Here is a 288,358-nt window from a genome sequence, read left to right as displayed (position 1 = left end):
GAGTTACAAACATGTCAAAGATCATAGTGATAAAAGAAAGAATACACATAAGAATAATATCATTGCAACATAAACATATCGATGTATCAAAATACCTCTACATTAATGAAATCAAATCTGAACGTTGTGTCAGAAATATGTTAACTACTTTACAGAAACGCAGTAGAATATTGGTGGTATCGAGAGGCGAAGTTGAGGTGCCTTAATGGTTACTCTAGTACCATTACAAGTTGTTTCAGCGATAACCGTCATCCCTGGTTCGGATTGCCGCCTACAAGGCAGCACGATGGACGGTTTATGACGTGGAATGTATTATCGACATGTGGCAAGTTCCTTCGGCCGTTATTGCCAGTGATGCCGCAGCTTCTTCATTGTAGCAGTTCTCCGTTTGGCCTCATAACGCCTTCCTACCTCAGAAAAATCTGGGGAGTTACCAAGAATCGAATGCGGGTCCTTCCATATCGAAGGTAGCGACCATTCGGCTAAGGAGGCATTCGATGCAGGTTTTGTTTTTAATCGAAGTAATTCCATCGATTCATGGTAATTGCTGTTGATAACAGTAACCGCCGTTTTAGTCTTCGTCCTCAGTCCTGCATTCAGTATTGCTCGGTTCTGTCTCGGATTTGCTTTTCCGGCTGTGTTTGTTCCACGTTAACAGTTATACACAGCAGATTTACTGATGATGGCCGATATGCACCTCTTAAGGTCCTCAGCTGTCGCGCCATTCCACTCCCACTCTGTGACGCACCCGTTATCCGTACAACAGCAGGTGTCAGCACGAAACCCTGAACGTGTAAGTTACAGTCTTCTGACAAAAGCGCCACTCGGTTTCGTTGTGGTCTCAGCATGCATGGGACGACATGCTAGGTCTGTCTAAAAAGTATACGACCTTTGATTTTTCCCGCGCAAAACAGAGACGATAGTGCGGCGCCACTGTACACAGTAAAGGAAGAGACCTTTATGCGCATGCGTGAATTTTGTCCCCGCCTTCCAGCGCGTCAGTCGCTGCCTGTCGGTCGCTGAGTGAGGTGCTACACGACGTGTTCGTCGGATTACCTATTCTCTCAAGATGACTGAACGTGTTGAGCAAAGATAGTTCATCAAATTTTGTGAAAAGCTTGGTGATTCTCAAATCAGAACAATTCGTAAGATACAGCAGGTGTTTGGAGAAGATGCGATGGGTGTAACACGAATTAAGGAGTGGTTCAACCGATTCAAAAAATCCCGCACATCAGCGGAGAGAGACCAGCGTTCTGGCAGGTCCCAAACCGCTCAGAGTGCAGCTGTTGTTAAGTGGATGCAAAATTTGGTGATGGCAGATAGTCGTTTGGCCATGCGGGAGATCACACAAGAGGTTGGAGTCAGTAAACATTCTGCACATGAAATTTTGCGTGATGATTTGAACACGCACCGAGTGGCTGTGAAATTCCTGCCCAAGTTGTTGTCGCCGGAACAAAAAGACCTCCGTTTTGAGGTTGCACAGGATCTTCTGGACACCACCAACATGGATCCTGGGATTCAGAACACCGCGATAACTGTATTTGAGTCATGGGTATACAGCTACGACCCAGAAACAAAACGACAGTCGTCGCAATGGAAGTATCCCAAGTCTCTGAGGCTGAAGAAAGTGCACCAGGTGCGAAGCAAAAGCAAGGTGATGCCGATAGTCTCCTTTGATGTCCGTGGAATTGTGCATCACAAATATGCACCAGAAGGACAAACAGTGACAAAGGAGTACTATCAAGATGTTCTCCAGCGACTCCATGACACAGTTCAGTGCAAAGACCAGACATATGGACAGCGGAAAACTGGCAACTGCATCACGACAACGCCTCCACACATTCATCCCACTTGATCCAAAATTTCTTGGCGAAACGTGGAATTACAACCATTCGCCAACCTCCTACTTTCCAGGCATGGCTTCTTGCGACTTCTGGTTGTTTCTAAAATTGAAGCCGCCACTGAAAGGATCCTGTTTTGAGAGTAGAGAAGAGATAATGCAGAACACGACACAGAGCTGAACACCATTCTAAAAGAAGACTTCCAGAGGTGTTTTCGGCAGTGGAAGGATTGGTGGACAAAGCGTGTACAAGCGCAAGGGGCCTACTTTGAAAGGGATTAGGATCCCAACCTCGTCAGGTATTCGAAATATTTTTTCTGCCAAAGGTCGGATACTTTTTAGGCAGGCCTCGTATGTAACTTATTTTCTGAAGTACCTACATTCACTCTAGGACATCCATTCAAATTCAGCTCCCTGTTCACGTCCACACCACACAGTCACTACAACATCCAGAGCAGTTTACTTGCTGTGGCCCCGCATCTGTGACTGATCGCACTGAAATGTGAAACGGCAGTTGAGTTCTCTGTGATGTCGCCTTGTGTTCTGTTTGGCAGGGCGAGCAGCTACAGTCGGGCGTGGAAGCACGACATGGAGCCGCCGAGTGCATCGAGGCAGACGGGCAGCAACTGTCTGCCATGATGCGTTACTTTCGCCGCCTCATCCCGACGCAGCAGCATAGCACCTAGGCCTCCTCCAGTGGACCATCTTCTCACGTTCAGAGTGTAGTGTATTAACATTTTGAATAAATTAAACATTTATCGCTATATGGAGCTCTGTAATTAATTAACCATTTGCACCTCATCCGTAGCTGAGAGTAGGGATGCACATTGCTGTAGTGCGCCACTAGCCTGCTTTCAGAGAGGCAAGGACGCAGTAAGAAGAGAGTGACCTGTTACCCAAATCCTAGCGGCAAACATCAGTTGTCGAACAGCAAAAAGGAATGAAGAACGTTGGAGACGCCATATTGGGTTTCGTTGTTTTTTGTATTATCACTTGCATGTTGTGTGAAGGTAGGCCGTTTCAAGACAACAATGAGTTGAAGATTTATCACAAAAACGATGCTCTTGGTATGATTTCTTGTAACTCAATGTCAATTAATCCACATCAGCAGTAAAAGCTATTAGTAGATCAAAAAAATGTTCAAATGTGTGTGAAATCTTATGGGACTTAGCTGCTAAGGTAATCAGTCCCTAAGCTTACACACTACTTAACGTAAATTACCCTAAGGACAAACACACACCATGCCCGAGGGAGGACTTGAATCTCCTCCGGGACCAAGTACACAGTATTAGTAGAGCATAAGATGAACTATACAGTTGCTGACAATTGAATTAACAGATTCTGGGGCTTTCTTATTATTAAAATAGTAGCATATTCTGCAATATCCGATGTTATTTACATATGTGGTCTCTCTCAGAAGCGAATTTGTTCGATTTTGTGGTTCGAGTCTGATTAAAAAACGAAAAATTAAATTACTGATGCGAGTGACACAAGCAGCAACGACTTTTGCATTCTTGCTTGTCAGAGACACTCACCTGTTTGCTCAGAATATGTCGCGATTTCCGAGTGTATTTAGAGAGGAACTTCAGGGTACAGCTTACATTGCTGTGAAACGACCTGCAATTATGTTTACATTCTTTCTTGTCACAAATATTTGTCTCCCAATATTTTGGGATTTCTGAGGAAGTGGTTAAGCAGGAACGCTCGTGTGATGTATTGAAGCAACTACAGTACTTCAGGAGGAGGTCGAACAGATACTACAACACACATAGAAATTATTAGTAATATTTTAAAACTTCAGCATGGTAATTACTTAACTTTGGTAACTGTTAGTGTCTTCACAGATGACATGAATTTGATACTGTTGCTTACACTTACAACATTTAACACTTCATCATTGCGGAATGATTGTTTCACATCAGATAACAATGATCTATTACTTCCTATAAAGTTCGGTTTACGGTTCCATTTGCACGCAACTGGATCTGCGCTAAGACGATACTTTCTTCGTAAACTGCAGCCAGGCGACTAGCTCGAGTTTCGGTGTTCTCGTAAAGATAATTCATTTTAGATTATAGTAACATTTAATTTACTACTGATTACATGGTAAATAGGTGTTAGTGTGCTTTTTTAAGCGTACCATTAAAGGTTTCATTTTTCTTTACGTAATATAGCAGAGAACGCGAAAAGATCGTACAGTCGGGTTACAGTCGTATTTTCTGTTTACGTTTTGCCGCAGCAAATCTATAGAATTTCTTTTAATTGTTCTTTGCTCTCTCCAGCAATTTAACTGTGGCGTACCTCTTCATTATTTAACTCACATTTCCGGAAAGTAACGTAATGTTTAAGTTGTTTCAGAAACTTTGCACTGCTGTTTTTGTTTACATACAGCTGCGTATAGGCCAAATTTGTGGAAGCATATTTTCGTGTTTATCTGTAATTTGACTGACTTATTCGTAATAAACTATTACGTTTATCATGAGCGAAAAGTGCTTGACTTCCCTTAGAATTGTTATGTCGGGGCTTTGGTGTGATGGGTGCTGTAGTTTTTTCCATGTGGGTTACTGTAGTGGCGTGGGAATAGGGGAAGTAAATGAGACTCATCAGTAGTTTTGTAGGATATGTAGTAGAGATGGGAAGATACTAGAACAGGAGGGGAAAATTTCTGCTCTTCAGGCTGAGATAGACAAGGCCAGAGGAGATCATGACAGGTTAATGAGGGAGAAGGGTAAAGAGAGGTCGGAAGTGGCAACAGGAGGAACAGGCCTAGAACTTTGTCTGACAGCTTCGTGGTGAATTTGGAAAATAGATTTGACCTGTTGCTTCAGTTAGAAGCTGGCGAGCCTCAAGTAGTTGCAGGTGTAGGCACAGAAAACTTTCAGCAGCAAATTGAAAAGTAAGAATGTAGGGAAATCGGTAAAGAGAAAGAAAGAAAGTGTTGTTGTTAGGCCGTTCCCTTGGAAGAGGTGTTGGCCAACTTTTGCAGGATGAACTAGGATCAGAATACCAGGTCACCAATGTTTTTCAACCTAGTGCTGGTCTGGAGCAGGTGACAGAGGATTTAGGATCACTTTGCAAAGATTTCACGAAGGAAGACACTGTGGTTATAGTGGGCGGGCCAGGTAATAGTACTGACAGACATCCTGGGTACAGTATAGAGTGCGAGCTGTCAAAGATTGCATCAACATCAAAGCATACTAGTGTTTAGTTTGTATCTGTTCTTAGGTGCCATGACTGACCTCATTTGAACTCTTCTGTCAGGAGAGTTAATTTGGAGTTGGAACGGCTGCTTATGTCGGGTGCAGGGTCACACATGGGAGTGGTTCCTGTTGATTCTCTCAATAGGTGGGATTATACTAGGCATGTCATTCATCTCAACAGGAAAGGGAAGGGTAAACTGGCTGGGAAAATAGCAGGAAAGTTGAGGTACAGTCATGGGTGATAAAATACCAGTGGTTACAGAGTTCAGAAAAGACCCTTTTTAGGGTAGGGAGGACAGAAAGAAACCAAGTTTTAAGAGAGGATAGGATTGAGACAAACCTTCAGTCTGAGAAAGAAATCAAAAAATATAATTCTAGCTTATTACATAAGCGTAAACAGCTGTTGGTAAAGAATTTTCAACAATCAGCAGAAATTTCAGCTCTACCCAATTTTAACTCAGTCAATGTGAAATGTCAGCTATAATTACTGCATCAAAATATTCGATGACTGAGAAATAAAACTAATGAATTAATTACTTGCATGGATGAATTAGAGTCCTCAAACCCAGCTGACATAATCGATATTTGGCGCCATGATTCAGTCGCGTGCTCGATATATATCGTTCGCAGATTATGCTGGAAATTACTTAACATTGGTACAGTGAATAGAAAGGAAAAACTAGAGTGGTATGCCGATAGAAGACGTATCGATGATACAGAATATGTGCGAAGCTGGAAAAGAGGTAGAACTTGGGAAGATTGGCTGTAGGAATAGTTTTGGACATGCAGGCATGCCCACGGACAGTAGATACCTGTACAGTTGAAGTAGGCAGCCAAGGCAGCAGCAAAACAACTGTTGCAATTACATATCCAAATACTAATCGACAAAAAATTACTATAGCAAAATATTGCTATGCTGGAAAGACTGACAACTACTTTTTAATGAAAATTCGTGATCTTCACCCAAGGTAAAATTATGCAATCCTTTGACTAAAGAATTAATAAGTCACAAACAGTCAGCCAGACCGTATAGAGGTTTTTAGTAACAATATGTAGAAATAAGGCCCATTTCTAGGTACAGAAATTGGCAGACTTGTACGTCAGGGAAAAACTACAGGTTGTGAAGAAAAGAGATTTCATACAAACACTTGAACAGACCATACTCTAACACTATTCAAATGTATAGGATCCATTTCTGATCGAACTAACAGGAGATACTAAATCTATACAAAGAATGGCAGTGTGAATGTTCACAGACTTGGTTGACTGGCCAGAGATGGTAACATAGGTGCTGAAATACCTTCACAGGCAGAGACTCAATGAAAGGCACCGTACAACCTGCAAGAAATTGCTTATACAACTTCTGTAACCGTCAGTCAGAAATTATGAATAATTTTCAGTTTCCCATGTATCGAAAACATAAGAATGTGAACGCCTAAGAAAGGTCTTTCAGCTTCAGTGTCCAGTGCGGAGAAATTCCTGACCAGAGCTCCAGGTTGTGAATGGTAGACAACACACCAAATGAGCTAAGTGACAGGAACCGAGTGATACGAGGGCGGTTTGAATCGGAGTAGAAAAAAAGTATTTACTACGAGGACGGTTCAGAAAGTAACCTCCGATTGGTCACAGTGCGGGTTGTGGGGGGAGTAGCGACGCCATCTGTGCGTTCACGCACTCAACAGGTCAGTCGGCATCAAGCCGTGGTCGAGTGAACGTCGTACCTGCGCTAGTTTAGTTTTTGTGGCAGTTTGAAATGTGTGCTGCAATAGAAAACCCCGCCAAATGTGAAGTGCGTGCTGTCATAAGGTTTTTTACAGCCAAAGGACATTCTGCAGCAGCTATTCATCGTGAGCTTTCTGCTGTGTACGGACCAAGCGTTATGAGTGAAGGAGTTGTCCGTGAATGGGTACGTTTATTTAAAAGTGGACGAGAAAACGTTCATGATGAAGAGAGGAGTGGTAGACCATCATTGGTGACTGACGAACTCGTTCAGACAGTTGATGCAAAAGTTCGTGAAAATCGACGTTTCTCAATGTCGGAGTTGTCTACTGGTTTTCCACAGATTTCTAAGACTCTCTTGTACGAGATAGTGACAGCAAGATCGGGTTACCGTAAGTTCTGTGCACGATGGGTGCCCAAAATTCTTACCGACCACCACAAAACTCAAAGAATGGCCTCTGCATTAGACTTTCTGTCACGTTATGAGGACGAAGGAGAACCATTGTTAAACAGAATCGTGACCGGTGACGAAACCTGGATTAAGTACGTAAACCCTGAGACAAAGGAACAATCAAAGATGTGGGCACATTCAAATTCGCCTACCAAACCAAGAAAAGCCTCGCAAGATTTTTCTGCCAGAAAACTGATGGCAACGGTGTTTTGGGATGCCAAAGGAGTGTTGTTGGTTGAATTCATGGAATGTGGTATGGCCATTAATCAAGACGTGTACTGTGAAACAATAAAAAAGTTACGACGGGCTATACAGAACAAACGCCGTGGTATGCTGACTTCCGGTATCGTTTTTTTGCACGATAACGCCCGTCCTCACTCTGCTCGCAGAACAACGGCCCTTCTTGAGTCCTTCAAGTGGGACGTTATCAACCATCCACCTTACAGCCCAGACCTGGCGCCAAGTGATTATCACCTCTTCATGCATTTGAAGAAATGGCTCGGGTCACAGCGGTTTGATGACGACGAAGAGCTCAAAGATGCGGTCGTAGGCTGGCTCCAGGCACAAGCGGGTGATTTTTATGCAGAAGGAATTTCAAAGCTTGTGAAGAGATACGATACGTGCCTCAATCGCTATGGAGACTATGTAGAAAAATAGTGCAAAGATGTAGTTGTAAGATGTATATATTACAATATTTTTATTTAACTTGGTGTATTTTTTTAAATCAACTGGAGGTTACTTTCTGAATGGCCCTCGTATAACTGAAACTTTTTTACTTTTCAATGTAGTGTCCTTGTAGATTAATGCACATTGTCCAGCTGTGTCCCAGTGCCTTGATCCCATCTCGAAAATGAGTTTCCTCCAGGGCTGCAAAATACACTAATGCTCATAAATTAAGGATAATGCTGATACACGGTGAAACAACGCTCTGGTGGGCGGTTTGCGGGTTTAAATCACCTCGGGGTATGACCATGCGGTGCATTTGACCTGCGGTCGTCGCACGGTGGCGCTGCCAGCAGTCCACATACGCAGAGGTGTGTTGGTGCATGTCAGTGTACGGTGCAGCAAGTAAGTGTGCAGGCATTTACAGACGTGATAATGGTGACTGTGTGTTGAAAATGGCTCAAAGAACACATATTGATGACGTTATGAGGGGTAGAATACTAGGACGACTGGAGGCTGGTCAAACACAGCAGGTCGTAGCACAGGCCTTCCGTGTGCCACAAAGTGTGATCTCACGATGATGGCAACGATTCCAGCAGACAGGAAACGTGTCCAGGCGCTACAGTACCGAACGTCCACTGTGTACAATGCCACAAGAAGCCTGATATCTCACCACCAGTGCCCGCAGACGGCCACGGAGAACTGCAGGTAGCCTTGCTTGAGACCTTACCGCAGTCACTGGAACAGTTGTCTCCAGACACACAGTCTACAGACGACTGAACAGACATGGTTTATTCGCCTGGAGACGTGCAACGTGCATTCCACTTACCCCTGATCACAGGAGAGCCCGTAAAGCCTGGTGTCAAAAACACAGTACATGGTCGTTGGAACAGTGGTCCCACATTATGTTCATGGACAAGGCCAGGTATAGTCTGAACAGTGATTCTCGCCAGGTTTTCATCTGGCGTGAACCAGGAACCAGATACCAATGCTTTAATGTCCTCGAAGGGGTCCTGTATGGAGGTCATGGTTTGATGGTGTGGGGTGGGATTATGATTGGTGCACGTACACCCCTGCATGTCTTTGACAGAGGAACTGTAACAGGTCAAGTGCATCGGGACGTCATTTTGCACCAGTATCTGCCTTTTCAGGGGTGCAGTGGCTCCCACCTTACTCCTGATGGATGATAACGCACGGCCCCACCGAGCTGCCATCGTGGGGGAGTACTTTGAAACAGAAGATATCAGGCGAATGGAGTGGCCTGCCTGTCCTCCAGACCTAAACACCAACGAGCACGTCTGGGGTGCTCTCAGTTGACACATCGCTGCACGTCTCCATACTCCTACGACACTTCAGGAGCTCCGACAGACACTGGTGCAAGAATGGGAGGCTATACCCCAGCAGCTGCTCGACCACCTGATCCAGAGTATGCCAACCCGTTGGGCGGTCTGTGTACGTGTGCAAGGTGATCATACCCCATATTGATGTCGGAGTACATGCGCAGGAAACAGTGGCGTTTTGTAGCACATGTATTTCAGGACGGTTTTCTCAATTTATCACCAATATCGTGGACTTACAGATATTGAGAGGTGGCATGATCCCCCTCTCATATTTCTATCTTACGATTTTCCTCTCTAATTGCATGCAGTCAAAAGTCGCTATTCCTTCACACGCGGACTTCCCACGCAGCGTCTCTCGTCACCCGGGTGGTCCGGTGACAGGCGGGAACTGTTGATCTGGAAAGGGTTAAGCCGACGGGTGTGAGGAAATCGAGTGAAAGCTTTGCAGACGCCGACATTGTCAAAAGACACGCCCAGAGGGGTCTGAAGTAACAGCTGGGCTAGAGGTTCCGTTACTTCGCAGAATCTTAGCGAAAACACTTTCTGGCGGGCTACCAGCGAGGCGTGGGAATGACTTGTGTACCCAGGCAGTTGTGGCGGGAAAATTTCCGCGCTTTCTGCAAAATAGTAACTGTGATTGGCTTGCTCAGGGCATAGCTCCGTGACGTAGCAAAATCAGCGCAGAAATTGGCGCCAAGAATCTCCATTGGTGGAATGGTAGTGCTCCGGCAATGGAGTGGAATTTTCCGCCGGTTTTCGAGTTGCTGATTGGAACGTTTAACCACGACCACTGTCGTGGAGGCGGGAATGTTGTGTGTTCGGCCTGTACGGGTGCTCTAGGTAGTCGGCTCTCCCCTTTCGGTCGAGCACGTCGAAGCAACCAGCCATCGCCTCCGGTACGCCAGATCGTGTTCTGGCAGTTAAGAAGACAGTTTGGTAATGTATGTCCGCAGCACCGGCAGATAGGGATTTTCCTAGGTGATAATCAGAGCTCAGCAGAGCGCGCCTGTTCGTCTTTTTTAACTTTGTTCTGTCTTGAGTAGCAGCAATTAATGTTGGGTTAGCTGTGTGTCTCTCTTAAGATTTGAGTGGCAAGGAATTGGCTCCACATACCACTTCGTCATAAACCTCACAATCTAGTTTCGGGACAACTTCACCTTCACAGCGTTTGTTTGAGTATCCAATTTGAGCCAATTTGATGTATTATAAATGTTTAATGTGTTTTTGTTTATTATTTTGTGTTTAGTCTTAATAAATCATATTGTTATTTTGGACAGAACTTTCATTCTGTGAATCGGTAGAGCAACCCATCATTTCTCACTACGTTAATGAAACCTTCCTTTATTTAACTTATTTATCAAATTAAATTATTGCAGGTGCCAAACTCTTTTCTACTCTACTTGCAGGGTTGATTACAGTCAGTTCGCGTATATTTTTTAATCCTTGTGCAACAGCAAAAGTCGGAGTTAGAATAGGGGGGGGGGGGGCTTAGAGCATCATTTACATACGTAGATTCTAGAATTTAGTGTTAAATACACTGCTAGCCCCGGCACCTTGCATAAAATGGCGACCCTTAGCCTTGGATCTTTCCTGTGAATCGCTGATAAGCAAGTATTATTAGTAGTAGGGACACTCAGAATTTTTTTTGCTTAATTTTTTTTATTGGTTAATACCCAAGTTTTTTTCTGATAGTTCCGCGTTTAGTTTTTAAAAGCGGCGCATGATTACAGTCTTTGTTTTCAGTGTATATATTCTTTTGTTCATTGTTTTTGTGTTCCTTTGATGGTGTGTCCGTATCACATCCCACTTTGTCGGGTTTGTGTTCGGTTACTGTACCACAACAAGTCGTGCATATAATTACAGCGTTGGAGAGGCGTTGTTGAAATTTTATGTCTATGTGTAAGAAATATATGGAGTAGGTTAATTTTATTGTGCATTGTAGATAAATTTGTTTTTCATGAATGATAACGAGAAGTAAGGCACGACTATTATCGAGCGAAGCTAAAACAAAAGAGGATAGCATAATGGATAAGGGGCAGTTTACTGACGGGAATAGGTTCAGAGATGAGATGGGCACATTTTAAGCAGGACAGGGCGACAGGGTCATTGACGAGGAAGGTGATTTGGACGCGATCTTAGAGCAACGTCGCGGCCGTGATTATGATAGTGAGCTAGAGGTTGAAACAGGGACAGGCACACAGGTCGAGACGGTAGCAGAAGTTTATAATCAAACGAACGAGAGCAGACAGGGGCTAGCTCGGCCACGTCAGAGCTCTAGCGCCCAGGTGTCCAGAGTTACATCTCCCACGTTTGAAGAGGATCAAAAAGATGGCGTAAACCCAACACTGAGCTTCCTACGATCAATGAAAGAAGAAGCTGACGAACAGCGTAAGAGGGAGAAGGAAGAAGAGGAGAAACAACGTAAGAAGGAGATGGAAGAAGATGAGAAACAACGTAAGAAGGAGAAGGAAGAAGCTGACGAACAGCGTAAGAAGGACACTGAGGCAATAATTTCGCATATAGGGGAAATTCGTGGGGAATTACTACCAACAAAGAAAGAACGTGGAGAAGCAAAACAAATGTCAATGGTAGCACAAAAAGTAGCAGGCCTAGCCAAAACGGCAGCAACAGGGGCAATGAAAATCGCAAAAGTAACTTCTCAACTTGCAGGTCGCTTGCGACGTGCGACACAAGCCCACTCAAAATCCCTAGCGTTCTTAAAAACCCAAGGTAATATTGCGGTTACGAACATCACGAAACGAATGAAAGAAGTAGAGAGTCGGATAGCAAAACTAGAGCGAAACGGGCACATGAGCACTGCGCGTTCGGATACCAATGATGGAGTACACAGAATTGTGTCTCCGAGGAAAAGCCCGCCGTGCTCTAGCCCAGTGACAGAGTGCAGAACTAACAAGGCACACGCAGAAACACCTAGTAATAGCTCCAATAATTGTAGCCCACTTAGGAGAGTGAATTCGAAGTGCCACTTCCACCGTGATACAGATGTAGCACATCACAGTTATCAGCAAGATAGATCAGGACACTCAGCAGACGTGCAAGTATCGGAAACGAGTGACAGCACCAGTGTGAGGATCGGACAGGAGTTTGATCACAATCACTTCCTGTCGATACTAAAATTCCAAAAGTTCAGAGATAATGGAGGGTCGATGCATCCCAAGAGCTGGGTGATGCAGTTTACAAATACATTACCGTCATCATGGCCAACCCTGGCAAAATTAGAATTCATGTGTGGACACATCGAAGGCCAAGCCGCGGAAAAGATGCGGGGTGTGGCAGCGACGTGTCAGACTTATCAGGAATTTGTTGATGCGTTCCTGGGGATCTACTGGTCAAAGGAAACGCAAGACAGGATTAAAGAGGAAATAATATTTTGTCCCGAACTGGAAGTGTCCGGGCAAAGGAGCACAACCAAATTTTTTGATGATTTACTCAAGAAGAATCAATTTTTAGATAGTCCATATAGCAAGGGAGAAATCATCAAATTTTGTTTTTCCAAATTGCCTGTTAGGTATCAACAGACACTTGTCGGCAAGTGTGGATCTGACATAGAAGCATTCAAGAGTCTATTGCGCGAACTCGGAGTAGTCTTCGATAAACAAGACGCAAAGGACAGGAAGAAGGCGCAAAATAACGAATACCACGGGCCAGCAAGGGCAGACGACAACAGGTCGCATAATCGCGTTCGTCAGTTAGGAAACCAGGGTTACGGAAATCAAGGTTACGCTATTCAAGGTTATGGAAACCAGAGACACGGAAACCAGAACGTCAGGGAACAGGGTCATGCTAGACAAGGAATCTGGGAGAGGAGGAATAACGAACGGCAAAGCGACCGTAATTGGAGAGAGCGAAACCAAGGACAACACGAGAACCAGGGGATTGAAATTAGACCTGCAAATCCTAATGCACGTCAGAGGAGGGGGAGTCTGACAAGGGATCGGCGCTAGTCCATAGCACTCCACCACATCTCTCACACAAAGAAGTTCGTGGAATAATAGTAGTTTAAGTGGTGTACATAGTAGAATAGGCAAATATATGAACCTTTCTTCGGGGAACAATAATCGTTGCATTAATAGATTAAGACTGTTAAAGTATTAACACGCTGCGTTTTCTCGCATAAGAATTTACTGCTGTTAACTTTTTTTTGTCTATGTTCGGGATCTCCTCTGTCGTTGCGATAAGAGGCACTACCTTTCCATGAGCAATGTTTTTGTCCTTTCCTATCTGGTGTCCATGTTAAGGGATAAAGATGAGTGACGAGATGTCGCACAAACGGGCGCATACAAGAACGTGCTCTTAGAAGCGTTCTGAGAAGTCGTGATACGCTCCATAGCGGCCACAACCAGTTCGTGAGACGTTCATACCGATGCTTGCAGGCACGCGTCAGTGCACTGCAAGATTGTGGTATATTGCGTGATTTCGAGGATGAATATGGGCAGTATAGTTTTTGCAGTGATGCGCCAGCATCGTTGTCTTGCAAGTCGGGGTGAACCTATAAGCGTTTGACTCCAATGGTGCCCTAGCCGATAGAAATGCGGGCATAAACCCTACCATGCCAATGTGCTGGTTGGGGATTTAGCGTGCTGCTCGTGACTGTCACAGATGAATAACCAAGGAATTATACTTGGAGATTCGTGACATACTCTGTAGCTGGCGTGTGTTGGGCGACTGAATCCGCAACAGGAACCAGTCCTGGCTTGGTCATATTACATTGCCTCTGGAAAGGTGTGCTTTGATCGCAAAATGGTTCAAATGGCTCTGAGCACTATGGGACTTAACATCTATGGTCATCAGTCCCCTAGAACTTAGAACTACTTAAACCTAACTAACCTAAGGACAGCACACAACACCCAGCCATCACGAGGCAGAGAAAATCCCTGACCCCGCCGGGAATCGAACCCGGGAACCCGGGCGTGGGAAGCGAGAACGCTACCGCACGATCATGAGATGCGGGCTTTTGATCGCAAAAACCGCATCACATAGAGAAGGAAGTTGCAACTATAAATTTATTGTCGTGTATAGCCATGGCTAACCTAGTCTCTGGAGTTTCAGTGAGGCGTAATGGAAACTCGGTCATGTCGTACGGCGCGCACATCACTGTCGTCAATAGCGGCGAGCAGCGAGACATCTCAACGTAACAGGAATTATGTAAGAGTATTGTATAAGGTAAACAAACAAAAAACAAAAAAACAAAAAAAAAGGTACGATATACCAGGATAAGTTAAACTGTAGGATTTAACAATAACTAGATTAATATTGTGGGGGTTTTCTACACAAGTGTTTGGCGCGCGCCTGTTGGGATGTTATTTTTCAGGTCATCAAATCACAGACCCAAGATGGAGGGACGACCGGCGAGCGAACGTAGAATAGTTGCTTGTTCTTTATAAGCTCAGTAAAACTTCGACCTGCATAATAACATAATTTATTCAAAAGACATAGAATGTAGATCGTTGGCAAATGGTAGTTAATTCTTGAGTATGTCTACTGTCGATCTATATAATTAATAGTAATATTAGTGCGGGCCCGCACATTTAGCTGTTCATCCAGTGTAGCGTCACACACCATGTACAATAGTGAGACCGGTCTCTACACAAATATCGAGATAAATTATTTCCATGTCTAAATTTGATACACCAAATTTTTGTTAAAATGATAGCCGTAGATTAATAACTATAAAAGTAAAATAAGAGTGTCTGGAATGACAGACCATCAATGTGTCATTATGTAAATTTATTATTACATAGAAGGTCATGGGAAAAAGTTAGGCATAAGATTTTTGTCAGAACTGTGCAGATGACGGGTATCGTGGCAATGCAGAGGCCAGCCAGCGCAAAAACAAGAGGTCTTCGGCTACCTGCAAGAAGGCGAGCGTCCGGTCCTGCAAGCTGACAGTCACCGGGCCGTATACCTGTGAGATTAGGCGGGATCCTCGCCGGGCCACAAGCGAAAGGGAAGCTGACCGTTGACACTGACACGCGACCCACACACGACAGCCTGCTAGCTCTCCGGACGCGGCAGCCGTTTGGAGGGATTCCCTGTGGCAGACCACGTTGTCGTGAGTACACGAAGAAGATCACATATCGTGTCAGAACCTGCGCCTCATGTGCCTCAGGACAGAATGGGACGCTATATACTCACCTGTTTGGGTTTTTACAACTCACTAGCATTGGCCGATCTGCATACACAAAGCAGCATCGTGCCACACGAACAAATGAATGGTCTCATTTCTAACTTCTCCTCTCTATTAGAGAGCAGTTGTAGCAATCGTCGCTCCTAGTTCGATCCTGTATGGATGACCTCACACACTTGTGGAGTCATCCCTCGTCGGACTGCAATATTGGGAAACGTAAAGTTCTGTCCAGCGAGAGAAGAGACCTAGACTAGTGATGTGTCCCAACAAGTAGACATCAGAGACAATTAGTCGACATGAGGAGAGCCTATCACTGTGTCTTCCTACCGTACTGCCGTGATCATATGCGTGGGTCTTGGTGCAATCTCAACAGAGTACTGCAGATGCTCCAGCACACCCTATTGCCGTTGCAACAACGTAGCAACAACACCCGACGTTTAGCCCTATGTGATGTCAGTACTGTGGAATTTGTGAAGTGCTTCGAATATTTCTAACAATGTGATTTAGTGCCTCATTCTCAGCACAGTCGTGAACTTTGTGCAATGTGCACGCACAACTTGATGCCCCATGAACCTTGTTTTTTTTTCATAAATTTCTTTCTCTAGTGTTGTTTTTGTACTGTATGTTATACCTTGTAGGTGTTTGTGTTTTACACTGTAATTCTTATTACAAATTACTGTATTGTTCTCCACACCATGTTTCTTTTGTTTTTTGTATTTATTGTTGTGTGTATGCAAACAGTGTGCCTGAAGTCCCCATAAACTGAAGCAGATACCACCACTGTCATTGTGAATGGACCATCAGTTCAGGGAACATTTTGTAAAGGTTATTCTTGCTGCAGGGAGACAGAATGAATCGGAGGTTGTAATTAGATTCTGAAAGCTCACAAAGGGATTGTTAACTTAAATAGTATCATGTGTGAGTGAGTTCAGGTTAGTTTAATGATTAAAATTGTTGTAACATCTTGGGCATTTAATAAATAATCCTCCCTCTATGAGCTGCATTTTTCAGTTGCAGTGATTTTCTTTATAGAGTGCGGCATGTGCAGCCAGTTTGCGAGATTGTTCTTGGGCGATTGACTCACTACCTTGCTCCTAAATGAGCCAACTGCTCACCAATTACAATCTAAAATGGCGTAGGGGCTATGAGGGGTGGCATGAGCCCCCTCTCATATTTCTATCTTACGATTTTCCTCTCTAATTGCATGCAGTCAAAAGTCGCTATTCCTTCACACGCGGACTTCCCACGCAGCGTCTCTCGTCACCCGGGTGGTCCGGTGACAGGCGGGAACTGTTGATCTGGAAAGGGTTAAGCCGACGGGTGTGAGGAAATCGAGTGAAAGCTTTGCAGACGCCGACATTGTCAAAAGACATGCCCGGAGGGGTCTGAAGTAACAGTTGGGCTAGAGGTTCCGTTACTTCGCAGAATCTTAGCGAAAACACTTTCTGGCGGGCTACCAGCGAGGCGTGGGAATGACTTGTGTACCCAGGCAGTTGTGGCGGGAAAATTTCCGCGCTTTCTGCAAAATAGTAACTGTGATTGGCTTGCTCAGGGCATAGCTCCGTGACGTAGCAAAATCAGCGCAGAAATTGGCGCCAAGAATCTCCATTGGTGGAATGGTAGTGCTCCGGCAATGGAGTGGAATTTTCCGCCGGTTTTCGAGTTGCTGATTGGAACGTTTAACCACGACCACTGTCGTGGAGGCGGGAATGTTGTGTGTTCGGCCTGTACGGGTGCTCTAGGTAGTCGGCTCTCCCCTTTCGGTCGAGCACGTCGAAGCAACCAGCCATCGCCTCCGGTACGCCAGATCGTGTTCTGGCAGTTAAGAAGACAGTTTGGTAATGTATGTCCGCAGCACCGGCAGATAGGGATTTTCCTAGGTGATAATCAGAGCTCAGCAGAGCGCGCCTGTTCGTCTTTTTTAACTTTGTTCTGTCTTGAGTAGCAGCAATTAATGTTGGGTTAGCTGTGTGTCTCTCTTAAGATTTGAGTGGCAAGGAATTGGCTCCACATACCACTTCGTCATAAACCTCACAATCTAGTTTCGGGACAACTTCACCTTCACAGCGTTTGTTTGAGTATCCAATTTGAGCCAATTTGATGTATTATAAATGTTTAATGTGTTTTTGTTTATTATTTTGTGTTTAGTCTTAATAAATCATATTGTTATTTTGGACAGAACTTTCATTCTGTGAATCGGTAGAGCAACCCATCATTTCTCACTACGTTAATGAAACCTTCCTTTATTTAACTTATTTATCAAATTAAATTATTGCAGGTGCCAAACTCTTTTCTACTCCACTTGCAGGGTTGATTACAGTCAGTTCGCGTATATTTTTTAATCCTTGTGCAACAGCAAAAGTCGGAGTTAGAATAGGGGGGGCTTAGAGCATCATTTACATATGTAGATTCTAGAATTTAGTGTTAAATACACTGCTAGCCCCGGCACCTCGCAATCTGTGTCATGTGTGTTCCCTATGTGCCTATCATATTAGCACCAGTTTTGTGTAATGTCACGTTGTGTGGCACCACATTCTGCAATTATCCTTAATTTATGAGCATGAGTGTAGTTGTGAACTCCGACTATCAATTCTTCGTTTGAAGTGAATCTTCGTCCACCAAGTCCGCCCCTGTCAGCAGAGTGGTCAGCGCGGCAGAATGCCACGCCAAGGGGCCATGGTTCAATTTTCGGGCTGGGGCAGGAGATTTTCTCCACTCAGGGACTGGGTGTTGTGTTCTCCTCATCATCATTTCCTCCCGATCTCCGATGCGCAAGTCGCCCAATGTGGCTTCGAATGCAATAAGTAATTGCCCTCGGCAGCCGAGCTTCCCCGAATGGGGGACTCCCGGCCCACAATGCCGTAAGCTCGTTTCCATTTCTTGGTCCACCAAGAATAATTTTCAGTTTTGGGAACAGATGGAAGTCTGACGGAGCCATATGAGGTGAATAAGACGGGTGTAGCACTAATTCATACCTTAGTTCGTGTAATTTTGCAATGGCGACGGCACATGTGTGCGGGCGTCCATTGTCTTGATCGAAGACGACTTTTCGCATATCTTTTGTTGCAATTTGTCCAGGAGGTTGGCATAGTATTCTCCAGTAGCTGTTTGCCCAGTGTAGAGATAATCAACAAACAGAATCCCCTTTGCATCCCAGAACACTGATGCCATGACCTTTGGCAAAGAATTGTCTTTGCTTTCTTTGGTGGCAGAGAATCAGCATGCTTCCACTGCTTTGACTGTTGTTTTGTCTCTTGCGTGTAGTAGTGCACCAAAGTTTCACCTATGGTCACAAACCGGCGCAAAAAATCTTGTTCGTTCCTCCTTAAACGGGCCAAACGTTGTTCCAATTTGTCCATTCTCATGCGTTTTTGATCCAGCGTCAAGAGTCGCGGCACCCATCTTGTAGATATATTTTTTCATTTCTAATTCTTCAGTTAAAATGTGATATACCCTCTCGGATGACATCTGGCAAGCGAGAGCAATTTCACACATTTTCAATCGGCGATCCTCCATGACCATTTTGTGCACTTTTGCAATGATTTCTGGAGTTGTGGCACATCTTGGCAGATCATCATCTAAGCTCTCCCGACCAAATTTAAATTCAGTTGTCCACTTGGCAACTGTTGAATATGAAGGAACAGAGTCCCCCAGTGTATTCTGAAAATCAGCGTGAATGTCCTTTGCTTTCATACCTTTTGTGGTGTCACCGCCAGACACCACACTTGCTAGGTGGTAGCCTTTAAATCGGCCGCGGTCCGTTACTATACGTCGGACCCGCATGTCAAAAATGGTTCAAATGGCTCTAAGCACTATGGGACTCAACTGCTGAGGTCATTAGTCCCCTAGAACTTAGAACTAGTTAAACCTAACTAACCTAAGGACATCACAAACATCCATGCCCGAGGCAGGATTCGAACCTGCGACCGTAGCGGTCTTGCGGTTCCAGACTGCAGCGCCTTTAACCGCACGGCCACTTCGGCCGGCACCCGCATGTCGCCACCATCAGTGATTGCAGACCGAACGCCGCCACACGGCAGGTCTAGTCTAGAGACTCCCTAGCACTCGCCCCATTTGTACAGCCGACTTTGCTAGCGATGGTTCACTGTCTACATACGCCCTCATTTGCAGAGACGACAGTTCAGCATAGCCTTCAGCTACGTCATTTGCTACGACCTAGCAAGGCGCCATATTCCTTTTACTATAAGTACTATCTTCCAAAATGTATTCTGAACAGATAATATTGTCAATCATGTACCGTCAAGAGCGACGTTCATCATTAATGGATTAAAGGTAAGTATCAAATTAATTACGTCCGCTTTCTGAATTCTCATTCCTTGTCATGTTCCAGACCTCACGTCAGTATAGTTCTTCCCTCCTTACGCCAGCCTGCGTGAGCTAAAACGCGTGCATTTCGGCCTCCACTCGTAACACAGTGTTGGCTCTTCTGCTAACACAAAACCTTTCTTTACGAAGTACTTAACCACTGCTCAAATCTCGATTTTTTCCATCTTCGCAAATCATTACGTGCGAACAACAACAGAATCACGTCTCCGCCTCTGTACCTTCCAAGAGCACTCGTTTACAGGCAACAGCAAAATACTAAAAGCTTGTTCTCAACAGATAAGTAAGATTCTCACCCACCTGTGTAATAGCTCTCTGGAACAGGGCATTTTCCCTGATAGACTGAAATATGCTATTGTTATACCTTTGCATAAAAAGGGGGATAGATCTGATGTCAACAATTACCGTCCAATCTCCCTTCTAACAACTTTATCCAAAATTTTTGAGAAAGTAATGTATTCAAGAGTAGCTTCACATATCTGTAAAAATGAAGTACTACCAAAATGTCAGTTTGGTTTCCAGAAAGGTTTTTCAACAGAAAATGCCATATATGCTTTCACCAGTCAAATTTTGAATGATCTGAATAACCGAACACCACCCATTGGGATTTTTTGTGATCTCTCAAAGGCTTTTGATTGTGTAAATCATGAAATTCTGCTAGACAAGCTCAAGTATTGTGGCATGAGTGGGACAGTGCACAAATGGTTTAATTCGTACCTAACTGGAAGAGTGCAGAAAGTTGAAATAAGTAGTTCTTGTAACATGCAAAGATCAGCACATTCCTCAAACTGGGGAACTATCAAGAATGGGGTTCCACAAGGGTCAGTCTTGGGTCCTTTGTTGTTCTTATTATATATTAATGACTTGCCATTCTACATTCATGAAGAGGCAAAGTTAGTTCTCTTTGCTGATGATACAAGTATAGTAATCACACCTGAGAAACAAGAATTAACTGATGAAATTGTCAATACTGTCTTTCAGAAAATTACTAAGTGGTTCCTTGTAAACGGACTCTCACTGAATTTTGATAAGACACAGTACATACAGTTCCGTACAGGGAATGGTATGACGCCATTAATAAATATAGACCTTAATCAGAAGCATATAGCTAAGGTAGAATATTCCAAATTTTTAGGTGTGTCCATTGATGAGAGATTAAATTGGAAGAAACACATTGATGATCTGCTGAAACGTTTGAGTTCAGCTACTTATGCAATAAGGGTCATTGCAAATTTTGGTGATAAACATCTTAGTAAATTAGCTTACTACGCCTATTTTCACTCATTGCTTTCATATGGCATCATATTTTGGGGTAATTCATCACTGAGGAATAAAGTATTTATTGCACAAAAGCGTGTAATCAGAATAATAGCTGGAGTCCACCCAAGATCATCCTGCAGACATTTATTTAAGGATCTAGGGATATTCACAGTCGCTTCTCAGTATATATACTCTCTTACGAAATTTGTTATTAACAACCAAACCCAATTCAAAAGTAATAGCAGTGTGTATAACTACAATACTAGGAGAAAGGATGATCTTCACTATTCAAGATTAAATCTAACTTTGGCACAGAAAGGGGTGAATTATACTGGCACTAAAGTCTTTGGTCACTTACCAAATAGTATAAAAAGTCTGACAGATAACCAACAAGTATTTAAGAAGAAATTAAAAGAATTTCTGAATGACAACTCCTTCTACTCCATAGATTAATTTTTAGATATAAATTAGAAAAAAAAATATTTAAAAAATAAAAAAATAAAAATAAAAAATAAAGAAAAACAAAAAACACAAAAAATAAAGTTGTTATATTAGCTTAAGTATGTTGTTAAATTAACCTAATTATGTCATGTATTAGAAAATTCGACTCGTTCCACATCATTACGAAATATCGTATTCATGATCCATGGAACTAGTATTAATCTAATCTAATCTAATCTAATCTGAATATCACATGGCGCAGTGGTTAAACACTGGACTCGCCTTCGGGAGGACGACGGTTCAATCCCGCGTCCGGCCGTCCTGATTTAGGTTTTCCGTGATTTCCCTAAATCGCTCCAGGCAAATGCCGGGATGGTTCCTTTCAAAGGGCACGGCCGACTTCCTTCCCCGTCCTTCCCTAATCGGATGAGACCGATGACCTCGCTGTCTGGTCTCCTTCCCGAAAACAAACCAACCAATATCACATGAACAACTCGTTGCGCTAGCGCTGACCTCTCGTGGTGATTCCGTGAACTTTTCAAACCACGGTGACCGTCGTATGTTGAGATAAGCATCGTCTCTACAAGTGAAGCTAGAATACGCTCATGCTCTTGTGTTTAATGCTGCCCACCTCATAGAAATGAAAGAAGCACTGGTTGATATGTAGCTTAAAATGGAGAAAGAAACTGACACACTACTGTACTGAAGATTCTCGGTTCTTCCAAACACCTTTTGCTGTTATGTAACGTGCTGCAGCAAATGAGTACAGAACGGTCCCCGATACGAATCTCCCAGAGAGCATTGCTCCAGTTTTCCTTTCAACTATCAACAGGGAAAGAGAAAATACGTTGATTGGTAATTTTTGTGTGAGAACACTCCAAATATATGAGAAAATAAAGTGTCTCAAATTGATAACAGAAAACAAATGCTAACTCGAATAGAGGTGTACTAGCAGCCACATGCCACCCAAAACTGAACATATGCTACACAAAAACTACTTTGTCCCACATTCTTACCTTTCACAGCTGGATGACTCCATAAGATAAGTTGCGTATTTGTAAGTTAGTAGGCGGAGTGCTTTGGTTGGACAAGAAGCATTACGCTAGAGTAATAGTAGAAATCGACTGCCCTGAGAAACTTCGATTTTTCCATGTTGTTCTGTGCTGTTTTAATAATAATATTAACACTTTAATGCTTACTATTATTTGCGGCTACGCCAGCAAGATGTAACATGATAAATTAGCAGGAAAGACGGCACTTTGATAAAAAAAAAGTGCTGCTTCCTCAGATTATCTAATACTTAACCGCGTTTCGAGTTTCTTCAGGCTGTAAATGCATGTGTACATTCAGAGTCTTTTTGTACTTGAGCAATGTTCTACGATCGGTCGAACAAGTGTTATATAAGGAATCTCTCGCATGTACATAGCTTTTTCTCAGCCTTCTAACACTGAGCTGAAGTCTGCCACCTGCTTTAACAACGATAAAGCCTGATCATTCCATTTCGTATCCTCAAAAATTATCACGCCTTCGTATTTTCGTGTGTTGACTGGTTCGAGTTGTGACTTAGTAATATTCTATTCGTAGGATACTACATTTTATCAGCTGCAGAATTTTATTTTTCTCATCATTTAAAGCAAGCATCGTACCTTTGTACCAGTTTGAAATCTTGTCAAGATATAACTGTGTCTCTGTGAAGCCTGTTTCACACAATACTTTAAAGTACGAGGGTCGTTCAACAAGTAATACCACACATCTTTTTCTCAGAATATATTTATTGTTAAGAGTCCGAATTTGATGACAATATACATCAACACGTCTTGTCCATGTCCTATTTTTCTATGTAGTCCCCATCTCGTTCTATGGCAGTACACCAACGTTATGGAAGAGCATGCATTCCCTGCTGGTAAAAGCTCTTGTCCTGTAGGCGTATCCATGTTTTCACTAAATAATTGACACTCTCGTCATCTTCAAAGCGTGTTCCCCGTAAAGAATCTTTAAGCGGCCCAAAGAGATGGAAGTCCGAGGGTGCCAGGTCTGGACTGTAGGGTGGATGAGGCAATGATATCCAGCCCAGTTTGGCGATGTGTTCCCGGGTTGTCAGACCTGTGTGTGGGCGTGAATTGTCGCGTTGCAGCAAGATTTCTGCTGGATTCTTGTACGATCGAACATGTCGCAAACGGTTCTTGAGTTTATTTAGAGTTTTCACGTATGCCGCTGAATTGATGGTTGACCCTCTTGGTATTACATCCACGAGAATGACGCCATCACAATCCCAGAAGACTGTCACCATGACTTTTCCGGCAGAGGCAGTTGTCTTGAATTTCTTCTTTTGTGGTGAATGAGGATGATGCCACTCCAAGGGCTGGTTTTTTGTTTCCGGCGCAAAGTGAAGCACCCAGAATTTGGTCCCCTGTAACGATCCGTGACAGAAAGGCCTCTCCGTCGGTGTGGAAACGCTGCAACCATTCAGATGAAATGGTCTTTCTTTGAGTCATGTGGTCCGCTGTGAGCATTCGTGGAACCCATCGCGAGCACCTCTTTGAATATCCGAGAGTCTCGATCATTGCAGACGCACTTCCAATGCTGACCGACAACTGTAGAGCCAGTTGTCGAGCTGTAGTGCACCAGTCTGCACGAATAATGGCATCAGCACGGTCATCATGTCTGGAGCAGTGGCTGAGACAGGACGTCCCTAGAGGGGCTGATCATGGAGCTCTGTTTCTGCATTTCCTGAGGCTGTAACTTTCTTTACCCATCACCCAACTGTACTCCTATCAATTGCAGCATCGCCATACACTGCACACAAACGTTTACGGATGTTCAACACGGTTTCTTTTTCGGCACACAAGAATTCAATAACAGCACGCTGCTTGTAATGCAAGCCGTATGTAGACGTCATTTGGACGCTGTACTACGGCTCTGCCATCTGCCAGAACGGTTCGAAACTTCACCGGAGCACAGAACAAACATCAATTGTGAAGCACCAACAACGACATTTGTCTATGTTATGTCCGCCCCCGGTAGCTGAGTGGCGGATTAGAAAGCATGCCGGCACGGTAGCTCGGCGTGTTCGGTCACAGAGTTACATGCCCTCTGTAATAAAAAAAAACTGAGTTAATCGATCATCAACGAACTTAAACGGATGTCTTATGACGTCCGCCCCGAGCAGACTCAATGAACGAAAGCGAACAAAATGAGATTAAAAAAAAAAATGTGGTCAGCGCGACAGAATCTTAATCCTAAGGGACGGGTTCGATTCCCGACTGGGTCGGAGATTTTCTCCGATCAGGGACTGGGTGTTGTGTTGTCCTCATCATAATTTTATCCCCATCGACGCGCAAGTCACCGAAGAGGCGTCAAATCGAAAGACTTGCACCCGACGAACGGTTTACCCGCCGGGAGGCCCTAGTCACACGACATTTTTTTGTCTACGTTATTAATGTAACATTTAAAAAAAACAATGTGGGGTATTACTTATTGAACGACCCTTGTAATTTAATGTGGAACATTACTTATTGAACGACCCTCGCACTTTGTTGCAGATAAGTGCACCATCTGTAAAAAGTCTGACTTATCGCCACTGTCAACGGATCGAAGTGGGATACTGCAAGCTAGACATATGTTTCCCAAATACACTTGCTCATTAATATGTTACGACTAGAATAAAAATAAAAAATACATATGTAAGGGTATTTGTCAACTCGGCTTTGTTGGAGCATCCTGTACAAAAATATATTGATGCGCTGAAATATGTCGACCTCTACCACGCAGCTATCATGCTGTGGAAGACCAACTTCGGGAAAGACTAATTTAAAACTTTTTGCTGTATCTTCTTATACAGGACCCAGATTGTTGTAACATCAACTTGTAGTACTTGTTAAATGGGCAGTGTGTCATAATGGTGAACTATGGATTAGAAAGCAAAGAGCAGCCAGCTTTCCATTTGCTACAGTAATTTATAAGTGTTTGGCGGTGCAGACGGAGAATGCCGGCCCTATCGCTCCAGCAGCCTGGTCATGAGGTGCAAGAGATCCTCGATGCTGCGCAGTAGCTGTTCTTCATCATCGTTGCCGGTGGAGCCACGGCTGCTTCTGCTGCCCTTGCCTGCTGACGTTTTGGCCTGCAACACACAGCTGATCTCAGGTTTGAACTTCGCGTGAAATGACGGGAACTTGATTTTGTTTTCCAACAGAAGTAATTTCTTATCCATCCTTGCAGCGAATAGAATCCTATGTACCAAACAATATGCGTCACAACTAGGGAAGACCGAGAGGGGGAATAGTGGGAGGAGGTGGGAGAGAAACAGAAGAAATACACTAATGGCCATTAAAATTGCTACACCACGAAGATGACGTGCCACAGTCGCGAAATTTAACCGATAGGAAGAAGATGCTGTGATATGCAAATGATTAGCTTTTCAGAGCATTCACACAAGGTTGGCGCCGGTGGCGACACCTACAACGTGCTGACCTGAGGAAAGTTTCCAACCGATTTCTCATACACAAACAGCAGTTGACCGGCGATGCCTGGTTAAACGTTGTTGTGATGCTTCGTGTAAGGAGGAGAAATGCGTACCATCTCGTTTCCGACTTTGATTAAGGTCGGACTGTAGCCTATCGCGATTGCGGTTTATCGTATCGCGACACTGCTGCTCGCGTTGGTCGAGATCCAATGACTGTTAGCAGAATATGGAATCGGTGGGTTCAGGAGGGTAAAACGGAACGCCGTGCGGGATCCCAAAGGCTTCGTATCACTAGCAATCGAGATGACAAGCATCTTATCCGCATGGCTCTAACGGATCGTGCAGCCACGTCTCGATACCTGAGTCGACAGATGGGGACGTTTGCAAGACAACAACCATCTGCACGAACAGTTCGACGACGTTTGCAGCAGCATGGACTATCAGCTGCGGTTACCCTTGACACTGCATCACAGACAGGAGCGCCTGCGATGGTGTACTCAATGACGAACCTGGGTGCACGAATGGCAAAACGTCATTTTTTCGGATGAATCCAGGTACTGTTTACAGCATCATGATGGTCGCATCTGTGTTTGGCTACATCGCGGTGAACGCACATTGGAAGCGTGTATTCGTTATCGCCATACTGGCGTATCACCCGGCGTGATGGTATGGGATGCCATTGGTTACAAGTTTCGGTCACCTCTTGTTCGCATTGACGGCACTTTGAACAGTGAAAGTTACATTTCAGATGTGTTACGACCCGTGGTGCTACCCTTCTATCGATCCCTGCGAAACCCTACATTTCAGCAGGATAACGCGCGACCGCTTGTTGCAGGTCCTGTACGGGCCTTTCTAGACACAGAAAATGTTCGACTGCTTCCCTGGCTAGCACATTCTCCACATCTCTCACCAACTGAAAACGTCTGGTCAATGGTGGCCGAGCAGACTGGCTCGTCACAATACGCCAGTCACTACTCTTGATGAACTGTGGTATCGTATTGAATCTGCACGGGCAGCTGTACCTGTACACGCCATCCAAGCTCTGACTCAATGCCCAGGCGTATCAAGGCCGTTATTACGGCCAGAGGTGGTTCTTCTGGGTACTGATTTCTCAGGATCTATGCACCCAAATTGCGTGAAATTGTAATCACATGTCAGTTCTAGTATAATGTATTTGTCCAATGAATACCGGTTTATCACCTGCATTTCTTCTTGGTGTAGCAATTTTAACGGCCAGTAGTGTATGAAATTTTCATTAGCGTATCTCAATGTTAAGTGTATATTTACATCAACGTAACTTACAGATAACTGTTCTATATACATTGATATTAGTAAGAAATGCAAGGAACATCAGCGACGTTATTATTATTATTATTTTGAGCTTTTCCTCATTATAGAGGCTTATCTCCAACATAATAATTTAGTCGGAAATTACTATACAAAGAATAAACGTCCCTAAACCATATTTTCAAAATATTCCTCCAGGTGTTTCGATCTTGTGTGTCCTCTTCTTCTGCGCCCATTCTCCTCATTGTGTGCTGTACATTTTGGAGCCAGGTGGTCATAGGTCGTCCTCTTCTTCTTCTTCTCCCCTCTGGTTTCCACTCCAGTATCAATTTTGGTATTCTGGCTTCCTCTATTCGTCGTACATGCCCGTACCACTGTAATTTCTTCCTATCCATTACGTCATATATCCTTTCTTTTATTTCCATTCTCCTTATTATTTCGGTGTTCCTTATCTTCTCTTTCCTGGAGATTCTTGCCGATCTCCAGAAGTCCATCTCTAGAGCTTGTAATTTTTTTAATGTGCTTCAGGTTAATTGTACAGGTCTCCGTTCCACACAGAAATACACTCTCTAATATAGATTTGTATATTAATTTTTTAGTTCTGCTCATTACATTCCTGCTCCATAAGACTGAGTTAAGCATCCCAATGACCTTCCGTCCGCTACTTAATCTTTTATTGACTACTGAATGATTTTCCCTCGATTTCTAAAATGGAATCCAAATCACAGAAAAGTGTTTATCTTTTTGATTTTCTTTCCTTCAATGTATAGCTCATCTGAATCATTAGTCAAGTATTCTGTTTTTTGGTAATTGATCTTCAAACCCCGAGTTTTTTATGCTACTGCTAGTTGATTGCACATATAGTTAGCATCCTCCCCATCTTGTGCTACGACTACTTGATCATCAGCAAACAATAAATGATGTAGGTAAACTCCATCTCTTATTCCTAATCCCATACTATTACATTTACGAGACCATGTTTTAAGGCTAATATCTATATAGGTTTTAAATAATGATGGTGACATGGGACAGCCCTGTAAAAGGTCTCTGCTTGTTCTAAATTTCTGTGAAAATTTATTACCCACTTTCACTTCTACATTTACATCTACATCTACGTGATTACTCTGCTATTCACAATAAACTGCTTGGCAGGGAGTTCAGTGAGCCACCTTCAACCTGTCTCTCTACCGTTCCACTCTCAAACGGCACGCGGGAAAAACGAGCACTTAAATTTTTCAGTTTGAGCCCTGAATTCCCGTATTTTATCGTGATGATCATTTCTCCCTATGTAGGTGGGTGCCAGCAGAATGTTTTCGCAATCGGAGGAGAAAACTGGTTATTGAAATTTCATGAGTAGATCCCGTCGCAACGAAAAACGCCTTTGTTTTAATGTTTGCCACTCCAATTCACGTATCATGTCTGTTACACTATCTCCCCTATTTCGCGATAATACAAAACGAGCTGCCCTTCTTTGTACTTTTTCGATATCATCCGTCAGTCCCACACCGTACAGCAATACTCCAGAATAAGGCTGACAAGCGTGGTGTAAGCAGTCTCATTAGTTGACCTGTTGCACCTTCTAAGTGTTCTACCAATGAATCGCAGCCTTTGGTTTGCTCTACTCACAATATTATCTATGTGATCGTTCCAATTTAGGTTATTTGTAATTGTAACCGCTAAGTATTTAGCTGAATTTACAGCCTTCAGATTTGTGTGACTTATCGCGTAATCGAAATTTAGCTGATTTCTTTTAGTACCCATGTGAATAACTTCACACTTTTCTTTGTTCAGGGTCAATTGCCACTTTTCGCACCACACAGATATCTTATCTAAATCATTTTGCAAGTCGTTTTGATCATCTGATGACTTTACAAGGCGGTAAATGACAGACACTTGGCAATTGTTATCTTTATACATATGTTGTATTATTGTAATCAAGGAAGGGTTTATGTTTACCTTATGTAGTGCTCTCCAAAGTAATTTTCTTGGAACAGTATCATACGCTTTTTCTAGATCTATGAAAATTAATCGTATACTTTTTGATTTTTCCGTGTGTTTCTCCAAGTTTGTTTTTAATTACTTTCGCAGACATCAGCGACGTGCCTGATCAAAACAACCAAGCAAATCAGCTGTCGCTAAGCACTGCCTCAAGTATCCGAGAGGCGTTCAATAAGTAATGCAGCACATTTTTTTCTCGGCCAGTTTGGGTTTAAAAAATCTGGAATTTGTTGTGGGACATCATGAAATATTCCCTCTTCAATCCCATAGTTTCACGAAGTTTCGATAAGTGACAGCACTACACGTAGCCTTCAAAATGGCGTCTGTAACAGAGGTGCGTTCCAAGCAGATAGCTCATATTGACTTTCTTTTGGCGGAAAACCAGAGCATCGCAGATGTTCATCGACGCTTCCAGAATGTCTGTGGAGACCTATCAGCGAACAAAAGCACGGCGAGTCTTTGGCCGAGGCGCCTGTCATCATCGCAACAAGGTCGCGCAAACCTCTCCGATCCCCCGCGTGCCGGCCGACCACACACAGCTGTGGCGCTTACAGTCTTGGACTTCAGCGTGCTCGTCGCCACAGAAATGCAAAAGAACTTCGTTTCCATGACAAAGCAAGGCTTCACGCAAGTCTGCGCACCTCACAATACCTCATTGAGCTGTTCACCCTCATCGACACTATAGCACAGATCTCGCACCTTTCGACTTCCATCCAATGAAGGACTCACTCGACGGGAAGCAGTAGGTGTATGATGGGATGCTACTGATACAGCAAGACGTCGACCAGCAGAGTGGTACCATGCGGGTATACAGGGTGAAAAGCATTTAAACCGACAAACTCTGGGCGGTTGTAGGGAGAATCAAAACAAATATTTTTCCCTAATGTCATTTTTTCCTATGAGCAGTATTTAAACCGGTAGAGGAAGATTTCTCTGGCGACAAATTAATTAAACCAACAATAACTTTTCCATTTTTTATGACCAAGAGACAACACATTAACACAATCCAATTTCAATTACAGTAGATTTTCAAAAATGCCTCCATTGACGCGTAAACAAAGGTTACACCGTCGGACCATGTTCTGTCTGACAAGGACAAAAACCCCAGGAGTATCCTGAATTGTTCCTGCTGCTGCTACTATCCGGGCAACCAGGTCCTCTTCTGATACAACAGGAGTTGCGTAAACAAGGTTTCTGGGGATCGAACAGACCATGGTACAGGACCACCTCCGCCAATCCACGTTTCTGGGAACCATCAGTCCAGGAATCGATGCACACGAAGACTGAAATTTGCCGGCGCCCCGTCATGTCGAAACCACATGCGTTGTCTTGTAGGGAGCGGGACGTCTTCCAGCAATTGTGGCAATGCTCTGGCGAGAAAATTGTAATAGTGCCCGTCATTTAATGGCCTAGGTAGCAGATACGCCCAATTAAACAGTCCCCAACAACACCGACCCACACATTAACGCAGAACCGCACTTGATGAGCGCTGGTAACTGTGGCATGTGGTTATCCACACTCCAAACATGCGAATTGTGCATGTTGAAGACTCCATCACGCCCGAAGTTGCTTCATCGGTAAACAACACAGAAGGATGGAAATGTAGGATGTATTTCACACTGTTCCAGGTACCAATGCGAAAACTGTGCTCTGGGTGGATAATCAACTGGTTCCAGGTTGTGGTCACGCTGTAAGTGAAAAGGACGTAATTGCTTTCAAATGACTGTTCTTACATTCGTCTGATTCGTCCCCATGTTACGTGCAATTGCACGAGTGCTGATTGAAGGATCCCGCTCCACATGCTGCAAGACAGCTCCTAAAATTGCAGCGTTCTTACCGTGCGACTACGTCCCTGTCCAGATAATCTGCTAAATGACCCGGTCTCACGCAGACGTTGGTATGAAGCGGGATACGGCGATTAGGATATTGTTGTTGATAAACCCGCTGTGCAGCTCGTCCGTTGTGGTGCGCTACGTAGTACACCCCAGGTGTATCGCTCCATTAGTAAACAGAGACAATGCACTACTACACTGGTGGACAGCAGTTGCCTACAACTGAAGAGCTTAATATGCCCTCTAACAACTGAAGATCGTAATACGGCCTCTAACAACTGAAGAGCGTAATACGGCCTCCACCGGTTTAAATAATCTCATAAGAAAAAATGACATTAGGGAAAAATATTTCTTTTGATGTCCCCTACAACCTCCCAGCATTTGTCGGTTTAAATACTTTTCACCCTGTATAGGCTCCCCCAGTAAAGTGGGGAAAGCCGTCGCACTGAACGGAGATTATGTTGAAAAATATGACTTTGTACCCCGAAGAGTGCGAAATAATAAGGATATTGGAATCCTGCATAAAATTTATTTCATTGCTTATTGAACGCCCCTCGTAATAATGCCGTGGAATACGATGAGAGCTGTACCGTAGTGCAATCGCCAAGATTCAGGGATAGCACAGTTAAGGAATCTATCAAAATAAAGGTATCAGAAAATCTACACTACTGGCCATTTAAATTCCTACACCAAGTAGAAATGCAGATGATAAACAGGTATTCATTGGACAAATATATTATACTAGAACTGACATGTGATTACATTTTCACGCAATTTGGGTGCATAGATCCTCTGAAATCAGTACCCAGAACAACCACCTCTGGCCGTAATAGCGGCCTTCATACGCCTGGGCATTGAGTCAAACAGAGCTTGGATGGCGTGTACAGGTACAGCTGCCCATGCAGCTTCAACACGATACCACAGTTCATCAAGAGTAGTGACTGGCGTATTGTGACGAGCCAGTTGCTCGGCCACCATTGACCAGACGTTTTCAATTGGTGAGAGATCTGGAGACGTGCTGGCCATGGCAGCAGTCAAACATTTTCTGTGTCCCATCACGCCGGGTGATACTCCAGTATGGCGGTGACGAATACACGCTTCCAATGTGCGTTCACCGCGATGTCGCCAAACACGGATGCGACCATCATGACGCAGTAACCAGAACCTGGATTCATCCAAAAAAATGACATTTTGCCATTCGTGCACCCAGGTTCGTCGTTGACTACACCATCGCAGGCGTTCCTGTCTGTGATGGGGCGTCAAGGGTAACCGCAGCCATGGTCTCCGAGCTGATAGTCCATGCTGCTGCAAACGTCGTCGAACTGTTCGTGGAGATGGCTGTTGTCTTGCAAACGTCCCCATCTGTTGACTCAGGGACCGAGACCTGGTTGCACGATCCGTTACACCCATGCGGATAAGATGCCTGTTATCTCGAGTCCTAGTGATACGATGTCGTTGGGATCCAGCACTGCGTTCAGTATTACCCTCCTGAACCCACCGATTCCATATTCTGCCAACAGTCATTGGATCTCGACCAACGCGAGCAGCAATGTCGCGATACGATAAACCGCAATTGCGATAGGCTACAATCCGATCTTTATCAAAGTCGGAAACGTGATGGTACGCATTTCTCCTCCTTACACGAGGCGTCACAACAACGTTTCACCAGGCCGTTGCCGGTCAACTGCTGTTTGTGTATGAGAAATCGGTTGGAAACTTTCCTCATGTCAGCACGTTGTAGGTGTCGCCACCGGCGCCAACCTTGTGTGAATGCTCTGAAAAGCTAATCATTTGCATATCACAGCATCTTCTTCCTGTCGGTTAAAATTCGCGTCTGTAGCACGTCATTTTCGTGGTGTAGCAATTTTAATGGCCAGTAGTGTAATAAACATGGGCCGCCGTTGCGATTTAAATAAAGCTTGCTGTCCTGTACTCAATTTAATACATTTAATACATACGGATTTGGCAAGCAACGTGCACGGTTCACAATATGCACAGTTAACTCTCGCCACTCAACTAGAAGTTTCCATCAGTACCACCAGCACCATACGGCAGACTTTTATCCTAGTTCGCGCGCCATAAATCATGCTAGATGATAGCACACTCTTCAGATATGCTAATTCACTCACTATTTACTGTAGTAAAATTAGTTCGGTTGGCAGTATATGTTAAAGTTGTACAGACAGTAAATGTATTTTGCTGGTTCCTGAATGAGTTATAGTATATTAAGTTATGAATTTTATCATACAGTAATCCATTGGAGGCGCTGAGAATCTTAAGGGCCAATGGCACATCACGGTCAATTGTGAGACAGTAGGATTTATTCATGCTTCTGAAATCTGTTGATCTTATGGTGAGTCAGGTCAATCTGTGCTGAGGTCCACGTTGCCTATATGAAAATTCACGATAAGCTGTATCACTGGTTTCTCTGATATACACTTAAATGTGGGATGGACGGCTGTGAGCTTTAGGCCCTTATGGATCTCAGCGCCTTATTTTGTATTCTAGTCAAGTGATCATCTTGGTAGACATTACCACTTCAGATTAATTATTTCCACAAATGGCACTTTCTGTCTGAAGTTGGTTGTTTACTGTGCGGGAATCGGTTTACGTGAGCAGTGTAAACATGAACTATGTTGAATCTAGGGCCCGCCCGGTTGTCCGTGCGGTCTAACGCACGGCTTTCCGGGTGGCAAGGAGCGCCTGGTCCCCGGCACGAATCCGCACGGCGGATTTGTGTCGAGGTCCGGTGAACCGGCCAGTCTGTGGATGGATTTTAGGCGGTTTTCCATCTGCCTCGGCGAATGCGGGCTGGTTCCCCTTATTCCGCCTCTACACCGTTGGGTGGCTTGCGGAGTATAAATGTAGATGTAGATGTACACTATGTCGGCGATTGCTCCGCAAACAAGTTCTCCACCTACGCGCACACCTCCATTACTCAACCACGCAAATATAGGGGTTACACTCGTCTGGCGTGAGACGTTCCCTGGGGGGTCCACGGGGGGCCGAACCGCACAATAACCCTGGGTTCGGTGTGGGGGCGGCGGAGGGGTGCAGTGGACTGCAGTAGTCGTCGTGGGGTTGTGGACCACTGCGGCTGCGGCGGGGTTAAAATACAATACAATGTTGAATCTATTTTGTATGCTAACATAAAAGAAACGCTGTGAGAAAGTGACGTGGGTAGCTCAGTCGCTAAAGCACTTACCTGCGTAGGGCAAAGGTCCCGAGTTCGAGTCTCGTTCTGGTACAGTCCCGAGTTCGAGTCTCGGTCTGGCACACAGCTTTATCCTACCAGAAGTTTCCTATTAGCGCATACTCCGCTGCACACTGAAAATCTCATTTAGGGAACAGAAAAGTAAATTACCAGGAAAAGTTCGCCACAAAGAACCTAAGGCCTCCGAGAACAGAACCAAAGATTGATAGACTGGCGAAATTAAATAAGCGTGACTACAAGCGAACATTTAACAAGGAAGTTTACAGTGAGAACAAGTTGTTGCCTTGGGTTAAGCGTAAGAATATGTGATTTTCAGCCCACAAGTAAATTCGTGAACTAAGACATCAGTTAGAGATCTTGTACATTTGTCCGAAAAAATGGAAAAGCACGAAAACTCCCGCTTACACAAAAATGAGAAATGGAGTGTTGTGAAAGCTTACACATTATTTCGTTACTGCCCTAAACTGTATTTAATCACAAAACAACGAAATTCCACAAAAACAATTCCTTCGTTTGTCAGATAAATTATGCATATTATTATTATTATTATTGTTGTTGTTGTTGTTGTTACACTACTGGCCATTAAAACTGCTACACCAAGAAGAAATGCAGCTGATTAAGCGGTATTCATTGAACAAATATATTATACTAGAACTGATATGTGATTAGATTTTCACGCAATTTGGGTGCATAGATCCTGAGAAACCAGTACCCATAACAACCACCTCCGGCCGTAATAACGGCCTTGATACGCCTGGGCATTGAGTCAAACAGAGCTTGGACGGCGTGTACAGGTTGGTTTAAAAGGGGGGAAAGGGACCAGACTGCTTAGTCATCGGTCGCTCTGTGACTTGGGCACATTTGTTGTTGTTGTGGTCTTCAGTCCTGAGACTGGTTTGATGCAGCTCTCTATGCTACTCTATCCTGTGCAAGCTGCTTCATCTCCCAGTACGTACTGCAGCCTACATCCTTCTGAATCTGTTTAGTGTATTCATCTCTAGGTCTCCCTCTACTATTTTTACCCTCCACGCTGCCCTCCAATACTAAACTTGTGATCCTTTGACGCTTCAGAACATGTCCTACCAATCGATGCCTTCTTCTAGTCAGGTTGTGCCACAAACTCCTATTCTCCCCAATTCTATTCAATTCCTCCTCATTACTTATGTGATCTACCCATCTAATCTTCAGCATTCTTCTGTAGCACCACATTTCAACAAGCTTCTATTCTCTTCTTGTCCAAACTATTTATCGTCCACGTTTCACTTCCATACATGGCTACACTCCATACAAATACTTTCAGAAACGACTTCCTGACACTTAAATCTATACTCGATGTTAACAAATTTCTCTTCTTCAGAAACGCTTTCCTTGCCATTGCCAGTCTACATTTGATATCCTCTCTACTTCGACCATCCACAGTTATTTTGCTCCCCAAATAGCAAAACTCCTTTACTACTTTAAGTGTCTCATTTCCTAATCTAATTCCCTCAGCATCACCCGAGTTAACTCGACTACATTCCATTATCCTCGTTTTGTTTTTGTTGATGTTCATTTGATATCCTCCTTTCAAGACACTGTCCATTCCGTTCAACTGTTCTTCCAAGTTTTTTTTTTTTTTTTTTTTTTGCTGTCTCTGACAGAATTACAATGTCATCGGCGAAACTTAAAGTTTTTATTTCTTCTCCATGGATTTCAATACCTACTCCGAATTTTTCTTTTAATCATATCGGGGAGGGGTTACACCCCTGTCTCACTCCCTTCCCAACCACTGCTTCCCTTTCATGTCCCTCGACTCTTATAACTGCCATCTGGTTTCTGTACAAATTGTAAATAGCCTTTCGCTCCCTGTATTTTACCCCTGCCACCTTCAGAATTTGAAGAGAGTATTCCAGTCAAAAGCTTTCCCTAAGCCTACAAATGCTAGAAACGTAGGTTTGCCTTTTCTTAATCTAGCTTCTAAGATAAACCGTAGGGTCAGTATTGCCTCACGTGTTCCAACATTTCTACGGAATCCAAGATGATCTTCCCTGAGGTAAGCTTCAACCAGTTTTTCCATTCGTCTGTTAAGAATTCGCATTAGTATTTTGCAACCGTGATTTATTAAACTGATAGTTCGGTAATTTTCACATCTGTCAACACCCGCTTTCTTTGGAATTATTATATTCTTCTTGAAGTCTGAGGGTATTTCGCCTGTCTCATACATTTTGCTCACCAGCTGGTAGAGATTTGTCAGGACTGGCTCTCCCAAGGCTGTCAGTCGTTCTAATGGAATGTTGTCTACTCCCAGGGCCTTGTTTCGACAGTATACGACGTAAAACGTCAAGTACTTACGGATGCACAGTGGAGCCAACATAGGCAGAGAAAAAACGCTGCCAGCCACAACAGGGCCGCGGACCTGGGTACCATGGCACGAACCTGAGGACAGAAAAGATGGAACATCCGATGTGTGTCAACATCAAATTGCAATCTTACCTAAAATTTCTTTTGAATTCTCACAGTTCTGCATAAGCTTCTTTCTATTAGCATGAGGCAAGATACACACCATTATGACACCCGAAACAAGAGCAACATATAAATTCCAGTCTATCGACAAGATAGTTTCCAATGGTTGCTCTAAAAGTGTTCGACACACTGCCTCGAGAAGTGTAATGTCTGCCGCCAGGATAGTTCAGCAGGAATACTGCGCAGGACTTGTAACAGCCCCATCACACTCTGTTAGAGAAATTTAAATAGCAACTCAAATGACTGGATAAAATAATATTGATTTCATCGGCTTGATATATTCTTGTTGTAAGTAATCATCCTTACCTGCTATACGAAGAAAATTGTTGTAAATTACTTCTACACGTCATATGGTAAAGAATGTAATTTTGGCACAGTGTCCAGTCATGACTGGTAAATGGTGTAGATCTAGTAATAAATTCCATGTTAGTGAGGACCATTCTGATAGAGAAAATCTTCCGTCTATCGACAGCATAAGTAGAGGATCACGGTGGGTTCTAGGCAGAAAATCACTGACATCAGGATCAGCATTCCTGTAACTGATAACATCAGCATCAGGTTTCTCAGAATCGTTGACGCCAGCATCTGGCACTTGTATAAGTACATGATGAAAGGCCCCCACGGTGCCGTAAAATTAAGATTTATAAAAAAACAAAAATTGAAACACCGAGTAACCACAGGGTTGGCAAAGACGTTAATTTTGAATGGCGGTAAGGCGTAGACAAACGAAAACATTTTCTCATTCAATTTGTTGTACCGTTTTTTCGTTTCAGACAGGCTCTTACAGACTTTCTCGTACGTAGAAGGACGCTGAGGATGTGCGATTTTAGGGATGAAGTATTGTGATCTCGATGTATTATATGTGTGAGTGAATTATATGTTAGAAACCCGTATCAAGCATTTTATTTATTGAACTGAAGAGGATTTTTGTGGTCACGACAAGCGCCGGTGTCTCTTGAGTACTCCGCCGCCTGCAACTTCAACTAGGTCAGCGAAGTCCGATCACCAAGAAAAATAAGATAAGCTCAAACATTTTAACAACGCAACCATAATCATATTCATTTTTAAAAAATACTTTGGAAATGTCATTATTTCCAGAATTTACTCCCCTCTCTCTCTTACCCTCCCTCCTGCGGGCCAATGATATTACGCGTTTTTGCGTATAAGATGATGGGTCCCAGGCCACCAATGGTGTGCAGGCTTGCGCCCCACACATCAGGCAATTGTAATATTTATAGCTCGATTCCATGCTCACAGTAATTTACAGTCTCTATGTAAGGAGGGGCGGTGGCAAGAAGGAGGCTAGGGAGGCTATAGCTCCCTCCCCCTCCCCCCAAATAGAGTATCATATTACACTGGATAAAATAGCTTCAGAAATCAGCACATACATTACTTCAACAAATACAATAATTTTTTTATAATTATGTAGCAATATAGGTTGCAATGTATTTCTAACAAATTTTAACAAAAGAATAAGAGCGGCAAATAGCTTACTATCTGAACCAATAAATATTATTTAACTTAAAATGGCCGTCTTGTTATTTATTAATATACACTGGATGTATGTAAATGTATCAGTGCCACTTACAATAATCAAGAAAGCTAAATATGCCGGGTATGCCAACCAAGACTTAAATTGCAAACCCCCAGACAAAAATTTCGAAATCACCTGACATCTGGGTCAAATCGTATCATTTTCCCGTGCACACACATTCTGTAGACAATGTATGAATGCAGAGTCTCGCGGCGATAACATTGAATAAAATGTTCTCGGGTTTCCGACCGCGTCAATTGTTTAAAACTACACGAGCTTTCGGCCAAGCACTCCTTGGCCATTGTCAAGTGATATGACTGCCAGTGGGCTGTTGGTGCGCCCTACGCAAGCTGCCGGCTGTGACGTCACTGGTGCCCGTGACATTGCCATATATGGGCATGTTTTGAGTTGGCGTTCGATGTGCCCTCTTCAACTGCGCGATCGCTGGATCCCACGCAGCGCTGAGCTGCAAGCCACCGTCTCTGTTCAGGGTGTTTGTGGTAATTTTTATTTCAATAGCTTCCTTTATTAAACTGTCCCAGAAGCCAATAGTGCGAGCCACGACACAGGTACCGCCAAATTTTATGTGGTGACCGTTTTCTAACGCAGATGTTTGTCCAATGTACTTCTGGCCACACTCACAAGGTATTTCGTAGACTCCAGATGTTCTGAGACCTACTGCGTCTTTACCTGGTTTCAGTAGAAGATTGATTTGACCTTGTGTCTTCAGGCCTCCAACAAAAATCCGTCAATTACTGAGACCAGTTAAAGACGCAGTAGGTCTCGGAACACCTGGAGTCTACGAAATACCTTGTGAGTGTGGCCAGAAGTACATCGGACAAACAGTGCGCACTGTGGAACAACACAGGAAAGAACATGAGAGGTATTATCGCCTACGCTACCCAGAGAAATCTGCGTTAGCTGAGCATGCGTTAGAAAACGGTCACCACATAAAATTTGACGACACCTCTGTCGTGGCTCGCACTAACGGTTTCTGGGACAGTTTAATAAAGGAAGCTATTGAAATAAAAGATACCGCAAACACCCTGAATAGAGACGGTGGCTTGCAGCTCAGCGCTGTGTAGGATCCAGCGATCACACGGTTGAAGAGGGCACATCGAACGCCGACTCAAAACATGCCCATATATGGCAATGCCACGGGCACCAGTGACGTCACAGCCGGCAGCTTGCATAGGGCGCACCAACAGCCCACTGGCAGTCACGCCACTTTACAATGGCCAAGGAGTGCTTGGCCGAAAGCCAGTGTAGTTTTAAGCAATTAACGCGGTTGGAAACCAGAGAACATTTTATTCATTCTGTAGACACGTTTTTACCCTGAACTCCAAGACAGTTACCAAAAACTACTTTAGGCAACACCAAATTTTACCTGTTTGTCGGTGGAGGACCAGAACTTTCCTTTTGTTAAGCGATACTCCATTCCCCCAACCGCCCCCCCCCCCTCCAATTGACCGACTTGTAGAACCGCCCCTGTATGTAAGGAGGCACCGTCAGCGGCAGCAGCAGTGCCGTCCGGAGCTCGTGGTCGTGCGGCAGCGTTCTCGCTTCCCACGCCCGGGTTCCCGGGCATTTACACGGCCCAAGCGACTGGCGACTCTCTGGATCCTCGCCATGACGGCACAAGCCATCGTAGCGCGGAGGCAGACCGACCAGCTGGCCTTCCTGATGGACCTCTGGGAGGAGAACAAGACAGCCCAGCAGCACAAGCGATACCACGAGAACTTGAAAAACTTCCTGCAGATTCCACTGAAGACAGCAATCGCCAGAGTCCTTCCCAGCCTGTGACCCTCAGCACCGCCACCAGCCACCCCACCACACTCACCACAAGAATAACGTGTGCAGTGATAGTGAACAAGTGCAACACAAAAGATAAAGTGCTCTCTCTTCTCGCATCAAATAGTGAAGTATGGTAGTATAAAGTGTTTCTTCTTAGTGAAATCAGTGACACAAAGTGCTCCTTAGTGGAAAGTGCCAACTACTCATTATTATTATTAGATATTTTTGATTTCCTTTACTTTGTGCCTATAAAATTCTATTGATTACTCATACTATACGTTCTGCTTCTCTTATGCAATATGACAAAATTTTCTCTCCTCTTCAATTTAGGTATATTCTGTAGTATATGTAAAAAAAAAAAGTTTCTTCCACTTCTGCTCCATCTATCATGGAGACGTTTCCTTCATACTGTCCCACTTAACAGTGTAACTAGAGGAAGAGATCAAACCAGAATACACAATGTGCCTGTGGCATCACAAGCGCATCACATACAGAAACATAAACTCAAAATCAATGCATCGATGCCAAATATAAACTGTTATGCCTTTCCTGCAATGTCTACCCCCCTCAAAAAAAAGACGACAAATGGCCATGTAAAAGGGTTTAAGGAACAAACAATAAGAGAGAAACGAAAAAGGAAAATATAAAAACGAAAACATATAAAATGACAGTAATATTAACCATCACTAGGAATATAATAGATTAATAGAATAAAATGTTTTTTTAATGTATCGTTGTTAATATATTTAAATAAATATATATGGTTACAAAAAAAAAGGTTCGATTCCCGGCGGGGTCAGGGATTTTCTCTGCCTCGTGATGACTGGGAGTTGTGTGATGTCCTTAGGTTAGTTAGGTTTTTAAAGTAGTTCTAAGTTCTAGGGGACTGATGACCATAGATGTTAAGTCCCATAATGCTCAGAGCCATTTGAACCATTTTGAGCAGTAGTGCCGAACCAGACAGATGAAGTCTAACCGTAAATATTTGACAGTTCTCTTTTTGTTTTAACAATATGCCCGCCAATTAGTGTGCATGCATCAGAGTACTCCAATGTGTCAGCTAACGTTATACTGCTTCCATGCAGGTTAATTTTACAAATGCACTGATCTATTGTGATATATTAATAACATTTATATAGGGTGTTTCAGCACATCTTCAATAAAATTTCTGGAGAGACACAGTATACCTAGATAATGGAAAATCCCATGGCAATGTATAGTCTGAAATGCTTACCTGACACAGTAATGGTGACACAAAACCCAAGAAAGTGAGGACACAAACAGGTAAGAAAACATGTTTATTATGCTTAATACAGCAGATACCAAGAAATAAGAACAAAAACAGACGACAATCCTCATCAAAGAAGGTGTTCGAAATTATGACACTGGACCCTGATGCAGGCATCACATCTCTAGCACGTAGAAGTCCATGCACCAGAGATGTGAAGTCTGCATCGCAATAGTGCCAAGTAGTAATGGACGGGTTCAAAAAACTGCTTGTACTGGACTTGCTTTTGTGTTAGCTGAAGAGCCAACACCGTGTTACGAGTGGAGGCCGAAATGCACGCGTTTTAGCTCACGCAGGCTGGCGTGAGGAGGGAAGAACTATACTGACGTGAGGTCTGGAACATGACAAGGAATGAGAATTCAGAAAGCGGACGTAATTAGTTTGATACTTTAATCCATTAATGATGAACGTCGCTCTTGACGGTACATATTATCCGTTCAGAATACATTCTTGAAGCCATTATAGTAACTGAAGATGGCGCCTGCTAGGTCGTAGCAAATGACGTAGCTGAAGGCTATGCTAAACTGTCGTCTCTGCAAATGAGAGCGTATGTAGACAGTGAACCATCGCTAGCAAAGTTGGCTGCACAACTGGGGCGAGTGCTAGGGAGTCTCTCTAGACTAGATCTGCCGTGTGGCGGCGTTCGGTCTGCAATCACTGATAGTGGCGACACGCGGGTCCGACGTATACTAACGGACCGCGGCCGATATAAAGGCTACCACCTAGCAAGTGTGGTGTCTGGCGGTGACACCACACTTTCAATCTCTTGTTTTCATAGCTGCTTCCAGTGGACGACCAACCTAAACATCAGATGCCAAATAACTTAAATCAAACTTTAACTGACAGCATTGGCATGCAAAAAACCTATACAAAAGATGAAGGTACCATAGAAGACAGCGAAAAGAATGGACGTATTTGCATGCCGAGAAGAAAGCGAGGTTAATACTATGAGTGTTGGAACCCAACATAAACAGGTGTGAAAATATCGACGACCGAAAGATCTAAAACCCCGAACCGGGCAGAACAGTTGTTAAGCCTGACCGTCCAGTGGGACCTTACTTGTCCAAGGCGTTTGTCTGCCTAATTGGCAGATCGCTTAAACTCCACAACTAAAGCCGAGAAACATCCAACACATTGCCAGCGGCCAGGCAAGTGAACTGCTTGAATAACATTAGAACAACGAGCCGTACTTTCTAGAAAATGCATACCTCATTAGACAAAGAATTCTGCAAAATCGAAGCGAGTACTACGTGAGTCCTATGTCAAACAAATGAAGCAGACTAGATGAATTTCACCACCTGCATGAAGAACTGAGGCAGGTCGTGTTGATCAAGCAAGTATTTCAGTATGTTTCTGCAACCATTCAGCACGTTATTACGAAATGGTACGATTTCAAAGAAACGATTGCACCAGAGGAGTGTCTACCTTTAACTCTCCGTTAGCCTAAGCTATACACATGGTTAACTGTAGTTATAAAATGAACAGTCTATAGATTTCTAGCTATCACGTTCGGTCATATAAAAAAGAGAGCGACTGTGTTGTTTTTCCTCGTTTTAGCCTTACTCAGAAAATTGAAAAAGTTGCGTTGGGTGTTCGACACAGCCACGCTAATCAAGAAACTAACACTACTTTACCCTCTCTTGGTCGATGAAAGCTATACTCGATGTCTTATCTGGTAGGTCCTTCACAACATCAAACTTCGGACTAACGAGGACTACATCCAAAAAGTGTGTGGCGCGACAACAGGGGCGCCCATACCTGCGGATAAGGGGGCCGCTACCCCGCCCCCCCTAGCTCTCTGGGTAAGGAAAAAATATAGGCTAGTGTAGTCGGGTGCGTTTCTTCCAAGAAAATGATTTTAAAGCATTAGGTAGGTTTTTAACAGGGTTGGAACTGGAACTTTATTGTGGCTATTTACATGTCGCCTTTCGTCTTTCAAAATATTAAAAATACTTTATACACACCCAGTTTACCCCTCTCTCTCTCCCTCCCCCCTCACCGCCCCCCCCCCCCCTCCTCGCGCAAACTCATATTGTATGGGCGCTCTTGCTCGGCAAGTTGTCGAACACGAGCAGTAAACAAAAATAACTGTAAAGAAATATTGAGGCTGAAAAACGTTACAATGTCGACGTAATAGTCAAATTATATGTTACGTTTCACTAGCCAGCTAACACAATCGACACAACTGACGTTGAGAATTACGGTGTCAATGCTGCGTATTTCCAATGGAGAAAAATTTACGACGTTCTTTTACACAAATGATATACAGGCACGTAACTAAAAATTATGAGTTGCATACAGATTACTACTTACGTAGCGTGGATGCGCGTAGTACGATGTTCCAAATTTCACGTTAGTACAGTTACCAGAAATCTTTTTGACAAACCTGAGCTTGCACTTTGCGTCATTTTCTTGTACTTGTTTTTCGTGAAATTTTGTCATGTATACAATAATTCTGATCACAAAATACCGCGCCTTTTTTTCTAACCTACGATTAGTGTCCCCCACACCTACGTCGTCAGTAACCTTCGACCACAATTCTCTTTGCACGTCGTGATGGTCACACCTCCTGTCTTGCATATCACACAGTGCCCTTTGTGGTTCTCAAGGCAGATAAGCTTCGCAACTTCTGTCTGCGGTAATTAAATATGAAATGTAATATGGCAAAAACAGCAATAAGTCCTCACTTGGCTTGACTATTTCCGACCAATGCTATTCCATTGCCGTTCACATTTAAGTCGGTTGTGTTGGTCGATAGCAGTAGACGCTTATCAATGCCTTTACCTGACTTGGGATTATACGGCAGTTTATTCTGTTTATTTATAAATAAAAAAAGATAGTGAATCGTGATTATGATGGGGATCTACATCTCCAATTATCTCGCGCACAATTTTCTTTCCTTCCTTCAAAAATGACGAATACACAAAGGCGCGTGTTTCGTCTCTCGATGGGACTCATTCGAAACGGTTGTTGTAGAAGTATAAAAAAATATTTAGTTATACCAACTATAAAAATTGCATAAGCATAACGTATTACCGAGCACCAGTTGCCCTATCGATCTGTCTATCTATGCAACTGAAAATGGCAGCACACACGGAAAACAATATGAACAATTGCTCCGACGGTGCGCTTGGTATGTGACAGATTACCAGTTAATTTGCAATTCATTTAGACCATTAAAACATTTGCTTACTGACCGATTTCACTCAATTCTATAGGATTGTTTTACAGCTGTTGTCATGAAAACTACTTCTCTACTACAGCCTTAGGATCTGTGTGTGTACTTACTTCAATGCTGTAGGCTTGACAGTTCTCGTTGGACTAAAGTTCTCTACATCACACAACACTGCACCCGTCACACTGCATTGCTCTCCAAAAAAACTCCCTTATGAGAAATTTACTTAGTGTGACATGAACGACAACCTAAAATCTCTGACATCTGATTGTAGGTAATCTATGGGATCACTAGTGATTGTTAGGCGACACTCGTTTCACAAGGCTTCCCGCAAACGTGACGTCATTTTGACGTCACCCGCACTCTAAACAGCGACCCAACATTCGGGTCAATTCTAGTGTCCGATTCCACTCGTCGGCTTTGAGCAATGACGTCAGAGACGCTACATAAAGGCAATCTTTGAAAGCAAGTTTTCATATTCTTAAACAAACAAATGTAGTATACGATAAAATTACAAACACAGTTAACATGATTAATTACTTGGTCAATAATTATACCAACAAGAATTAAAGGTAACATAAAGAAATAAGAACGGGAAGGATACAAGTCTGAAATAAATTATTATCGTAATTTATGCGATGCGAGTAAGAAAAGCACAGAGAACCTTTAAATCCAGTACAGTAGACATTAGCGAATGGTGAAGTCATATTACGAATCAGCGTTAACTTTTAATACCAATTGTTAAATCTAACGGGGTGAGTACAAAAGTAACAAAAATTGACAAAAAGTAGGGTCTAACAAATATTGGAATCGGTAACTGGAACTGAACTATATAAGTTAATTCTAGTTACCGAATCCAACCATTCCGCAGTTCGTTATTTGGCTCGTTCTGACAAGTGTGTGCCATAAAATATTACGAGAATCGTACATATGATATTACTATATTGATTACTATGAAAAAGAGAAAAATTTGAAAGCTGTACCTACAACTTTTATTAGTTTTTGTAGTAGTTCTGAGATCAACAAAAAAATGTAGAAATCCTACAAAAACATAGTACACAGATCTACTGCAAAAATGTCCAAAATTATGAACCATCCAAAAGTTGGAATAGCTAACTGGAATTGACCTCCTGTGTAGGTCAATTCTAGTTACCGGTACCAGCTGTTCGATGCTTCATTAATTAGATCGTTTTTTCAGCAGGCGTATGCACTAAAATGTAGACTATATGATTTCTGCATTTATAATTGCTCTCTGAACTACTGCAAAATAGTTACTTATATTGGAATCGGTAATTAGAATTGACTTGTATAGAAGGATCTTTCCGTTGGTGTGGAGGCTTGCATGCCTCAGCGATACAGAGTCATACCGTAGGTGCAGCCACAATGGAGGTGTATCTGTTGAGAGGCCAACCAAACGTGTGGCTCCTGAAGAGGGGCAGGGGCAACAGTATGGATGATTGACTGATCTGGTCTTGTAACATCAACCAAAACAGCCTTGCTCTGCTGGTACTGCAAACGGCTGAGAGCAAGGAAACTACAGTCATAATTTTTCCCAAGGACATGCAGTTTTACTGATGATGGCGTCCCCTTGGGCAAAATATTCTGGAGGTAAAATAGTACCCCATTTGGATCTCCGGGTGGGAACTACTCAGGAGGAAGTTGTCATGCAGAAACAAAACTGGTGTTCTACAGATCAGAGTGTGGAATGTCAGATTCCTTAATTGTGCAAGTAGAAAATTTAAAAAGGGAAATGTATAGCTTAAAGTTAGATATAGTGGGAATTAGTGAAGTTCTATGGCAGGAGGAACACGTCTTCTGGTCAGATGCATACAGGACTATAAATACAAAATCAAATACGGGTAATGCAGGAGTAAGCTTAGTACGTAATGAATAAAAAATAGGAATACAGATAAGCTATTATGAACAGCATAGTGAGCACATTATTATAACGAAGATAGACACGAAGCCCACGCCTACCACAGTAATACAAGTTTATATGCCAACTAGCTTCACAGACTATGGAGAGATTGAAAAAATGAATGATGCAATAAAGCATATTATTCAGATATTTAAAGGAGAAGAAAATGTAATAGTCATGGAGGACTGTAATTCGATAGTAGGAAAAGGAAGAGGAGGAAAAGTAGTATGTGAATATGGCTGTAAGAAATGAAAGAGGAAGTTGCCTGATAGAATTTTGCACAGACCACAACTTAATCATAGCTAACATTTGGTTTAAGAATCATGAAAGAAGGCTGTATACATGGAAGAGGCCTGGAGGCACTGGACGGTTTCATATAGGTTATATAATGCTAAGACAGAGATTTAGCAACCTGGTTTTAAATTGTAAGACATTTCCAGGGGCAGATGTGGACTCTGACCACAATTTTTTTGTTATGAACTCTAGAGTAAAACTGAAGAAACTGTGAAAAGGTAGCAATTTAAGGAGATGGTACCTGGATAAACTGACTAAATCAGAGGTTGTACAGAGTTTCAGGGACAGCTTAAGGGAACAATTGACAAGAATAGGGGAAAGAGATACAGTACAAGAAGGATGCATAGCTTTGAGAGATGAAATAGTGAAGGCAGCAGAGGATCAAGTACGTAAAAGACCAAGGGCTAGTAGAAATCCATGGGTAACAGAAGAGATATTGAATTTAACTGATGAAAGGAGAAAATATAAAAATGCAGTAAATGAATCAGGCAAAAAGGGATACAAACATCTCAAAACTGACATCGACAGGAAGTGCAAAATGGCTAAGCAGGGATGGCTAGAGGACAAATGTAAGTATGTAGAAGCATGTATCACTAGGGGTAAGATAGATACTTTCTACAGGAAAATTAAAGAGACCTTTGGAGAAAAGATAACCACCAGTATGAATATCAGGAGCTCAGATGGAAAACCAGTCTTAAACAAAGAAGGGAAAGCAGAAAGATGGAATGGGTATATAGAGGTTCTATACAAGAGTGATGTACTTCAGGGTAATATTATGGCATGTAGATGAAGATGAAATGGGATATATGATACTGCGTGAATAATTTGACAGAGCACTGAAAGACCTAAGTTAAAACAGTGCCCTGGGATTAGGCAACATTCCATTACAACTACTTGCAGCCTTGGGAGAGCCAGTCATGACAAAATTCCTCCATCTGGTAAGCAAGATGTATGAGACAGGCAAAATACCCTCAGACTTCAAGAACAATATAATAATTCTAATCCCAAAGAAAGCAGGTGCTCACAGCTATGAAAATTACCGAACTATCAGTTTAATAAATCATGGTTGCAAAATGCTAACACAAATTCTTTACTGACGAATGGAAAAACTGGTAGAAGCTGACCCTGGGAAAGATCAGTTTGGATTCTGTAGAAATGTTGGAACATATGAGCCAATACTGACCCTATGACTTATCTTAGAAGATAGGTTAAGGAAAGTCAAACCTATGTTTTTAGCATTTGTTGACTTAGAGAAAGCTTTTGACAATGTTCTGAAGGAGGCAGGGGTAAAATATAGGGAGCAAAAGGCTATTTACGATTTGTACAGAAACAAGATGGCACTTATATGAGCCCAGGGTCTCGGAAACAGTGGTAGAGAAGGCAGTGCGACGGCGTTTTAGCCTGTCTCAGATGTTATTCCATCTGTATATTGCGCAAGCAGTAAAGCAAACAAGAGAAACATTTCCAGTAGGGATTAAAATCCATGGAGAAGAAATAAAAAAAAAATTGAGGTTTCCGATGACATTTTAATTCTGTCAGAGACAACAAAGGACCTAGAAGAGCAGCTGAATGGAATGGACAGTGTGTTGAAAGGAGGATATAATATGAACATCAACAAAAGCAAAATCAGGTGCTGCTGAGGGAATTAGATTAGGAATAGAGACACTTAAAGTAGTAAATGAGTTTTGCTATTTGAGAAGCAAAATAACTGATGGCTGTCGAAGTAGTGAGGATATAAAAAGTAGACTGAAGAAGAGAAATTTGTTAACATCAAGTATAGATTTAAGTGTCAGAAAGGCGTTTCTGAAAGTATTTGTATGGAGTGTAGCCATGTATGGAAGTGAAACGTGTACGATAAATAGTTTAGACAAGAAGAGAATAGAAGCTTTCGAAATGTGGTGCTACAAAAGAATGCTGAAGATCAGATGGGTAGATCACATAACTAATGAGGAGGTATTGAGTAGAATTGGGGAGAAGAGGAGTTTGTGGCACAACTTGACAAGAAGAAGGGATCGGTTGGTAGGACACATTCTGAGGTATCAAGAGATCACCAATTTGCTATTGGAGGGAAGCGTGGAAGGTAAAAATCTTAGAGGGAGACCAAAAGCTGAGTACACTAAGCAGATTCAGAAGGATATAGGTTGCAATAGTTATTCGGAGGTGAGGAGGCTTGCACAGGATAGAGTACCACTGAGAGTTGTATCAAAGCAGTCTCTGGACTGAAGACCACAACAACAACTTTACTATACTTTGCCATTTGATCTTCAGCATTCTTCCACAGCACCAGATTTCAAAAGCTTCTATTGTCCTCTTGTCTGAAATGCTTTCCATACAATGCTACACTCCAAATACTTTCAGAAAACTTTTCTTAATATTTAAGTTGATATTAAATGTTAAGAAATTCTCCTTTTTCAGAAATTCTTTCCTTCCCACCACCAGACTGCATTTTATGTCCTCTCTACTTCAGCTGCAGTCAGTTATCTTGCTGCCAAAGTAGGAAAACTCATATATTACTTGTAGTATCTTATCTGCTAATTCCCTTAACAACATCTGATGTAATTTGAATACATTCCATTAACATTGTTATACTCCTGTTAATTTTCATCTTATAATCTCTTTCCAAGACACTATCCATTTCATGCAACTGCTGTTCCAAGTTCTTTGCTGTCGCTGACAGAATCACAATGTTGTCAGCAAACTGCAAAATTTTTATCTCTTTTTCCTGAACTTTAATCCCCTTTCAAAATTCCACGTTCATTTACTTCACAAATTCATCAATGTACAAATAGAACATTTGGAACCTACATCAACATACACTCCTGGAAATGGAAAAAAGAACACATTGACACCGGTGTTCAGACCCACCATACTTGCTCCGGACACTGCGAGAGGGCTGTACAAGCAATGATCACACGCACGGCACAGCGGACACACCAGGAACCGCGGTGTTGGCCGTCGAATGGCGCTAGCTGCCCAGCATTTGTGCACCGCCGCCGTCAGTGTCAGCGAGTTTGCCGTGGCATACGGAGCTCCATCGCAGTCTTTAACACTGGTAGCATGCCGCGACAGCGTGGACGTGAACCGTATGTGCAGTTGACGGACTTTGAGCGAGGGCGTATAGTGGGCATGCGGGACGCCAGGTGGACGTACCGCCGAATTGCTCAACACGTGGGGCATGAGGTCTCCACAGTACATCGATGTTGTCGCCAGTGGTCGGCAGAAGGTGCACGTCCCCGTCGACCTGGGACCGGACCGCAGCGACGCACGGATGCACGCCAAGATCGTAGGATCCTACGCAGTGCCGTAGGGGACCGCACCGCCACTTCCCAGCAAATTAGGGACACTGTTGCTCCTGGGGTATCGGCGAGGACCATTCGCAACCGTCTCCATGAAGCTGGGCTACGGTCCCGCACACCGTTAGGCCGTCTTCCGCTCACGCCCCAACATCGTGCAGCCCGCCTCCAGTGGTGTCGCGACAGGCGTGAATGGAGGGACGAATGGAGACGTGTCGTCTTCAGCGATGAGAGTCGCTTCTGCCTTGGTGCCAATGATGGTCGTATGCGTGTTTGGCGCCGTGCAGGTGAGCGCCACAATCAGGACTGCATACGACCGAGGCACACAGGGCCAACACCCGGCATCATGGTGTGGGGAGCGATCTCCTACACTGGCCGTACACCACTGGTGATCGTCGAGGGGACACTGAATAGTGCACGGTACATCCAAACCGTCATCGAACCCATCGTTCTACCATTCCTAGAGCGGCAAGGGAACTTGCTGTTCCAACAGGACAATGCACGTCCGCATGTATCCCGTGCCACCCAACGTGCTCTAGAAGGTGTAAGTCAACTACCCTGGCCAGCAAGATCTCCGGATCTGTCCCCCATTGAGCATGTTTGGGACTGGATGAAGCGTCGTCTCACGCGGTCTGCACGTCCAGCACGAACGCTGGTCCAACTGAGGTGCCAGGTGGAAATGCCATTGCAAGCCATTCCACAGGACTACATCCAGCATCTTTATGATCGTCTCCATGGGAGAATAGCAGCCTGCATTGCTGCGAAAGGTGGATATACACTGTACTAGTGCCGACATTGTGCATGCTCTGTTGCCTGTGTCTATGTGCCTGTGGTTCTGTCAGTGTGATCATGTGATGTATCTGACCCCAGGAATGTGTCAATAAAGTTTCCCCTTCCTGGGACAATGAATTCACGGTGTTCTTATTTCAATTTCCAGGAGTGTAAATAGACTGTAAGCCACCATACAGTGCATGGCAGAGTGTACCCTATGCTATACCATTACTGATTATTTCCTTTCCTATACCACTCACAAATTGAGTGAGTAGGAAATGACTGTCTATATGCCTCCAAATGAGCTCTAATTTCTCATACGCAAAATGTATTTTGGTGGCATCAGAATCATTCTGCAGTCAGCTTCAAATTCTCTCAAATTTTTTTCAATAGTATTCCTTGAAAAGAACATCGCCTTCTATCGTCATTCCCATATGAATTCCCAAAGCATCTCTGTAATACTTGCTTTTTGTTCGAATCTGCTGGTAACAAATCTAGCAGTCTGCTTCTGAATTTCTATGATCTCTTACTTTAATCTAACCTCATGCAGATGCCAAACATTAAATCAGTACTCAAGATGGGTTGCTCTAGTGTCCTATAAGCGGTCTCCTTTACAGATGAACCACACTTCTGTAAAATTCTCCCAATAATACAGAGTTGACCATTTGCCTTCCCTACAACAATCCTTACATGCTGGTTCCATTTCACATCACTTTGCAATTTCATGAGTAGATATTTAATCTACATGACTTCATCAAGCAGCTACTACTGATATGGTACAACTGTACCTCATTCCCTACTCACCTATGGCTTCCCTTCCATGTCATTTCATTCTTACAATTGCAGTCTGGTCTCTATACAAATTGTAGATAATTTTTCACTTACTGTATTTCATCCCTGATATCTTCAAAATTTGAAGGATTATAGTCCAGTCAACATTGTCAAAAGCTCTTTCTGAATTTACAAATGCTATAAACATAGGTTTGCCTTTCCTCAACCGGTCTTTCAGGTTAAGTCATAGGGTCTGTGTTGTGACTTGGCAAGACAGCCAAGCCACTATGAGATAGCCGAAAGGCACGCGTTTAAGCTCACGCAGGCTGGCGTGAGGTCTGGAACAGTTAAAGGAGTTGAGTCTAGTAAAAAAAGTACGTAGCTTCTGGAATACTTAACTTTAATCCATAATTGGTAAACATCAGTCTGACGGTACATGCATCATAAGATAAATAGCAAATGATAATGGCGCCTTGCTAGGTCGTAGCAAATGATGTAGCTGAAGGCTATGCTAACTATCGTCTCGGCAAATGAGAGCGTAATTTGTCAGTGAACCATCGCTAGCAAAGTCGGCTGTACAACTGGGCGAGTGCTAGGACATCTCTCTTGACCTGCCGTGTGGTGGCGCTCGGTCTGCAATCACTGATAGTGGCGACACACGGGTCCGATGTATACTACCGGACCGCGGCCGATTTAAAGGCTACCACCTCGCAAGTGTGGTGTCTGGCGGTGACACCACAGTCTGTATTACCTTCAAGTTCCAACTCTTCCCTGAAATCAGCTTCTACCAGTTTTTCATTTTACTGTAAATACCTGAGTTATGCCAATATTCCACAACAACGATTTATTGTTCAAACCTGTCAGTGCCTGCCTTCTTTGGTGATGGAACTGTTACCCTGATTTATGCCCTGAAGTCTGGGGTTTCTTGCAAATCACGTGGAACAATTTTGTTATGGCTGGCTCTCCCAAAAATCTCAGTTATTCTGAGGGAATGTCATCTATATCAGCAGCCTTGTTTCTTCTTGGGTCTTTCAGTGCTCTGTCAGTCTTATCACAGTACCATATCTTCCATCTCATCTTCACCTACTTTCTTTTCTTTTTCTATTGCATTATCCTCAAATTTGTTTCACTTATATAGAACCTCTATATACTCCTTCCATCTTTCAGCTTTTCCTTCTTTGCTTAGTACTGGTTTCCCATCTGAGCCCTTAGTATACAGGCAGCTGCTTCTATTTTCTCCAAAAGTTTCTTTAATTTTCCTGCAGGTAACATCTGTTTTTCTTTCTAATTACTCATACTTCTGCAGCCTTGCATTTCTTGTCCTGCCATTCCCATTTAACCATTTTACACTTTCTGTCAATCTCATTTTTTAGACCTCTGTACTCCTTTTCACCTAATTAATTTGCTGCATTTTTTATTTTGTCCTTTTGTCAGTCAAAGTCATTCTCTTCTGTATTACCCAAGAATTTCTACTAGGTCTTGTCTTTCTGCCCATTTGATCATCTGCTGCCTTCAGTATTTTCATCTCTCAAAGCTATCCGTTCATCACCAGTTGTATTTCTTTCCCCTGTTTAAGTCCAACATTGCCTAAAACTCCCTCTGGAACTCTCAACAACCTCTGGTTCTTTCTATTTCTCCAGGTCCTGTGGTCTTAACTTCCTATTTTTTTCACATTCTTCAGTTTTAATCTGCAGTTCATAATCAAACCTTTATTAAATTAGACTCTGTACAAAATTCTACCAGATGCGTCCTCTTTCATTGCTACTTCCCAGGCTGTATTTTCTTGTTATTTTTCCTTCCATCCTCTTCCCACTATCGAATTCCAGTAACCAATCACAATTAAATGCTTATCTCCTTTAACTGTTTGAATAATTCCTTTTATCTCACCATATATTTGTTCAATCTCTTCATCATATGTGGAGCTAGTTAGCATAGAAACTTGTACTAAAGTGTTGGGTGCTGGCTTTGGGTCTATCTTGGCTACAATAATGCATTCACTATGTTATTCATAACAGCTTACCTGCATTTCTGTTTTCTTACTTACTATTAGGACTACTCTTGCATTACCTGTATTTGATGACCTTACAATGAACTGACTTGAAGTCATGTTCATCCTGCCACCACACTTCACTAATTCTTACTATAACTTTAACCTAGGCATCTCCTTTTTTTAATTCTATAATCTACCTACCCGATTACGGGATCTAAAATTGCAGGCTCCAATCCAAAGAATACAATTTATCTTTTTCCTGATGACAGCATCCTCCTGAGTAGTTACCTTGCAGAGATACAAATGAAGGACTGTTTCATATCCATATTATTTTAACCAAAAGGACACCACCATCACTAAGTCACACAGTAGAGTACCATTCACATACAACAAAAAAAGGTTGTAGTTTCATCTGTTTTCAACTGTTCTCAATACCAGCATAGGAAAGCCATGTTGGCTAACATTAAGGCCTGATCAGACAGACATCCAGACTGTGGTACCTTCAACTACTGAAAAGTCTGTTGCCCCTCTTCAGGAACCACAAGATACCCTGGTCTCTCCACCAATAGTTCTCCATTGTGATTGCAGCTAAGATATGGTTATCTGTGTTGTTGAAGCATGCAAGCCACACCAGCACAGCAAGGTCCATGGTTTGTGGGGAGACATGTGGGCATAGAGATCTTAACATGCTTCTGGTGTTGTTAGTCATACTTGATCCCAAGATGAACCAGGATTATTCTCTACACTCATTACATAAAAAGAAATAAAAACAATGGTCAACACACAACACAAAGCAAAGTGGAGAACATGAAGCATTTGGTAACAGGTACTGTGCAGCTGCTTGCTGAGGTTGACAGTGTCGTAAATGAGGTAGCTCAGGCCTGACCTCTACTGATATTGCAACCATAGTTCAAAACACACACCCCCTCCCTCCACCTAAAACTGCCACTTTAAAATGTCCATGTAGTACTTTCCCCTTTGAACAACAGTGCATATTGTCAGTGTTTATCCTAATTTTCCGCCAGTTTTTTATTCAACAAACAGCATAATCTTGACAAAACAAAAATTCTCTACTCAAAAGTTCAGCGCAACTTAAGTGAATTAGTAAACTGCATTCCAGAAAGTCATTTTTTTTGTTTTAATTACTGGAATTCTTAAAGGGAACTTTTCATTCTTTCAGAGTGATAGATTCAGAATTAAAAAAAAATAATTAGCAAGCTTAGATTAAAATTACTCATCTGCTGTTGCTACTGTGGTCTTCAGTCTGAAAACAGGTTTCATGTAGCTCTCCATGTTACTCTATCTTGTACAAAACTCTTCATTTCTTTACAACTACTGCAACTTACATGCATCTGAACCTGCTTATTGTTCTTGTCTCTTGATCTCTCTCTACAAATTTTACCCCCATACTTCTCCCCAATACTAAATTGACAATTCCTTGATGTCTCAGCAACTCACGTTCATTTGAACCTGCTTATTGTTCCTGTCTCTTGGTCTCCCTCCACAACTTTTACTCCCCACCCACACCCACACACACACTTCTCCCCAATACCAAATTGACAATTCCTCAATGTCTCATATTTTGTCCTACCATCTGACCCCTATTTGTAGTTAAGTTATGCCACATATTCCTTTCCTCCCAAATGCTACTCAGTACCTTCTCATTAGTTATGCAATCTGACCAGCTAAACTTCATCATCATTCTGCAGCACCACATTCCTAGAGCTTCTATTCTATTCTTGATATAACTGCTTATTGTCCACATTTCACTTCTGTACAAGGCTACAAACCAGACCGTTGCCTTCAAAAACACTTTCTAACAATTACATTTATATTTCATGTTAACAAATTTCTCTTCTTCAGAAACACTTTTCTTGCAATTGAGTCTTCATTTTATATCCACTCTACTCCAGCCATCATCAGTTAATTTCCTGCTCAAATAACGAAACTCATCTACTACTTTAAGTGTCTTATTTCCTAATCTAATTCCCTCAGCATCACCTGCTTTACCTTGAGTACATTCCATTATTGCAGTGTTCCTCTTTTTAACATGCATCTTGTATTCTCCTTTCAAGACACTATCCATTCTGTTCAACTGCACTTCCAAATCCTTTGTTGCCTTTGGCAGAATTACAATATCACTGACAAACCTCAAAGTTTTTATTTCCTCTCCCTGAATTTCAGTTCCTTCTCCAAAGTTTTCTTTGGTTTCCCTTACTGTTCGCTCAATGTACAGACTGAATAACTGCAGGGATTAGCTACAATCCTGTCTCACTCACTGCTTCCCTTTCATGCCATATTTGACTCATAACTGCTGTCTTGTCCCTATACAAATTGTATAGAAGCTTCCACTCCCTGTATTTTAGCCCTGCTACAGTCAGAGTTTCAAATAGTATATCCATGCCAAAATTGTCAATACCTTTCTCTAAGTCAACAAAAGCCGTAAATGTAGATTTGCCTTTCTTTAAACTTTTCTTCTAACATAACTCATAGGCAGCTATTGCCTCGCATGTTCCAACATATCTCCGGAACACAAATTGATCTTCCCCTCGTGTCATTATTTTGCAACCATGACTTATCAAACTGATAGTTTGTTAATATTCACACCTGTCAGCATGTGCTTTCTTTGGAACTGGAATTGTTACATTCTTCTTTAAGTCTGGTGGTGTTTCCCCTGTGTCACATATCTTGCACCCAAGAATATCAGCAGTTCTGCAGGGATGTTGTCTACTCTTGGGACCTTGTTTTGGCTTAGGTTTTTCAGTGATCTGTCAGATTCTTCTTTCAGTGTCATACCTCCCATCTAATCATCATCTACTTCCTCTTCTCTTTCTATAGTATTGCATTCAAGTTCATCTCCTTTGTATAGCCCCTCTATATTTTCCTTCCACCTTTCAACTTTCCTTCTTTGCTGATTACTGGTTTACCATTTGAGCTCTTGATATTCCTACAGCTGATTTTCTTTCTCCAAAGGGCTCTAATTTTTTTTCTTGGTGGTATCTATTTCTCCCGTAATTATACATGCTTCTAAATATTCCTGCTTAGCCATGTCAATTTCATTTTTTTGACATTTGATTTCCCTTTTGCCTGCTTCATGTGCTGCATTTTTATATTTTCTCTTTTCATAAATTAAATTTCACTGCCTCTGTATCTGAGTGGTTAGCAGCACTGCCTTTGGTGTAGAAGTAACCAATTTCAACCAAGTGCCTATGCACACCTACCATCCACCCAACAGATCCACCAGATCGGTCCTGGACCAAGTGGGAGCCAGCCTGTTGCCCGTCACGCAGAAACCTGGTCAAGCTGGCAGCTGCCAGATCAGATATGCCACTAGAGATCATGGTGTACACAGACTAGTTTATTGTACATAGAGATGTAACTGAAAGTAGTGCATTGAGTATTCTGCCACAGGCGGCCCATTTAAGGCTGTGCACAGATGACAGGAGTCTTCACTGAGCACGCCACTGAGCCAGGGAAAAAGAGCAAAAGCTCTTTCACAATCAGGTGTGTACTACAGTGCATGCAGGAAGGTCCATGAGAGTCCACCACCAGCTACAGCATCGAGTTATCCTCCCGGGGAACTGAAAAGCTCTGGACCATTACATGTCAACATGAGTTGGATTTTTAATTAATACTGTTTGTTAACTTTGGCCACACTGAATTTTAAATTCTCTCACCCATTGTGATCCTTGGCCATCAGTAGTTATTGTTTAACTTCAGAAACAGTAATTGACTTACCTTTCATTATCCAGGATTATTCTGATGGCTCTCAGGCTAATTTCAGTTGGTTTAAGTATTTTTCAGTACTGGCTTTATGCCAGAACTAATTAGTTGATGCAATAACTATTGTTATTATTAGAATTGGTCTTCTGCCAAATGTTATTTCATTGTCTGGACATTTAGCCAGATGTTATTTGAAGGGCTTATTTCAATAGTGGTACAAGTCCACTTTTGTTCATTCTGAGATACAGAGTCCTAAAGTTAAATGAGCGCTGAAAAATCTGCAGTTGAGATACCAGAAATATTCAAACATATGGCTTCTTGCTAGAGATGAACCATTCTTTCTATTTGTTTGGACCATTAATGTCAGAAGCATTATAGACAGAAAAGTGGAGGTAATGGACTTGTACCACTATTGAAATAAGCCCTTCATTTGTTCTTGTCATAATTATCCCTTCAGCCCAATTACTGATTCATAATTAGGCCTTCAGCCTGCAGATCACCACCACTGGACCTAATGAGGAGCTGCTTGAATAAAGAAACAGTGGAATCGTCAGGATTCATCTACAGGCAATAATAGCTGGAGGGATTGGTGACATGCTGCCCATAGATCAGTCCTCATACTGCCTTGTAGGCAGCAGTCAGCCAGACTGAAAAGGCCTAATGCCTAACCCACAAATGGTGTTTACATTTGTCAATTAAATTATCTCCTGTGATATCCAAAGATTTCTACCTTGCTTTGTCTTTTTACCTTCTTTTATCTTTGCTGCCCACACTATTTCATCTCTCAGAGCTACCCATTCATCTTCTACTGTGTTTCTTTCCCATGTTTCAGTCATTCATTGCCTGACACTCCCTTTGAAACTCTCAACAATCTCTAGTTCTTTCAACTTATTCTGGTCTCCTCTCCTGAATTTCCTGTCTTTTCACAAATTCTTCAGATTTAATCTACACTTCATAACCAATAAATTATGGTTCTTGTACCAAGTGTTGCGTACAACTATGTTAACTTCTGAGCAAAATTGTACCATATGCCTTCATCTTCCATTCCTTTCCTCCAGAACATATTCGCCTACTATTTCTCCTTCTCCTCCTACTACCAAATTCTAGTTGCCTATCATAATTAAATTTCCCTCTCACTTAACTATCTGACGAATTAGTTAATACCAACAGAAGCATGGTACTAGTCACAACACAGCCCTGTTGTGTATGCTTTTGTTGGTAATGGGGCGAGTTAGCTGTTGTTTATAGCTAGCTAGAAATTATTCTGACTGCTGTCAAGTGATTAAATGCTGCTGTGAATGGGCAAGCTACCAATAGATATATAATGGAGATACTGTAAGTACCTCACGTACTGTCCTGTCCCATGTATATAGTCTCCTCCCCTAGAAATGCAGGATGTATCACCAGTCATAAATGAAACTATTTGTTGCTGTAATGTTATATTGTTGCTCAATTACTTTGATATTGTTAATCTGAATGTGTACACATAAGTGTTAATTCTGATGTATGTAATATGTTAATATGTTTTTATTTCTTCTAGTGTCCCATGTTGTTACAATGAGTTATGTCACGAATTAACCATATTGTGTGATGCTGTATTGTTAACAATGTAAAAATACTGACTCATTCCATATCCTTGCAACTCCATTGCTATCAGGATCAATGGAACTCACAATAAAATAAAATAAAACAGGGATTCTGCACAGAGGAGACAGTGACCAGGGTGAACTTAGAGTTCACTATCCTCTGGCTAATGAGTTTGAGGTGCTTGCTTCCAATGAAACTGAAATGGACACAGTGCAACACACTTCAACTGTTAGGAAGATTGTATGACCTGGGGGTGGGGGGGGATCGGCAGGAGGGGGGGCGATTGTTATCTGTCAACCGTTCAAACATATGGAGAACAATGGTACCACTTAGGGAAATGTCAGTGAGGCATAAAAAGGATCGCCCTAGTGACCTCAGCTTGTATGCCTGCAGGACTCATTTAATTAACATGCTGAAGGCGCTGGTCCAGTAGCCATGGTGGAGGGAACATAATGCGACTAACTGCAGAATGCGATGCACATTGGAACGAAAAATTATTCTTAGATCATTCCAGCAACTGATAGAAAGGGTTGAGAAGAATAGCTTTGCTCACAGGATTGCAATAAACCTCACAATTTGCAGTATTTCCACCTGTTCTGGGATGTGTGAAAAGTTCGAACCAAAGACTTTAAGAATTGTGTCAATTTAGGCTGCAAGTTCTTTGAACTTTTCTATGGGGTTGAGAAGTGTAGAAAGTCTCTGAATGGGTCAGAGCTACACTACACATCAGATAGCTGTCTATGTGTGGGGTGCATAATTTTTTTTTTTTTTTTTTTTTTTTTTTGATGCCTCTAAATCCAGTCCAGATAAAGGTAGCTTTAGGAGATCTTTGAAGTATTTGTGTAAAGTGTAAGTAAATGTCTCTTACTTACAGATGAACTATTACAATCCTAGTGATTAACTGCTGAGCATTCATAACAATTTTTTAAGATTTAAATATTTCTAATATGCAGTGCAGCTCATTTAACACTAAGTACAGAAAGCTGGCAAAAACAGAAGACTGCAAGCATTGAGATTTTAGGGTTAAATCTTAAGTGTAATCAAAAGGGTAAGTTAATGGCAAATGAAGCTGGTGCATTCATTACTGTAGAGAAGAAACTCAAATTCACTGAGATATAAATTGAAGCTGCATATGAGACTGGGCAAGACTCATCATCAAGGGTTGGGATAAACTCATAACTGGCTCCTCCACCAGCCAGACTCATTTCCAAGTGTAACCCAAAACTTTTGAGAAAATCTCAGATCCTTAGTACGCAGGTTTCCTAGTCATACTGTCATCACTGAAGTATATTTTAATAATCCAACAATCTATTGTGGCGCTAGCACTGTTGTAAGTGGCGGACATAACAAGATATTCTGCGAATCAGTACTAAATGTTTTCTGGAAGACTACTTAGAACAGATATTTTGGAAGCTTACTTATATCACAGTTACATTAAATCTAATGGCAACAAATAGACCAGACCTCACTGAGGATGTTCACGTTGAAACTGGTACTGATGACCAACCAGCAGCTGTAGAAACAATGATTACTGAAGTACAAAGGGTAACTACAATGACTAGAAATATTTACATGTTCTGTCAACAGATAAAGTTGCACGGAAGAGCTTGAAATATTTTGCTCTGAGCAGTAACATGTAGAGGAACAGCGGCTCAAGTTTAGAAGCTGACCAACCACTTGTTAGTTATGTAACTTACCTAGTAGAACAGTTCATGATGGGAGGGATCCTCCAAACTTTTAAAGATATAGTGACTATTGTGGATAATTTTAAAACACAGCATTTGTCTATAGATAAAGAAATTATAAAATGTGTTTGGCTGTCAGAAAGAGGAACAAATGGAGCCTTTAACAACTATCATAGCTAAATCTTATCAAAAGACCTTTTTTAAACATTCTGATTGTTTTAAAAGCTACCAGTGGTACCAAATTTAGTCTCCAGGCGCTAGTGGATTGTGCAGAAACTGATATGAGTATAGAAAAGTAAAAGTATAAATACCAAACTCAATATCCCTTTACAAAGGAGAATCCACATGTCCTGCCCCAGTTTAAATCTCATTCTACTACACAGATTAGTAATAAGGATATTAGAATCAGAAGTGTTGACAAATGGCTGAAATTGCTAAAACTGAACAAAGCTCCAGGATCTGATGGAATACCTAACAGATTCAATGCAGAATTTGAGGCTAATACAACCCCTCCTCAAGCCATAATATATGGTAGATTTCTAGAACAAAAAACTGTGCCAGTAGTTGGAAGAAATCAAAGGTTACAACTGGGCAGTAACAGAAATGACCCAAAACACTATTGTTCAATAAGAATATCTTTGACATTCATCTATTGAAGAATCGTATAATATATTCTGAGCCCAAATGTAATGAGGTATCTCAGACAGAATGACCTCCTCCATGCCAGCAAAAGCCTAGGTCATACAAAACGCAGCTTGTGGTTTTCTCACACTACATGCCAAAAACCACGGATGAGGGCAGTTAGATAGATTTCTTGACTTTTGAAAATAATTTGACTCAGTACTACACCAACGCTTATTGAAGAAGGTGCAAGAATATGGGGGAGTGTGAAATGAAAATTGTAACTGAACTGAGAGTTTTTTGGTATGGGGAACATAGCTTGTTACCTTGGGTGAAAAGTAATTGATAGACATAGAAGTAAATACAGGCATGCACAAGGAAAGTGCTCCTTGTTTTGCATTAATGACCTGGCAGACAATATTAGTAGTAACAAAGACTTTTTGCAAATCTATAATGAAGCATCATCTTAAAACAGCTGCAGTCAAACCTTGATAAGATTTCAAAGTTGTGCAAAGAACAGCAAATTGCTTTAAATGTTCGGAAATGTAAAACTGTGTACATCACAGATTCAACAAACATAGTACCTTATAACAGTATCAACAAAGTACAATTGGAATCAGCCAGCTCATTAAAACCCAGTGAACAAATTTGTGATAATATGAGATAGGATGACCACATAGGCTCAATCATAAGTAAAACAGGTAGCAGACTTCTGTGCAGTGGCAGGATACTGAGAAAATGCTGCTAGTCTATACAGGGACTGCTTGCAAAACACTTGAGATCCATCCTAGATAATTACTACATTTCTCAAGTTTGTGGGACTTATACCAAATATAACCAAAAGGGAATGTTGAATAAATACTTAGACTGGCAACCCCGATGGTCACAGGTTTGTTACATATATGGGACAGCAACACTGGTGTGCTGAAAAACTTGCAGCCACTTGAAGACAGAGCACAAGTATCCCATGAAAAACTACTTATAAAGTTTCAAGATCAGTATTAAATGAGAAATATAAGTATATATACAACAATCCACTATGTATCAATCCCATAGAGATCGCAGTGCCAAGATTAGATTACAGTGCACACAAAAGTAATGAAACAATCATTCTTTTCCAGCTTCACACAGGAATGGAATGCAAAGAAGCCCTAATATGTGGTACAGTGGGAAGTACTGTGTGCTGTATACTTCACAGTAGATTACAGAGATTAGGTACTGCTATATCTGTGGATAGCCAGATATGGGTGCACATACTGGAGGTCTGGGAGGAACAGAGAAACAGAGGAAGTTGCCAGATGGGAGAGGTGCCTGCTGAAGAGTATCCCAAACGGAAGGTAGGTGAGCAAAATGTGACAGGCAGATTGCAGGCAAGACAACAGACAAAGACAAGAACAAACAACCTACACAACAGGAAGGCTCTACACAAAGCCTTTGCCACAATGGCAACAACATGGCCAAGAGCAGCAGAGAGACAAATCCAAGACATGACCAATAAAAGTATCCTGGTGACAAGTAAGGTAGTTATCAAGCAGTGATAGTACAGCAAAGATAGATCTAACAATATGAAGCATGAGCACTGAGCTAACCTCCTGTGTGCTGGGCAGTCACCTATATACTACCACATGGAACACTATTGGCCACCGTACTCACGTGATGGGACAGTGGCACTCCAATCGTGCAAGCAGAGTGCTGTGTGGCCATGGTGCCCCCTAATGGTCATCTAAGTCCATCTCCTCTGGTGGGCATTCAACCATTATGATATCCAATATCAGAGATATTGATGTAGATAAGTGAGGCAAAGGGGTTCGTTCACAATGGGAAATAAATAAGGAGCCAGTTCCACTTGTGGCAGTTGCTTAATGTAAAATGTGAAAAACACCTAGTTGCAACTGGGTAATTGGAACCATTTTCAGTTTCTTTCCTGGTAAAGCGTCCCCAGTGCTATATTACGAAAAGACTTAAAAACAGTATTTATAAAGAAGAGACATTTAAAAATTGAATAATATATTTTTATCATGTAGCCGTAAAACAATAATTTCTCTGTCTAAGTTTCGAAGAAATACAACAAAGTGATCTAAAGAGACGACAAGATACGCTCTTTTGTTAATCTTTTAGTCGTCTTCACTTCTTCTCTTGTCTTGATTGCGTGTAGGCGGACATCTTGCGAGTGCTGGCAAATGTAAGCATATTTGTATGAGTTAAACAGATAATATATTTATTCAATCTTATTGTGCACTTTTAATTTGTAAGAGGTGATCCCGATTTCATGTCCGCCTTCCTTGAATTAACCTGCATTCAAATAATTTACAGTTCAACAATCGCAGCAGCCGATGCAGCCAACGACGCCATTACGTGGCGATATTAACTTATGAAAAATTAGCGGTTGCGAAATACTCGCCCGCTATTAACATAATATTAATTTTTCTCCACAGCCGTACGAAGTGCAGAAATACGTAGCTTTAAGATTCTAATTTTCAGTACCATAGCCGACAGCCAGAGCCAGGACTCCGAATACATGGCAATGGTTAACGGAGGTAAGAAAAAATACTCTCGCGCGTGTGTGGGCCGCAGTTGTAATTAACAACTAAAGATCTTTTGCTTTAAAGTGAGCTGACTAGCCGAGGAAATTAATATGAAAAGTTTATTACATTGTTCAGCTTATATACTCATGTTTTAAGATTCAGCGAGTCTAACATTCATTAACGTAACAAATAATTTGAGATTAATATTGTTAAAAAGGAGAACTTCAGGAAAGCATTTAATCGTAAATCAGAATTAAATGAAATATCATTTTTACTAAGGCCCACCACGTAAGTCGGCAACAATCAAAAAATAATAATAACAATAATAAAATATTAAATTCCGACGGTCGCGAGATTGGCGCCGCAACTTTGGGGCCCGATCAAAGAAAATTCTACATTTATTAATATAATACTTACTATTGTAATGAATGTAATTATGTATGTGTCTAATTGTTGTAAAATATTAATGCCTATATGAATTCTTTTACATGTACAACAACAAAACCACACCCTGAGGAGATCTGGCGAAGAAAAAGTGTAGAAAAGAAAAAGCATTTCCATAAACAGAAATAACCAATGTAAGGCCTATTGTGCAAGCATCCTGTGTAGCTCGGTGCGGAATATCGAACCCATGTGCACATGAGATACCTTCGGTGTTTTGTGTATTTATATGTTTATTTTTGGAGGGGATAATTATTCGTGTGTGTATCAGTGTTAAAGATTTGTCAGTGGCTTAAAGTGAATTTATTATGGGTAAGATAGGACAAGCTAAAGCATCCGTACCAAAGGAACAAAATTTTGTTAATATGGAAAGTGAGGGTCATTTGCAATACGCAAACGAATCCCAAGCCACCGCCTCGGATAACATAATTTCCGGAGCGGGGGGCGAGGATCTGTGGACGGTGAATGACGCTCCACAGCAGAATGGAAATAGAGTGACAACTCCACTGCCTGGGCAGGGGGGCCAATCGAGTGCTAGATTAAGCGGGGCGCCAGTATGCTCACCGATTGCAGACCCATTTGCAGAATTTCTGCGTAGGCTCGAAGAAAGAGATAGGGAAAGAGACTAAAAACTGGCTCAGATGCTCTATGAGCAAGAGCAACAAAGAGAACAGAAAGAAAGGGAAAAAGAAAGATGTCAGAACAGAGGAAAAAACAAAGAGACGAATAACTGGCTCAGATGGTACATGAGCAGGAGAAAAAATTAACGCAAATGCTACATGACCAAGGGAAAGAATTTACGCAAAAGCTCAGTGAGCAAGAGCAGCGCAGTGAAGCGAAACTAGACCGTATACAAAGCGAACTTGCCGAGATGCGGGACGCGCGCAAAGAAATACCCGATCTTGTGCAAAGCTTAGCCGGTGAAATGCAAAAATTACAGATATCGCAGGCTAGGCCTGAAGAAAATGTCCAGTCTTTAACCAACCGCGTGGATAATGTGGAGATAGATGCACGGAAAAGTATTGACGCATATTTGGAAGTGCAAGCTCAAAAAGTAGAAAAAGAATTAAATGAATGGCTAGAAGTAAAGGATCGCAAGATATCTGAAAAGATTGAAAGCGACGTAAAAACAGCTGTAGAACAAGCGACTGCGGCCGCGAGTGTAAATATTGACGCTAGCGCTGCCGCACTACGTGCCGAATTAACACAGATCAAATCCCGTGTGACAGCGGAGTTGCCAAATTGGCAACAGGAGGTCGCGCGGAGACTGTCTGTGTTGGAAAGCAATGTAAACAGTGGCGGACAGATAATGAATCCGACTCCGCGTACTGATTACTATAATAACGCTGACGGTATGGAGGGTGCGAGTGCGCAACCGCAACCTAATGTGAATTATGAGCACAAACAACTATACTAGAACAGTCAACAGAGTACAAAATTTTAGTTATGAAAGACCCTACTTGTCGAAAAAAGTTCCTGCAGGCGTGCAAGCAACTGCCTAGTTTACAGGACGAAGATCCTGCCTTGGGAGAACTCAAACAAGAACTCCTAGCTTCGGGTGGAAATCAGATAGGTAGCCATTATTCTGTGCAAAATAGGGTATTATACAGGGTGATTCAAAAAGAATACCACAACTTTAAAAATGTGTATTTAATGAAAAAACATAATATAACCTTCTGTTATACATCATTACAAAGAGTATTTAAAAAGGTTTTTTTTCACTCAAAAACAAGTTCAGAGATGTTCAATATGGCCCCCTCCAGACACACGAGCAATATCAACCCGATACTCCAACTCGTTCCACACTCTCTGTAGCATATCAGGCATAACAGTTTGGATAGCTGCTGTTATTTCTCGTTTCAAATCATCAATGGTGGCTGGGAGAGGTGGCCGAAACACCATATCCTTAACATACCCCCATAAGAAAAAATCGCAGGGGGTAAGGAGGCCAGTGATGAAGTGCTCTGTCACGGGCTGCCTGGCAGCCGATCCATCGCCTCGGGTAGTTGACGTTCAGGTTTCATAACTAACCTTTTTCGTAGGACTCTCCATACAGTTGATTGTGGAATTTGCAGCTCTCTGCTAGCTCTGCGAGTCGATTTTCCTGGGCTGCGAACAAATGCTTGCTGGATGCGTGCTACATTTTCATCACTCGTTCTCGGCCGTCCAGAACTTTTCCCTTTGCACAAACACCCATTCTCTGTAAACTGTTTATACCAACGTTTAATACACCACCTATCAGGAGGTTTAACACCATACTTCGTTCGAAATGCACGCTGAACAACTGTCGTCGATTCACTTCTGCCGTACTCAATAACACAAAAAGCTTTCTGTTGAGCAGTCGCCATCTTAGCATCAACTGACGCTGACGCCTAGTCAACAGCGCCTCAAGCGAACAAATGTACAACTAAATGAAACTTTATAGCTCCCTTAATTCGCCGACAGATAGTGCTTAGCTCTGCCTTTTGTCGTTGCAGAGTTTTAAATTCCTAAAGTTGTGGTATTCTTTTTGAATCACCCTGTATTACCGGAAGGATGTTAACAAGGACTTCTGGTGTATCTGTGTACCGGCAGTATGTATCAGTGATTTAATCTGGCACGTGCACCTTTCGTAGCGACACGTGGGCATTGAAAAATGTAGGGCACTTCTCGCAAGACAATGTCATTTTAAGAATATGAAAAGAATAATTCAGAATGTTGTATGGACATGTGTAGTTTGTCAAAGGACGAAACCTACAAATCTGCCCACTGTAAGTGAATTGCACCCTGTTGTTCCTAACAAACCATTACGACTAGTCTGTTGACATTCTAGGGCCACTACCCACTGGCAGAGGTGGTGTGAAATATGTAATTGCTGTATATGATGCCTTTTCCAAATTTGTAAAATTGTATCCTGTAAAAGCTTCAACGGCCACACCCCTCATTCAGAAATTACGAACAGATTATTTTGTTAATGTTGGCAAACCACAGATCATATTATCCGATAATGCCACCTATTTCACTGGTCTCAAATGGAAAACGTTTCTACAAGAGCAAGGTATTAAACACATTTTTGTAGCTCGATTTCACCCGGAGAGCAGTCTTGTAGAGCGTACCTTTAAAGAGTTGAACAGGTTCATGAGAACTTACATTCCGAATCACCACACCAAGTGGGCAGAATACGTTTCGACGTTTGAGGAACTCCACAATAGATTGCCGCATTCAGCCACCGGTTTTACTCCACTAGAAGTCGTGTTTGGAAAGAATGAAACCGACAGCTGGCTGTCACCATTACCAACTGTACCACGACAAGTTGTACCTCATGAACAAATTATAGCTGAGACTTTAAATAACTTAACAAGGTGCGCGGAGCGCCGAAAGAAGAAGCATGACAAGAAAATAAAGAAGGTAACAGTGTATCAACCAGGTGACTTGGTGCTAATAAGGACTCACCCCAAGTCATCTCTGTTAGGGAAAAAGAATAAGAAATGGCAACCGGTGTATGCCGGGCCCTACAAAATCATAGACATACCACATGGATGTAGCTATTTGTTGGGTGACGTAGAATCGGAAGACATTAAAGGACTCTATCCATACAAAGACTTAAAGAAGTTCGCTCAGTAGAGCAACGTTTACATTTGTGTGTAGTAGGTTAAGTTTAGAGTGTATTTTTTTCTGTGTGTAAATGTTCAGATTTTAGTGTAGCATTTAAAGACAATGAGGCGCACAAGATTAGTGTGATTCAATTTTGTAGATGTTAAGGAATAACAGTATTTTTAAGCAATTGCATTTTGAAAGAAAAAAAATGAATGTAGGTTTAAGAATATTTTACAAATTTCATTTTTTAAAAAATGCTTTAAAATATTTTTAAAAAAATTTCAACAGCATGTAATGATGAAGGAATTTTTCATTAGTGTGTCATGAATATTTTTGAACTGTAGTAGTAATGAAACTTATGAAATTCAATATTATAGTGTATATGTTGTTCCATGTATTTATGTCTATACCGATCTTGAAATATGTTCAATCATAATTTACTAAACAACATGAGTGCAGGGTGTACATCACCCAAGGTACTTCATGTGTTGTGGACAAGGTACAAAGCAAATCAGTAAACACGACTACTGCTAAGCACTGTTAAAATATAATGCCATCTGCTAAGGCAGAGATTTGCACGAATTTATCGTGTAAACAAAAGTCACAAATCTAACTTTAATCTAGGAACTTGCACGCTAGGCCTAGATTATAAAATGTGTACAATAATGCGAGAGGCAAAGTTTTGTAAAGTCGAGCCTGGCTCTGGAGGGCAAGTATGCAATGAGTGGGCAGACATGACATGGGGACTTACCAGATGAGACAGAAATACAATTGTATAGTCAAAAAAATCTGAAGGCAAGTACGACTTTAAGTGGAAAATGAAAAGAGATAATTAGTGCGAGAGACTGGTAAAATCCAGCACGAGCCAAAATCCAGTTCAGACTGAATGAAATACATTAGTGTTTGTGAACTAATCGAAACAGTTACTTTAAACAGTGTGAAAAACTGTGAAGGTGAAACAGTGATACGGACAGTGAAGTGCTAGTATTGAACGTCCAACAGCGGTAAGGACGACAAACGCCAATATTACGCACGAAAAACTATGAATTTGCTTATAAATGTGAACTGTTAACGTGAAGTGAACCCACAGTGAATATTTTTGGGACAGACTGTAATTTCATTGAGTACAATAATGCGAGATTTGAATGCGATGCGTGGACTGTTGCAAAACAGCGACGCACAAACGGCGAATGTTTGTGCTAAGTTCTTACTGGGACACTCACCAGTGCCTGCGAGTGCGGCGAAAACGTAAATAATTTTATCAAGACAAAAACTGACGTGTAATGGAAACAGTGGCGCATCAAAACTTCATTCACGGGAGAAGATCCATGTCATGTATTCTGCAGGACAGTGCTGGCTTGGCACTCGGAAACTGTCGAAAACTTAACAACAACTGCAGCACTAATAAATGCTTCTTTCCCACAAGCGTAACCATCTGCAGCGGGAAACAAATATTACGTTGGTTGTGTGTATGTTTCATGTACTACGTCGGAGATGCGTAGCAGAGCTGACTCCTGCCAACAAGCGCGGGGGACGAATATCATCGCACTCCGCCACGCCCGGCCGAGACAGAAACGCATCGCCAACCGTGCAGCCTATCAGCTGATTCTGATGTTCCGCGACGGCGAGAGACACGCTGGCGTCGAGCGGTCGTTGACCTCTCCGCAGCCGCCGCGAACGCCGAGCACCGAACACACCAACCGACGCCGTCGCGAGCTAAACGTCGCGGCGTAGATCATCAACGACACCGCAATCAATTGTTATAATAACCTCATTTCTTTGCATAGTGCAACAAAAAAATATTTGTAATGTATGCACATCCTGTACTCCAATGACATCCCAGAAACAATTAAGTGAAAGTGACCAAAGCAGTTAAGTCTGTCGCTCCGCCGACGTTTTCCCCAGGGTTTCCCTACGGCCGCGCCAAATGGGGAGCGAACAGTTGACACCCCTGGGACTTCAAATATTCCGGACTAACTCGTGATTGTATACCTTTGAACACTGCAAAAGTTGCAACCCTAAGAAGAAGCAGCCAAAATGAAACTAATTGTATTCTATGTCCTTTTGTACATAACTGTATACGTAACCAATTGTATATTATATTGTTATGTAGATAACTTCATCCGTATTACACTTTGTGTACAACACACCTCAGTAATTACAACGGTTTAAACATACGATGTGACATATGTAGACTGTGAAAGAAAAATCTGCGTGTGGACACTGTGGACATGAACGACGGAGTATTTATGTCAAAAAATACTAACATTTTTCATGACATAAACATTTCGGGGGGCAATATAGCGTCCCCAGTGCTATATTACGAAAAGACTTAAAAAACAGTATTTATAAAGAAGAGACATTTAAAAATTGAATAATATATTTTTATCATGTAGCCGTAAAACAATAATTTCTCTGTCTAAGTTTCGAATGCAAAGAAATACAACAAAGTGATCTAAAGAGACGACTAGATACGCTCTTTTGTTAATTTTTTAGTCGTCTTCACTTCTTCTCTTGTCTTGATTGCGTGTAGGCGGACATCTTGCGAGTGCTGGCAAATGTAAGCATATTTGTATGAGTTAAACAGATAATATATTCATTCAATCTTATTGTGCACTTTTAATTTGTAAGAGGTGATCCCGATTTCATGTCCGCCTTCCTTGAATTAACCTGCATTCAAGTAATTTACAGTTCAACAATCGCAGCGGCCGATGCAGCCAACGACGCCATTACGTGGCAATATTAACTTATGAAAAATTAGCGGTTGCGAAATAGTCGCCCACTACTAAATAACATAGTATTAATTTTTCTCCACAGCCGCACGAAGTGCAGAAATACGTAGCTTTAAGGTTCTAATTTTCAGTACCATAGCCGACAGCCAGAGCCAGGACTCCGACTACGTGGCAATGGTTAACGGAGGTAAGAAAAAATAATCTCGCGCGTGTGTGGGCCGTAGTTGTAATTAACAACTAAAGATCTTTTGCTTTAAAGTGAGCTGACTAGCTGAGGAAATTAATATGAAAAGTTTATTACATTGTTCAGCTTATATACTCATGTTTTAAGATTCAGCGAGTCTAACATTCATTAAGGTAACAAATAATTTGAGATTAATATTGTTAAAAAGGAGAACTTCAGGAAAGCATTTAATCGTAAATCAAAATTAAATGAAATATCATTTTTATTAAAGCCCACCACGTAAGTCGGCAACAATCAAAAAATAATAACAATAATAATATATTAAATTACGACGGCCGACGGACGCGAGACTGGTCAGTTAAAATTTGTGTGTGTGTAAACATCTTTTTTCACCCTTTGAACACACAACACTTTCAAACCTGAATGGCAGTTCACTTCATTAACTTGTTCACTGGAAATGGTAGCTCTTCCCTCTGTTTCTGAAATCGAATGATGTTACATAGTGGTTAGCAAACTGGACTCACATTTGGGGGGGGGGGCATCAGTTTAAATACCTGTCTGGCCATTTTCCCTAAACTGAAGGCAAATGATGGGTCATTTCCTTCAACGTCAATTTTCTTCACCAATTTGAACTTTGTTACATCTCTTATGATCTCATAATCTATGAGATATTAAGCCCTAATCCTGCTTCTAATTCTAAAAATTACAGCATTTAACAATCTGCTGTAATTTTTCTGCTCTAAATGATGTTTGTGGTGTTTAATCTCCAAGGGCTGTCTATGCATGATGCAATAGAGAAGCAACTATGCCACCATCTATTTTCCCTCAGAATCGTCAGACAACATTCACTATTATTGTAGAAAACCTACTACACTGCCACTACATTGTTTATTTGCACAAAGGTGGTCACCAATTTTGTATTTCACAGGACATTTATAAAATTGTGTCACACTCAAAATAGGGTCAGTTGAATCTAATGCGTTTGTACCAATGTTTCATCCACTGATGGGAACATATTTTAAAGTTTTCTGAAGCATTGTTGAATACTGTCTCTAACAATTTTTTTTCCACTTCTTCTGTGTCATGAAAAGTCTTGTTTTGTGTCTCTTTTCATTCTACAAAACAGGAGAAACCAAAGGCAGGAGTGGGAAGGGGGGTTATCCACTCAGCAAGGTGGATATGAAACTGTTGTAATTTTTACATATTGGTCTATTTTAAGGAATTTCAGGTTATGTCTTCATGCATATAAATTAACGCAATTTATGTTTTATTATATGCAATGTGCCTCAGTTTATTGAAGCATCATCAGTGACAGCTTGTGCTGATGTTAAACAACATGTGCCGTTGCTTATATGCTAGAGAAGCTGTTCCTCTGTCTACAAAATTGTAAACACTTGGCAACTCAGCACATTCACTTTTTCCATATTATTATTATTATTATTAATTATGTATATTGCTTATTTAGCTGCAGAAAGACATAGCATAAAAATCATAAGTATAACACTATAATTTTGATTTTGCTTGGAAATGTAATCTCAGCCTTATGTGACTAAAATTATTGTCATGGTGGTAGAGACAAACATATGGGCATCTCAATGCAGGGAGTTTCCTTTTTTGTGCTGTGATTCACACAATAGTGTTAGCAGTGGAAGGTTAAAATGTTGGTTAACTGTGGTACCTGATAGAACAAAATCGTGATAGCCGATCCCCTTTGTGCCAAAGAATTTCACATTGCTTGTCACCTATTTCAGTTTCCTGCTGAAATAAATTGACTGAAATGGAGTAAAACAAGTTGAAATCTGTGAAGACCCACTGGCATGAACTGATACCAGTGATTAGTAAAAAATGTCGTGACATGCTGAACTTTGAATGTATTTAATATGCTGTGACAGCTGAAGCTCTGATGACTCAAACCTGCTCAGTACCTCAACTTTTACTCATTCCATTGCTTTTAATGCACATTTTGTGATTTCTGATTCCGCACAAGTATTCTCCCACTTTAACAATTATTTTTCTGTTGTTGGAGTTTAAGGTGCTCGATATTTTGTTCTCCAATGCCCAACAGTGATTCTATTGTCTCTTCAACATTGTCAGAGGTTTCTTGGGAGAGCCTCAATGTGTCACTGCATTCATACCACCTACAACTGATGCAGTGGAATAGTAACTCAAAACATTGAAACACCACTCCCAGGCTGACTAAACTATAGCAACATCCACATTTAACATACATTTCATTAATTTTCTTATGTTTAAATTTCAGTTCTTCTGTGATGCCCAGAAAAATCAATACTATGCAGACTAATACCCTGGTAACCTAACTGTAAAGCGCAAATTACTTTTATCAAACAAATGGATCACAAATATGTAGGTCTTAGCAAATGATAAGAGCAATATAAACATACAATTTATGATATTTTTGGCTGTAGAGTGTCTGCATTGTAATAAAAGTCATTACTTAATTACACAATTATTTCCATATGTTCTCACAATCATTAAATATTTTTCCACACAGATGTTTCACTTAATTGCAAGCATGAGAGAACAAGCTGTTATCATTCTGAAAATGAAGAGGTTGGAATATCTCGAAGGTCTAATAAAATCCATATGGTTGTGAAATATCAATAATGCAATGCCCGATGATATAAAAAGTTGGTTTATTGATCAGTTTGTGCTTCTTGAAAATATTCTCATTTCACAAAATAGTGCCAGAGATCATTATATGCATTATGTAAAAATCTTGTACTAAAAGTTATGGCTAACATATAATTCAAAACTGCTCATAAAAAATCATGGCATGAGATATCCGAACAATGTAAATACAGTGTGCATATATCACCAATTGAAAGACCACTAAATTAAGTATTTTCGCCATTTTGCTTTATACATTTGTATAACACATTGAGTGCTTTGTGTACAATGTCCATCAGTGCATATAATTCACAAATTTTCACGTCTTTCATTTCTCGCTCTCTTTGGTCTCCAAAAGGACATCACCATTAATGTCTTGTTTATCATCAGTTACCCTAGGGGAGAAGAAGAATAAAAAGATGTATCCATAAATTCATTCACATAAAAAAAGAAAGTGAAGAAAACAGTAAAACAAATAAAAAGGTAACACAGCTACAAGAAATGTACCAGTATTCAGTGAAACTGTTAAATCCCTGCTGAAGATGTAACAAATGATGGAATGGCTGACATGCAAAGTAATGAAAGGAAGAAGTTGTATTTAGTTAACTATAACAATTTTTTACGAAATATTACAGCCTCACATAGGTTTTTTTTTTTTTAATTCAACTATTCTTCGCATTTCACTCATATAAGTGCCTCTCTCTGTAATACTGATGCATTACTACATTCTTGTTACTAATTATTTAAGCTAAGGCAAAGAGTTTCTTGTACTAAAAGTACAAATGTCTGCTTGTGTCTGTGTATGTGCGGATGGATATGTGTGTGTGTGTGCGAGTGTATACCTGTCCTTTTTTCCCCCTAAGGTAAGTCTTTCCGCTCCCGGGATTGGAATGACTCCTTACCCTCTCCCTTAAAAACCACATCCTTTTGTCTTTCCCTCTCCTTCCCTCTTTCCTGATGAGGCAACAGTTTGTTGCGAAAGCTTCAATTTCGTGTGTATGTTTGTGTGTCTATCGACCTGCCAGCACTTTCGTTCGGTAAGTCACATCATCTGTGTTTTTAGATATACTTTTCCCACGTGGAATGTTTCCCTCTATTATAATTATTTAAGCTGGTTTACAAAATGATGAAAGTGTACTTTTACTAGCTGATACAGACCACAGTAGTGTTTCAAAATGCAGAACTATATATGAGTAAATTTATAATGTTTTTTGACCACCTGCAATAAATGACTTATTGACAGAAGTATTTTATAGATTAACACAAATATTGCTTATAACCACTTAATTCTTCATTACAATTTTTGAAATGTACCAGTATTTTAAAAATTTGTTATTTATAGCTGTATAATCTTTTATGTAAAAAGGAACTCTGTCACTGTTCTCATATTACTAATGGAGATTCCTGTTTGATAGTTAAAAACCTATCTGTGAAAGCTACAACATGGACTAATTCAGAATACATAGAATATGGTAAAAAGTACAAAACATATCAATTTCATGAACACAACAAATGGAAAGCAGTCAAATGAGGAAAAAGGTAATGAATAATTACCGTAAACTAATTTTTATGAATGCAATAAATGATTATCACAAAAATGATCTTTGCAAAATAACAAAATATCACTTCTCAAATATAACATAGACCTAAAATAAGAATTTATGCATCAAAAACCATTTAAATGACTGTTAAAAGTTTCTTCCAGAAAACCAAACACAATATTAGCCTCCAAAACATTTTAAGAAATCATGTTTCAGGCACATAAAGCTCATGGTGAAGCATCGAAAGCCTTCTAAATAAGTGTAATTTGATGCAACATGACAGTATAAATGATGGCAAATTAAAGTAATGAAAAATCTCAAGTCTCGCATTTTCTCCTTTGCCACAAAAAAAGGAAGAAACACGGCAGAAAATCTAAAAGCTTTACTTTTATTGTTGTTTATGATGTTTTAGTCAGCCACATTACCATGTTATTCTATGTGGAAGTATCTGAAACTAAAATTATGTCCAGCACATGGGGGAGAGCAGGAAATATTTGCATTGACAATATAATTCTAGAAAAAGTCAATGAGTGTACCTATCTTTACTAGCTCATAAGTATTAAGCGTAATGTAAGACATGAAATTTTATGTCATATCAAACAAGGATGGCAAGTTTTTTGGGAACATTCAATGGCCTTCAGATCAAAGAAGTAAATAAATGTAGATAACAGTTTATATGTGTTGAACTAGAGCTCTGAGACTTAGACAATAAATGAATTCACAAAGACCTCTCAATGGTTGAAAAACAAGGCTTTAAAAAAAATGGGCACGTGACATATGACCTGTTACTGACAAGGGAATGGTCAGATTCATCATGTACAAATCTGCTCTGACTTTTTTGTAACTCAGAGTTAACCTCAGTTAAAATCCACGAATTACAGCTGTCAACATGAACTGTAAATTACTTAAAAAATATAATGAAATGTGAATTTTATAGCTTAGCACTTGCAATTAAGAGAATGACAAACCTGCATGTCATTATCTGTTATTATGGAGAGCATTGTGTGCATGGGTGGGGGAGTGCAGCCATCTGGTTACCACAGCAGCATTACTGACAAGGAATACAGACAGCTTCAAGATTTTGTTAAATAGAAAAAAAAATGGCATTTCTTTCGATTTCTGATAAGTGTTTGGAAACACACATTTTTATATTAGTTCAATGAAGACATCAAAAGAAAACATACAAAAAGGTTATGTGATATCAAAATGGTTCTTGAACTCTTAGAAGAACATCTGAATATATACAAAGTAGGCCAAGATTACACTGGCTGGGAAGAACTGTTGAAAGTGTACCTCAGCATGTGGTTTGTAGAGTGCCTCAATTTACGACAGAAATGGTTACAGGAGTAACATTCAGGCAAAATAAAAGGACTGTAATATGTAAAGAAATTCACAAATTTTGCACATCAATCACTTATAGGTGCATTAAAATTGGATCAATTGTTCTTACTTTCCAAAATTTTCTCCTTCTGCTATAGTGTCTGGTAATTTCTGATTCATTGTTTCTGGAAGTAAAAGTGCAGTAACTCCTGCTGCCAAAGATAGAGCACCAAATATCAGCAAAGGTAGTGGCTGCCAGTATTCAGCCTGAAAAAAAGTGGAATTTATCATGTGTATTTTTGTACAGTACAAAATCAAACAATGGGAAACCTGGAATGGAATAACAATATTATGAAAAATACAGATTGCTACTTGCCACATAGAGGAAGCACTGAATGGTAGACAGGCACAGTGAAAAAAAAAAAAGAAAAACAGCAAGATATTATTAGCTATTGGATGAAGTCCTTTATTACAAACGGACAAAACAAAACACACACACAAACACACACACACACAGTCACTATCATCTCCAGGCACTAAGGCCCAATGGCAACTGCATCCAAGGTGAGCAGTGACCTTTGCTGGTGTTGGCACTAGAGATACACAGGAGGCCTGGGGTGGGGAGGATGTGAGATAGCAGGGTAGGGGTAGAAGAATCCTAGTGCTGCCCGTGTGAGCATGCAAGCATGTGGTGAGGACAAAACAGCAGGTTGCTAGATGCAGCATTGGGAGGCTGTGCTGGTAGTATGGGGGCAAAAGGAAGAAGAGATAAATAAAGAATGGAAAATACACTCCTGGAAATGGAAAAAAGAACACATTGACACCGGTGTGTCAGACCCACCATACTTGCTCCGGACACTGCGAGAGAGCTGTACAAGCAATGATCACACGCACGACACAGCGGACACACCAGGAACCGCGGTGTTGGCCGTCGAATGGCGCTAGCTGCGCAGCATTTGTGCACCGCCGCCGTCAGTGTCAGCCAGTTTGCCGTGGCATACGGAGCTCCATCGCAGTCTTTAACACTGGTAGCATGCCGCGACAGCGTGGACGTGAACCGTATGTGCAGTTGACGGACTTTGAGCGAGGGCGTATAGTGGGCATGCGGGAGGCCGGGTGGACGTACCGCCGAATTGCTCAACACGTGGGGCGTGAGGTCTCCACAGTACATCGATGTTGTCGCCAGTGGTCGGCGGAAGGGCACGTGCCCGTCGACCTGGGACCGGACCGCAGCGACGCACGGATGCACGCCAAGATCGTAGGATCCTACGCAGTGCCGTAGGGGACCGCACCGCCACTTCCCAGCAAATTAGGGACACTGTTGCTCCTGGGGTATCGGCGAGGACCATTCGCAACCGTCTCCATGAAGCTGGGCACACCGTTAGGCCGTCTTCCGCTCACGCCCCAACATCATGCAGCCCGCCTCCAGTGGTGTCGCGACAGGCGTGAATGGAGGGACGAATGGAGACGTGTCGTCTTCAGCGATGAGAGTCGCTTCTGCCTTGGTGCCAATGATGGTCGTATGCGTGTTTGGCGCCGTGCAGGTGAGCGCCACAATCAGGACTGCATACGACCGAGGCACACAGGGCCAACACCCGGCATCATGGTGTGGGGAGCGATCTCCTACACTGGCCGTACACCACTGGTGATCGTCAAGGGGACACTGAATAGTGCACGGTACATCCAAACCGTCATCGAACCCATCGTTCTACCATTCCTAGACCGGCAAGGGAACTTGCTGTTCCAACAGGACAATGCACATCCGCATGTATCCCGTGCCACCCAACGTGCTCTAGAAGGTGTAAGTCAACTACCCTGGCCAGCAAGATCTCCGGATCTGTCCCCCATTGAGCATGTTTGGGACTGGATGAAGCGTCGTCTCACGCGGTCTGCACGTCCAGCACGAACGCTGGTCCAACTGAGGCGCCAGGTGGAAATGGCATGGCAAGCCGTTCCACAGGACTACATCCAGCATCTCTACGATCGTCTCCATGGGAGAATAGCAGCCTGCATTGCTGCGAAAGGTGGATATACACTGTACTAGTGCCGACATTGTGCATGCTCTGTTGCCTGTGTCTATGTGCCTGTGGTTCTGTCAGTGTGATCATGTGATGTATCTGACCCCAGGAATGTGTCAATAAAGTTTCCCCTTCCTGGGACAATGAATTCACGGTGTTCTTATTTCAATTTCCAGGAGTGTAATTATGTAGGTGCACTGCCAGGATGAAAGGCATGCGTGTAGGGATGTAGGGAAGACGTTAGGTAGGTGGAGCACAGGGACTAGCAATGGTCAAAGTCAAGGGCTTACAGGAATGAAACATATGTTGCAGAGAGAGTTACCATCTGTGTAGTTCAAAAGAACTAGTGTTGATTGGTAGAATCCACATGGTACATGCTGTGAAACAGTTGTTAAAGTCAAGCATATTGAGTTGGGTGGCATGTTAAGCAACTGAGTGTTCCAGCTATCTCTTGACCACAGTCCGGCAGTGGCCACTGATATGGATACACAGGTCATGACAACTTAGAACGAGGCACAGTGGTTGCAGCTTGGTTGGTAGCTTGCTTGGCTTCTTTCACAGGTGGCTCTGCCTCTGATGACGTAGGGGATGGCTGTGACAGGATTGGCACCAGTTATAGTGGAACAATATATATGACAGGATTTGCATCTAGGTCTGTCACAGGGATATGAGCCATGGAGCAAAGGGTTGAGTGGAATAGGGATGGACAAGGATATTGTGTAGGTTGGGTAGGCAGCGGAATACCACTGCAGGAGGGGTGGTTAGGATAGAGGAGAGGATATTTCTTATTTCAGAGCATGACAAGAGATAGCTGAAAACCCCAGCAGAGAACATCTGAACAATATGTTGGGAATGGCAAGTGACCAGGAAGACAAGTCATGACAGACCTTTTTCTGGACATGGTAGGGGGGTTAACTTCAGTCTGTGAAGGCCTCAGTGAGACCCTTGGCATCATTGGAGAGTGACTGCTCATCACTAGATACAATGAGCAAGGGTGGCTACGCTGTTTGGAAGAGCATTTTTGGTGTGAAATAAATGGGAGCTGTCGAAAAGGAGGTTCTGTTGATGGTTTGCAGCTTTCATGGGGATGGAGATACTGGTGTAGCCATCCTTGAGATTGTGGTCAACATCAAGGAAGTTGGGTTAAGAAGGGCCAGCTGAAGCAGCTACAACTAGATGACTACTCTGCAATTCACATTGAAGTGCTTGGCATTGAGTTCATAAAATGACTTTGTCACAACTACTCTACTGTTCCTCTCAAACAGCACATAGGAAAAGCTAACACTTAAATCTCCCATGCAAGTTCTGGTTTCTCTTACTTTATTATGATGATCATTTCTCCATATGTAGGTGGGTATCAACAGAATATTTTCACATTCAGAGGAAAAAGTTGATGATTGAAATTTTGTGGAAAAATCTCATTGCAATGAAAAAACACCTTTGTTATAATGATTGCCAACCAAGTGTAGTATATCTGTGATGCTCTCTCCCCTATTTCATTATAGTACCAAATGAGTTTCCTTTCTTTGAACTCTTTTGATGTCCTGTGTTAATCCTGTCTGATAAGAATCCTATACTACATAGCAATACTCCAGCAGAGGAAAGACAAGCGTATTGTAGACAGTCTCATTAATGAACTAGTTGTATCTTGTTAGTGTTCCACCAATAAAACACTGTCTTTGGTTCAACTTCCCCACAACATTATCGACATGATCATTCCCATTTAAGTTGTTGATTATTCTAATCCCTACATATTTAGTTAAATGGACAGTAAATGGGGGAGTAGATGTTGAGGTTCTGGCAGAATGTGGAAAGCACATCCTCACTCTCTGTCCATATCATGAAGATGTCTTCAGTGAATTTGAACCAGATGAGGAGTTTGGATTCTGGGTGATTAGGAAGGATTCCTCTAGATGGTACATGAATAGACTGATACAGAATGGTGAGATGAGAGTGCTGACAGCTAATAGGTAATATTACGACAGCTAATAATATCTAGCATATTTTTTCATTGTGCCTCTATTTTCTATTTTCACAGCAAAAATTAGTACAAAAACATAGCAAGAAGAGTTCTTTTTTTGCTACTTAATATCAGTTTCACCTTTGCTAAGCTCTGCATGTCTAAAAACATAATTTTTACCATGGCATAAATTCCTTGTCAATCAGAAAGTTTGCACCATACATGGCGAAATACATCTTAATACTTCAAGAAGAAGGCAAGAGCATTTCACCTACAATAAGATGCAGAGAAAGAAAAAGAACATCTGTTAAAATTAGTCTTTGTGTTGATGACTGCTTTACTTTTTATTAATGGAGTGTGGATACATTTTCTTAGTGACTTGAATATTTTTCTAGTATAGTACTGATGAATATCTTATACAATGTGAAAATAACAAAACTTTTCTCTGGTGCTAACTCTTCATGTTTAGCAGGAGCAAGAATTTCTTGTGAAGTTAAGTACGTAAGTTCTCAGTGTATTCCACACTCTGGGAGGATTTACTTGGATGGTAACATAAACAAATAGATTTTATTAAAATCTTATATCCATATAAATGGTTTAACACTTTTGGTGTAGCATCCTGCACAGTGTCTTCTTGGACAAACAAACAAATAAACAGCTGTACTGTGAGTCCGACAAAGTAAATGAAAAGGTTGCATTTCTCTGAAACATAAAGCAATTGCGTGATTCTATACAGGCCAGCAGGGCTCTGAAATTTGCATAAACCAAGACAGGGGCTACTACACAGTAACTAAATGACTCTGAAACCGATCTCCACTAAAGGTGGATGAAACAGCCATGACCATCAAAAATAGTGCTCAGAAATGGACAACAAAAAACAGATGTAAATGCTTAACTATATCAGAAAATCAACACAGGAAATGTTGCTATGTAATCAGCACATGCACGTGGCAATAACAGATAAAGATTTTTCAGGATGTATCAAGGTGCACAGAGCATTTTCATTACTGGGCCTTTTTACTGACTATGAAATATACGACAAAAAGACATAAGGATAAATCCCAGGCAGGCTGGGTTTATATCTATAGAACTAAAACTATGCCATCATAACTTTACTTACTGTATGCTGGACAAGTGTAAAAATATACAGTCAGTTCCACAAGAAAGCGCACGCCATAATTTTAAATGTAACGTCTGCAGCGTCATCTCTGGTAATGGTCTCGAATTTGTAATCAATGGACTTTTACACAGTGTACAGATAATCAGTATGAGAGCTGAATGTTTTGTTTTCTTAATTGCAATTTAAAATGAGTGCAAAATACCTGAAGCATCACGAGACAGTTTTCCTTGTGAATCATCCAAAGGGCCAAAGCTTTCATATGGAGCTGCTGCTAAAATTATTAGAGAGTCAGAGACATTCATTGTGAAGTGGGTCAAATGATATTTAGAGGTTGGAAACATGGGTGATTTACTGGACAGAGGACTAAGGTGTGGGTTCCTGTAGTCATGTCCTAGTTCATGAACCAAGGGCAACGTATGAGTGGCCAAGTAAGTGGTCCCGACAGTCGGGATACCAGCTACTTTGGAATAAGGCTGGACATCTCGGACATATTCTGAGTCATGGTCACCTTTGTGCTCATACGGCAAAGACTACCAAATCCACCGGTTAGTCCCTCAACCGTTAGGGGTAAAACTCAATGGGACTCGGGGCAAGCAAGGCTACCAACCTGCTTCCCTGGTACTTTAAATATGATGCTGGCAACAATCAGAGCAAAATGCCTCGGACCTTTGGAGGTGACGGAGTCCCACCTCTAACTGACAAACCAGGGACTCCTAAGATATGACTTGACAAACAAATGGTAATGAGATGGGGAGCCATTAATATCAATGGGGGCTACTCTGGGAAGAAGGTAGAGCTGGCAGAGGCTGCAAGTAAGATGGGGCTGGACATTTTAGCTGTTAGTGACATTTGGGTAAGGGGTGAGAAAGAAGAGGAAGTGGGAGAATACAAGGTCTACCTGTCAAGAGTCAAAGCAGGAATAGCACAATGGGGTGTAGGGCTTTACATCAGGAAAGAAATGGAACCCAGCGTAGTTGCAGTAAGGTATGTAAACGAACGACTGATGTGGATAGATTTGACAGTGTCTAGCAAGAAAATTAGGATTGTGTCAGTATATTCACATTGTGAAGGGACAGATCAAGATAAGATGGATAGTTTTTATGAGGCACTCAGTGATGTGTTGTTAGAGTAAAGAACAAGGACAGTGTTCTGCTCATGGGTGATTTTAATGCCAGGATTGGAAATCGAACAGAAGGGTATGAAAAGGTTATGGGTAAATTTGGAGAGGATATGGAGGCCAACGGGAACGGGAAACAACTCTTGGATTTCTGTGCCAGTATGGGCTTAGTAATCACAAACTCCTTTTTTAAACATAAGAACATTCACCGGTATACTTGGGAAGGCAGGGGAACCAGATCTGTCATTGACTATATAATAACAGATCAGGAATTCAGGAAGGCTGTGAGGGATACACGTGTATTGAGAGGATTCTTTGATGACACTGATCATTATTTAATCTGCAGTGAAATTGGGATTGTGAGGCCGAAAGTGCAGGAGGTCAGGTCCATATGTAGGAGGATAAGAGTGGAGAAACTTCAGGATAAGGAAATCAGGCACAAGTACATAACAGCGATCTCAGAAAGGTACCAGTTAGTTGAATGTAGTCAATTACAGTCATTGGAAAAGGAATGGACAAGGTACAGGGACACAGTACTAGAAGTGGCTAAAGAATGTCTTGGAACGGTACTGTGTAAAAGTAGGATGAAGCAAATAGCTTGGTGGAATTACACAGTCAAGGCAGCCTGTAAAAGGAAAAAGAAGGCGTATCAAAAATGGCTACATACTAGAACTCAGGTAGACAGAGAAATTTATGTTGAAGAAAGAAACAAAGCCAAACAGATAATTGCAGCATCCAAGAAGAAATCTTGGGAAGACTTTGGAAACAGGTTGGAGACTATGGGTCAAGCTGCTGGAAAACCATTCTGGAGTGTAATTAGCAGTCTTCGAAAGGGAGGTAAGAAGGAAATGACAAGTATTTTGGACAGGTCAGGAAAACTGCTGGTGAATCCTGTGGATGCCTTGGGCAGATGGAGGGAATATTTTGAAGAGCTGCTCAATGTAGGTGAAAATACAGTCAGCAATGTTTCAGATTTCGAGGTAGAATGGGATAGGGATGATGATGGAAATAGGATCACATTTGAGGAAGTGGAGAAAATGGTCAATAGATTGCAGTGCAATAAAGCAGCTGGGGTGGATGAAATTAAGTCGGAACTCATCAAATACAGTGGAATGTCAGGTCTTAAATGGTTACACAAGATAATTGAAATGGCCTGGGAATCAGGACAGGTTCCATCAGACTGGACAAAAGCAGTAATCACACCAATCTTCAAACATGGAAACAGAAAAGATTGTAACAGCTACAGAGGTATCTCTTTAATCAGCATTGTGGGTAAAATCTTCTCAGGTATTGTTAAAAGGAAAGTGCGAGTATTAGTTGAGGACCAATTGGATGAAAATCAGTGTGGGTTTAGGCCTCTTAGAGGTTGTCAGGACCAGATCTTTAGCTCACGGCAAATAATGGAGAAGTGTTATGAGTGGAACAGGGAATTGTATCTATGCTTTATAGATCTAGAAAAGGCATATGACCGGGTTCCTAAGAGGAAGTTATTGTCTGTTCTACGAGATTATGGAATAGGAGGCAAACTTTTGCAAGCAATTAAAGGTCTTTACATGGATAATCAGGCAGCAGTTAGAGTTGACGGTAAATAGAGTTCATGGTTCAGAGTAGTTTCAGGGGTAAGACAAGGCTGCAACCTGTCTCCACTGTTGTTCATATTATTTATGGATCATATGTTGAAAACAGTAGACTGGCTGGGTGAGATTAAGATATGTGAACACAAAATAAGCAGTCTCACATATGCGGATGACTTAGTTGTGATGGCAGATTCGATTGAAAGTTTGCAAAGTAATATTTCAGAGCTAGATCAGAAATGTAAGGACTATGGTATGAAGATTAGCATCTCCAAAACGAAAGTAATGTCAGTGGGAAAGAAATATAAACGGATTGAGTGCCAAATAGGAGGAACAAAGTTAGAACAGGTGGACAGTTTCAAGTACTTAGGATGCATATTCTCACAGGATGGCAACATAATGAAAGAACTGGAAGCGAGGTGTAGCAAAGCTAATGCAGTGAGTGCTCAGCTACGATCTACTCTCTTCTGCAAGAAGGAAGTCAGTACCAAGACTAAGTTATCTGTGCACCGTTCAATCTTCCGACCAACTTTGTTGTATGGGAGCGAAAGCTGGGTGGATTCAGGTTACCTTATCAACAAGGTTGAGGTTATGGATATGAAAGTAGCTAGGATGATTGCAGGTACTAGTAGATGGGAACAATGGCAGGAGGGTGTCCACAATGAGGAAATCAAAGAAAAACTGGGAATGAACTCTATAGATGTAGCAGCCAGGGCGAACAGGCTTAGATGGTGGGGTCATGGGAGAAGCAAGGTTACCCAAGAGACTCATGGGTTCAGCAGTAGAGGGTAGGAGGAGTCGGGGCAGACCAAGGAGAAGGTACCTGGATTCGGTTAAGAATGATTTTGAAGTAATAGGTTTAACATCAGAAGAGGCACCAATGTTAGCACTGAATAGGGGATCATGGAGGAATGTTATAAGGGGGCTATGCTCCAGACTGAACGCTGAAAAGCATAATCAGTCTTAAATGATGATGATGAGGAGGAGGAGGAGGAGGACTAAGGTGCTATAATTGATAATGACGGCAATTCAATTAACTATTAGGTAATTGTGCAATTAGTAGTAATATGTATTTTCATGTGAACATGTATTTATAATAGTGTCATTTATTTCATACAAATAATGGCATAGACTGTCTTGTGGAGTTAACTGTACTTAAGTTTGAAAGGTTTAACTAGTTCAGTTGAAAAACAGTGCTGTAAACAAAATTAATGTATCGATATACTGAAAATTGACTTAACAACTATAAGAATAAACTTTTTTAGTTCTTTCTTACTGGTTACTGCAGATAAATTTATCAGTTTACTTACCAAAAGATTAACATATGGTGCAAGTATGCCTCCCACTCTAGCACATGTTGAGCTAGCACCAAGAGCAACATTACGAATAACAGTTGGAAATTGTTCTGCTGAGAATATGTACAATGTACCATATGCTGCTGTTATACCAAGCTTTCCAATCATGGCAAATGTGATTATCAGCCATGTCATATCTAAAAGTGAAAAGATGCAGTTAGTCAGGATACACACACACACACACACACACACACACACACACACACGTGATTCTTCAGTTTCTTGCTACACATTTGCTGATTGAATGTACACGCATGGACTGTTCAGTCACAGTACACATGATTTATTTTGCAGTTCTCTATTTTAATTTCCATAAGCAGACATAAAAATTTATATTCAAAGCTTGTGTTATTATATTTATATACACTTAGAAAGAATTAACAACCAAATACATAAAAATGTGTTCATTCTCTTTGGGTGTGAAAGCTGATATAAGAGAAGGGTCATATAGACGACGGCGAGAAAAAAAGGTACAACATGGTGAAGATTTCATATGAAACTGTTTGTCTCCTTCATTCTAAAACTCACTCCCACATTCCAAATGTTTGAATCTTCTTTCTGAGTGTCTTAACCGTGTTATTATTACTGATTTCAAGTTTCACAATGAATGGGTGGAAACCCATCATTTATTACATAATCTCAACCTTTTTTATCATAACATATTTTTAATGCCATTTTTCTGGAGGTATTTATCTTATGACTGTGATACAACCCCATTTAACTGAACTAAATGGGGGGAAGTCATTTCAGATAACAATTTTTTTTGTTTTAGCCATGAACATCTAATACATACTGCAGTATTTTGTACTATACATATTTATGAGAGCTTTCAGGATCGAATGAATTCCAAAATCTCTTTGTTGGCAATGCTTATGTTCTTCATTATGATTAAAATTACAGTTACAGGATTACAGTACATTAATATACAGTATACTGTATTTCATACTTTGCAGCATAACACAAAAACCAAAACTTGCAACAGAAGAGAAATAATCACTCAAATGTACTATTGTTGGTAGTGTAGGTTTGTTTAGACCAGTGAGTCGGTGGGTAAGTAACCCAAAGGGAGATGTTCACCTCTCCCTGTCAACCACAGCCCAGCAGTCTCTTGTCTCAAATTTTTTCTGTCAGTACAGTATTTTTTTCCAATTGGTGATTTTTGTTGTTTCAGATAACCCATGTTTCGGTTGACCTGAGTTCGGTTAACTGGGCTTTACCGTACATCTGTGCACATCAGGTCTGGCAATACAGAAAATGTGTGTGTAACCTTGGTCTTCATGGGAACTATTGCACTCTGATATGTACTCTGTCAGTAAATGTTTGAGTACTAGCAATGTTCTGAATTTATTTCCATTCATGTGTGCTTGTGTGCAACACTCTGTGACCACTGCAGCTCAACCCTAAGCCCACGAGACACCAAAGAAATAAGTGTTCTGATGATTAAATTAGCTTTGGCAGTGTAGATGCATTGTGTTGATTTGTGACAATTTAAAGTGATTTTTACAGCATAAAATAAATACTTTGCATTCTGTTTTTATTTATATGTCCAAGTAGCCATATTTATTTATTCATCCATCATAAAAGAAGTAACAAGAAAATCCCTACACACACACACACACACACACACACACACACACACCAGTGATGAAAACATGATAAATATTATAGGAACAAAATGTGTAAGAATCCACGCACACAACAGCTTTCTTTTTTCTACACTACTCTGTTAAAAAACATACAGAAAAATACATACTATAAGGCACAAAAAGTGTTAAAAGGAGAGCAGCACCAGCTAGAAGCATTGTTCCACACATCAATGTTTTACGACCCCATCTATTCAGGGTACACAATAAAATTATATTTGCTGGAAATTCTACTGCTCCTGCTATGAAAAAATTGAGATAATCATTTCCTCCAAGATTTGATGTGTTCCATGACAAACCATAATACGTGCCACTTATGACAAACCTGTAAAAAAAAAAGTATGCATGAACATATATACCAGACATCAGTTGAATTTGAACAATAAGATACTGTAATTATGTTGGTATTCTCTCTTCATTAATCCTACACATTGGTAACATGAACTTCTGGCTGCAAGTAAAAATGTTTGTCAGTGTTGCCAATATTTGGTGGCCGTCTGGAACTGCGCGACTGCTACGGTCGCAGGTTCGAATCCTGCCTTGGGCATGGATGTGTGTGATGTCCTTAGGTTAGTTAGGTTTAAGTAGTTCTAACAAGGGAACCTCCCCATCGCACCCCCCTCAGATTTAGTTATAAGTTGGCACAGTGGATAGGCCTTGAAAAACTGAACACAGATCAATTGAGAAAACAGGAAGAAGTTGTGTGGAACTATGAAAAAATTAGAAAATAAACAAACTGAGTAGTCCATGCGAGGATAGGCAACAACAAGGAGAGTGGGACTGAAGGGGCGCGGTGGTCCCGTGGTTAGCGAGACCATCTGCGGAACGGGAGGTCCTAGGTTCAAGTCTTCCCCGAGTGAAAATTTTAATTTTTTATTTTCAGTTTATGTGACAAACTCTTACGTTTTCATCACTTTTTTGGGGGTAATTATCACATCCACAAGAAAACCTAAATTGGGCAAGGTAGAAGAATCTTTTTACCCATTCGCTAAAGTGTATAAGTTAGGTGGGTCGACAACATATTCCAGTCATGTGACGCACATGCCGTCACCAGTGTCGTATAGAATATATCAGATGTGTTTTCCTGTGGAGGAATCGGTTGATCTATGACCTTGCAGTCAAATGTTTTCAGTTCCCATTGGAGAGGCACGTCCTTTCGTCTACTAATCGCACGGTTTTGCGGTGCGGTCGCAAAACACAGACACTAAACTTATTACAGCGAACAGAGACGTCAATGAACGAACGGACAGATCATAACTTTGCGAAAATAAAGAAAGTAAAATTTTCAGTGGAGGGAAGATTTGTACCAAGGATCTCTCGTTCTGCAGTTGCTCACGCTAACCACAGGACGACAGCGCTCCTCAGCCCACAATTTCCTTGATGTTGCCTATATTGCTCATGGACTACTCAGTTCGCATATTTTGCTTATTTTTTTCATAGTTCCACACAACTTCTTCCTGTTTTCTCGATTGATCTGTGTTCAGTTTTTCAAGGCCTACCTACTGTGCCAACTTATAACTAAATCTGAGGGGGGTGCGATGGGAAGGTTCCCTTGTAAGTTCTAGGGGACTGATGACCTCAGATGTGAAGTCCCATAGTGCTCAGAGCCAATATTTAACATTTCAAAATACAATACATTTGTGTAACTCATGCACTTCACATTCAATTTTAGTGACTTTAGTTAAGGCAACTGAGAATCCAAACACAGATGCAAGCATTGTGTAAATATTGAATCAATGTGGACACAGAGTTATTTACCTCTATCTGACAGTTCACCTCAACAATAATTAAACTACACTGTATCTTACAATTTGTACTTTGTTATGATTAAGGCTCTATTAATTTTGGTGGAGATACTGTGTATTCTACTGGACTGTGAAAAACCTTTTCTCATCTAGTGACAAACCTAGGCACAAACTTGCCAAACTACTACTAAAATGAGTGTAATAAAAATGGAAGAATGCATGAAAATGAACTACCTGAATTCCAACAGCACACTGGGTTCCCAGTGTTCTTTAGACATGTTTGCAAGGAGCCAAACAAACAGTTGGACAAGCATATTCAACATGCAAAAAAAGTGTCATTATTTTCAGAAAATAAAGTTTGCTGACATTATAAATATCTGACTTAACGTGACTGCTGATAGAAAATACATATAGCCTAGTAAGTGATGCGGCAAAACAAAAGAGTCTAAATCCCACAGCATCATTTGATAATAGACTTACCGGTGAGACAAGAATGCTCATCAGAACTCCCCTCAGGTAACAGATAAATGACAACAGAGGCTGCTTGTCATTGAAAATGATTTGAATCAGAAAATATCTGTCTGTCCAGTATCAAACATCAAGGGAATACTGGGTATCATCCAGCCCTCGGCTAGAAAGAGAGCTGTGTGCCACTTGTGGAAAACCAAGTACTTCAGAAATATATATTGAAAATAATAGCTACTGACATGATTCAATCATGTTCACATTTAATTCTGATGAGAAAGAATGACTGCAGTGTGCAGTTCTTTGTGGATTATTATGCATCAGTTAGATAATTATTCTCTCCTCTCCCACTGACAATATCTTGTGTTGTTTGAGGGGAGGAGGCAATTATTTCTTATCAGTATCTACTAGTATATTGAAGCTGCTAATCAGAAAATAACCGCCTCTCATGCTGGCAGCCCAATACAGTGCCACTAGGAATACGTAATGTGCCAACCAACTCCAAAAGCATTCTTTTTTCTATTTTTCAGGACTACAAGACTCATTAATTCTAAATGTCTGTCCGTTTACCTGTTTTTGCTGTCAGTTTCAAGAAAGTAAGTAGATGTTTTATCTGTATTTGTTTGATGTAAGTAGAGGTTTAGACTGTTTTGTTCAACACAATAATTATAACAGCTTTAACTGATCTATTAAGATTACATTTTTTAAGTAAGTGTGAGAGAAAAACTTATAACTGCTAAAAAAGTATTTTAATTCATGTATCAAAACTTGAAATTAGAATCTCAATCAGATAAAATTATGGGTAGTTTAATTATTGCCAAACAGCTCTTCTTCACTTCTGTAAATAGGTGCATGGAACAGGTCTTAGCACTTGCACCTTGAAACTCGTAATGTTGTTACACATGACCTATTGGAATGAGAACAGGAGTCAAATAATAATGGGCTAGGAAATATTACCAATTGGTAAGCCTCTTTGAGGAACACAGCAAGAATCCATGGAAGGATATTTGCAACAAAGTGCAGATGTAGAGCTTGTGGTACATGTGATCAGATTGTTTATATCTGGGATTTTGTCAAGTCACATGAGTGATGCTTCCTCCAGCTTTTCAGAGAAGTTGTTATTGAAGGATGGTCCACTGCACAGAAGCCAGCAACTGTTGTGTTATTGTTGCAGTGTTGGCCTAGTAATGTCATGAGAGAGCAGCACATTTCTGATCATGTCACTCCATGTTTTTGACCAGCAGGACTCCTGAAGTTGATAATGAAGATTGCAGGATTAATGGTCAAACATTTCTGGAGGAAATCAACCACTAGACAACCATGCCTTGACTTTCATCAGTACCCTCTACCTGATCCTTCATTATTCTACACTGATCATGTTTTTTCAGTGCTGTTATGCTGGGTCTAAGTTTCATTAAATATGATGATTTTTACCAAAAGTATTTCATTTTATTATTTGTCCTTTGTACGAGAGGAACAAGAAATTTCAATTACAGCATATTTTTGATCTTCACTCGAAATCATAACATTATAACCTGTCTCTCCACACATTGCCAACCCCTTCCAAATGACTGACTGCCACCACCACAGCTAAAGTGTGACGGAGATTATGAGTACAATTTAGTGTTGAATGCCTTCATCAAGTTCATAGATAGCCCTAATGTTCTGTGCTGTAGTGCCAGTGGGTGGTGTAACTGACGTGCTCTTGTTCTTTCTTATTATACCAGTATCTTGCTGAGGGCAATGGAAAGGTTCTTACCTCAAAATGAGGCAATAAATAGCAAAATAAATGTCAAAATTAACATTCAAACAATCGATACTCCCAAGTCGGAACATCAACAATATAAGGAAAAGGTAGATTGCTTCTTACCAAGAATATGAAATGTTAAGTTGTTGACAGGAGCAACAAAAAGACACTCACTCACTAGCTTTCAGCCAACGACTTCATCAGAAAACGAACTGAACACACAGTCATTCTCACGCGCAAGCACCCTCACACACATATGACTGCCATCTCTGGCAACTCGAGCCAGATGTGTGCATGAGATGTACTTTCTTGTGTGAATGAATGTGTATGTGTTTCCTATTCTCAAGAGGATTTTGGCTGAAAGCTAATGTGTAAGTCACAAAGAAATTACAGACGTTGGCTATGAGTGGGCTTTGATTTATGTCAAAGAGAAAACTAGAAAATTTGTACTGGACTGAGATTCTAACCCAGATCTCCTGCATCATCCAGACACAGTGGTCATTGCAACTGCATAGACCACTCTAGCAACTTATTCACATGTTACTAATGTACCAGGTGCAGAAGTATGAAACAAGAATTTGGTTGCAATAATTAAGCATCTGTTGTTTGAAACTGATAAACAATATTTTATTCAAAATAATCTACATTGCTATTTACACATTTCTCCCACCTCTCTGGCACACTATGAATGCCACACCTAAAACAACAGTTCTTCTTTTGAAGCGAACCAGGCAGCGAGCCATTTTTGTAATTTTCATATGGATTGAAGCATTGTTCAGTGAGAGCTTGTTCCAGTGATGCAAACAGATAATAATTGGATGGAACCACATCTGGAGAATAAGCTGCATACCATAGTATTTCCCAACAACACCTCAATTGTTTCCCTGACCGGTTTTGTTGTGTGTGATGGGGCACTATCATGGAGCACTATGACTTTGTGTTGCCTTTTTCCATATTCCAGTCATTTTTCATATAATACTCAATTTAAATCAATCATTTGCTGTTGGTAGCGATCAGCGTTAAAGTTTCAGCAGCTTCTTCTGATCCCATCAAACATAGAGCATTGTCTTCTTTCCAAAGTGATTTGGTCGTGAGTGGATGTTGATGGTTTTCCTGGATTCACTCGTGATTTATGATGCTTAGGATTCTCAAAATATATCCATTTTTCATCACCTGTCGCTATTTGATGGAGAAATGACTTTTTTTTTGTATCTGGTGAGTGGTCTTTTGATTTGCTTGTTGTTCTTCATTCAGTTCATGCGGAACCCATTTTCCCACTTTTTGCATGTTTCTCATAGCTTTCAACTGAAGAGAAACAGCTTTCTGCATCACATTCAATTGTTCTATGAGTTTCTGTTGAGTTTGACAACCATCTTCATCCAATAATGCCTGCAATACATTGTCTTCAAAGGTGTTCTGTGGTTTCCCGTGCTCATCATTTCCCATGTCAAAATCACCACTTAAAATTTTTTTAACCACTCGAAACACTGTGTTTTCCAAAGAGAATGATCGCCAGAAGCATCGACAAGCATTCAATGTGATTCTGCAGCACTGTTCTTCAAATGATAACAGAAAACCAATGCTGCTCGCAAATCGTACTTCATAGGCACAAAACTCAACATGCTTACAGGTTTGAAACAGATACCAATGTATGGAACTTCGGGTTACTGTGTGTTGACGTTCATCGTCAGCCATTATGGGAAGCACATGGTGCTGCAGATGTGGTTGGTTGGTTGGTGTTTGGGGAAGGAGACCAGACAGCGTGGTCATCGGTCTCATCGGATTAGGGAAGAATGGGGAAGGAAGTCGGCCGTGCCCTTTCAGAGGAAACATCCCGGCATTTGCCTGGAGTGATTTAGGGAAATCACGGAAAACCTAAATCAGGATGGCCGGACGCGGGATTGAACCGTCGTCCTCCCGAATGCGAGTCCAGTGTCTAACCACTGCGCCACCTCGCTCGGTGCAGATGTGGTCTCACAGGCCCTACACAGATGGCTAGCACGATCTATAGGGAAATTCTGGTTTAATACTTCTGCATCTAGGAGTTTTCCTTGCTCATTACTCGCAGCATTTAGCCCATTTCCATAAGAGTTCAAGCCTGGTGTGCACCTGCACTGAACAGATCATTGACCATCCTCATCTTAATTATATATCCAGGGTGTTACAAAAAGGTACAGCCAAATTTTCAGGAAACATTCCTCACACACAAAGAAAGAAAATATGTTATGTGGACATGTGTCCGGAAACGTTTACTTTCCATGTTAGAGCTCATTTTATTACTTCTCTTCAAATCACATTAATCATGGAATGGAAACACACAGCAACAGAATGTACCAGCGTGACTTCAAACACTTTGTTACAGGAAATGTTCAAAATGTCCTCCGTTAGCGAGTATACATGCATCCACCCTTCGTTGCATGGAATCCCTGATGCAGCCCTGGAGAATGGTGTATTGTATCACAGCCGTCCACAATACAAGCATGAAGAGTCTCTACATTTGATACTGGGGTTGCGTAGACAAGAGCTTTCAAATGCCCCCATAAATGAAAGTCAAGAGGGTTGAGGTCAGGAGAGCGTGGAGGCCATGGAATTGGTCCGCCTCTATCAATCCATCAGTCACCGAATCTGTTGTTGAGAAGCGTACGAACACTTCGACTGAAATGTGCAGGAGCTCCATCGTGCATGAACCACATGTTGTGTCGTACTTGTAAAGGCACATGTTCTAGCAGCACAGGTAGAGTATCCCATATGAAATCATGATAAAATTCTCCATTGAGCGTAGGTGGAAGAACATGGGGCCCAATCAAGACATCACCAACAATGCCTGCCCAAACGTTCACAGAAAATCTGTGTTGATGATGCAATTGCACAATTGCATGCGGATTCTCGTCAGCCCACACATGTTGATAGTGAAAATTTACAATTTGATCACGTTGGAATGAAGCCTCATCCGTAAAGAGAACATTTGCACTGAAATGAGGATTGACACATTGTTGGATGAACCATTCGCAGAAGTGTACCCTTGGAGGCCAATCAGCTGCTGATAGTGCCTGCACACGTTGTACATGGTACGGAAACAACTGGTTCTCCCGTAGCATTCTCCGTATTGTGACGTGGTCAATGTTACCTTGTACAGCAGCAACGTCTCTGACGCTGACATTAGGGTTATCGTCAACTGCATGAAGAATTGCCTCGTCCATTGCAGGTGTCCTCGTCGTTCTAGGTCTTCCCCAGTCACGAGTCATAGGCTGGAATGTTCCGTGCTCCCTAAGACGCCGATCAATTGCTTCGAACGTCTTCCTGTCGCATCACCTTCGTTCTGGAAATCTGTCTCGATACAAACATACCGCGCCACGGCTATTGCCCCGTGCTAATCCATACATCAAATGGGCATCTGCCAACTCCACATTTGTAAACATTGCACTGACTGTAAAATCACGTTCGTGATGAACACTAACCTGTTGATGCTATGTACTGATGTGCTTGATGCTAGTACTGTAGAGCAATGAGTCGCATGTCAACACAAGCACCGAAGTCAACATTACCTTCCTTCAATTGGGCCAACTGGTGGTGAATCGAGGAAGTACAGTACATACTGAGGAAACTAAAATGAGCTCTAACATGGAAATTAAGCATTTCCAGACACATGTCCACATAACATCTTTTCTTTATTTGTGTGTGAGGAATGTTTCCTGACAGTTTGGCCGTACCTTTTTGTAACACCCTGTATGTGATGTCTGTTCTTTCAGACATGTCCAAAGAACAGACACCACACATATATAATGTGTAACTATCTTTTTGTTGTGTCTGTCTGCAACTTAAAGCGTCATCTTTATGGTAAGTAACAATCTATCTTTTCCTTATATTGTTACAATTAACATTCACTTTCATGATTAATTTTATTGTGACACATTTTGCAGCTACATGATGCACCTCTTTTTTTGTTTGTTGTGGCATTAATTTAACATGGAGAGAACGAGGCATCTTGGGAGCAGACTTCCAACCAAAAATCCTTCCTCACGTACCTAAAAGCCTTGAAACTGTTAGTGTGTTCAGTGGTCACTCAATTCAAAGATAATTTATATTCGATTCATCCTTATAATATGACTCAAATGTACTTCAGCAAACTTCTCATTCACATTTCTTGACACAACTGAAGGACAAACCAACATCTAATAACTCCATCACACTTGTTATTTAAAAACATCAACTAAAAGTTGTTAATTGTGAGAACTCAGCATTTGGTGCTTTATTTTGGTACTATAGCTGTCTAGATCTATCATATTTATCTAAGATATGCATAAATTTTTAATTTTTTCAGTTCTTTTTTTAGAACTTGTAATGAAAAGGATTTGTTAGCCAGTAAATTAACTTAAGGATTTGACACAAATAACAGAAATATTTCTTAATTAAAGTTATTCTCATACACACTGAAGTCCTTATCACAATTTAAACGTACTTATACTCTAAGAAGACTCCCAGAAAGGTGGCTGATGGGAGTGACTGAACTGACACAAAATGAATAATGTGGACCAATACTAACTGCTTTTTGCTGCACCAGCTTACGCCAGCAGAAAACATTGTCTTTAATGCATCTAACATGTCAATATGTTCAATGGTTTCAAACACAGTCACATATGAGATTTCATCAACTGTTAATGACCTGTGCCACTTCAGCTTTCATAAAAGCAGATACATTAAAAACACTGTTGCCTGCTAAGAAGTGCAATATTAACATCAAAATTAATTAAATTTTTATCTATGTCCAGAGACACATTTTCAGAGATAGAGGACAGTTAGACAGTTTTTAGGCAATCACTGATGGAATTCTGTGCTTCACTTTTTAACTGATGTTCAGCTTTCTCTGTCTGCTTCCTTCTGCATCAGAGTGAACTGCACAATGCTGTCATTGCACTGTATGGCTATTTTATTGTATGTGAATTTTGGACTAAGGCTATACAGATCAGGAGCACAGATACTGACATAAGTACATTGTATAGCGCACCCTACCAGAGACACTATTAAAAAATAAGGTACATTATATTTTTATGTAAATCATTTATAGGTACTCCGTATCTGAATGCCCTCACAATTCCTGTTTTAAATTTTAGGAGAAAATTCTACATATTTATATGTGGCTTCCGCCTATAAATAATGATATGGGAGTAAGACTTCTCAGCATGTAACAATGTCAAATATTCATTTCAACCAAGTCACATTTTATTATTGATAGAGCCATTTTAGCAATCTTTGGCAAGACTCAAAATTGTTATATTTATATAGCTCCAAGAATATTTAAAGAATTCATTTCAGTAACATCTCTTCAAATAATTATTTCAGCAATCATATCTTTTAAGTAATTATTATTAAAATTGTATTTATTGCTTTCATTTTTTATTTACATAGACACCACATTTGGTAACTGTGACAGCACTTGATTATTGTCTACTAATCCATGCACTGTTTTCATTTTCATGTATAAAATCTTGATTCGAACCATACCAAGGGGATGGAGAGATACCAGGACAGAAGGAAACAAATCCCAACATTCCACATGACAGATTCTGTTGATTTTTAAAAAAACTATCTTTTTATCACTGGTGACTTTTCTGTACAGAGTATAAGTATTAAATTTTTCAAAATTTTTTGATGTGCAGAACTTCTTTCAGAAAGACAACCTCATCATTGCTGTTTAATCATAGCACAAGTAATAGTGGCATTCCTTTGCACCATGATTTTAACAGACAAAGTGCACCTAGTCTACAATGTTTTACAGCTGGACATCATTACATGGTATTTGGCAACAGTGGGAATACTTCTTAGAAGGGTAAGATATATTTGTGTGTTAGTGTAGCTAGATAATTAATTAACTTACACAATTTAATTTTTCTAATTACTATTTGTAAGGGAGACTGATTTTCATGATCAGCAATCAGTTATGAATCCCACTAGTCAGACTGGCAATGCTAAGAAAACTCTTAACACCTGACAGTAGTGAAGGATATTGTTCTACAAATGCATAGACATACTAAATTACAATTAATAATGTAAATTAAAGAAACTGCAGATGCTCAGAACAAATCACCCATGGTACAAAGGAACTTAGTTACGCATGTTAATGAAATTGCATGTGGGAAAAAAGGGCACTGAATGGTTCAGTCATTACCAGCAGTCAACAAAAGAAGAACAGCCAGCTGGCTGCAAGGAAAAGAAGTGAAACCTGATCAGACAACAGAAAATAAATTATCCCACTGTAAACAAGAACAGCAAGCATGAGGCAGGTCTGCACTCTGTGCATTCATGGAGGAAACTGACAAATGCACCAGCAAAATTATTTCCACACAACTTAAACACACAGAAAGAATGCACAAACTAAGAGCCCAAACCTTAACACTGGAAGTTGGTAATGTAAAATATTCCGTCACCTGGCAGATCAAAGAATGAGTGAATCTGTGGTAAAAGACGTTGCCACAATAAAAAATGATGTAAACAAAATTAATTAGCTGATAGAGAGTGACAGCTCATCTATTATTTCAGCAAACAATTTGCCTGGCCCACTGGTACTTCTACACTGTACACTGGGCCAAGCACAGAGCTACAGTCTAATGTTGCTACTAATACTCAGTACAGATTACCCTTCTCATTGCCAGCACAAAGTTACAGGGAAATATGATTCCTCGTACGCAGTTTAGTGTGTTTATGCCTGAAAACAAATCCATTCACCTCACGACATTCATTCAGTCATTCATCTCATCTCAGATACAGTTTACAAAACATATTTTTGCTTGTACCTCCTGGAATATTGTAAGAGAATGGTCATCAGATATTTTTATTTATTTATTTTATCTGATTTGCTTAGGGTCATTAGGCCCTCTCTTATACTGGACCAGAGTTTCATATATACAGTACCTTTTTAACATCATAGTTACCAAAGAAATAGCAATTTTAATATGACTAATAGTGTTAAAATGATCTGAGTGCTATAGTGCCAATGCAAATAAATAATACTGACTATGAACTAATAAAATTAATACTGACAGTACTTTACTACTGCAGCCACAAATGATAATGATGATGATGATGATGATGATGATGATGATGTGATAATAGTGGCAGATAAAAAAAGAATTTACAGGCGTACAAAATACACAGATGCTTTCTCATATAGCAAATCCTGGGGAAAGGAAATTTAAAGAGACTGCACCAGCTTTCAGTTCACTTTCAGTCTGAAAACCAATTATCGAAACAAAACATACCCCTGTGGCTGGGATGGATGGATGTGTGTGTGTGTGTGTGTGTTTGTGTGTGTGTGTGTGTGTGTGTTTAGCAATCCAGCTGGTTACACTAAGTAATTATACGACTTGCTACAGTGTTGCAGCCTTTGTGTAACATCTTTTATTTTGCCTGTAGGGCTGTTTTGTGATGATAAATATTGAGAATGTGTACCTATTTTTCTAACTAGATACTCAAATGTACACTGTAGAGTACACCACTTACTACATTCCGGGTTACAATGCGTAACGTCTTCATTTTGTCTGCATGACAAATAATTTTATACGAATACAATAATTCATTGTGAAGTAACTTTTGCTGTTTCAATTCATTAAACAAGAGTTACTAGCATTCTATAGGGAACTCAATGTATTGTGTTTATGTTGAAGTTCTACATGAATAACAAATGTGATTCTTGTAGTCCTTAGAGGCATTGTAATATCAACACACAAAAAAAATTAATTAAACTTGTATCTATGTCCAGAGACACATTTTTAGAGATAGAGGACAGAAACAGTTTCTATGCAGTCACTGATGGAATTATGTTCTACACTTTTCTTGATCAATTTTCAGCTTTTTCTCTCTGCTTCCTTCTTCTTCTGGCAGACACATCAGAACAAACTGCACAATATCCACCACTGCTCTATACAGCTGTTTTATTATGGATAATTTTAGATTAAGGCTATAGTGTTAGGTCAGGAGCACAGGTACTGATGCAAACACATTGTATGGCGCACTATACCTGACAAGCTGATAAAACGAAGTTGAGTTGCATTAAAATTGAGAAATGTACAGCAATCAGTCACTAATAATCTGTTTACTGCATAAATGTAATAAACAGATTATTGGCAAGTGACTGCTTTGTGTTTCTCAATTTTAATGAACACAGTCATCGTGCACACCTGTTCCATATAGAATCAAACCAGGTAAATTTTATTTTCTGATTAATTATTTATAGTCACTTCTTATCTGAGTGCACTCATTATTCCTGTCTTTTAAATGTTTAAGGGCAAAGTCTGCATATTTACAATTGTGTGGCTGTCCACACATAAATACCAATGTGGAGACAGTCATCTAAACAGGTAATATTGTCAATTATTCATCTCCATGAAGTCACATCTTATTGTTGAGAGAGCCATTTTAGCAATCTTTGGTGAGACTAGGAACTGTTATGTCTATTATCTTCAAGGATATTCAAACAATTCATTCAAATAATGTCTCTTTAAATAATTACATCAACAAGCAAGCCTTTCAATTAATTGTTATTGTATTTACCTATTTTTTTTATTAAGAGAGATGATACAATATGCTGGCAGTGACCAGAAAGCAGTCAATAATTGGTGATGGCATTTGATTGGTACTGATACAGCTACTCCATCAGTGACCGCTTCTTGCAGTCCTCGTATAGTACCAGACACCACTGATAAGCAGTTACATTCATCGTCTTACTTGAAAATGATCTGCCAGAATTATATAGAACTTACCACTGGAAAAATATATTTAATGATTTCTTCCTTAAATTGCTGTTCCTCATTAGATCCAGCAGAGATGGCTTTTGAACAGCAGCTGCAGTCCGTGCCTGAATTCTCTCTTCTTCTAGTAGTTTGTCCAGCACATCATCTGGAACATCTGCTTTATTCTCCTTGGCTACCTTGAGAATCAAGTGCTTGGCTTCATCAGTTTTGCCTTTTGTGAGTAACCATCTTACTGATTCTGGTATGAACCTTAAAAATTAATTTATAAATATAAAGTATCTAATTTCTGAAACATTATAAAAATAGAAATTTTTAATTGCTATCCTTCAAAAATTTATCAATATTTTGACAAAATTTTTAAGTATTGAGTAATAGGAGAATGGTAGCAGGATAGTATAACCAGAAAATTATGTTTATTTTTAATAGTCATTTTTTCACTAGTTATTAAGTTTCTAATTGGTATGAATACAAGGCAGTACATGGTATACAAGCAGAACAAAACTGGCCTGTCATTAATCACAGTTAAGTTGCCAGTATACATTGCAGAAGCAATTTTATAATGGCTGTGTCCCTGCAGTGTACTTTCACTACTTCAACTTCTTCAAGAGTTCCTTCTCATGGTGCAGTCTATAGGGATAACATGTTAAGTGAATGAAAAAATAAAGTTTTAAATATGCTCCTCCACTATTTCTGTCTCATTCTGTGGTTTTATTTTAATGCACAATTCACACATAAACACACATTCATGTGCATGTGTACACATACCTATGTCCCTATATTGTGCCGGTTGGACAAACAATGCCAGTGCTGCATTTCGGCAGGTGGATTAGGTTGTGGTGGGTATTGTGTCAGGTAGGGTGGATAGAAGTGAGAGGCAAGGAGAGGGATTCGGATTGGGTGGCTGTGGCTCAGAGGGAGACAGCGAGTTTGCTGGCTAAGAATGCAGGGGGGAGGGGTGGCAAGTACATGGGCTAAGCTTGTGATGCATAGTTGTCAGAGCTGGTAGAGAGTGATGCATATTGAAGGTAATGTGGGATAGGAATTGGGAGGGAATGTCAGGGGGGTTGAAGAGGAGAGGATGAGGGAACAGTTGTTTACCATAGATTTGAGGCTGGACAGTTACAGAAGCGAACGGATAGTTCCCATCTGGGGAGTACAGGGAAGGATCCACAGGGTCCAGATTGCGAAGCAGCCATCAACATGTTGTGCCACCCAGTGGCACAACAAACTTCTGAGCACATCACACCTCCCAGTGGCACAACATGCAGCTGAGCACAATAGGCTCAATTTAAACAGCTGCTTCACAACTTGGGCCATATGGATCCTTTCCTCCATCACCAGCTTCTCTGAACTACACAGATGTAAGTTATCCTTGAGGCGCACGCCAGCACACACCAGTGTGCAGCATGTGTGTGTGTGTGTGTGTGTGTGTGTGTGTGTGTGTGTTTCTTAACCTCAAAAAAGTATTACTCTGAAAGTTAACAAGTTTTCTTCTTTTTGGTTGTGCCTACTGATGACTCAACATTTCTGCTTTTCAGTGAGTTGTCCGCTTTAAATCAAAAGTATTCACTTTTCTACGAGTGTCATTCTGTAAGTCATGGCAACTATGGTATATTCTGAAGTACAGCAACAACATGAGGATTCCAAGACATGCACTGAACCAGTACGTCAGTGTGTATCTGAATGCCAACATAAAACAGCGTTCCTGTACTGTAGGTTGCGGTAAAAGATTGAAATGGTGCACATGCTTTGGAACTCTATGTAAACTTATTACGTATGAGTTCAAATGGATCATAAATGAATCAACATCAACTACTGTGCTTCAAAATAGTCTCCTAGTGCATACAAACATTTCCAAAAATGGGGAAAGCACTGAATGCAACTGCCCTTGCCATTAATGAGTGCCACCTGTCACCGAGATGCCCTGAGGACATTCCCCTGTTTGCAAAGCCCCTCCCATGCATTGGTTTCCTCTGTTGTGGAATGTGGTCAGAATCACATGGACTGGAGTCTGGTGAACTAGGTAGGTGGGGGAGGATCCATCTGGTAGCATTGAATGTTTCTGGCACTGGTACTGAGCCATCCTCACATGTGGTTGCAAACAGTTGGTTGAGTTTGGTAATGTCTGCCATGGTCTTTTGAATGTATTTACTGCAATTATGGCGACAACGCGTTTACCCGATACATCATAATCACCATGATTTGTGGAATGACACTCATATTTTTACCTTTACTGTGTTTTCATCTTAACTCCTCTCAAAAAACACCATGGTCCCCTCTGAAAGATACGGAGCTAATATACTTTTTTTGTATGTCAAACAAACTTTGAAATTTGGCACCATTAAGAGGGTTAATATTTAAAATCATTATAGATATGATTATTATTAGTCATCACAGGAGTTTGATGAGCAATATGTGCACAACATTTATACAGCTTTTGGATATAATCATTTTTACTTACAGAAATATTATGGGCTGCAATTCAAATTTTCACTGATTATCATAATCAAGAATCAAATTCTGAGGAGGCAGTATCATAATCTGTCTTTCTTGGAGGGCCACACTCATACAGAATTTTTTTTAAATTTTTTTTTGTCATTTGACTGTTAATTGTCATGATTTTGGCTTTGTATCCATTCTCAACTGCATGCTGAAATGTTAAAAATGTCTGACCTGTCTGTGACATGTTGTTGTTGTTGTGGTCTTCAGTCCTGAGACTGGTCTGATGCAGCTCTCCATGCTGTGCAAGCTTCTTCATCTCCCAGTACCTACTGCAGCATACATCCTTCTGATTCTGCTTAATGTATTCATCTCTTGGTCTCCCTCTACGATTTTTACCCTCCACGCTGCCCTCCAATAATAAATTGGTGATTCCTCGATGTCTCAGAACATGTCCTACCAACTGATCCCTTCTTCTAGTCAAGTTGTGCCACAAGCTCCTCTTCTCCCCAATTCTATTCAATACCTCCTCATTAGTTATGTGATCTACCCATCTAATCTTCAGCATTCTTCTGTAGCACCACATTTCTAAAGCTTCTATTCTCTTCTTGTCTAAACAATTTATTGTCCATGTTTCAAATCCATACATGGCTACACTCCATACAAAGACTTTCAGGAACGACTTCCTGACATTTAAATCTATACTCGATGTTAACAAATTTTTCTTCTTTAGAAACGTTTTCTTCGCCATTGCCAGTCTACATTTTATATCCTCTCTACTTCGACCATCGTCAGTTATTTTGCTCCCCAAATAGCAAAACTCCTTTACTACTTTAAGTGTCTCATTTCCTAATCTAATTCCCTCAGCATCACCCAACGTCATTTGACTACATTCCATTACCCTCATTTGATGTTCATGTTATACCCTCCTTTCAAGACACTGTCCATTCCATTCAGCTGCTCTTCCAAGTCCATTGCTGTCTCTGACAGAATTACAATGTCATCGGCGAACTTCAAAGTTTTTATTTCTTCTCCATGGATTTTAATACCTACTCCGAACTTTTCTTTTGTTTCCTTTATTGCTTGCTCAATATACAGATTGAATAACATCGGGGATAGGCTACAACCCTGTCTCACTCCCTTCCCAACCACTGCTTCCCTTTCATACCCCTCGACTCTTATAACTGCCATCTGGTTTCTGTACAAATTGTAAATAGCCTTTCGCTCCCTGTATTTTACCCCTGCCACCTTCAGAATTTGAAAGAGAGTATTCCAATCAACATTGTCAAAAGCTTTCCCTAAGCCTACAAATGCTAGAAAGGTAGGTTTGCCTTTCCTTAATTTTTCTTCTAAGATAAATCGTTGGGTCAGTATTGCCTCATGTGTTCCAACATTTCTACGGAATCCAAAATGATCTTCACTGAGGTCGGCTTCTATCAGTTTTTCCATTTGTCTGTAAAGAATTCGAGTTAGTATTTTGCAGCTGTGACTTATTAAACTGATAGTTCGGTAATTTTCACATCTGTCAACACCTGCTTTCTTTGGGATTGGAATTATTATATTCTTCTTGAAGTCTGAGGGTAATTTGCCTGTCTCATACATCTTGCTTACCAGATGGTAGAATTTTGTCAGGACTGGCTCTCCCAAGGCTGTTAGCAGTTCTAATGGAATGTTGTCTACTCCGGGGGCCTTGTTTCGACTCAGGTCTTTCAGTGCTCTGTCAAACTCTTCACGCAGTATCGTATATCCCATTCCATCTTCATCTACATCCTCTTCCATTTCCATAACATTGTCCTCAAGTACATCGCCCTTGTATAGACCCTCTATATACTCCTTCCACCTTTCTACTTTCCCTTCTTTGCTTAGAACTGTGTTTCCATCTGAGCTCTTGTTATTCATGCAAGTGGTTCTCCTTTCTCCAAAGGTCTCTTTAATTTTCCTGTAGGCTGTATCTATCTTACCCCTAGTGAGATAAGCCTCTACATCCTTACATTTGTCCTCTACCCATCTCTACTTAGCCATTTTGCACTTCCTGTCGATCTCATTTTTGAGACGTGTGTATTCCTTTTTGCCTGCTTCATTTACTGCATTTTTATATTTTCTCCTTTCATCAATTAAATTCAATATTTCTTCTGTTACCCAAGGGTTTCTACTAGCCCTTGTCTTTTTACCTATTTGATCCTCTGCTGCCTTTACTATTTCATCCCTCAAAGCTACCCATTCTTCTTCTACTGTATTTCTTTCCCCCATTCCCGTCAATTGTTCCCTTAGGCTCTCCCTGAAACTCTGTACAACCTCTGGTTCTTTCAGTTTATCCAGGTTTCATCTCGTTAAATTCCCACCTATGTCTGTGACATATCAACATAAAAAAAAAAACATATTTCTGTTCTTACAGACCAGTTGTATTACAGGACACGAGTACATTTCGAAGATACATAATATAGCTGTCATTGTATAAAATGAGAAACATTAACATACAGTATGGCATATTTAATAGCTAATATATTCTTGTGACCAGCATTCATCACTTTTGTTCATGGACAGAAGAGATAAATGCAGGTCACAGGAATATAGTAGCTGTTAAATACATTACACTCTCTGTTAATGTTTCTCATTGTTCACAATCAAACAATGGAAACTCCGGGTAGGAACACCAACAATGTAGGAAAAGACAGATTGTTACTTACCATAAAGAAGACGCTGAAGTTGCAGACAGGAACATTTAAAAGACACGTACATAAAGCTTTCGGCCACAGCCTTTATCAGTAAAAGAGAGACATACACACCATTCACACACACAAGCAAACACACCTCATGCACACACAACCACCAACTCCTGCACCTCAGTCCGGAAATCCCGAGAGGCTGGAGTTGGCGGTCGTGTGTGTATGTGAGGTGTGCTTGCTTGTGTTTGTGTGTGTGTGTGTGTGTGTGTGTGTGTGTGTGTGTGTGTGTGTGTGTGTGAATGGCATGTTTCTCTCTTTTATTGATGAAGGCTGTGTCCAAAAGCTTTAGGTAAGTGTCTTCTACTTGTGCCTGTCTGCAACTTTATGTGTCTTCCTTACAGTAAGTAGCAAATCTGTCATTTCCTACATTGTGATATTCATTGTGCACAATGTCAGCAACATTATGTATCTTTGATATGTACTCATATCCCGTAATATGACAACTAGTCTATGGCAACTAGTCTAAAAGGCCGGAAATTTGTTTTTTTGGTGATGACGTGTCCCAGGCAGATCAGACATTTTTACCATTTCAAAATGCACTTGGTAATGGCTACAAATCTGAAATCATGGTTGTGTAAAATAAATAAACAATTAACAGCCAAATGGTGGGAATTTCTTTAAAAATAATAGTAGTATCATAAGCTTCAGGAAGAATCTCAATACTGAGGAAGTAGTACTTGCACATAACGCACACTACAACATATGCTGGCAATGGTAAAAGTGAACAAAATGGGCCAAATACCAATCGGTAGTGCCCAAAGTAAAAATATAGATCACAACAGAGAGAGAGGAAGAGAGCATGTTTGTTAGAAATGTTTTACATGTAGCACAAGCACAGGTGTTATCACATGAGAAATATCTGATGCTGATGCATTTGTTAATCAATCATTCAAGACCAAGTTACTAACTCACTGATCCTATCTGACCCTGTTGTAATAGTTTCATGCATAATCTGTGATCTCCTCGAGAATTTTTGTTGACATGAGACAGTTGTTGTGGTGCTGGCTCTAATAATTGGGAGCTCCACTTCCTCCTCTAGATATTTTCTCAATTTTCATACAATGCATTACCATGAGGGAACTTCAAAAAGTAAGTTACACATTATTTTGGCAGGCTAAGTAATTTTTATTGAATGCTGCAGTACATTTCAAAGTGACACAGATGCATGATACTATCTTTCAACATAGTTATCAAGTGCCTGTAAACAATGGCCACTGTTGTTGTGGCCTTCAGTCCTGAGACTGGTTTGATGCAGCTCTTCATGCTACTCTATCCTGTGCGAGCTTCTTTATCTCCCAGCACTTGCTGCAACCTACATCCTTCTGAATCTGCTTAGTGTATTCATCTCTTGGTCTCCCTCTACGATTTTCCCTCCACACTGCCCTCCAACGCTAAATTTGTGATCCCTTGATGCCTCAGAACATGCCCTACCAACTGGTCCCTTCTTCTTGTCAAGTTGTGCCACAAACTCCTCTTCTACCCAATTCTATTCAATACCTCCTCATTAGTTACGTGACCTACCCATATAATCTTCAGCTTTCTTCTGTAGCACCACATTTAGAAAGCTTCTATTCTCTTCTTGTCCAAACTATTTATCATCCATGTTTCACTTCCATACATGGCTACACTCCATACAAATACTTTAAGAAATGACTTCCTGACACTTAAATCTATACTCGATGTTAACAAATTTCTCTTCTTCAGAAACGCTTTCCTTGCCATTGCCAGTCTACATTTTATATCCTCTCTACTTCGGCCATCATCAGTTATTTTGCTCCCCAAATAGCAAAACTCCTTTACTACTTTAAGTGTCTCATTTCCTAATCTAATTCCCACAGCATCACCCGACTTAATTCGACTACATTCCATTATCCTCGTTTTGCTTTTGTTGATGTTCATCTTATATCCTCCTTGCAAGACACTGTAAATTCCGTTCAACTGCTCTTCCAAGTCCTTTGCTGTCTCTGACAGAATTACAATGTCATCGGCGAACCTCAAAGTTTTTATTTCTTCTCCATGGACTTTAATACCTACTCCGAACTATTCTTTCGTTTCCTTTACTGCTTGCTCAATATACAAATTGAATAACATCGGGGACAGGCTACAACCCTGTCTCACTCCCTTCCCAACCGCTGCTTCCCTTTCATGCCCCTCAACTCTTATAACTGCCATCTGGTTTCTGTACAAATTGTAAATAGCCTTTCGCTCCCTGTATTTTACCCCTGCCACCTTCAGAATTTGAAAGAGAGTGTTCCAATCAACATTGTCAAAAGCTTTCTCTAAGTCCACAAATGCTAGAAATGTAGGTTTGCCTTTCCTTAATGTAGCTTCTAAGATAAATCGTAGGGGCAGTATTGCCTCACGTGTTCCAACATTTCTACGGAATCCAAAATGATCTTCACCGAGGTCGGCTTCTACCAGTTTTTCCATTCGTCTGTAAAGAATTGGCGTTAGTATTTTGCAGCTGTGACTTATTAAACTGATAGTTCGGTAATTTTCACATCTGTCAACACCTGCTTTCTTTGGGATTGGAATTATTATATTCTTCTTGAAGTCTGAAGGTATTTCGCCTGTCTCATACATCTTGCTCACCAGATGGTAGAGTTTTGTCAGGACTGGCTCCCCCAAGGCCATCAGTAGTTCCAATGGAATGTTGTCTACTCCCGGGGCCTTGTTTCGACTCAGGTCTTTCAGTGCTCTGTCAAACTCTTCACGCAGTATCGTATATCCCATTCCATCTTCATCTACATCGTCTTCCATTTCCATAATATTGTCCTCAAGTACATCGCCCTTGTATAGACCCTCTATATACTCCTTCCACCTTTCTGCTTTCCCTTCTTTGCTTAGAACTGGGTTTCCATCTGAGCTCTTGATATTCATACAAGTGGTTCTCTTTTCACCAAAGGTCTCTTTAATTTTCCTGTAGGCTGTATCTATCTTACCCCTAGTGAGATAAGCCTCTACATCCTTACATTTGTCCTCTAGCCATCCCTGCTTAGCCATTTTGCACTTCCTGTGGATCTCATTTTTGAGACGTTTATATTCCCTTTTGCCTTCTTCATTCACTGCATTTTTATATTTTCTCCTTTCATCAATTAAATTCAATATTTCTTCTGTTACCCAAGGATTTCTACTAGCCCTTGTCTTTTTACCTACTTGATCCTCTGCTGCCTTCACTACTTCATCCCTCAGAGCTCCCCATTCTTCTTCTACTGTATTTCTTTCCCCCATTCCTGTCAATTGTTCCCTTATGCTCTCCCTGAAACTCTGTACAACCTCTGGTTTAGTCAGTTTATCCAGGTCCCATCCCCTTAAATTCCCACCTTTTTGCAGTTTCTTCAATTTTAATCTACAGTTCATAACCAATAGATTGTGGTCAGAGTCCACATCTGCCCCTGGAAATGTCTTACAATTTAAAACTTGGTTCCTAAATCTCTGTCTTACCATTATATAATCTATCTGATACCTTCTAGTATCTCCAGGATTCTTCCATGTATACAACCTTCTTTTATGATTCTTGAATCAAGTGTTAGCTATGATTAAGTTATGCCGTGTGCAAAATTCTACCAGATGGCTTCCTCTTTCATTTTTCTCCCCCAATCCATATTCACCCACTATGTTTCCTTCTCTCCCTTTTCCTACTCTCGAATTCCAGTCACCCATGACTATTAAATTTTCGTTTCCCTTCACTACCTGAATAATTTCTTTTATCTCAACATACATTTCATCAATTTCTTCATCATGTGCAGAGCTAGTTGGCATATAAACTTGTACTACTGTAGTAGGCATGGGCTTCGTGTCTATCTTGGCCATAATAATGTGTTCACTATGCTGTTGGTAGTAGCTTACCCACACTACTATTGTTTTATTCATTATTAAACCTACTCCTGCATTACCCCTATTTGATTTTGTATTTATAACCCTGTATTCATCTGACCAAAAGTCTTGTTCCTCCTGCCACCGAACTTCACTAATTCCCACAATATCTAACTTCAACCTATCCATTTCCCTTTTTAAATTTTGTAACCTACCTGCCCAATTAAGGGACCTGACATTCCACGCTCCGATCCGTAGAACGCCAATTTTTGTTTCTCCTGATAACGACGTCCTCCTGAGTAGTCCCCGCCCGGAGATCCAAATGGGGGACTATTTTACCTCCGGAATATTTTACCCAAGAGGACACCATCATCATTTAATCATACAGTAAAGCTGCATGCCCTCGGGAAAAATTACGGCTGTAGTTTCCCCTTGCTTTCAGCCATTCGCAGTACCAGCACAGCAAGGCCGTTTTGGTTAGTGTTGCAAGGCCAGATCAGTCAATCATCCAGACTGTTGCCCCTGCAACTTCTGAAAAGGCAGCTGCCCCTCTTCAGGAACCACACATTTGTCTGGCCTCTCAACAGATACCCCTCCGATGTGGTTACACCTACGGTACGGCCATCTGTATTGCTGAGGCACGCAAGCCTCCCCACCAATGGCAATGTCCATGGTTCATCGGGGTAGGCTCTCAGCATCACCCGACTTAATTCGACTACATTTCATGATCCTCGTTTTGCTTTTGTTGATGTTCATCTTATATCCTCCTTTCAAGACACTGTCCATTCCGTTCAACTGCTCTTCCAAGTCCTTTGCTGTCTCTGACAGAATTACAATGTCATTGGCGAACCTCAAAGTTTTTATTTCTTCTCCATGAATTTTAATGCCTACTCCAAATTTTTCTTTCGTTTCCTTTACTGCTTGCTCAATATACGGATTGAATAACATCGGGGATAGGCTACAACCCTGTCTCACTCCTTTCCCAACCACTGCTTCCCTTTCATGCCCCTCAACTATTATAACTGCCATCTGGTTTCTGTACAAATTGTAAATAGCCTTTCGCTCCCTGTATTTTACCCCTGCCACCTTCAGAATTTGAAAGAGAGTGTTCCAATCAACATTGTCAAAAGCTTTCTCTAAGTCTACAAATGCTAGAAACATAGGTTTGCCTTTCCGTAATCTTTCTTCTAAGATAAATCGTAGGGTCAATATTGCTTCACGTGTTCCAACATTTCTACGGAATCCAAACTGATCTTCACTGAGGTCAGCTTCTATCAGTTTTTCCATTCGTCTGTAAAGAATTCGAGTTAGTATTTTGCAGCTGTGACTTATTAAACTGATAGTTCGGTAATTTTCACATCTGTCAACACCTGCTTTCTTTGGAATTGGAATTATTATATTCTTCTTGAAGTCTGAGGGTATTTTGCCTGTCTCATACATCTTGCTCACCAGATGGTAGAGTTACGTCAGGACTGGCTCTCCCAAGGCCGTCACTATGTTTTACCAATCTTTCAATTTCTCAGTGTTATAAATTTGCTCCTTAGTCACAGAGCCATTTGAGAACTGCAGTGTCAATATCTTCATTATTGAAAAATTTGTGACTGCTGCAAATCAGTTCCTCAATTGCCTGGACAGTCATCTATGGTCGATGGCCTTCCCTGGCGAGCAACATCACCCACTTCTATGCAGCTTCAGTTAGAACATTGTCTTCTACTTTGGGGTACATTTTCCAGTTGTTGTGCCACTACACTGCACACTATGATGCACTTGTCATCCATACCACAAGAGAACTGTCTGCAGGAGACGTAGAGCACATCTTTTCTTCTGACATTGTACCATTCTTGTTGTGGTGTGTGCAACATGTGTAACTTATTTTTTAAAGTGCCCTTGTAACGTGAAAAAATTTTTGTGTTACATTTCCTCTATCTGTTTCGCACCAGTAGATTCATAACATTAAACTCACAGGAAATTTTCTTCTAGCTGAAACAGTTACTGACCAATTTACAGTATATAACTATATTGCATAGTACAATTTTTCAAATGAAAAGTGACAAACAAATTTAATACATCGCAGACAGTGCATAAAAAAACTGTAATTACTGACTGTATGTTTTGCTTAAAAATCATTGGTAGTGATATTGCTGTGGCAAGAATAGAATATCGCTTCAAGGCATATAACATTATTCCCCTAAACAAAATGTTTTAAGCAAGACTCTTTTCAGTTTGTTGAGACATATTTCAAGTCTGACCTGTATAGGAACTAGGGCTTTAAGTTTTTTTTATTTTTTTAATTAACAGAAGAACTTTCTGAGCTTCCCTATCTAAATCGTAGGGGGAGACCAAGAGATGAATACACTAAGCAGATTCAGAAGGATGTAGGTTGCAGTAGGTACTGGGAGATGAAGAAGCTTGCACAGGATAGAGTAGCATGGAGAGCTGCATCAAACCAGTCTCAGGACTGAAGACCACAACAACAACAACCTATCTAAGACATCAATGATCACAGAAAGCTTCTATGCAGAAGCATTACATCAAATTATGGATGATGGAACTGGAACTTTCATACCATAATATTACACAAGATGTTATTATCAAATGAGAAGTAAAATGAATGAAAGTCCAAATGACCACATTAGCTGTTTATTGTAGCCCATTCAAAGGCACAAGACAGGTTTCGCACCTTAACAAATGTTTTGGAAAGTTAATTTAACAGACAGCATTTGACAACACCTATACAGAATAGCATTTGTGGTGCAGGTTTTTTTAAAAAGAAACCATTCATGATTTTTATTATACTAAGATTGTAGCTCTTTTATACAGAAATGCATCGAAGTATTCACCTTTACGATGCGAAACAGGTCCTAGGTCTTTGAATGGACTATAACAAACAGCTGATGTGGTCATATGGACATTCATTAATTTTAGTTCTAATCTGAAAATAACACCTTGTGTAGTGTTATGGTACGAAAGCTCTGATTTCATCAATCATGTATTATTTTAGGTCTGGTTGCTTCACCTACAGAGCATTCTGTCAATGGGCTCTATTTGGTCAAAATCACTGAGGAGCATAAAACATAACACTGTATTTATTTCCTTACCACCAGTAGGATAGGAAAAGCACTCCAGGAACAGAAAATGCTATCTGCAAAATTCTCCATTCTTTTATAAAGTAAGCAAAGAATGCAGTCAGCAAGTAACCAATTGTACCAAATACTTGGCACAACACACCAGCAACCATTCTTTTGCTTGGACCAACCATTTCCATTGCTGAAAAATGAGGTAACTGCATTGATTTCAGTAACATGAATTTAAAAAAAAAAGTTATTCAAAATCTTCCATAAGTCAAGTAATATAATAGCTCCCATTATTTAGTGTAATACAACAATATTAAGACTATATGGTATACTGGAAATAGATAATGTACAGCAAATGGGGGTTTAAATATATCTAAGAAAAATGATATTAAAAGTTAACTTCAGTTAGAGAAAAATAGAAAAGGTCGATACTTCCCAACTGGTAACATACAAAGGTATAATTATACTCAACCTTCCCATCTCTTGTTTCAAATGAAGGATTCTTGGTTCTATTAAACTATCTTTTTTGTCTATATCTGAGAGTGTGCTACCATTTGATATGTGAAATTTGTGTGAAATATTCTTGTAGTTTAGCTGACTAACACTTATGCTTACCTATAACATAGGCTACTAAAAACACTCCAGAAGTAGTAGCACCAATCAACATTCTAGCTGCAACAAATGATGAATAATTTGGCAGAACTGCTGCTCCTATTCCACCAATTACCTGGAGGACGAGGGAGAGGAAGAAAATTGGTCTCCGCCCAAATCTGCAATGTTCATTAAAAAATAAATAAAATAAAAACTTTAAAAAATCCATTTTAAGTGGTCATTTTGTGACACAAGTAATAAAATTATCAAAACTGTAATTTTTTGTGTTGGGCATGTTCTGTGGTTGCTTATATTTCTTAAAATGTGTGTGTGTGTTGGAAGAACATGCACAGTTCTGGCAACAATGGGGGAAAGGAATATAACATAGCACTTCATTAGGTACTATTCTCATATTTACCTGGAGCTATCTTACACAACAATGAAGAACTCAGATTCCTGAACCAGTCCTCCCAGTTACAAATTTAACATTTAAAATTCATATCATGCTAGTTGTCCAACCTACAGGTAGCAGGAACATGTTCTTTGACTTGTTCCACGTCCCTGAACGTTATCTATAACGTGAAAATGTACAGGTCATGATCAATGAATAAATGAAAGTGGAATACGCAGTTTTCTGCAGTCTTTTAAACCAGGCACAAACTATTTTTTTAAGTTAACTCTGTTTGCCTGTTGACAATGTTTATCAGTAATGGTACACTGTCAATTTCAATAAGACAAAATGACGATAAGAGTCTGCAGTCTTATTAAAGAAAACGTCCTGTTTTTCACTTTGATCACTTGATAAACTCTCTCAGCACATTCAAATTGTGTGCATTAAGGCTCACAGATTATAACTGATATTGCTTAAACAAATATAACACAGACTTCAGCTTCCTTCACATTTGTTTTGTTTTACATTTTTTGCACAGTTATCACTTACATTAACAACAAGAGTAGTTGGCAATATAGTATATCATTTCAGTCATTTTATTAGAATGGAAGAATCTCTCCTCTACATCACACCAAGCAATACTAATATTACAATGAAAATCGTCAATTTTTGACAATATAATATCATTGGATAGATAAAAACTCTATTCACCAAACGGCAGCAGGAGAACATGCATATAAAAAAAGGTTTTACTTACGCAAGCTTTCGGAGACAGTGGCTCCTTCTTCCAGCAGAAGGGTTGAAGGGGACAGAAGAGAGGTGAAGGGAAAGGAACTGATGGTTAGGAACAGGATCAGAGTTCACAAAAGTCACCGATAACCTCAAATCCAGGGAGACTTACCAGACAGAATGAGAAGAAAAGAGTTCCTTTCTCTTCACCCCTCTTCCTTCCCTTCAACCCTTCTGCAGAAAGAAGGCGCCACTGGCTCTGAAAGCTTGCATAAGTAAAAACTTTTTATACACATGTTCTCCTGCTGCCGTTTGGTGAGTAGGATTTTTATCCATTCAATTAAATTATATTGTCAAATAATAATAATGTTGTGCACTTAGTTATTATATTCCCAGAGACCTTTCACAGCTTCATTAATTTACCTGTCTGACAAGTCACCAAATATTATAGAGCCAAGAAGAACTCCAACCATGAACAGCGCATCAGCAGTTGCACTTAACCATGCATATTCACAGACCAGGTTAAACTGAAAGAAAAGTCAAAGCTTATTAAGTTAATCAATAGTAATCATATACAGATTACAATGAGGGAGAAGGCCATCACTTACCACAGGCAGTTGTGCTGACTGCACCAACATTTTCTGAGTCACTAATGAGCGGACAATGTGCTCACATTATATCACTCTTACACAAATGCCAAAAAAGCTGGTGCAGCACCTCTTCTGCTTCTAAAATCTGTGGACCATGTTGGTTTCCCTCACAGCAGAATGTACAGCCTACAGAATGTACAGTCAAGAAGGCTGTACATTCTCTTACGAAGACATAAGTTACACTGACCAACCTCCATTACTGCACTGCTCTTGTAAGTTGTTGTGTCATATATCCAACTTTCACAATCCACAGTGTTATTTGTTGGTATTCCAGCATCAAAATATTCTTGGGTGAAATTTGCATCCAACCGCTGACAAGATGACCACGTCTTTGCTCCAGTATCCCATGGAATTGTCATATTAATTACCTCAGGTGCCATAACATATGTACTATTATCCATTTCATAAGGAAGGCGGCACCTGTATGGATGTAAAAAATTGTTAACTTCTATTTTCTGTGCAGAATATAGCAACCACAATTTGACAACTGTCTCATAACATTAAATATGATAAATAAAAAAACCATTACAGATATTTCATTTTTTGTGCTGTATGCTCGTTTGATGTAAAAAATTACTTTACATACACAGTCAGTGTATGTTCCTTTGCTTGTGGACATGCTAAATCGTTCAATTTTTGTATTAATTGTGAAGTACTTTCCCTCACTTTCTTTGATTCTTTTTCACTTGTGATAACAGCTTTGTGACATTAAAGACACCTCTCCCAACTAATATTGTTAACAAGACATTAACAATACACATTCACTTGGTAAAAATCACAATTTTAAGTGGAAAATAAATTAGTCAAAAGTAAATGTTTTCATCGTTTTTGAGCAGATGTTTCCTTTTTGGAAGGTAAACATAAAACAACAGCTCATACAGGGGAATTTACAAGTTATTCTTAATCTTGAGATAAAGAGAGAATAGTTTTTATTCAAGTTTGAGTTCTATTGTTTATTATTCCTTGGATTTTTTGCTTGTCTAATGTGAATCATCTCACACTTAATACAAACTTTTTTAAAGAAAGAAGTTGTTGTGCATGAACAAATCTAATGAACTAGGCAGAAAAAAGGGATAAGTTCTTAGAAAATAAGACATTTGAAATACTGGCTAAAAATCAAACTCATACCTCTCATACATTAACAAACTTTGTGGCTCTAAGTGAAATACATTTCATAGTCTTTATGGAACACCCATGTCAGGTATGGTAATCTTAACACTTTATCAGCAGCAAATGCCTCAACACTCCACCAATACAATAAATGGCACAGTATACCAACAAGACATGAGCAACAAAAACTTTCTTTCATTACATTACATTATAGATCATATTTCAACATAATATATGTATGACTGTATTGCAATGAAATATTTCAGAATATTTGTAGTTTTATTAGCACAGTGAGTAACATAAGTCAAAAAATAAGACGTGGAATGCTGATGACAGCATTCATACTGCTCATTTTACTTATGCCCTTCCACTCACAGTACCAGAATATGTACATTCTGGCCTTTTTTATGATACAAATATAGGAATAAAAAGTTGTGTCAGTCCCCTTATTGTGAATGCTGCTAGTGAAATACTTGGAAACACTGACAGATAGATCAAGGCAAATGGATCATCATACAATTTCGACAAAACTCAGTAAATACAGTTCAGTAGATCTTATATAATTATACACAACATAAGAATGGACTCCTCAAATAATGAAATACAATAAGTACACAGTGTTAAGATTTTGGGACCACAGGTAGCTCACAACTTTAATGGGAAAATCCACTGCCTCGAATTAAGGAAGAACCTTAGTTTAACTATATTTGCAGCATGCAAGACTATTGCAGTAGGTAATTCAGAAAGGAAGAAACAAGTTTATTCTGGACATTGCCATTCACCAATGACTTATGAACCACTTTTAGGGAAAAACAATGTATAGGGAAAGTATTTTCAGAATACAGGAGTGAGAAATGTGTTATATGGATTATATCTGGTGTTAGCCCAAGAACATCCCGCATATATTTCTTCAGAAAACTTGGTATTTCACCAGGAGCTTCACAATACTCTCTTTATCATTACCAATATATCTCTGCTTTGAAAAAGTAGTGAAGACAGGAAAAAACAATAGGGCCAAAAATAACCTCTACAAAGACTTCAAGCAGTTAGGATTTGTACACAATGGTGACATAATCATAGGTAAATAAGTATGAGAGTACTCACCTATGTTTTGTTTTAGCTTGTAAGAAAACATTTGCTAGTTTGTGTGTAACACAAAATATTGCAGGCAAACAGAGGAAGAAATAAATACGCTTTTGGTAACGTCCAAACTCTCCCAAGTACTTCAAAATATCGTCATAAGCCATTTTTTCAGTATATTAATCCTGAAATAAAAAAGTATAAATAATTAGAACTCATTTGATATTAATGATATTCAGTCACATCACTTTGTCTCCAGGGCACTCCAGACTGTTGCTTTTAATATGAACACTTGGATTCACATACATGAATATTAATACTTCATTATGCACAGTCTCTCATTTACTTTGACCATCCTGCATAATTTGTTGTCCTGAAGCAAAATTAGAAAAGTATGAACTAAATGTTTTTTATCTATTAGATGGACATCAACCAGCAAGACTGCCTTTCTTATAACTTTGTTCGTTACATCTTTTCTTAAATATCACACTATATTTTTTTAGTTAGTAATCCACTTTGTCTCCTCAAAAACATATCACAGTGTAATAGTCACATAAACATGACATTAATAAAAATGTAACACAAAATGTAACTTACAATAACACACAGTGCGGGTATCCAGGGTTACTGATGTAACTACCATACTTATGTGTGCACCATTTCATAGTTCACAAATGAAGGCCGTGCTTGACTTGGTCACTGGAGGCCACCCGGCCTCATAGCATGACAGTAATTGTGTAAGCAGCCTTCCACCTGTGCCCCCTGTTAAACTAATAACAATACAGGCCAGAGAACAAGGTTCTGCTTGCCACTTGTTTCATGTCTGTACTTCTTCTCTCATACAATAAAGTTATAATGTTCTTGGGTTAGAACACTTTAGGGATGAGTACTGTATTTGATTCGGCATGTTCCACTTCAATCAATGGTCGGTTAAGGTTAATTTCCATGGAGGCGGTGCTTGAATCTCTTCTCGAGCAACAGCAGGTGTCGATAGTTGTTATTCCCAGTTTTGTTGACCTCATCTTGTGTGTCTCAATTGTTGCGTCAGCTCACCGCCTTAAAAGAACCTTCAAGTCTTCCTTTTGATGAGATGGGGTTGGGTTGTTTGGGGAAGGAGACCAGGCAGCGAGGTCATCGGTCTCATCGGATTAGGGAAGGACGGGGAAGGAAGTCGGCCGTGCCCTTTGATGAGATGTGGGAGTTATTTTCTACCTATCACTGTCAACGTACTCATATTATTGCTGCTGATGTGTAGTTTTACCATCGCAAAACAGTCATGCAGGGGCATGGGCAGCAGAACTACATGGACTTAGTCATCATAATATTGTGACAAATATTCATAAGGAATTGTATGCAAATCAAATGGTTCAAGATGCAATCGTACTTATTGCTCCTGATAGTGAAGTTTGAGAGTGAGCTCTACAGTTGAAAATCCTATGCTTACGAAAGTATTAAACATAGCTTAGTCATTAGACATTTCATGGACTGCAGGTAGTCAGTTCACAAGGGAACAGAGAAGCTATTGCAGCAGTCCATCAGATATCTCAATGTCGTATAGATAATCATCGTTCATGACATCAATAATGTGCATCATAATAGCAACAGCATCATGCTCACTGCCTTCATGCTCATACTGTTTCATGCAACACGAATGGACTGCATGTCCCAAGGCTGGGCAACATGTAAGAGGTGCCATAGAAAGGGACACATTGGTTCTGTGTGTAACTGTCTTCTGAACCTCAGTTAGGATGACACGAACATGGATGTGAACAGTGTGTCAGCAGTGACGGTGTCTCCATGGAAGCTATAAACTGAAGTGTGTATGCTAACAAACCACTGAGAATGCAAGTGGGCATAGGTGCAATAGAAATGTTGGTAATTCTCAGCCTTATGTGGATTTGGGTTCTCCCTCTCTGGCTTTAGTGTCACAAAGGCTGGTAAGTTATAACAAACAACAGATTCCTGTTACTTAGAAGATGGTGGTTGGTTCATTCCTAATTGTGGACAAACTCTTACACTAAAAATATGTTTGGTTTGGACCCTTTTAAACTCTCTGGATTCTCCATCGATGATGAAGTGCATATGGTTTCTGATCAAGTTCCATCAACAGTTAGGTGCTCACTGTGCTGGATTTTCCTCTTTATTTCCTCAAGGACTGGGTTTGCAATACAATTTCAGGTTCAATGATTCAATGGTCTGCCAGAACCTGTTTTTTCTGGGCACGCCCAGTACTTGTAACTTTACAAGATTAAGTAAAAGCAGAATTAGAAAAATGGCATACTACCACAAATTCCTACCAGACACTGCTACTGTGGCAGAACCACTCCATCCATTATTATGAAAAGATGTTCCTTTCTAATAGTCGCCGGCTTATGACCAGGCATTTAATTTTTTGAAATCTAAGCTGCTGTCGGCCCCTGGTTTTGTCACTTTTCAGCCAGGCCAGCACCTTGTATTAGCCACAGACGCATCTCAATTTGGCCTTGACACCATCCTTGCTCATAAATATGCAGACAGATCACAACGTCCTATCGCATATGCCTCTAAAAACTCAAATTCACTGCAGCTGTGTTATTCTCAGATAGCGAAAGAAGCTTTAGCAATCACATATGCTCTCCAAAAGTTCGTGGTTTTCTATACAGGTCTCAATTTCACCGTATCACATACCACAAATTACTGGGGTCTCTCTGTAACCCTTCAACATCCTTGCCAGACAAAGCTGCACATCGCTTACAAGAGTGCGCTCTTTTCCTGTCACAATTCAATTATGAGATACATTTTCGACCTACAGCGCACATGAAAACACTGATGCCTTATTGTGTTTCCCAATTGGTCCAGATCCAGAGTTTTATAAAGAATTGTTTGTTTTCATTTAGACTGTGGAAGCTAAAGATGTAATTAATGGTTCTCCTATTACTAGCACTAGAATTGCAGAAACAGTAGCCACTGATCCTGTTTTAAGTAAAGTTGTTTGTTATGTGCAACACAGCTGTCGGGACAAACCTCGAGGCTGTGTTTCTCATCCTTTAAGAAATTATTTTGCATTACAAAATCATCTTCCTGTTTGAGACAGAGTTCTGCTGTCAACTATGGAGGTGAATGTTGTGTGTTTGTTACATGTGGACCACTGGGGTGCGTCACTCACAAAAGCATTAGCATGCATACACTGTTTTTGGTCAGACATCGATGGGAAAATAGTGCAAGTTGATGCAGCCTGCTCACAGTGTGCCACCCATTAGGCAGCCCCTCATGCATCTTTGTTGCAGTGGCCAGCTCCACAGCAGCCTTGGGAACAAATTCATGTAAATTTTGCAGAATCTTTTTTAAATTCCTGCTGGCTTGTTATAATTGATGCGCATTCAAGTTTCTGCATATGGTGTTCTCTGTTGATCTGTCTATTTCTGCATCATCAACAATTTCAGCTCTGCCAAACATTTTTGCAATGGAAGGTCTTCCATATATGAGGGTAATCCCAAAAGTAAGGTCTCCTATTTTTTTAAGTACATAGAGCTGTTTATTTCTACAATGGTTTACATCAGTTTACAGCTTGAACATTTAGCTATTTTTCAACATATTCACGATTTCTGTCGATGCATTTTTGTAGACACTGTGGCAGTTTTTGTATGCCCATGTCATACCAGGCCGCTGCCATGCAGTCTTCGGCTCCTTTGTTTGTCCTGAATTTCGGTCCGACCAGTTGCAAACTCTCTACACCACTTATGAACATTTTTGACATCCATGCATGACTCACCATACACTTCTGTCAGTTGGCAATGGATTTCAATCGCCGCAGTGCCCTTTGCGTTCAAAAACCGAATAACTGTGCGCAATTCGCACTTGGTGGTAACATCCAACGGGAGCTCCATTCTCAATGGCTGCCAAGCCAAGACTGAGTGCCTCAGCATCCCATGCACATGTTTACACACACCGCGTGAAGCACTCTTCATAACAGTGTGAGCAACTGTCACACAGAGTTCTGTACTTATAAAAAAAATAGGAGACCTTACTTTTGGGATTACCCTCAATGTTAGTTGCAGACAATGGCACCCTCTTCATATGTCAGGAATCCGAAGATATTTGTAAGAAATGTGTTTGCCCTGTCACAACTCTTCCTTTCCACAAATGGAAAAGCAGAACAACTAATATGAACATTTAAGACTCAGATGAAAAAATGTATTTCAGATGTGTAACCGGAAGTGGCTCTTAACCAGTTCCTCAGTTCTTATAGGTTTACCCCTGTTGGAGATAAGGAATCAGGCAGAGTTGCTGCACAACCATCAGCCCAGGACTCTGCTACATCTGCTTTAACCGATGCCAGGACACCCGCTGACTCCGGTGCGACAATGCTTCTGGCCTGGCAGAGCTTTTTGCATTTGCCATTTTGGTTGCTGACTGAAATAGGTGCCAGCGGTCATCAAGAGTCACTGTGGCCAATGTCTCTGCATTGTATGCACTGCTGATGGGAGGGCATTGTGACACTTTAACCAGCTATGACTTCGCATGAGTGGCTGAGAAGCAGAGGCACCTCCGCTCCCCTCGCATCCTCCATCTGCCCAGCTGTCTCCTACATCGTGGTGCGCCTTCACCTTCTCCTCCACCACTGTCGACACCTTCACAACTCTCTCCTCTACTGTGGGTGCCCCTTTCAGCTGTTGGGGGCCAAGACGGGACCCTGACATCTGCAATATCACAGCTGCCACCTCTATCACAGCCTGTGCCACCATTTCAGCTGCCTTCACCGCAGCCTCCTTCACCAGGATTGGACTCAGACATGGGAATGGAAGCCATGCCAGCTTCTCCTATTCTAGCATAAGGTCTCTCACGGGGCGGCAGGCACTGCACCTGTCTGTGTGCCCAATATCTCTGACACCTATTTTATCTAAAGTTTTGGAATCCATCATCAACTCCCAGTTGTGTGATTATCTGACATGTAATAACATTATTACTGTGGTACAAATTGGCTTTAGCAAGGGCAAATCCACAGTCCATGCCATTGACTCCCTGATTAAAAAAGTGCTTAATGCTCAGGCTACCTTTTGTTATCTTAGCAAAGCCTTCGATTGTGTGGAGCATATTTCACTCCTGAATAAACTAGTTTATTATGGAATCACAAACAGTGAAGTTGACAACATCTTTTAATCTTTCCTCACCAACCGTAAACAAATTGTTTGTATAGGTAAACAGAGATCAAAGCTCGCTGAAGTTAAGTGTGGTGTGCCACAAGGCTCAGTATTAGGACCTCTGCTATTTATCCTAATGGCAAACAATCTACCATCTTACATAAATACTCACTCCATTCTCTATGCAGATGATACCACTTTTTTCAATATCAGCTCAGACATGATATGCTCTAAACTGTGGCAAATAACAATATCACAAGCATCAGTCTGGTTTCAAGCTAATGGGTTCCTGCTTAATGAGAGTAAAACTCAAAAGATTGTATTTAGTTTAAGAGATCTGCAGTAGCAGACTTCATGGATAGTGTTAAATTCTTAGGTATTGTTATAGATAGTAAATTAACTTGGGAGCCACATATTAAATACATTAGTGCAAGGCTGTCTAGAGTGGTGTATTTGTTAAGGAGTTTAAAAAACCATGTACCTGCGGCCTATGTAAGATCGGCCTACTTTGCTTTTTTTCAAAGCATTATATCTTATGGGCTTTTAATATGAGGCAATAGCTCACACCTTCAGGACATTTTGGTACTTCAGAAGAAAGTAATTCGGATTATCACAAACAGTGATAAACTGGCCCACAGCAAACCACTGTTTATCAACTTAAAAATATTAACTGTTAAACTTGTATATTTACACTGCCCTACTGCATACAAAGAGCAACTTATCAGAATACCAGCGTAGAAGAGACGTACACTCTCATGGAACCAGAAATAGTAGCCATCTTGACATACCTTACTACAGATTATCCAAGTCACTGAACAGCTACGAAGTGGTAGGTATGAAGATGTTTAACAAACTGCCACTAGAATGGGTAGAAGCTCCATTTGATTTATTTAAAGACAAATTATTCAGTTGCTTAGCTGCAAATCCTTGCTACTCACTTCAGGAATTTTATGACTGTAAAATATCATAATGGTACCGGTTTGGAGAGTACCACATAATTTCTTTAACTGAGTAATTTATGATGTAATGTTTTCATATTATTTGATTTTAAATATTGTATTTTATGGAAAACCAATAGTGACATATTGATCTTCATGTATATATGCTGTATAACTTTTATATATGTAACTTGACTTTGTCAATTGCTGTAATAGTTAAACGACAATAAAATTTCATTCAATTCAATTCAATTCCAGCCCTATGCATCAGTAGCAGCACGTGGCATGACTCAATAATTGACATCTACAATGGAAGAAATGGATGGGAGCACAATGCTCACTTCTTTACAAAGGATAAGGAATACTGTAACAATCAAATTTGTGTGTGCACTGGTTCATAATTAGCATGTGAAGTTTGTGATTGATTCTACCCCTAGAGGCCACAAAGCCTGCCAATATGATAGCATTTGCATGTGCAACCTGCTGGCTGTGCCTGCTGTTACAACTAATAACTACATAGGCCAGAGCGCAAGGCTCCACTGGCTGCTTGTGTGTTGTCTGTTGTATGTACTTTGTCTCAAGTGTTTACGTCTTTTCATGTAATAAAGTTACACTGGTCTTGGGTTAGAGCAGTTATGTAACTTGCCCACTAACTGGAGTTGACAGTAAACAAAAGGAAACAGATGACAAATGCACACTAGACATTCAGTCAGGCATCTTCAGTTGAAGGCTTGTGTGAGTATTACGTACCCCAATGAAAAGAATGTGGAAATGTTATTCATCTGTGAAGAATATAAGTTAACAGAACAGAGAATTCAATAAGAATCTCAAGATTTGGTTTATAGTTCTTTTCATTACTGTTTTGACACTACAGTGTATCCTGGTTTCTTTTATTCGAGCAGCAGACTCTTTCCGTTGGTCCCAATTGATTTTTCAAATTTAAGACTAGCATAGTTTTTCCTAGTGTATTTGGAAGTCTTGGCCGTTATGAGATAATTCTTACCTAAGAGTTACTGCAGCTTTGATACAATCTGAGATGATCACCAGTGAGCTCTTGCTATGAATAACAAAGCTGCCACATCCAGCACTATTTACCCTCTTCTTCTTTACCTGTAAAAATTCACAATCTTGATAAATAACTAATGAAGATAAACCTTAAAGAACAAAAGAAAGCCATTTCTTGGCATACAAACAGTCAAAATCAATTTACGGTGCATGAAGTACTGAGTTATCATGGAAACATGATACCAGTACACGAATAAATTATGAGACTGGATTGTTGGTCAGTCGTTATCTTCAGGAAGCAAACGTGTAGTACTGCCAATAGACACATTTAAAAGTAAAAGTGACACACTTTCTAACTTTCAGAACTAATAGTTTCTACCTCAGAGTGGGATAGGCTGGGGAAGGTTAAAAAAGAAAGGGCAGCAGATCACTGAGATCCCAGTGTGAGAGGACCCAGCTGTAATGTGGACTAGGACAGATATAGATGTCTCCTCCTTCCCCTTTACTATATACTTTGATCAACGCTCAGTTAAATATATACAATCTCTCTAAGATGCTGCTCGAGGAAACAAAAGACAAAAGAAACCTCACAGTCTGAGTAAACCCCTACCGCCGGCCGAAGTGGCCGTGCGGTTAAAGGCGCTGCAGTCTGGAACCGCAAGACCGCTACGGTCGCAGGTTCGAATCCTGCCTCGGGCATGGATGTTTGTGATGTCCTTAGGTTAGTTAGGTTTAACTAGTTCTAAGTTCTAGGGGACTAATGACCTCAGAAGTTGAGTCCCATAGTGCTCAGAGCCATTTGAACCATTTTTGAAACCCCTACCACTGAGATCATTAGCAATGATGTGGTACCTTACGAACTTGGGTTAGGAACAATACTGGTATTCATTTGGAATGATTTAATGCAATCCCAGAAAACTGAATTCAGGATGACATGTGCCCTGCTCCTCCCACATGGTTAGTTAGTTAAATAGGTAATTTCAGGCACCATAGATCATTTTGCAAAATAAATAGGAATGATGTGGAATGAGTGTTTTACTTTCACATCACAAATTAATTTGTGAACATGTCTACATGCTGAACATTTGTAAGTTATGCGAAAAAGAAAAAAAAAAAGAAACAACCACACAAGGGATTTAGTAATTCCTACCCACCACCTTCTGCATATTACAACAGTGGTAATTCTTCCACAGAATAGAACAAGTTGTCAAGGAGAAACTATAAGAATTTGTTTTCAAATTTTGCTCCGCTGTCTGTCACACACTTTATATCACTGGGTAAGTTAGAAAAAAATTTAGTTGTAGGAGAGTGCACCCCTTTTCCTGCTAAAGATAATCTTAATGCAGAGTACTGATTGCCATAGGCTATGAACTAAAATATCTGTTTCCAGAGAGTACATTGTAAAAAGATATACACTGGATTTTTTTCCCTACATGGGAAACTTAACAGGTTATGTCCAAAAATAACTTTCGCTGTAACAGACGGGAACTCTGGGATCCTTTCACCTAAATTTGTTTTTGATGCTCATTGATCTTGAAATGATCATCATTACATGAAAGTATATAGAGATTCAGTAACATGGTGAAATACTATTCACATATTATTTTTACAAAATGTCTGCCCCATGAATACATTTTTAGATAATGCTGGCTCTCTATCTTTATTTTTCTTCTGAAATATTTTTGTGTTTACATGATTATTTTGCAGTTTCAATCTGTCATTGCATATCTTTTCCCCACTCTTTTCATTTTTCCTTTCACCATTTCTTACAGCTCACAAGCTAATAAGCATTCTCTGCTTAGATAGTATTTTAGCCAAATCCCCTTTCTTCTATGGTATATGGCCATTTTCATCAATCCTGGTTAGCAGGCCTTGTTATTAACTCTTCTGTCTCACATATCTTTTCCATCATCCTCCTCGTCCTCATTCCAAAGAACTCTAATCTCATTCCATTTTCCTTTATCACCCATGTATCCGCTCCATATTAAACTTCACCACAGGTTTGGTTGCACACATCTTTCTGTTAAACACATGATTCCCAGCTGCAAGTCTAGTTTTCCTTTCTTGACTGTGTGTCATGTTCTCGTTGACTAGGATATGTTGGTATTTGTTTTATTTGCTTAATTTTCTCCTGGACATTATTGTATTTAACTACCTTCCCTTTGTCACAAAGATAATATTCTGGGTTTTCTTATTATTAATTTTCATTCCAGCTATCATGGTGTTCATTATCCTACTTTCAGCTAAAAGCACCATAGTGTCATCAAACTTTAGGCATTAAAACCTTTCACCAATGACAGATACTCCTGTTTCCATAAAAACATTTCTTACAGCCTCCTTTGCTTATATTAAACAGAGTTTGAAATAAATAACACACATGTCTGATTCCTCACCCCAGCAGGCTTTTATTTGTCCTCATATCTCCTATCTGTACCTTTACTTTTTGCTCTATTTTCTTCATCAATTTTCTTTCCTTCCAAATCACGTCATCTTTCAAAATTAATAAGATCTCATCCCACTATATCCTAAAAATTCATTTTTAAGTACACTGTTGCTTCTTATTCCTTAATATCTATTATGTAACTCGAACATTCTTTCTATGTTCTGTATGTTTGATAAGACTCAGAAGTTTATACCATATGCAGTAATCGCGAGAACATATGCATAATAAGTTACTACGAGGCAATTACTATTAACACACTGATACAAGTACCCTTAGAGTATGCAGATGGAATTCTTTTTGCCGTCATTATTATATGTTCGCTCCATTTCAGGTGTTTGTCACTCATCAAAAATCTGCATTAGTTTTACATCTTAACAAGTCAGTGTTTAAATAAATATAATACAGTTATTATTTTTGTTTGTATAGAAATTCATACTGTTGGTCTTCGTTATGTTAATAGTCACTCTATTCACCTCTGACCACATGTTTACATATTTTAGTATGTCATCAGTTGCACTCAGCAGTAACTCTGGAGTCTTATCCATGATTATTATATTGCTGTTTTCAGTTAACAGAATTTTATCTCCCATCATGATACTTTCTGGGAGGTCATTAATATACCTGTAGATGGAAAATAGAATTGGTCCAATATAACCCTTTGTGGAGTCCTATTTTGATATGTTAAATATCATCTGATAGATTGCTTCTTGACACAATTGAGATTTCTATGACTGGAACTACCTCTTTGCTACTCGGCTAATGTCTCCAGTTTATGGTCTATTTTACTGAACACCTTGGACAAATCTATTAAAAAAGTCCTGTTAGACAGTCACCACTATCCAGGACCTTGGCTGTACTGCTATTGCTGCTTCTGTATTACTGCCCTGTCTGTGTTCACACTGTGACTTCATTAGCAAGTTATATTATTAAGGAATTCCATAAGTCCACCTTTCTTTCTACCATCTCTGAAAATGAACAAAGATATTGGTCTATAGTTTTCTGTTTCAGTATAATTTTCTTTGTGTACTCATAAAACTCTGGTTAGCTTTTAGTATTCAGTACAGGTACCTACGCGGAATGATTCTTTTATAATATCTGGTAAGGCTTCTTTTTACTATCTATGCATTCCTTGAGAATACACACGGAATTTTTTTGATCTGCACACAACACTTCTGACTTCCTGCTCTGCTGCAGGTAACACGGGACTGAGTCTGCTGTGAAGCTTCTAGAATGCAATGTGCATGATTCCACAAAGCTTAGCTATACTCTTGTTCCAATGCTGCTGAAGTAACTGTTTATGAAATTGCCCAGTTTCCTCAAGTAACAAATTAACATTCCTATATCTGTCATTTGGAATTTATGTTTAAAGCAAGTTGTCATTCTTTTCACTACTTTCAAATTGTATCAAGCCCTCACTGAATATTTGTGCTTTTATCAAGTAGTACTTCATTATACACAGCTGCATCATATGCAAGAAGTTTGAGGTTACTATTATTATTATTTGGCATGTCATGAAGATCCAATGCAAAGAGTAACAGTCCCAACACACTTCCCTGGGGTATGACTGCAATTATTTCTACATCTGTTGATGACTCTATCTCAGATCAGTACTGAGGTAATTCGCCCCCCTCCATCCTCTCCCACAGGCACAACTGCCAAAGAGAAGCTGCCCCATTTCTGTAAAATTATAATTTTGAAAGTAGGTTTAATAAATGCGATGCACTACTGAAAAATATTAATTGAATGAAAAACTTTGTACACAACACAGTAAATGTGTCAGTGTAAGAGAGTAATCCAATAAGTAAGTTTCCCTGTTTTTATAGGGCAAGCTGAACTGATAACTGTTGACAATGCTTACCACACAATCTTCCCAGTACACTGCCAGTTAGTGTGGAGTGACCACTAAAAAGTGTGCTCATTTGTGGGCTGCCCTCTTATTTTCGCACAGCAAGACAACTGACCACTGTCAATACACATCAGGAGTTAACCCGTGTCTATAGAACAGGCTGTAAGAACATTCAAGAGGGGATGAGGCTGAGTCCATCATTTGACTCCGAGACAAAACGCCAGAGTATATGGAAGAAATCTGGCGAAACTGCAAAAAAAAAGGGCAAGGTTCATACATTTGGCAGGAATGGTCAGGAGGTATTACCCATTCACTATCTGCCTCAAAACACCACAATGAACGCAGATGGGTACTGTAATGTCCTGCAAGCTGCCATCAAAATAAAATGTCCCAGACTTTTGTCTCGCTCAGTTGCCTCCTTTATGACAATTCTTGTCCTCATGCAGCTCGAATGACCCAGGTGGATCGCGGAAAATTCAACTGGGAAAGTTCCTGCATCCTCCATACCCACTGAATCTTGGTCCAAATATTCTCACATCACTAACACAAAGGTCACCTTGGAGGTAAGTACTTCAACACCGATGAAGCCACATCCAACAGTGAACAGCTGGTTACGTGCACAGGGCCCAACCTTATACAATACTGGTTTGGAAAAATATGTGTCGTGTTACCAAACATCCTTGGAAAAACATGGTGACTATGTAGAAAAGTAATGGAAGAACTGTACAATGTCAATAAAATTATTTCACCGTGATAAATTGCGTGTAGTGTTTTTATAAGGGAAATTTAATTATTAGATGCCCCTTGTAGTAAACTGAATAAACTTTCTAAAAATGGAGGCTACTGTGCATTAGTACAATGTATAATAAACGACAGATTATGTTGTTCCCCATAAATTACAGATTATGTTGTTCCCCATAAATTATTAAATGTGCGCAAATTACAGGTGACAAATAAACGAAAATGAGCTATAATGAAGAGTTGAGGAAATGTCTCTCTACGTTTGTTTATACGTGGGTCCAACTTATGTGAACGGAGTATAGCTGTCTACTAGCACAACGACTAACAACTCGACTGTGATGTTAACAATCAGTCGTCACAGAAGGCTTATTCTTCAATTCTTGGTTATTTACATGCCAGATCGCACCAACCAAAACTTGGAAGCCACAGAAGAAGTGACAGGAGTGGCAAATGTATTACACATCGGCTCCACTTTCTTTGCTTACGTCTTCCACTATCGCATCTCCCTTCAGTCTTCAGTCAGCAAAAAAATGGGAGGCTTTCGGCCAAATAGCATATTTGCTGCAGCAACTGCTTACCAATCTTAGTGATCCTACAACGTCGTAGCGAAGTAGCAGCAAGAATTCCCCCGTTGAATACAGCGTGTGCTGCACAGGCGGCAACTGTTTGCACCGAGCGCATTGTTGCCACATAAGCCACGTTAGCGATAGACGTCTGTTCGCTAGTAGTCATTCCTTTATGATGTTGTTTGGATGAAATGACACCTTGACAACAGCTTGGGTCACCGTCACGGGCTGATGAACATAATCTTTCTTGTAGGAAGGAGATAGGGGAACGATGGTCACGAGAAGTCATGTCAGTTTTTGCGTCCCTGCGTGCTTCGCTGGGACCTATCTCGCCAACCTCTCGGTTTGTCCCAGCTCCATCTATAACATGCCGCATCCTCCCAACCGAAATCAGTCAAATTTCGTCCGATGCCCCACATGCTATTAATGTGCGCTGGTATGCTACTGAGTCAAATGCTTTTTGGAAGCACAGTCTATCCTCCACAAATGAATATCGAAGGTTGCAGATGAGTATGAAAGCAAGTGGGTCGCGATATGTTGTGAATAATGGCACAGTTTGACCCTCGTATCGGCGGAAATGTACACGATAAACTTGCCGTCTCAGTCATACCGCAAGTGTTGGTCGAATTTAGCGCCTGTATGTAGAATGCGTGCGCTGACGCTGGACCTGTTAGCAAGTCGAAGTCAACTCATACAACCTATTAGTCACATGTTAGCGTTTGTGGAGTTCTTAATTCCGCCTGCAGTGCTTACGAGATGGGAAGCTACGCTAACACTCGAGGCGCCAACCGCCACATCAGTGTTTACAAACACGCTGATAACCATAACTGAGCTAAGCACGATGCATGAAGAGCAGAGGCGTAGCTACCACCGAATCAATGTGATGGAGGCCCCAGCCTACAGGGGCCCAGACATGTGTTACCACAAATTCGTAAAATGATTTCCACAATCTCCCTCGGGGTGAACGCTTGAATCAATGTGATAGAGGCCCCAGCCTACAGGGGCCCAGACATGTGTTACCACAAATTCGTAAAATGTTTTCCACAATCTCCCTCGGGGTGAACGCTTAAGTCTTAGGCTGTACCCTAAACCGGGCGCTCAAATGTTGGCAACACTGATCGTCTCAGATTTCACGCGGCGCTCGTCAGCAGACAAAAATGATTACGGTATGTCTCCTTTCCAGTTGAATGAGAACATTTTATACGCGATTATTTCAATCGGTGCTTGCAAATCTAGTGACTCTTTCTTTCTTTCGCTTATGCTTGTTTCCTGCAGTTTGACAGGGTCAGCATGGTTAATCGGATTTGGCAATGTTAGCGGAAGGGGTGGCCGGATGCCCTTCCTGCCGCCACCCTTACCCCCCAGGACAGAATTAGTGTACCCCAACTGTCTGTGACTATTATAATCCATGGAATAGCGCGAAAGTGTTCAAATGTCTGCGAGCCGTGTAACTGAGGCGGGATGTGTCGACCAGCCCGGTATTCACCTAGGGGGATGTGGAAAACCGCCTAAAAACCACATCCAGGCTGGCTGGCACACCGACCGTCGTCGGGGCCGGCGCGCCTACCCGAGTCCACGAAGCAGCGCATTAGCGCTCTCGGCTAACCTGGCGGGTCGTTGAAATCTAGTGATTATTTGTTCGTTAATAAGTTCAACTGTGAAAGAAAGAGAGATTACCCCAGTGGAGTTATGAAAAGAAGAAAGAAGGAGGAAGTTATAAAGAAATTGCCCAAAATTTCTTCATTTTTTCGACAATTAGATTCTGTGAGTGATTTATTTTGCAATGGTACTAAAAACTTATCTATCCCCAGGGAAAAAGTACTTCTTGTTTATAATTTAAGTCACATTATGTAGCGTTCTACGTTGCATAACGTAGAACTCATAAGTATCATTACACGTCGCCGCGGAAATGTACAACATAAATAATTTTATTTGAATTATAGTAACAAACCGTAGGGTTTGATGACAGTTGCGCATGTGATGCATGTCACGTGAGAGTAGCAGCGTGTGAAAAGTTGTATCTAGGTGTATCGTCTAGTCGAATAAATTGCACGAGGTAAATACATCCGAGCAGCGCGTTCGCTAGATTTTACACAAGCAATATCCACCTTTATAAGAAAATACATTCCACAATTTTATATTCACAAGTTTTCCCACATCAGGTGTACGTACATGGATGTTTAAATTTACGCGCTTCATGAAGAGTGTATTAATTTAATAAGTTTTTTATCGTACAAATTAACATTATGGTGATACAATTAATTTGTTTACAATAGTGAACTTATATCAGGAAGAGATCTCTTCCAGCCAACACATTTGGTGTGGAAAGGGCGATGAAAAGTGAAATCACTCAAAGTAAATTTTATTAAGTATGTAGTGTCACCGCCAGACACTACACTTGCTAGGTGGTAGCCTTTAAATCGGCCTCGGTCCGTTAGTATACGTCGGACCCGCGTGTCGCAACTATCAGTGATTGCAGACCGAGCGCCGCCACACGGCAGGTCTAGTCTAGAGAGACTCCGTAGCATTCGCCCCAGTTGTACAGCCAACTTTGCTAGCGATTATTCACTATCTACATACTCTCTCATTTGCAGAGACGAGACAGTTTAGCACAGCCTTCAGGTGCGGCATTTGCTACGACCTAGCAAGACGCCATATTCAGTTACTATATCTTCTGAACAGATAATATTGTGAATCATGTACCGTCAAGAGCGACGTTCCTCATTAATGGATTAAAGTTAACTATCAAACTAATTAAATCCACTTTCTGAATTCTAATTCCTTGTCATGTTCCACACGTGACGTCAGTAGAGTCCTTCCCTCCTCACGCCAGCCTGCGTGAGCTAAATCGCGAGCATTTCGGCCTCCTCTCGTAACACGGTGTTGGCTCTTCAGCCAACACAACTAAGTAAATATTTAATAAAATAAAATTTTAATCTGTAAAGTACGGCATTACTGTTTAACGTCGTCAGCGCGAAATCGTTCAAGACGAAACAAATTTGGTCCAGGCAGGAACACATTACTTCTAATAGCAAACTTTATCTGTTAACACGAATATCGGTTAAGGCGAACTCTTTTTCAGTCCAAAGCGTAATTTAAATTTCATTTTAACACAAACTTTCAACGTTACAGCAATTTTTTCCGAAATGAATCAAGAAATGAACTACAGAGCTAACTACCCACGGTTGACTCGTTTCTAACGTATTGTAGGTCGGGAGCCGTGATTATCAACATGTATGGTACATTTAACCAAACGTTATAAAAGTATGTTTTACAGATATTTGCGCTTTGTCACGCTTTGTGCTGATACCTCTAACAGCAAAAAATTAGTTCCTTGGTAGAACTGGCGCAACGGAACATTCGTTATAAATAAGGACGATAATCGAATTTTTCGAGTAAGATTGATGACTTTATGGATTATAGGTTAGACGAAAACGTCTGAATCCGCGATATAAATTCCATGGTGATATGTTCGATGAGTTGACTTTGCTGGTTACATATTCCCCAAGACTAGTAATCTCGTCTTAAAGCTGCAACAAACATTTGTTTCTAATTTTGAACATTTGTTTCTAATTTTGATGCGCCTCGGAAAACATCATAAGTTAATATGCTTACATAGTATTTATTACGACATTGATTTGGCATGAATGGAGAGTATGAAAAACCGCGCGGGGTGGCCATATGGTCTATGGCGTCTTGTCACGGGCCGGGCGGCTCCCCCCGTCGGGCATGGGTGTGTGTGTGTGTTGTTCTTAGCGTAAGTTAAAGTTAGACTAAGTAGTGCGTTAGCTTAGGGACCAATGACCTCAGCAGGTTGTCCCATAAGAGTTCGGTTGTGTTGGGGGAAGAGAGCAAACAGCGAGGTCTCATCGGATTGGGGAAGGAAATCGGCCGTGCCCTTTCAAAGGGCATTTGCTTGGAGCGATTTTAGGGAAATCACGGAAAACCTAAATCAGGATGGCCGGAAGCGGGATGTCCCATCAGTTCACCAAGAAAAGAAAGACACATTTTATAGAGAAAAAGAACAGGAACATTACAGTATACGCAAAGTGTAACACAAACGAACAGATATATCCCTCGATATACACCAAACTCACAGAGGATTACAAATGGGAAGAGCACAGATAGAGTGAGATCAGTCAACGCACTTTGCAGTTTTGCAGATATTGCAAATTTGTATTCGTGTGGAGTGTTTTTTGCAACTAAATCGGTAACACCTTTTCGTAACACACAGGCCAATCACTGTTAACGTCGGTGACCGCGCAGCGGCGAATTCTATTTTACATTACGTTTTAAAATAAGTGTACTACTTTCAATCTCCGGTGCGGACTTGGTCTATTCGAGTCCAAAAAAATCTTCCCTCTGAGCTGCTGAAACGCCGTTCTGGCGTGTTCCAGCCCAAATTAAGCCCTGTACTCCAGTACTTTACTCACATTTTGATGGTCCCCCTATATTCTGAAGGAATCTCGCCCGTGATGCTTAGAACTTTTCGTGGTACTTTGTAACACCAACCAGTCTATGCACTGATTATTTGTGTTGCGCTGCAGTTGCGCCGTGTATGTTTTATTGTTGCTATTACCGCTTTGTTGAGCGCTAAGTTGAATTTTTAATATTACTAGATGCGTGAGGAAGGCTTTCCTGGCACAGTATCTACTACTTTCTCAACGCCTTTTAAGGGCACGTAACAGGTCGTATAAGTTTAATAAGTACCGTATTTTAAATGTCAGGCTTCTCCTATTCATGAATATCTTCATCAAAACCGTCTTACATTAATGTTATATCCTTTGATAGAAAAATGTACCACATATGAATATCAATGACTTTGCAAAGAAAGTGCTTCCACAAAATATCACTAGTACTCGTCGAACCCCTCCATAGCAGTCGTGCGGCACGACAGGAAAATGGTGTACGTGTGTGTGTGTGTTTCGCTTCCACTGAATAAAATGGCTCAATTAGGGCTATTTATTTCACCACTCCCACCACCGCACCTTTGTTCATCCGCCTTCTTCACCTCGCACCCCCCCCCCCCCCCCCCGACCAACACCACTACCGCAGCGATCTTCAGACATAACAGCCTATAAAATATGCCCCACTTTGACGTTGCTCGTCATCAAGGAGGCCGGGCCTATTTTAAAGTTTAATTAAAATATGAGATTTGTTTAATTAACTTTTTAACCCTACACTTTTGAATAATTTCCAGAAATTCTCAAGATTAATTGTACTCCATTTAATTTTTAGATTCACCTGGAACACATTGTCTGAAAGAGGTTCGACAAATAGGAGAAACCCATACAGAAGACCTTAGTAAGTGTGAGGAATCTCATAATAAAATTTCGTCAGACAGGCGAAATTTTGGTGACGGCCTTACTAAATGTGAATGAGAAACGATTTTTAAATTGGACCCATTTAAACCACAAGGGCCGTTTTCAAAGAATCCAGAAACAAAGCTATGTTTTTATCCTATCATTACTCGTATTTCGATAACGCTGGTATAAAAATTTCAAGGCCGTGCTATGTTATTCTATTATTTAAACAAACAGTATTGTCACTTCTGTTGGTTGTTTGCAGGTGGTTCAAGCAAATTATACTCCTCGGCATGGCTTAATCATGTTTCAGTTACAAGCAATGTTACACAATCTATATCTGCCCATGAAAATTCACAGCAGCCTTTTAACGCGGCTCTATCTTTTAATAATTGGTTACAAGGTAATACCACCGGTACTTTACATCGTAGTGCAAAAGGGGTTAAAACTGAAATTTTTAATACTATAAATGTCCAAGTGTAGAGGGCAGAGTTACGATGGAGCAAATGTTGTGTTGGGTGTGTATGGAAGAGTACAAGCCCTTAAAAGAACATGCGCCAAATGCCAATTATACTCATTCTGCGGCACACGCATTAAATGTAATGATGCTACGAAACGTGTTCCTGAAGAGTCAGTTTTTTTCCATGATTTGAAAAAATATATACCTATTTTGGCTACAGTATAAAACGCTGGTCAATTCTGACAAGGGAACATCCCCATCGCACCCCCCTCAGATTTAGTTATAAGTTGGCACAGTGGATAGGCCTTGAAAAACTGAACACAGATCAATCGAGAAAACAGGAAGAAGTTGTGTGGCACTATGAAAAAATAAGCAAAATATACAAACTGGGTCGTCCATGCGTGTAAGACAGGCAACATTAAGGGGAACGTGAGACGAGGAGTGCCGTGGTCCCGTGGTTAGCGTGAACAGCTACGGACTCCAGGTCCTTGGTTCAAATCTGCCGTCGACTGAAAATTTTGCTTTCTTAATTTTCGCAAAGTTATGATCTGTCCGTTCGTTCATTGACGTCTCTGTTCACTGTAATAAGTTTAATGTCTGTGTTTTTGCGACCGCACCGCAAAACCGTGTGATTAGTTGACGAAAGGACGTGCCTCTCCAATGGGAACCGAAAACATTTGATCGCAAGGTCATAGGTCAACCGATTCCTCCACAGGAAAACACGTCTGATATTTTGTATACGGCACTGGTGACAGCATGTGCGTCACATGACAGGAATACGTTGTCGACCCACCTAACTAGTACACTTGGCGAATGGGTGACTTGGTTCAAGTCTACCCTCGACTGAATATTTTAACTTTTTATTTTCAGTTTATGTGAAAAACTCTTATGTTTTCATCACTTTTTTTCGAGTGATTATTACATCCACAAGAAAACCTAAATCGGGCAAGGTAGAAGAATCTTTTCAACCATTCGCCAAGTGTACTAGTTAGGTGGGTCGACAACATATTCCTGTCATGTGACGCACATGCTGTCACCAGTGTCGTATACAAAATATCAGACGTGTTTTCCTGTGGAGGAATCGGTTGACCTATGACCTTGCGATCAAATGTTTTCGGTTCCCATTGGAGAGGCACGTCCTTTCGTCAACTAATCACACGGTTTTGCGGTGCGGTCGCAAAAACACAGAACAGAGACGTCAATGAACGAACGGACAGATCATAACTTTGCGAAAATTAAGAAAGCAAAATTTTCAGTCGACGGCAGATTTGAACCAAGGACCTCGCGTTCCGTAGCTGTTCACGCTAACCACGGGACCACGGCACTCCTCGTCTCACGTTTCCCTTAATGTTGCCTATCTTACGCATGGACGACCCAGTTTGTATATTTTGCTTATTTTTTCATAGTGCCACACAACTTCTTCCTGTTTTCTCGATTGATCTGTGTTCAGTTTTTCAAGGCCTATCCACTGTGCCAACTTATAACTAAATCTGAGGGGGGTGCGATGGGGATGTTCCCTTGTGAGTAGCCGCGCGGGGTAGCCGTGCGATCTAGGCGTCTTGTTACGGTTCGCACGGCTTCTTCCTAGGAGGTTCGAGTCCTCCCTTGGACATGGGTGTGAGAGTGTTGTCCTCAGCGTAAGTTAGTTTAAGTTAGATTAAGTAGTGATAAGCCTAGGCATCGATGACCTTAGCAGTTTGGTCCCATAGGAACTTACCACAAATTTCCAATCCTGAGTAATGGTAAATATTTAAAATATAAATTACCCTTAAGAAGGTATGTCCTACTAAATGGTCTTCAAGATACGACCCTTTATCGGCTATAAAGAAAAATTATGCATTAATAATGAAAACTTTGTACCAGATAAAGTTAATTTCCAGCAAAAATGACGAGTGCGACAAATGTAAAATTATAATTAGTATTTTAGAGAACTACGACTTTATAATGCTTGTTGCCTTCTTTAATTCATTATTTAAAATCATTAATCTAGTTTCTAAGGCTCTACAACATGAAAGTAATGAATTACAGAAAGCTAGTATCTTACTAAGTAATGTTTTGAATAGACTGAACGAAATAAGAAAACAAAATTCATTCCATAGTTTGCTAAACGAGTCTAGAGACCAAGCAAAAGTGTAGTGCGTAACAACTGTTTTCTGAAATAAAATACAGAAGATGAAGCGATATTTCGATGAGTTATCAGGAGATGAGAGAATTTCAGACGCGGAATCGTACTTCAAAGCCAATTTGTAGTATTGCTCTTTATATATATCAATATCTCAAACTAAACAATGATTTCAAAGCCTCTGTGGCCTTAGTGATACATTCGAAGGGTTACAACCGGAGAAACTCTTTATCATTTTCAAATGAAACAATAAAAAAGGAAATGGAAAACTGATTGCTAAATACGGTAAAGACATGTCATTTGATCTGTATGAACAATTAATTTCTTTGAAAATGTGCTTAAAAACTTAAATTCAGAGAATCCATTCCATTAAGGAACTGACGGAATTATTACTGATTAAATTCAGTAGCTTTGCACCCAATTTTCCGGAGGTAACAGCAGCATGTTTCCTATTTTTGACCCTTCCTGTAACAACTGCAACAGATGAAAGAAGTTTTTCGAAATTACAACTGATTAAAAACTATATTAGGACTTCTATGAGCCAAGAACGACTTTCGGACTTTGGCAGTGCTGTCTATAGATGCAGAACATCTCGAAAAACTAAAATGGTCTTCAGCTATGGATGAACTAATAAGTAATTTTGCCGAAAAAAGGCGAGAAAAGTGTATATTTGTCTGTCTGGCTAACCTGGCTTCTAGGAGCATTAACTGTAAATAATTACTTACCTATGTCACCTATACTTAATCAATAAATATTTATTTTATTCAAAATGAGAGTTTTTGTTTCTTTTGTGGAAAATCTTTACCTTAAATTTGAGCTTTGCCACAGTCGGGTAAAAGTGCCACGCGACTAATTTTGATACATCGCCCATTTAAGGTACGCTAAGCCACTGATCAAGTGCATTACCTCATTAAGGGTAACGCCACTGTGCGGGAACACTGCTAACAGCATACAGTTCGAAAGTCAGGGAGCAATGCAATCGTCAAAGAGTAGTGTCACCTATATTACTTAAAAATGCAAAACGAAGGCATCTGTAGCGAATGTCATCTAACAATCGGTATAAAGCCTACATTTTGTATGTAAACAAAACCACTGACAGTTTTGTTCCTTGATATTCTATAGCTATTCCTGTTTTATCTTAAATGCCTGGTAGACAACATTAATAGTGACCTCAGAGTTAGTGTTTACGGGATTAGTAACAGAACTGTGTGTGATTTACATAATTTAGTGACACATTCTCTTCATCCACACAGTTCGCAAATGAAACGAGTTCTTCTGGGGCGAAATAATCAGACATCAGCTCAGTTACGTTGTTTCCAACAAAACCGCGTGTAAATACATGGTCTATAATCTCGCAAAGTAAGCTCTGGGAGCCGTTTTCTCCACAACGTGGGAAACAACTGTTTCAAAACTTGTACAATCTATTAACGTTTAACTCGAGTTGCGACAGAAAGTCGCGCAGGAAGCCTGCGAGCATAATGTAAACTAGTGAGCACTTCTTACACATTGCTCTAATGGTTCGCTCAAAAACAAGAGATCCCTTATTAAAAAAATACACGACGCGTTTCCGGCGTAGCCTATCCTCAGAACATCAAACAAAACGCCTTGATACATAGTTCATTCTCAACATTTGAGCACTGGTGCGGAGTATGTGGCGCTAACTACGCATGAAAGGGCTTACTCTGAGATTCTGGGAAAGGCTAGTTTCGAAACGCGTCATTTTTGATTTTTTTAACAACGAGGGATATATTTCTTGTAAGCGAACTATCACAGATGTGCATGAGAAGCGTGTAGGACTCATGAAGAGATAGGGAAGATCCAACGGACAGCGGCGCGCTTCGTTACGGGATCGTTTAGTCGGCGCGTGAGCCTTTCAGGGATGCTCTACAAACTGCAGTGGCAGACGCTACAAATGTGGCGTTGTGCTTCTGGGAGAGAGTTACTACTGAAATTTCGATATATTACTTTTCGGGGAGAGATGGACAACGTCTTACTTCCTCCTGCATTTACCGGGTGATCAAAAAGTCAGTATAAATTTGAAAACTTAATAAACCACGGAATAATGTAGATAGAGAGGTAAAAATTGACACACATGCTTGGAATGACATGGGGTTTTATTAGAACCAGAAAAAAACACCCCATATTGCTAGACGCGTGAAAGATCTCTTGCGCGTGTCGTTTGGTGATGATCGTGCGCTCAGCCGCCACTTTGGTCATGCTTGGACTCCCAGGTCCCCAGACCTCAGTCCGTGCGATTATCGGGTTTCGGGTTACCTGAAGTCGCAAGTGTATCGCGATCGACCGACATCTCTAGGGATGCTGAAAGACAACATCCGACGCCAATGCCTCACCATAACTCCGGACGTGCTTTACAGTGCTGTTCACAACATTATTCCTCGACTACAGCTATTGTTGAGAAATGATGGTGGCCATATTGAGCATTCCCTGTAAAGAACATCATCTTTGCTTTGTCTTACTTTGTTATGCTAATTATTGCTATTCTGATCAGATGAAGCGCCATCTGTCGGACATTTTTTAAACCTTTGTATTTTTTGGGTCTAATAAAACCCCGTGTCATTCCAAGCTTGTGTGTCAATTTGCACCTCTCTATCTACATTATTCCGTGATTTATTCAGTTTTCAAATTTATACTGACTTTTTGATCACCCAGTATATCGCGCAATGATTACGATGAAAAAAATCCAGAAATTAGAACTAACGCAGAGGCTTACCGACAATCATTCTTCCCATGCCCCATTCCCGAATGGGACAGGAAAAGGGGCAGCAGTTAAGTGATATCAGACACAGCGTCAGGTGGCTTGCGAAGTATTGATGTAGATTGTGTAGCTGTGGAGAAATGCTCACAGTTAATATTTGTTTATAGAGATTGTGGTGGAAGCTTATCGCTCACTTGTATTTTTCCTGGATTCTGTGCGAGACATTTATGTATTTACGCGTCAAGTTTCCACTAGGGGGGCAAGACTGGGGTCTTTCCCCCTTCTGGAATCCGGATGCAGACTTTTTATTCATTACAGAATTATTCATTTCTAACACTGAGCGTCAACGGGTCTACAGAACTGCACGTTTAACGCTGCTGAGCCCAATGGAAAATACTGTGACTTCTGTAATTGCTATATGTCTTTGAGGTTTTCGGTTGTTGCGCTTTTCACAGGAAATTATGCCGATTCCTAGGTCACAGGAAATTATACCGATTTCTACTTGCGGCGGAGAGTTGACTGGCCACGTTGGAAACGGGGGATGTTACCAGCACCGGCTCGAAACATTTTTCCACCCAAAAGACGAAACGTACAGACATATTTGATGACTCCTAACAAGAAAATGAAACTACCTTGAGACGAAATAACTACAGCAGGCATACTTTCTACGAAATAATTGCTAAGATACTCAGTAGAGAAGAGGATGAAAGCGGACTGTTTCTCCTAAGTATAATAAAGCTGAGCTTGAACCGACCCGGTTCGGAAAGTGAATGTATCGATCTTACGAGTATTTTGAAGCTTTTGTCAATAAAGAGCAAAACTACTTCTTGTGAAGCTTTTATTGTTGTTGAACAAACAAGAACCAGACGGATCACATCAGAACCTTACGGTTGCGCTCAGAATGTACGTGTGAAGGGCGGTAACTAATTCTTCGGCGTAAAGGTAGTTTTTGATACACCCTGTATTTTAAATGATAGGCTCCACAGTTCGCTTATTATAACTGGGAACACACTGCCATATTTCGTGATGATACGAGTTGCACTTCCTTGAACTTTTTCGATGTCCTGTGTCAGTCTTGTCTGGTAAGACTTCCACAACACGCAGCAGCTCTCAACAGGACGGACTTGCGTAGTGTAGACTGTCTTACGGGGACTGAACGACGAAATAGGATCAGAACAATGACTAATGATGTTTGTTATATCCTTTGCGTTTAACCAGTCTGGTTTCGAACTACAACATGGTTAGACGCTCACATGTGTATAGTTTCATTTAATAACAATAAAACAGTATTCACAGTATATAATCAGTAAGTGCTTCATTCCTCACGAGTCCTGCTGTGAACTACTTACAATAGCGACCCAATTTCAGTGCAGCAGTTTGTTCGTCCGTTTTAGATTTGTGCGACACTCAAGCGCTCATTCGACAATGGGCACACTACATGAATATGCGTTTTTCCAATAATTCATGCAGAATAGTGTCAAACATTCTCGTGCCAACTGATCATAATCAGATGGAACCAAAACACGACAGTGGCGGGACGAAGCAATATGCAGATAATGCCGCTAATGGCAGGTGTGCGCGGGAACAATGCGTTTCATATACTTCGTCCGGCGATCGCCGGGTTCGTTGATATTGGTTCTTTAGACCATCAGAATATTACTGTGACTGCGTAAATTGATTCGTACGATGGGCGCGGAAAAGTACCGCTCGGTAATTTCGCTCCGATTCGTTCCAGAAGAAGCCGTTAAAGCCACAAAGCTATGCTTAAGTGGTTGAGCCCCGTGTTGCATGTTTCGGACCTGCTTCCGCACCACACTGGTGCAACGAGTTGTCTACCGCCATTCTTGGGCAGACTTCACATTCGCGTCGCTTGGACATGGTTTTGCTGAAGTGATGTTTCATCCAGGTCCTATGGTTAAACAGTCTAATTTTCAACCAGATCACCTAGAGATTTGATTTCGGATGGTCGAACTCATTTTGCAGTGTTATGGTACTGTGGATGTTGTTGTTGTTGTTGTTGTGGTCTTCAGTCCTGAGACTGGTTTGATGCAGCTCTCCATGCTACTCTATCCTGTGCAAGCTTTTTCATCTCCCAGTACCTACTGCAACCTACATCCTTCTGAATCTGCTTAGTGTATTCATCTCTTGGTCTCCCTCTACGATTTTTACCCTCCACGCTGCCCTCCAATACTAAATTGGTGATCCCTTGATGCCTCAGAACATGTCCTACCAACCGATCCCTTCTTCTGGTCAAGTTGTGCCACAAACTTCTCTTCTCCCCAATCCTATTCAATACTTCCTCATTAGTTATGTGATCTACCCATGTAATCTTCAGCATTGTTCTGTAGCACCACATTTCGAAAGCTTCTATTCTCTTCTTGTCCAAACTATTTATCGTCCATGTTTCACTTCCATACATGGCTACACTCCATACGAATACTTTCAGAAATGACTTCCTGACACTTAAATCAATACTGGATGTTAACAAATTTCTCTTCTTCAGAAACGCTTTCCTTGCCATTGCCAGCCTACATTTTATATCCTCTCTACTTCGACCATCATCAGTTATTTTGCTCCCCAAATAGCAAAACTCCTTTACTACTTTAAGTGCCTCATTTCCTAATCTAATGGATGTGGTGGATGGTACACGGAAATTTGTAATCTAGCTGTGCAACCTCTCCAGTCACGCTCACACCATAAGCGACATTCTACAGGCACACCCCGCCTACTGGGAAATTTGAAACACTGAAGACGGCACTCCTGCAGTGTCTCACAATGACACCACAATAATAACTTCGACGAGTTATATTTGAAGTCGCGTGGTTTGAGGCGCCTTGTCACGGATTGCTTAGCCCCTCCCGCCGGAGGTTCGAGTCCTCCCTCAGACATGGGTGTGTGTGTTGTTCTTAGCGTTAAGTTAGTTTAAGTTAGTGTGTAAGTCTAGGGACCGATGACCTCCGCAGTTTGGTTCACACACATTTGAACATTTTCATATCTGAAGAAAGAATAATTTCTGTTATCTTGCTGAAGGGAAATCACGAATCCAGTTGCGCAGCTGAGATGACACTCCATGGGCACGCGTTTTAACTAGAAGCTGCTTGTGAGAAACGATGGCAATAGCCTTCAGGAAATCTAGATATATGGAAACAGCTTGAAATACCCACGTCGATAACAATTATGACTCCTTGCGAATAAGGGGCCAGTAGCGTTTCATAAGCACGATATTTTTCTTAAATCATTCCAATATTTACCACAGTTTCGTCATTTTGGAGTCTTTATTTTGTTGGACAGTAAAAAACGTATGAATACTAAAAACTTCGAAAGTCAACATGAAACTAGCGATGGGGGGGGGGGGGGGGGGGGGGAGGGGGAGGACGCCATTGAACTAAATCCGCCCCTGTCAAAAACCAATATTAAGCATTATCTATACGGAATGTCATTTATCGACTAGAAGCCATTTTCAAGAAGAAATAATATAAATTTGTTTTTAAAACTGGTTTCATTTCCCAACAGCGCATTTCATTCTCAAGAGAATAGCTAGTTTTTGTACAAGTTATAGATAACCTTTCGCTCCCCGTATTTTATCTAAAAATGCTATAAACATAGTTTTACCCTTCTTATATCGTCTAAGCTATCCTCTAAGATAAATCGGAGTATCAGTACTGTCTTACATGGTCCTGCATTCCTCCAGAACCCAAACTGAACTTCTCTGTCGGCGGCTTTACCATTTTTTCCGTTCTTCTGTAAATAGTTGGTGTCAGTATTTTGAAATTATGACTTACTAAACTGATGGTAGTATTCATATCTACCAGCGTCTGTCTTCTTTGGAACAGGAATTATTACATTCTTCTCCAAGTATGAGGGTGTTTCACTTGTCTCACATATCTTGTATACGAGGTGGAATAGTTTTATCACTGTGTTCTCCCAAGGATCTCAATAATTGTGAGGGAATGTCATCTACTCCTGGCGCCTTGTATCGACTTAACGTCTTTCAGAGCTCTGTGAAGTTCTACTAGGCTTATTAAAACTATTAGTTTCTGCTGAACTACCAGTTTCACCGCTTGTCGCAATGTGGTCTAGAAAATCTACCCTTGATTGTCAGTTCCAAGAAAACTGTTGGTGCTCAAGCCACTCGATGTCATCTACTTCGCAACCAAAGAATTTAGTTTGTTCTGCAGACATTACATCTGATTTTCGATCTTCGGATAGAGTCTTCGATACCCAGTGTCTGCAGTTTCTAACAATCCAATCAACCTGTCAGCGTTTCATGAAGAATAAGTACCTCTCGCGTATGACAACTACTTATTAATTTCAGATTTGCATAAATACCTATCGACCCAATATATTCTTCAGTCGTTTGGAAGATTTCATCAGTAACTATGGATAGCATTTCACGTCATGTTTCATCGTAAACATAACGGTTTTTCTTCTGAAATTCACAACAGCACTTTGCGTGTTGATAAAATGTATGCTACAAACATAAAAATAATTGCTTGTGAATTTTGGTTGCTGTCCCGGCTTTTGGATGCAGAAAGCGAATTACAGAACGTACTTGCGTTTTGGCGGCAGTTAGAAACGACAGTCATGTCAAAACTCTTTTTAAACACAACAATGTCGCAGCTGAGGTTCTGGTGAGTTGTGTCTACGCCGCTTTTCTTGTATTTTTTATTTTGATTTTGAGTTATACATTGGGTTAACATATATTAGCAGTTCTGCACAGAAGAAAAACAAAGAACTGGTGTTTGCGTTAAACATCAAGCTGTACACCAACTCTGTTCCTTCCACGAGTCGGGTCTTTAGCTCAAGACTAATGTCCACAACGTCGTTTATATTCAGCGGGGATGGTTGAGAATCTTAACTTTTTCATTAAAAAAAATAGCAACAAACGACATGATCGACGTGTAGCCATTTTAAATAGAAATTACGTTACAAGTTTGTTAACTGTCTCGCTCTACACCACCACTGTGTATCATTCTAATCACCCACGCAACATATAACTAATTAAACTAAAATCCGATGTACTTATATGAAATAACAAAGGCACAAGTGTTATCTGTGAGAAGTATCCTCATTCAGTACATCTCCCGTTCCGGCCGGCGCCAGTGATCCGTACAATAAGTTACGTGAAAAAAAAAAAAACGCAACGCTTAGTATATTCTGCCGGATGACGAAATTTTTTTCGTTACTACCAGGGCAAATCACTGTCAGGAAAGGCGTAACTGAGACCCTGTGAGGCGTCGAAGTTTGAGAACAGTGGTATCAAAGAATCTATGGATTGCGTTTCGTATCCTAATTATTTATGGAATTCATTAGACATGGATGCATGGAGTGCGCCTGCGGAACGCGTAATACTTTAAGTAGGACGGTAATTAAAATGATCTTTTTTCAGTCGCTGCGTGGATTCAAAGCTAGCCTACAGAACGGTTCGGACACGATGAGGAGCCGATGCTCCATATTTCGTTAATAAATCCACCAAGAGCTACAAATCCTGAGGTCCACCACAAAAGGGTTATAACCTTCTTATGTCGAACTTGACTGCTGAATTTGCGTCTGAGGTGTAGAGACTGACGCACGCGGTGAAGTAAGTGATTGTATGTGTTCGTATCTCAGTTGCGCCATGGCTTCGTTCGAGGTCCTCCTCTTATATTGCAGGAGCAGCAGGCACCATGGTCTCCATGTTAGTCCACAAAAATTAGTCACGAATTGTAAGATCTGATGGCCATGGAACAGATCCCTCTCTGAACTCCTTCGACATAGGGATGTGGAGTCCATACGGAGTCACACATTTGCATCAAAGAGGCTGGAGCTCACTCGGTTTGCAACCGCATTATATGACTAACCCGCATTGGCACCTCACGATGAGGGCAGGAAGAACATCTCTGAGGAAAATGAGTTGGATCGATCCCGTCATTGTGTTTGGTATTAGATACGGCTCAATAATCACAATTTATCCCAACTCATATGGTCATACTCAAGCAGTGTAGGTCACTTATAACCATTGACCTTAAGAGTTTTGTCTGCCCGAACATGAGTTACGCGCGTGTTGACAATGATGCCTCGACTGAAAGTGCACTCGTCTGTAACACCGAAGTCGGGAGTTATGGTTGGAGTATGCAGTGCTGTCAATAGCACTGCCGTTGCAGCTGCCTCGCCTTTCTGCAGATATGGCTGAAGCTGTTGTTCATGGATAGCAATTCACACTTTGGCATGGGACGTACCAAACGCTTGCGCAGTTTGGCGAGTGGCGAAGGCCGGTTCTCTTTGATGTGTCTCAAACTGTCTTCCTCAAAGGAAAGCGAAAGAAGCGTAGACGACTGGGGTTCATTTTCGGCACTACATACCCGACAAACCCGCAAAGTAACTGATATTCAGAAGGTCCATCATACATACAGTTAATACTCAAAATTTCACACAGTACTGCTGTACACTGGCGTCCGCAAAGTGAGGAATACTGGAATTTGGTTCAGAATTCTACCACAGGATGTTTACGGGAAATTCTGCTTTTTCTTCGGCCCAGTGATGGTTTCGGTGGTCCTACATTCAAGGCATCTGTGACGATTTACAGAACAGTGTCAAAGTACAGTCCCAAAACAGATATCTTGCTCTCTCTCGTGCAGCCCTTACCAGGCTCCCGAAAGGGACCATCCCAACACTATCGTGTGCGATTTGTGGTCCCAATTCCCAGCATAAAATTAATGTAGCTGCATTGTAGCTCCCCTGCATCTCACATTCCTACAATGATACAACCTCCTTCGCGTCCTGCGAAATTTAATGGCAACAGTAGGGAGATCCGTCACGGCTCGCCGAGACCACATTCAATATTTGGAAAAAAGTGTGAAAAATCAAGGTTGAAAAGTTCTCTACTTCAAGAAATGGGTTGTTCTCAAATTCTGTAGCTTCCAACACAGCCCAACATGCAATCTTAGAATTACGATGTCAGAAGTGCAGTTGACATGGCTGCACAATAAATTGTCTAACTGGAAAGGGGGACTGGGGAGTAGGGGGGAGGGGGTGAGAGTAAGGGGAAGACTCACCTTGGTTCAATCCTAGGCTAGTAAGAATCGATTGTATCAACGCAGTTTGTTTTTGGAGGTTTTCAACATTCATCTTGTCGAATGTTTGCCTGGGTCACACTTTACCCCAACAACATAAAAAATGTAGCTTTCCAAACATATTTTATTAATTTCTGACTATGCCAGTCGACTTTAAAAAATAAAACTCATGAAAATAATGCAATAGCATCCATTAACAGGGTCAGATGTGAAATTTTGTAAGGAAACAGGGAATTCGTGAGTTCCTGTCAAGTAGATCACAGTTCGTAGTAATTGACGGAAAGTCATCGAATAAAACAGAAGTACTATCTGGCGCTAGGCAACGGCCTTGCCGCAGTGGATACACCGGTTCCCGTCAGATCACCGAAGTTAAGCGCTGTCGGGCTTGGCCGGCATTTGGATGGGTGACCATCCGGGTCGCCATGCGCTGTTGCCATTTTTCGGTGTGCACTCAGCCTCGTGATGCCAATTGAGGAGCTACTCGACCGAATATTAGCGGCTCCGGTCACAGAAAACCATCATAACAACCAGCATTGTGAAGCCTAATGCAGGATTGGCTCAGGTGACTTTTAACATAGGGGGGTTATGTAGGGATTTTACTAAAGAGGATCAGGTAGTGATTGTGGGTGGGGCTGGTAATAGTATTGATAGGGATGGGGAGTATGACATAGATGGTGACCTGGAAAAGATAGCCACTCAGACTGGCAACACGAATGTGCATTTCGTGGAACTGTTTCAGCGTCACGATCGGCCTCATCTTAATACAGCCGTCAGGCGTAATAACATGAGACTTGGGGGTGCGCTGATGACAGAAGGCATGAGTCACATTTCAGTGGTGTCGGTGGAGTCTATCAGTAGGACGGGTTTCACTAGACATGGCCTGCACCTCAACAGGTATGGGAAGGGGAGGTTGGCAAAACTTATAGGTGACAGCATAGGTGGGGGTGGTGGGATCACTCATGGGAAAATTCCGGTAGTTGTGGGTGTTAGAGCTGTACCTTTTTTAGATTGAAGTCAGCTGATAGGTATTCCTGCTTAAGGGAAGTCTCTCTAACAAAGAAACCACTTTCTACAAAGCTTGGGTATACGATTAATGAGGGAATTAGTATATTTCATCAAAATATACAAGGTATTAGAGATAAAGTTAGTGAACTGCTTATAGATGTTGACTCTGAAATTATTGGTATATCTGAACACTTCTTAAATAAGGAGATAATTCAGAGGCTTCCTTTACCAGGATACAGGTTGGCTGGCAGCTTTTCTAGGAGCTCTTTTCGGTGTGGGGGAGTAGCCATGTATGTGAAAAACGGTATCCCATTTGAGTCAATTGATGTTTCAAAGTACTGCACTGAAAAGGTGTTTGAATGTGTGCAGGTGTGGTTAAATTTAATGGAGCTAAACTTCTTACTGTTGTTATTTATAGATCCCCAGACTCCGATTTCACAACATTTTTGCTAAAGCTAGAGGAGGTTCTTGGTTCACTTTATAGGAAATACAAAAAGTTAGTTATATGTGGTGACTTCAATATTAATTGTATAAGTGATTGTGCAAGGAAAAGGATGCTGGTAGACCTCCTTAATTCATATAATCTTATGCAAACCGTATTCTTTCCAACGAGAGTGCAAGGGAACAGTAGAACAACCATAGACAATATTTTTGTTCATTCGTCATTATTCGAAGGGCATTCTGTTAGCAAAAAGGTGAATGGCCTTTCAGATCATGATGCACAAATTTTAAGTCTAAAAGATTTTTGTGCTGCAACACATGTTAAATATAGTTACCAACTTTTTAGGAAAGCTGATCCAGTTGCTGGACAGACTTTTGTAAACCTTATCAAGGAACAAGAGTGGCAAGATGTTTATAGTGCTGATACAGTAGACGATAAATATAATGCTTTCCTCAAGACTTTTCTCGTGCTCTTTGAAAGTTGCTTTCCGTTAGAACGTTCAAAACAGGGTACTAGCACAAACAGGCAGCCTGGGTGGCTGACTAAAGGGATAAGAATATCTTGTAGAACAAAGTGGCAATTATATCAAAACGTTAGAAACAGTCAAAATCTAAATGCAGCAGCCCATTACAAACAGTATTGTAAGGTGCTTAAAAAAGTTATTAGGAAGGCAAAAAGTATGTGGTATGCAGATAGAATAGCTAAGTCTCAGGATAAAATTAAAACCATATGGTCAGTCGTAAAGGAAGTGGCTGGTCTGCAGAGACAGGTCGAGAATATAGAATCAGTGCGTAGTGGGGATGTCCGTGTTACTGATAAGTCGCATATATGTACAGTACTTAATAATCACTTTCTGAATATAACAGGTGAACTAAATAGAAACCTAGTCCCAACAGGGAATCATATAGCGCTCTTAGAAAAAAGCGTTCCGAGACTGTTACCTGAAATGCTCCTCCATGATACTGACAAGAGGGAGATTGAGTTAATAATTAAATCACTAAAGACCAAGAACCCTCATGGATATGACGGGGTATCTAGCAGAATACTGAAGTATTGTTCCACGTATGTTAGCTCAGTACTTAGCCATATCTGTAACTTTTCCTTTAGGAGTGCTCGGTTTCCTGACCGATTAAAGTACTCGGTAGTGAAGCCACTTTATAAAAAGGGAGACAGGGATAATGTTGACAATTATAGACCTATTTCTATGCCATCGGTGTTTGCTAAAGTTATCGGGAGGGTTGTATATACAAGGTTACTGCAGCATTTAAATTCACATAATTTGCTGTCAAATGTACAGTTTGGTTTTAGAACTGGCTTAACAACTGAAAATGCTATAGTCTCTTTTCTCTGTGAGGTTTTGGACGGATTAAATAAAAGGTTGCGAACGTTAGGTGTTTTCTTTGATTTAACGAAGACTTTTGACTGTGTTGACCACAAAATATTACTGCAGAAGTTGGAACATTATGGAGTAAGGGGAGTAGCTTACAATTGGTTCGCCTCCTACTTTAAGAACAGAAAGCAGAAGGTAATCCTCCGCAATATTGAGAGTGGTAATGATGTTCAGTCCCAATGGGGCGCTGTTAAATGGGGCGTTCCCCAAGGGTCGGTGCTGGGGCCACTGCTGTTCCTTATTTATGTAAATGATATGCCTTCTAGTATTACAGGTGATTCAAAAATATTTCTGTTTGCTGATGACACCACCTTGGTAGTGAAGGATCTTGTGTGTAATATTGAAACATTATCAAATAATGTAGTTCATGATATAAGTTCGTGGCTTGTGGAAAATAATTTGATGCTAAATCACAGTAAGACTCAGTTTTTACAGTTTCTAACCCACAATTCAACAAGAACTGACTTTTTAATCTGACAGAATGGGCATGTTATAAGCGAGACGGAACAGTTCAAGTTCCTAGGCGTACGGATAGATAGTAAGCTGTTGTGGAAAGCCCATGTTCAGGATCTTGTTCAGAAACTAAATGCCGCTTTATTTACCATTAGAACAGTATCTGAAATAAGTGACATTTCAACACGAAAAGTAGTATACTTCGCATATTTTCATACGCTTATGTCATATGGTATTATTTTTTGGGGTAATTCTTCTGATTCAAAAAGGGTATTTTTGGCTCAAAAACGGGCTGTTCGAGCTATGTATGGTGTAAGTTCGAAAACCTCTTGTCGACCCCTATTCAATAGTCTGGGAATTTTGACATTGCCCTCACAGTATGTATTTTCTTTAATGTCGTTTGTTGTTAGCAATATTAGCTTATTCCCAAGAGTTAGCAGCTTTCACTCAGTTAATACTAGGCAGAAATCAAATCTGCATGTGGAATGCACTTCCTTGACTCTTGTGCAGAAAGGAGTGCAGTATTCTGCTGCATCCATTTTCAATAAGCTACCACAAGAACTCAAAAATCTTAGCAGTAGCCCAAACACTTTTAAGTCTAAACTGAAGAGTTTCCTCATGGCTCACTCCCTCTATTCTGTCGAGGAGCTCCTGGAAAAGATAAAAAAATTAAGCAAATTCCAGTGTTACATTCTTGATTTTCTTTATTTAAACTAACGACTTGTCGCCTGAATATGTTTCTTATATTTCATTTTATCTGTTTCTACAATCGTGTTATAATTTCATGTATTGACTCGTTCCATGACCATGGAGACTTCTCCTAAATGTGGTCCCACGGAACAATAAATAAATAAATAAAATAAAATAAAAAGAGCGATTTGCTGACCATACGCCCCTCCTATCCGCATCCTCAGCTGAGGATGACACGACGGTCGGATGGTCTCGATGGTCCACTTGTGGCCTGAGACGGAATGACGACGAAGAATATTTTGCGTTCCCCAAGGAAGAGTTATAGGCATTATGCTGTTCCTGATCTACATAAACGACGTAGGAGACAATCTGAACAGCCCTCCCACCTCGTTTGCAGATGACTGTCATTTACAGTCTTGTAAAGTCATCAGATGTTCAAAACCAACTGCAAAACAATTAAGACAAGATATCTGTATGGTGAAAAAGTGGCAGTTGACTCTAAATAATAAAAAGTGTGAAGTTCTCACTAAAAGAAATACGTTAAATTTCGGTTACACGACAAATCATACAAAACTAAAGGCTGTAAATTCAACTAAATACTTAGGGATTGCAATTACGATTAATTTCAATTGAAACGATTACATAAATAATGTTATGGGTAAAGTAAATCAAAGACTGCAATTTATTGGTAGAACACTTAGAAAATGCAACAGATCGACTAAAGAGACTGCGTACACCACGCTTGTCTGCCCTCTTTTGGAGAATTGCTCTGCGGCATGGGATCCGCATCAGATGGGACTGACGGACAACATCGAGAAAGTTCAAAGAAAGGAAGCTCGTTTTTTATTATTGCGAAATAGGGAAGAGAGTGCAACGGACATGATGCGTAAGTTACGGTGGCAGTCATTAAAACAAAGGTATTTTTCATTGCGGCAGAATCTTCTCGTCAAATTTCAGTCACCAACTTTCTCCTCCGAAAGCGAAAATATTCTGTTGGCTCCCATGTACTCGCCGAGAAACGATCAACATGATACATAAGAGAAATCAGAGCTCGCACAGAAAGATTTAAGTGCTCGTTTTCTCCCGCGCGCTGTTACTGAGGGGAACCGTAGGGAAATAGCTTGAAGGTGGTTCGATGAACCCTCTGCCACGCATTTAATTGTCAATTAGGGAGTAATCATATAGACGTAGATAAGTGGCATACATTGAATGAGTATTTTTAAAGTTTTGTTGCGCCCTGGAATAGTATCGCAGGCTAACACTGTAAGTTTGCTGAAGTTCTTCACTGGCGACACCAGAAGTGATACCGCCTGAGTCAGCGACCGATAAACTGCACAGCTGAGAGGAAGTGCCGAGCAGCCAAGGCGAACACGGAAGCGATTGCGACACCCGGAACTGGCCGAGCACTCCGGTCCATAAGTGAAGCACAGTGACATCATTGCAACGGACAGACATGGTCATACTGGTGACAGAGCAGGGACTCACAAGTAGCTCAGTTTTAACTCAACTATTCAGCCAATGAGCGAGGTGGCGCAGTGATTACCACACTGGACTCGCACTCGGCAGGAGGACGTTTCAAACCTGCGTCCGGCCACGTGGATTTAGGTTTTCCGTGATTTCCCTAATTCGCTTCAGGCAAATGCTGGCAATGTTCCTGTGAAAGGGCACGACCGATTTCCTTCCACATCCTCCCCTAATCCGAGCTTGTGCTCCGTCTCTAATGACCTAATTGTCGACTGGATATTACGAGGGTGAGTCAAAACTTTTGACAAATCTTTATCAGACAGGTTAATAACCGTTCGTGAATTGTCCTCAACTGAACCTCCCGAAATGTTGTTCTGTAAGTTATTGAACTTCTTCTTCTGCCTATTTGCTGATATTTCTGCACTAACTTCCATAGATTTGAATGTTATACCATCAATCTTATTCCAATCACCACACTGCATAGTATTACTAAGAACCAAGTGGAGATGATAAAGCTTACTGCTGGTTACCGCCAGTGCTCGCCGCGTCTGATGAATCCTCTTTTTAAGGTCGGCAAAAGATGCACGTCACCCTTTGGCTACACCGGGGGTATATAAAATTCCTTGTAGTTGTGGACAGGTTTACATCGGTACCACAAAGAGAAGTGTGAACACCCGTCTTGTTGAACATAAGAGGAATTGCCGCCCGGGTCACACGGATAAATCGGTCGTAGCGGAACATGTTTACCAGGAAGGTGATCATGAAATAAAATTCAGCGAGACAAGCGTCATATCAAAAACCTCGCATTATTATGCACGCTTGTATAGAGAGGCTATCGAGATTGACAAACATCGTAATAATTTTAACAGGAAAGACGAAGGTGTTAAACTGGATAAAATTTGGATGTCAGCGTTGCACCGCAAGCATGACGATCGATTACTTTCAATCGAGAATGTTGGCATCACCAGAGACAATCTCATAGCCGACGCCACGTGATCGACTGTAGTGCCCTCTGTACTGCTTATATAATCAGCGCTTCCTCGAGTTCTCTTCGCAGTTCGCCGTTTTACCTCCGAGGATGTCTCCTGCAGTCGGAGACGAAACGTCAGGAGACAGTTTTATACTTCGACCACGGCCTATCAGCCCGGAAGTTTTAAGTGAAGTCAAATATATTTGTCAAAAATCTTTGTCAAAGATATTTGATGGTGTGATAGGGAACTTTGTCAAATGTCGTCCAATATTTTATCAAATCTAGGGCCTCACTGTAAATTTGATCAAAGAAGTCGCTTGTCTTCTGTTCACTGCAATGTGACATGTTACCACATGGAGCGCCAGCATCGCTGCAGCATTCTGTCGTCTGTAGTGTTTTTATAAACATTGCCGGTGAATACAATTGGTGTGTGCCGACAACTACAAAATTAATAGAGATGTATGAAGCTGATGAGGCGCTTTACAACGTGAGTCACCCTGAATACAAAAATAGATTAAGAAAATTGGAGACCTGACCCCACCTAACCTAACCTAACGTAACCCTCTCCTGTAGCAAGGAATCGGAGTGTTACAGTGAGCTTGACTTCTGAAGATGTAGCAGTTCTTAAGTGAATATTGTGCTTTGTGATATGAGGATATACTTCACTGAGGACATACTGAAATGTATGCTCATCCATTCTTAAGTAATTGATGTACGACTTGACGTCTTCCACTGTAAGCTCACGTAACAAGTTTTGTTGAATGCTTTTATCGTGTCGTCGTAAAACCCACGGCTTCACCCAGATTAGATCAGTTTTTCGTTCCATAGATCCGTGCTAAGGAGATCCTTGTGGGTGTGGAACATGACAATTTTTTTAAAGCTGAAATAACAATACTAATAGTATGAATATATACAATACATCATTTGTTTCTCTTAAAAATTTCGGCAATGGAGTAGAAGGAGTTGGCCACTAATAAGTCTTTCAGGCTCCTTTTAGACTGATCTTTATTTGTAACTAAATTTTTTATGTTTGCTGGCAAATTATTGAAGATGAGAGTTCCTGAGTAGTGGACCCATTTTTGAACTAAAGTAAGTGCTTTTAAGTCCTTGTGCAGATCATTTTTGTTCCTGGTATTGTATGTATGAACTGAGTTGTTTGTTGGAAAAAGAGATATATTATTTAGGACAAATTTCATTAAGGAGTAAATACACTGAGAGGCAGCAGTTAGTATACCCAGTTCTTTGAAGATGTTTCTGCAGGACGTCCGTGAATTTACTCCACAAATAATACGTATTACACGCTTTGGACACTGAAAACTTTTGTTTGATTTGAAGATTTACCCAAAAATATACCATATGACACTATTGAATGTAAGTAGGCAAAGTATGCAAGCTTTTTCATTTTTATGTCGCCTATGTCTGCTAACACTCGAATTGCAAATACAGATTTGTTAAGGCGTTTCTGCAGTTCTGTGGTGTGCTCCTCGCAACTGAATTTATCATCAAGTTGAAATCACAGGAATTTAAGACTGTCAACCTCGTATGTATGGTTCCTTTTTTCCCCCACTTCTCTTCCGCATGTGCGCACGCAATGCAATTGCGGTACATGCAACTGATGCGGTTAATAAGTTGTTGTTGTCAGCCATCTTGAACTTTGACGAAAAATTTGATGACAGTGTAATACCCCTTCTAGCGCTACATCAAAGATCTTTGTCAAATATATTTGACGGAATATTTGATCACATCTTTGATCAAATCTTTGACAAAGAAATTTGATAGTGTAATACCGGCCTAACTGGTGTCTGCAGGTCGGACTCTACGCGACGAGTACTTCAGGCTGGGCTGGAGGCCGAGTCTACTGGGCGCACGTCCTCAGTGAGAGCGCTTCGGAGATTGGCCCGCAGAGGCTACAGTCCACCGCTGTGCAGCGAGGAGCACGTCTGCTGAAGTCTGGGGCCACCGACCGAGCTGTGACGTAACGTTTGCCAAACGAGCCTTCCGTGACGCAGCAGAACTGACGGCGACACACACTCGCTTCAGCTGACTGGATCTGCACTCATTATTAATTAATGTTTTGTTGTGAATAATGTTTTCTTGACGCTCTCAAGCACCCTGCACCCTGCTCGCTTCAGTCCTAATAACCGTAGAGGTCTGGGTCCGGATCACCATATTTTCTTTCCTGTTTCTTCACTTTGAGGAGTATTAATTAGTGGCGCTATGATCGGTTACTTTTTTTGATAATCAACAAGAATTACTCTAGCATTCCCACATGAAAAGAGGCTATTTTAGAATCTTGTCCCCTCTTGCATACGTCCCTACAGATGCTGTGGTACTGCATGTGCTGTAATGTGTAAAAAGAGAAGAAAAACGCACTTCCCTGCATGTACACGTTACAATTTTGGAATAACTTCGGGCAAAAAATACGATGCCTACTTGCAACTTCCCAGTCTGCTGTAGAAATCTCCCAGTTGCTCCAAATGTGTCGTGCAGTATTTAGGTTTGAAAGCTTTGTATATGCAACACTGTAGCAGTTATGCCGCTGCCATCAACTTTGCCTTATGCAAATAGCAAAATTTAAGCATTTTCAATAATTAATTAAATTAATCATAGAGGAAATAGAAAATTTTAAAAGTGTTAAGTGAAAAGGAGAAACACCCAAAACCCTTAAACCATGATGCTACATTTGTTAATAATCTGCACTACCATCGCACGAGGTAGCTTACAGGCAGTCCTTAATTCCACCCACTGGGAAACACCAGGTATATTATTCGGGAATCCCTTGCTGCAGAATTCTATATTCATGACTCATGCTACCATTACTTCTGTCTGGGTGACTCTGGGACTCCTGGGGATAGCATGCAAATGGGATCTGACGGAATCACCGCAACAAACCCTGCAGCTTATTTTTTCTGGGCACCCGCGTAAGTCACCTGTAAGTTACCATTCATTCCACCAGTTCTCCCATGGTGCCACACTGTTGGTAGCAAAGCCACTACTTCTGCATAGAAATTAAATATGGCGTCGGTGAATCCATAGTGATATTCATTCACTCACTCATAGTATTCACCTCAGCATTATTACTTATATCTGGGTTTCTCCTAGATTAATTATATTCTATATTTCGTCCCAGATATCTTATTTGCCATCTCGCTCACAAGATGCTATTTGTCTTTGTTTTTAAATCTTTCACTTAGTGCAACGATGCCAGTCATCTCAGTCCGCAAATCTTCGTATGTTGAACATTCTAGTACAATACTGTCTGGTGTAGCAATGTCGTCACATGCATACAAGTGTGTCGGGCGTTTCTTTGTCCTGTATAAAGATTCAGGGTATGATCCATGGCCTGTCAAACAGTGAATCATGCCTTTAGATGGATTTTTATGACTCATAAGAATCCTGTCCTTGATATATACCTGATACCTGTTGTGATAGGTCCCAGTGTCTTCGCGGCACTGACGCGTTTTCCACAATTTTAATTCTTTTTATTTCTTTCACAAGATTCCCTTTGCAAACCCAGTAGAGAGACTCCAAGTATCTGATGGTAATATCCACTGGGCACACGCCTAATTTTGTGTCTAGGAATCCTGCATACTCAGTTCGCATGACAAACAAACAACTCGTATTAATGAGTTTTATTACAACAAGAGAACTACAGATACTTAACTTTGATCTGAGAGTTCTTGTAGTCCTTTATACATGATCATCCACAAGTGTAATTGCGCAGATGTGTCGCAAGCATAGGGCGACATACAAAATAATCAGTCTTCTTCAGAATAGACCCGACACCTAATTGTGCCCCCGCTGGTGATGCCCCATAGGTTCCTGTAAGCCTCAGCAGCACACTCCAGTGTGTACAGCTTACGATTGACGTGTAACGATGGGATCGCAGTTTGCGTGCCCCGAAGCTGGCAGCAAACCCTATGATGGCTCTGAGGATTGCGTCATAATAAGAGTCGAAGTTACTACAGAGCGACCTTACGAAAGTCCACAGTGCCCAGTCTTGCCAACTTGTGCATAACCTTGGTAGCTTTCTGACGTATCTGAGATATATATGTGTGAAAGTTACGCTTCTCGTTCTAAGTGTATGCACAAACGCCGCAATGAAGTATGGCTGCGTCACACCAGAGTTCTGACCATTCCAGAGCAAAATTCCGCTTGAGGTTGAGGCTGTCTTTGAGCAGCGGGTAGGTAGTCTTATTTGCTGAGATTTCAGTTTCATCATATGAGCACCACTTTTGGATTTTAGCACGTGCACCACACGTTTAACTTTCCAGCCCCGTTCTTGAGTTCTCTGTCACTGTGGTGACATATATAACCGGCACAGGTTGTTACTCCCGACATTTAAGCGTTTTAATTCAGTGTTGTTAGCAATGACTCAAGGATAATACCCGAGAAAATTGGTCCACCTATAGATCCACGGGGCAATCCTTAGTAATTCGCCTCGCTACTTTAGTGAATGTTGTGCACCATTTCACAGTGTGCCCTTCACAGCATTGTGCTGTATCTGCTAAAATGTCGGATGGGTCTGATGACAAACGCAAATTAAAGAGTTGTTGTTGTTGTGGTCTTCAGTGCAGATATTGGTTTGATGCAGCTCTCCATGCTACTCTATCCTGTGCAAGCTACTTCATCTCCCAGTACCTACTGCAACCTACATCCTTCTGAATCTGTTTAGTGTATTCATCTCTTGGTCTCCCTCTACGATTTTTACCCTCCACGCTGCCCTCCAATACTAAATTGGTGATCCCTTGATGCCTCAGATATGCCCTAGCAACCGATCCCTTCTTCTAGTTAAGTTGTGCCAGAAATTTCTCTTCTCTTCTATTCAATACCTCCTTATTAGTTATGCGATCTACCCATCTAATCTTCAGGATTCTTCTGTAGCACCACATTCCGAAAGCTTCTATTCTCTTCTTGTCTAAACCATTTATCGTCCACGTTTCACTTCCATGGCTCTGAGCACTATGGGACTTAACTTCTGAGGTCATCAGTCCCCTAGAACTTAGAACTACTTAAACCTAACTAGCGTAAGGACATCACACACATCCATGCCCACGGCAGGATTCGAACCTGCGACCGTAGCGGTAGCGCGGTTCCAGACTGTAGCGCCTAGAACCGCTCGGCCACTCGGGCCGGCTTCACTTCTATACATGGCTACACTCCATACAAATACTTTCAGAAACGACTTCCTGACACTTAAATCTATACTCGATGTTAACAAATTTCTCTTCTTCAGAACACTTTCCTTGCCATTGCGATTGCCATTAAAGAGTAAGGTGTTAAAAAACTAGCATTGGGTTAAAAATCACCGCCCTGTCAGTGATTCGTTACAGTGGAAGCGAGGTGGTAGTTACATGAGTGCTTATGATAGCGAACTTGACCAACAATGTAACTAAACATTATGTTGGTTGACCTGTACACACTGTGATTACATTTAACGATAATATGATTCTGCTGTATCTGTATTGTTAAGAAGAACAACGCAGTATTCCTTTGGACATGCGTGCATGCAATTAAAAAGTCCTGCCCTATACAGGAATTACATAATGTGTGCACGAGTAAAGGTTGTGACGCAGGAACGACGACATATGCAAATTTGGGTCTGGCCTTGAGTCGTACACGCTTAGCCAAAGCGGTTAAGGCGACCGCTCGCATAAAGCGGGAAATCCGGGCTCGTCATCCACATGACGAGCCGTGTTAAAAATCAAAGAAACGATTGGTGGACGACAACGACAAGTAATATCGGACCAGGTCCGATAATATGCTTTACGTTGGCGTAAATGTGCGATGTCTGCTCTTTCGGACATGTCCGATCCACCTTCTTCCGTGCGGATGCACAAATACGTCCGACTTCCTGTGGGAATGTCAGAGTACCGAGCCTGGGGAAAATGGACAGGTACTGCAATCAGGTGGCGCTCGATGGGGATGTGGGTCGGCCGTGAGGCGTGCTGAGATGGTCCGCCAGTCGCGATAAGGCTGTATCCTGGATGGTGCAGTGATTAACGCACCTGCGTAGCAAACAGGAGATCCCGGGTTCGAATCCCAGTCCCATACAGATTTTCACTTGTCGCCGCCGATTCCGCGTAATGTCCCGATGCAGCTTACGGCATTGATCCCCCCTTTCCTTTCCTTTCTCCTCCTGTCCACCTTCAATTTACGTATGTGTTGCGGATTCTGCATGGTGACACACTCAAAAGTATCCGGGCGCTCCCGAAAACATGCGTTTTTCATATTAGGTGCATTGTGCTGCCACCTTCTGCCAGGAACTTCATATCAGCGACCTCAGTAGTCATTAGAAATCGTGTGAGAGCAGAATGGGACGCTCTGCGGAACTCATGGACTTCTAACATGGTAGGGCAATTGGGTGTCACTTGTGTCATACGTCTGTACACGAGATTTCTACACTCCTAAACATCCCTAGGTCCACAGTTTCCGATGTGATAGTGAAGTGAAAACGTGAAGGGACACGTACAGCACAAAAGTGAATAGGCCGACCTCGTCTGCTCACTGACAGAGACCGCCGACAGTTGAAGAGGGTAGTAATGCGTAATAGGCAGACATCTGGTCAGACCATCACACAGGAATTCAGAACTGCATCAGGATCCACTGAAAGTACTATGACAGTTAGGCGGGATGTGAGAAAACTTGGATTTCATGGTCGAGAGGCTGCTCATAACCCACACATCACGACGGTAAATGCCAAACGATGCCTCGCTTGGTGTAAGAATCGTAAACGCTGTACGATTGAACAGTGGTAAAACGTTGTGTGGAATGACGAATCACGGTACACAATGTGGCGATCCGATGGCAGGGTGTGGGTATGGCGAATGCTCGGTGAGCGTCATCTGCCAGTGTGTGTAGTGCCAACAGTAAAATTTGGAGGCGGTGGTGTTATGTTGTGGTCGTGTTTTTCCTGGAGGGGGCTTGCACCCCTTGTTGTTTTGCGTGGCACTATCACAGCACCTTCTTGCTTCCCACTGTTGAAGAGCAATTCGGGGATGGCGACTGCATCTTTCAACACGATCGAGTACCTGTTTATAATGCACAGCCTGTGACGGAGTGGTTACACGACAATAACATCCCTGTAATGGACTGGCCTGCACAGAGTCCTGACCTGAATCCTATTAAACACCTTTGGGATGTTTTGGAACGCCGACTTCGTGCCAGGCCACACCGATCGACATCGATATCTCTCCTCAGTGCAGCACTCCGTGAGGAATGGGCTGCCATTCCCCAAGAAACATTCGAACACCTGAGTGAACGTATGCCTGCGAGAGTGGAAACTGTCATCAAGGCTAAGGGTGGGCCAACACCATACTGAATTCCAGCATTACCGATGGAGGGCGCCAGGAACTTGTAAGTCATATTCAGCCAGGTGTCCGGATACTTTTGATCACATAGTGTATATCCGAAAGAAGAGACACCATGCATTCTATATAATGCCAATATCGCCACAGAAACTGCGAAAGTAAGAGTAAGAGAGAGAGAGAGAGAAACGTAAAGCTAGGTCTGTAGCTCTTCAAAATTTGCGGCAGTGGATGACAAAAGCAACCAAGATAGTGTAGCTGCAGGGAAACATCCGAATCATTTGATAACTGCTTTCCTACCACTGGCCGTAGCTCATGCCATCAGCGGAAGTCCCAACCTCCGAGCCAACAGTTTTCCTGCTGCTGCCCGTGACATGTAAGCCTTTATATCGTTCGGGAAACACGTTGTCTCCGGACTTCAAGGCGTTAGTACTGGGCACCCCTACTTGCCCTCACTCACCTTCTCAACAACAGGCAATCAAAGCTGATTCACACCAGGCGGCAAGCTTACTCTGCGTTAGCCAATCGTGACTAAAAGGCACAGTGGTTACCAACTGTAACTGTAAATGCACCCATTATTCACAACTAGCATCTAATCCTCCACAGACCCAGCAAATGGTTCAGCCAAGCAACACCAAAGAGTATGTGGTAAACAGAACGTTAGATTATAACGGCAGTATTTGAAGAACATTATAAATTAACGACGGTACACCTAATATAACCTGAAGCGGCCATTCGTAAAATATGAAGTCAGTTTTAACGGTTGCTGGTAAATAAACAGTAAACTACAGGATTGCCTTCCAATTCGATGTCTATCATAATTAATGGCGAGGACTGCCACAAATGAAGGTAGACGATAACACAAGCAAAAACGTTCCAGTAAACATTGGTCAACAAATGAGTTGTTTACGAGTTAATTATGAGTGTGTAGTTACGAACAGCCACTGACTTGTATCGGGGTTGATATAACAATTTTCAAGTACAAAACACACACCCACGCAAATATATACACTGACGGAAAAAATTGCAACACAAGGAAGGAGTTGTGCGACATAAACTAAAGTTCGTAGGCGTGTTTCTCCATGCGAAAAATGACTCAAATTTCGCGACTGTTGTACACACAAAAAAAAAAAAGTTTTGGATCACCTCGGTTCTGAGAGTTCCGGAACCTGTACAGGAAATTGGAATAGAGATCAACATAAACATCATTTCCGCCCTTTTTATTGCTCACGAAAACCACACATTGCATGTTATTCCACCATACGGTGAGATCTTCAGAGGTGGTGGTCCAGACTGCTGTACACACCGGTACCTCTAATACCCAGTAGCACGTCCTCATGCACTGATGCATGCCTGTATTCGTCGTGGCGTACTCTCCAAAAGTTCATCAAGGCACTGTTGGTCCAGATTGTCCCATTCCTCAACGACGATTCGGCATACATCCCTCAGAGTGATTGGTGGGTCACAGCCCTTTTCAAGCTATCCCAGGCATGTTCGATAGGGTTTATGTCTGGAGAACATGCAGGCCACTTTAGGCGAGCGACGTCGTTATCCTGAAGTAATTTTATTCACAAGATGTGCACGATGGAGGCGCGAATTGTCGTCGATGAAGACGAATGCCTCGCCAATATGCTGCCGACATGGTTGCACTATCGGTCGGAGGATAGCATTCACGTATCGTACAGTCGTTACAGCGCCTTCCATGGCCACCAGCGGCGTACGTCGGCCTCATATAATGCCACCCCAAACCAGCAGGCAACCTCCACCGTGCTGCACTCGCTAGACAGTGTGTCTAAGGCGTTCAGCCTGACCGGGTTGCCTCCAAACACATCTCCGATGATTGTCTGGTTGAAGGCATATGCGCCAGTCATCGGTGAAGAGAACGTGATGCCTGTTTTGGGCGGACCATTCGGTATGTTGCTGGTCCCGTCTGTACTGCGCTGCAACGTGTCGTAGTTGCAAAGATGGACCTCGCCATGGACGTCGGGAGTGAAGTTGCGCATCATGCAGCCTATTGCGCACATTTAATACGACGTCCTGTGGCTGCACGAAGAGCATTGTTCAACATGGTGGCGTTGCTGTCAGGGTTTCCCCGAGCCATAATCCGTAGGTAGTGGTCATCCACTGCAGTAGGAGCTCTTGGGCGGCCTGAATGAGGCATGTCATCGACTGTTTCTGTCTCTCTGTATCTCCTCCACGTCCGTACAACATCGCTTTGGTTCACTCCGAGAAGCCTGTATACGTCTCTTGCTGAGAACCCTTCCTGGCACAAAGTAACAATGCGGACGCGATCGAATCGAGGTACTGGCCGTCTAGGCATGATGGAACTACAGACAACACGAGCCGTGTGCCTCCTTCCTGGTGGAATGACTGGAACTGATCGGCTGTCGGACACCCTCTGTCTAATAGGTGCTGCTCATGCGTGGTTGTTTACATCCTTGGGTGGGTTTAGTGACACCTCTGACCAGTTAAAGGGACTGTGTCTGTGATACAACATCCACAGTCAACGTCTATCTTCAGGAGTTCTGGCAACCGGGGTGATGCAAAATTTTTTTGACTAGTGTATAAGTGTGGCGCTAGTAGCTGTAACGGCCGGGCGCGTACTTTTCTTTATTTTTTTAAATCTGCCTTTGAGATTCGACGTAGTGAGTTGATGTTAGTCAAGAATGGCTTTAAGGCAACAATGACGCTGTTATCAACACTTCAGTGAATTTGAGCAAGGGCGTGTTACAGGGCTACGAGAAGCTGGATGTTCCTACTGGAATACTGCAGAAACACTTGGCGGGAATGCAGCCACTAAAGACCGGGCTCAGGACGGCCACATGGGACTATCGACGAGGCGTATAGTTTTGGCGCATTGTACTCCATGTCTAGCAGCAATATGAGCAGCAGCTGGCACCACAGTGACACAACGAACTTTTAGAAATCGGTTCTATGTTGTATGTTAACCAGGGACCTAGAAACGATGGAGAGGCTCCGCCCCGCCGCAGCCGCAGTAGTCCTCAACCCCGCGACGACTACCGCAGTCCACTTCACCCCACCGCCGCCCCACACCTAACCCAGGGTTATTGTACGGTTCGGCCCCCGGTGGCCATCCCCCCCCCCCCCCCCCCCCCCCAGGGGACGTCTCACACCAGATGAGTGTAACCCCTATGTTTGCGCGGTAGAGTAAAGGTGGTGTACGTGTACGTGGAGAACTTGTTTGCGCAGCAATCGCGGACAAAGCGTAGCTGAGGCGGAATAAGGGGAACCAGCCCGCATTCGCCGAGGCAGATGGAAAACCGCCTAAAAACCATCCATAGACTGGCCGGCTCACCGGACCTCGACACAAGTCCGCCAGGCGGATTCGTGCCAGGGACCAGGCGCTCCTTCCCGCTCCGGAAAGCCGTGCGTTAGAGCGCTCGGCTAACCGGGCGGTCTTAGAAATCGGTTACTTCAAGGACATCTCCCAACCTGAGCCCTGTAGCGTGCATTACGCTCACCCCAAACCACCGCCATTTGCTTCTTCAGTGGTGCCAAGCAAGAGCTCATTGGAGGGCAGGATGGCGGTCTGTTATGTTTTCTGATGAAAGCTGGTTTTGTCTCGGTGCCAGTGATGGCCGTGTGTTTTTAGAAGGAGGCCAGCTGAGAGCCTGCAACCAACCTCTCTGTACGCTAGACACAAGGGACCTACACCTGGAGTTGTGGTCTGATGTGTGATTTCGTATCACAGCAAGACACCTCTCATGGTTATCCCAAGCACCCTGACTGTAAATTTGTACGTCAATCTGGTGATTCGACCTGTTGAGCTGCCATTCATGAACAGCATCCCAGAGGGTGTTTTCCAACGGGATAACGCTCGCCCAAAGACAGCTCTTGTAAACCAACATGCTGTACATAGTGTCGATATGTTGACACGGCCTCTTCGATCACCAGATTTGTCTCCAGTCGAACGCATACAGGACATCACCAGAAGACAACACCAGCATCATCCACAAGCAATATTAACCATTCCTGCATTGACTGACCAAGTGCCACAAGCATGCACCTCCATCCCGCAAACTGACATCAGACATCTTTGCAACACAATGCGTGCACGTTTGCGTGTTTGCATTTAACATTATGACAGTTAACCGGATATTAGTGTACCAGAGTTTCACATTCACGCTTACATTAACCTGTGATCTTCCAGTGTTAATCGCTGAAATATGTTACAAAGACAAATATAATCCCAAAATTTCATTACGCTAATTATTTTTCTGGTGTTGCGATTTTTACCGTTAGTGTTTAACCAGAGTGATTTTGCTAAGCAGAGACCGATTGCAAGAAACGACTCTTTAAAGAATAAGGAGCGAAAAAGATCATACGGAAAATGGCCAGAAATGCATTAAATCGGAGGTATACTTACTTGAAGGTGGAAATAAAAGATTTGTTGCAGTGTGGTTTTCAGTGAGTGAATGTAATTACGAGAGTAGACCAGGCAAATGAGAATGTTCTGCCTGTACTATGTGGTATTACTGGATTTCAGACATTTTGCATATGAGAAAAGGACAGCCATCGAGCTGTAGTTTGTAATGATACTAAGCATGACAACGCGAGAGTAAAGAAACGAAATCTGTTTATAACGTGCGCCTATACCAAGACGCGCGGCCAGCGTTTAAAAGGTACTTTTAAACACTGTGACTCGCTGGGCGCAGATATTCAAAATCATTGCCGCAGCGCTTGAGAGCAAGAAGCTGCGAAACAGAAGAAAGAACAATTTATCTTTTGTTAGGAAAATTCTAGAGTCTTTATAGTTAGTTGTACTTCTGGTCGCCGATATGTTAAGATGTACTTCATTACCTTTGATGTTTGGTCGCCGACTTGTTAAGACGTGTTGTGTAGCACCGCTACAAGTTATATTTCATTTAGTGTGAAAAACCACGTTATCATCAAGAAAGAAAACGCTTTTGTAAACCTTGTGACGATAAAAAATACTTACGCGCACGCCAGGACATTTAATTTTTACAAAATATCACACATACAAAAGCAGCGATTGTTGGACTGCTCCATGTATGAGAAAAACATAAAGATGTAAGTTTTGTATTCATTGTAAATTTGTTAATGTTTGTAGTTTAACGCCTTTGTTCTTTGAGAATATATTGATGCTTCACTGTACAGAAAATCTATGCTTATTCTTTTCTTTAAATTAACCACAAATAATGTTTATGTTTAAATGAACTTTGTTACAGGTTCGCTCTTTATCGCGGTGTCTCGATTGTATTTGGGAGACCATTAATGTGTTCAATTTCCAATCTGACAACTTTTTTTACAAAATTTCAGTGTTTTGCATTCATTTCCAATTTTTTTTTTTATTATTCAAATGGGTCCTTTAGGTAATTTCATTGAAGAGTCTGATTGCGTGAAAGCAATCCGGGTTAAGAGGTCATTTGAGAAACTATTTTCACGCAATCAATCTGTACGTCTCCTGAACACAATCGAGAACCGACGCATCGTCGATCATTCATTAATTTTTCTCTCTTTCCAAGTCGTACCAAAAAAAAAAAAAAAAAAAAAAAAAAAAAAAAAAAAAAAAAAAACGGCCAAGGAGAACTGCCGTGAGTACGCAATCTAGTGTTAAAAGGTTGCATTCTTTATCTTGTCGGCAAACATTGCCATAAATTATCATCATCAATGTTATATTTGGTTAAATACGAAAAGCAAAAATCTTTTAACGCTAGAACTAGTGTTTTAACTCTATATTCAAGAGTACATGCGTAGTGTCTATGCCAGAAGGTTACTGCGGAAACAGGTCTACAGGTAATATTCCGTGCACGTGTTGTTAAGTGATAAGGGAAGTGGTGGCTGTTGAGGCCGTTACTGTCCTCTTACATGTAGAGCTAGAACGCAAGTACAATAGAACATTCGCATTTACCTGGTGTGTTCTCATGTGTGTATACATCCACTGGAATCAAAGTGCTTTTATTCTCCACCGACAAATGAGTGTATCTTGCTTGAAACGCGTTTCCGGTCATATGTCCGTAAGTCCTTTTCACTCTTGATTCTTTCAGGAGTCGTTTCCAGCAATTTGTCCCACCCTATACATCACACTATATAGGGTTATTCAGAAAGAAGGAACAATTTCAAACATTTATTGCTTTCAAACTGCAAAAGGTAGAAACACAATTACAACGTTCCTAGAAAGAGAAACGTTCAAAATTTTATGCATTCGGTGTAAGCGTCATGTGTTACACGATAAATATCAAAATGGTGGCTCATTTCCTGCCACACACGAAGCAGCTGGTCTCTCATTATCGAATTCACTACTTCAGCAATGCGATGTCGCAGACTTTCAAGAGTGTCAGGCATAGAGATGATAAAAAGGGGGTCTTTAACATAACCCGCTGCTCCTCCTCTTCCTGGAATGGAGTTATTCACGTGACGTCGGACGTGCTGAGGGAAATGCGACGTTGCATTGTTGAATCTGTGAATTCGATAACGAGAGACTAGCTACTTCGGACGAGGCAGGAAATGAGCCACCGTTTTGAAGTCTGTTGTGTAACACATGGTACTCACAATAAATGCGTAAAACTTTGAAATTTTCTCTTTCCAGGAGCCTTGGAACTGTATCTTGATCTTTTGTAGTTTGGAAGCAATAAATTGAATACTGTTCCTTCTCTTTGAATATCCCCGTATGTACAGGTATATGGCGCCACGGTAGATGACGCCGACGAATGACAGTTCCTCTTACCACATCAGTGTGTTCCTTGCGTATTGCAGCCCATGTAAATGATGCAGCGTACTGAAAGCAGCAGAATGGTCCGGTATTCATGCTAGGAACAAGCCGAGATGATGTTTGTGTACGGCCAAGCAGATGAAACAGTCGAGAGGCAGCACAACTACATCGAAACAAGTAGCGTCACAGACACCAACCACATCATACAACATTTCAACCCCTTTTTGGGCGTTTGTATGGTCATGGGACCTTTCTAACAGATGAACGTGCATACCTCAGATCTGGAGGACCAGGTTCTACAAGATACTGAGACAAACCCTAGTATAGGCTCTAGGTAAGTCGACCGCCAACATGGTGTAAGCCAAAGTATGATTATATGTATCCTGCATGACATTGCATCCCATGGAGACCACTTTGAACATCTGTTGTGAGGTGGATGTGATGCAGCTCAGTACTGAGTTCCGGAAGTGTAGCCGGCCGAAGAGGCCGTGCGGTTAAAGGCGCTGCAGTCTGGAACCGCAAGACCGCTACGGTCGCAGGTTCGAATCCTGCCTCGGGCATGGATGTTTGTGATGTGCTTAGGTTAGTTAGGTTTAACTAGTTCTAAGTTCTAGGGGACTAATGACCTCAGCAGTTGAGTCCCATAGTGCTCAGAGCCATTTGAACCATTTTTTTTTTTTTTTTTTGAACCGGAGGTGTAGGGCCCCTGCAAGCACACAGAAGTGCCGAGCACGACGTGGCATGATGTACTCGACTAATGTCCGAAGTAGTGCTGGAGGGAATTGACATCGTGAATCATGCAGTGCACTCCGTAAATTCGTTAGAGTACAAGGGGGTGTAGGTCTCTTCTGAACAGCACGTTGCAAGGCATCCCAGGTATGCTCAATGATGTTCATGTGTAGGGAGTTTCGTGCCCAACGGAAGTGTTTAAACTCAGACAAGTCCGTCGGAATGCACAGTTGATATGAATGGATGCAGGTGATAACACAGGATGCCTACGTATGTGTCACCTGTCAAGAGTCGTATCTAGAAGTATTAGAGGTCCCATATCATTCCAACTGCACACGTCCCACACCATTACAGCCGGCCGGTGTGGCCGAGCGGTTCTAGGGGCTTCAGTCTGGAGCCGCGCGACCGTTACGGTCGCAGGTTCGAATCCTGCCTCGGGCATGGATGTGTGTGATGTCCTTAGGTTAGTTAGGTTTAAGTAGTTCTAAGTTGTAGGGGACTGACGACCTAAGATGTTGAGTCCCATAGTGCTCAGAGTCATTTGAACCACACCATTACAGAGCCTCCACCAGCTGAGGAGTCCCCTGCTGACAGGCAGCGTCCATGAATTCATGAGGTTGTGTCCATACCCGTACATATCCATCCGCTCGATACAGTTTGAAACGAGATTCTTCCGACCTGTGTGTGTGTGTGTGTGTGTGTGTGTGTGTGTGTTGTTGTTGTTGTTGTTGTTGTTGTTGTTGTTGTCTTCAGTCCTGAGACTGGTTTGATGCAGCTCTCCATGCTACTCTATCCTGTGCAAGCATCTTCATCTCCCAGTACCTACTGCAACCTACATCCTTCTGAATCTGCTTGGTGTATTCATCTCTTGGTCTCCCTCTACGATTTTTACCCTCCACGCTGCCCTCCAATGCTAAATTTGTGATCCCTTGATGCCTCAGAACATGTCCTACCAACCGATCCCTTCTTCTAGTCAAGTTGTGCCACAAACTTCTCTTCTCCCCAATTCTATTCAATACCTCCTCATTAGTCATGTGATCTACCCATCTAATCTTCAGCATTCTTCTGTAGCACCACATTTCGAAAGCTTCTATTCTCTTCTTGTCTAAACTATTTATCGTCCATGTTTCCCTTCCATACATGGCTACACTACATACAAATACTTTCAGAAACGACTTCCTGGCACTTAAATCTATACTCGATGTTAATAAATTTCTCTTCTTCAGAAACGCTTTCCTTGCCATTCCCAGTCTACATTTTATATCCTCTCTATTTCGACCATCATCAGTTATTTTGCTCCCCAAATAGCAAAACTCCTTTACTACTTTAAGTGTCTCATTTCCTAATCTAATACCCTCAGCGTCACCTGACTTAATTCGACTACATTCCATTATCCTCGTTTTGCTTTTGTTGATGTTCATCTTCTATCCTCCTTTCAAGACACTATCCATTCCGTTCAACTGCTCTTCCAAGTCCTTTGCTGTCTCTGACAGAATTACAGTGTCATCGGCGAACCTCAAAGTTTTTATTTCTTCTCTCTTCTCTCTTCTCTCTCTCTCTCTCTCTCTCTCTCTCTCTCTCTCTCTATGTATATATATCGCGGCCAGGTGCTCTGGTAATGTTAATCACTTAAATATGTTGTCTTTTTTGGTCTTGCGAAACTTATCCCGTGATATATATATATCACTTATCCCGTGATATATATATATAAGTTTCGCAACACCAAAAAAGACAACATACACTCCTGGAAATGGAAAAAGGAACACATTGACACCGGTGTGTCAGACCCACCATACTTGCTCCGGACACTGCGAGAGGGCTGTACAAGCAATGATCACACGCACGGCACAGCGGACACACCAGGAACCGCGGTGTTGGCCGTCGAATGGCGCTAGCTGCGCAGCATTTGTGCACCGCCGCCGTCAGTGTCAGCCAGTTTGCCGTGGCATACGGAGCTCCATCGCAGTCTTTAACACTAGTAGCATGCCGCGACAGCGTGGACGTGAACCGTATGTGCAGTTGACGGACTTTGAGCGAGGGCGTATAGTGGGCATGCGGGAGGCCGGGTGGACGTACCGCCGAATTGCTCAACACGTGGGGCGTGAGGTCTCCACAGTACATTGATGTTGTCGCCAGTGGTCGGCGGAAGGTGCACGTGCCCGTCGACCTGGGACCGGACCGCAGCGACGCACGGATGCACGCCAAGACCGTAGGATCCTACGCAGTGCCGTAGGGGACCGCACCGCCACTTCCCAGCAAATTAGGGACACTGTTGCTCCTGGGGTATCGGCGAGGACCATTCGCAACCGTCTCCATGAAGCTGGGCTACGGTCACGCACACCGTTAGGCCGTCTTCCGCTCACGCCCCAACATCGTGCAGCTCGCCTCCAGTGGTGTCGCGACAGGCGTGAATGGAGGGACGAATGGAGACGTGTCGTCTTCAGCGATGAGAGTCGCTTCTGCCTTGGTGCCAATGATGGTCGTATGCGTGTTTGGCGCCGTGCAGGTGAGCGCCACAGTCAGGAAAGCATACGACCGAGGCACACAGGGCCAACACCCGGCATCATGGTGTGGGGAGCGATCTCCTACACTGGCCGTACACCACTGGTGATCGTCGAGGGGACACTGAATAGTGCACGGTACATCCAAACCGTCATCGAACCCATCGTTCTACCATTCCTAGACCGGCAAGGGAACTTGCTGTTCCAACAGGACAATGCACGTCCGCATGTATCCCGTGCCACCCAACGTGCTCTAGAAGGTGTAAGTCAACTACCCTGGCCAGCAAGATCTCCGGATCTGTCCCCCATTGAGCATGTTTGGGACTGGATGAAGCGTCGTCTCACGCGGTCTGCACGTCCAGCACGAACGCTGGTCCAACTGAGGCGCCAGGTGGAAATGGCATGGCAAGCCGTTCCACAGGACTACATCCAGCATCTCTACGATCGTCTCCATGGGTGAATAGCAGCCTGCATTGCTGCGAAAGGTGGATATACACTGTACTAGTGCCGACATTGTGCATGCTCTGTTGCCTGTGTCTATGTGCCTGTGGTTCTGTCAGTGTGATCATGTGATGTATCTGACCCCAGGAATGTGTGAATAAAGTTTCCCCTTCCTGGGACAATGAATTCACCGTGTTCTTATTTCAATTTCCAGGAGTGTATTTAAGTGATTAACATTACCAGATCACCTGGCCGCGCGGGGACGCTGCGTGGTCTGGGGGCGTCTTGCCACGGTCCGGGCGGCTCCCCCCGTCGCAGATTCGAGTCCTCCCTCGGCATGGGTGTGTGTGTTGTCCTTAGTGTAAGTTAGATTAAGTAGTGCGTAGGCTTAGGGACTGATGACCTCAGCAGTTTGGTCCCTTAAGAATTCACACATATTTGAACATTTGAACAGATCATAGGTTAATATAAGCCCAAATGGCTTATGTCAGTTCGTGGGATGGAGTTCCATGCCTGTGGCACTTCGGCTACTGATACAGGGACGGTGAATGCTGCTTGTGGATGATGCTGGAGTTTTCGTGCGATGATGTTCTATATGTGCCCGACTGGATACACGCCTGGTGGTCGAGCAGGCGATGTCGATACTCTGTAGAGCAAACTGGGTTAGGACAGTGGTATGTGGGTGAGCGTTATCTTGTTGGAAACAACCCTTGGAATGCAGAGCAACAGGTCGAATCTCCAGACTGAAACATAAATTGGCTGTCAGAATGGTTGGGGTAATAGTGAGAGTGCTCCTGCTGTCATACAAAATCACGCCCCAGACCGTAACTCCAAGTGGTCGCCACCCTAACCAACAAACGGCCATCACTGGCACTGAAGCAACATCAGCTTTCATCAGGAACACAACAGACCTCCACCCTGCCCTCCGATGCGCTCTCGCTTGACACCTCTGAAATCACAAATAGCGGTGGTTTGGGGTCAGTGGAGTGCACGCTATAGGGTATATGGCTGGGAGCTGTCCTTGAAATAATCGACTTGGAGCAGTTCATTGTGTGACTGTAGTGCCAACCGCTGCTCAAATTGCTACTGCAGACGCAGTACGATGCGTTATATGGAAATTGAAGGTGGAGAGGGGGAAGCTGTTGTCAGCTGAATGGCAGCTAACTCTAAATATAGATAAATGTAAATTAATGCAGACAATAGGAAAAAGGATCTCGTAATGTTTGAATACTCCATTAGTAGTGTAGCACTTGACACAGTCACGTCGATTAAATATTTGGGCGTAACATTGCAGAGCGATATGAAGTGGGACAAGCATGTAATGGCAGTTGTGGGGAAGGTAGATAGTCGTCTTCGGTTCATTGGTAGAATTCTGGGAAGATGTGGTTCATCTGTAAAGGAGACCGCTTATAAAACACTAATACGACCTATTCTTGAGTACTGCTAGAGCGTTTGGGATTCCTATCAGGTCGTATTGAGGGAGGACATAAAAGCAATTCAGAGGCGGGCTGCTAGATTTGTTACTGGTAGGTTTGATCATCTCGCGAGTGTTACGGAAATGCTTCAGGAAGTCGGGTGGGAGTCTCTAGAGGAAAGGAGGCGTTCTTTTCGTGAATCGCTACTGAGGAAATTTAGAGAACCAGCATTTGAGGATGACTGCAGTACAATTTTACTGTCACCAACTTACATTTCGCGGAAAGACCACAAAGATAAGATAAGAGAGATTAGGGCTCTTACAGAGGCATATAGGCAGTGATTTTTCCCTCGTTCTGTTTAGGAGTGGAACAGGGAGAGAAGATGCTAGTTGTGGTACGAGGTACCCTCCGCCACGCACCGTATGGTGGATTGCGGAGTATGTAGGTAGATGTAGATGTAGCTGCATCGGGACATTAGGCGGAATCAGCGGCGACGAGTGAAAATGTATACTGGACCAGGATTCGAACCCGGGATCTCCTGCTTACTAGGTAAGTGGGTTAACCACTGCGCCATCCGGGACGCAGCGTTATCCTAACTGCGCGGACTATCTCTGCACGCCTCATGGCTGATTCACATTTCCTCGGACGTGTTTGTGCATCCGAACTGAAGAAGCTGGAACCAACCACTGCCCATCTAGGCCAATCAGATTATATGCATGTGTGGTATCTGTCCTTTCGGACTTATGTGATTCCGCATAACGTCCCGATGCAGCTGACTGCAGTGACCCCTCCTTTCCCTTTCTTTCTTCCCCCCTCCACCTTCTGAAAGAACAGGCACCAAAGATTCATATAAGCAGTACGATGCGCCAGAGACATACGCCGAACACGATGGTCTTTCCTCTCGGTAGCGCACGTGGCCGCCCGTAAAAAAATGAAATGATCGTATGGCATTGTTGGCCGGGAGGCCCCATGCGGGGAAGTTCGGCCGCCGTATTGCAAGTCCTTTTTAGTTGACGCCACTTCGGCGACTTGCGCGCCAATGTTGATGAAATGATGGCACACACCCAGTCATCACGAAGCAGAGAAATTTTCTGACCCCGCCGGGAATCGAACCAGAGACCCCGTGTGCGGGAAGCGAGAACGCTACCGCGAGACCACGAGCTGCGGACGGCCGGCTGACTGCAGTCCGAACTTCTTGCGACCGTTCATTCCCGTGACCACCGCTGCCAGCAATCATATATAGTGGCTACATTCCTGCCAAGTCTTTCTGCTATATCGCAGAAGGAACACCCATCTTCTCATAGTCCTATTACACGACCTCGTTCAAACTCAGTGAGCTGTTGCTAATGGGGTCTTTGTTCGCCTTAAAGGTATTCTTCACTGACATCAGGTCACCACGTCCGGTCTCAAATGTAGCTAACGCACAAGACCGTTACAGCGTGTATTTAAAGCAAACTTTCGTTTACGAATATGTCGCAGAATTCCCTCTTGGTGGTGTGATTTTTTTCGGGTGTTAGGAATATAAGTGCGGATATTGTATTATTGATACCTTAATGTCTACCCACTTCAGTATGTTAGATGTTTTTCTCTGTACTGCATCTAATAGCCTTCCTACAGATACGTCACGTAATTTACTACCTACGTTTTCTGTACGTCGTAACTTCACCACTAACAAGGGAAGATTCCCAAGTGTAAATAAAGGATCTTGATGAAATTGGGAGGATGCGGAGAGGGGGAAATAATGCGGTATCTGCTTTTTGGTTTGTGCACAATTTCACTTTTAAGGGGTAAAACACACCCAGAAATATAATTTGGTATATTAGATTTGCAGGGAATATCTCTTAAATGATGATATATAAAAATTTTTTCATATAAAAGTTTCTATTAACTCGAAATTAATATGCTTGAAAATTGTATAATGAACTTTTGCAACAATAATTTGAAATTTTGTAAAATGCTGCATCATAATTGATCAATTTTGAAAAATGAAAACATTTTTACAGCAAAAATTAAAGAAGCTTTCAAGCCATGCACCTCCACGTGTAATTTCTGAAATACCATTTTTGGAAAATAATCTGTACACAATGTGCTCAATGACTACTTCCAACAGACCTAATTAAATCATATGAACAGTCACTGTTATTCTAATTATTTATTTTACTTATATTTTTTGCGTTTTATATTGTTATCTTAAGCTTTACGTTCATGTTTTTTTTTGTTCTATTAATTTAACATTTCACACACGTGTATTTTGTTAACTGAAAATAGTAACTCATTATTATGATACAAAATCATTACAATAAGGATAATGTGTAAGGAAATTATTGAAACATATCATTTTTTTAACTTGCACATAAAATGAACGATATTTCTTCACATAATATACACGACGGAGAACACAGCAATAAAGAAGATTCAGCAAGATTTCAAATTGTCTTGGGCGATCCTCTAAATATCCTGATTTTTATTAGGCACGTTTCAGTACATTAGTAAGCACTGGCGAAGAGAACTGATTAGGTACTAGTGACTGCAGCTTGAATATATTGTTGATCTGACAATCTTCTCACAAATATCTTTCAACATCGCAAGTCATATACGTCCCACGGCTGTATCTGTGCTGTCGATCCCTTTGCGATCATCAGATGGACGAGCTCCTTATCCTCACCTACGATGCTCTAAACACGATTCCTTCACACTGACCACCCCAAGAATCTAAGAATAATACAGATTTTTCTCGCACAGTGGAAAAGAAAACATCCTTCAAATATCTGACTTAGTCAGACGTTTGTTTACCAGATTTCAATGCTGTCAAAAGGACATTTGCGGTTCAAAAAGAGATTCTCGAGTTCTCGGTCCAAACTCTGCATTAGTTCTTTGGTCAGTGTGAAAATACGGTTTTGAACATCGTACCTGGGAACAAGAAACGTGTTCATCTGGTGATACCAAAGGAGTCGATGCAAAGGTACAGCCGTCGGACCTACGAGTATACGGATTGAAAAGAAGACTGCGACGGGGACTTTGACGCCTAAACACCGGGGAACGACTTCTCGTCCAACTAAAGCGCCTACAAAAAACGACACTCCACCGAAGATCGACGGACTTAACTGGTTCTTCCACGTGTAGCAAAGGTAAATAGTAATGAAAGGGAGAAGGAAAATGTATATGTAATTTACGAGTAAGTTAACTTTGAAACAGGAAAGCGGAATTGGACAAGGATGGAGGAGATATTCATCTATGGGCTCATCTAAGGAAGCAACCCCAAGGTCATCTGATGTGATTTAGAGAAAATGTAAGAGACCTCAGTCTGCATGTCTGGCTCATTGTTATCACTTCGTTCAGTTCCGCACACGATAATTGACTGTCTCCTAAGCTCGTCTGTTTGCTTGAAATGAATATTTTCAGTTTTGGATTTTTAACACTTCCTTAGAGCGTCGTAATCAGGTGAGTTGCTCATGGATATACGAGGTGCGACAATAAAGTAATGAGACTACTTTTCTTTGCAAGATATGGCAACCCTGCAGGCTTGCATAGGCACAATATCTTTGACGTTGGTCTATAAGCTGCTTCTAGTCCAAGCGGCACATCGATGCAACTGCTCAGTCGTGAGTTGTGCTGTAATAAGTTAGCTAACATGTGTTTGTATCTCTCGTCACGGAAACGGAACCGCATAATATTGCGCAACGGTATGCCATTTCTTTCTGTGTTAAATTGGGTGAATTCGGAATAGGGCATACATCCATATGAAGTTTTTTGTTCAGAATCACTAACAGCATCACCTCTCAAAGCATCTGCCTTTCCTCCTGACTCGCCCTGTATATTATGCATGGATGGATGTCGTAATCAGGTGAGTTGATCATGGATATATGAGATGCGACAATAAAGTAATGAGACTAATTTTCTTTGCAAGATGTGGCAACCCTGCCAGCTTGCATAGGCACAATATCTTTGACGTTGGTCTATATTCTTTGTACCACAGATTTTATTTTTCAAAATTAATTAATGGTGGTAAGATATTTTTAGAAAATTTCATATTATTACAAAAGTTGGGTATACAGTCTTCAAGAACATTAATTAAATTTCAACTTTTATACGAAACTCATTTTTAATATATCTTGGTTTCGAAGATATTCCCACTAAACTTGTCAAATTACCTTGTGGTGTGTTTTACCCGTTTAAAATGAAATTGGGCAAAAGTGAAAAAACGCGTATTGCATTATTTTGATTCCTCTGTATACCTCCAAGTTTCATCAAGAGCGTTTATTTAGCCATGGGAATGTTCACTTGTCAGTTAAGAAGATACAAACACAGTGACCTGGTGAGCTGACATGAAGTACATGGGCGCAAATACATCAGTTCTCTCCAGAGCATAACTTGCGCTGATATATTCTGCAGCAGAAAATTACACACCAGCTGACATTTATTTGAACGCATCTATGGAAACCACTTGTGGCCAGTCAGATCTAAACCTATACGCTTGCTACCAATTCTATCGAACGGCGGCTTTGTACAACCTTTGCCAGCAAGTTTCTAAAAATGAATCAATCCCTCTTCAGGAAGATTTACTGTCGCTGTCTATCAAACGCTTCAAATCCCAATGACAAGTATGTGAAGGAGTCTATCAAACGCTCTTCTGCGTTCAGTCGGGAGGCTGAATGGTAAGTGAGTGGCAAGCCACGAAAACCCAGAACCACGAACTTAATGACAACCCAACAGCCGAAGACAGGGCCTATGGGTACAGTTTAACACATTCCGGGGTGGAGAGGATATGAACAAACACAATTTGCACAAGTGGGGCTTCTCAGTACGTGTGATTGTGGTAGTATTTAGACAACGAACCACAGTGTACACGAATGCCCGAACAGGCGTTCCTTTGGTGCCATGAAGAGTCTATCTACAGCATCCGACGAGGCACTTGGTCGAAATCAGTCTGCCTACGTTTGTGTTTAGTCAGAGCCCTAGTATGTTTATCAAGTGTAAATAGTTGCACATGATTAAATATGTAAAACAATTTTGTTGTTGTAATTGATGCATACGATAACGTTAACGATAATAATAATAATAACCCGTTACAGGAGGTAGCGTTTTTAATAAGATACGCCAATATTTGCACTGCTTTGTAAGCGACGGAGAGTCAGTGATTGCCACGGATGTGCCCCGGTTTAGTTAGCAAACTGAGACCAGATCTGACAGAAGGCAAAACCATTATCATATATCAAGACATCCGTGAAAGCAATACGGGCACTGTTGGTGTGTAAGCGAATACAACTGCATGGAACTCTAAAGGCGCAGGTCTGTAGGGATGACGTTTCATGAACGTCCCACGTCGATGAATCGTGTTATAACATTCGATCTCACAAGGCTCGTCCTGTAATACATTATTCTTCACACACAGTAGTCAGGTAGAGCTCCCGCGCTAAATCCCGTAGAAATGAAAGAAATTTTTTTTTAAAAAAATGGCATTCGCTTCCTGTGGCGCTCACAGATATCATCACTAAACGCATTACACCACGTTGTATGTAACATTGTATTGTTGCTTGATTTAACTACACTTCGTATATGTGGTGTATCAAATTAATACAGTCATTTTACATATTTATCTGTAGCACGTCTGAAGTCCAAGCATAATTGTTAAGACTGGTGTGGTTGTCCCTGTAGATATTTCATACTATCTTAGACACAGAACTGTTCAAGACAACTTTATTTATAAAATTATTTCCACTGTTTATGGGAACCTGTGTACGTTACTCGTATTAAGTTTACTAAAATATGTAGCCTTCATCTGTAACAAAGTTAACATTCTAATTTTCGGTTTCCATTTTTCCTTTATTATTTCTGTTTAATTTTTATGATTTTCCTAATGCTTTATGCATTCCTTTATTATTCACTTCTGTGTCTTACTGTTTTCATATCACATTTTCATAATTTCGGACTTTTCTAGTTACGATGGCAATAATTTTACATCTTTGACCTCCGAAAGCTCTTATTGAGGTACATCTGGCAGGTTAATCCTTAATGACGTATCATTATAGTTTACAAGTTACTGTGTTTTCCATACATTTGTTTGCTTCTTTTTTGCTTCCAAAGTTTATTTCATATACGACGTATTATTGATAGATTATTATGTTTTGATCAACTTGATTTAATGCCGTTAGTTGCTTCGTCTTCTGTTATTTCCTCCTCTTGCCGCACACCAGTATTAAGAAATGTTTAAATTAAATATTCCGCGGCACGATACTGTTAGGAAATCTAGACATGTCTGGAAATTTTATACTGCTACAGGGACTTCACTGGGTAATTTCGCACTTTCATGTTTTTTAAGTAGCGCCCGTTCGGCCAGTTTGCGATAGACGGCGCTAGCGTCACCTAAGCAAAAACAAAACACTGTTGGGAAAAGCGCCACTGAGCGGGCAGCTACGCTTACGCCACAAGGAACGAACACACACTACAAGCTATTTGGAGTACTGCATTTCGCAGCAAGTGTAGGAAATCGTATCAGAGTTCTGTTCTTACCGTGCGCGTTGGAAGTGGTCTCGTGAAACCGGTGGCGCACGGCTACACGTGTCCGTGGAGCAGCGACGGACACGTGACGTCGTCGCAGCTGGCGTGGAAGGACTGGGGCAGAAATAGCGCACTGAACAGACTGCTGTGTGTGTGTGTGTGTGTGTGTGTGTGTGTGTAGGTTCGTGCCCCCTCCTGTCTGCAGCGATTCAGGCGCCTGTTTCCCCTCCACCATTCCACCAGCTGGGAGGGAGAAACTTTGCCGCCTAGCCGCACTCCGGAACTACAACAGTGACCTCCTTTGCGATGTCTGCGTAAATAACATGCATCTATCTTTCAGCTCTTTGCTGCACTGATACAAATCCTATTGCAGGTAAATTACAAGCACCTAATCCCACCATTCTGCACTGAAACTTGCAGGACATCAATCCGCGAGTTAAAAACGAAGAGTCTTTCGTACCGCTAGCCCAGTCCTCTAAATGGAAAAAATAAGCCTCGCGTCCGTATATTCCTGGAGAGGTTGTGACAAAAGTTTATTGGAACCTGTAACTTCTCGTTTCATCACGCAAAGCAGGACTTCCAACAGTTTAATCGTCTTTCGATTTGCAATAAAACAGTGAAATAACAGTCGCGTCAGATACATCTTGTGGAACCTGTGTAGTAGTGGTTTTACTCATCTATGGATTACATTTTCAAGAATATTAGACATATCATGGTATTACAGTTTGAGACTGAAAAAAGATCATAATTCACATTTACAGGCAATGGAATAATTTAGGGACACCACGGAAAATCTAAATCAGGGTCAGTCCGTTTAAAATGCGCGACATCATTACCACTAACATTTTGCAAAGAACTTAGTTAATAATATAAGTAGATCCGTTATATTGCTGATTCATTTCTCACTACCGGTCACCGCACACATTATATACACTATACACATATTACATCATAATATAATACTACACAACCCTATCTGCGGAGATCAGGACCATTGGAAGATGTTTGATTTCCATTTTGCGTGATTTTCTATTTGTTTATCTGAAAAATTGAGTCAGCAACCCTCCATAAAGAATGATATGTTGAGGTCAGTACGATAATCCATTGCAGAGGCTTCGGAGTAAGGTTTTCCAGAAAAGAGAAAAATCGTTTGAATGAAACGTGTTGTGTGAAATGATAGGTCTTATTATTTTTGTTATTATTACTTCCTACTATATCTTTTTAGCCAAATCCCTTCACTTTGTCATCTAAGTAATTCCTCAGTATATACAGGGTGTTACAAAAAGGTACGGCCAAACTTTCAGGAAACATTCCTCACACACAAAGAAAGAAAATATGTTATGTGGACATCTGTCCGGAAACGCTTACTTTCCATGTTAGAGCTCATTTTATTATTTCTCTTCAAAACACATTAATCCTGGAATGGAAACACACAGCAACAGAACGTACCAGCGTGACTTCAAACACTTTGTTACAGGAAATGTTCAAAATGTCCTCCGTTAGCGAGGATACATGCATCCACCCTCCGTCGCATGGAATCCCTGATGCGCTGATGCAGCCCTGGAGAATGGCGTATTGTATCACAGTCGTCCACAATAAGAGCGCGAAGAGTCTCTACATTTGGTACCGGGGTTGAGTAGACAAGAGCTTTCAAATGCCCCCATAAATGAATGTCAAATGGGGTGAGGTCAGAAGAGCGTGGAGGCCACGGAATTGGTCCGCCTCTAACAATCCATCGGTCACCGAATCTGTTGAGAAGCGTACGAAGACTTCGACTAAAATGTGCAGGAGCTCCATCGTGCATGAACCACATGTTTTGTCGTACTTGTAAAGGCACATGTTCTAGCAGCACAGGTAGAGTATCCCGTATGAAATCATGGCGGTGAATCGAGGAAGTACAGTACACACTGACGAAACTAAAATGAGCTCTAACATGGAAATTTAGCGTTTCCGGACACATGTCCACATAACATCTTTTCTTTATTTGTGTGTGAGGAATGTTTCCTGAAAGTTTGGCCGTACCTTTTTGTAACACCCTGTAGAATGTATTGCTTAGCAAGTATTTTTTTCGTTGTAGTAATCTCTGTCATCTCCTACGCTAAGTTATTGTATAATCTTATTCCTTGCTGAAAAATATTGTTTTGAGTTTCATGTTCCTACTTCTTTGATAATGTAAGTTCAGTCTATATTTTGTTCCATGGTTATGGACAGAGCTGTGCAGTAATAACCAAGATTATTTTTGAGACGTATATCTGGTCAGGAAACCAGAACTTTTGTATTCTTTTTAGGAAAGAGAGAGTACGATACCTTATGGATGTCAGTAAACTCGCAAGGAAGAGAAGGTACGGACTTCAAAAAGAGATGTTCAAAAATCATATCCAAGTCAATTAATTAGTGCGGAACGGTTTTACTACACCCACATTGCAGAAAAAAGTGCCAACTGATCGCAGCTGGAACATATTGTACTTCAACATTTTGGAGATTTTGGATGCATACAAAACTTCCATATCAGCAAGGGTACGTACCTATTGCTCCGTGCAGATTTAACGAATGTTTTGTCACCAGCCGAGGGTTGTGTACGAGAGTTTTTGCCTCTGAAAGAGTAAGTGGGTATAGTAGACTACAAATTAGCCAACTATTTAAGATAGAGTGTACATAGTTAGATTTTCCATCTACTACGAAATAGACAAAGATTCGCGTTTTTCTCTGTGCATTCTGTAGTCTTCTTCTTTTCGAAGGCGGAGATAATACCAGAGAAGTTGGATCTAGTTCACCATGAAAGCAATAAGATACTTTTTGTTAGCTGATCCGCAATTTTCAGATATTAGCAGTTACAACAATGGATACGAACGCTTGGGCGTACTTAACGTTACTGTAAGAGAAGAAATGTATTTAAAGGCAAGAATACACTCGTAATACTGTTATGAACCAAGGAAAATAGAAATATTAAGGTAATTGGAAACGTTATACTGTGTCTTCTGTATTTTAATAGCACAAAAGAAGTTTCTGTTCCTAGAACCATACTCACAGAGGACCATCAAAGTCTTATTATCATTCCATTCCAAGTCGTAAGTCAGAGAGACCATTGTACATAAAAATAAAATATGTATGAGACAAATAAAAAAAATATTACGACCGTTCAGACATATGATAGCAAAAGAAAACGGGAGAAAGGATGGTACAGCATGCGAGTTCTTACCAAGTGGTTCCATTTTCCTGATTCAGCAAATATGTCAGGATGTGTGTATCAATAATATCTAATAAAAATAGCATACGCTTCTCTTCAGTTAAATAAAGCAAATTAATAAGTTACTGGTCAATACATAACTTATCTGCCTTCACACAAGATCACTACGTTCACGTTACCCAACATTTTAGAAAGCAAGCAGGAATATGAAGATCCAAGCACGACTCAAATGCAGTAGGCTACAGCGTTTATATGGAGCGAATATCGATTGTGGAAACTACAATCACGTTAACATGACCAACCGGAACCGGTACTGGAAAATCGATTAACGGAAACCCAGATTTGTAAACATATGAACGTAGAAAGCTAAACGCACCACAAGGGAATAAACTTACGTTAGTCGCCACTTTTGCAGGCTGGAGAAGTCAGCGGCAGACACCTGGAGCGATTCCAGTCTAGAAGCAGCCTATAAAAAGCGGTCACTATTTCAGGGCGGCGTGTCTCATATAGACGGAACACTGGCAGGAATACCGACTTCGCGACATTAGCGCAAAAATAACTCGCTGTATGCTGTACAACTTTTTGAAGATGACAGTATAAGAGTGTTAGATGGTTTATCTTCGGTTATTCAGCCATTTATGGAATGTTATCTGGCATAACGAAATAAAATTGAATAATATTCTGTAAAAAGTCCCACAATTTTCTGTTAAGCTGACATGTGGAAGAAAAATCTTTCATAATACTTTTGATTCCCCCTCCCCCCACCCCCGCCCTTCCCCCCCGTCCGCTGTTTTTCTGCTTACTTCCGTCTGTCCACCCACTTGTCAGTAACTTCTCGAGGACGCTTTCTCGGAAATTGTGTGATCGTTAATGACAGTCGGAAGTTGTATTCTGTCTTGAAAGATATATTCATGTATGCCATTGCCAATTTATTTTACCTCTTCGTGAATTTCTGTTAGCCATTATTTCGGCTGTTCATGGATAATGCAAAGTTCAGAATTTTCTTTCTGAGATTGTTGCTGTACCTCCTGCGTAAATTAACATAAAATTGCACTCGCCCTTTCCTAATTGCATTTGTAATTACCTAATACTATTTCTATAAAATGAACTTGACAGATCTACTTTGATTTTCCTGAAATTAGTATTATGTGAAATACACCATATTTGGATGGCTTGGGAACACAGAACTCGATTATGGATGAGTTTTCCTCTTTCAGTCGTACCTTCATGTACCGCTAGACTGGCGACAGTGAAATTTAACGTGAACTGCATCATCAGATGAACTTTGAAGTACTGTAGATGATCTTTCTATTACGTTTCAGTCGTGTTCACCGTAGCATTTTATTCAGTTCTGGGGTAGCTCTCTTTCCATGTCAACTGCTTCCATATTTCTCCTTTTGCATCATTTACCCGCCCCGGTATAATATAATTGTGTTTGGAAATATAATAATCGCGGTTGGGGCATATACATGTGTTTTTAATTTAATCCTAAATTACTAAACCCTCGTAAATTTACCCCCCTTTAGTGTTCTGAGGTTAATAACCATTTGAACATGTATGCATATAAACATACTGTGTGTTACTGTGTCGATATTAGAAACGTTCCGATTTCGGGTTCCGCTGGATAGGTCAGGAGTCCACTACACGCAACAAGCGGCTACACGGGTAGCAGGGGTTGTGTGGCGTGGGCTGGGCGGTTTTTTAGGTTAGATGGCCTTGGGCAAGCACAGAAAGGACAACAGCCTCAACGGGTGTGGGGCAAAGTCAGGACATGCGGGGACCAAGCAGCAATCGGTATTGTAATTGTCAACTGTCGAAGCTGCGTTGGTAAAGTACCAGAACTTCAAGCGCTGATAGAAAGCACCGAAGCTGAAATCGTTATAGGTACAGAAAGCTGGCTTAAGCCAGAGATAAATTCTGCCGAAATTTTTACAAAGGTACAGACGGTGTTTAGAAAGGATAGATTGCATGCAACCGGTGGTGGAGTGTTCGTCGCTGTTAGTAGTAGTTTATCCTGTAGTGAAGTAGAAGTGGATAGTTCCTGTGAATTATTATGGGTGGAGGTTACACTCAACAACCGAGCTAGGTTAATAATTGGCTCCTTTTACCGACCTCCCGACTCAGCAGCATTAGTGGCAGAACAACTGAGAGAAAATTTGAAATACATTTCACATAAATTTTCTCAGCATGTTATAGTCTTAGGTGGAGATTTCAATTTACCAGATATAGACTGGGACACTTAGATGTTTAGGACGGGTGGTAGGGTCAGAGCATCGAGTGACATTATACTGAGTGCACTATCCGAAAATTACCTCGAGCAATTAAACAGAGAACCGACTCGTGGAAATAACATCTTGGACCTACTGATAAGAAACAGACCCGAACTTTTCGACTCTTTAAGTGCAGAACAGGGAATCAGTGATCATAAGGCCGTTGCAGCATCCCTGAATATGGAAGTTAATAGGAATATAAAAAAAGGGAGGAAGGTTTATCTGTTTAGCAAGAGTAATAGAAGGCAGATTTCAGACTACCTAACAGATCAAAACGAAAATTTCTGTTCCGACACTGGCAATGTTGAGTGTTTATGGAAAAAGTTCAAGGCAATCGTAAAATGCGTTTTAGACAGGTACGTGCCGAGTAAAACTGTGAGGGACGGGAAAAACCCACCGTGGTACAACAACAAAGTTAGGAAACTACTGCGAAAGCAAAGAGAGCTTCACTCCAAGTTTAAAGGGAGCCAAAACCTCTCAGACAAACAGAAGCTAAACGATGTCAAAGTTAGCGTAAGGAGGGCTATGCATGAAGCGTTCAGTGAATTCGAAAGTAAAATTCTATGTACCGACTTGACAGAAATCCTAGGAAGTTCTGGTCTTACGTTAAATCAGTAAGTGGCTCGAAACAGCATATCCAGACAATCCGGGATGATGATGGCATTGAAACAGAGGATGACACGCGTAAAGCTGAAATACTAAACACCTTTTTCCAAAGCTGTTTCACAGAGGAAGACCGCACTGCAGTTCCTTCTCTAAATCCTCGCACAAACGAAAAAATGGCTGACATCGAAATAAGTGTCCAAGGAATAGAAAAGCAACTGGAATCACTCAATAGAGGAAAGTCCACTGGACCTGACGGGATACCAATTCGATTCTACACAGAGTACGCGAAAGAACTTGCCCCCCTTCTAACAGCCGTGTACCGCAAGTCTCTAGAGGAACGGAGGGTTCCAAATGATTGGAAAAGAGCACAGGTAGTCCCAGTCTTCAAGAAGGGTCGTCGAGCAGATGCGCAAAACTATAGACCTATATCTCTGACGTCGATCTGTTGTAGAATTTTAGAACATGTTTTTTGCTCGAGTATCATGTCGTTTTTGGAAACCCAGAATCTACTATGTAGGAATCAACATGGATTCCGGAAACAGCGACCGTGTGAGACCCAACTCGCTTTATTTGCTCATGAGACCCAGAAAATATTAGATACAGGCTCCCAGGTAGATGCTATTTTTCTTGACTTCCGGAAGGCGTTCGATACAGTTCCGCACTGTCGCCTGATAAACAAAGTAAGAGCCTACGGAATATCAGACCAGCTGTGTGGCTGGATTGAAGAGTTTTTAGCAAACAGAACACAGCATGTTGTTATCAATGGAGAGACGTCTACAGACGTTAAAGTAACCTCTGGCGTGCCACAGGGGAGTGTTATGGGACCATTGCTTTTCACAATATATATAAATGACCTAGTAGATAGTGTCTGAAGTTCCATGCGGCTTTTCGCGGATGATGCTGTAGTATACAGAGAAGTTGCAGCATTAGAAAACTGTAGCGAAATGCAGGAAGATCTGCAGCGGATAGGCACTTGGTGCAGGGAGTGGCAACTGTCCCTTAACATAGACGTAATGTATTGCGAATACATAGAAAGAAGCATCCTTTATTGTATGATTATATGATAGCGGAACAAACACTGGTAGCAGTTACTTCTGTAAAATATCTGGGAGTATGCGTGCGGAACGATTTGAAGTGGAATGATCATATAAAATTAATTGTTGGTAAGGCGGGTACCAGGTTGAGATTCATTGCTTAGAAAATGTAGTCCATCAACAAAGGAGGTGGCTTACAAAACACTCGTTCGACCTATACTTGAGTATTGCTCATCAGTGTGGGATCCGTACCAGATCGGTTTGACGGAGGAGATAGAGAAGATCCAAAGAAGAGCGGCGCGTTTCGTCACAGGGTTATTTGGTAACCGTGATAGCGTTACGGAGATGTTTAATAAACTCAAGTGGCAGACTCTGCAAGAGAGGCGCTCTGCATAGCGGTGTAGCTTGCTCGCCAGGTTTCGAGAGGGTGCGTTTCTGGATGAGGTGTCGAATATATTGCTTCCCCCTACTTATACCTCCCGAGGAGATCACGAATGTAAAATTAGAGAGATTAGAGCGCGCACGGAGGCTTTCAGACAGTCGTTCTTCCCGCGAACCATACGCGACTGGAACAGGAAAGGGAGGTAATGACAGTGGCACGTAAAGTGCCCTCCGCCACACACCGTTGGATGGCTTGCGGAGTATAAATGTAGATGTAGATTGTGGAAAGGCTGAATGTATCAATTTGAGGTCAGGGATCGTGTTCTGGAAACGTATGTTGTAACCGTACGTCGTTCTGGTACCTCTGACATGGGCTTCTTCTAGTGTAAGTTCTTTACTTTAGATATTTTGAGCGGTGGTAATATTGGCCAAAACTAGGAAAAAAGCTGTCCAGTAAACATTAACTTAAAGTGCATACCTTAAGAGAACCTAACAAGTACTATAGCTCTTAAGGTACGCACTTCAAGTTCATGTTTACTGGACAGCTTTTCTTGTTTTGGTCCGCACTACCTCCCAGCCTTATTCTCAATCACTTCTCAATACGATCACGATATCGTGATGGGAGACACGAAACATATATCCACACTTAAAATCTCGCTCTGCAGAAAATTTAAATCATCAATTGTTCGCAAAAAAAAGTGTAGCATTGAAGGATGAATGCGTAGAGAGGGACTAACATAATTATAAACTTTCATGGGCGCAGCTCGATTTCTCTCGAAGTGAAAATTGAAATTTATGTCTAACCCTCGTATTTTATAACATTGGAATCGATATCTTAGCTCTTAAAATTCAACTATTCAGTTTCTCATGCAGTACACTCACATGGTACGACAGCAGTCTGAGAAATTAGTGTAAGCGAGTCGTCTGTGGAACAAAGAAGTAATGGGGGCGTGTGGTCCGAGGAATCTTTAACACCAAAATTGTTCGTCATCCGCGCAGCTACAACATCGCAAGACCGTTAACTAATATTGTACAGGCATTACACAGTGGCACTTATTCCACAAAATTTGACTAACCTCCTTGAACAATAACCTGCAATAGTTAAAACTTGTAGGGCACCTGTGTTGTCATTGCCCTCAGACATTATTACCAAGCAGAGTCCCTGTCCTTTCCATGCAATCACAGACTGTCGTAAAAATATGAACATTGGTTAACTATTTACTGCCAGTTTTGTTTGTTTGCTAATGACCAGCTTCAATCTAAATTTTGCTGCCTCAGTAACTTCGTTCTTGTATTGCTTAACATAGGCTTAACGGATTTGCAAAAAGTAAAGTAATATTTCCCTGCCAAAACGAATAACTAAACATACATAATAAATTAAGAATGCGCACAATGATTTATTCTGTATTTAGCTTAGGAAGTGACTTCTCCTGGCTTGATATGTATCTTATTGTTGTTATTTTAAAAGTAAAATCAGTTGCTCGTTTGCTTAAGGTAAATTCGCTTCAGTTTTTCAATAATCAAAAGTAAATTTCTTACCTTTTTAGAAATTTTGCATTACGTTTTATTGAGGTTACTGAAAGTTATTTTTTACGTTACAAAGTTTAAATTAAGCAAATATTTATTTAACCAGTAATCCCAGTTAACTTTACTTTCAAATTTAGTATTTCAGATTAAGTAACTGCAAACTCAGTGCTTTCTAATTCATTAATTTTCCCGCGAACTGTTGTGTTGTAGAAAAGTCTGACAACCTTCTGTTGCCAAGCTAGTGATTATTTGCTATAGATTTTCTTTACCATTACCTTTCTTAGGATTTTGGATATTCATTGCCCTAGTGGGCTGGCGATCGTTTAACTTTTTTGCTAATTAGCATTTTTTGTATTAAATATTACGTAGAACCCTTTTCCCCCCTGTGTGCTTCGTAAGCGATTGCACTATATTCCACAACTGCAAAATTATCAGTATTTAGAATAGCTTCTTCCTTCACAAGGGTCTACTGCACACTTTCCTCCCACTAACTTGGTAAACTCATTATATCTGAATCAAAAAGCCTCATTTAAAATGAGAGGAGAAAGTGCAAACGGGATCGGACTCGGAAAAGGAGTAAGACAAGGATGCTGTCCATCACCTACCCTTTTCAACCTCTACTTGACCAATGCTCATTAGATGACAAAGGAGTAGAAACTGGAGGAAGAAGAGTAGGGTGTTTGAGGTTTGCTGATGACATCGTCCTTCTAGCCACAGAGGAAAATGAATTACAGGATTTGGTGGACACCATTGAAGCTAACGGAAAAAATTATGGAATGACAATGAACACAAAGAAAAGAAAAGTATTCGCACTAGGAGGAAATAAAGAAATAAAAATTATACTGAATGGAGAAATATTAGAACAGGTTTATAATTTTAAGTATCTTGGAAGCAGGATAGACACCGACTGGAAGTGCAACACAGAAATTAAAACAAGGATAGCAATGGCAAAAGAGGCATTTCATAAGAAAGGAGAATTTTGTGCAGCGGTGTGGACAGAGAACTCAGGAAAAGACTCATAAAATGTCTTGTACGGAGTGTTCTTCTGTATGGCGCTGAAACATGGACTTTGAGTTAGAAAGACAGAGAAAGGCTGGAGGCTTTTGAGATGTGGACATTGCGAAGGATGGAAAGAATAAGTTGGATGGACAGAGTAAAAAATGACGAGGTACTGAGAATAGTGGGAGAGAAAAGACAGTCACTAGATGTAATAAAAAGAAAAAAAAAAGAAATTCGATTGGGCATATTTTAAGAAAGAATGACGGACTGATAAAAACAGTTTTAGAAAGTTATGTAGAAGGGAAAAGGAAGAGAGGAAGGATTTCAGATACTGGATGACGTGATGGACGGTACAATATACAGCAGCCTTAAGAAGGAAGCAATGGATCGCAGAAAATGGAGAGGCAAAGGACCTGCTAATATAGCAGAAAACTGATGATGGTGAACCAGTATTATTTTCCTTCGACAACGATAGCCTTACTCACTAAAATTTCACTAGGCATATGCGATGACGGTTAATTATACAACAATCCAGTAGACCGATTTGGAAGGGGAAGGTTACAAGTCCTCTTTGACTCTATCCTTGGTCTGCTACTTTTTTCGCAATATATCAGTGCTCGTTCAGCTGAGTTACATTCTTGCAAATATCGCAAACCGATGATATCCAGCTGTTTTTAGTTGTCAGCCATCTTAGGCATCTTCGTTCGGTATCTCGATGGGCGAATCGTGGATCTCAAACAGAACAGTGAGAAATCACAGGTATCAAAGTGAAAGCTTATCAGTGAACATTTCCTCGAAAGAGTTCCCCCTCACGGTTCTTGATGACAGTCCGTTATCCCCATAAAATCAAATAACCGCAGCATAAACTGCGGAAAGTATCTAAATTGAAAGACCAGGGTGTCACAGCATTCAGGGAACCTTTTTCTTTTACAGGCTGCTACGTTACTGTCACAAATCGCTAAGTGCTGTTAATTCATTTTACGCCTTTACTTCGTGGTTGTTTTAGTGAGAGTATTGGAGCTGTGTGCTTGCAGAGGCAGCCTTGCGTCCCCCGTGCTGCGGCGCTGGAAATGAGACTTTACAGCGGTCGGCACACGTTCCCTGCTGTCGAACGGCAACGCTGAGCGTGCCAAGTTCAACATGCTTCTGAACGCTCAGAAATGACTCGACTTGAGCACATGGTAGGTGTTCTCAACGTGGGATAGGCGATCGTAGCGGGCTCCACCAGCACTATGGCTGTTCAATGATCATACTTTGCATCTTACCGTCTACAAAAAGCTTTAATCGTAGATACGTTATTAACAGACATTTAACTGTAACAAACTGTATCAAGAACATTGCATTTTTATGGGTGCTCAGTTTGCCTTTGCCTTGAAACAGCATACTTCTATAATACACAAGTTACAATAATTCTTTAAGCACCAACATGACAGTTTTCGTCGTTTTATTACACAAATCATACAATTAACGACGGGTTTTCGAGAGGCCTTCAATTTGCTGACGCTTCTATACACATGGGCTTCAACTGAAAGGCAATGTGACGGCTTTCGAATCTGTGCTGAAAAGAGACGGCGTGCATGTGACGTAGGTGGCGTTCTTCCATCTCGTTGTTCAATGTTAAAACGCGCGTTTAGAATATCTGCCCTGTTAAGGTATTGCCCTGCGCGCTCAGAAAGATTCCCCAACGTACTTTTTCGACGCTGTGACTTCAGAAACGCGGCACGCTCAACGTTCGAATGCGCGATCGGGTGTGCCGACGGCTTAATATGGCCCCTTCTATTGGCAGAAATCAGTCTGTGAATCGCTTTAGGTAAAGAGTGCCTCCTTTGGGGACACAGGCACTTTTCGCAGAAGTTGGGTAGCGATCTGCTCCGTGGATTTTGAAATCCGGGCTGTTTCCTGCACTCCTGCTGCAGCTGCCCTACAGTCCCCAGGGAATAATTGACCACATTTTCGGCTTTCTGTGAGGAAATCAAAGAGCTAGACATTACGGCACCACACAGCCAGCATGGGAGAGTCCTATGCATTCGCTCTAGAAGTTTGGTTCAGCCAATAGAGGGCCAAATATCTCACGAAATAAGCGTCAAACGGAAAAACTACAAACAACGAAACTTTTCTAGCTTGAAGGGGGAAACCAGATGGCGCTATGGTTGGCCCGCTAGATGGCGCTGCCATAGGACAAACGGATATCAACTGCGTTTTTTTAAAAATAGGAACCACCATTTTTTATTACATATTCGTGTAGTACGTAAAGAAATATGAATGTTTTAGATGGACCACTTTTTCGCTTTGTGATAGATGGCGCTGTAATAGTCACAAACATATTGCTCACAATTTTAGACGAACAGTAGGTTTTTTAAATTAAAATACAGAACGTAGGTACGTTTGAACGTTTTATTTCAGTTGTTCCAGTGTGATACATGTACCTTTGTGGACTTATCATTTCTGAGAAAGCGTGCTGTTTACAGCTTGATTACCTGTAAATACCACATTAATGCAATAAATACTCAAAATGATGTCCGTATTTGGCAATACGTGTAACGATATTCCTCTCAACAGCGAGTAGTCCGCCTTCCGTAGTGTTCGCACATGCATTGACAATGCGCAGACGCATGTTGTCAGGCGTTGTCGGTGGATCACGATAGCAAATATCCTTCAACTTTCCCCACAGAGAGAAATCCGGGGACGTCAGATCCGGTGAACGTGCGGGCCGGTGCATCGACGACCAATCCACCTGTCATGAAATATGCTGTTCACTACCGCTTCAACCGCACGCGAGCTATGTGCCGGACATCCATCATGATGGAAGTACATCGCCATTCGGTCATGCAGTGAAACATCTTGCAGTAACATCGGTAGAACATTACGTAAGAAATCAGCATACATTACACCATTTAGATTGCCATCGATAAAGTGGGGAACAATTATCCTTCCTCCCATAATGCCGCACCATGCATTAACCCACCAAGGTCGCTGATGTTCCACTTGTCGCAGCTATCGTGGATTTTCCGTTGTCCAATAGTGCATAATATGCCCGTTTACTTTACCGCTGTTGGTGAATGACGCTTCGCCGCTAAATAGAACGTGTGCAAAAATCTGTCATCGTCCCGTAAATTCTCTTGTGCCCAGTGGCAGAACTGTACACGACGTTCAAAGTCGTCGCCATCCAATTCCTGGTGCATAGAAATATGGTACGGGTGCAGTCGATGTTGATGTAGCATTCTCAACACAGACATTTTTGAGATTCCCTATTCTCGCGCAATTTGTTTGCTACTGATGTGCGGATTACAGCAGCTAAGAGACCTACTTGGGCATCATCATTTGTTGCAGGTCGTGGTTGACGTTTCACATGTGGCTGAACACTTCCTGTTTCCTTAAATAACGTAATTATCCGGCGAACGGTCCGGACACTTGGATGATGTCGTCCAGGATACCGAGCAGCATACATAGCACACCCCCGTTGGGCATTTTGATCACAATAGCCATACATCAATACGATATCGACCTTTTCCGCAATTGGTAAACGGGCCATTTTAACACGGGTAATGTATCACGAAGCAAACACTGTCCGCACTGGCGGAATGTTACGTGATACCACGTACTTATACGTTTGTGACTATTACAGCGCCATCTGTCACAAAGCGAAAAAAGGGGTCCAACTAAAACATTCATATTTCTTTACGAACTACACGAATATGTAATAAAAATGGGGGTCCTATAAAAAAAACGCAGTTGATATCCGTTTGACCTATGGCAGCGCCATCTAGCGGGCCAACCATAGCGCCATCTGGTTTCCCCCTTCAAGCTAGACGAGTTTCGTTCTTTGTAGTTTTTTCGCTTAATGCGTATTTCGTGAAATATTTGGCCCGGTCACTGTCAATGGACCACCCTGTAGACAGCGCTCTTACTGCATAAGGCTGACCAATCGTGAAGACGACTGCATCAGCACAGCACCAACTTCGTGTTTAATAATGTGCGCCTCATATGCAAAAGGGAGGAAGTTACATGTGCTTTCGTCTGCTTTTTCATGAATTTAGCAACAATTCTCGACCATCACATTGGCAACAGCATAGAGTCGTCCCCTCTACGTCGCATTTTTTGAAACGGGGACTAGGGACGAGCAATTTGAGGGTTCAGCGGCCGGCTACGGTCTGGTGAGGTAATTTGGAAGAAACATGTCCTAGCTGCCGTCTGGTGCTGTTCTACACACTTTGATGTTCTTGAGGAAATGTAAATTCGGAATTTGCGGTAGCTCGCTCATTTGTGCGTCTCTAATGTGCAACTGCTGCTGCCAATTTCATTTACTGTAAACTGTAATTTTGGATTCTTTAACCTTGAATTCACGAGCTGAGCACATAAGGATCTTGCTGCCTTATTCTTCACGCAGTCTTCCACATAAATTTTGGTCCCTTCCACAGTTTTAGAGTAGTGCTTGGTCAATTTAATGCAATATTCAAATAATTTTATCCTCTGTCAATTTGTTGTTGAAATTTAAAGATCCTTCAAATTGTGCTACAAGTTTTCCTGATAAGGCGAAGGTTTAAAAAGAAAAGTAACGTGTCTGTACCAAATTGGTTACCTTCTGTCCTTGTGCGCGGTGGCCATAGCCGCGCGGGGCAGCTGCGCGCCCTATGGAGCCTTGTCACGGTCCGTGCGGCTGCCCCTGTCGGAGGTTCGAGTCCTCCCTCGGGCATGAGAATGTGTGTGTCGTCCTTAGCGCAAGTTAGTTTAAGTTAGATTAAATAGTGCGTAAGCTTAGGGATCGATGACCTCAGCAGTTTGGTCCCATAAGACCTTACCAAAAATTTCCAAAAAATTTCGCAGTGGCCATATACAATGGTGGTTTACTTGTTTACTGTTTTGTGACTGCAGCGAGCATTGCATACGCTTCTATTGTATGGCTACGATTTAGTTTTATTATTTAGGAAAAGCCGTGTCCACTTCCACTAGAACTTGCGCTTGACGCGAAAGTGAAACTTCGCTGTATTGAAGAGGAAACTGAAGCATTTCCTCTTAGTTAAAGGTGATTGGGCTCTGTTAAGTAGAGGGAATGTTATACACACTAATTGTAATATTCAGCACTATACTGAATTAGAGGCTGAACGTCTGAAGGCAATGCGTGAGAGTGAGGATGTGTTGGTCGTGGATATATCGTCTTCGACGGAAGATCAGAATGTAACGTCACCCGGGGACGAGACGTAAGGCTTTACATTGTAGACGCGTTGTTTCATCAATTCCACGTTTCGGCCCGAAGCCTCGGCAGATAGCAAAATTTACAAATAGATTTAACTCTAACATTTAACTATGGTGATAGAGACAAGTTTGATTCATATCCTAAGAACTTTCCTAGTTTCTTGTATCATAAACTCAACCAAAAATACACAGTACTGTCGTAACTAACAAGGTTGAGTTGTATGTGTGAAGCTTTATTGCACGGATGGGAAGAATTACTGACAATCAAGATGCAACAAAATTATTTGACGAACAAGGAGCTATAGGAAATCAGAGTGTAGCATTTAGCAATAAGTTAAGTGCATTTTCATTACAAGGTTTTGATTCAACCATTGTACCAAGCGTAGATATAATGGAGGAAATCAATGTGTACCGGTCGTTATAATTAAACTTTTCCTATTTAATACGTTATAACAAGGAAACTAATTACCGTACGAGTACCACCAAACTTGGTAACATGAACGCCAAGGACATAGCGAAGAGAAATAATGCAGAATCAATTCCATTCAACCATTTTAATGTGCTGTTATGGTACATCATACCGTTACATATCGCTACCATTACTGCTACAAAAGAGGCTCAATATGGCGCCCATCAGTGTACAGAAGAGTCATAGCGCAGAATTGCATCCGAAACAACAGAACGAAGCATGTCCGTAGATATGCTGGTTACCTCTCTTGATATGCTGCGCTTCAGATCAGCACATGTGTGAATATTTCCCTGGTAAACCACGTCCTTCAGGTAGCCCCACAACCAGAAATCACAGGGAGTGAGATCAGGCGATTGTGCCGGCCAAGCATTTGGAACGATCGGCTGATAATTCGATCGTTTCCAAATGTGTTTAGGAGAAGGTGAAATTCACGAGCGATGTTCGGTTGGACCCCACCTAGCGTGAAAAGTGTTGAGTTCAATGCGTCTCTGTCCATTAGTGCGGGTATGACATGCTGGCGAAGTAAATGCAGTAACGCTGCCCAGTCACAATGCATGTCTTTGGTTCTTGAGCACCAACCTGTTCAAAAACGAATGGGCCAATGACGAACGTAGCCGCGAAGCCACACCAGACAGTGACACGTTCACAAGACAAAAAATGGTTCAAATGGCTCTGAGCACTATGGGACTCAACTGCTGAGGTCATTAGTCCCCTAGAACTTAGAACTGGTTAAACCTAACTAACCTAAGGACATCACAAACATCCATGCCCGAGGCAGGATTCGAACCTGCGACCGTAGCTGTCTTGCGGTTCCAGACTGCAACGCCTTTAACCGCACGGCCACTTCGGCCGGCCCGATCACAAGACAGAGGAACTTAATGCACAGTGACTGGAGGTGAAGATCCCCACACTCGGCAATTCTGTGTGTTAACCTCGCCCGGCAGGAAAAATGAGCTTCGTCTGTCCATAGGATGCTCCAGGTCCAGCCCACGTCAACTTCAGTCCTTGCGAGAAAGCGGAGAGTGAAGTCAACACGTGGTTATGCGTTCTGTGGTGAGGCTGCTGTACGATATGGATCTTGTACGGATACCATTTGAGAATGGTTCTAAGCACCTTCCGTACAGAGGATCACGAGATGTTCAACTGTCGCGACACAGCACGCGCACTGCCTGATGATCGGGAATCGCGCACAGCGTTGTCTGCCATAGCAGCAGCGATTTTATCAACCACCTGTGGTGCAACCGGTCGTCGGCCTCTTCCCGGAGCGACACCTAGTGGATTCGAACTTCTTTAGCATGCCCCGCACAGCAGATGGAGAAAGAGGACTCTTCTGTAATCCTTTCGGGCGTCAATATTTTCGAAGTGCAGCTACAGCATTACTGTTGTTTTGGTAATAGAACGGCTCAAATGCCTCTGAGCACTATGCGACTTAACATCTGAGGTCACCAGTCCCCTAGAACTTAGAACTACTTAAACCTAACTAAGGACAGCACACACATCCTTGTCCGAGGCAGGAATCGAACCTGCGACCGTAGCAGTCGCGCGGTTCCAGACTGAAGCGCCTAGAACCGCTCGGCCACAACGGCCAGCTTTGATAACAGACCTTCACCAATAATGCCCTACTCCTTTTGTCCAAGCTCATGTTGACACGTCAACAAGTGCATTGCGACTGGTCAGGTGTGTGAGACTGTGAATGACGATGACTGATCACAGCACCTGGTAGCCATACTTGGAACTGGACGGTGGTGCTGTGATGCGTGGAAATCAAGCACCCCACACTCTGGACATCAATGCTACCAAGTTTGGTACTCGTAAGGTAATTAGTTTCCGAGTTATAACGTGTTTAACAGGGAAAGTTTAGCTATAACCACCCAGTAAACGTGAAAGCTAATAGCGTACCGGCCTGTGTGTGTGTGTGTGTGTGTGTGTGTGAAGCCAAGAATACGTTGTTCTAAACTGCTAACCGTTTTTACTGTGGAGGTGAGATAGCTGGTCCTGAACTTATGAAGGATGATACTGTACAGACTGAAATGTACATTTTATGTGTGGCAGAAAATGTGTATGACTTTTTGTAAATAGTTGATTGTGGAGATTGTGACGCTTGGATCTAAAATGTACGCTTACAGTATAGACAGGCGACACACAAAGATAGACTAAGGGTACACACTGTGTCGCCTCAAGGGATCTAATGATCCGTCGGAGGTTCGAGTCCTCCCTCGGGCATGGGTGTGTGTTGTCTTTAGCGTGTTAGTTTAAGTTAGATTAAGTAGTGTGTAAGCTCAGGGAGAGATGACCTTATCAGTTTGGTCCCATAAGATCTTACCACAAATTTCCAATCCCCAAGTTGGCAACAAGACACTGTGCAAGCTGGTGGTGGCTCCATAGTGGTGTAGGCTGTATTTACGTGTAATGGACTGGGTCCTCTGGTCCAACTGAACTGATCACTGACTGGAAATCATTATGTTCGGCCACTCAGAGACCATTTGCAGCCATTCATCGACTTCATGATTCCAAGAAACGATGTCATGTCTGAAGAACATTCTGGACAATTTGAGTGAATGATTTGGCCACCAGGTCGCCCGTCATGAATCCCATCGAACATTTATGGGACATAATGGAGAGGTAGTTTGTGCACAACATCCTGAACAGGCAACACTTCCGCAATTATGGACAGCTATAGAGACAGCATGGATCAGTTTCTGGAGTGGACTTCCAACGACTTGTTGAGTCCATGACATGTCAAGTTGTGGCACTGCATCATGCAAAAGGTGGTCCAAGACAATGGTAGGAGGTATCCCATGACTTTTTTCATCCCACTGTAAAGAGACGAATGGGCCCTTTGTCCCAGAACCCGTCCTGCACTAATAGTGAAGGGCATTATATCTGTATGGTCTTCTGTTATCTTGTTAAAAGATAATCCCATATAGACCTTGAACCCAGGGCACAAGCCGCCGGCCTTAAACTGTCAAAAATGTAATGCCTGCTGTCCAAGCTATTGGCTACTTAATCCAGAAGTAACTACTGTGTACACAGTGCCACCCAGTACCATCGCACTATGTGCTAGACCTCTATGACTTTGACAAATGCAATCTGGTATGGCTCATTCTCCACAGGGTTTCCACACATGGACGCGTCGGTCATGATGCTGTGTGAAAAACTGTAACACTGAAAAGATAATGTGGTGCCACTGCTGTGTCCAGTACTGTAGGTAGGCACACCACGGTCAGCACATTTCCCACTGCTGCCGCATCAAGAGAAAGCGCAACAGTGCTCGTCATGCTAACAGCTCGTGCTGCTCCAGACGTCGTCGTACTATTTATGTGGGTACTCGTGTTGCTACAAAAAATTCAAGGTTTGCGGCATGGTTATACGATGCTGCAATTCCAAACAAACGATATCTATCATCTCAGACGCTAGTCTTTTGGGCTGTGTAACGTTGGGTATGGCCGTCTTGAGCTCATCGATTCCATATTCACATGACAGTAGTGCGATCCCGACTACAGGAATACTAGGGGTCTATAAACTGGAGTCTCGACGAGCAGTGTTGCATGAATAAACAGGGCTGTAAATTAGCGGTATCCGTCACTCTTACAAGAGCTTGTACAGTTCTCGCCACTTCACATGGGACGTTGTCTTCCTAAAATATGAAATGTGACATCCCTTGAAGGAGAGGCATTGACTCGTTATCTACAGACTTTCTAATGCAGTAATTCCAGTTCAGATTGTCCTCAATATGTAGAGATATGTTGAGATCATGTGTCGTGTCTATTGACGCCTCAATCAAAACTTGCATTGTATAAAATACAGTAGCTGCAATCCTGTACCCCACAAAGGTTGACCGCAGCATTGGAAATAGCGCAAGATGGTAAATCTGCGAGTAAAAGGTAATATTCTAAATTTATAACTGTTTACATTAATAATAACCTGAAATAGAGGTCACACGTTAAAACTCATCTTAAAAGTCAAAGTTCTGCAATTTTTCTCATATTTTATGGATAATATCCAATTTTCGAGCAAAAAATGTCGGAAAGTTGGCTTCCTATTTTAATTCACCACTGTCGTATGGCAGCCGGACGCAGTGGCCGAGCGGTTCTAACCGCTTCAATCTGGAACCGCGAGACCGCTGCCGACGCAGGTTCGAATCTTGCCTCGGGCACGAATGTGTGTGATGTCCTTAGGTCAGTTAGGTTATGAAACGTCCCCTTTGAACAATTATACATGACTGTGCTTAAACTGACACACAATATTTTGTTAGCGCAACGCAATCTGACTTTCAAAATTCCCTACAAAAGAATGGCCCTGACTAACATTAAACTATACCTTTCACAAATCACTTACCTCACAAAAATCTTCGCTGCTCAAGCTACTGCAATACAGCGAGCGCCACTACTGCCAGCTAAATAAAAGATTCAAACTATGGAAGGCACTAACTACTGATAGGGATAGTTAGCAAATGAAAGATATTAATAGAGAACAAACAATGTATTTACCTTGATATCTACATATATAAATATAGCAGTTCATGACAAATTTCAAAACTCCGCCATCTCTCTCTCCACATCCACCACTGCTGGCGGCTCACCTCCAACTGTGCAACGCTACGCGCTGTTCACAGCCAGCTGCCTAACACTACAATGGCGAGTATTACAACAATGCAAAGCAGCCACAGACTGCACACAGCACAGCCAGTGATTTTCATACAGAGGTGGCGTTAACAATAAAAAAACCTAAACAGCCTACTTACAAGGTTTAAGTAGTTCTAAGTCCTAGGGGACTAATGACCTCAGATGTCCCATAGTGCTCAGAGCCATGTTTGTAGTATGGCATCATACACTACTGGCCATTAAAATTGCTACACAACGAAGATGACGTGCTACAGACGCGAAATTTAACCCACAGGAAGAAGATGTTGTGATATGCAAATGATTAGCTTTTCAGAGCAGTCACACAAGGTTGGCGCCGGTGGCATACCTACAACGTGCTGACATGAGGAAAGTTTCCAACCGATTTCTCATACACAAACAGCAGTTGACCGGCGTTGCCTGGTGAAACGTTGCGTGTAAGCAGGAGAAATGCGTACCATCACGTTTCCGACTTTGATAAAGGTCGGATTGTAGCCTATCGCGATTGCGGTTTATCGTGTCGCGACATTGCTGCTCGCGTATCACTAGCAGTCGAGATGACAGGCATCTTATCCGCATGGCTGTAACGGAACGTGCAGCCACGTCTCGATCCCTGAGTCAACAGATGGGGACGTTTGCAAGACAACAACCATCTGCACGAACAGTTCGACGACGTTTGCAGCAGCATGGACTATCAGCTCGGAAACCATGGCTGCTGTTACCCTTGACGCTGCATCTCAGACAGGAGCGCCTGCGATGGTGTACTCAACGACGAATCTGGGTGCACGAATGGTAATACGTCCTTTTTTCGGATGAATCCAGGTTCTGTTTACAGCATCATGATGATCGCATCCGTGTTTGGCGACATCGCGGCGAACGCACATTGGAAGCGTGTATTCGTCATCGCCATACTGGCGTATCACCCGGCGTGATGGTATGGGGTGCCACTGGTTACACGTCTCAGTCACCTCTTGTTCGCATTGACGGCACTTTGAATAGTGGAAGTTACATATCGTATGTGTTACGACCCGTGGATCTACCCTTCATTCGATCCCTGCGGAACCCTACATTTCAGCAGGATAATGCACGAACGCATGTTGCAGGTCCTGTACGGGCCTTTCTGGGTACAGAAATTGTTCGACTGCTGCCCTGGCCAGCCTATTCTCCAGATCTCTCACCAACTGAAAACGTCTGGTCAATGGTGGCCGAGCAACTGGCTCGTCACAATACGCCAGTCACTACTCTTGATGAACTGTGGTATTGTGTTGAAGCTGCATGGGCAGCTGTACTTGTACACACCATCCAAGCTCTGTTTGACTCAATGTCCATGCGCATAAAAGACGTTATTACGGCCAGAGGTGGTTGTTCTGGGTACTGATTTCTCAGGATCTATGCACCCAAATTGCGTGAAAATGTTATCACATGTCAGTTGTAGTATAACATATTTGTCCAATGAATACCCGTTTATCATCTGCATTTCTTCTTGGTGTAGCAATTTTAATTGCCAGTAGTGTATTATGGGACATTTCTTCATCGAGGAATTTAGTGTTTGTTGCACATAAGCATGTAACAATGATAATATGTGGGTCCAATTTAGGAAATCAGATATTTAAATATTTATTCCTTTATGAATTTGTTCAGTCGCAGATCACAGACAAGAGGAACATTCATAAACATAATATCAGAAGAAAGGAAAATGACTTTCAGTGTCCTCACTCGATCTTAGTGTGGCGCAGTAGGGAGTGAGCTGTTGGGTTATGAAAGTATTTCATAGTTACCCCGTGACGTCATGAATTTAATCAATAATACAGGGTGAGTTAAAGAGTACTTTACAACTTCGGAATGATACAGAAATTTATTGAGATAACTTACAGATCGGTAGATGTGTCATTTTGTAGCAAACAACCGGAAGTTTGAGTCACTTAATGCATCAGTTTCCCAGTCTGCCATTAGGAGCGCCAGCTTAGGGCACAGTTAAAATGACTACTGTGACATGGTAAACCACCAGGTGGCCGGATGTTGTTGATGATGTCGAACAGGTTAGGTAGAGCTTTGCCCGCACTCCACAAAAGCCAACGCGGCGTCCGTGTGTCTCGCGAGACTGGCATTTCACAAGACTCAGTTTCTAGGGGGTGATGACCTCAGAATTTAAGTCCCATAGTTGACAGAGCCTTTTAAACCATTTGAACAAATGGTTCAAATGGCTCTAAGCACTATGGGACTTAACATCTGAGGTCATCATTCCCCTAGACTTAGAACTACTTAAACCTAACCAACCTAAGGACATCACACACATCCATGCCCGAGGCAGGATTCGAACCTGCGACCGTAGCAGCAGCGTCGTTCCGGACTGAAGCGCCTAGAACCGCTCGGTCACAGCGGCCGGTTATAAAATACTAGTCAGTGTGATAGTTACTGCGTACAATAGGAGAGAAGCTAGTAATTTGTGCCCACATGGGCATTAAAGAGTGACATTTGCTGAAGAGTAAGCCACAAATCAGGGGCGAAATGCGGGACAGGACAAAAGTATGGAAACACCAAAAACACAGCTCATTACCACGCCTAGTACAATGTGGAAGCCCGTTGACACTCAAAACATCTTCCAGTCGTCTCGGAAAGGATAAGTGCAGGTTCTGTATGGTTTTTAAGGGAATCTTATATCATTACCCTGCAAAATAATGGCAAGGTCAGGTAACATACACACGTCTCCAAAGTAGACCACAAAGACACAATAATTTGAGATCTGGTGCCTGTGGTGACGAGCGAAGAAGCGACAGTTAATCCTCGTGTTCACAGAACCAATTCTGGGCCACGTGACATTTGAACAAGGGTCTGTCCTCCTGGAACCCTGTATCACTATTGGGGAACAAACACTGTACCTTGGGATAGAAATGATCAGCCAAACTGGTCGCATAATCCTTCGTAGTAATGCAGCCTTGAAGAGCAATCATGGAACCCATGGAATACCAGAACATGGCTGCCCAAACATCACCGAACCCCCCGCCGTTTCACTCTTGGGACGTAAAATCGGCCACATGTTGGAAACAGTGTGGAATAAGACTCATCTGACCAAATGACTTTCTTCCATTGCTACATATTTCAGGGTTGATGGCTTCAGCACCACGTTTTCTTGTTACGGGTACTTGCATCACTGATGAGGAGTTGGAATTCCCACTTGCCATGCTATTCCCCGCTTGTGGAGCTCCATTCGTGTCGTTTTGATGCCGACAGTATTCGTGAGTGTGACATTCAATTCTGAAGTGAAATTTGGAGCTGTCGCCCTCTTGTTTTCCCTTACAATCCTTTTCAATGACCCGTCTGTCACGACCACATAACACACACTTTCGCCTGCTTTGTGACTTAGTGGATGATATGTTTCTGCTTTCCCTCTATGCGGTATAAATCTTCGATACGGTGCCTCTTGAAACACCAATCACTTTGGATATCCTGGTTACGTAGGCACCCAACATACGACCACTAACAATTTGCCCACGTTCGAATATCCATAGCTCCGACATGTGCACCCCCGGTAGCTGAGTGGGCCGGCACGGTAGCTCAGCGTGTTCGGTCAGAGGGTTAGCTGCCCTCTGTAATAAAAAACTGAGTCAACGGCTCAACACTGAACTTGAACGGGTGTCATGGGACTTCCGCACCGGACAAATGCAACGAACAAGATCGAACAAAATGAGAACAATTAAAAAAAAAAAAGTGGTCAGCGCGACAGAATGTCAATCCTGAGCGCTCGGGTTCGATTCCCGGCTGGGTCGGAGATTTTCTCCGCTCAGAGACTGGGTGTTGTGTTGTCCTAATCATCATCATTTCATCTCCATCGACGCGCAAGTCGCCGAAGTGGCGTCAAATTGAAAGACTTGCAACCGGCGAAAGGTCTACCCGACGGGAGGCCCTAGTCACACGACATTTTTATTTTAGCTCCGATATAAAGCACTCACAACTACACAAAACTCTGTTTTGATCACTATTGGCACTTGCAACGTATTGAGGGCATTGCACAGATGCTGTTGGTGGTCATATACAACAGCGCAGTCTACAGGCTGGGTAACATCTACACTTGTGTTCAAACGCACATTTATCACGGTGTTTCCTTATCTTTGCCCAGTCCCTGCACATCCACACCACGCCGGTGTTTCCTTAGCGACGCGACTGCAAAACGCGATCATATTCCTGACAGTTCAAATTGTGTGAAGTTACGTAAAGTAAAGGCAGCGCCTAAGTTTTTCTGATTCTGTGAATGTGGCACATTGTGGTCAGTACTTCATGGCATATGGCGTTCACGGTGGATAATGTCTTGAGTAGACCATCAGCTGACTTGTAGGTTGTTAGCAAACATAAGCGATCGTAATACACAGTGCTGTTTTTCTGGGGGAACGCTGGGGGATGTGTACCCCTAAACTTTATCGTCGACAAAGTAATTTTCTTACGATGTTGAGGACTTGGAAGAGTGCCAAAGATTTATTTCACGGACATAAATTTTTTATTTCATTTTTTCGTGTTGGTAATAGCAATACGATCGATACCAGTGCAGTTTTTGGTGGGAAAAGCTATGTCATTGACTGTTTCAAGCATTTCGAAGCTGCGACAACCGTTCTCGACAACTGAATCGCTGGCAGCCAGTTCGACAAGCATGTAGTACCCTCGCCCGCTAATAGTGAGCGATGGTAGTGCTAAACGGATATGCGTACGCTAAACGCCGAGCTACCGATAGATGTCTCTACGGTCCCGCTATCATGATCCTTTGCGACTCATATACGATACCATTTTCTTTTATTGTTCAGAGGTTGTTGGGAATCATATGCTTCATTTGAGGTGATGTAAACTGAAGTATTCAATATCACATTCTATTGTATGTTTGGCTGTTTCTCGATATCGCCTGCTTCATTTTTTTGAGCTAAGTCAACTGAAGAGTCCGACACTTTTTTTTGTTCGACATCTTGATGACGTCATGGCTAAAAGCAGACCGGTGGTATCCCATGCTTCTGTTATAAGTAATTTCCGTTGCATTATATCCAATGTTGGAGTACCCTCAAACTTTTTTTTAGAAAAAAAGCACTAGTAATACATACACTGCTCCTGGTACAAAAGAAATAAATTATATGAAATTATGTGCTGTATGTCATTGAGAACTACACAAATAATAGCGTACCAACAAGTGCAAGAGTTTTCTGCCAGGGCGGGCACGTGTTGGACTGCGCGGTCAACGTCACGCCTACGCAAGCAGTGACGTAGTACTTGACCCGACAGGCTCAAGGCTCAGCTCAGCTGCAGCTGACTTCGCAGCTAAAAGTAGTGACAGCGCAGTTAACAGGTAAACAGACGTGGCACAGGATTTAGAACAGCCGGAAACAAAACGGTCAATGCACTTACGAGATTTCGCAGAAAATAACAGTAGATATCAAAAAAAAAAAAAAAAAAAAAAAAAAGCGCAAAGGATGGCACTTCTCGAACAGCTGAATCATAAATATGATTGTATGGAGTAACTGATTTGGAAAAGCTGAGAAGCATAACTAGACGCGGAGAAATTGTCACCACAAAGCAGTAGGTGACAAAAGCTGCGAAAGAGGATCACAGGTTTACAGGAATATCAAACAGAAATTCAAAGAAGTACTGAAGACAGGAAGGAAGAAATATGGGAGTGCTTTGCGAGAGAACAACGTTTGCTGAGTGACATTTAAGCATTGACGGGAAAGGTATCGTTTTCAATAGTGTTGGCCGCCACGGGAAGAGGAGATGGTACGAGATTCATCAGTCAAGTTTTTATTTGTTTCATTCAGGATCAGTTCGAGAACGTTTTTCCATAGACTTTGCACAAGCATTTTTTAATATTCCCCACAGTTTCTTTCTCTACAGTGAGAAATTCAATGACGGCACGTTGCTTGTAACGTGGATCATCGACAGACGCCATTTGGAAACTGTCCTTCAGCTACGCTATCTGTCAGAAGTGACAGAAACTTGGCGCGCTCACTCACGAGACTTCAAATAATACATGGGTACGTAACGTTTCGCATTCGTAGCAATGTTTACGGCTGAGAAAAAAAATGCGGTGCAGTACTTTCCGAGCAACCCTCGAAATTTTAAAAATATATTAGAATGTTACTTTCCATAAAATTCTGTAATTGTGAATTTACAGAACTTCCAAACAGCTTTTATTTATTGTACAACACTTAAACGTGTAGAGCTCAAAATACAAAACACAACCTCATGTCTCACAATAACAAAAACAGTAGATAATCCGAAAAACTGCAAACGGCGATGTCTAGTGCGTAATCCTTCATATGAATTAAAATCGATCAACACTCTCCATTACAAAGAGTGGGGTGGAGCTGGGAGGTGAAAAGAACATAGGTAGACCCTAATACTGATGAAGATAGTTCCACCATAAAAATTCTGCATCAAAATGTTCAGTATGTGTCAAATAAATTAGATGAAATAGAAATTTAATTGGATGGACACCACATTTTTTTTCTTTTTTTTAATCAAAGCATGGTCTGTGACAGAATGAAATAATTGTTTCCAGTCTAAAGAACTGTAACAGATGAAACATTTCTATGGTTAAGTGTACATAGCCCAACAAGATGTTGTCAGACCTCACAATCATTGATAGATCATGTAATTACTAACAGCCCTTAGAGTACACTAACAGTACAATTAATAAATATTGCACTCACAGATCATTATATAAAAGTCGGTTAAATATGAGGAAAGAATGTTTGCTGTGAAAAAATAGCACTTATCATTTGGCGCCAACCTCCCCCCTCTTACCTCTAACACTTTTACCTGTGTCAGTTTTTGCTACTAATTATGATGTGCTTTGTGTACAAATATTACACTTATGCGCCCCTGGCAGCCATATCAGCTGGGCGCCCCCAGCGGCAGCTCAACACCCCGAGCGGTGGCTTGTATCCCTTGGGCCTTAAACCGCCCCTGTGTATCATTCAGCTATGCTCCAATTAAGTTTTTCTGCAGCAGTTAGGAAGCAAATGTTTCTTTTCTGCCTGAAATGTACGAAAGGTGTTCAGTGTGCAATACAACACATTCTTTTCTCGGCCATTTCTTGAAAAAATATGGAATTTATTGTGGGACATCAGCCCCTACAGTCCATCCCCCCCAAATTCTATAAGTCCCTCCAGATCCTCGAGCGCCCTCACCTTCTGTATATGCCTCCTGTCCCCCACGCAGATCCTCTACAACCTGATTCCTTTCCCCCATCTGCTCCTATTCCTCGAACATATCCGCATACTCTACACCTCCCGCCACCTTGATCTCCCTCATCCTCTGGTTGCTCCTCTCCTCTCCAACCCCCACCCTCTGCCGTGTCTTCACTGTTGTGTCCCCCCCTACCCTCCATCTCTACACCCTTCATCTCCTTTCCCAAGGTGGCTTCCGTCAACTCCCCCTCCCGGATGATGCCCTCTCTCCCTCCATTTATCCCTCCTATCAACTCTGATCTTCATCTACACCTCCTTTCCTCTGTCCTTTCCCCAGGCTCCCTCTTCCCCCCTTCCATCCTGATTTCCCCCCCCTTGCCTCTCTCTGCCTCTCTTCCCCCCCCCCTCCCAAGTCCTTTTGCATTCCCCTCTTCTGCCTTTCCCCACTCCCTCTAACATCTCCCAACCCCCCTCCCTCTTATGAGTCCTCGTTCTCTGTCGGCTCCTTCCCCCCTCCCCCCCACTTCGTTTTTCCTTTCCTTCCCCCCTTTTCTTTCCCATCATCTGTCCAGGTTCCCCCCATCTGCCCTTGGCTGTGGTATGTCATATTTGTGCCAACTTTTTAGTGCTGTGTTCAAGTGAGCGTTCAGTGTTGTGCGTCTTTCCAAAGTGTTGTGAACAGAAATCATACTGTCACTGGATGTGATTTTTATATCTCTTGCAAACAGAAACCAGACTGTCGCCGTGTTCTTTAATTGTCTGTCTATTATTTTACCTGTCTACTTCCTGTGTATTTTATTAGCATCATCAACCCTTTGTTTTATGTTTTAAGTTCCACAATTTTCCGCCATTTTACCGTTTAAGTCACCAATTTTATTGCCTGCTTTTATTATTTATTATCTTCATTTTTGTAACACAGATTCTGTAGGCTGAAGAGTGGCATACTAAGCTGCTGCCAGCCCTCCTCCTTCGGGGGGATTCGAAACTCAATAAAGTACAAAAAAAAAATCCCCTACAGTATCATGAAGTTCCGATAGATGACAGCACTATACGTAGCTTTCAATGTGGCATCTCTAACGGAGGTGCGTTTCAAGCATATAGCTGTCATTGAGTTTCTTTTGGCGGAAAACCATAGCATTGTAGGTATTCATAGGCACTTGGAGAATTTCTACGGAGGCCCAGCAGTGAACAAAACCACGGTGAGCCGTTGGGCAAGGTGTTTGCAGTCATCACAACAAGTTAGGGCAAAACTGTCCGATCTCCCGCGTGCCACTCCGCCGCGCACAGCTGTGATTCCTGTAATGTTAGAACGTGCGGACACTCTCATTCGAACTGATCGACGAATCACAATCAAACACCTCACTGCTCAACTGGATGTCTCTACTGGTAGTGCTGACACACTCGTCCACCAGCTGGTGTACTCAAAGGTGTGTGCCCGCAGGGTTCCACGCCGCCTGATGGAAGACCATAAAGAGCTGCCATCTTTTCAGCCCAATGGAGGATGCACTCCGCTGGAAGCAGTACACGGATGATGGGGAGGCTATTGCACCAAGACATTGGCTCCGACGTCTATCAGTAGAGCGGTACCATGTGGGCACACATGCCCTCCCAGTAAGGTGGAGAAAGGTCGCCGCATTGAAATATGTTGCCAAAAGAGGGGTGAGTAATGTGGTGTATTGGAATTCTGAATAAAACCAACTAGCTTTCAGAAAAAGGTGTGTTGCCTTACATATTCAACGTCCCTTGCACTTACTTCCCCGTTAGCTGAGTGGTCAGTGCGACAGAATTTCAATCCTAAGGGCCCGGGTTCGATTCCTGGCTGGGTCTGAGATTTTCTCCGCTCAGGGATCGGGTGTTGTGTTGTCCTAATCATCATCATTTCCCATCGACGCGTAAGTCGCCGAAGTGGCGTCAAATCGAAAGACTTGCACCCAGCAAACGGTCTACCCGACAGGAGGCCCTAGTGACACGACGAATTATGAAATGTTGCGCAAAGGGAAATTCTTTGATGAACTGATGACTTTTTAACTGCGCTCATTTAACACAATGTGCATTTTTCACCCACAGATGTTTGTAACTACATGTATGTTATCTTATTTGCGTTCAAAAACAAGTAGTTTTCACTGAAATATTTATAAGCGTTCCTCAACTGTGCTAAGGCTCTAGATTTTAGTTCTTCTACAGACTTGTTTTTTACTGTAAGTGAAGTGTCTTCTGCAAACATTATGACGTTGTACCTACCGCTGATGTCATATCGTTTACATCAGAATGAAAAGGGACGTCCAAGAACTGATCCCTGAGGTACACCAAACTTACTGAAAATTAGAGCGTACATTTACAGCAGCGTTACTGGCTTTTATGCTTTACGTCTACACACTGCTCTGTTTTCAACAAATAATTTTATGATGCTAGCTGGCTTGCCCCTGACACAATCGTAGTTTAGATTGTATTTTGTCACACATACAATCGAATGCCTTTGGAAGGTCAAGAAAAACACAAACTCTCCTTTGCGCATCCAGATCACAATAGCATCAGCTACAAAGTTAACTGTGGCTATGGTGATAGAAACAGATCTTCTAAAACAATACTGTGTCTAATTGCGTTTGTTATTCATATCCATAATATTTTATATTCTAAGTTTCCAGACAGTTTCCACAATTTTAGAAAAAATATACGATAGTAATTATCTTATAATTTGCAGGATTTTTCTTATCACCACCCTTTTAACAGGCACAACTCATTCTTTTTCAGGTATTTAGAAACAGTCAGATATTTCACTAACCAATAAACACAGAGCATTACTAGAGAACTTGGTATTCCATTAATACTTTCTGTGTTTTTGGGTTTTGAAGTATGTATTAATATGATACCTCTGATTCATCTGCTGGGAGCTTTAAAATACATTCTGTACTATTGGGGATACCATTCACATTTGTTAATTTTTGAGAGATATTGGTATCTTTTATGAGTTTTTAGACTGCTAAGACACAATGTTGATTGAAAATACTGCCCACACCATTTGTATCTCTACATTCCTTCCTATCTATCTCTAAAATAATATGACTGGTATTTTACCTATCAGAACCTTTCCAATTTCCATTTCTGTGGGATCAAACAGTCCTAGAAATGTTTTTGGAATATGAAATTTCATTTTAATATAAATTTGGATTTTAGTAGCCTGCTGTAGGCTCTCTTCTTGTCCTTATGTCAATGCTGTCAGTATTTTTGTTTGTCATGCAATTTCCATATGCCATTTTTAGTTCATCAGTATTTACATAGTATCTAATGTTGAGCAAAACTACTCCCATCTATCTTGTTATTTGATGACCGTATTTCCTTCCATTCCTTACTTTGGTAGTATTTGTAGTCTGCTAAAATTTGCACGCTTCAGTAGTTTAAATTCTAACACTATGTTTTTACAGCAAACATTGATTCCTCATATTTAACCAACTGTTATATACTGATCTGTGGTTGCAGTATTTATTAATTGCACTGTTAGCGTACTCTGAGGCATGTTAGTAATTACATGATCTATCAATGATTATGAGATCTGACAACACATTGTTGGGCTATGTACACACCTAACTACAGAAATTGTTTCATCTGTTATAGTTCTTTAGACTGGAAACAATTATTTCATTCTCTCGCAGACTATGCTTTGATATAAAAACCATGTGGTGTGTCCATCCAATTAAATTTCTATTTCATCTAATTTACTTGACACATAATGAACATTTCTGTGCAAAACTTTTATGGGGGAACCACCTTCATTAGTATTACCTACGTTCTTTTCGCCTCCCAGCTCCACCCCACTCGTTGTAGTGGAGAGTGTTGATCGATTTTAGAGTCATATGAGGGAGTACACACTCGACATCGCCATAAGCAGTTTCTCAGGTTATCTACTGCTTTTGTTGTTGTGAGACATGAGGTTGTGTTTTGTGTAGCATTTGCAAATATCTTGAGCTCTACGCGTTTAAGTGCTGTATAATAAATTAAAGCTGTTTGGAAGGTCTGTAAATTCATCAATTACAGAATTTTGTGGCAAGTAAAATTCTAATATAGTTTTAAAACTACGAGGGTTGCCCGGAAAGTAATGCACCGCATTTTTTTTTTCTCAGCCGAAAACAATGCTACGAATGCGAAACGTTACGTATGCGTTATTTGACGTCTCCTCAGTGAGTGCGCCAAGTTTCCGTCACTTCCGACAGATAGCGTAGCTGCAGGACAGTTTCAAAATGACGTCTGTAGGTGATGTACGTTACAAGCAACGTGCCGTAATTGAATTTCTCACTGTAGAGAAAGAAACTGTGGCAAATATTAACAACCGCTTGTGCAAAGTGTATGGAGCATCTGCTGTCGACAGAAGTACAGTTCGTCGCTGGGCACGGAGGGTGAGGTCATCGGAAGGCGGTTCAGCGGAGGTACACGATTTGCAGCTGCCGGGGAGACCATCCACGGCTGTCCACCTGGCATGTTGCAGCGAGCTGATGTCATTCGGGAGAACAGACGCATTACGACTCGGCAGTTGGCGCTGCATGTGTCAGTCCGCAAAGGAAGTTCAGACAGTGAAGCACAGGCTCCGCCACCAGGACAAGGATTGGTACCGACAGGGCATACACGCCCTTGCTTCGCGCTAGAGGAAGACTATGGAACGGGATGGAATTTACGTGGAAAAGTAAGTGTGTGGATAAAGCACCATTCTTATAGTGTGTGTAATTATCATTACGTTCAATAAAGAAATATTGAAGAAAAAATGCGGTGCATTACTTTCTGGGCACCCCTCATAGTTATATGACATATAGACGATAAATCCAGTCTTCTTCGATGGTGAAGCATTGTGTACCTTGAAACGGAAGAAATTATTTTACCATAAAACATTTGATGTTAGCAAGTAAACCGAGTTTCTTTAATCTCTCAACAGTTTTAACTGCGTTTAAAATCAAAATCTGTATTAATATCCCATAGCTTCTATTTCAAAACGTATTTAACTTTTAACGTTTTCTAATAATATTTCTACATGACTTTGTGTCGCATACTGATTCTTGGTACGTAGTAGAGAATAACGGAACAGATAGACTATTATATAAATTATTGATAAGATTTCGGGAGAATATTCGTTTCTAGGTACTTGACATTTAGAAAAACCTAACTTTCCCGGAGTAATCTCCGTAAGTGCAGGAAAAGACTGCAGCACGCAAAAAGTCAATACCATCACTTAAAAATGGAATTCGAAAATATATTAAACGTCTGTGACAGAGCTGGCTAGAGGTGAACTTCTGAAAACTATTCCGAGGTACAAGACTCTCCGCTTTTTTTTTTTTTTTTAAAAAAAAAAAAAAAGGTTGCTACATCAGTGTTTGGGTTTTCCACAGGCAGTTTGTCTGGCACAAACCAAAATTACAGCAGGGATACCGCATCCCATACAGGAAAATAATGTGGCAGACTAGCAAGTGTAATCTATCTGCTGTTAATGTTAAGTAGCTATATCAGTGGATAACTCCTATTACAAGGAGCGTTCAGTAAGTACTACAACAGAATTTTTTTGACCATATTAGTCCCCACTCTTTTTACTACAAGACCCTATTTTTTAACATAATGCCGCCTCGGCACACACCGCTGAGCGCCTCGAGCGGATAAGTCCCGTTCAACGTCACGCTGTACCTCACGCGCTACAACAAGTACTCAGCGTGCATAAGTGGATCAATGTTTTTGTTTTTTTAAAAAAGAAAATTTCACGGGGTAGATAAGAAAAGGAGATAAGGAAATTTATTGTCTATATCAGAACATACATTTACCAGTGATCTTTGGTTTACAATTACCATTCCCCACATTAGCCCATAAGAACAGATACTCGTCTGCATTTAACTTCTTCTTTCTCCTTGTAGACAGAGTAAACGGCTTGTCTGGCACCAAAGTCCCATAAGGAGCCTTAGCAAGCAGTCCTGTACTCTCTGCTATACTCCAAGTCTTCCAACTCAAGATATTAGCGTCTGGAAAAGCTTCAAGGCCACCATAGTCTGCGTGGTTACCTTACTTGGAGTGCTTGTTAGCCCGCTTGACACAACTTTACTAATCGACGTCGGAGCCAACTTCTTGCTGCATCAATAACCTCCCCGTCATCCATATACTGCTTCCCGCGGAATGCATCCTTCATTGGGCCAAACGGGTGGAAGTCAGAAGGTGCGAGATCCAGGCTGTAGGGTGGATGAGGAAGAACAGTCCAGTGAAGTTATGTGAGCTCCTCTCGGATGCACAGAATCGTGTGCGGCTTTGCGTTGTCACGGAGGAGAAGTTCGTTTGCATTTTTGTGGCGACAAACACGCTGGAGTTGTTTCTTTAGTTTCCAAAACATTGCAGGAGCCACAGCTGCGTGCGGCCGGACGGCACGCGGGAGACCAGACAGGTCCGCGGGACCGCATTGCGATGATGACAGACGCCTTGCCCAAAGACTCTCCATGCTTTTGTTCTCTGTCAGGTCTCCATAGACATTCCGCAAACACTTATGAATGTCTACGATGCTCTGGTTTTCCGCCGAGAGAATCTCAATGGCAGCGCTCTTCTTGGAACGCACCGCCGTTGCGGAAGCCATTTTCAAGCTTATCTGTCGCGCCGCCATCGATGGGAACTTCATGAAACTATAGGGGCTGGAGCGGGAGTATTCCACGATTTCCCACAACAAACTCCGCATTTTTTCAACCGACGTTACCAGAGAAAAAAAGCGTGTTGCTTTACTTATTAAGCGCCCATCGTACATTCATACATCGCATCGTTCCACTCCCCCCGTATGGAATACTACACCTAGCAAGACAGAGCGGATGAGGTTAAATTTGTGGAAAAGGGCCAAAAGAAATTACTGTCAGTTGCACTCAACATAAAACTTTATTTCTTAAAGCAGACAATCGCACAAGTAAGACTCAAAAACTCTGAAGGTTTTAACGAAAGACCTCCTTTGATTTAATTTAGATCGGCTGAAGGCCACATCGAAAATCCGAGGCACAAAGCCTAAACAAGGAATTGAGGTACAGGAGTTCTTCTGGATGTTTTACTTCCTTAGAAAAAAAATTTATCTCCAATATAAATAGGCTGAAAACCTTAGCTTACATTTTTTCCATAGAACTCAGCCGAAGGCCTCACATTAATCAAGAACAGTGATACGGCTTAAGGCCGAGACAAAGATTTTCAATGTTTAATCTAAATAGGCTGAAAATTCGGCTAAAGGCCGCATATCAACAAAACAAAGTAACGCCTAGGAAGAACTTTCAATTTGAAAAGGCTGAAGGCCTTCTCTTAAAATATTTCGTGTAAAACTCGGCTGAAGGCCTCATACTAAAGAATAACAATCTTATGACTTAAGGGCAAGACAAGGATTTTGAATTTTGAATTTAAGAGATTAAAACTCGGCTGAAGGGTACACACCATGCAGAAAACAATTTTAAGGCTTAAGGCTTCCAAATTTCAACTAAAATAGACTAAAGGCTTTATCCTAAAATGCTTCACGTAAAACTCGGCTAAAGGCCACATAGAGTGTAAGTAGGCTGTTTAGGTTTTTATATTGCTAACGCCATGTAGCGCTCTATATGAAAATCACTGGCTGTGCTGTGTGCAGTCTGTGGCTGGGTGGCATTGTTGCAATATTCGCCATTGTAGTGTTGGGCTGTTGGTTGTTAACAGCGCATAGCGTTGGCAGTTGGAGGTGAGCCGCCAGCAGTGGTAGATGTGGGGAGAGAGATGGCGATGTTTTGAAATTTGTAAGACTGGATGTCATGAACTGCTACACTCCTGGAAATGGAAAAAAGAACACATTGACACCGGTGTGTCAGACCCACCATACTTGCTCCGGACACTGCGAGAGGGCTGTACAAGCAATGATCACACGCACGGCACAGCGGACACACCAGGAACCGCGGTGTTGGCCGTCGAATGGCGCTAGCTGCGCAGCATTTGTGCACCGCCGCCGTCAGTGTCAGCCAGTTTGCCGTGGCATACGGAGCTCCATCGCAGTCTTTAACACTGGTAGCATGCCGCGACAGCGTGGACGTGAACCGTATGTGCAGTTGACGGACTTTGAGCGAGGGCATATAGTGGGCATGCGGGAGGCCGGGTGGACGTACCGCCGAATTGCTCAACACGTGGGGCGTGAGGTCTCCACAGTACATCGATGTTGTCGCCAGTGGTCGGCAGAAGGTGCACGTGCCCGTCGACCTGGGACCGGACCGCAGCGACGCACGGATGCACGCCAAGACCGTAGGATCCTACGCAGTGCCGTAGGGGACCGCACCGCCACTTCCCAGGAAATTAGAGACAATGTTGCTCCTGGGGTATCGGCGAGGACCATTCGCAACCGTCTCCATGAAGCTGGGCTACGGTCCCGCACACCGTTAGGCCGTCTTCCGCTCACGCCCCAACATCGTGCAGCCCGCCTCCAGTGGTGTCGCGACAGGCGTGAATGGAGGGACGAATGGAGACGTGTCGTCTTCAGCGATGAGAGTCGTTTCTGCCTTGGTGCCAATGATGGTCGTATGCGTGTTTGGCGCCGTGCAGGTGAGCGCCACAATCAGGACTGGATACGACCGAGGCACACAGGGCCAACACCCGGCATCATGGTGTGGGGAGCGATCTCCTACACTGGCCGTACACCACTGGTGATCGTCGAGGGGACACTGAATAGTGCACGGTACATCCAAACCGTCATCGAACCCATCGTTAACCATTCCTAGACCGGCAAGGGAACTTGCTGTTCCAACAGGACAATGCACGTCCGCATGTATCCCGTGCCACCCAACGTGCTCTAGAAGGTGTAAGTCAATTACCCTGGCCAGCAAGATCTCCGGATCTGTCCCCCATTGAGCATGTTTGGGACTGGATGAAGCGTCGTCTCACGCGGTCTGCACGTCCAGCACGAACGCTGGTCCAACTGAGGCGCCAGGTGGAAATGGCATGGCAAGCCGTTCCACAGGACTACATCCAGCATCTCTACGATCGTCTCCATGGGAGAATAGCAGCCTGCATTGCTGCGAAAGGTGGATATACACTGTACTAGTGCCGACATTGTGCATGCTCTGTTGCCTGTGTCTATGTGCCTGTGGTTCTGTCAGTGTGATCATGTGATGTATCTGACCCCAGGAATGTGTCAATAAAGTTTCCCATTCCTGGGACAATGAATTCACGGTGTTCTTATTTCAATTTCCAGGAGTGTATATATATTATGACTATTAAGGTAAATACACTAATTGTTCTCTATTAAAATCTTTCATTTGCTAACTATGCCTATCAGTAGTTAGTGCCTTCCGTAGTCTGAATCTTTTATTTAGCTGTCAGTAGTGGGGCTCGCTGTATTGCAATAGTTCGAGTAACGAAGATTTTTGTGAGGTAAGTGATTTGTGAAAGGTATAGGTTAATGTTAGTCAGGGCCATTCTTTTGTAGGGATTATTGAAAGCCAGATTGCGTTGCGCTAATAAATATTGTGTGTCAATTTAAGCACAGTCATGTATAATTTTTCTAAGGGGACGTTTCAAGAGTACTTATTACTAAAAAGATAATCACTATGTAAAACACAAGGAGTGGCGCTGAGAAGGTTCCAAGGGTCGGCCTGGGAAGGTAACACTAACGCAAGTTTAGGTGAGACAGGCAGCCAGACCGACAACATGTTAATCGGAAGGCCACAACCCAGGGACGGTTCACGACCGACCGACAATGTGACCGATTTCCAAAGGTCAGATACAACTGCACAGAGAATGGAAAATATCGACCGATGAAGAGTAAACCAAGATAACTTCAAACTCGGCCTCACCAAGATCAAGGCATCAAACACCACTCAAGACAAGTTTAAAAGACTACTGAAAACACAAGTCACTACAGGAGGCTGCAGATTCTAGGCAACAAAACACACGGCTTGTTATCACACGCGACAATGGCTGAGGAAACAACAATCCACAAATAACAAACAAATCGTAACAGTCGAGTATTAAGAAAAGGTAACTAATTACTGAACTTGAGGATAGTGCTTCGGAAGAAAGCGAAAAGTCGCTCACACAGCTAGCGCCTCCAAATGTAACAGCGAGTGCCCGCCGCTAAAAGCCCCGGCTTGGCTACGCGCTGTGAAGACTACGTCGCTGCTCACTTCCAACGAACCAACAAAGTCCAGCAACATCCCAACTTGGAAAATGATGTTCGTCCCGAGGATCCAAGACGTCGTCGACTGAGACGACCGCCGAGCAAACGACCAACGGCCGTCCACTTTGGTCGACAGCGGTCCCGGCGAATACTAACACCATACGGACCCGACCGTTACTGGCTACCAACTCTTCCCCGACTGATACTGATATCAGTGCTCAGCAGACCACATGTCGCCATCTGACGACCAGCTGACCGAACGACCAACGGCCTCCGTCTGCTTCGACCACGGTCCCGGCGCGTACTTGCACCATGCGGACCTGCCTGCTACTGAATACCGTCCAATAGACGAGTAACGACGAACCCGACTCAGTCCACAACGCAAAGGCGACTGAGACTCAGAGCCGACTGACTAACATGCGACTGTCTGCCTTCCGACTGACTCTGCCGACACACTACACCGACTCAGTCCACCGACTCCTTCTTTCCTGTCAGAGCAGAACCCGGAAATACTCGCGGTCGCTCCGCAGAAGCATCACGAACCTACTATCGATAACGCTGGCGCTGCCACTCACGGACAGCGAAGGTGAGCAAGGGTAGTGGCGCCAGAAGACATTAACAGAAAATTAAAAAAATATTTTCAGAATTGCAGGAAGGACTAGTCACAATCGTGAGTCACGCACGGCTCAAAACCTACAGTGGAGTAATTCTGTAGGCTTAAAATTAGTTTTTAAATGGCAAAAGAAAGGTACCACATGTGTTGTAACACTTAGTCCACGTGAATCATGTGAAGAGTATTTAAAACAACTTATTGCAGTGACAGTGCCGGACTCGCATTTCTATAACTGTCTTGTTGTTAGGAGGACATATGTGCAAATGCTCACTGCCTATTGGGCTTACAACACATAGACGTCTCAAATGTAAAATTTCTTTTGCTGAACTCATTGAAGACAGTCCGAGTTGCAGACGGATCTCAGGCCTGTATTTCAAAGCTGTGGAGGCGCTAATGATAAGAGTTGACAGGTTCGTTTGAACCGGCCATTTGACACGAGAAAATTATTACGCGGACATTATAACGTAGTAGTCGACGCGAGTGTAAACAAACGAGAACACTGTTCATGGGCGAGGAGTGGTGCGGCGGTGCAAGCCATGCCTCCCTCTCGCAGGGCGATCAGACAACACCCCTGTGCTCCTGCGAAAGCAGAACTGACGTAATGGTCATACGGATCGCGGACTCCTGGTGCTGTGAGAGTCGCATTCGAACCTTGTCACGGGCCAGGACTAGCCTCTCCACTCATTTCAAAATAAGAAAAGGGTACAACGAGAAACGCACAATACAAAACAATCAGTAACGGCTAAGCGCAACTGTTCACTGAGGTTGGCAGTGTCGTAAACATGGTAGTTCAGACAGGACCCCCTACTGGTACTTTTTTCCTTGAGTCCTCAATCTTTTGTCTGGTTAGACTGCGGCGCACCACAAATTCTTCCCATGTGCGAACCTTTTCGTCTCACAGTAGCAGCTGCACTTTACGTCCTCAGTTATTTGTTGGATGTATTCAATCTCTTTCTTCCCCAGCACTTTTTGTCCTCTCCCTCTAGAACCATGAATGTTATTTCTTGGTGTCTTGACACCTCTGCTCCTTCTCGTAAATGTTTTCCACATTTTGCTTTCTTTGCCGATTTTGCGCACAGCGTTCTCATTTCTTATCTTATCTATCCAACTAATTTTCAACTCCCTTCTTTAGCACCACATCTCAAATGCTTCGATTCTCTTCTGTTCCTGTTTTCCCACTGTCCATTATTCACTACCGTACAATGCTGTGCCCCAATCGTACATTCCCAGAAAATTCTTCTTCAGATTAAGGCCAATGTTTGACACTAGTGACTTCTCACGATTAGGAACGTCCTCTTTGCCTTTGCTGATCTGCTTTTTATTTCGTCCTTGATTCATCCAACATATGTTATTTCGATTTCAACGTAGCAGAAGTTCTTAACTTCGTCTACTTTGCGGTCCCCAATTTATCGCTTATCTCCTTTCTGCCACTTTTGTTTTTCCCTGTTTATTCGCAGTCCATATTACACTACGACGAATAACGAAAATAAATTCAGACCTTTATCAAGCAAAGATATCAAAGCATAAGATGCGAAAGAATCAAATTTTACACCGAATGCTTTTCATAAAATCGGATAATTAGTATTTCATAGCTCCACTGCTTTGCCGAGAAGACATGTGGCTGTCGCTCTCTGTCGCGCGTGCTGCAGCGACAAGATTCAAACACATTTGTATTCCAGCGTCGCCAGTTGCAGCGGAAGATAGACACCGACACAGATGTCACTCACGTGGGACACGTCCGTGACTGTACCTGCGGTTTTGTTTTTTTCGCCTGAAGCTGTCGCACGCATTCGGTCGCTTACGTAACACACACGCATGCCCGAGGGAGACTCGAACCTCCGTCGGAGGAGCCGCTCGGACCGTGACAAGGCGCCTAAGACCGAGCGGCTACCCCGCGCGGCAGCACTCAAGAATAGGTCGCATTAGTGTCCTATATGCCGTCTCCTTTGCAGATGAACCAGTTTCCCAAAATTCTCCCAATAAACCAAAGTCAACCATTTGCCTTCCCTACCATAATCCTTACATGCTCCAACCATTTCATTCCTCTTTGCGGCATTACGCCTAGATATTTAATCGATGTGACTGTATCATGCAGCGCAGTACTAACGCTGTATTCGAACATTAGGCCATTGTTTTTCCTACTCATCTGCATTAACTTACATTTTTCTACGTTTAAAGAAAGCTACTGTTAGTCACAGAAACTTGAAATTTTTTATGTCATCTTGTATCCTCCTACAGTCATTCAATTGCTGTACAGCAGCGCATCATCAGGTAACAGCCGCAGATTGCTGTCCACGCTGTTCGTCAGATCATCTATGCCTATATAGAGGATAACAGCAGCCGTATCACACTTCCCAGGATCACTCCTGACGATTCCTTTGGCTCTGATGAACGCACGCCGTCGAGGATAGCGTACTGGATTCTCTTACTGAAGAAGTCTTCCTGTTACTCACATATCTAGGAACCTATTTTGTAGACAGAAGCTTTCCCGTCTCAAGGAAATTTACTCTATTCGAACTGAAAAAAATGGTTCAAATGGCTCTGAGCACTATGGGACTCAACTTCTGAGGTCATCAGTCCCCTAGAACTTAGAACTACTTAAACCTAACTAACCTAAGGACATCACACACATCCATGCCCGAGGCAGAATTCGAACCTGCGACCGTAGCGGTCTCGCGGTTCCAGACTGTAGCGCCTAGAACCGCACGGCCACTCCGGCCGGCTTATTCGAACTGAGAATACGTTCAAGGATGCTGCATCGAAGCGATTTGAGGACACTGATCTGTAATATTGCGGTCCGGTCAAATAATGGTAATTCGAATCTTATGAGTGAATGATTTTTTAAACGCGAAATTTAAAATCTGGGCTTTCTTTTTATCTTCTACTGCCACTCCAGATCAGACTCGTCAATGAGAGACCAGGTTCTCACACTCAGCAACATCTTTCGCTAAGGGTGTGGCCGTGGAAATTGTTATAAGCTTCGCGCATCGATCTTTTCGTAGACGCAAAAATTTGTAAGAATTTTTACCCGTCAGCATTTCGGCGTTCTTTTTTTGAGTCGAGAGTGCAAAGCATTTTCGGAATTTTGTTATAAAACTACGGTTGGTCTTTTCCGTCCCTAATTCATTTATTCAGCACATACTTCTCCATAGCGTGATTTACAGTTTAAATTTTTCCCCTAATTTCTCTGCGTGCATCGTATTAGAACTGAGAAATGTGCATTCGTTGTCTAAATAGGATGCTAACAACTGCTTATGTGTTCTTTCTAGCATAAAAGCTCTCCTAGCCTTCTTGTGTTTCCTTATTTTTGTAATCATCGTCGCTATAATGATATCGCGACCTGTATTGAAAATGTGGATAAAGTCTGGCCTGTTTATGCTACAAAGCCTGAAATATTTCCACTGCGTGTGGGTTTTCAAGCCAGCTGCTCAAGACAAGTTTTCGAAAAACGTGTTCAGAACTAATTCACAAGACAGTCTGTTCCTAGATAACAGAGTGGGCGCAATTACCTGCCAGATAAGCCTCGCACGAAGAGGAACATGAGCGGGGCTATGTCAAGCGACTTGTGCCGATCCAGAGTTAGGCGGCCCTCGTTCAGGACGTGAACAAATAGTAAAACTGCCACATAAAAGTGTCCCCACAAATCAACGATGTGTTTTGCAAGTACCGTGCTGAGAAGCGCTTGTCACGAAAATCTGAATTCGGCAAGTGTTGTATAACCGTTACAGTGATGTTGTTCAAGAAGGCAAGTTACGTTTTGAATAATTGTCTTGCAATGTTTCATTGCGAAGCTGTTCATTAACGCATGATGCAAGATGGGTGTGTATCTGGGATTTATTTTGTGCAGAAATAAGTCTCTGGTGCTATGTTTATTCATAATGTTGGTGCTTGGATGCTTAATTGCTTTGATACCAATCACGCCAGTTAAACTGACAATTTACCGTGTTTGTTGCTCAGTGACTAGTGACGTAAGATGTTTGTATGACTGTCTGGATAAAAAATTAAGTGGTTTAAATGAACGTAAAATCGAAGAAAAGGCGTACCAAAAAGAGGACGACGAAGGTAAACATAAACTAGCTGTACTCGTTCCTTTTAGGGACCGTTTTGACGAGCTTTTGGAATTTGTCCCCCATATGCACAAGTTTTTGAAAAAGCAGAATGTAAATCATCATATATTTGTTTTAAATCAGGTAAATTTTATTTCTTCCGCTTCATAATAGGGTTGCAAGTTTGTTCCTGTGACAAAATAATTTTGTTTTAAAGATCGACAGTTACCGATTCAACCGTGCAGCGTTAATCAACGTTGGATTCCGAGAAGTGTGCCCGCAGTGTGACTACATTGCAGTGCATGATGTTGATCTTCTACCCCTTAATCCACAACTATCATACGGCTATCCAGAGAAAGGCCCATTTCATGTTGCATCGCCACAGCTGCATCCTCGCTATAACTACTCAACATTTGCTGGAGGAATACTGCTAATTAAGAGGTAAGAATATACTTGATATAAGTGCCTTCTTTAACATTCCCATGCAATTTAGCTGTTAGTTGCTATTAGCATTCTGTTAGGTGATTCGTGTACTTACATGACTGACTTATTGACAAAGATGAGTATATATTAAAATTTGTCATAAGATTTGAAGTAAGAAGTATTACTACTTACCGTGATTTTTCAACCGTTTTCCTAATGGGTTAATTGATTTATAAGGAAAACTTGGCGTTATCCTGAAGGATGGTTTGACCACCACAGCACTGTAGTAGGAATGGTGTTTTGGAGATAATAAGCGCGTGAATATTTTATCTTTGAACTGACTTACCCTCCAGTTATAGAGGGACCCACAGTTTAATATGGACTACACATCCTCATGCAGCTTGTCATTTTATAACTCCTCAAATAATATTAACAAAGCTGTAGTCATGAGGTGGCTATTTGCCTCAAGAACTGCGTATAGAATACATATTCGTTTGAAAATTCACATTTAAAGGTACTCCCCTCACTTGATGTTCATTTGGAAATTATTTTATTTGTAGTATTTATAGCAGCGGTGCAGTGATAGTTCTGTTATCGAACGAATGATAACGAAAGAGGCAACGTAGCCCTTATTAGCAGGGAATGTGATGTGTAGTCATATCTTAGCGTTGTATTTAAGGGCATTATCATCTCCAGTTCACAATAACCCAAATTATTTAAAATTTGGTTTTCAGAGAAGATTTCCAAAAAGTTAATGGAATGAGCAATAAATACTGGGGCTGGGGTTTAGAGGATGATGAATTCTATATTCGCCTAAAAGAAGCAAAGCTGCAAATATCTCGCCCACAAAATGTAACTACGGGAAAAACCAACACATTTAGGTAAGAAAAGAACTGGAGCCTCCTTAATCTGTTTTTTTTTTTTTTTTTTTACAAACTTTCAAACTCATAATGTATGAACGATGTGTGTGTGTGTGTGTGTGTGTGTAACACACATTAGCATAAGTAGCATTTTAATGTTGATAGATAAGTTTTAGCACACATGAAAATTTTCAAATTTTAAAAGTTATTTTTTGTGGTTCATCTCTGTGTGTTGTTCTTCTGAAGAGAGTGTGTTGACAACTTATTAAAGAGATGTATTCCTATGTAAGTATGTTTATTTTTCATCATTCCAATCCTCGTACCAACAATGTCGATCATCTGCCTCTGAAACGTTGTAGTTATGTATAGGCTGTCACCGTGCATTGTTTATTTTGGCATTGACCAAATAAATGAATGTAAACAGGAATGTGACTTACAGTATTTTATTACTTCTTTCTTCAAAGATATCCTAGGAGATTCATGGTTTCTTATTTCAAAGACGCACTTAACTAATTTATTTCCACTAAAAATTGTTTCTGCGCCAGTGAGGTTGCTTTCATAGCTACTGCATACATCAGGCGGTTGTGGAAATATGTGTGGTTATAAGATAATTTTCAAAAGACTAAGTAGAGGCAGCATATTTGCCCTGCACAGAAGGGAACATTGACATTTATCTGATGGACTGATTAGTAACAATGGGTACACCACATACTGTAAATTGTAACGATGTTCACTTTGCTACTTTATTGTATCCAAGATCCTACCACTTAAAATTAATTTAAATTTTTTTTGGATAACTAAAGTCACCTCTTTCTGAATCACCAAGGATTCTGCAAACAGCCATCTTGCTAAATTCGGCTCTCTCACTGTTCAGCCAACAGATACAGAGATCAGTGTATAAACAGGCTGCCGTCTGTTCCTTTACTTCCAGAGAGAACTGACAAGCTTGGGCGAAGTTCAAAAACTAGTTCACAAGAAATAGCTGACTGCTTCAGACATGATGAAGTGCACAAATATGCAGTACTCTAAATCCAAAACAAAGACCATCCAGATTCAATGAAACACCTCCAACCACTGTACATTATTAAAAAGGGAAAGAAGAAGACTTAAGAAAGCCTTAAAAATATATGTACACAATCTTACCCAAATAGATAAAATAATAAATGAAGCAGTCCGCTTCTGTAACAGAAATAGTAATTTATTTACGAATTTTTAAGACCTTATAACGCAAACATAAATCCACACCAGTTTTAATGCATTCTTCTCACAGATGTTTGTTTTTAAGTGACCGTGAAAAAATGGGAAAAAAAGAGATGTAAGTCACACTGTCAAACATCTCTCCTTTGATAGCTAAGCTCAGAAGTACACGTATCTTTGGAGCAAAAACATTAACAGGGTCATCTGAAAATTGCGGACATGTAAGAGCAGAAATGTTTGCCACATAAGTCTATGAAAACAGTGCAAGTGATTACAAAAAATCAGTTCTTCTCACAGTTCGCTGACACAAGAAAATAAGTCCTTACATCACTAGTCGCTGTTTCCTCACTAACTGTGTGGACTGCATTTTTACTTATGTCGTTTGTAGGCATTGCTGTAAAACATTACAATATCATCATTTTAAATTTGTAGCATCTGTTGAAGTTATCCATCCGCAGAAAAACAACAGATAGTAACATTAGTCTGCTGCAGTTTTGTACTGTATAAACATGTCTTGTATTAGACTTGAGCATAATACGGCACCAGACGATAGATGAACTTCTGCAATGCATAATGCTATGCCCACATACGAAATGAAAACATACAATTAATAATTTTATGCGTCTGGTTGCAGCCATAAACATTAAGCTACAAAATAATTTTAACTTTGAAAAAGTAGCTGAGTATGAGCTACTATTATTACTTAATTGAGTCGGAAGTAGCTGATGCGGTCTAATTGGTAGACATATTGCACCAAACATGAGAAGTTGTTTCAGATAACTTTGGCGGTTTTTTTAATCATTTCATGATGCTACAGCTCTCGTTCTCTTTATTTGACGTACGAATGCACAATTTCGGACCTTAGGCCATTTTCAAGTATCTAAAACGGAAGCATTATCCAATGACTTAGCAAACGTCATGGGATACTGGGGCATAGATGGCGCAGGTGTGTTGTATGCGCACCACACGTCCCCTGTGTCAGCCGAAGTGGTATAGAAGACCTGAGGAGTGGTTGTGCAAGTGATTTATGTGATGTATAAGTCGTCGTAAGCTGACGCCGCTCGAACGGGGTATGGTGGTCGGTGCCCGACGGATGGGAATTTCAATTTCGGATTCACACTCAGCCGTGTCCAGGATGTATCGTGACTGGTTGAATGAGAGTGTTATAGTCCACAACAAACGAACTACCGGCCGCCTAGCCACCCTCGATGACAATGACCGGCGACGTCTGAGACGGAGAGACGAACTGTCAAAAGTGACAGAAGGCCAACAATGCAACAAGTCACGGCTCAGTTCAACACAGGACGTGCTAGACACGTCTCCCAGTGGACAACCTATAGGAACATGGGTCCCGTTGGAGCTGGTGCTGCACACGGGTGCCACTATTAATGCAGCGACATCGGGCACAACGGCTTGCATTTGTCGCCAATCACCAGGGATGAAGACTGGAACAACTGCGTAACGTAGCCGTAGTCGGACGAATCAGCTGCACTATGACGATGGGAGAAACTGTGTGTGTCGCGCAGACCACATGGATCAACCAAGGAGGTCCGTGGTGTCTCTGTTGCGGTCTGGGGCCCATTGTCCTTGTGATGAATGGGGCCCCTAGTTGTTCTGGAAGGGACTTTGAATGCTCCGCGGTATGTTGAGCTGCTCGGGGGACATCGCTCCCACGTCGCCCGAGAATGGTTGCAGAAACATGCAGGGGAGGTCCAAAGATTGAAATGACCACCCCGGAGCACAGATTTGAACCCCACTGAGCATATCTGGGATGTCGTAGAACGCAGGCTCTGTGACACGGCTCCTGCACCTACGAACAGACCGGAGTCTGTTACCGCTCTGCAAACGATTTGATGTCAGCTGCTTCCAGATGAGGATAACTTATTCAGCGCAGGAACAGGTCACATCCGAAGATATACTAGGCGGATTAACTTATTTTATGGAGGGTTATTTAATGGGTTATTATGTCACGTACGTCCTTGCTCCCAAGACTGCTTGTAAATGAAATTTAGAAATAGTTTTTCGCTATTTTAGAAGCACGATACTTTTGAGCAGTTGTTGAAAAATACTATTGAGCAGTTGTTGCAAAGTCTGATATATTAGGTCGATGTTTTTAAGGTACTTGCATTAGGAAGATTATAATAATTTTAAAAACATTTGTTAATTAAGCAATATATGTCTTTGTTCTCAATTATATTTAATTTTTCTTCGTCACTGGTGTGACCGTATGTAATTTCTTTAAAACAACTGGTAAGTATTTGTTTCTTATTATGGGAGCACATCTGTTTTGAACAGTTGTTGCAAAGCTACATAAAGTCAAGTAAAACCTTTCATACCTTCTTTATGGGTGCGAGATCTTTCGCATCACAGTCATATTTATTAATGAGTACAGCGATAATTATACGTTGACTGGTTCTCTACTACTTCGTAGTAGAACTGATAGCAAGTTGTCTAAGAATTTTCCGTTTCGCAGGTCTTTTTGTTCATTTAAAACCCTGTCTGAATGGTCTTTTATATGGATATAGATTTCAAATACTTCCATTACATCCATGATTTTATTTTTTGTAACTTATGTAATATTTGTTGTAATTTATCTGTATTAAGTATTTTGTGACTGGTGTCTTTTAAATGTGCAATAAAGAAGGCCGGGCCATTATCGTGTGTTAACTTTCCTTCCCTCTGTCCAATCAATTTTGAGCATTCTTCACAGTTGATTTTGTAGATTCCTGTAGCTAGTGTATAATTTTTTTATTCTTGAAACTTCGAGTAATTTTGTCGGAAACAGTACCTGTATATGACCATACGAAAACTCTGTTTTTCTATTAACTTTTGAGTCTCTGATTAAAGTTATTTCATCTACGAGATTGGTGTGTTTGATTGGTCTTCTTTTTGTATAATACGTCCACTAAGTTTTTTGGGTAACTTAGAAACAGGGGTACAGTTTCAAACAGCTAATATCACTACTGTACAGCATTTATTGTGATGACAGGTTTCGGCAAACTACATTGGTGTCATTAGATCTGTAAAGCGTAGATCAACATATTCCAGCACAAATGCGTATTAAATCGCGTCATATCACAGAACGATATTTCATGAACATGAGAATAATAGTATGTCAGTAAGTGAAGCATAAAAAACTCATATTCGTACATTAGCAAGAAGACTTGCTGATATACTTCTGTTCTCATGTTCGTGAAATATCGTTCTATGATATGTCACGATATAATATGCATTTCATAAAAATTCAGTGAAATTTACTGCAGACGGTATGTTATATTCCATGGTACTGTCCATGTTTATGTGAAATTGTGTTACACCCCCTTTACATCTGATCCCAGTGTGCTTGAATGTGTTGATATATACTTTACAGAACTGATGATGGCAAGGTGATTTGCCGAAACCGATCATCACAATAAATGCTGTACAATAGCGATCTTGGCTGTTTGAAGTTGTACTTCTGTTTCTACATTAATCTAGATCGCCTCCTAACTTGATAATGTCAAGCATATATTTTCGGATAGCCGTTATTTATAGCCACGTTTTGGAGAAGATTCAGTTGTTTTTAAGTTATTTTTCTTTTTCCACTGGTAAGTGGATCAGTGTGTGTATCAAAGAATGAAAATATCTGAGCTTGGGTGCTCTCGGTGGCATGATTGGTTGCGTACAACCGTACATCAAATGAAGATGGCTGTTGAAGGCATCTCGGAATTATTCAAGAAATTCACCGCAGCTGCACAGACCTTGTCGCATTGAAAATTTAAGTTGTACATGCGTAAATCAGATAATAGTCAACATATGAGAAAATGTCCTGATAATAGTATATAAATTCACTTTGTCTGAGTAGTTCAAGAAAAGACTCTCACCTACGACCCACATATTTCCTGTAGGTGGTATTTTGTACTGTAGAAACTAAATCTTTCCTGTAAATGAATTCACACACCATTCCTGATTTTTGTATGACATTGGGTTTGCAGAGATTGCTCACGCTGTTCAATGTTCCTTTTGATTTCTCTTTCCTTTTCGGAAAAGTTGCGGAAGTCAGGGACTCAACAGTTAAATTCTCGATAGGTCTCTCAGCTCTGTTCCAGTTATTTTTGCTGCAGAATGTTGTGCAAAATAAAGTTACATGATGAATCGATAACGTTATTCACTACGCTCTTTGAAGACAATGTGTATTTTTCAGTCTCAGATTAATGAAATCGATTGGAGATGTCCACTAGCTGCTAGATACTACCTAGGCTTCGAACAATAACTCTGTTGTAAATTGATGGTGTACAGCAACCAGCCATAAATCGCTTTTAGGTTACTTTCCTGTGCAACTCACAGGAAACCAATGTGTAATATGTTTTGATGACAACATGAAAAAACCGTCTAACGATGAATTGTGAAAAATTCCAAACAGGTAACGGTACTTTTTAAATACAGTAACCTAAAAGCAATTTGTGGCTGGTTGCTATACACCATCAACAATTTCACATAACAGCCACGGTATCCAACCATATTTTATTTGACAAAACTGCAGTAATTCTGTTGATTTGAAGCACTAACACATCTGAAATATTTTCGGTTGTTTTTGAAATACTTATACTTTAGAGAGTAGAGTTGAATGTGTTATAACCCTCTTTCTATTTTGTAAGTATTTTACCTACTTGGCCTTCACAGTTAGCCATAATAATTCCACCAGCTATTCTGCTGGTTGTTGTTATATACTCATACTGCTTCATTCTTTGGTAACATTCGCCTTCTGTTCCAACAAATACTCGTATTTAACGTAAGCTGTACTCAATCTAAAGGTTGGTTTAAATGTCACAGAGCGTTGAACAGACTTACGCATCTAGTTATTGGTTGTCCTACAGTTTAATGTGAACTCCAAACCACGGGGTGAAATGGCAATTTTCGCATATGAAAATTACGTCCAAAGACGAAAAAAAATCCTAGAGGTAACTGAGGAATGAACTCTGACCCTGTGGATTTGTAGTCTGACGTTCACCTGTTGAACCACTTAAGTTTAATTTGGTTCGCAGAACTAGAAATAACGAAATTTGGAAGCATTCAAAAGTTCCGTCCCAATCAGCGTAAAATGTCAAATCTGTAATCAGAGTATACCCAGCTGTAAGTTACGAGCAACAAAACAGTAAACAACAAGACAGCACCTTAAATAAGCATACAGTCCAAAATTTGTTTCTCTGGGCGCAATGGACAGGTGTGAGAGACAAAAGGAGACCTAGATAAGAAAACAAAGTCGTTGAGGAAGCTATACCATCTATTTTAGAACTTCGGCTTGCTGCATATTTAACCAAACTGAAATTTGATGAGCTAAAGGTTTTTTTATGAATTTATCATAATAAGATGGATGTTCACCATTTAGAATGAGGTGTTCGTATCCTAACCTGAAATTTCGTCTTGAGAACGCAGTCTTTCGCGGCAGCACAGTTGTAAAAACATTACTGCGTCAATCCAAAGTAAAAACCGTCTACCTTTCTACATTGCTCCTGAAGAAGTCGATGGAGATAATCGTCGAGAACTTGAGTTTTACCCTGAACTGACGCAGCAATGCGTCCTAGAATGTTTTATACAATTTAACTCTGTTTTATATATTTTTGAATTGCATTGCCCTACATCTGATTAAAAAATCTCATGTGCTACAAATGTGAACTTCGTGTAAGTGATTGATTATTTGATGTACCAGCTGCGATATTTCACAGTGTTTCCGTAGCTGTAGAATAGCCTACTTGTTTACACTGAAAATTCAGATACCTTTTTTTTTCTTTTCTTTTTGACCAGGCACATGCATGACAGTGTAAGAAGCAAACGTGATAAGATCAGATGCTTCAATCAAATCAAGTTGACAGAGGATCGTGATTTGGAGACCGGTGTGAACACAGTGTCTTATAAACTTACAAAAATTAGGCAGATGAGTATTGATGGTGATCGAGCTGCAGTTCTAAACGTGAAGCTCCACTGTGATAAGCTACTGACTCCGTGGTGTGAATGTAACTCTAGCAATCAGTCAGCACACTAAATCTGGGCAGGTAGCAAGCTCAAAAAATGTAGACTGTAAGATAGTAAAGTACCAATATGTTCACATTATTTTCAGTATTTATAACATTTTGTTGATATTGAGTGGACACCAGTTGTTTATGTTAAAGTTGGAAACGGCTTCATGTGAAGTAGTTTTATATTGTATGTTTTGTAGTGTTTATAGCTTAGAACTTTGAAACTTTATATTATGTACCATTTGTTTACTCACTATTAATTTTTGAAATGCAGCTTTATACACCTAATGTTGCCTTTGCACTCAACAATAATTTGCATAAGAGGCCATACACGTAATGTACACTGTATTTGTTGATACTTTGCATCTGTACCCTGCATCTTTGAAGCGCTTAATAGGCAGAGAAATTTGCTGTGTGGTGAGCATTTTACCTTTTTATAATTATTGCCTTTTCTATTTTGACTGTATCCATTTAAAACCTTTACCGTGCTCACACGGCGGTATGTTTTTCAGATATACGCGCAGTAGTAATTTTTTTCGTTTGACACTGTTTTCACACCAGGCTGATGAAATATGACGTTAAATAATTATTATGAAAAGGTAATAAAAATTGAGGGTCAATTTAATTAAATATGCTCTTTGACTGCAGAATATTTTGGAGAGTAGACTGGAAAACATAATTGGGCGGATTAAAGCACCGTGCGTTGCAATCGGGCCTGAATGTTCTCCAGTAGCAGTGAGGAATTTAATCAGATGTAGCTGCCATGTTGTAAAGTGTTCTCATGTTGACGAACTAGCTCAGTTTACCATGTGAGTGAGATGTTTTCAGACCTTGTACTGGTCGTTTATACGACATTCAAGTGGACGATAGGCGAGATGGACGATATTACTGCATATTAGCAGATCCCTACTACCTACTTCACAACAGTTGGCACGACGAGGCCATATGCTGCTCAAAAAATGGCTCTGAGCACTATAGGACTTAACTGCTGAGGTCATCAGTCCCCTAGAACTTAAAACTACTTAAACCTAACTAACCTAAGGACATCACACACATCCATGCCCGAGGCAGGATTCGAACCTGGGACAGTAGCGGTCGCGCGGTTCCAGACTGTAGCGCCTAGAACCGCTCGGCCACCTCGGCCAGCCATATGCTGCCTGCAGCAGTATACGCGCATTGTCCTCTGTTCTCTGCGCGCCAGACTGTCGGCACTCTTGATATACTTCCGCCCTTTACTGCACGAGGACTTCCGAGGAAGCTTTCCCACCCTTACTTGCGGCATTACTGCGTTCAATTAATATGCTGTCGGTGTCGCAGTACATGGGATGAGAGTAGGAGTGTGGGATAGGTTAGTGAGGTGACTAGCTGGTCTGACTATTTACACTTATTATGCTTAATTGGCTGGTTAAATACTGGTACTAAGAGGATAAGCAATTTTAATTAATAATTTCCCATGGACATATTCGCTATATACCGCCTATTCACTTCTGCAATTGGCAGTATCCTCTTCATTTTTATATTTACGCTGTTTATTTTTAAAGAGAGGACGGCAGCCGTTTTCCCTGACGGCCGTTTTGCAATTGAGTGCTGCAAAGTGTTACACCGTGAATCACCAATATAGTATTTATCTAAGTTTGTGGAGTTGTTCACCACATAACAGGTACTGACGCACGGTCAGGGTGACAGGTATTGTCCTGCACTGGCAATTTACAATTCTTATGTTTAATCGGTCGATGAAAGACTGGTACTACAAGGATAAGTCATTTTTAATTATTTTCTATGGTTCAAATGGCTCTGAGCACTATGGGACTCAACATCTACGGTCATAGTCCCCCTAACTAACCTAAGGACATCACACAACACCCAGTCATCACGAGGCAGAGAAAATCCCTGACCCCGCCGGGAATCGAACTCGGGAACCCGGGGGCGGGAAGCGAGAACGCTACCGCACGACCACGAGCTGCGGACTATTTTCTATGAGTGAATTGGTTATAGACTACCTATTCCTGCCTCCAACTGGCAATACCCATTTAATTTTTATATTTACGTTACGTCCTATAAAAGAGAAAACCACAGCTGCAGTCTTTAGCACCCGTTTAAGTAATGAAGCGCTATAACTCGAGCAGTTGGCAAGAATTGGTCACATAGCGTTATGCACGCCCAAGTACGCTATTTTTTCCCAGAAGCCTCGTAATAAACAGTAGCTGGTCATTTGCCTTCCCTACAACTGGCTTTCAGTGCCCGTTCCACTTTATGCCGTTCCGCAACGTTTCCTCTACGTATTTAACAGACGTGATAGAATCAAGCAACACACTGGTAACATTGTTTTCGAACTTCAGAGGAATGTTTCTCTTATTTATTCACATTATCACATTTAAAGCAAACTACCATTTGTCGCATCATTTAAAAATTCTGTCAAAGGCATTCTCACTCCTTACACTTGAGCGCAACCAGCAAACAGCAGAGATTGCTGCTCATCATGTAGATAGTTTATGCAGATGGCATCTCGTCACAGATCAGCAAACAATTCAGATTGCCGCCCGTCTTATCGATTGATAGTTTATACAGACAGAGAACAGGAGCAGTGTTATCACAGTTCACTGGGTAGCTGCTGACGTTACTTTAATCTCTAATTGACACTCGTCGTCCAGGGCAGTGTAATGAATTCTACTGGTCAAAAAGTCTTCAAGGCAGTTCGTATTTGAGAATCTATTCCTAATGCTCGGACCTTTCTTGCCGGTGTACATTGTGGCACAGTGTTGAGCGATATACGGGAACACTGGCTGAATCAGAACCCCACCAACAAACTTTCAGATGTCGTTGAGGGACACCTTCTGAGTATTTTCGTATGAGGGAGCCACGGTCTAAAGCGGCTCATCACAGAGTTATTGCATGTCATTTGTTTTCTATAAATGTGTTGCACTGAAAATAGTGCACAACACTGGGACCGTCGATGGTGTATGCTTTGTGTCTTGTTTGGAAATAAATTTGTTCCGTTGACCCACAGTACTTCCCGTTGACGACACAGTGTTATGCTGCGTTCATCAAAGAATAACCTTGATGAAACAAATTACACTATGTGTTCTCCCACGTTCGCCGGAATCTCACTGGATTCATTTCACACACAGCAGAAGCCGAGCTGTGTTGAATACAACCGAGTTCGATAATAAAGATACGTTTTACGCTACTCGTTAAGCCCAAGTAGACTACGCGATAACAAGGGACAACAGCTTTACCGGCGCATTTAACTGGACAACACTGGCTAGCCATCTGATTCAACTAACCAGCAGTAATGTAAACAGTTGCAGTTGAAACGTAAAAATCGTCGATCAGAGAAAAAAAATTATTATAGCCTCGAACGTCATGTAATTTTTAAAGAGAATGGAATAACAACGCATATCAAAACTCTGGCAATAAGATTCCTAGGGGCCAGACAGAAAACATACAGTGAGTCCAAAAAGTATTAGTCTAGTTGTAATTTTTTTTTAAAAAAACTTAGTAAAAGTCACTTGAAAGGAACATAAAATCATAAAATGTGAACATCCAGTCATATACAACGCATCTTGGTAAGTCATTTTTGTTGATGGACAACGGAATAAATACATCCACAGCGGTAACGCATTTGACAAAATGGAGAATTTATTCAAGGGCTACTTCAAAAAGTATCCGTCCACTCATTTTTTTTTTTAATTTACAATCTGAAAATATGATTTCAATTACAAAAATTAATATTTAGTGGGTTTTCCCTTTTCAGCTATTACTGCTTGTAGTCGTCTGGGCATCGACTTGACCAAGTTTGCCGTCAGAGAGGCTGGAATTTTGTCCCATTCGTCTTGAAGTGCTTCTCTTAGGTCTCTCTTGTTAGAAATGTGTCTTCTCCTGATGCTTTCCAATACTTTCCAAAGGTGTGCAATAGGATTAATGTCTGGGCTCTGAGGAGGGGTGTTAAGTTGTTTTGGGGTATTGTACAGGAGCCACAGCCTTGTATTAAGAGTCGTATGCTTTGGGTCGTTATCTTGTTGAAAAATGTAATTTCCTTGCATACCTAATTTTTCGGCGCTAGGATCCAGATTGTCCTTTAAAATGTTGGTATACATATGGTGATCCATTGTACCTTCTATGAAATGTAATTTTCCAACACCTGCAGCACTCATACAGCCCCACACCATTAGGGTGTTGGCACAAGATTGCGTGGCAGCATCTCCTCATTCTTCTTACGCCACACCATTCGCTTGCCATCCGACCCGAATACGTTGTATTTACTCACATCAGAAAATATTACTCTACTTCAGAAGTTTTCCTTTTTGAATCTATGTTCCATCGCAAAATGAAGATGTTTCTTTCGATTCTGTTCACTGATCCAAAATTTCTTGCGCGCTACCCGGCCATGATACCCATACGTTCTGAAGGTATTTCTGGGGGCACATACCTTCTTTCCGCTAGACTAACTCCCCAGCCAACTTAGGAGCGCTGATTTTAGGTTTCTTCTTCATTTTCCTCATGATAAATCTCACATCTGCATCAGTCAAAGTGTGAGGGCGTCCGGTACGTGGTTGGTTTCTTAATCAATTTTTTTTGCGCAAAATTGATCTATAATCGACTGAACTGTCGATCTAGGTCTACCGACTACTTTAGCAATCTCGTAAGATTTCCACTCATTATGTAAGCGCAGAATAAGTTTCGATCAGCATAGCCTCACTACGCTTACGGCCCGTGGCGCTAATTGCACTGTATCGGCGCCGTTCAGAACCACAGCAGGCGATAGAGTGCGGCCGCGCACGGTTGACTCTAGTGTGTGCCGTGGGTCAGCGTTATAGTTTAATCACTGCGCGCAGAATTTCGGCATGTTCAGATGGTGGACGAATACTTTATGAACTTGCTCTTGAATTACATTTTCCATTTTGTTAACCTTGCTGTCGATTTGGATGTATTACTTTCCTTGCTGTCCAACAAAAATGACTTACCGAGGTACTTCTTACATGACTGGCTCTTTATATTTTGTATACATTTCTTTTCATGTTACACAGACTTTGTTTTATAAAAGATATGCAGCTACACGGATATTTTTTGGACTCACTGTAAGATGCTCTCGTCCATAGCTAATGCAGTGTTGTAATTAAAAACAAGAGTGATGAAAATTAACTTAACGGAAGGTAACTTTTCTGAGCTAGCTATGTGTGACGTAAACGTGTCTTGCAGGAATCTCACCGTATAGTTAAATATTAAGGCCACTGAATGTTTTACTTACAGCCAGTCATCTGGTAATCTCTAAACTCCATCCATATCCCAGGAATACACCTGAGTACTAGAATACTGATAACGATGCGATCAGCAACAGAATCCACGAAGCCACCCAAGCACCACATTCTCTCCTTTTATGACATGCTGTTCCCCCCCCCCCCCCCCCCCCCCAGCATTCGGCAGTGATGTATGACAAAGCTTCGTTTGTTCCAGTACGTCTCAGGTATCTTTTATTATTTCTCGCAACAAATCCCTTAACTTGGCTCCAGAACAGTTTGTTGAGTTCAGATTGCAGTAGTACGTTAGCAACTGCAAAAATACAGCATTTGTACGGTATACTGTTTACCGGGAAAATTATTGTTTTATATCGCGCTTATCGCCCTGTCCCCTGTGAGACCAAATCTGCAATATAGAGTAACGGACATAGTCGAAATAAAGAGTATTTGCTTTCCATTTATGTCCCAAAAAATTAATTGGTAATGTATTTCAATGTAAACAATATTTATCAACAACTAAATAAAAGCACCGTCCGAACAGGCCTTTAAAGCATCATACAGAGGGGCAGCTCTCGCGGCCGTTGTCAGTTTTCGTGACCGGTGTTGCTACTTGTCAACCAAGCAGCTCTTCAGTTGGCTTCACAAGGGCTGAATGCACCCCGCTTGCCAGCAGCACTCGGCAGTTTAACTTCGGTGATCCAACGGCAACTAGTGTTACCAAGGCCGTTGACAATCTTCTTATAATACTGGTAAATAAAAATTTATATTTGCAATGAAAACTAGAATTTTGTGTGTGATATGTAATTAGAACCAAGGAGACAGGTATTTTTCATAAAAATAATGTTTAATTGTGTGTTAATTGGTATATATTTGATGAATTTTGTGTTAAAATGATATAGATATTAGAAATAATGAAAAAAATACATCGAAAAACGAGACCACAGCGAGATTCGAACCAACAATCCACCAATCTCCAGATTAGCATTCTTCAACACAACCGATCACAAATATAGTTCCACGGAAAACTTCAAACTCAATTTGTTTTCTACATTCAGAAACATTTTTCTCGACATTTTGAACGGTGTTCCACGTGCATGTTTCACTACTTAACAAGAAGTTTTTTTTTTCCTTTATTGAGTTTCGATTCCCCCTAAAGGGGGCGGGCTGGCAGCAGCTTCTTACGCCGCTCTTCAGCCTACAGAATTTGTTTTAAAAAGATGAAGATAATAAAAAATAATAACAGTTGGCGATAAAATCGGTGACTTAAAGGTAAAATGGCAGAAAATTCTGGAGCTTAAAACATAATACACAGGGTGGATGATGCTAATAAAAGACACAGGAAGCAGAAAAATAATAGACAGACAATTAAAAAACACGGCGACAGTCTGGGTTCTGTTCGCAAGAGATATAAAAAGCACACCCAGCGACAGCATGATTTCTGTTCGCAACACTGTGGAAAGACGCACAACACTGAACACTCACTTAAACACTGCACTAAAAAGGCGGCACAAATATGACATACCACACCCGAGAGCAGGTGGGGGGAAGCTGGTCAGTGGACGGGAAGAAGAAGGGGGAGGGGGGGAGGGGGGGGGACTTTACAAGAAGCAGCGTCAGCTATTTTTTTATACAATGTATTAACAGCGCGATGATCAGAGCACGACTGCATATACACTGCGACTGTACACAGATTTTGAAATAAAAACTACGTAGAGATGGAAAACGTTGATAGCCTTAAATACTTTAGGATATCTTAAAGTTTCATTTACTGTAAAATAGTGATAACTCAGGATGTCCCAAAAAGAATGACCCGATTTTAACTTGTAATAACATTGAGACAAATGCCACTAGGTAACTGAAACAGCGCTAGATGTAATCGGCACAGTCTAGAGTTTCAGAAAAAATCCGCTAGATGTCGCTACGAGCGCTGACCTGGAGAATGCAACCAGTCTAGCGCAATATGGCGTCCAAGCAAAAGAAGGCCTCCTAGGTCCACTGACTTAACCCCATGTGATTTCTTCCTGTGGGGAAATGTTAAACAATATGTCTACGTTCCTCCCTTACCTCGTGACATTGATGAACTAAAAACCAGAATATCAGCTGCTGTAGCTTCGGTGACAGAAGACACCTTACGCCCAGTGTGGGATGAATTCGGCTATCAGCTAGATGTCGTCCGTGCAGCCAATGGAGGATATATTGAACATTTCAGATGGATTTTTATAAACTTCTGTCTTTTTTGAGTAATTTAGTATGCAATTTGTTGGTTTTAAACCCTTCTTCCTTCTTCTTGCGACATCCTGTATATCTAATCCATAAGTTAGACCTACCTCCAGGAGTGTAACAACACCAGTGTTATGTGTGCTACGGCTACTGACCACTTATCACGATTGCATTTATTTACATCACGTTTGTTGTAATGGCGAACAAAGTATAGTTGTATGTTAACAGTGATGAGCAGCAATACGGATAGGATTATTGATGAAGAGCTGACCGATGTGCATGCTGTGTATGGTGTCACCGAGTGCAATGCAGGGGCGCAGCGATAATGTGCTGACCTGTTCACACACAGAGGACACCAATATCACAAAATGGGACTTAACTGCTGAGGTCATCAGTCCCCTAGAACTTAGAACTACCTAAACCTAACTAGCCTAAGGACATCACACACACCCATGCCCGAGGCAGGATTCGAACCTGCGACTGTAGTGTTCATGCGGTTCCAGATTGTAGCGCCTAGAACCGCTCGGCCACTCTGGTCGGCCCAGTATCACAGTGCTTCTGCATCTGTACATAGGATTGTACGAGAAACCGGGTGTGTGATTGCATATTACAGTCTGTTTCATTCTTGTAACGGTATTTGCGCAGAAATGAAGGGAACTAGGGTAACAAACGAAATAAATCTTAATTATATTATTATTCTGTTATTATTGTGTGATGAGCTACTGGAGACTACAGGTCCCTTATACCAAAATTCTCAGGTGTCCCTGAGCAACCTCTGAAAGTTTGTCAGTGGACTTCACACTGTATCCACACATAAAAAAATGTTTGTATGTATGTATGTTCCACATCTGAAACCAATGGACCAGTTTCAACCACACGTGGTACACATAACACTCACTGTCGGGAAAGAATCGTTGGGGTGAGAAAGAAGTACTGGGTGATCAAAAAGTCAGTATATATTTGAAAACTGAATAAATCACGGAGTAATGTAGATAGAGAGGAACAAACTGACACACGTGCTTGGAATGACATGGGGTTTTATTAGAACCAAAAAAATACAAACGTTCAAGTAATGTCCGACAGATGGCGCTGTCCACCATCATTCCTCAACAATAGCTGTAGTCGAGGAATAATGCTGCGAACAGCACTGTAAAGCATGTCCGGAGTTACGGTGAGGCATTGGCGTCGGATGTTGTCTTTCAGCATCCCTAGAGATGTAGGTCGATCACGATACACTTGCGACTTCAGGTAACCCCAAAGCCAATAATCGCACGGACTGAGGTCTGGGGACCTGGGAGGCCAAGCATGACGAAAGTGAGCACATGATCATCACCAAATGACGAGGGCAAGAGATCTTTCACGCGTCTAGCAATATGGGGTGGTTTTTTTTGTTATTCCAATAAAACCCCATGTCATTCCAAGCATGTGTGTCAATTTTTACCTCTCTATCTACATTATTCCGTGGTTTATTAAGATTTCAAATTTATACTGACTTTTTGATCACCCGGTATATAGCCCCGGCCACGCGAATACTCAGATGTTTTTCATCCAGTGTTTGAGAACGAGAGCGTATAGCGACTTGCAACAAACTTTACAAATAAATTCAAACGCCTACAAAACTTCTCCTTGCTGACAATCCCAACAGGGAAAAAAGCTTATCTCTTACTACATTTTCGCTGTTCATAAAGTAAAACTGCCGCATCAGGCATTGCGTTTTAATTATTACTTCAAACTGTATTCACGATAAATTTAGCAGATATTATTCACATATACCATTGAATGTATCTGCAAAATTATAACATTGTACGACATGTACTCAGGAGATATGACGTCATAAACACTGATATATTTGAAAAACCACCGCATCATACGTTTAAATCTATTACTTTTTTGCTACTACTACTGTCGAGACACATTTCACAAGCATGTGGATACATACATACGTCAATGTCCTACAAGAGTATATCATTGCACGACACATAGTTCAGGAGACATAACATCATAAACGTGGAGATTGTCAAAATCTACCTTATCATGCATGAATTTTAAATCTATTACATCTTTGTTACTAACACTGTTGTGACACATTTCGCACAGTAGCCACATACGTCATAGAGTGCCCCTAACAGTTATATCCTTTTATGACACATAGTTCAGGAGATATGACGTTATAAACATGGAGCTGTGAGAAAACTAAACTGCAGGACGAAATTCGCTAGAGATGCAAGTGAAATAGGTATGAAAGATATTAAATATGAATAAAATGTATGTGACATATGCATAAGTGGGCAAAAGTGTGGGTAAAAAAACTCCTCTTAAACCCCTAGATCGATTTCAACCAAACTTGGTACACTTATTACTTCTTGTCAAGAAAGAAATACTCTGAGAGCAGGAATCAGCAACCGCCCATGAGGGTTGGGGGTGATAACATAGAAAGAAAAGAGGGAAGGAAGACACAGACAAACAGAGAGGGGGAAGTAGGGCATGGACACAGATATGAGGGAGAAGGAGATAGAGAGAGGGAGGGGGAATGGACAGAGAAAGGGAAGAGGAGATGAACATAGAAATGGGGGAGTAGGAGGTAGACAGGGGAAGGAGAGAGGAGGAGATGGACAGAGAATGATGGTAGAAGGAGATAGACTGAGAGAGAGTGAGGGAGGTCATGGACAGAGAGACAATAAGGAGGAAAGGGAAAAAAGGGAAGATGAGATGGAAGAGAGGGGAGGGGGAGATGGACAGAGAGAGGGGAGGAAGATATGGGCAGAGGGAGAGTGGGGAAGAGAAGATAAAGGGAGTGAAGAGTAAATACAGAGGGTAGGAGGAGATGAACTTAGAAAGGGGAGAAGGAGGACATTGAAAGAGTGGTGATCACTTGGACAGAGGAGGGGAGGGAAGGTGAATAGCAGTGGACAGAGAGACAGGCACACAGGAGGAGATAGAGAGTGGTGGTGGTGGTGGGGGAGGGGGTGGAGGAGGTGGACAAAGAGGAGAGAAGGAGATGGACACAGAAGAGGGCGAAGGAGGAAAGAGAGGTGGAAGGAGAAGATGGACTAACAGAACGAATACGAGTAAATACATAGCTGGGCAATTACGAGTACTTAGCTATAATAAGAATATAAAAGCTGCCTTTCGGCGTGCATTCGTGGTTTGAAGAATATCACATGCGAAAAGGGGCGAACTGTGAAGGTTTTTTTCAAAACATTCACCTGATTTACAGGTGAATATAGAAACTTGGGGTGAATTTTAGCTTACATATCGAAACTGAAAATATGGCTTGGCTCTATGTTGTAAACTGCCGCTTCATATGGCCGGTGGTATCGCTTTCTCTAGCCAGCTAGCTCGCTCGCTTGTTGATAACCCAATGTGCGTAGAGCGATGTCGATAACACGGCACAAAATGCTTTACCCGCTCTCCATTTCAACACGTATAAGTTGGTTACAAATGAGCGGCGCGATTTTCGTCGAGAATAACGCAGTGCAGTTCATACATCTCAAACCATTCGACGATGGCGTCAGCAGTTTCAACACATTGGCTGTTACAAATGGGAAATCTAGGATTCGTCCCAGTGTACTTGCTCAACGCGCAGAGCGTATTCAACACTTCTTTAGACGTAGTCTGCAGAACTCTACTCGTCCTACCTGCCGATAGCTGGCCATACCTCGCGTGTCTGACTAGTGGGTTTTGCCACAACATTTGTGTTTCAAGTCATACAGGATCTTCTCCATGATTGAAGATAATAACTTGGTCTGAATTTTAATTTACGCATAGGATTACAAAGTTTTTAGTTTGAAAAGAACTATCCGATTTTGAGAGTGTATATCAATATTTTGGGTAAATGGCTTCACCGGTCGTAAATATCACAATCCTTTATCTACAGATATATTTCGGTCATTGTGTGACCATCTTGAGTGAAAAGTATTCGAACCTTGTAGGCCCATATCATAATAACACAACATTTTCTATGACGTGTAATATGTACTGTGATGATTACTTCCACCAGATATCTTCACTTTTACTGCATGCAATAATTTTTCAGTTTACAATTTGTAACCTTAGCAATTTCAGTGAGCTTCAGCGCTGTACGTTGGATCGGCAGCTGCTGAGGTTACGATAGGCTCTTCTGTAAATTAAATACATTTTATACGTTTGTTTGCGTTTGCAATCAGCTCAAGACGGATAACCTATAGTAACAGATAAAAAAATGTTGTATGCAGTAAAAGTGAAGATATCTGGTGGAAGTAATCATTGCAGTACATGTTACACCTTATAGAAAATGTTGTGCTAGTACGATACGGCACTACAAGGTTCGAATAATTTGCACTGAAGATGGTCACATAGTGATCGAAATCGACTTGTAAATAAGGGATTTCAATGTTTACGACCGATGCTGCCATTTATCCAAAATATATCGTCAAATATTTAACACATTAACTCATTTGTAAAGTAATCAGGCTTTTGAAGCTGTTTTATACATGAATGTTCGATTCTTTAAAGGGTCGGGGGCTTATTGGCACAGGATTAACGTGCATTTCTTTTCTTTTATTTTCACTTGCTTTTCTTTCAGCCGCTTGGGACTTTGCGCTGTTCGAGAAATTCATGTCAGCAGCAAGCCAATAAAAGTTTGACTCGTGAAGAGGCACAAAATTTTATATTACATACGTAAAAGGGGATCAGGGTTAAACGACCCGTCGACGGTGAGGCCATCAGAGACAGAGCAAGAGCTCGGATTGTGTGAGAAAGACGGTAATGCCCTTTTCTAGGGCACCATTCCGGCATTCGCTGTACGCGATTTAGGTAAATTTATATTTCAACCACCCTCCTCCCGAGTATGACTTCCCAGGATCACTGTGCCATCTCGCTCGCTACCGAGCGAGGATAATGGCAATAAGGTCTGAACTGTAAGCGTGGTGACTTAAATTAAACTCTCAAAACTGAAGGTATCGTCGGCACAAAATTGTGAAGATTTTTGTGGTTACTCTGCGGGTAAGGAGCAGGAGTCAGGTAATTACTGACATAGACGGCAGATTGAAGATCTTAAGCTCGTACATTTACGACCCGCTTGCCCCGGATTATAGTGTTCACCGTGCGAACCCAGGAAGCCGAGTTGTTACCCCACACCGCTGCCGCTCGCGTTTTGCAGCAGGTGAAAGCTACTATCTGGTAGTGGCAATGTTGGAACCGCAGGCGTGACCTCAAGATAACAGCCGAGCTAACGCACATTTTTATCCAGGGTAGTGAGACCGTGAACCGAAACGAGAACTTCCCGGATATGAGTTCAGAGCCTTACTGACACAACGGAGCACCTTATCCCCGAATTTAGAGAACAAATTCTCCCGCTGCTGCTTCCCATCGTTACGTAAACAGAGTTTCTGAGACCTGTTATCTGGCATTGTTTACGCAGGAGGTCTTAAGCGTACACACATGGTATTTGCAGAATGGTTGGATAAGGCGGCGAAAACACGGCAGATCTTGCAAAAGCAAAAGCTGTAACCTTTGTAAATATGAAGCTACTGAGCAACAGAACACATTCATTTCGTTTTCTTCTGTCATTCGACTAATATTACCAGAATATCAAACGTGTTATCAGCTTAGATCTTATGTTAAAGAGCACCTTCTAAAAATCCAAGATAGCTAAAAATAGTGTTGCCAAGAAACGAATTAGGGTCCTGTTATAACTTAAAAATTCGTACGAGCACCACTTAGCAGAGTACTCATATTTGAGAAATGTAGTAAAATTCGAAAATAGGAAATCAGCGTCGGGAATAACAAGTTGTATCTACTGAACAAATCGTAAGGCGGTTACCTGGGATAATTTTCGGCGCATCAGCAATACCCTTCCGTCGCCGTATACGCCGGCCTAGTTCAGCGCATTTCACCTGCTCTCAAATACATGGACATGCTCTAGAGGTGAGGCAGACATGCTCTATCATTTCGCAAAAAATGAGTCATACGTCATCCCAAGAAGCTGCGAACAAGAAGTGAGCAATGTTGACGCTGAATCGCCACACGCAGCCAGCTCAGAGTCTGAAGTAGAAGGACAGTTTCTTAGTAATCAAACAAGAAGTGTTTGTTGCACAAGAAGACACAGTCTCCTAAGCAATAGACAGCACCATTCATGCAGCACCATTGCCTGCAGACATTGCGTTGACGGTATGTAACCGTGTGCCAGACCAGAATTAAAACCCGGGTTCCTCCGTCCCCTCCGCATCCCTCCCATTTAGGAGCAGCGCACTATCAATTGTGCAGTTTGTAGCGGTCTGGTGGCAACAGCTGAGAATGTAGTTCGCAACAGCTGAGAATGTAGTTCGCAACAGCTGAGAATGTAGTTCGAAACCTGATCAGCACAGAGTTTTAACTAGTCACATTTAGTCAACATGTTAATCTTTTTATATCAGCAGGTACCTGACTGGTTTCATGCCTCCCTCCCCCTCCTCCCCCTCCCACGCACACACCCACAAACACGACTTCTCCCATGACAAGCTCTGTATGTCAGGATAGCATTTGTACTTAACGTCTTCAGTTATTTGTTGAATACATTCGAGCCTCTGTTTTCATCTACAATCGTTGCCTCCTTTGATTCTCTCAAGTGCCACGGAAATTATTCCTTGATGTCCTAACACGAACCGTATCATCCCGTCCCTTCTTCTACATAACGTTATCCACATATTCTATGCTCAACGATTCTGCGAAGGACGGTCTCATTTCTTATCTTGGATTGTCTGCTCAATGTTCAGCATCTTTCTGTAAAATCCCATCTCATAATTTTTTCCGGTTTCCCCACAGTGCATGATACACTTCCGTATCATAAGGCTTTTGATACCAGCAGACGTCTTTTTGCAAGGAATACCCTCTTTCGCTTTGCTTATCTGGTGGTTAAAAGGTGTACAACTTTCCTTCCGCCGTTTGCCGGTAGGTGGCGACAATGGTAAGCAGCGGTCGAAAGAAACAGATCGCAGACGTCAGGCAGTTAGCTTGGACCTCGGTCAACATAACCTCTTCTTCTTCTGTAGTGGTCAATCCAAGGATTGGTTTGCAACAGCTACAATGGCAGCTTGTCTCCATTCTGTGCGTCTTTCAGCTTTTCTCTTCATTTCTTTATAGGTGTTACATCCCACATCTTTCACGATTTGATCCATATACCTCAGTCGTGGTCTTCCTCTTGGTCTTTTTCCCTCGACATATCCCTCTATAATTGTGTTCAGGAGTCCTTTATGTCTTAATAGATGGCCTGTAAATTGCACTTTTCTTTTAACAATGAAACTCCAGAAGCTTCTCTTCTCACCTGCTCTTTCCAGAACCACTTCGTTTGTAACCTTGTCGATCCATTTTATTTCGAGCATGCGTCTATAGCACCACATTTCAAAAGAATTTAGCTTCTGGTCTTCCTCTGTACCGAGAGTCCATGTTTCACACCCATAGCATGCCACACTCCACACATATGATTTCAAAAATCTTTTCCTGATTTCAAGGCTGATGCTCTTAGATGTTAATATGTTTTTCTTCTTGTTAAAAGCAGCCTTTGCTTGAGCTATTCTACTTCTCACTTCTGCCTTGCTCCTTCCATCCCTGGTATTATTACTGCCCAGATAAGTAAATTTATCAACTTGTTCAAGCAGTTCATTGCCTACATGAACTTGGACTTTCACTTGATCTTCTTTGTCGCATGCCATTACTTTTGTTTTTGCTTTATTAATTATCATATTATATTCTTCACCCATAACTTTATCCATTCTATTCAGTAGGACTACAAGATCTCATTCAAATATTAATCGATTTGAGTCTGCGTCATAAAGCTGTTCTTGATTGAAAATGTCAGTTTACGAGTCTAATTCTCTTCGTTTTCGGGAGGTGTCACTGTTTTGTTTCAATATGAAGAAAACAGCGGCTGAGCCTCATCGTATGCTCTCAAGTACGTATGGTAAGGACGCTGCTAGTGAAACAACGTGTCGTGAGTGGTTTCAACGCTTCAAGAACGGTGATTTTAACGTCGTAGACCGGCATAGTGGTGGAAGAGAGATGCAGAATTGGAGCATTTCTGAGTGAAGAATCGCTTCAAACCCAAGAAGAATTGGCACGATTAGTGGGAGTGACACAGTAAGCCATTTCAAGGCGTCTCAAGGCTATGGGCATGATTCAGAAAGAGGGAACTTGGGTCCCGTGTGAGCTGAAACCAAGAGACTTTGAACGGCGTTAGTGTGTTTGTGAACAGTTGGTTCAAATGGCTCTGAGCACTATGGGACTTAACATCTATGGTCATCAGTCCCCTAGAACTTAGAACTACTTAAACCTAACTAACCTAAGGACAGCACACAACACCCAGTCATCACGAGGCTGAGAAAATCCCTGACCCCGCCGGGAATCGAACCCGGGAACCCGGGCGTGGGAAGCGAGTGTGAACAGTTGCTTATGAGGCAAAAACGGAAGGGATTTCTGCATCGCATTGTGACCAGGGACGAGAAATGGGTTCATTACTATAACCCTAAACGCAAAAAATCATGGGGATATCCCGGGCATGCTTCCACGTCGACAGCCAAACCGAATATTCACGGCTCCAAGATCATGCTCTGCATTTGGTGGGACCAGCTCGGCGTCGTGTACTATGAGGTGTTAAAACCAAGTGAAACAATCACAGGTGCTCGTTATCGAACGCAATTAATGCGTCTGAGCAGAGCATTAAAAGACAAACGGCCGCAATACAGCGAGAGGCACGATAAAGTAATTTTGCAGCACGACCACGCTCGACTCCCCGTTGCAAAAGAGGTCAAAACGTACTTGGAAACGTTAAAATGGGAAGTTCTACCCCACCCGCCGTATTCTTCAGACATCAATGTTCAGATCAAAGGCGCATGGCCTGGCTGACCATCACTTCCGATCTCATTAAGAAGTCATAAATTGGATCGATTTGTGGATCGCTTCAAAAGACGAACAATTTTTTGGACGCGGGATTTGTAGACTGCCCGAAAGATGAGAGAAATTAGTGGCCAGCGATGGAAAACAGTTTGAATGATACATGTGTAACCAATTTGTTTCATTAAAGCCTCAAATGTTGGGGGAAAAACGGCGGAAGCAAAGTTGTACACCTTGTAACATCTTTCTTACTTCAACCGTCATGCATTTTTTCCTTCCAAGGTAGCAGAATTCTTGTACTTCGTCTATTATGAGGTTCCCAATTATTATGTTAAATTTGCCGCTAATCTCATCGTTTTACTCTTCATTCCTTTCGCCTTCCTTAAGTTTATTCTCGATCCACACTGCGCACTCAGTAGGACTACACTGCTCATTACATTCAACAGGTCCTGTAATTCTTCCTCACATAGACTGAGGTTAGCCATGTCATTAGTGAATCTTATCATTAATATCCTTTCGCACTGAAAGTGAATCCCATTTTTGAAACTTTCATTCCTTCCCGTCATTGTTTCTTCGATGTAGGAGCGAAAGACAACATCTCTGTCTTAAGCCCTTTTTAATTCGAGCAATTCTTGTTATCTCTCCCCGTCGGAGGTTCGACTCCTCCCTCGGGCATGGGTGTGTGTGTTGTCCTTAGCGTACGTTAGTTTAAAGTTAGATTAAGTAGTGTGTAAGCCTAGGGATCGATGACCTCAGCAGTTTGGTCCCATTGGATTTTACCACAATTTTTTTTTTTCTTGTTAGCTCCTCCTTATTGTTCCCGCTTGGTTCTTGCACTCGATATACGAGTACTTCACCCATCTATCCTTATGTCTTATACCAATTTTTCTGAGAATTTCAAATATCTTGCACAATTTCACGTTGTTGGACGTTTTTTCTGGTTCGCTAAATCCTGTGAACATGCCTTGATTATCCTTTATGTCAACCACATGTCAGATCTGCCTCTCTGACACCTTTACCTTTCTTAACAAACTCATCGTTTGATATAGGTTTTAGATAATTTCATGGGCATTTCTCCTGTATTTGACTGTTATGAACGCGTAAGCGCCTTTGTACTGTTTGAAATTACAAACGCGCAGTGTCATAAGAGATGCTGTGTCGCCTGGAGGCTTGTTTGGACTATCTCTAATTTACAAGATACGCGGGAGATGTTGCGCACTGTCAATCGTGAGGTGACGAGACTCAGTTGCCGGTAGTATGGGCCGATTGGTGCGGTTGCGGTTACATTCTGAGGAAGTGGAACACGTTGATTTACTGATTAATTATTTAAGTTGAAGAAAGAGATTTAAGCATTTTGAGAAGAACATCTCATTATGATTATTTTGATGAGTAATAGAATAGAATTTAACTAATTTCAGATTTTGTACTTTATTGCGGCAGCTTGTAGTTACACATTCTTGGTTCAGGCATCTAGAGACCTCAGTATAGGGAAACATAAACAGCCACGCATAATTTTCGATATGAATTTGGTAGGAGATATAATTATAGAATATTTAATGTCATTTCTATGAGTTGCATTTTCGAAAAGATCTCATTTGATGTTAAACACTACACTCTAGAACTGTTATTTTTCGTGTGTATTGATGTTTGTGAAGCAAAGAAAGATAATTTTTCAATATAGAACCTTTCTAATCAGAAACCTAATTACATTTGATGTTATAATTTATCCCAAGTCATTGTCCCCATTCAAAATCCATGCCAAATTACGAGTTATTATTTCTACTTGTTCAGATTTATTATGAACCAAGTATGTTTCTTTAAAAAAAAAAAAAAAGAGAAAGAGAGAGCGCACTGCACCAAGCGCATCTCAGTGTTCAGCAAATGTGACGCGATTTCAAGCCAAGAGCATGTTTCCATTGTGCAATAAGTAAGCCAAAATTAAATAACGAAAAAAGAGAACACTGAGTTTTTCCAAGGTTAGTTTATCAGCTTAAACGTTTAATGATTAACAGTGTTGAATTCAGACAGTATTCTAGTCCCACCGCCACACCTTCACCTGCCCATGTTAGGCAAAATTTTTCTGCCTGACTCATGTAGTACCAGCACCGTCAGAGGGTGGTACGGGACTACACGTCCCACCGCCACACCTCCAAAGCGAATTTCAGTGACGGAGTCACTGCCCTGTGGAAATTTACTGCCTCACCAACACAGTTAGACCGCACTAGACCGGTGACGCTGTATTGTAACATATCACTCCGGACTACAAGTCCATTTAAAAAAAAAAAGCCATGAACCAGCACTCTTATTCAATGTAAACAACTATATAATTTTCAATAAGATAACTTTCACGTTATCCAAAAGTTATCTAACTTATCATCAAATTTGCTTTACTGTGGCAGCAGCTTCGATACATGAACTGTTAAGCTGTGTGGTAGTTTGCGCATATAAGCGCCTTTCCTGTTTTCGACGTATTGCAGCTTCGATACATGAACTGTTAAAATGTGTGGTAGTTTGCTCATATACCTGACTTTCCTGTCTTCGACATATTATTTTTTTTAAGATGACTTTCACGTTGTCTAACATGCAATTTTTTTCATTTTTATGTTTCTTGGCAGCAGCTTCGATACATGAACTGTTAAGCTGACTGTGTGGTAGTTTGAGCATCGCATATAACTGACTTTCCTGTCTTCGAAAGTGTACGGATAATATTCTTCGGAAAGTCGGATGTTATGTTTCCAGTACTCTAGATCAGTGGTTCCCAACAGGTGGTCCGCGGACCCCCAGGTGTCCGCGAGCTATGCCAGAGGGGTCCGTAAGATGCTATTAGAATAAAAAATTATTATATATATTATTATATATATTTCGTATGATAACAGATTTTTTTGTTTTGACCGCTTCCTACATGAGCAGTTTTAAGCTCAATATTATTTCAATAATGAATATGTCAATGTTTTTTCTAGGTACCAAAAATAGAAAACGTATAAAAAGACTCTTAATTTGGCTTGTTTAGGTACTTGATACTGTGATATGATAGAGTATCAATCATACTCGATGAAGGGGTCCTCGAGAAAATTTTCTTGGGAACCCCTGCCTTAGATACTTCAGATGAGTAATCGTTTGGTCGCAACTTCTCCTAATGATTTCAAAAATTCCAAAGGAAAGTTATCTTTGTATACGAGGGTCATTCAATAATTAAAGAAACAAAATGGTCTGGGGAAAAAACTGTTATAGGGCAAGTCTGGTGCTTTTATGGCTTTAATTTGGCATCACTGGGATGAGCCGTGATCAGCTGATACATCAACATTGTTTTGTTTGTTTGTTGTTGTGGTCTTCAGTCCAGAGATTGGTTAGCTGCAGCTCTCCATACTACTCTATCCTGTGCAAGCTTCTTCATCTCCCAGTACCTACTGCAACCTACATCCTAACCTCAAAAATACACGCCGCGCGGTCTAAGGCGTCTTGTCGAGTCCTCCTTCGGTCGTGGGTGAGTGTGTTGTCTTTACCGTAAGTTAGTTTAAGTTAGATTAAGTAGTGTGCAAGCCTAGGGACCGATGACCTCAGCAGTTTGGTCCCATAGAACTTACCACAAATTTCCAATTTTTTTTCAAAAATACATTTGAAGATGGCGAGTTCACTTGAATCCTCCACATTACTTGAACAACGTTCTGCTATTCGTTTTTTACATGCTGAAGGCGAGAAACCAGTCAATATATACTGTAGAATGTCTAATATTTATGGTGAAGCTTGTATGAATCGTGCCAATTTTTACAAGTGAATAGAGCAGTTCAAAAATGGTCGCGACTCAGTGACTGACGAACACCGTTCTGGCCGACCAGTTCCCTTTTCAACTCCCTCACTTGAAAGTCGAATTGATGACATTATTCGTGCTGACCGCCGTGTGATTGTGGAAATGATAGTTGATAAGGTTCAAGTTAGTACTGGTATAGTTCATAACACTATCTGTAACAGGCTGAAGTACCGTAAAACATGTGCAGAATGGGTCCCAAAGGACTTGGCGCGGCTACACAAGGAAACAAGGTTGATAGTGTGCACAGAGCTAGAGGAACATTATGAAAGAGAAGGTGAGCAGTTCCTCAACAAAATTTTAACTTGCGATGAAACTTGGGTGCGCTATTATGAGCCAGAATCAAAAAAAGCATGGAGTGGAAGCACACCAACTCACCTGTAAAGAAAAAATTCAAAACCCAAGCATCAATAGGAAAAGTCACGTTGACGGTGTTTCGGGATGCCGAAGGTCCAGTTTTTTGTGATCATCTGGAAGAGCAGCGTACAGTGAACAACAGCCAATACTACTCGGATTTGCTTTTAAACAATGTGAAGCTAGCCATGAGAGAGAGACGTCGTGGATTGGAGAGGTGTGATTCTGCTGCAAGACAAAGCACGTCCTCATATTGCTCAACTAACACGTGCAGCCATCGACAAAAATGGGCTGGGAAGTATTGCCTCATCCCCCTTACAGCCCTGATTTAGCACCTAGTGATTTCCATTTGTTTGGTGCACTGAAGAAGGCATTACGTGGGAAGAGGTTCCAGGACAACGACAACGTGAAAAAGTTTGTGGGAAATTGGTTCAAACATCAGAGAAAGAGTTCTTTGCAGACGGAACAAGAAAGCTTGTAGCCCATGGGACAAATGCATAAATGTGTAAGGGGATTATGTTGAAATGTAGAAAAAGTATTGTTTTGTAAAAATAAACGCTTTTTTCTCCTGACCAATTTGTCTCTTTAATTATTGAATGACCCTCGTACATCCCGCCTTCTTTAATAGCAAGTCATCCATAGCTTTGTTTAACTATTACTCTAATACTTGACTCGCTATGTCTTTCATACTGACATTCATTTCTTCCTCCAGCAAGTCAGCAGATAGTTCCGCACCCTACGTACTCTTTGCACATATGCGCTACCTCCTCTGCGTTTAACAGTGGCATTCATTTTACACTCTTAATTTTGACCTCTTTGCTTTTAATTTCACCAAAACTTAATTTGACTTTTCTGTTTGCTGAATCTGCTCTTCTGACCACAACTTCCTTCTCGATTTCTTTCCATTTTCCTTCATCCCTTAGCTTTAGCTTCCCTGCACTTCATACCGATTTCGTTTTTAAGTAACTATTGCTGTATGTTTTCTTTTCTTGACCACTTTTATATTTCGTTCTTTTGGTTTTTTACCGAAAGTTTTTCACAGGTACCTATATTTGACAGTTCAACTCATGTGATTCCCTTTCCCTTTTTGCGGATGTTCGTTCCTCTTCAAGTGAACTGTCTACTGTGGCGTTCATATTCATAGTATTTACAGACTAACTTCTAATGTTCATCGCAATTCCTCAATACTTTTGTATCCGACGACTTTACACATTGATTTTTCCTGTCAATTTTGTAGAAATTCATGACCGAGCGGTTCTAGGCGCTTCAGTCTGGAACTTCGGCTCACAGCTCCCGGTAGCCTCCGGTTACCCAACGCCCCCAACGTGATTCTCACGTTATTTTAGGGACTCTGGGGCAGTACCAGGGCTCCTTCACGGGACCACGCCCGCGTGCTGCAGTCCATTCTTCTTCCACACCTCCTTTAGGTGCCGCGCTTGCACCAACAGCGCATGTTAGTATAACGTAGGGAACTCCCACTTCAATAGGGAACAAGATACACAAAAATGGCTCTGAGCACTATGGGACTTAACATCTATGGTCATCAGTCCCCTAGAACTTAGAACTACTTAAACCTAACTAACCTAAGGACAGCACACAACACCCAGCCATCACGAGGCAGAGAAAATCCCTGACCCCGCCGGGATTCGAACCCGGGAACCCGGGCGTGGGAAGCGAGAACGCTACCGCCTGACCACGAGATGCGGGCACAAGATACACTTTTCTCGCCTATCGAGAAAAGCAAAATTGTCGTTTCCCCCTCCCCACCTAATAAATAATCCTAAGTACGAGATGGCGGACGCTGCTAGCGCTTCCCGCAGCAAGACTGCAACACACGAGGCGCGAGGATCGACTGCACCCGCCGAAACTCGTTCCCGGCCCGCTACCGAAGGCAAGGGAGCGGCTGGCGACGTTCGACAGCTTGGCGCGAAAGCGCAAAAGCAGCTCGAGTCGCGCCGGCTAATCACCGAACTTTTCGGGGCGGACGTCTCACCAACCAAAACAGCAACACTCAACATAACATTGCACTCCCCTGTTACTGGACAGTCATGCACCATTGTCCCACCGACGCAGCAGCCTCAAGGGATCGAGGGGGAAGCAGACACAAAAAACCAGTACACAGAGCCCTGGCAGGTGGAGGGCCCTAAACGCAAACCCTGAAAAACACCAGCACAAACAAGTGAGCAACCAAACTCGCTAGGCAACCGAAAGGCGCTGTTGCCTACACCTACTAGCTCATCTCAGGCTAGCAACAATAATAACACGAAACAAAACGCAAACACGGCTGTGGTGAACAACAACAAAGCACACAAAGCCGCAGCGGTGCCCACACAACACAAGACTGGTTTCCCCGCAGTCGTTATACAAAACTATGGGAACCTTAGTGCCCTTAACACTGCATTCGCGGAAAGGCACATCAACAGTACACTACACGCAAAGTGCTCGGGGGATAGGGCCTCACTGTACGTTGCCACATACAACTAATATAAAGATCTTCTGACCCTCCTCAAAGATCGGAAGATCGAACACTACACGTACAGAACGCTGGACGAGAGAATCCAGCAGTACGTGATCAAGGGAGTGGATCCCAGTACTCCCCACGAGACAATACAGGCGGCGCTCTGTTATCTGGGATTCGACTGTAAAAGCGCCTCCCGGATGACGGGGTTCCGCACACACGCACCGCTACCACACTACACGGTTGAGTTAGCCGACACGGCTGATTCCCGCGCCATCCTGCAGATAAAGAGGTTTCTGCGGATGGACGTACGTGTAAACATTACGAACCACCCAATGTCCCCCAACAATGTAACAACTGCCAGCGATTCGGCCACTCGGCCCTCCGCTGTGGCCTGGCAACGCGTTGCCGCGGATGTGCTGGCAATCACAGATCCGACACCTGCACACAAACACAGCCAAACCAGCGACGCTGTGCCAACTGCAGTGGGCCCCATGCGGCCAACTTCAGGCAGTAAAGAGCATACAAACAGGCGCTGAAGCGTAAACAAGAGAAGAACAGGGTGCAGTATGACACTCCACGCCCAAGGCCAGCGTCAAACCCAGTAAGGAACGGCGTAACGTTTGCCACGGTTGCACACCCTGGCGGAACGGCACAGGCAGCGGAACCTCAGCGCCCTTCACATACACACGAAACAACCGCTGCAACAGCCACACAACAGCCACAGACAACACCTGAAAACCAACAAGCATCGGTACCAACACCTATGCCCCCAAACAACACGACCCCACTCCCGGAAGTCACGTGCTGCGAAGAAACGCGCGCTATACAGGGAAACACACCCACACAAGAACCCCCAGAACCCCAACTCCGTACACGTAAACACAGGGCGGGGAACACCAAATCACCACAACAGGCCACCCAGCAACAACAGACCAATAACACACAGGAAAACAGTCAACAAGACATCGAGACTGTAACCCACACTACCATCCCCCTCACCACAGAAGTAGCACAGGCGCCACAACCTCTGTCACAAAACATAAACAGAAATACCACTCCTTACAACACACCAATACCAGCACAAGCGGCCGCTAACTCTACAACAGCACCTCAGACTGCCACACCCAACGCCTACACACCACCTGGGGGAATACTGGAAACACTATTCCCTCGACACACGACCGTTCAAATCCTTGCCAAGGTGCTGACGACCGTCACTACACTCATCACCCAGCTCATGAGCGCCGAATCCGGGCAATACTGGGCTGTCATACACACTGTCATCACAACACTCTTTCACACTCTTACGTGAATAACATACCACACCCGGCCCGTAACGCAAACCCGCACACACTATCACAGATCCTGTTCTGGAATGCAGACTCGATCCACAACAAAAGGGCATAATTTGGCGCGTTCGTGGAGCGCAAGGGAATCCTTGTCGCGCTACTGAGCGAGACTAAGCTTAAACCGCACAAACAATTAAACTTTCCTGGCTACTGCGTCTATCGTGCCGACCGACCGGGCGACGCCGTGGCAGGTGGAAGTGCAGTCGTCATACACAAAGACATTGAGCACACAAACATAGAGCTCCCTGAACTGGAACAAACCGAGGCTACGGCCGTCAGAGTCGAGCTCAACGGAGCCTACCGTGGTGTAACCGCCAGACACCACACTTGCTAGGTGGTAGCCTTTAAATCGGCCGCGGTCCGTTAGTATACGTCGGACCCGCGTGTCGCCACTATCAGTGATTGCAGACCGAGCGCCGCCACACGGCAGGTCTAGAGAGACTCCCTAGCACTCGCCCCAGTTGTACAGCCGACTTTGGTAGCGATGGTTCGCTGACTACATACGCTCATTTGCAGAGACGACAGTTTAGCATAGCCTTCAGCTACGTCATTTGCTACGACCTAGCAAGGCGCCATATTCTTCAAGAATGTATTCTGAACTGATAATATTGTGAATCATGTACCGTCAAGAACGACGTTCATCATTAATGGATTAAATTTAAGTATCAAACTAATTACGTCCGCTTTCTGAATTCTAATTCCTTGTCATGTTCCAGACCTCACGTCAGTATAGTTCTTCCCTCCTCACGCCAGCCTGCGTGAGCTAAAACGCGTGCATTTCGGCCTCCACTAGTAACACGGTGTTGGCTCTTCTGCCAACACAACACCTACACCACACTGATATCGGTATACAACAGTCCTGTAGGCATTTCAACACGAGATATCAGCACACTACTCAACGTCTCACCGCGAGTAATAGTCGCTGGAGATCTGAACGCAAAACACCCAGAATGGAATTCACCCATAGAAATCCCAACGGCAAAAAACTGTACGAACATTCGCTAGGCAGAAACTACATTATACTAGCGCCGACTGAACCGACGCACATTCCCTATCAGAGGGGACACAAGCCAGACGTGTTAGACATGGCCCTCATCAAGGGCATTACATCGACACTCAACGCTGCCGTTGAAAACGATCTACCCTCAAACCACCAACCTGTAATACTATACATTGAGGAAACACTGCAGCACATGGAACAATGCAAGATGTTGGACTACGGGCGTGCGAATTGGACATTGTTCAAGGAAACGCTCGATAGTCACATCCCACCCATACACGAGATTAACGAAACAGCACAATTTGACGAGGCAGTAGAAACCCTCACTAACGCCGTCCAGGACGCAATGGCGGGCACCATACCTGATCGCACCTCACAACAACACAGTGCGGCCCTGCCGCAGGAAATCCTGGGCCTAATCTCAATGAGGAATCGCCTCAGGAGACAATGGCAGCGCACCAGGCGTCAGTACTACAAACAGCACATTAACAGGCCACAGGGCATCATACACGATAAAATACATAGAACACTACAGTGGAACCAAAAAATCGAAGGGCTGGACACCACGCGACCTGGCGTGTGGCAACTAGCCCGACACTTCACCAGGGAGAAAATATATACCACAACGCTTCAAGGGCTTGACGGACCTGCATACTCAGCGGAAGAGAAAGCAGAACTAATGCTCGCACACTCGCAGTGTCATTCACACCGAACCTGGTACCATCAGATCCAGTGTTTACACTTGCTACTGACCAGGAGATTACACGCATTCTAGCCCAACCATCGCGCGACGACATTCGACATGCTAGCTCAGCCGAAGTCTCCTGGGCTATAATGCATTCCGCTGCTAGGAAAGCCCCTGGTCATGATGGCATTCAAAAACCGTGTCCTCCAGGAGTTCACGGATAAAGCTACTGAGTACCTAACACACATAACGAATGCCATACTAAAACACCAACACTTCCCCGCCTTTTGGAAGACGGCCAAGGTCCTGATGTTCAGGAAGCCGGGGAAAGACCACAGCCTCCCACAAAATTACCGACCCATCAGCCTTCTGAGCTCGTTCAGTAAGATTGTTGAGAAGGTGATTCGCAAACGCATCACTAAGCACTGCATAACAAATGACATCCTGAGACCGGAGCAATTCGGCTTCAGGAATCACCACTCCACAACACAACTATTACGGGTCGTTGAACATATAACACATGGCTTCAACATAAACAAAGCTACAGAGGCGGTGTTCCTGGACATCGAAAAGGCTTTCGACAGTCTATGGCACAACGGCCTCATCCGCAAACTCAGCGACGCGGGATTCCGCGACGGGCTGGTGCGTCTAATACACTCATACCTCACAGACAGGAGTTTCAACACTGACGTGCAGGGAAAACAATCAACACGACACAGTATACATGCGGGAGTACCCCAGGGAAGCATCTTAGGGCCCCTACTATTTAGCCTCGACATAAACGATCTCCCAACCATACACAACACAGCGATGCAATCTACGCGGATGACACAGCCATCCTCGCGCAAGATTGGTAACTATCAAATATTACGTTACGCTTACAGACTGCACTCAGAGTGGCTGAGCCTTGGTTGGAGAAATGGCGTATTAGAGTAAACGTCGACAAGTGCGAAGCCGTTCTGTTCACTAGAAGACCGAAGCAACTGCGCAAACACCGATACTGCAGACCAATAACTCTACATGCACGCCCAATACGTTTCCGTGAGAAAGTCAAATACCTCGGTGTCTGGCTGGACCAGAAATTACTGTGGGGGGACCACATACAGCACATGACTAACCGAGCTAGCGCGAGGCTCAAACAGCTCTACCCTATGCTCAACAGGCGTAGAACACTGAACAGAAGGGTGTCGAGCTCCATGTACATGACACTTATTCGATCCCTGATGACGTACGCAGCTCCTGTCTGGGGATACGCCGGCGCCATCTGCAGCTCATACAAAACAAAGCACTCAAAATCATAAGCAATGCTCCACGATACACACGCATCGCGGACCTTCACCGCGAATACCGACTTGGGACTCTCACGGGGGTAACCCACAAACTCACCACAAGACTATACAGAAACTCCAGACATTCGCAGGACCCGTTTATTCTGAATCTGGGGAACTACGACCACAAGCATAGATAGAAACGTAAAAGACCAAAAGACATACTTGTAAGGACCTAACATCTATGACCAAGCACACGCAAACACAACGGTACAGGCGAACCCCTGTTAATCAGACGCCATTACTGGATATCCAGCTGGAATACACTGCCGAATAACTGGCACCGCGCAGGGAAGCCGTACCGTACTGCATGCAGACAAGCTCCACACCCCCCCCCCCCATACAGTGAGATGACCTATGGCCGATCTCCCACTACTATATAACGATCTTGATTGTTCCAGGAATGTAGCGGCTGCAGCAACTGGGATACATCGCCATGGCTTGCCACGGTAATTATGCATGATACCCATACTAACAAATCCAACCTTGCATGAACTATCGCAGCTAGTAAGCCACTACTGCTCTTACTACCCATCCCACTGTCGCAGAGGTTTTTTTCCCATGGCACGAGCCTTGCCACTTTTTTCCCTCTGCTCGTCAAATCGCTACCCTCACTCGCGTTTCGTCCACTATCTATCACCTGATGGACCGTGTTAATGCGTAGCCTTACCCAGACGCACGGACAACATCACAGCCCAGCTTCCTGTGATCCACTTACTAGACGGAGAACTCTTGGTTTGGTCACCACGTTGGTGCGGGCGTGGAGGGGCCCCATCTCTATTTAAAAAAAGAGAGCCTTTTTTTGTAGAAATTCAGCCTTCTCTTCGTCATTACGAAATTGTGATCTGTGCCCGTATCTGCTCGCGGGTAGTCCTACAATGCAGTAACTGATTTGGGGGATGACTTTCTCACTATGATGTAATCTAGCTGCTATCGTTCCGTGTTTCCATCCTTTTCCAAGTTTACCTCCTTCTTTATGAAAAGCGCATTTGGCATAAATAGCTAAAATGTATCGCGTAACTCTTTGTCCTCTTTCATTACTACTACCGAGCTCGTATTCTCCCCTAACTGTGTCATTTATTCCCCTACACAAGCCACTGTACAGCGCATGTCGGGGTTACATTGTACTACAGCTAGTTATTTCATTTCCTATTCCATCCGCAAATGCAGCAACGGAATAATGATTGTGTGCATGTCTCTGTACGAGCCATAGTCTCCCTTAATTTGTCATTAAGCGCGATGTTAATAATAAATAATGACATCGGATTAAATAATAATGTCGTGCGATGTTAGAGATTATATGTCCTGATAAGGGAGGAACGAGAAGGTTCTCCGCAGAATCGGCGATGAAAGGAATATATGGAAAACACTGACAAGAAGGTGGGACAGGTTTGAAGGACATCTGTTAAGACATCACGGAGTACCTTCCATGGCAATGCAGGGAGCTGTAGAGAAAGACAGAGACTGGGATAAATCCAGCAAGTAACTGAGGACGTAGGTTGCAACTGCTACTCTGAGATAAAGAGGTCGGTGCAGTAGAGGAATTCGTGACGGGCCACTCAAACCAGGCAAAAGATATTACTAAAAAAAAATTCTGGTACTAATCGGACCGAAAGTGTTAAATTTTGGCGAGAACTGGTGTATCCTGCGTGGCAAGGCCATTGAGATGAATGTTGGAGTAGTGTTTTCATTCTGCAGTCAGTGGCAAATCCTAGTTCTCTAATCATCCTCTGTAGTGTCTGCTATTAAGATAAGTCTTTTGTTGGTAATTTCCAAGAATGATTGCCTATCGAAGTCGTGGGGTATAAACGATACATATAGAATGTACGATCCTAAATGGACCACACGACTCTGGTGGCGGGCGTTATGAGTCTGTTTACGGTGGTCACTACAGCAATGACAAAAGAAGACCGTTACAAAAATACTTGTAATTAATAAGGAGGTGACTTACCTTACTCGTCATCGATGTTGTCGTCATGTGAAAGTCCAAGTGATGTGTACGCTACGCGAACAACTCCCTTTTTTCCATTAATTCGCAGAAGTGTGTAACTTATTGCAACTAAGGGAACGACGGAAAACAGTAAAAATGACGATCACAAATAATTGATCATAACGGCCGTCACCAGAGTCGCATGATCGATATGTATCGTATGGACCCCGCGACTTCGATAGGCAATCATTCTTGGAAATTGTTTTGTTTTGCAAGGATTCCCTTCTAAGCTCGAGGCTCTTTTCCGTAATACAGTCGTACTGATCGAAACGACAGGTAACGAATGTAAAGGTACGTTTGTGATTTTTTTTATGTCTTCCTTTAATCCGTATTGATGGTGGACGCAGACACTCGAGGAGAACTCAAGACTGAGTTGCACAACTGTTCTGTACGCGAGCTGTATGTCTTTTTTTTTTTTTTTTAATCAATTGTAAATGGGCTGCTTCTTTGTTGGCAGCGCTGTGTAGCGCTTTGCGTTGGATCTCAGACTGCGCTTTCTTTGTAAGAGACTCTGTGGCTGGTTGGACTCGTTGGATGTTATTCGCCAGTAGTGTTGGGCAGTTGGAAGTTAGTCTCCAGCAGTGACGGAAGTACTGTTGGGCAGTTGGAGATGAACAGACAGCAGTGATGGATGTTAGATGTGAGAAGTTAGCATTGATGGAGGGTAGAGGTCTGAAGTGTTAGCGTGGGCTAACGACCTGTACATGCTCGACTTGGAGATGTCAATGACGATTCATATTCGTGTCTGAACTGGATGTCACATTTTAAAGGTAGAAAATACATTATTTGGTTTGCAACAAAATCTTTCCTTTGCTAGCGATATGCCTATTAGTAGTTAGTGGCTTTAGTAGTTAGAATCTTTTATTTAGCTGGCAATATTGACGCTCGCTGTATTGCAGCAGTTCGCGTAATGAAGATTTTAGTGAGGTAAGTGCTTAATGAAATGTATAGGTTATTGTTAGGATTTCTTTTTAGTCAAGGCCATTCTTTTGAATTAATTATTTGAAGCCGGGTTGTAATTTTTTTGAGCAGTCAGATTGCGTTGCGCTAGAATACAAGTATTGTGGGCTCAGTGTTGACATGATCAGAAAAATTAAAGAGAAAGTAGGCTCTGTACATCTGTTTTACTCAGCTGTTTCAGAATCAAATAACGTAGAAGTTTCATCTTCTCAGTCATTCAGCAATTTAAGTACAGACACACACATTTAAATAAAGAAGTTTCACAATAAATAAACAAAGACAAAGCACTAACTTAAATTAAAATTTCAATATGGCAAATCAGTGTCGTCAATATAAAATCTGTGCCACATATACAAACTGAAGGCTAAACATGTAACATGTATGGTACATCTCGAGTCTCATCTGGCTTCATACTGCCTTCTCCCACTGAGCCATCTTCTTTTTATCTTTGGTTTGTGTCGTCATCTTTCAAACTTATGGCGAGCTGCAGGTCATAATAATTACATGACTCTAACCGCAATTATTAGCCAGTGTATTGTTAATTTAGGCTACAGCCCAATGTGCTGTATGCGTCAGTGATTCGTGCCGTTTCTTTATAGATGCAAATTATGTCTAGAATGTTTTGATTGAAAAGGTTGGACATGAAAGTGGTATCGCTAGGAAGAAAATAAAAGAAAAATTTCCGTAATACCACCATGAAATATTATCCCCATGCATATCAAACGATAGCTTTTGACCTATGGGATATGAACCTGGAATTACGTAGGCTACGTATCTATATGAAGACTGGTCTATGTGTTTAAGTATAGGAAGCTAGGAGTATGAACCCAAGTAGTACGACCTCACGCTTCGGCTTAGGCAGAACCCTTAACTTCAAACAGATATTTCTAAAAAGTCTCTAAAACCAAGTCTTAGCTTTGATGTGACTAGCTCACGGAATCTATTCTTCTCAAAACCTATTACTTCATTGCACCTTAAACACAGGGCTACAAATAAATTTTGGGAATGATAGGCATAATTTATAGAAACAAAACCCAATCACTACCAACTAAGCCGGCCGGAGTGGCCGTGCGGTTCTAGGCGCTACAGTCTGGAGCCGAGCGACCGCTACGGTCGCAGGTTCGAATCCTGCCTCGGGCATGGATGTGTGTGATGTCCTTAGGTTAGTTAGGTTTAATTAGTTCTAAGTTCTAGGCGACTGATGACCTCAGAAGTTAAGTCGCATAGTGCTCAGAGCCATTTGAACCATTTGAACTACCAACTAACTAACAGGTGAAAATTTTGGCTAGATACAATATTATGCAAAAATACTTTTAATCAGAAGCAATCGAAAGATATCGATCGAATGTTTGATGTCGGTGTAGACGATAAACAGCCGTGAGTCAGTGACGGACTATATCACAAGTCTTCAGGTGATGTGCAAGGTGCATCTGAAGATGCTAATTAGAATGACTTATGGACGCCATGAGAAGACTATGGAACACTTCTGTACAAAACACTTTCAGTCATATTTTACCTGAACGTTGGCACAATTTTACACCGGATTAACCAGAAACGGTTCAATTCTTGATGATTATGTGGTACAGCTTTGTAAATTGTCAGGAAACATACCAGAATGCCGCCGTCCTGTTACCTCGATGAAGCAGTATCTGGAATCTACGTGACCCTACGATGTGGCGCTGAGGACTCGTCCCGATTTACGTTTTCAGCGATTTCCCTAAATCACATGAGGCAAATTCCAGGCTTAAAGGGCCCGGCTGATTTCCTTCCTCTTCCTGTCCGAATGCGATCTTGTGATCCGTATCTAATGACATCGCCGTCGACGGACGTTAAACCCTGATCTTCACTTCTCTCGAAATTACATAACATTCAGTGATTCGCAATAAATACCTTCCAATAACTTAATTTCTAAGAGAAATAATAACAAGAACGCAACCCCAGTAAGGAGCTGGTTTCTGTCTTACAGAAGCAGTGTGGCATCTCGCGTGTCGTGTAACTCATGAAAGATGGTCAGTGTCTTCAGGATGATCTCTGTTCATGACTAAACCCTTCTTCCTCCCAGATTATGGCACAGCTTAGTCCATCTCCATCGCATGGAGGTGAAAGACGCAACAAATACGAAAACGGCGAACGCAAGAAGACCGCGTAGATGCTGTAAAGGTCAGTGTCGCTTAACCTCGATATATCGTTGTGACATTTACTTTTCTATATTTATTTCAGTTATCTTCCAATACGAGATAAAAACTGGTAAGAAAGCGTCATAAAAGTGACGTAGTTGTGATAAGAGCTGCGGTCAATAACTGTCGCTACTTCTTTAACAGGTCCCGCGCGTTTCGAGTGCTGTGCTACATCTTCAGGTGGCAAGTCGTGATTGTGATCAGTACTGAGGAACTTTGTCTTCCGTATTTCTATCAGAAGCATTTCATTTCTTCAACTCAGACAGTGAGAATTTCCTTAAATTATGTAAGTCATAAAATCTTGTAATAACTGCAAGACCGACACCGCCGATTACAAACCAATCTTTGGGTCTTTTTTAAGGAAAAACTGTAAAGGTGTATATAATAATTTTCCTGTCTCACTCTCTGAAACGATTAAGTGGACGTCCTGGAAGCTTGCTACTGCATTGACACGAAACCAAACATCGGCTATTACTGCTATAATCTCCAGAGTTTTCTTTCTTCCGTAGTGTCCGAGTGGTGGCAAATGCAGAGGAACAAGAATTTTATTGCATATCTGTGTTATGTTGCGCCTTATCTGTGAATTTTTGAAAAGCAGTTATGCATATGACAGATTTCTCATTCACATGGAAGCAGCATCGAACCCTCGACTATCGGTTAAGTGTAATAACGCCTTCTTTGAGGTTCTCAAAAGTGTTTGTGTAACGACGTTTGGCCATTGTATTCCTCTATTACTATCTACATCTGCATCAAATTTCATAGTCTCACATCTCTATGAAGTGTACGGCAAGGGACATCTAGTTGTGTGTTCTCACGTTCCATTAGTGCGTGGAACGAGTGACAAGTAACAGTTTAAATGCCTCTGCTGTTGTAGTTAGTCTAATTTTGGATTCGTGGTCCCTACGGTAGTGATAGGTAGGGGGTTCTATAATAGTCCTAGATTCTCCACTTAATACTGGTCCTTGGAACTTCGTAAGAAGGCTTTCGCGGTATGGTTAACATCTTTCCATACTAATATCATGATGCAGAATCTCAACAACCATAGGTAAAAAAATTGTAAAGAAGCGTGTACCTGAGGCATCTGATTTAGCTAACAGCTAATACCGCTTTTCATCGATGTCAATTAAAGAATCATGCACAAACACAAACGTGTGTATATACAGTTGTGCTTAAAATAAAGCCTCGGACAAATAGTATATTATTTATAAGTTTCCGACATATGAATCGATCGAGCAAGCATAAAAGAGCTAATAAAACACACACACACACACACACACACACACACACACACACACACACACACACACACACACACACACACCTCTGTTTGATAACATGGAAGACGCCAAGTGCATAGAAGCCCTGCAGATTACCTCGCAGCAAAAGCCGCGTGGCCGAAGCTGTCACAGAATTCGGATAAAAATACGCCCTGCCAGTTAAAAAAGTGTTACAGCATGCATGTCTGCCGCCCTAATTACACATAACACTTTCTTACAAGCAGTTTGGCAAGCCTACTTACCAATGTTGTACATAAAGATATTCCGCCGCGTCAACGCCGCCAGTTCCGACTGCAGCCGGATGATGTGGAACGGCGAACCGCGACAGCGGTGCAGTGCTGCCAACACTGCGCAAAGAAAGCAGCTTTCAGTGGGCGTTGATACTCCACGGAGAAACAATGTTATGTTACCATAGTACACTGTTATAAAATACATGTAAATGCTTGTTCATTTCAAAATCTTCGTTATGCTAGACTTTGAAAAGTTAGAAACGGTTTTCCTCAAACTGAATAAAAATTGAAGATAGTGCTGCGGGTATTTGTAGTATGTCTGCCATGACAAGCATAAGAGCATCATGGTTGTGAAGAATGGAGGGAAAAAGGAAAGTAGGAATTTGACGTGACATGTATTGTAGCTGTACGATTAGACATCGTGCTATTTTTCCAGACAGCAGGCGGCCACCGAAGTACCGAATTCTACAATACTTGCCTCATTATTGGTTTAAAAGTGTTTTAAGCGCGACACGAAGCGATTGTTTGATTGCCAGAACAACTGCTTTCATACTTGCAAACTGCTATACTTTCAAGGCCGTGGAAGCGAACTAAAAGTTCCTTTTCTTATCTACTCCCTTACTGATGTTTACTAGTTTACTAATATCGACGATAAATATGATGAAACTTTTTTTTTGCGATTGCGAGCAGCTGTTATACATTTCACGAAGTGCATCACGTGCAGTTGTCTATAGTGATTTTAATACTACAATCGCTTTCGATAGATTTGGAGCGAAGTCGACGATCTTCCTCATCTCAAAGACGTTCCATGGGTTTCAGTTCGGGACTTTTGGCAGACCAGTCCATTTCAGAAATGTTATTGTCCATAAACCACTTCTTCCCATATACTGCTTTATGACAGGCTGTATTGTTATGGTGATGCAAATAATCATTGTCTCCGAGCTCTTCCCCTAGTGTACGCTGTACACTATCCTATAAAACACACTACACGACGCTGTTCACAAATTTAGTAAACATGGGACATGTCGATACCAGGGCACAAAGTCCTTGCGAATTTCATTCCGTGTACTCAGTTGAACAGTAACTATACTTCCCAGACAGGCGCTTGAAGAATACACGTGGCGTATTTTTTAAGCAATTACCGTTTTGAAATTTAAAAAAAGACATGCTAAGATATCTCAATAATTTTATTTTTATATGAAAGCCTATACCTTAATTTACTTTTCTACATAATTTCCGTCAATATTGAGGCACTTGTCATAACGCTGTACCAGTTTTTGAACACCCTCCTCATAGAAGTCTACCGCTTGACTTGTTAACCACTGCATCACCACCGTTTTGACTTCGTCTTCGTCTTGAAGACGCTGACCGCCCAGGTGTTTCTTCGAGTGCAGGAACAGATGGTAGCCACTGGGCGCAAGATCGGGGCTGTACGGAAGATGATCTAGAGTTTCCCACCGAAAAGATGGGATGAGATGTTTGGTCTGATTCGCCACATGCGGACGGGCATTGTCTTGCAGCAAAATGATGGCCTTGCTCAACTTCCAAGGACTGTTGCTTTGATTCTGGTGTGACGTAGGCCACCCATGTTTCATCGCCCGTAACAGTTTGGCTTAAGAAATCATCACCGTCGTTATGGTACCTCTCAAGGAAAGTCAATGCACTGTCTAAACGTTTGGTTTTGTGCACATCCGTCAACATTTTCGGCACACAACGTGCGCATAATTTTCGGTAATTCAAGTGCTCGGTCACAATGCCATACAAAACACTACGAGACACATTAGGAAAGTCATCCCGCAAGGAGGAAATCGTAAAGCGTCTGTTTTCTCTCACCTTATTGTCCACTTCCTGCACCAAACTTCCATGAACGATGCATATTGTGCGGCCATATTTAAATGCTCTCACCCACTCTCTTACCATTCCATCACTCATAATGTTTTCTCCGTAAGCTGCACAGATCTCACGATGAATATCGATCGCTTTTAGGCCTTTAGCACTAAGAAATCTTATAACAGGCCGTACTTCACAGTCGGCGGGACTCACGATTATCGGAGGCATCTTAAACACTCAGTACACAACGTAAACAAGGAAGAATCAGACTGTAATGGCGTCAGAGCGTAGATTAAGGTACTGGCTTCATGTAAAAATAAAATTATTGATATATCTTAGCACGTCTTATTTTATTTGGAAAACGGTACTTACTTCAAAACATGCGTCGTACGCAAATGTCAGCAGTTGAGAGAGGACGTGTAGCTGAGCTCAGTGAATCCAATTGAAAAAAACAGCGAATCCCTCGACATTTCGATACGAGCGATGCCACTCTTCGATGATGTTGGCAAGAATGTGTGACCTATGACCGAACGAACACATCTTCAAGACGCAAGCGGTTGACTTAGACTACAGAATGTCAGGACCGAGAAATCACGGGTTCTCAGAGCCCCGAATTTATCGTTATCTACGATCCGACATGCAACTGGTGCTCCATTGACCCCAAGGACCATTGATAGGCGGCTCACAGAAAGGCGGTTGAGCTCAGGGCGCCCCAAGCGCTATCATTGACCGCTGTCCACCAATAAGCCCATTTGCGGTTGTGTCGGACCCATTCGGCCTGGAATTTCATTGACTGAAGTAGAAGTGTCTTCAGTGATGAGCCCCGATGGCCACCGAACACGTGCCTGCAGACGTCCAGACAGCAGTGAGATACCAACCTGACTATCGCCCGCCATACGAACCGATAATCAGGAGTGATGACCTGAGGCGCCTTTTCATTTCCCCTCTGGCAATATCCGCGGCACCCTTACAGCACAGCGGTACTTCGACGATACTCTACGCACTGTTTTGTTGCCCTTCATGGCAAGCCATCCTGGGCTTACATTTCAGCAAGATAATGTCCGCCCGCGCCCAGCGAGAGTTTGTACTACTTGACTCCGTGTTGCCAACCGCTACCTTGGCCAGTAAGGTCGACGGATCTCTCCCCAATTGAGAACGGCTGGAGCATTATAGGTAGGGCCCGCCAACAAACTCGGGATTTTGACAATCTAACACGCCAGTTGGACAGAATTTGGCACGATATCCCTCAGGACAACATCCAACAACTCTGTCAATCAATGCCAAGACGAATAACTAATTTGGAAAATATTTCGAGTAGATTTCCCGACCATGTTATAGTTCTGGGTGGAGATATTAATTTACCGGATATAGACTGGGAGACTCAAACGTTTATAACGGGTGGCAATGACAAAGAATCGCGTGAAATTTTTTTATGTGCATTATCCGAAAACTACCTTGAGCAGTTAAACAGAGAACCGAATCGTGGCGATAACATATTAGACCTTCTGGTGACAAACAGACCCGAACTATTTGAAACAGTTAACGCAGAACAGGGAATCAGCGATCATAAAGCGGTTACTGCATCGGTGATCTCAGCCGTAAATAGAAATATTAAAAAAAGGTAGAAAGATTTTTCTGTTTAGTGAAAGTGACGAAAAGCAGATTTCAGAGTACTTGACGGCTCAACACAAAAGTTTTGTCTCAAGCACAGATAGTGTTGAGGATCAGTGGACAAAGTTCAAAACCATCGTACAATATGCATTAGATGAGTATGTGCCAAGCAGGATCGTAAGAGATGGAAAAGAGCCACCGTGGCACAACAACTGAGTTAGAAAACTGCTGTGGAAGCAAAGGGAACTTCACAGCAAAGATAAACATAGACAAAGCCTTGCAGATGAACAAAAATTACGCGAAGGGAAATGTAGTGTGAGGGGGGCTATGCGGGAGACGTTCAATGAATTCGAAAGTAAAGTTCTATGTACCCACTTGGCAGAAAATCCTAAGAAATTTTGGTCTTATGTTAAAGCGGTAGGTGGATCAAAACAAAACGTCCAGGCACTCCGTGACCAAAATGGTACTGAAACAAAGGATGACAGACTAAAGGCCGAAATGCTAAATGTCTTTTTCCAAAGCTGTATCACAGAGGAAGACTGCACTGTAGTTCCCTCTATAGATTGTCGCACAGATGACAAACTGGTAGATATCGAAATAGACGACAAAAGCGGAAAGGCCGCTGGACCTGACGGGATACCAGTTCGATTATACACAGAGTTCGTGAAGGAACTTGCCCCCCTTCTTGCAGTGGTGTACCGTAGGTCTCTAGAAGGGCGCAGCGTTCCAAAGGATTGGGAAAGGGCACAGGTCATCCCCGTTTTCAAGAAGGGACGTCGAACAGATGTGCAGAACTATAGACCTATATCTCTAATTTTGGAACACGTATTATGTGCTCCATTCCTTTTCACGCCCTATGCACTGTCATTGCTCTAGCTGAACTGCTGATAGCACCTTGAAACTCACGAGTGATTTCTTCTGCTGATTTCATGCCATGTTTTACAACTGCCCTCCGCAGTGTTCGACGCTCCTTGTCCGTCAGAGCATGAGATCTGGCTTGTCTTGGTTTAACGGTGGTTCTTCGTTCGTGTTTCCACCTCACGGTCTCATCACCAAAACTCGGCTTGGACAGGTTTAGAAGGGCTGAAATGTCCCTGATGGATCTGTTAATCCGGCGACATCCAGTGATTAGCCTGTGTTCGAAGTCGCTGAGCTCTCCTCATCAGTGCATTCTACTGTTACTGCTTCTTTACTAACAACACAATACTCCCCGCCTCCTATTACACGGGAGGGTCCGCCTGTCGTGACATCTACTTGTCAGTTTCGTATTACGAGGGCTATTCAGAAAGTAGGGAACGTTCTGGCATTAAAAAAAAAGTACAAGAAATACATTTTATTATACAGGGTGTTACAAAAAGGTACGGCCAAACTTTCAGGAAACATTCCTCACACACAAAGAAAGAAAATATGTTATGTGGACATGTGTCCGGAAACGCTTACTTTCCATCTTAGAGCTCATTTTATTACTTCTCTTCAAATCACATTAATCCTGGAATGGAAACACACAGCAACAGAACGTACCAGCGTGACTTCAAACACTTTGTTACAGGAAATGTTCAAAATGTCCTCCGTTAGCGAGGATACATGCATCCACCCTCCGTCGCATGGAATCCCTGATGCGCTGATGCAGCCCTGGAGAATGGCGTATTGTATCACAGCCGTCCACAATACGAGCACGAAGAGTCTCTACATTTGGTACCGGGGTTGCGTAGACAAGAGCTTTCAAATGCCCCCATAAATGAAAGTCAACAGGGTTGAGGTCAGGAGAGCGTGGAGGCCATGGAATTGGTCCGCCTCTACCATCGGTCACCGAATCTGTTGTTGAGAAGCGTACGAACACTTCGACTGAAATGTGTAGGAGCTCCATCGTGCATGAACCACATGTTGTGTCGCACTTGTAAAGGCACATGTTCTAGCAGCACTGGTAGAGTATCCCGTATGAAATCATGATAACGTGCTCCATTGAGCGTAGGTGGAAGAACATGAGGCTCAATCAAGGCATCACCAACAATGCCTGCCCAAACGTTCACAGAAGATCTGTGTTGATGACGTGATTGCACAATTGCGTGCGGATTCTCGTCAGCCCATACATGTTGATTGTGAAAATTTATAATTTGATTACGTTGGAATGAAGCCTCATCCGTAAAGAGAACATTTGCACTGAAATGAGGATTGACACATTGTTGGAGGAACCATTTGCAGAAGTGTACCCGTGGAGGCCAATCAGCTGCTGATAGTGCCTGCACACGCTGTACATGGTACGGAAACAACTGGTTCTCCCATAGCACTCTCCATACAGTGACGTGGTCAACGTTACCTTGTACAGCAGCAACTTCTCTGACGCTGACATTAGGGTTTTCGTCAACTGCACGAAGAATTGCCTCGTCCACTGCAGGTGTCCTCGTCGTTCTAGGTCTTCCCCAGTCGCGAGTCATAGGCTGGAATGTTCCGTGCTCTCTAAGACGCCGATCAATTGCTTCGAACGTCTTCCTGTCGGGACACCTTCGTTCTGGAAATCTGTCTCGATACAAACGTACCGCGCCACGGCTATTGCCCCGTGCTAATCCATACATCAAATGGGCATCTGCCAACTCCGCATTTGTAAACATTGCACTGACTGCAAAACCACGTTCGTGATGAACACTAACCTGTTGATGCTACGTACTGATGTGCTTGATGCTAGTACTGTAGAGCAATGAGTCGCATGTCAACACAAGCACCGAAGTCATCATTACCTTCCTTCAATTGGGCCAACTGGCGGTGAATCGAGGAAGTACAGTACATACTGGCGAAACTAAAATCAGCTCTAACATGGAAATTAAGCGTTTCCGGACACATGTCCACATAACATCTTTTCTTTATTTGTGTGTGAGGAAAGTTTCCTGAAAGTTTGGCCGTACCTTTTTGTAACACCCTGTATAAGTCTGAAAGTACGACTGACATACTATTTTTCCACATAGTCACCAAACACATTGAGGCACTTATCATAGCGGTGGACAAGATTTGCAATACCTTCGTCGTAAAATTCTGCCGCCTGAGACTTCAGCCAGGGAGTCACGCCCGCCTGGAGTTCCGCGTCGTCATCAAAGCGCTGCATTGCAAGCCAGTTTTTCATCTTGGGAAACAAGTCAAAGTCGCTTGGTACAAGATCGGGGCTGTAGGGCGGATGAAAAAAAATTTCCCATTTGAATGAATTAACGAGTTCTTTAGTGCGGTTTGCCGAGTGAGGTCAGGCACTGTCATGCAAAAACAAAATTTTGTACGTCAGCTTTCCTCGGCGTTTGTTTTGAACTGCTCTTCTAAGGCCGTGGTCAAAGTTTGAGAGTACCGGGCAGAATTTATGGCTGCACACCTTGCCTAACCCAATACACTGTCGCCATCAGCTTCCTTGGTTTTTGGGGGGACCTTGTGTGCACCCACTCCATGGACTATAATTTTGTCTCGGAATTGACGTGATCACCCAAGTTTCGTCACCGGTTACGATTCGATCCATTAATGAATCACCATGTTTGTGGTAGGCCTCCAGAAATGTCAGCGTTGCCCACATTCGCTGTTCTTTATGGTGCTCTGTAAGCATTTTGTGCACTCCAAAGGCGAAGAGAGGGCATTGGTGGATGTGAAATCTGCTTTCGCAGGACAGACCGGATCAGGTTATAGTCGTGGAAAGGAGCCAAAATCAGTTACTGTAATTTGCACAAAACAAAACAAACTTTATTTTTCAAAACACTTAATCACACTTGCCCTTAAAATCATTCAAAAATAATACGGCTGAAGACCCGAACAAAAGTTATTAAAATTGCCTTACAGAATACACACGGTTTAATGTAAATGCTCGGCTGAAGGTCACATACTGAACATAGAACAACTCAAGGCTTAAAGCCTGAATAACAAAGATTTGAAATAGATCAAAACATCCTTTTTTTAAATAAGTTTCAACAATTAAATGTTGAAACCTTAATTTAAGTCGGCTGAAGGCCTTATTTTAAAATTAAAACAAACTAAATTAATAGACGGCTGAAGGCCTCGCGCAGTACTTGAGACAAAATAAAATCAAAATCTAAAAACAACAGAACAGTGGTGCTCAGAAGTGTTCCAAGGGTCGGCCTGAGGCGGTAAGTGTAACATAAGCTTTGATGAGACAGGCAGCCAAGAGTACGACTAAACAAGCGGATACAACCCGACCCAGGGACGGCTGAAGGAGCGACCAACTACCTAATCAATTCCGTTCAGCCCGACCAACGGCACGACAACGGAAAATGTCAGCGAGGACGAAGATACCAGCTTCACTACGTCTTCAAATATTGGCGTCTAAATACAGCCAAGGCGCAATAACGACTCAAAAATATGAACAACACCAAAGGCTACCGAACTACACGCCGTGCCGGACTCTCCCAACCGACCGACTGACAACTCCAGTGCGCAGGCAGCATTAACATAACTGCTCAGTCGAAATCACACAAGCTAGACACAGTTGCACGATGACACTTCCACAAGAACTCGAACAATCGTAAAAGCAATCATTGTGGAGCAAAAAATGGTTCAAATGGCTCTAAGCACTATGGGACTTAACTTCTGAGGTTATCAGCCGCCTATAACTTAGAACTAATTAAACCTAACTAACCTAAGGACATCACACACATCCATGCCCGAGGCAGGATTCGAACCTGCGACTGTAGCGGTGACTCGGCTCTAGACTGTAGCGCCTAGAACCGCACGGCCACTCCGGCCGGCGGGACTTAACATCTGAGGTCATCAGTTGAAACACGTATGTAACGCAGCAGCGATGGCGAGGCATTGTAGCATCTGTGACCAGAGAGTATGCGCTTGACCGCGTGAGTGTTGCGAGCGGTTCTCAGTCAGTAGTAGTCTTTGCGAGTTAGTTGTCGATATGCAGAGTAGCAGTCAGTCAGTCGTTGCGAGTCTGTAGCTCTGTCTAGTTGAGAGCAGTACTCAGTCTGTAGTCGTCATGCAGAGCGGTCGGTCAGTAGTAGCAGCCCAGTGCGGTTGTGTGATGTAGGCGGTCGGCAACAATGGTCAAGATGAGGAATAAGGTATACTGTTAATCAATATAATCATTAGATAATGAAAAATTTTATTTATTGTAATTATTCTCCAACAAGTTCCCCAATAATAATTTTTTATTTCAAAAGCATTTTTTCAAAAATTTAATTTTTTATTGAACTAAAGATCTCGTTGCACTTCCCATTTCATTCCACTTCTTTTTGAAGAAAAATTTCACTAGAATTACAAAAAAAAAAGGAGAATATTATTATTTGCAATGCAGTTCCTCCGAGCGGTGCGCAACAACAAGAGCAGATATGTGACATCTATTTATTCTGAGGTAAGACTTTAATTCTGATTGTTTTGCACAGGGCCAAAGACCAATATTTCGGTTTAATTGAAATTTCTTGTCACTGAATGGACTTTAATTTTGAAGGATTTATATTTGAGTCAGATTGCGAATTTCACGTTTTTGTTGCCATTGTCAGTACATTTCATTGTGGGCAGGTTACACATAGAGCAATGTCCATTAGCATCCCTAAATAATATTGTCAATTATTAAAAATTTTGCGGGGAGGTTACACTTGGCTCCCATTTCTATTAAGTATTGCTATATTTTCTTAAAAAAAAAATACACTGGGGTGGTTACACTTGGCGACACCCAGTCCAGGATCGTATTTCGTTGAGAGTCTTTTGAGCGACAATCAGATATCTGCTCTTATTTGCTTAAGTATAATTAGGATTTGGCGCTACGCTTTTATTAATCTTGTGACTTTCTCTCCACAGGTCAACGGCAATTTGTTGCTTTGTTGTATTTGTGTGTTGCTTTTGCATTGTGTTGATTTGTTTTGTGAAAAATTTTGACTATTGTAAAAATGCCGCGAAAGACTGTGAATAGTGTATCGCGAAGTATTGTGAATGAAATTACCGACTTAAACAACGTGACCGATAGTAATTGTGATACGCAACGTAATGATGACAATCCTGCGTTCACTAACAATCAGTGCATTCCAACCACTAAAGATGACTTTCACCTTAATGATGAACAAACGAACTCAATTGTCTCGTCTGTTAACTTGACGACAATTGATGACGCAGAATGCTCTATGGTAATGAGCGCTGCCGAGTTTAACACACCCGATTTAGAAAATCCAAGTAATGTACAGACGAATTTTTCGAATGAAAATGATCAGTGTAGTGAGAGTATGACGGATCCATTTAATTCCGAAATAATGTCTGACAGTGTACATCCGACTGATAATCCTTTTTGTAAGTTGCAAAATGACCAAATGGTCACACAAAGCGCGACAATTGCAAATACACCGTCAAACGGTACAGAGAATGGAGTAGATAATGTTACATTGGGTCAAATTACGGCAATATTGCTACAAATTGTTGAACAGTATAAACAGCGGAAGGAAATAATGGATGATGGTTTCAAACAACTTAATGAACAGTATAAACAACTTAATGAAAAACTTGATGAGCAGAACAAACGACTGGAAGAAGAGAACAAACAATTTAGAGAACGGAACAAACAATTTTCTAAAAGTATTAAACAGCCGAGAGAAAAACACGATAACCTTAATGAACAGAACAAACAAGCTAGCAAACAGATTACAGGTGTTACCATGCAATGCCAGGACATTAAAGAACAATTACGTGTGAATACTAAGACTTGTGCTAATAACAGTAATGAAAAAGTTGGCACTGTTGCACAAGAATTAAGTAGCACACATGTAGGCACAACAGAGTCACATAAAGACAAGATTGATGCAATCACTGAACAATGTTTGGCGAACGAAACACAGATACACGAAATTAATGCAGTCACCGAACAATGCCCTAAAAACGCAATACAGATTCGCGATGATTTGGAGTCAGTGGAAGTTTCACACACTCCGAATACGGAGGCTGACGAGAAAAGTGAACGACACAACAACCAGATTGACGAAAGTATTAAAGTAACAGAATTAACAATTATTTCAGTCACCAATACGTCACAGAACCCGCCACGTTGCAAACATTTGTCAGACTTACGCAGCGCGTATAATGTGAGCAATTTACAGAGACTACGCGAATTAAAATCCGAAAAGCCACGCGACTTGAAATCTGAAAAGCTATGTAACTTGAAATCCGAAATGACACAGACGAACAGATTCACACACAAACCCGAACGTGTTTTCAAATTCAATGACGAGAACGTAGATTACGAGCAATTTTTATCCGCATTAAAATGTAAAGAATTTAATAATGACAGAACACAGATACACGCTTTGCACTGTATACGACAATTTATCTTTGTGCATTCACCGCTATTGCGTGTAATGCAGAAACTAGCTTTGAACCAGATGCGACAGTTTATTTTTGCATTTTCATCAGCATTGCCTATAATGCAGAAATTTGAATTAGCACGGATACAACAATTTGCCTTTGGAATTTTTCCGCTATTGCTTGCAACGCAAAAGCTAAAATTTATTTGCAGTGCGTAAAAGACCTCAGGGGATTCATTACGCTTTAATGAATATGTGCCGTAGCGAGCATAGGGCCCCGAGCTGTAGTAGTGCTGTTTCATCTTTAGTTTTCTGCACTGCTGCCTTCTCTTCTACTATCCTTTATATCTATCCAAACTGCTCTTTAACTATTGCTCTTTGTAGTATTAAGAAACATGTAATGAATATCCGATGTGACAAACTTTTACCGAATGTGACAATTTTCAGTAGGCACTCCCGTAATGACAACTACCGCCGTAATTTTAATTACAGATAAAATCGTAATCATCAGTATGTGTAAAAGTAAAATTAACAGCAAACGCATTTTGGTAACAATAGATGTTTTTCACCACAATAGCATGAAAGTCAACCGCTTAGCATACGTAACCAACAATGCAGTCTACAAGGTCAACCAAACTTTAATGTTTCGCCGCGTGCACGTATAGTCCCAGCCCCAACAAATAGTAACGCATGGCAGCAAAGAAATAACTACATACAGACAACACACTATTTCAACTCGCATCGCTATGCGCCGTATAGAAATTACTATCATGACAGACGTAAAAATGATGAGCACAATTTTCAGCGTACATTTAATAACAGTCGATCTTTTCAGCAGCAAGAACATTAGCAACAACACATTATCATGAATGATCCAGACAATAGGTGTCATCCATAGCGTAACACGTCAGTATGAAATAACAGAACAGTTCATACAGTGGATATGCCACAACATTCTCCCGTAAATAATAACACGTACGATAGAATTTAACCAGATACAGCACAGATTGCATACTACAGTAACGCAAACATTACTTTTGACAAGCAGAATTTTGCTCACGAGAATGTTATTTGAAGCATGCTTTGTTGAATGCTCCACTGTTATCGCACCCCGACCTTACTAGAAATTTTTCCATTGCTACCGACAGTTCCAACACCGCTTTAGGCGTACATATTTTCCAGGAAATAGAAGAAGATGGTTCAACAGTTATTAAAAACATCGCATTTGCAAGCCGCATTTTGTCACCTGCTGAGCGAAATTATTCTGTTACAGAACTTGAAACATTATGTGTTGTATGGGCTTTCACGAGATTTAGGCATTTTCTTTATGGCAGACACACCACCGTTTACACTGACCATAGAGCCATACAATTTTTACTTTCAGCTAAATTCACTCACGACAGGTTAAGCAGATGGAAACTATATTTACAGGAATTTAATTTTACGATTGTTCACATTCCCGGCACACAAAATGTTATAGCAGACGCACTATTGCGTTCTCTCAGTAACAGTCAGCAAGACGTAGCAACCAACTTCTGCAAAGCAAATTTCAGTGTCATGTACATTCAGCAGGTTGCATTTGAAAATTTTATTTCATCGTCATTACAGGACATAGCACAAGAACAAAATAAGGACAATGTGTGGAAAGAAATTAAACACCTTTGGCAAGATAGGAAAAATGTTACGATTAGGAACCACTACACTGTACGCAATGACATTCTGTTTCGCCGCTCTCATCCTGACAGCAACATTTGGTTATTATGCATTCCTGACGAACTGGTTAACAAACTAATTTGGTACACTCATTTAAGTTACGCACATTACGGAGCACGAAAATGTTTTCTTATACTGAGACAGAACTGTTATTTTACCAACATGGAAAAACGTATACGACGAGTTTTAGCGTCTTGTAAAATTTGCCAGAAAGCTAAATCAGACACCACTTCACATATTCCTCCTTTATATCCCATTATACCTGTGAAATTAAGACACATGGCCGCAGTAGATATTTTTGGTCCGATTCCGAGAACTAACAGAGGTTTTTGCTACATTTTTGTCGCTGTTGAGCTCACTTCAAAATTTGTTACTTTCACTCCGTTACGCAAAGCTACTGCTAAAACTGTTTCGAAAGCATTTGTAAAACATTTTCTATTTCATGTAGGGCATGTAATGAAAGTAATTTCTGATAATGGATCTCAATTTCGTAGTAGTGTATGGACACGCATGTTACGAGCTAGAAACATTTCTCCGATCTATATATCCAAGTACCACGCTTCTTCGAACCCTTGTGAAAGATTAATGAAGGAAATTGGTAAGCTGTGCAGAATATACTGCCACAAAAGACATATTGATTGGGATACACACATACTCTCATTCCAAGATGTAATTAATTCCATTCCAAATGAATCCACTATGCTATCTCCGACTGTTATACTGAAAAACGTTGAACCACCGAACAAAATTAAAGAATTAATAGAATTCCCCAAAAATCGTCGCCTACGACACCACGAAATAATTGACATTGCGCTGAACAACATCAAACGTGCCGCAGAGCGCCGGAGAAGACAGCAAAAACAGGTTTGTACACGCCGCGACTTTCACGTTGGACAGAAGATATTAGTACGTACACACTATTTATCCAGCAAATTAAAAGGTAAGTGCAGTAAATTTGAACTTCTATACGCAGGTCCGTATCGGATTCGCAGTATCCCTCACCCCAATGTTGTACACGTCGAAACTTTGAGAACCAGAAAATCGAAAGGCAATCACCATATCTCAAACATTAAACCGTTTATTGAGTGAATCCACTGTATGATTCAACACACTATGATGCCATTTACTAATGCAATTAATTCACCTGACTAATTATTGATGATTATCGTATTTTTTTTCTTGGCAAGTGCCCGGCAAGGTAAGGTTAGCAGGTCGCTTTTCTTGTCGTTACACATCAGACCGTGCATATTTTTCCAGATGAATTTACACATTTACGACTATTTCTGCAATTATATTTATGTGACTACTTATTGATGATTATCGTATTTTTTTTTCTTGGCAAGTGCCCGGCAAGGTAAGGTTAGCAGGTCGCTTTTCTTGTCGTTACACATCAGACCGTGCACATTTTCCATTTTTTTGTGTATATGACTGTACTCCAGTTTTGTTTGTATGCACTATGAAATAGTTAAGATATAACACACACCAGTCTACTTTGACATTTTTTTTGCCTTATGACATCTCAACATCGTGACTGTTTCACATTTTTTTTTGCTACTGCATTGTATTATTCTGTGTACATTTTTTCGCATCCGAACACTGTCAATGTCTTGGACATATTACGTTTTCTGTCATGTTATGCTGTATGGTTAATTGTGTCACCATAAACCAGTCATTATTTAGTGGGTATAGGATTTAAATGCAAGACATTAATCTTTGTTCATCAATTTCAGAAAGGAATGATGATTCTAAGAAATAAATTTAACATAAATGGGAATTTCACCTACGGAATAAACGAAAGGAGATGCAATAACTTTATGAGGAAGAGTAAATGGATCAGGATTAACAAACATTAACAAGAATATACTATACTCATCGAAGAATAGCAGTCTTAACTAATTTTTTCTTTCAGAATACAAGGTGATTGATGCAGGCTGTCAGAGAGAACTACACATCTTAGTTTTAGTGATGAAATATGCTAGAGATAAGGAATAGTTAGGTAATGAGTAATGAAGTGATTTTTTGCAGATGATAGTGAATACTGATGAATAATGATGAAGGAAATGGTATTATGAATAATGAAGTTTTTCTTTACAGGTGATGATAATGGTGAAGTTATGATGATATGGATAATGAAGTTTTTTTTTTTCTTTACAGATGAGGATAATGTTGAAGTAATGTATTTATGCTACGTAGTTATTTAAGTATTTGTTGCAGTTTGCTTTGACAGCAGGTGTTACATTGCATAGTAGGATGACGGAAAGTTTTGGAAAGGACAGCTATGGAACATTTTTTATACACACTTCACTACTTGTTAATTCGAAATTCACTACTTTTCAGCATAGTGTGCGTTTCTTCTTTCAGGTCAATAATCCGTTTTTGTATTTTTTCCAGGAGAAGTTTTTCATGACACTTACTAAACCTGTTACTTATTATACCTGTTCTAGTACTTGCATTTTTATATTTTTTACCCATTTGTGTTTATCATTTATAAATGTGATCACATGTACTGCCTTGTTACATAATCTTGCTACAGCTGACTCATGACGAATGACGTTACCTATCCTCATTTGCAGCAATAGGTCAAAAGCAAAAAGTATTATGCCTCAGCAATTAATTATCGATCCCAACGCAATGCATTGCTACCAAAAAAATGTATTACCAGTCCCACATAATGTCACTAGTTTATGATAATTCTGAATAATACTGATCAACTCTGAATAGCATGTCACTCGAGTAATGACCTCTTAATGAGACTATATTCAAAATAATGCTTTGTCACTAGCTAATAACTGCCACTGTTTATTGTAATGCCTGTGATTATTAATGATTTGACTGTAATTAACTGATTTTTAATAATGACTTTGTAATGATCTGAATAATACTGAATGATGAACTATGTTTTATTCTATTCAATACTTGATGGCCACTGAGTGCCAATAATTAATGTCAATCAACGAAATTGTTATTAATTATGCCATTAATTAACTCTTGTTTTCAATGTTCATACTTTGTAATTGGAAATAAATGTGACTGTTTCATAATGCTTTGTAATTAGGAAAAGACTAATGATTCTTAATAGATTGGAATGACACATAATTAATTAACTATGGTACTGTTTAATAATGCTTTGTAATTAATTAAGGCTACAAATGATTAATTAATTAACTGTAATTAGACAAATGATTAATTAACGACAAATGATTAATTAACTGTAATTATACAAATGATTAATTAACTGTAATTAGACAAATGATTAATTAATGACAAATGATTAATTAACTGTAATTAGGAAAAGGTTAATGATTCTTAATTATACTCTGTAACTGAAAAGAATGCGATTATTTCATAATATTTTGTAACCAGGAAAAGAAGGCTACTGATTCTATGTAAAACAATTAATGAACATTTTTCTGTAATACTACATACTTGGTACAGAAATGTTCAATAACTGGGCTATGAATGCCACGAACTATCAATGAAGACTGTAATTGTCAATATTATGTGACTTGATGTCCTTCACCTCATAAGCTGACTACCCTGAATTACTGCAATGTCCATTTGTCCTGTTTATCCCAGTGATCATGGAGCACTATATTTGGTTTTGCACTAATTCTACGTTGGTGTGCCTTGTAAGAGTGTGGTGTTGACACGACATGCTGTCCACCACCATGAGCGATGAAGACATTATTATGGTCCCACTGTTTGGTGTACCTAATGTACTGCCAAAATGAAAACATGGAACATTACTACGACAGTTCAGTGTCTTGGCTACACTGATAAATTCTGATGGGAAAAGAACTTCAAGTTGTGTCACTTGGTGTTGTACTACTGTGGAAAGATATGGACTTTCAGAACAGCTGTGTGCAATCTAAAGTGCTACAACCATGATGCAATCCTTCCCTTTCCTATCCTGATTCTTGTCACATAAAGAAAAAATTTTTTTTGGTAACATCATTTATGTTCATAGGTTATACATTTTTCGATTCGCTAAACTCCAGTGTGAGTACACTTATGTCACTGGTCGACATGATGTTTGCCATTATGTTTATTTGTTGTGAAAATACTAAAGACATTTTTCAGTGCATGTGCACTTTGGACATGAATTTTTTTTGCCATTATGTTTATTTGTTGTGAAAATGCTAAAGACATTTTTCAGTGCATGTACACTTGTCAACATAATATTTTTTGCCAGTCTGTTTATTTGTTCTGAATATGCTAAAGAATTTTTTCAGTGCCTGTGCACTTTGTTATCTGTCAAATAATTTGTATATACTTTTCTGATTTGCTACTATGTTTTGTACTCACATTTTGTCTTTGTCTGATATATTTTGTACTTAGTGCGTGTGCACAACATTTACTTTATGTACTACATCTAATTATTCTTGCCAGTCTGTTTATTTGTTCTGCATATGCTAAAGAATTTTTTCAGTGCCTGTGCACTTTGTTATCTGTCAAATAATTTGTATATACTTTTCTGATTTGCTACTATGTTTAGTATTCACATTTTGTCCTTGTCTGATATATTTTGTACTTAGTGCGTGTGCACAACATTTACTTTATGTACTACATCTAATTATTCTTGCCAGTCTGTTTATTTGTTCTGCATATGCTAAAGAATTTTTTCAGTGCCTGTGCACTTTATCTGTCAAAAAGTTTGTATATACTTTTTTCTGATTTGCTACTATGTTTAGTATTCACATTTTGTCCTTGTCTGATATATTTTGTACTTAGTGCGTGTGCACAACATTTAAATATTCTGTAAGTTGTAGGATTTTGTTAATTAAAGAAAAATTTTGCCGCGCTTGGCAAGTCCAAATGACTCACCATCGCTGCCAAATTTTTGCCCCCCGAGTGGAGGGTTATGAAACACGTATGTAACGCAGCAGCGATGGCGAGGCATTGTAGCATCTGTGACCAGAGAGTATGCGCTTGACCGCGCGAGTGTTGCGAGCGGTTCTCAGTCAGTAGTAGTCTTTGCGAGTTAGTTGTCGATATGCAGAGTAGCAGTCAGTCAGTCGTTGCGAGTCTGTAGCTCTGTCTAGTTGAGAGCAGTACTCAGTCTGTAGTCGTCATGCAGAGCGGTCGGTCAGTAGTAGCAGCCCAGTGCGGTTGTGTGATGTAGGCGGTCGGCAACAATGGTCAAGATGAGGAATAAGGTATACTGTTAATCAATATAATCATTAGATAATGAAAAATTTTATTTATTGTAATTATTCTCCAACAAGTTCCCCAATAATAATTTTTTATTTCAAAAGCATTTTTTCAAAAATTTAATTTTTTATTGAACTAAAGATCTCGTTGCACTTCCCATTTCATTCCACTTCTTTTTGAAGAAAAATTTCACTAGAATTACAAAAAAAAAAAGGAGAATATTATTATTTGCAATGCAGTTCCTCCGAGCGGTGCGCAACAACAAGAGCAGATATGTGACATCTATTTATTCTGAGGTAAGACTTTAATTCTGATTGTTTTGCACAGGGCCAAAGACCAATATTTCGGTTTAATTGAAATTTCTTGTCACTGAATGGACTTTAATTTTGAAGGATTTATATTTGAGTCAGATTGCGAATTTCACGTTTTTGTTGCCATTGTCAGTACATTTCATTGTGGGCAGGTTACACATAGAGCAATGTCCATTAGCATCCCTAAATAATATTGTCAATTATTAAAAATTTTGCGGGGAGGTTACACTCGGCCCCCATTTCTATTAAGTATTGTCAATTCTCTTTCTTTTAAAATTTCGGTGGGGAGGTTACACAGTCCCCTAGAGTTAGAACTACTTAAACCTAACTAACCTAAGGACATCACACACATCCATGCCGATGGCAGGATTCGAACCTGCGATCGTAGCAGCACCGCAGTTCCGGACTGAATGTGGAGCAACAAGGACGAATCACAAGTCGACACACACAGAGTTACCATAAGCGGTCGGCGACCAAATACACTATGAGATGTCCGACCGAACGACCAAGCAAGGTCGGGCGCACTCAAGTTACGTGTGTCGGCAAAGGTCGGGCGAGTCATGGCGTCCGGAGCTCACTGCAGCTCCATCCCGACTCCTTTGATATCCATTCGGAACTCGGAGACTCGGCGACCCAGGCACACTGGCTCGGACCCAACCATGCAGAGGTAACACTTGCCCATTGGCCACCCGATATCTCTGCACAAGGAAGGAACCGACCCATGTCCGGCAAGATGACCAACTGACAAGGCCCAGAAACGGTCAAAAGACCAAATACACGTTGTCCGATGAGACGACCAACCGAACGACCAACCAACGGTCGTTCCCGCTCCAGTCTCCTTCCGTCGGACAGTGCATGTGTGTCGCAAGCGGTCGGCGAGTACTGGCTGTCCGAACCTCACTGGCGCTGCGTCCCCACTGAATTCCTACAGACGACGACCCGTAAATACTCGCGGTCGCTCCAGAGATAGTACGATAGTGCACTTATCGATAAGCGCTGCTGCTGCCACTCACGGGCAAGCAAACCAGCAACTTAGTGACGCCAGTAAATTGAATAAGAAACGAGGCGATAGTTCCATAAAGACAAGATGACAAACAAGAAACGGCATGAACACGAGCCGGCACGGCTCAGGACGGTCTCTCGTTTAAAAAGTAGACAGGAGTGTGGTGGGCAAAAGTAATGTCTACCTTAAAGCTGAATTTGAATGCGGGATATTTCATAATTTTTTTCCGGGTGAAAGCTAATAACTTTGAATTGTTATTGTATTGTATAGACCTTAAATTTCCAAAGATGACACCTCTTTTTGAAGAGCTGTACCTGCACCAGAAGGATTAATGCTAACTTCCAGCTTTGTTTGTTTCTCTTTGTCGTTCACTGCGAAAAGATGTCAATAACTATTCCAATTTCTTTTTCACGTCATGCCGCATTTCTTTTAACAGCTCACTTATTTCCTTCCAAGAGTCTAATGTTTTCAATTTGTTTTTATAATCGCAACTCGCAGGATTTCATAAACATGTCCCTTCACGAAGAACTATGAGATCTAATGCTGTCTCCATATTTCACTTTACACGGCTGGAGCGAGAGTAGGCATTGCCTCCAGAGGAAACAGCGACTGTTGAAATTAAAGTTTTTCAGGGCAGCCACAAGTCTTAATATGTTTTATTGACTCCCTCTCTTTTATTTTAACAGCCAACTGCTGTACTTTAAACTGTAAATTCCAGAGTTGCTGATGATGCTCTGTAAGAACGAAACCGCTCAACAACAGATACTTAGTGCGATTTACGGCTGTCCTGTCCGCCCCGATAGCTGAATGGTCAGCGTGACGGACTGCCGTCCTAAGGGGCCCGAATTCGATTCCCGGCTGGGTCGGGGATTTTCTCCGCTCAGGGTCTGGGTGTTGTGTTGCCTTCATCATCATTTCATCCCAGCCAGCCGTGGTGGCCGAGCGGTTCTAGGCGCTACAGTCTGGAACCGCGCGACTGCTACGATCGCAGGTTCGAATCCTGCCTCGGGCGTGAATGTGTGTGATGTCGTTAGGTTAGTTAGGTTTAAGTAGTTCTTAGGGGACTGATGACCTCAGAAGTTAAGTCCCATAGTGCTCAGAGCCATTTGAACCATTTCATCCCATCCGGCGCGTAGGTCGCCCATTGTGGCGTCGAATGTCATAAGACCTGCACCAAGCCGGCCGGACCTGCCGCGCAAGGGGCCTCCCGGCCAATGACACCAAACGCTCATTTCCATTTCCATGGCTGTCCCGAAAAGCTGAAATATAAACGGGTCTAGAGACACAGAAAATACGGAAACAACGAACATTCGTCCCAGCGTCCATACCACGAGAGGGGTCCTAAGGCCAACGAGCAGCCAATGCTTTGATGTTACCGCCAGCAGACCGAACCGCCACCAAGGCCAACCGCTTCGTCGGCTCCGGTTTGCGGCCCGTACACACTTCGCAAAAGCAGTCAGCAAAGCGGTTGACTATCGCTCGTTGGACTTCGTTGGTTTACTTAAGACATTCAAAGATATCATGCCAATATTTAAGTATGTTGGCGAAACACCACTGCTTCGATATGCAAGTCCGGTGCTTTAATCACTTCTATTCAGTTGGCGTTACAACGACGTCCATGTTTCGCAAGCCACTCTATGGTGCCTGGTGGAGATTACTTGTGGTACTACTATCATTTACCCCTTTCCTGTTCCATTTGCGGATTGTGCTTGAGAAGAATGAATATTGATCGTCCCCTGCAGGAGCTCGAATTTATGTTGTTTTCACCTTGTGACCATTTCGTGGGACGTATGTGGGAAAGAGTAACATGTTGCCAGAAGTCAGCTGCGTACACAAGATCTCGGAATTTCAACAACAACCCTCTCTACGATGCTCAACGACTGTCTTGTACCTTCTACCACTAGAGTTTGGTGAGCATCTTCGTAACGCTCTCGCCCACAACGCGCCCTTCTTCTGTGGAACTACACTCAGTTAATAATCCCTGTTAAGAGTCCAAGACTGACAAACAGCGCTCCCCTCACAAGTATACAAGGACTGTGCAAAAAGGACTGGCGCTGATTTTATTCCTGGCGTATAAGTGACGTCAGCGCAGTAACTACGACGGCACCTTGAACTAACAACTGCAGACAAGAGATGTGTGTTCGACAAGTCAGTTGTGAGCAGTCGGTGTTAAGTACGGGACGTGTGGCAGGAGCGTGCCAATGTTGGTGTGTCTCAAAACGCAGCGGAGCAAAATCTCTAAATCAAGTGTCAAAGACATTCTCTAGCACGTTCTGAAGAAGATAAAAGTGTGTGCAAAATTTTGTCCCACACATCTGGACTTCCGAATGAAAACAACGAAGGGCGGTCGGCGGCCGCGACTTGCTTGAAATACAAAACGCGGACAATTCTCTTCTGACAAACATTGTCACGGGTGACGAGACTTAGTGTTGTAAGAACGAACCTTTCACAAAACGACGTAGTGCAGAAATTCACATAAAGGGTCAATGCTTTGACGAACAACCGCCATTCGAGCCAATTTGACGCGAGCATTGAACAACATCCCGATGAAAAACTTTTCTTAGATTTTCACGTGATTGTACGGACGTTCTGTTCGTTGTACTCAAGTAGAGGGAGACTACGACAACCCATGAAGCATTAAAACCTCCATGTTAACTTTTCTCTATGTTTCATTAACCCACTTTCGATATTTTTTTGACTTACGGGGTACGTAATAATCTCCGTAAATCACAGAATAATAACAAAGAATGCCACCGGAGGGAATGGTAGGATTGGGTTGTGCTGTGAGTGATTCTTGCCCCTTGCTAACATTATTTTTATTTTATTTAAACGAGCTCAGCTCTCAAAATTTTTTTGCTCATATTTACAGTACAATTTTAAGCATATTTTAAGACAGTTTCATCTTCCAAAAGAAGAACGAGTACAACATGAAATAACGAGTCAGCTCTGTAGCAACTGAACAGAAAAAATTACAAAAACAACAAGATGCCCAAGAAATAGCGTAAAGACCACTTGCATTGAAAAAACAAAATACTTGAAACACTAGTGCAGCTTCGCAATTAAAATCAGTTGAAATTAAGTTCACTGTAAAGAATTAATTCATTTCACAAAAAAATGGTTCAAATGGCTCTGAGCACTATGGGACTTAACTTCTGAGGTCATCAGTCCCCTAGAACTTAGAACTACTTAAACCTAACTAACCTAAGGACATCACACACATCCATGCCCGAGGCAGGATTCGAACCTGCGACTGTAGCGGTCGCGCGATTTCAGACTGTAGCGCCTAGAACCGCTCGGCCACCATGGCTGGCTAATTCATTTCACACAATGGCTCATTAACTTGCTCATAAACTGTCAGTAATTTTTATCAGGCACTAAAACCGTAATACAAAGGGGCAAATTCAAGTTCATAACTTAAAAGGTAACACACACTAAATAAGGAGCAGGTTGGTTACAGAAACGTAAATTAAACTCAGATGACGTCAAAGAGAAAGTGGCCAACCAAACAGGCGTCTGAAAAATTTAGGAATACATATATTCTCAAATTTATCTTTAACGTCAATTCCACGGTAAGGATTGCGCTAAATCTCGATCAATTTTCATGGCATTTTTGTCATTTATGTACCCCTAAGAGAGAGAGAGAGAGAAGTGGTAACATAGTGTGTGCTGATCAGGTTGAATTACACACAGCACATACAGCAGCCCGCGCTAACTAGTATACTTTGCAGACATCCAACCAGCAGAGAACAGCCCCGCCTTACAACACACTCACATAGGAAAACTCGCTGTCTCCAGGTTCTGCTCCGGAAACGACCAGCCACCTAGCTGTGAAGGAAACTGCGCCCAGCCTCAAGTACCGCAGTATGGCAAGTGTCCGGCCAGCGCACTTACAAGGGAACCTCCCCATCGCATCCCCCTCAGATTTAGTTATAAGTTGGCACAGTGGATACGCCTTGAAAAACTGAACACAGATCAATCGAGAAAACAGGAAGACGTTGTGTGGAAGAATGAAAAAAACAAACAAAATATGCAAAGTGAGTGGTCCATGCGCAAGATAAGCAACATCAAGGACAACATGTGCGCAGGAGCTCCGTGGTCCCGTGGTTAGCGCGAGCAGCTGCGGCACGGAAGGTTCTTGGTTCAAGTTTTCCCTCGAGTGAAAAGTTTAATTTTTTATTTTCAGACAATTATTATCTGTTCGTTTGTTCATTGACGTCTCTGTTCACTGTAATAAGTTTAGTGTCTGTGTTTTGCGACCGCACCGCTAAACAGTGCGATTAGTAGACGAAAGGACGTGCCTATCCAATGGGAACCGAAAAAGTTTGATCGCAAGGTCATAGGTCAACCGATTCCTCCACAGGAAAACACGTCTGATATATTCTATACGACACTGGTGACGGCATATGTTGTCGACCCGCCTAACTTGTGCACTTGGCTAGTGAGATTCTTCTACCTTGCCCGATTTAGGTTTTCTTGTGGATGTGATAATCACTCCCAAAAAAGTGATCGCATCGGACGGACGGACGGACAGATAATAGCTGTCTGAAAATAAAAAATTAAATTTTTCACTCGAGGTAAGACTTGAACCAAGGATCTCTTGCACTGCAGTTGCTCACGCTAACCACGGGACCACGGCGCTCGCGAGCTTATACTTTTCTTGATGTTGCATATCTTGTGCATAGACTACTCAGTTTGTATATTTTGCTTATTTTTTCATGCTTCCACACAACTTCTTCCTGCTTTCTCGATTGATCTGTGTTCAGTTTTTCAAGGCCTATCCACTGTACCAACTTATAACTAAATCTGAGAGGGGTGCGATGGGGAGGTTCCCTTGTTAGATGTTGTTGCCGCTACGGCGGCCACGGCATGCAGTCAAATCCAACGTGCCTTTCCTCTCTTGGTGTCTGACCGCTGCTTATTGCCGGCTCGCTTTCCAAAGCAAGACTCCGCCTCCCTTTCTCCTTCTCCAGAAGGTACTCGCGTTGGCGCCTGTGACGCGATGGACGTGGCACAGCACCGCAACTGAACTACTCGACTATCCATACCGCACGGTGGCGCGGGTTTGATTGGCCGCGGCTGCGTGACGTCTTGTGATGGCACAAAAGTTGACAAGGGGCCTGGAGTAAGTGACCCCTCTCAGAATTGTTACGATCCTTGGGAGCTCAATTATGAGAAAACAGTTCCATCTGCTATGCAGGATATACAGGGGTGAGTCAAATGAAAACCTTAAATTTGCAATAACAAATCGAAATTTCGCGCCGTTATCCTGTAAGTTGGTAAGCGTGCTACGAACAGCCTGCAGAATGGCCTGTAGTTGCCAGTATAGCGCAGAAGCACACATACCGTCGCAGTATTAGTATAAAGACGGCCGTCCCACTTGCGACTTGCACCAGGGAAGAACAGAGTTCTATTATTCGGTTTTTGCGTAGTGAAGGTGTGAAACCTATTGAAATTCATCGACGAGTGAAGGTTCAGTACGGTGATGCATGTTTGTCACGGCAGCAAGTCTACGAATGGAGTAGGAAGTTCGCAAATGGTGTGACTTCAGTGGAAGATGCTCCTCGTCCAGGTCAGGCACAACGAGTTGTGACTCCACAGAACATTGCAGCAGTTGAAGCCACAGTGAAGGAAAACCGCCGAATCACACTGAATGACGCTGCAGCATGCTTACAGATTAGTTATGGGTCAGCACACCACATTGTGCACGATGTGCTCCAGTTTCACAAAGCGTCTCCAAGATGCGTGCCACGGCAGCTGACTCCTGAAATGAGAGAACGACGTGTTGATGCTTGTGAAGAACTTCTTCGGCGCTTTGAACGAGAAGGTGATGGCTTCCTTGCAAGAATCGTTACTGAAGACGAAACCTGGGTTCACTTCCACCAACCGGAAGCGAAGAGAGCGAGCAAGGAATGGCTCCATTCCTCATCACCAAAACCAAAGAAGTTTCGAACAGAACCGTCAGCATGGAAGGTTATGCTGACTCTCTTTTGGGACGAAAAAGGCGTCATTTTGGAGCATTACATGCCTAGAGGGACGACTGTCACCAGTGCATCATACACAGATCTCCTAAAAAATCATCTGCGGCCTGCAGTCAAATCAAAGCGACGTGGGTTGCTGTCAACAGGTGTCCTTTTGCAACATGACAATACAAGGCCCCACACTGCCCGTACAACAGTTACAACAATCACAGACCTACATTTTGAGTGTCTTCCTCATCCACCATACTCACCGATCTTGCCCCAGGTGATTTCCATATGTTTGGACCACTCAGAGACGTAAGGGAGGAAAGAAGTTCCGTTCTGATGAAGAGGTACGCCACGCGGTGCATGAGTGGTTGCGCGGCCC

At 41.8% G+C, this 288,358-nt stretch overlaps 2 protein-coding genes and 1 pseudogene across 4 annotated transcripts; 2 read left to right on the top strand and 1 right to left on the bottom strand.

The window, feature by feature from the left end:
- Positions 1 to 73,240: 73,240 nt before the first annotated feature.
- LOC124544859 (organic cation transporter protein-like) lies at positions 73,241 to 263,237 on the bottom strand. Of its 3 annotated transcripts, XM_047125045.1 has the most exons (13): positions 178,513 to 178,639; positions 123,251 to 123,357; positions 116,214 to 116,374; positions 114,191 to 114,419; positions 113,773 to 113,876; positions 112,254 to 112,408; positions 111,663 to 111,831; positions 99,593 to 99,832; positions 86,990 to 87,204; positions 85,192 to 85,373; positions 76,223 to 76,359; positions 73,520 to 73,626; positions 73,241 to 73,424 (listed from the first exon to the last, which is right to left on the bottom strand). In XM_047125045.1, the coding sequence occupies exons 3-12, from the start codon at positions 116,354 to 116,356 to the stop codon at positions 73,560 to 73,562; spliced, it is 1,641 nt and encodes a 546-aa protein (XP_046981001.1). In that variant the 5' UTR covers positions 116,357 to 116,374; positions 123,251 to 123,357; positions 178,513 to 178,639; the 3' UTR covers positions 73,241 to 73,424; positions 73,520 to 73,559. The 3 variants fall into 3 exon arrangements, with proteins under 3 accessions (XP_046981001.1, XP_046980624.1, XP_046979921.1); XM_047124668.1 differs by lacking the exon at positions 178,513 to 178,639 and adding an exon at positions 263,133 to 263,237 and having other exon boundaries at positions 73,241 to 73,626; XM_047123965.1 differs by having other exon boundaries at positions 73,241 to 73,626.
- On the top strand, positions 146,820 to 146,937 carry LOC124558177 (annotated as a pseudogene).
- LOC124550283 (beta-1,4-galactosyltransferase 7-like) lies at positions 220,269 to 229,321 on the top strand. Its single transcript, XM_047125464.1, has 4 exons — positions 220,269 to 220,868; positions 220,942 to 221,165; positions 221,882 to 222,028; positions 228,989 to 229,321. The coding sequence occupies exons 1-4, from the start codon at positions 220,494 to 220,496 to the stop codon at positions 229,224 to 229,226; spliced, it is 984 nt and encodes a 327-aa protein (XP_046981420.1). The 5' UTR covers positions 220,269 to 220,493; the 3' UTR covers positions 229,227 to 229,321.
- Positions 263,238 to 288,358: the final 25,121 nt, after the last annotated feature.

The sequence above is a fragment of the Schistocerca americana genome, chromosome 1 (assembly GCF_021461395.2).
Source record: "Schistocerca americana isolate TAMUIC-IGC-003095 chromosome 1, iqSchAmer2.1, whole genome shotgun sequence".
NCBI lineage: Eukaryota > Metazoa > Arthropoda > Insecta > Orthoptera > Acrididae > Schistocerca > Schistocerca americana.
The sequence above is the reverse complement of the archived record's forward strand: the minus strand, read 5'-3'. Positions and strand labels throughout refer to the sequence as shown.

What these genes read in the sequence shown, in the direction of transcription:
- LOC124544859 (XM_047124668.1), bottom strand. Translation starts at nt 116,356, where the DNA reads ATGGCTTATGACGATATTTTGAAGTACTTGGGAGAGTTTGGACGTTAC. An exon ending in TTTGGTGACTTGTCAGACAG is followed by an intron (nt 112,409 to 113,772) that starts GTAAATTAATGA and finishes TGAACATTGCAG; the next exon opens with ATTTGGGCGGAGACCAATTT. An exon ending in TTTAGTAGCCTATGTTATAG is followed by an intron (nt 111,832 to 112,253) that starts GTAAGCATAAGT and finishes CTCATTTTTCAG; the next exon opens with CAATGGAAATGGTTGGTCCA.
- LOC124550283 (XM_047125464.1), top strand. Translation starts at nt 220,494, where the DNA reads ATGGGTGTGTATCTGGGATTTATTTTGTGCAGAAATAAGTCTCTGGTG. An exon ending in ATATATTTGTTTTAAATCAG is followed by an intron (nt 220,869 to 220,941) that starts GTAAATTTTATT and finishes TTTGTTTTAAAG; the next exon opens with ATCGACAGTTACCGATTCAA. An exon ending in GGAAAAACCAACACATTTAG is followed by an intron (nt 222,029 to 228,988) that starts GTAAGAAAAGAA and finishes CTTTTTGACCAG; the next exon opens with GCACATGCATGACAGTGTAA.